The sequence below is a fragment of the Emys orbicularis genome, chromosome 3, assembly GCF_028017835.1.
Source record: "Emys orbicularis isolate rEmyOrb1 chromosome 3, rEmyOrb1.hap1, whole genome shotgun sequence".
NCBI lineage: Eukaryota > Metazoa > Chordata > Testudines > Emydidae > Emys > Emys orbicularis.
The window spans coordinates 199,818,361-200,063,822 of NC_088685.1; the positions used below are offsets into that span (position 1 = coordinate 199,818,361).

Here is a 245,462-nt window from a genome sequence, read left to right on the forward strand (position 1 = left end):
TTTATGGCAATACAGTCCTATGTATCAGGCTGTGTTTCCTATGCTTTTAAGGGCTTTTAGTATTCCTCCACTTGCTGTATAACGAATACCTCACCACAGTTCCAATTAAATCTGTGATTAAAAATCCATATAAACTGTATTTACCTTTAGAACTATTAAGGGTAACCTAAGTAAACATAAATACCCCGCTAAGTCTTCTTGTGTGAGAACTGGAGTACTTCCTGTTATGGCCATTGGTCGGCATATGATTGACACTGGGAGCCCAGGCCCATCTTGACATCACAAACTGGGTTCCAGATCTGAATCCAAAATTCAAGGGGAGTGGCGATCTGGCGATTGGGTTCAGGCTCCTCCCTAGTGTGATGTTTTGGGCCCTGATCCTGCCAACACTTGTGCATGTGCTTAATTTTTAGCATGTGAGAAGTTCCACTGTAGTCAATGGGGTCACTTAAATGCTTAAAGTGAAGCACGTCTGTAAGTGTTTGAAGGACTGGGGCCTGGGATTTGGAATTCTGAGCAATGATTCCTTCACGTTTGTTTTTCCCACACCTGTTCTCACTGAGATTCCTGAATGTCTTTTATATCCCTCCCCCACCCGCATTGTCTTGGTCTTTGTGATCTGCAGCTGAGCAACTTATCACACTTCCTGGGCTGCTTCTCCAGTCTTCTTGCTTCCTTTCACTGACACTGTCCTATTGTGAGCTGGTATGGTAGGCATGAAGGCAAAGAGATAATCAGGCAAGCGGTGCGGATTGAATGCTGCTCGTTATCTCTTTATGCATTCTCTCTTCAAATTGTCTGACCTGCATTTCAGGCACCCTTGGGCTTGGGATTTACATTTTTAATACTGGGGGTTTGTGACGTAGTTCATCTTGTTGGTTAATTGGTATCACAGCAAGTGTTTTCCCTTCCACTGAAATAAATCTCCACTAAATCTGCAATTGCTCATTCTTTTGTTCCATCCCTCATTTGAAATGGGTCCTGCAAAGCCTCAATACCCTGCTAAATAATCTTCGACTCTCACTTTTGGAAATCTGTTGGTTTATGCTTTAATGGCTTTGATGGGCTTTACTATTCAGTCTTGTTACTTAAACCACTTTCCCCATATTCTTAAACTCTGTTTTCACTCATCCTTACCACTTGGAGCCCTTTGAGGCTGAAAGGATTTATTTATTATCCAGAATATTTTTCATAATTTTGAAAGCATACATTTTTAAATGACAATGTGACACATTTCAGAGTGTTTTCTTAGTCTAGAATCTCAAGTCTAAAACAAACATCATATTTAGTGTTCTGATTTGCTGAAAAATCCATATGCAGCTTTCAGGGAGTCATTTTTCCAACAGATCCATCTCAACTCCAAACAACTGAAATGTTGTGCTTATCATCGGTTTAATGTGATTTGAAATAACATTCTGTTCAAATTCAGTCATTAGTGGTGTTAATAAGAGCTAATCACTGGCAAGAGTGAAAATGTCTGGAAGATTATTGCATATGAACTGTAATTCACTGTCTTCAAATGCATTGCAATTTTAAATTAAACTAATTTGGACATGTAGAAAACGTCAGCCTGGGGTAACACTGTATAAACACACTGAAATATCACAGAGGAAGATCAAGAACAAATAAAGTCAGCTGTATGACTTTGTTCTTAAATCAATGTTGACACTTTCTCTGGTCCTACAATGGCAGCGTAAGTTTGAGCTTTCTTTACAGGTGATCCTTCTTGTGTGATTATGGAAATATCTAAAGGCATAGTAATAATTTTGTCATTCTTTCATTTGACAAATATATTGAAACACTTGCGGCATTTCTGATAGTAATATCAGTCTAAGGCACTCAATTTTGCCTTCAAAACAGCATTGTGGTTCTCTGAAGTTTGGAATTGTGTGTGTGTGCGCGCATACTGGGGGGTTCTTCCATTCTCCAAAAAAAAAAAAAAGTTATCAGCACATTCAGATGTCTTATGGGGTTTTGATGCCAAGTTTCCAAAACGGGACATGGTTTGACCAAAATTTAGTCCAGTGCATAAGTCAGTGGGCCTCTGCCCATTGATTTCAATCAATTTTGGATCAGGCCTTGAAAGAGATGGATCTTGTGTTAACACAGAGCTTGATCTTGCTTCCATTGGCTTCAATGGGAGGAGGACTGAGTCCATACCGAGGACAAGTTACTACCCTGATGTGGAATAACATTTGTGTAACTAATCGGGATCTGGCTGGATGCAGTCGCTGCTTCTTATTGCGTAGCCGGATAGAATGGCTGATCACCTGTTCAAAGTAGTTAACCATACACATGGGTTTGTAGGAGAGTGACAGAACTTCCCAGGCAGCTCTCTCATGCATCGGTGACCTCATTGTAACACAATCACATAGAATTGGAATATGGCTCTGTACTGCGGAAAAATTAGCTATTAGCCCTCACAGGTTTTGAATTGCTATTTGGTCATTCATCTCTCTCATGCTGCAATCCCACATTGTGAGTTGTACGTTGATATTTTAGTTCTGGGGGCATGATCTAAGCAAGAAGCTTGGAGTTAGGGGCTCCAAAGTCTGTAATCCTGGCTGTGGGGCCTTGGGCCAACTATTTACCCATGCTGTTGCCATCTTCCTATTTATAAATTGGGGATAACAACATTTATTTTACTGTCTTGCAGTGGTTTTACGAGGCTTAGTTAATGCTCATAAAGGGCTTTGATGCTGTAAAGTGCTTTAAGTGCTAAGTACCATTGTTGTGTTTGGAACATGAGAACATACCCCACACCTTCACCAAATTGCTTTGGGGAGACTTTCTTCTCTGGGTGACAAGTGTCAGAACTCTAAGTCATGCAATTCCCAGTTCCTGGTTTATGTTATAACTAGGAAAGACTTGGGATCCTGCTCTGTGCAGAGAAGCCAAGCTGAAACACATCCAGAAATACTTCAGAATAAAAACCTTTTTTTCATATGTATTTAATAAACAAATGTATCTTGGAGCTATTTACATCCCAGTGATTCTTACCTGCTTGCGCAATGGATTTCCTACAAGATCAGAAATGAAATTCAGTCTGCCCTGCAGATGCATTCTGGTCCAGATCCTTATCCCAATTAAGTCACTGGGAATTTTGCCATGTACTTCTATGAGAGCACTAACTAGGTCCTACAGGTATGCCCTTAGTGTTATTTATATTGCAGTGACATCCAGAGGCCCTGATCCAGGATTAGGGCCCCAATTGTGCTAGGTGATGTCCAAACAGAGAACAAAAAAACAGTCCCAGCCCCAAACATCATACAACCTTAGTAGATTAAGCCCTGTTTAGGTGATAACTTTGAGGCTAAGGCTTTGTCCACACGCAGTGTTTCTAACTATTTCAGTTAGGATGTGTTTTTTACCAAAATAGTTATTCCAGTACAGCCCCTTGTGTGAGCACAGTTATATGAGTACATAGGTGCCTTATACCAGTATAGCTGATTCCCCTTCCCATATGGGAATAGCTATATTGGGGTAAAACACCTTTATACAGATATAACTGAATCTGCACTAGGGGGGTTGTACCACTTTAACGATACCTGTCTGGTTAATGTGGGTCAACTTGTGTGTGTGGACAAAAACGTGCACAAGAAATGCTCTCTTTGGTCCAAGTCCAGCCCCTCCACACAACCTATTTCTACTAAGAGTGCATTGAATCTGGGTATGCTGGTCAGTGCTACATGCAGGCCCATGTAAGTACCTAAACCTTCACAGACTGCATCCCCTGCCCCAAAGAATATGGAGCAGCCTGACCCTACTTATGCCCTGTGCTGCTGCAGATGCTGGTTCTCGTTTTTCTAGTGTGCATCGTCTGCATGTGCAGCACCAACCCAGAATCTGGTTCAGGCAGACTGAACTTTGTGAACGAAGCACAAATATCCTTCTCTCTTTGTTCACTGATTACTACGTCTTTCTGGCTGCCTCTACTCACTCTTAAAACCTACAATTCAAGGAGTGAAAACTTCTCCTCATTAGTGAGAATAATCAGAGATGAAAAATACTTGTCTTACTAATTACGGGTATTGTATTCTAATTCCTTTTCCTCTTGATCACCACTTCTTAATCCTTACGTGTTTCCTGGTGGCGCTGCCTCTGCTGATGTGGTGTGGTTCAGTGGATAGGGCATAGAGTCAGAAATCAGGAGACCTAGGTGCTATTCCTGGTTCTGTCACTAACTTTCTATGTAACCATGGGCAAGTCATTTCCTATTTCTATGGCCGGGCTCCCTATCTATATAATAGGAGATATGATCCTTACTCTTCTTTGTAAAGTACTTTGAAATCTAGGGATGAAAAGTGCTGTGTAATATTATTCATTAGAAAGCAACAACTGCCTCCTAAATCAGATTAGCCTTCAGTTTTCTCCATCGTTAGCTATTTTCACAGAATTTATTCTCCATCCCACCTTGTGCTTGTATCACTTTAACTCCACTCAAGGAAAGAAATCAGGTAAGCCATATCTTGCAAAGACTAATGCTGATATGACTTTCTGGATCATCAGCAAAGGCTATTGGATGAGAGCCAAAGCAAAACATCATTAAGCTTCAGAAAGAAAGAAGTTAGAAGTAGAGCTGAGCTTAACACCCGAAATTGACATTTCCAAACTTGTTTTTATTAATCTTGTTTGCAGACAGATAAATCTCGTTAGAGTTGAATTTCTGCAGAGCATCACAGTGACTTCCAGTGGGCCAGTTGCAAAGCGTGCATTTCCTCTAAATGTCCAAAGCAATCTCTCTGGACCTGGAGCTGCAGCCAGCTGTTAGCTAGAAAGCCAAACTTGGGCAAAATAACTCTTCCAAGCTTGCGTACTTACTCCAATTTGCCAATTAGGCATGTGAAGAGACTAACGGAAAAATCACAGCACTGTGTTGCCAGAAAGCTTCAATGTGCTCCAGTGATGGGAGCCAGTTGAGCTACTGACATTCTAATATAATATTCAGAGCGAGACTGCTGCCTCCTGATCCTGAAAGTAATCTGTAATTACTCTTTCTGCAGCCTAGTAGCATTTGTTCTCTTTAAGGGAGCCAGAAATCTCAAGCTCCAACCCTTTGTGACTGCATGTGGTCAGGCTACCTATCAGTCAGGCTGCCTATCAAAGCACTAAAGGAAAGGCCAACATCTCTGCCCTGGAAAAAGTGACAGCTTCTGTGTATGGAAACCTAATGGACAACAGTGCAATAGGGAACAGGGTGTACTAGTGAAGGACTGAAGTCAAAACCACTAATCTACTGGGATGCTGAATAAAAGCAGGAAATGCTTGTACATCTGAATTACCATGAGGTATTACTCCCCGCCAGCTCACTCCCACAGCTGACCCAGGAAAATGACTCCCCAAAAGTTCTGTCCAAGGTTTAGTGTCTATCTCCTGCTACCAAACCCCAGAGAGGCATATAACCAGCCATCAAATAGGCTAGAGTGCATTTATATGCTTGTGCAAGACATTTTATGTCAGCCATAACCTAACCTCTAATGTTGCTGAAGCAGATTTTGTTTGTGCATTCAGTTGTGTATGACATTTTAATAATTAGAGGCTACTTTAAAAAAAATGGCCTTTAATGTTGTCCATTCACTTTTACTCAGTTTACCCAAGGCCCAGTGAGATGGCAAGTAAAATTATCCAGGCTTTTATTTTCAATCCCCTTTGATTTTATATTTTCATTGGTTTAAAATCTGAATGTATATGATGAGTAACTTCATTCAGTGATCTACATTTCCAGCTTTCCAGTGTATTAACTTTCCAAGTTATTAGTACCAAATATGACCAAAGAAACTGTTTATAAGAAGGTACAGCTCAGACAAGTTATGAAATGTATACTCTTTGCTGTATTAATAGTCTAATATTTCTTTTGATTTATGAAGACATAACAATGATCATCTGCTACTCTGCGTGCTTCTGACATTATTTAAAGTATATTTAATGTATACCCTTAGCTGTAGCCAGTTGTAATACTCTTTATAAAAATGAAAAGTTACACTATTCTTCAATAATACTCCAAGCATTATAGTAACATTAATGTAATCTGTAAGTTGGACCATTACTGTAGAATATTCCAGCAGGCTTTTTTTTTTTAAAAAGAAAAATTGCATAATTATTATCAAAAAACTACACATTGATCATTTATTATCCTGTTACTGCAAGACCTCAAATAAAAATAAGTTTAAAAAATAACAAAGGCAATTGGTTTTCAGAGCTTGCTTACTAAGCATGTTCTCCCAAATATCTCACAGCTCTACAGTTATCCACTACTGCAAAGCTGCTGCCCAGAAGCGAAAACTTACAGGAGTTGGGAAGGGGAGGGAAAGCGGTTTTTAACCAAAAAAATCTTAAATGGGTTTGGCCATTTTAAAATACATAAGGTTGCAACCACAAAATTAAAGTTTTCTGTTTAAGACATTTTTATGTACTTGTTTAACTGAAAACAGCTTCATATAAAAATATAGTTTTGCACGTCTGTCACTTCCATAAAAGTGAACTATTCCCTTATGCTGTACGATATATGTGTCCATTCCCTCCTGATACTTCAGGGATTTGGGTCACATAACTGCTGTTCGCACTGATGGGAGTTATTCCCCATAAACTTCCTGCCTGGTGATATTAGACCTCTGAAATACAGACCCAAGTCAATGGGTGGAAAAACAGCATTAATTCTGAATTTATTTGGTATTTTTGAACAAAATTGGTGTGCGCTGATTTAGGTCCTGACCCTTTAAAGACTCACACACATTTAATTTTACACACTGTGTCTTCAATAAAATTCTTCACAATGCAAAAGATGAGCATGTGTGTAAGTCTTTAGATCAGTTGTTTTCAAGCTTTTTTCATTTGCGGACCCCTAAAAAATTTCAAATGGAGATGTGGAGCCCTTTGGAAATCTTGGACATAGTCTGCAGACCTCCAGGTGTCTGTAGACCACGGGTTGAAAATCACTGCTTTAGAGGACCAGACCTTAGAAGCTGGTTTGAAAACATGGCCCTTCATATCACTTTAAAGGGACACCATCAATTGGAAAATCCCATTCACATCTGAAATTTTTGTACCTACATTGGTTACCCATAACACCTAAGATTATTACAGCTGAAAGAAGTCAACAGGGAAAACACACCCTCTTTTTTTTCCAGTTTGCATTGTGTGTGTATTTGACAGCCCTTCATGCACATTCAGTAAGGTCCCAATCCTGCAATAACCCTTGTAACCACACACAGCGCTATGGACTTCACTGCAGGGCTCTGCCTTTACAAAGCTCATTACAGGATCATGCCCCTAGTCAATTTTCCCTTGCTTGAAAAGATCCTTATGAATGGGGCCCAACCAAATTCACGGTCCATTTTGGTAAATTTCACAGTCATAGGATTTTGAAAATCTTAAATGTCATGGTTTCAGCTATGTAAATCTTAAATTTCACAGTGTTGTAACCATTGGGGTCCCAACCCAAAAGGAGGTTGTGGGGAGGTCGCAAGGCTATTGTAGGGGGGTCACAGTATTGCCACCCTTATTTCTGCACTGCTGCTGGTGGCGGCGCTGCCGTCAGAGCTGGGTGCCGAGCCAGCAGCGGCTGCTCTCTGGCTGCCCAGCTCTGAAGCCAGTGCAGAAGTAAGGATGGCAATACTGTGACCCCTCCTAAAATAGCCAGATTTCACGGGGGAGTCCGGATTCCGTGGTCCGTGACACGTCTTTCACAGCCATTAATTTGGTAGGGCCTACATATGAACATCAACGAGCAAGCAGAAAATTATTTTTTAAGTATGTTTTTCTAAAAATCAAAAAGATTATTTAAATGATGCTGGTCTCTCAGAAATTCAGGGGCTTATTCCTTTAATAAATCATTTATTAAAAAGGCAAATTGACAATGTCCCTTTAAACACTGGATTCTACATTAGGCCTACGCTATTATAAATAAAGGGTATGCTCCTGCATGGTGTGGAGTACCACTTCGGAGAACCTTGAACTCATTTAGACCTTAGTGAGAACTGAGAGTGCTCAGCATCTCCTGGGTTGGGGCCCCAAAACTAATTTACTTCCATCTAACTAAGCATTAGTGTGTTTATGATTAAATCACATTTTACCTAATACCCTAAATTTATCCTTTCCCTGGTATTTGAAACTCAATAAAAATTATATATATAGTCACCAGCATTACACATCCTATTGAATTTGAAGTTAATTTACAGATTCTTGTCTTAAAAACACAAGGGTTTCACAACAAATATGTGTTGCTATAGTGACAGAGTAAGCCTATGTAAACTTCAGGCATTCATATTCATAGAAACTCTTGAAGCAAGACTGAATCTTGGCCATAATATCCCTACTCTTGCCAAGTTTCAAATAGTGCGTGAATTATGCCAAAAATAAATGGGTGTGACTAATACAAGCACAGCACACTGAAAAAACAAGCTTTTGCCTTTAAGGCAACATTTGTTGATAGAGAAGATAGGTGTTTGGACAGCATAATTTTTCCCCCATATAGCTTTGCTTTATTTACACTCCACAAAAGACCCGTGTGCACATTTTTTCCATGCATTGTCCAACTGCTAGGAATCCCATCTTTGTGCCCTATAGAACAAATCGATCTGACACTTGCTCCCTTTATACTCGCCTGGGATTTCGGAGCATGTGTGTGCTGGAGCTGTTTTAACTCGTCCTGTTCCACACAAACTCTCCACTTACAGGGTCGTCAGCAAGCCTTTTTGCAGCCATCAACCTCTAGGATCAGATCCACCTTATCAACTCTACACCGAGATCGGCAATGTAGAATCAGCCCTCTAGCTTTCTTTCTTCCTCTCTCCATCCCAGGACCCCTAGCATTGTGCACCCCACTCCTAATTCACCAAGGTCAGCCTTCTCAAAGAGCTTGTCCTGCATTTAGTGTGCCATGTCCAGATCCAGAAACATCCTGCTAATTACTGTGGTCACACTTCCTCATCCAACAAGCAACAAACTGCAGGGTAGTCTCTCAGACAAAATAGGTCACCTAGCTGTCTGATCCAGGTCATTCAATTGGCAGTTCTTTCATGATAAGAGGTAGCTTTGCAAGGTAGTTGTTCCAACACGAATGATAACATGGGCTAATTATCTAGGATACACCCACTCTGACTTATGCAATAGCACGGGGGGGAGGGAGGGAAAGGGGTGCGTAAGACAGGCAAGTTCATTATGTACAACAGCCCCTCTATTCAGATACTGATTTTCTTCTATCCCATATGGAATCTGTGTCCTCTCGATTTTCTTGCTATGATTTAATAATGATAAGAATGTGAAGTTATTCAAATAAAACTTAAACACAGGGGTTAGGTCCCTCAGAGGGCAGCTCCCCCTCCTCTCCCTGGCCTGGCTGAGCAGCAGCTCCCCCCCCCCACTCCCCCTCCTCTCCCTGGTCTAACAGTGCAGCAGCTCCCCCCCCCAGCTTCCCCTTTTCTCCCTTCCCTGGCTCAGCAGCAGCTCCCCGCACAGCTGCCCCTCTTCTCCCCGGTCTGGCTGAGCTGCAGCACCCCCACCCCACACATCCCCCTCAGCTCCCTGGTCTGGCTGAGCAGTGCTCCCCTCTCAGCTCCCCTTCCTTGGCTGGTGCATTGAAACAATGAGGAGTTTTGGTGCCCTGCTTAGCTCCAAGCAGCCAGGCCCATCCCTCTCCACATCTAGAGAGAGTGTTTGCTCCTGGCCCACTGCCCTCTTATAAGGGCCAGCTGGGCCCTGACTGGGGCGTGGCCGCATCTGTGGCTGGTTCCCCAATCAGCCGAGGCTTGCTGCTTTTCCTAGCAACAGCCCTCTCCCAGCCTCAGCTCTCTCCCAGGGCTGATTTCAAGTCCTTCAGGACAGTAGCGTGTGGCCACCACACTACAGCATGCTGCCTTAACAATATTTGCAGCACATTAACAATATTTTTCGTACTTTCTGTCATGGCGCCTAGAGACCTTCAGGAATGGGTGCCTGGGAAATTAAAGTAGATCATTATGAAATATTAGTATGAGAATACACATTACATGTACAGTTTGATGAGAATCCATGAACTCATTTTGCGTGCAAACTGCTGATAGGAGCCAAACCTGTACATTGGGAGATCTCATGGAAGAAACAATGAAAAGCTGGGGGAGTTGTCAAAACACTGGTGCTCACAAACAGCTTCTTGGATTATTTCGGAACGCCCATCCTACCTAAGTAACTGACCTCACTCTGCTCTAAAGCACATTCTAGTTAAGGTTTGTATCGTGTCTCCACTTGCTAGAGGAGATATTTTGGGTAAATTCTGCATCGGGTGATATGGGCCTGCCTCCAAGTGATACAGCTTAACACAACACTTAAAAACACACGTATTCAGAGGGCTTTGCCAATCCACTAATCCACTACGCCTGTTTCAAAGTGAGGCGGGCTTTCAATATTAACTACAATGGTCTTTGGATCAGGCTCTCCATTCTCCCATCATTGGGTTCTTATGCGTGCACGCACATGTAACCCACACACCTTCTGGGTGTGGTGTTCTGTCCCATCTAGTGGCACTGAGACCACTTAGAGAGAGAGATTAATGAGTTTGCTCTGCAGCCTTAGCTAACAGCCAGTTGGCTTTTAGCTTATGCGGTAGAGGCTCATGCACTAAGCTCCAGAGGTCCCAGGTTCAATCCCACCCACCCACCGACGACCAGGGTCTGTCAGCGTTACATACATGTGTAAGGCCTCTTATTGAGAGCATTTTTATCCTCTCCTGGGAAGTTCTATGTGTTTGTTTTAAATACTGGCCATTTGGTGCAACCTGCTCCATTTCGAAGGCACAAGATTTGCACTTCTGTATTTTTATGAGCCACAAGGGTGACCTCTAAGGCATGGTCACCTAAGCTGTACTCTTAGAGGGAGTGAACTCCATCGTCTCCCCTCAGAGTTTTAGTAAGGGGCTTCCATGACTTCCCTTCCTGCACATCACTGGCTGCTTTGCCCACAACCCAGGCCTTTCCCATTCTCAAAACATTAACATAAGAGCTCCTGGGGGAAATGTGAGATACTCTTCCTTATGAGGAAGGGGTGGCATGGGACTGACTTCTGCTCTCACCTGGATGCATTTCCTTTTTGTTGTACTTTCCTCTGTGTGCAGAAACGTTATTGAACCCAGGAGGACATCTGTGAATTCATGCTATTCTAGGCTACTTTCGTGGTAGGTTCTCCCCAGCAGCATATGGCCAAGGGCTCTGATCCGGCAAAGACTTACGCTCATGCTACTCTGAGGCTCGTTCACCTGCACATCTACCAATGTGATACATGCCATCATGTGCCAGCCATGCCCCTCTGCCATGTGCATTGGCCAAACCGGACAGTCTCTTCGCAAAAGACTAAATGAACACAAATCAGATGTCAAGAATGATAACATTCAAAAACCAGTCGGAGAACACTTCAACCTCCCTGGTTACTCAATTACAGACCTAAAAGTGGCAATACTCCAACAAAAAAAACTTCAAAAACAGACTCCAACAAGAAACTGCTGAATTGGAATTAATTTGCAAACTAGACACCATTAAATTAGGCTTGAATAAAGACTGGGAGTGGATGGGTCATTACACAAAGTAAAACTATTCCCCCCTACTGTTACTCACACCTTCTTGTCAATTGTTGGAAATGGGCCATCCTGATTATCACTACAAAAGTTTTTTTTCTCCTGCTGACAATAGCCCACCTTAACTGATTACACTCGTTATAGTTGGTATGGCAACACCCATTTTTTCATGTTCTCTGTATATCTATATCTATATCTATATATATAGATAGATAGATAGATAGATAGATATATAGATATATATAGATATATATATAGATATATATCTTCCTACTGTATTTTCCACTGCATGCATCCGATGAAGTGGGTTTTAGCCCATGAAAGCTTATGCTCAAATAAATTTGTTAGTCTCTAAGGTGCCACAAGTACCCGTTCTCTGTGCACTGAGTAGTCCTATTGAATGCAATGGCGATTACTCATGGTGTGCAATGTTAAGTATAGGGGTAAGACTTGGGAGGATTAGGGCTAAGGATTTGAATGGGGCTGCCCTGTCATATTTTATGAGTGGAAAATATTTATTGTTGGAAAACTTCATTAATCATTTCAGTGTGGGCAAAATTTTCAAACTCGTCTGTCTAACATTAGATACCCACATGGCCTGATAAGGATTTTTCTATATAATTTAATCTACCTTCTAAAAGGAGCATTTAAAATGTATATGTAATTGAATGTTTTTTATGATTGTTCCTCCAGTAATATTTGTAGGCACCTGTACTGGGAGGATGCGAGGGGAAAAAACAAATTTCAGTCAAAAAGTTAAATTTAATTGTGGCAATCCTACTAATTCAAAATAGTGTCTGTAATGGCCATATATTTACAATAAGTCCTTTACAGCCATTATAGCAAAGGAATATGGGTTGCAATCTTTAGACACACGCTACCAAGCATAGGGAGAATTCATGGTAGAAATCCCAATAACTTGATATAATGAATGTTTAAGTTAAATGGATAGGACTACTTACCGATCACTCTGGCCTTGAGCCAACCCCCCATAAAGTCAATGGAAAGACTCCATTGATTTTAATGGAACTGGACCAGGCCCTATACTTGTTAGTAAATGTTTGCAGGATCGGGCTCATAACTTGCATTATATAGGGGATTTTTTTGTTTTGTTTCGCTTTTAAACAAGGGGTAAAATTGCCTTCCCAAATATATATACACACACACACACACACACACACACACACACACACACACACACCAAATAAATATCTATGGAAGCATCAACATTTCAGAGAAAAAGAATGGCTCTGAGTTTACCAAATGAAAGTTGCCATCTTCCCTGTAACGGGATGAAAGTTTGGTGAATTGAGATGGAAAGTGTACCTCCCTGGTTTGATTTTAAATGGGAAAAGCATTTTACTTTGGGACCCCCACTCCTAGGCATGTACTTGTGTATACTAATGAATAGGGAATGGACTTAAGCCCATTTATAAGAGCTTTACTGAAGTGAGCCCTGAGAACAGTCATACGAGACTGTTCAGCACAGATTTACAGGTATATGGACCAGCACTTGACAGATGCCCTTGATTCCTTTAAAAAACAAAACCAGCGCCAACATAATCATAAAATGAGTGTCTGAAGGGAACGTGCTAGATGTAACACACTTGGCTTTAGCAAAGTACTTTGTACAGTGTTCCATGAAATCTTGTTCTCATTAATTGTATTCCGTTTGGATATAAACAGTGTCACATGGACTGAAAATTGGCTGAAAGACCATAAACAAAGGATTATAAGTATAACGTGGGGAGGAGGTCTTTAATGGCATGCCAAGGAGAATTTTTGTTAAGTCCAGTCTTGTTCGAAAATGATCAGGAATAAGGAGTAAACAGCAAGTTAATGGAATTTGTAGATGATTCTAAATAGGAAAGGAGCTGAAGCTCCAGAGATGGGAGAGAAACGCAGCCATACAAAGCACCTAGAGAGTTAGAAACATGGGCAGAAAGTAATAAAATGAGATTCGACATGGAAAAAGGCAAGCTAATATACAACTTTGTATATTAAGTCTTTGGCGGGGATGTATGGATTTTGATCAGCCTGAAAAACAACCACAAATAAGAGGATAGCTTTATTCACAAGGACTGCCAACAGAATGCACTTTACAATAGTCTGAACATTCATGTAGCTTTTGAGAGTAGCGTCACACATGTGGTATATAGGGCATATTGCTCCAGTCTTGTATCAGGGGGTAGCCGTGTTAGTCTGTATCTACAAAAACAACAAGGAGTCTGGTGGCACCTTAAAGACTAACAGATTTATTTGGGCATAAGCTTTCGTGGGTAAAAACCTCACTTCTTCAGATGCATAGAGTGAAAGTTACAGATGCAGGCATTATATACTGACACATGGAGAGAAGGGAGTTACTTCGCAAGTGGAGAACCAGTGTTGACAGGGCCAATTCAATCAGGGTGGATGTAGTCCACTCCCAATAATAGATGAGGAGGTGTCAATTCCAGGAGAGGAAAAGCTGCTTCTGTAATGAGCCAGCCACTCCCAGTCCCTATTCAAGCCCAGATTAATGGTGTTAAATTTGCAAATGAATTTTAGTTCTGCTGTTTCTCTTTGAAGTCTGTTTCTGAAGTTTTTTTCTTCAACAATAGTGACTTTTAAATCTGTAATAGAATGACCAGGGAGATTGAAGTGTTCACTTACTGGCTTTTGTATGTTACCATTCCTGATGTCTGATTTGTGTCCATTTATTCTTTTGCGGAGGGACTGTCCGGTTTGGCCAATGTACATGGCAGAGGGGCATTGCTGGCACATGATGGCATATATAACATTAGTAGATGTGCAGGTGAATGAGCCCTTGATGGTGTGGCTGACGTGGTTGGGTCCTCTGATGGTGTCGCCAGAGTAGATATGGGGACAGAGTAGGCAACGAGGTTTGCTACAGGGATTGGTTCCTGGGTTGGTGTTTCTGTGGTGTGGTGTGTAGTTGCTGGTGAGTATTTGCTTCAGGTTGGGGGGTTGTCTGTAAACGAGGACTAGCCTGCCTCCCAAGGTCTGTGAGAGTGAGGGATCATTTTCCAGGATAGGTTGTAGATCGTGGATAATGCGCTGGAGAGGTTTTAGCTGGGGGCTGTATGTGATGGCCAGTGGTGTTCTGTTATTGTCCTTGTTGGGCCTGTCCTGCTCCAGTCTTGTAGTTCATGGTTTTAGAATAATAGAATCAGTGTTAGAAGGGACTGCAAGGGTCATCTAGTCCCACCCCCTGCCAAGATGCAGGATTTGTTGTGTCTAAACCATCCAAGACAGGTGGTTCTCCAGCCTCCTTATGAAAACCTCCAGTGGAGAAGCTTCCACAACCTCCCGAGGCATCTGTTCCATTGTCCTACTGTTCTTACAGTTAGGAAGTTTTTCCTGAGATTTAATCTAAAACTGCTGTGCTGTAGTTTGAACCCATGGCCTCTTGTCCTGCCGTCTGTGGCAAGAGAGAACAACTTTTCTCCTTTTTTTTTTTATGGCAGCCTTTCAAGTATCTGAAGACTGCTATCATATCCCCCCTTAATCTCCTCTTTCCAAACTAACCATACCAGTTCCTTCAGCCTTTGCTCATATGACTTGCATTCCATCCCTTTGATCATCTTTGCTGCTCGCCTCTGTATCCTTTCGTTTCTCTACATCCTTTCCAGTGAATAGTATCTGGCCCCGCTGATTTGAATTCATTCAAATTGGTCAGAAGATCTTTGATGTGTTCTTTACTTATCACGATCTGTTTCCCTTCCCCTTTATTGTCTATGGTAATTTCACTAGTCGTCTGGTTACATGTTATTTTTTGTGAGAAGACTGAAGCAAAGTAGGGAGCATTGAGCAGCTCTGTCTTCCTATCATCTTCCATTACCAGCTCACCTTCTCCATTGAGCAGCAGACCCACACCGTCCTTGATCTCTCTTTTTTGTCTGACCTATTTGAAGAACCCCTTCTTGTTGTCTCTATCATTTCTTCCCAGCTATAACTCATTCTTTGCCTTGGCTTTCCTGATTTTGTCCCTACACGCTCATGCTATTCCCATGTATACTTCCTTGGTGACATGCCCCTCCTTCCATTTCCTGTATTTATCCCTTTTGGGTTTTAGATCGCTAAAAAGCCCCTTGTGCAGCCACATTGGCCTCCTGTGGCTCTTCTTATCTTTCCTCTGCATCAGAATAGCCTGATGTTGAGCCTCTAGTATTACATCTTTTAGGAACTGCCAGTCCCCTTCGACTCCTTTTCTTCCAAATTGGTCTTTCCATGGGACCTTGCCTACTATTTCTCTGAGTTGGTTGAAATCCACCTTTCTGAAATCCAGTGTCCTTGTTTTGCTGTTCTCATGCCCTCTTTTCCATAGGATCTTGAAGTTCCTGACCACTTTCATGTTCGCAACTAATTCATCCCTTTTGGTCAAAACCGGATCCAAAACAGACAACCCCTGGTTGTTTCCTTAACTTTCTGAATCAGAAAGCTGTCCCCTACACATACTAAGAATTTAGGGACATATAGTCAGGGAAGTTAAAATTCCCCATTAATACTAACTAATGTGTGTTAGCTAACCTTGTTACCGGCTTGTAGAATGACTCATCCACTTCCTCTTCCTGATTTAGTGATCTGTATAATAGACCTCCACCATAACATCACTCCTGTTCTTTTCCCTTGGTATCCTCACCCAGAGACACTCAGTAGGTCTGTCACTCACTTCGCCTTGGAGCTCGGAGTAAGTGGTCACATTCTTGACATACAGCGCAACACCTCCTCCTTTTCTCCCATACCTATCCTTTCGGAACAAGCTATATCCCTCAGTGCTGGTACTCCAATCATGGTAGTTGTCCCACCAAGTCTCTGTGATCCCAGTTAAGTCATAATTTTCTTCATACACCATGGCTTCCAGTTCATCCCGCTTGTTTCCCATATTCCTTGCATTTGTATATAGGCATCTAAGATATTTTGTTGACTGCCCTGTTGCTTGTCTTTTTGCCTTTTTAATGCAGTTGTGATTTCTAGATACTTCTCCAGAAATTAGCCCCTTCCTCCTTGTCCGGCACATTGGCCGGATTTTTGTCACCATCCCCCACAAGACCTAGTTTAAAGTTCTCCTTCTCAGGCTAGCCAGAAGATGTCCAAAGATGCTCTTCCCAGTATTTGATAGATGGCGCCCACCCCAGCACAGTAATCCTCTTTCCTGGAACATCAGCTCATTGTCTAAGAAGCCAAAGCCCTCTCTCTGACACCACCTGCATAGCCACACATTTACTTCCACGATTCGACAGTCCCTGCCTGGGTCCTTTCCTTCAACAGGGAGGAATGGACGACCTACTTTGGTTTCAGAATCCAGAAAAATTGTGAATCACTGTAGTCCAGTCTGCAAGTAGCCTGTTCTGTATCCAGGTGAAGGGAAAAATCCACCCCAAGAGAAAAATGTTCCAAGGTGGAATGTGAAGTGTTACAGCACATTCCATAAGAGAAACAAGCTTGGCATGGCTATTCCCATTCTAGCTCCAGATCAGTGGAATCTAACACAGTATTTGACTCATCATTCCTGTCAGAGGTGGATTATGGTTTTGTGGGGCCCTGGCCCTGGTCAAGTGGGGGGGCCTCCCCACCCCTTCCACCTGCAATTCCCCCCCACACTCTCCCCTGCACTCATGCCGGGGAAATGGGGTCGGAACACAGGAGCTTGCCCCGCCCACCCAGTGCTCCTGCCAGCTCTGTCCCTATTTGAGGCCTCAGCAGTAATTTTTTTTTTTCTTATCCTCTCTCTCACACCTTCTTTCCTCCCCACAGCTGAACCTTTCAGAATCCTTCTTCTATTTCCTGTCAGTGTTTTTGGACTATGAACACACTGCATGCAAAAATGGTTATTCCCGTTTTTCAATGTGAAAAATAGACGTTGACATGAAATTTCACCAATAAGCAAAATTTCCTGGCTGAAAATCATCATAAATGGAATGGAGATATTGTTTGCAGGACATTTGGTGAAGAAACCATTCCTTACTTACACAAGCTATAAGGCTGAGGCCCTGGTCTGTGCCACCAGGAAGTAGGGTTGCCAGGCGTCCAGTTTTCTACCGGAACGCCCAGTCAAAAAGGGACCCTGGTGGCTCCGATCACCACCACTGATCGGGCCATTAAAAGTCCGGTCGGCGGCTCAGCAGGGCTAAGGCAGGCACCCTGCCTGCCCTGGCTCCGAGCAGCTCCTGGAAGCGATCGGCATGTTCCTGCGGCCCCTAGATGCCAGTGCAATCAGGGAAGCACTGAGTACTGCCCTCACCCCGAGTGCCACCTCCGCAGCTCCCATTGGCTGGGAACTGTGGCCAATGGGAGCTGTGGGGGCAGTGTCTGTGGGCACAGGCAGTGCGCATCACACAAAGCCACCTGGCTGCACCTCCGCCTAGGAGCCGGACATGGTGGCTGCTTCCAAGAGCACCGTGGAGCTAGGGCTGGCAGGGAACCTGCCTTAGCCCTGCTGCGCCACCGACCAGGAGCCGCTGGAGGTAAGCACCGCCCGGCTGCAGCCTGCACCCCAAGCCCCCTGCCCCAGGTCAGAACCCCTCCTGCCCCCAAACACCCTCCCAGAGACCACACCCCAATCCCTGCCCCAGCCCTGAGCCCCCTCCATTCCAGAGCCTCTCCCACAGCCTGGAACCTCTCATTTCTCAACCCACCCAGAGGCTGCACCCCCAGCTGGAGCCCTCACCCCCTCCTGCATCCCAACCCCTTGCCCCAGCCCAGTGAAAGTGAGTGAGGGTGGGGGAGAGCGAGCAACCAGAGGGTGGGGAGCTGGAGCGAGTGGGGAACAGGGCAGGGCCTCAGGGAAGGGGCTGGGCTGGGCTGGGCAGGGCAAGGGTCTTTGGTTTTGTGCAGTTAGAAAGTTGGCAATCCTACCAGGAAGCAGAGCCTAGACAGTACAACATAAGTGGCAAGGCTGTTCTGAGGGCTGAAACATTCCCCCTCCCCCCAGCAAAAATTTGAGCAGCCAGAGGCTGCTCTACTTTATGGCTGCCTCCCAAGGGCTGCCTATCAGTTGTTCACAGTCTGGAGAAGACCTAAATCTTCAGAGCAGCATGCACTATGGAGACTCCCCCTCCAGTGACAGGAATTGCATGGAGCCATTTACAGCACCCCTATACTTTGCCTGCACCTGGGAAATTCTTCACTGGCCCCTTGCATCACAGCTCTGGATTGGAAAACGGGACACTGTGTGGGGCTAGTCCAAGTCCTCCCACACACACACGGGGCTGGCCCGAGACACTCGTCCAAATCTCCCCATCCTCCAGCATGGGACTGGCCTGAGCCGCTTCTCTGAATCCCCCCCACCTGGGGCTGATCCGAGTCACTCGCCCGAGCCCTGCCCTGCCCTCCCTGTGTGGGGCTGGGGCTGGCGTGGCTACTCACCTAAGCCCTGACTGCCCCCTGCATGGGGCTGGCATCACCACTCGCACCCCACACACTTTCATCCGCACCCCACTCTTACCAAAAAGTCAGGACCGGGCTTAAAAAGGGGACTGTCCCAGCCAAAACAGAACATATAGTTACCTTAATAGGTGGCTGGAGCAGCATAATAGAGGCTGGAGTGTAGGACAGAATCTGTCCCTAAATCTTTTGTACCCAGAGAAATATGGATACATGAGATTTTTACAGGCCTCATACTGGAAATATTTATCCTCTCTTCCTTGTACATTTGTAGAATGCACAGCCCTGTTATGTGTGCGTGCATGTCAAAAATCAGAAGAGAGCTTCTGCTGAACGGTTATCTCTTGCCTGTGACTTCAATGGGCCGGGTCTACCCACACAAAACAGCCTGCAGGATAAGGGCCTATATTTGCTTTATGAACCAACAGATATCAGTATGGTTGATCTCAACTCATTTATATTCTGCTCTTTTTATATGTGTAGCACTCTGCCACTCTGATTAGAGAAAACAAAACATTGGAGTCTACATCATTCTGCAGTATAGATCTGAGAGCACAATTTAGCCAGAAGACACATTTCCCTATTAGTTCGGCATTTTAAAAAACCACTATGGCTGTGACAGTGATATATCACGTTCCAGATTATAGAAAAGTAATTTAATTTGCCTGTCAATTAATCTATATATCCTTCTGAAATTACCTTTAAATAAAATGTTTTCCTACAACTCTAATCCCATTTAAATTTGTTACCATGTGGGAATCAACTAACATTCATCAAAGCTTTCAGTCAACGTGATATATAAGAACAAAGTGTGGTAAATGTATTATATTTCAGAGAAGAATTATAACAATGAAGTTTCCTTTCTAGAAACATGATATTGATAATGCTGTCCACCACTACTACCAAAACTCTGTACAGCCCCAGATAAGTTTTTATCCTAGATATGTACAAAATCAATTTATCTTTTATAAAATATAAATTTAAACACATTTAAATACTTTGGATAAATAATACTCTATAGAATTCTTAATACATTTGATTATATTTATTTAATACCTCCATAGCTATTGACATTTTTAAAGGGATGTGTAGCTGAATAAATAACAAGCGTTTTCAGTAATAAATATCCCATGAAAAGTTAGTTTTATTCCTAAATAGTCGATGGCACAGGGTTGCAAGTCATTCTTTAATAACAAAAAATGACTAGCTTTCTAGAGTACAAGTACCCAATTCTATAATAACTTATTGCACCTACATAACTTCTTCCACACAGTGAGTTCAACAAGCTTCACAAACATTAGCTGAATAGCCGATCACCTCTAGGAAGTGACAGGTATTAGCATCCCCATCCTACACATGAGGAAACTGAGGCACAGAAGATGAAATTCACCCCTGTGCATTGTCAGCACAAGGGCCAGGCACTGCTGCAGTATGCCAAACAGGGCTTAAGTAGCACACAGGCCTTGAGCTGGCACCTCTGCACAGGTGTGAATTTTACACAAAGATGTTTGGAGCATGGTTGTCGGAAGTGCTGAGCACTTGCAGCTCCCACTGACTTTAACTGAAGGTGGAGGTGCCCAGCATGTCTAAGAATCAGTCCCTATGGGATTTTTCAATGATCAAGCGCATACTCTCCCAATTCCAGCTCTAATCACCAAACGGTGCTGCCAGGATTTGCTTTTGAAAACGTAACTACCACAAGCTTAATTCATCATTAGACTAGATATCATGACAGAGAACATGCTGCTGCCAAGGAGACCACAGGTAGCCTCCAGGACCTTCTGCCTCCATCATTCCCAGCTGGGAGTCTCTTCTCAGGGCCAGGCCTCTAAACCCTCACTCCTGAAGCTCACTCCCTGTCCTGCTGACTTACCCTGGTCCTAGTCCCTAGTAAGGACTCCTGTTCCCAGCTGCAGGGCAAGCGCAACCCATTAGGCGACCTAGGCGGTCACCTAGGGCGCTACAATTTGGGGGGCGGCGACCTCGGTGGTATTTCGGCGGCGGGACCTTCCGCCGCCTAGGGCGGCAGAAAAGCTGGCGGTGCTCCTGCCCAGCTGGGTGCTGGCATGTCAGCGGGGGATGCGGAGCTGCCCTTAGGGACCTCCCAGTTCTTCAGCCAAGCACCTAAGGTGAGAGGAGGCCTGCTGAGAAGAGGGAGAGTCTGGGCGAGGGCAGCAGTATGTGAGATGTCCTAGGAACTGACTGGTGTCATCCCTGACTGCACTGCTGTGCACCTCAAACACTGGCTGCCCCCTCCCCCTTTGGAGGAGAGCAGCCTGGGAAGCTGGTGGGGCCCCGCCCAGACCCCACAGTGGCCTGAACAACACTTAGCTCTTCCCGAGCCCCTTTCCTTCAGGGACCTCCAAGCCCTTGACTTGCAAATTACGTCCCATACTCCTTGGGAGCTGTAGCAAATCTGTCCCAGAAAGGGAAACCGGGGCATGGCGTGGAAGTGACAAGCAGGGTCCCACAGAGCTGGGAACAGAACCCAGGAGTTCGGGCTCCTAGTGCCCTGCTGCATGCACCACTGCTCTCTTCTCCTGCCCATGCACAGATTCAGTATGCTGGGCTCAGCCCTGCTGCTCGGCTCTAGGGTATGGGCCAGATGCTCAGGGGCTGCCTGGCCGGGCTGTGTCCATGTCAGCACATCCTGAATGCAAACATATTGGAAGGGTCCCACCGCTGTGTGTAAGGGTCTCCCAACAACTGACCACTCAGCTCCAGCAGCTTAATGGCACCAAATCTGAGGGCCCAGATAATCTCCATCCAAGAATATTAAAGGAGCTGGCAGAAACTACAAGCCCAATAGCAAGGATTTTTAATGAAGCCGTAAACTGCGGGGTCGTGCCCAATGAGTGGAGAATTGCAAATATAGCACCTATATTTAAGAAAGGGGAAAAAGTGATCCTGATCCTCATTTGTTTGACCTCAATTGTATGCAAGGTCTTAAAACAAATTTTGAAAGAAAGAAAGAGTAATTAAATGTTTGCAGTGTTGTTGTAGCCGGATATTATGTCCCAGGCTATGAGAGAGACAAGGTGGGTGAGGTTTTTGGGCTAAATGGGGCTCTTCAGTTCTGGGGAAGGGGGCAGAGGACCAGACACTCTGCTTCCTTCCCTGGGTTTGGGGGCGAGCTCTGTGTAGCTCAGGAGCTTGTGTCTTCCACCAATAGAAGTTGGTCCAACAGAAGTATAATTAAAGCCATAGAGGTAAATGGTAATTTGTATAAAATACAACATTGTTTTACAAAAGGTAGATTTGTGCCAGACCTGTCTTTGAGAAGATAACCAATTTTCTAGACAAAGGAAATGGACTTCAGTAAAACATTTGATACAGTTCCACATGGGAAATTATTAGTTAAATTGGAGAAGATGGGGATTAATACGAGAATCAAAAAGGTAGGTAAGAAACTGGTTAAAGGAGAGACTACAATGGGTCATACTGAAAGGTGAACTGTCAGCTGGAGCTGAGAGAAGGTACCTGGAGTGGAGCAGGGCTGGGGGGAAGGCCAAGGGAGCTGGAGGTTACTAGTGGAGTTCCTCAGGGATCAGCCATGGGACCAGTCTTATTTAACTTTTTCATTAATGACCTTGACACAAAAAGTGGGAATGTGCTAATAAAATTTGTGGATGACACAAAGTTGGGAGGTATTGCCAATACAGAGGAGGACTGGAATATCATACAAGAAGATTTGGACAATCTTGAAAACTGAAAAAATAGAAATGGGATGAAATTTAATAGTGCAAAGTCATGCACTTAGGGACTAACAACAAGAGCTTTTTCTATAAGATGGGGACTTACCAGATGGAAACGACAGAGGAGGAAAAAGACTTGGGTGTATTCGTCAATCTCAGGATGACTATGAGCTACCAATGTGATGCAGCCGTGAAAAAGGCTAATGCAGTCCTGTAGCGGGGTGGTCACCCGCTCCTGCCTTAAAAGGGCTTAAAACAGCCCTGGGAGTGGGCTGTGGCAGAGGAAAGGCTAAGCTGATTGGAAAGCAGCCACAGCTGTGGCTGGCTTAATGGGGTCCCAGCTGGCCCTTATAAGAGGGCTGGGGCCAGAAGCCAGGGACAGACTCTCTCTAGCTTTGAGAGGGAGGAACCTGGCTGCAGGGAGCTGAGAGATGGTATCTGGAGTGGAGCAGGGCTGGGGGAAGGCCAAGGGAGCTGGGGAGCTCCGGCCTGGAAACCCCCCAGGCTGCGGCCTAGTGGAAGGCCAATTAGGTACTGAGGTTGCAGAGGGCAGCCCACGGGTAGGCAGAGGCAGCAGGTCCAAACCCCCCTTGTCTATGATGAGTGGCTTATACTGCAGTCTGTCCCAGGGAGCGGGGGCTAGATGTTACTGGCAGTAGCCCATGACTGAGGCAAGGTGGGGATAGAGGGTTGGGGGTTCCCCTGGGTGGGGAGACCCTGAGACTGTGGGAGTATTGCCAGGGGGCAGCACCCCAAAGACAAGGGGCACTGGGTCCTGGGAGGGACACGGGGCCCAGTGGCAGCAGGACACCAGCCTGCAGAAGGCGCTCCAGAGGCTGGAAACACTAATTCCCTGAGATGACCAGCAGGAGGTGCCGCAGCGGTGAGTCACGCACTGCGACAAGTCCTAAGATGCATTATGTGAGGTATTTCCAGTAGAGATAGGGAAGTGTTATTACCACTGTACAAGGTACTGGTGAGACCTCATCTGGAATACTGTGTGCAATTCTGGTCTCCCATGTTAAGAAAGATGAATTCAAACTGGAACAGGTGCAGAGAAGGGCTACGAGGATGATGAGAAGAATGGAGAACCTACCTTTTGAGAAGTGGATTTTTTACCCACAAAAGCTTATGCCCAAATAAATCTGTTAGTCTTTAAGGTGCCACCAGACTCCTCGTTACCTTATGAGAAGAGACTTACGGAGCTTTGCTTGTTTAGCCTAACCAAGTGAAGGCCGAGGGGAGATACGATTGCTCTATAAATACATCAGAGGGAGAAGAGTTATATAAGACAAGGGCCAATGCTGGCACAAGAACAAATGGATATAAACTGGCCATCAATAAGTTTATGCTTGGAATTGGACAAAGGTTTCTAATCATCAGAGTAGTGAAGATCTGGAACAGCCTTCCAAGAGGAGTGGTAGGGGCAAAAAACCTAATTTGTTTCAAGACTGAGCTTGATAAGTCTGTGAAGCAGACGGTATGATGAGATTGCCTAAAACAGCATATAGCTCATCCATGACTGTTGTTAACAAATATCTCCAATGGCCAGAAATGAGAGACTAGATGGAGAGGGCTCTGAGTTACTACAGAGAATTTTTCCCAGGTGTCTGGCTGGTGGGTCTCCTCCAGATGCTCAGGGTCTTAATGATCACCATATTTGGGGTTAGGAAGGAATTTTCCTCCAGGTCAGATTGGCATAGACCCTAGGGGTCGTTGGCCTTCCTCTGCAGCATGGGGCATGGGTCACCTGTTGGTTTAACCAGACTAAATGGTAGATTCTGTCACTTGAAATCTTTAAATCAAGATCTGAGGACTTCAGTAACTCAGCCAGAGGTAATAGGCCTACTACCAGAGTAGGTGGGTGAAGTTCTGTGGTCTGTAAGATGATCATGATGGTCCCTTCTGGTCTTAGAGCCTATGAGACTGAGCTACATGGACATTGAAAAATGCATAAGTATGCAAACACTGCAGGATAAATGAATACTTAGAAATAACTATATACAAAAATAGAGCCAAATTCTTCTCAGTTACACTGGAGTAAATCCAAAGTAACTCCATTTCAATTGTAATTTTATTGATTTATTTACACCATTGTAAAAGCGAGCATTTTGGAGACATGCAATTAAAATACATTTGTGTCTTCTTAATACACTGCATGTACCAAGGGATATTGCTCATATGAGTAAGCTAAATAACAAAACTTCTCTTTAGTCAATTGTGACCTTCACTGTACCTTGTATATTTTGGAATAATATTGAGTTTCCCATGAAACTTACTGCAGAAAAATCCTTGTAGTCATTCTTGCCATCCTCAAAGTGATTCCTTTAATTATCAATTCAGCCTGAGATAATGAGTTTGTTTGCTACACACATTTACATATATATTTAGATAGATTAGATGATAATTTTCAGACTTTGAATTTCATTCATAAGAGATACATTACCAAATGCAGGCTATGAATTAATATTTCCTTTTGGATGAAATCGGACCTGCCATATGTGATGAATTTTGAGACCACTATGGATGTTACCAATCAATAGCCATACTTTTTTATTATTAGAAAGTTAGAGAAAGTGGACCAATATTGGACTAGCTTTTTAAGGTGGAATTTAAATTAAAGGGACCACACTTCTCTGATCCAAGGGACTTATCTTGGGCAGCTTAGACGCATGTTAAAATGGAGTAAAAGTACTTCACAGTTGTCTGACAGTTAGTTAAAATTTAGCATGTTTTGCTAAAATTTCATAACAAATTTTATTAATTGGGACAGGGGTACAACAGAAGTGCAATGGCGTTTCAAAGACATGCTGCAATAAAAATATTAATCTGTTGACCAGCAATGCAAATCAAAATATATACGAGGAACCATGAGGCCAGATTCTGCTGTTCTGTACACCTGCCTAAGTCCAGAGTAATTCCATTTACTCCAAACTTACACTGATGTAATGCAAGTGTTCAACAACTCGCAGGATGCTTAGAGGAGAGTTTGGCCCCATGCATTTATTCTTTCCATAAAGCATCATACACACCTAAAGGGGCTATATACAAATGTTAAATAATTAACAAACAATCATGCGTCACATTCTTTTAACTCATTCCTGACTTCAGGAAATTGCAGCTGATTTCTCAAATGACCGCTGGACTCAAGAGGTAAAGAGACCAGCCATCCATTACTAATTGCTAGGCCAAATCCTGAGGGCCTCACTCAAGTTTAACTCTTTCCCTCCTCTGGCCAGGTTCCATTGATTGCTCAAATGATTTCAATGGGAGCTTGCTGGAGTAAGGGCTACGGTAAATTTGAGCAAGGACCTCAGGAACTGGCCCAATAATGGGCAGGTAAAAATGGGGAGATTAGCTGCAAGTCAGAAAGTAAATTTTCAAGCTGGATTCAAGGAATGGTTTTTTCTTCCCAAGGTTGGTTGGCGTATGAAACAGCCTGCCCGTTGAAACACTGGATGTTGCTTGTATAAGTGAAATTAAGAACTATTTGGGGGGATCATAATACACCAGTTCAGAAATAAATTAAATAAATTAATGGAGATATCCTATCTCCTACAACTGGAAGGGACCTTGAAAGGTCATCGAGTCCAGCCCCCTGCCTTCACTAGCAGGACCAAGTACTGATTTTGCCCCAGATTCCTAAGTGGCCCCCTCAAGGATTGAACTCACAACCCTGGGTTTAGCAGGCCAATGCTCAATCCACTGAGCTATCCATCTCCCCCCACCCCTGCTAGAATGTCCCGCTAAAAGGCAAAGGATGCATTTGATACTCCTACTGTTTTCTTCCTCACATTTTTTCAAGTTTCTTTGGAAAATGTTTGTTGTCAGATTAATTTGAATTTATCGCTTGGATGAAAACCTAATTTAAGAGTGATCTTTAATATAAATTGACTTCAAACAAACGATGTGTTTTCTAGAGCGAAAGGCTCCAGTTCAGCAAAGTGCTTAAAAATGTGCCTAAATCCCGTTGACCTTAATGGGACTTAAGCACCTGCTTAAAGTTAGGCATGTGATTAAATGCTTTTCTGAATCAGAGCCTCAACATGCAATCATGAAGGAAGAATGGGGTTAACTTGTGACATCTAGAATTTCTGACCTACCAATCCTGATGTGTGTGGTTAGGCTTAATAATGGCAATTGCTTTGCTTCCATAACTGCTGAGGAAGGTCAGGAGATTGAAACATTCAATGCTGTTTCTTTACTTTGCTGAACCTGCAAAAAAGGTTCAAACAAAAAATTAATGTGCATCACCTATAATTGCTTGATATCCATCACATATATCTTTCTATGGGAAATGCTACAGGTAGATGGCAGGGTATCACCAGGGAAGAGTAAAATATGCTTAGAAGAATAGTCACCCTAATAGAACATGTTCGTGAAATTGACAATAGGCACAGAAAAGACCCCATCTATTTCAATCATTTTGTATCAATCTTAATAAGTTTGGAAAGTTCAACCAGCAAAGGTTTTTAAGTTGGCTGATACCCAAATGCCAAGACACACCTGACCTTTTGTGTTCCACTTACTGTAAATGCAAAGTGAGTGAATGTTCCCCTTGAGATTCTGCTGGAAAGTGAGAGATTTCTAAATTTATTTAAAGTGATGCAGCACCCCAAGAAGTGTCCATATATTTTGACTTCTCTTAAAACTCGGGGCAAAGTGTCTACAGGGTTCAACCAAAAAAAAAGGACATCAATAGTGTATAAAGAAATGAGATGGTACAAGTGGCTTGTTAGAGTAACTTCATTACCCTCATCTTACACAGGTGCTAAATGTTCTGCCTTTAGCATGGAGGAGGAAAGGAATTGGCCTCAGATGGAAGTGGCTGGTTGGTTCAAATACATTTGTGCAGTTGTAATTGAGGTTTTGTGTGGGGGTTTCAATTATAAACTCCCACCGTCACTAATGGTTAGCACTTACCCATAATGTCTACTTTGTGGGATCTGAGATGCCACAGTTCTTTCAGCAGCTACAATGTCGTAATTGTGGGGGAATGATTACTTTTAAATAACTATCATTGTACAGACTACCGCAGTGACCTTGCTAGTGTCTATGTACTCCACTGCCCTCTACTGGGTGGAGTTAAAATTTTTCAACATGACATCTAATGACAGGAGGACTTGAATCCTATCCCCTCTGTCACTAAGAAGTTCTGAACAATCAGGGTTTGCAGTGGGAGACTTCCTAGTTGTCCTTCAGTTGCCAGGGTTTTTTACAATACATTGCGTCTGGGCCTTTCTGTCCTTCCACAATGTGTACCATGGACTTTCCGTGAGTGGGATAGGAAGCCTGCTTGTGCGTGTGATCATTTTGCTGTCTAAAGACTGCAACCTAAAAAGTACATAGTTCCTAATACTACTATACAACATAAAGGTTACTGCTAACCAGGAGTAACTGGGCATTATGAAGTCGCAGGAGCTGAAAGCCATCCTCCTCAAAGTCAGGGGCAGGATGCACGGCTGCAAGACAATTTTCTCCCCTGGCCATTAGGGCAGCCTGTGTGCTGGAGATTCAAGTGCAGTCCCATTTTACCAGCATGGTGGGGACATTTGAGCTTCATAAACATGGATCCTGCAGCCCTTCTCCTAGCCCACTGGTATCACTACTCTTCATTCCAGCCTAAGCCAGGCCAGCATGTGACTTCCTCCACAGAGCTCCAAGAGGGGCAGAGGTGTCCCTGCACAGCTGCTCTGCCACCAGCCACACTCCCAGACCCAGCGCGGCCATTAAGCGGTGCAGGGGCTCTTTTGCTGGCCCTCCACACCAGGGTTTCAGTATGACACATTTCTGGGAGGAAAAAAACGCTCTACTTTTAACCCCTTGGAGACTGTGTGTGTGTGCGCGCGCACATACGCATGCCAGTTTATAGACAGGGAGATGAACTAAGCTCAGCGGAGATCAAGCTGTCTCAAAGCCTAAATGTAACTGTATCCAGACAGAAATATAAAGCACTTTTGTACCCTGAGTGACTTAGGAGCCCAAGTCCCATTTTCAAAAATGACTAAGGGCCAGATTTTTAAAGATATTTAGGCATCTAATGATGCAGATAAGAACCTAGTGGGATTTTCTAAAGTGCCTAAGGTTTTGATCATTTTTAGGTGACTAAATACCTTTAAAAAACTGGCCCTAAGACACCTGCAAGCCTAAGTCTCGTAGGGTATGTCTACGTTGCAATTAGACACCCGTGGCTGGCCCATGGTAGCTGACTCAGTCTTGTGGGGCTTAGGCTAAGGAGCTGTTTAATTGCAATGTGGACATTTGGGCTTGGGCTGTAGACTGGGCTCTGGGACACTGTGAGGGACCCAGAATTCGGGCTGCAGCCCAAGCCTGAGCACCACAATTAAACAGCTCCTTAGTATGAGCCCCATGAGCCTGAGTCAGCTGCCACAGGTGTATAATTGCAGTGTAGACATACCCATTGAAAGTCAACAGGATGGAGGCTCCTAAGTCATTTAGAGGCTTTAAAAAAAATTAGCCTTAAAGCTCACCTTTCCGATGATGCCTTCTTCCAGCAATGTGCATGTGTCTATACAAACAGATGACTAATGCAGTCTCCACAGGGTTAGTGCCAGAGCCTGTTTTTCTCTCCCATAAATGTACCATTTGGAAACCCAGGTGCAGATGGCCAGCAAAAGAACCTATAATATTTGTTTATTTTCAGTAGTTCTTTGGTATCTAAGCATCAAACCTAATTATTTTAAAAGCACCAAATATTCCAAGTGGAGCCCTCTCTCAGGGTTTTATAGGATTTTTTTGGTTTCTCTTTCAAGGGAAGGCCTTCCATTTCTGTCTAAACTGAGTTACATTCAAACTTGGGCTCAGTCTAATCTCCTCTGGTCTCTATTCCTGTCCATGTAGGCCTATAGCTATTTAAAATACCTTTTCCAAATGACTGGCAAAGCTAACATCTGAATTAGAGTAAGAACAGCAGGAAATTAACGAAATTCACTTTATTGTATTTTTTCTTTAAACATTTTTGTTGACACTATCTATATAAGCTGAAACAAAGAAAACATGCTTTCTCCTTATATTCCCAACAGCATCTTTTTGTTTTGCTTTGGGGACTATGAGATCTGAAAACACACTGAAATTTTTCACGAAGATAAACAAATTTAAGGTCAGACATTCCCTGATTGAACAGAGACAGTGAAAGGTTTTCTAATTGAAGCATGCTTTTCTCCTTCAGTTTTTATTAAAGACTCAAGGTGGTTTCCTTAAGGCTTATGATAAATTCAAGAATTGCTGGCAGATATAATTTACTGTCTAAGACTTATCAGAGATCAAAGAATAGGGAAAAGGGGCCTCTCATCATTCTTGTTCTTCCTGGCATGAATCGTTCAGATCTTAGATCTGGAGCACAGAAGACTGGAAGCTAAGAGAAAAAGGAACATAGCATGAGGCTATAAACGCTCACAGAAGAGAGATTCAGGTCTATGCTAGACTAGCTAAGGGACATGAAGGATGACTTTCAAAAACTTCATAATAATTAGACATATATAGCAAGTCAGATGCAAATTACTAAGCACCATGGGCCAGATCCACAACTGCTGCAAATCAGCTACAATGGAGCTATGCCAATTTATACCAGCTGAGGATCTGGCCCCCTACTGGCAACCCTGTGACAGATTTTGAAAGTCTCCCCACTCCGTGACCTCTGTGTCAAACTGCCAGCCTGTGAGCCAATGTTTATCCAGCAGACTTCTGTCCAGTATCGCATGCTCTGCCAGCACCACCTCATTTCAGAGGTCACTGGACAACCATCAGAAGGCGACTATGTTCAGTCACTACACACCTGGACAAAATGTCAACCAGGCAAGCAAAATCATCCACATCCAATTACTTGTCTTTTCATCCAACTATTATCTCCTCACGAGCTTCCCTACGCTGCCAGAGAACGGGCCTGAAAGCTGCTGTAAAGGGGCTACTGCTAGGAGAACACAGGTCCATCCCCAAGCCCAGTAAGTCTTTGGGCACTGTGTGGAAATTGCCTAAAAGGTTATTCATCGGTGCCATCTGTAGTGAGTTCTGTGGTGTGGGGTACGAGTTAACTGACTGATACTACCAGCTCATTTTACATAAACCACTGAACGACCAACTAGCATATAGGAACAGCCATACTGGATCAGATCCATGGTCCATCTAGTCCAGTATCCCATCTTAGACAGTGCCCAGCACCCAATGCTTCTGGGAAAGGTACAAAACTCTGCTCTCCAGCCTAACCCCTAATCGTGAGAGCTTGCCTTGAACCTTGAAGCATGAGGTTTCATGTCCCTTCCAAAACTTTGTTAGCATTAACTATTATAAATCTGAATATTCTTGTTATGCAGATACGTATATGTAACATGGCAATCTGCCCCTTTAGTAGCCCATGGGACAGGGAACCGGGAGCAGCTGACCATGTCTCAGAGAGAAGCCCAGCAGGCAGGTGCTGGGAATCAGCTGACAGCTGATCAGCATTGCATGATTGGCCCACACTCTCAGCTGGACAATATAAAGGGGGAAAACCAAACAAGAAGAAGCTGGTAACCAGAGCAGGAGGCTCCAGGCTGACAGACCCTGTGGAGCTCCCCCCGGCAGGGTCAGAGAGGGTCCTATCCAGTAGCTACTGAAGGTTAGAGAACCCCATTTTGAACCTCTAACCAGACTGTTTGTTACTTTTTGCACACTTGTTTTCTTGTTTGTAAAGATAATAAACAGATCCCTGAAGAACAGAACAGAAAACTCACCTGGGCATGGCTGATTGTCTATTCCCAAACTGGTGATTAGGGCCACCAGCATAGAATATGCAATCCCTCTTTGAATCTTCCTAAATTCTTGGTCGCAACACCATCATGTGGCAATGAGTTCCACAGACTCGCTACGTGTCATATGAAAAAGTCATTCCTTTTAGCAACTATTATCCTTTTAGCTCTTATCAGTTTTAAATTTGCCTCCTTTCATTGAATAACCCCTTGTTCTTGTGAGACAGGATGAATAGAAGCTCCCTTCTCTAGATCAGTCATTATTCCATATACTTTCATTATGTCCCATCTTCTTCATCTCCTTTTAAGCTAAACAATCCCACTCTCAGGTAGCATTTTCCTTCAAATGAGCAGTAGTTGGCCATTTGAAGCTATTGCTTGACCCTGGCAGTCTTGCCATATCTCACTCTATTTCTAATTTCTCATTTGGGAGGGAACTACAGAGTGAAGCTGCAGGGAGAGAGGGTTTTCTGCAGTGGTCCCCGAGGAAGGGACCGTTCCTCAGGGAGGAGGGGCTGTGCCCTGCTTCAGCCGGAGTAGAAGATAGCTTGTGGGTGTGTGTGGGTGTATGTTTGAGAACTTTGTTAATTTAATAAAAACCTAGATCCTAAAAAGGGCTGTGACTGAAAGAGAGACTGTGGTGTTTGTTGAGGGAACCCCGGTAAAGAGGAAAACAGGGGCAGGACACAGCGAAGGCACCCAGGCTGTGAGGGGGCACTCAAGTGGCAGCCGACCCTTTTACAGGCCTGAATTTCAGAGGTGCTGAGTCTCCACAGCTCCCATTGTCTTCAGCTAGAGTTGTAGAGTGCTCAGTGCCTCTGAAAAAATCAGCCCTTTCTCTTTCTATTCAGCATTTCCTACTACACATCGTTTGTATTCCAATATAAAGATGATGAAAACTGGCTGCTAACGTTTCACAGAAAGCAGTTTTATTTCAAATGGAACTGGAATCCAGTCCAACATTCTAGAGTATGCACAGTAGCTGCTTCCAAAAAGGCCGTAACTTTTAAAATATTTATGGGCATGATTACTTCGCAGCCTGCAGAAATCTGATTGTATTTCCATACCGAAATATAGGTCTTCTGAACATTTATAAAGCTTATCTTTGCAAAATCAAAATGTTTGGAAATTACCAGAAAAACAAATAAAACATAAAACCTGTGCTGCCTTACAAAAGCCTGCTGTGGCTGACAGCTGCCCAGAAAAGAATATACAATGAAATAAACATGAAAGCAGTCGCTCTTATGCATTAGTTTACTGCGATTCTTGAACAGCAGGAAGCACTTGTTGCAATGGGTATTTTTGGGGTAGTGGAGCTGTTCTGGTGCAATAGGAATAATAATACCTTGTTCTTATAGAACCTCTTTTATGCCTAGATCTCAGCATGCTTTATAAAGGAGTATAAATAGTACTACCCCCATTTACAGGTAAGGAACCTTAGGCACTGAGAGGTGACGCGACTTACCTGCGGTCAGCCAGCAGGCCAGTGCTAGCACCAGGAACAGAACCCAGGTGTGCTGCTGTACCAACTCAGACACCTCACTTCCCACAAGTGAACCCAGAGTGATGATGGGTAATTGATCCACTTTCCCGAGGGCTTTCACCTGTGGAGCCCCACAGGGATTCATACTCTCTCTCTCCTCCTTTTCAACATCTCTATGAGACCACATGGAAATATAGTGAGATGCAACCATAGGCTGATGGCAGTCAGCTGTAAGTCATTTCCCACAGATGCAACCAAACCTACTACTAAGATATCACAATGTCTCCAAGATAACACTTCAGCTTCTGGATGAAGAGCAGCTGGCTCAAACTCAGCTCAGGCAAGAGTGAAGTGATGCTATTCAGAAGGGAGAATGGTTTGAAGAGCTTGCCAAGGCACTATTTCCCCCCCTCCATTTAAGGAATTTGTCAAAGCTTGTTTGACACATCACAGAGCTCAGATGATCAGGTAGCTCCAGTAACTGAACAGTTATACATATTCCTTCACCACTAGGAGACTCTGCCCCTTCCTCTCAGACAAAGATTTGTGTCATTCACTGCATCACTAGCCAAATGTGGAAACAATGCTAAGGTTCCAGCTTCTGAAAAACGCAAGCTGCCTGTCTCCTTGTTGTGTGACATCTGTCTGCATATTAAGCCTGTGCCCTGGTCCCTCCACTGGCTCCCAGCCCAATTCCATTAGCAGTTCAAGGCCTGGGTCCTGATCTGCAAAGCCATCAATAGATCAGGTCAGGGGCCAGGTACATTAGCGAGCACATCTCTATCTATGAACTGCCAGGACAATGCACTCCCCTGACACAGAGCAGAAAACCCAGGATGAAATACACAAGAGCTTGAGATAAAGATTTCTTGGTGGAGGGGATGGGGCTGTGGAATGAACTTGCAGAGAAGATTAGACTGACCCAGACCCTCTTCAGGCCATGCTGCAAGACCTTTCTCCTTAAGAAAGCTTTTCTGGGATGTTTACAAAAACAAACACCCTGCGACACTTCCCAGGGCACTCCAGGCAGAGTCACCTTGTTACCACCTGCTTCCAGTGTGAGGAAGTCTTGCCAGTCCCTTGAGTCCCTTCAGAGTGTCCCCGGTGGTAACCCCACCCTGACTACTTGATACCCACAGATCCTCTGTTCCCAAAGGAACAGTGTGCCACAGTTTACCAGTTTTACCTTCCACTCCTGCTCCAGTATTACGTCTAGAGCTTGAGTTCAATTATAGTAAAACAAAAGGAAATTTATTTAAGAAATAATAGAGATTCAAATAAAAACCAGTGAGAGACATGGGAACAAATGGTTACATATAAAACATCATCATAACACTCTTTCTAGAGACTAAACTTAACTAACAAGGCATTCCCCTATCTCCTACATGAGAGCTTATCCTAAGTTCTTTCCCCAGTGTTTTCAACCAGTTTGGCTGACACCCCTTTTCATTAGATCAGCTTGTCCTCACAGATTGAAGGAATGCCAGGGTGTCTTTCTGCACCCCACATATACCAGAACAGACCTTTGATGTTCAGCTCAATATAGGATCATTTCACACACACACACACACACACACACACACACACACACACACGTCAGGAGCAGCAGAAGCTCCCTAAAATTGGCCCCTGAACCATAGCCCTAGCCCCCCATCTCCCTGAGGCCCCACCCTCGTGCCACTCCTTCTCCCCGAATCCCAACCCTCACACCACCCATTATCCCCGAGCCCCTGCCTTTGCACCGCCTCTTCCCCGAGGCCCGCCCTATACTGCCTCTTCCTCCGAGGCCCCGCCCTCTGCTTGCTCCTCTCCGCCCTCTCCCTCCCCCCATTGCTCACTCTTATGGCAAGTAAAATGTGCCCTCCCACTTTTTAAAAGTGAGGGGCCATGACCCTCTGGCCCCCCGTTCTGGCACCTCTGCCTCCCCCCAGCATTGTGTACTTCCTCTTATTAATTTCCTTCTGAAGTATCTGCCAGCTCTTCATTAGCATTTGACTTAGAATGTTAATAGACTCCTACCGTAAGACAGAAAGTAAGACAGGTGCTCAAGGAAACCATTTTGAAGCACAGGAGGAGAGGAAGGTGATCAGGAACAGACAACATGGATTCACCAAGGGCAAGTCATGCCTGACCAACCTGATTGCCTTCTATGATGAGATAACTGGCTCTGTGAATATGGGGAAAGCAGTGGATGTGATATATCTTGACTTTAGCAAAGCCTTTGATACAGTCTCCCACAGTATTCTTGCCAGCAAGTTAAAAAAGTATGGATTGGATGAATAGACTATAAACTGGATAGAAAGCTGGCTAGATTATCGGGCTCAACGGGTAGTGATCAATGGCTCGATGTCTAGTTGGCAGCCGGTATCAAGCGGAGTGCCCCAGGGGTTGGTCCTGGGGACGGTTTTGTTCAACATCTTTATTAATGATCTGGATGATGGGATGGATTTCACCCTCAGCAAGTTTGCAGATGACACTAAGCTGGGGGGAGAGGTAGATACGCTGCAGGGTAGGGATAGGGTCCAGAGTGACAGACAAATTGGAGGATTGGGCCAAAAGAAATCTGATGAGGTTCAAAAAGGACAAGTGCAGAGTCCTGCACTTAGGACGGAAGAATCCCATGCACCGGTACAGGCTGGGGACCGACTGGCTAAGCAGCAGTTCTGCAGAAAAGGACCTGGGGATTACAGTGGACGAGAAGCTGGATATGAGTCATCAGTGTGCCCTTGTTGCCAAGAAGGCTAATGGCATATTGGGCTGCATTATTCCCCTCTATTTGGCACTGGTGAGGCCACATCTGGAGTATTGCATCCTGTTTTGGGCCCCCCACTACAGAAAGGAGGTGGACAAATTGGAGAGAGTCCAGCAGAGGGCAACAAAAATGATCAGGGGGCTGGGGCACATGACTTATGAGGAGAGGCTGAGGGTGTGACGTTGTGCAGTCTATATAGTTTTAGAAAAACATGATAATAAGTGAATATAATGTAACTGGGATAGTTTTAGAAAAATATGGTAATAAGTGAATATAACGTAACTGGGATATGCTTCATGCAAAAGGTCTCTTGTAAGGTATCATTACAAAGCTTATAATCTACTGAGCATGATCATCCGATTTGTATAAATGTACCACTCTTGTATCTAAAACTAGAAATATAAAATATAACTCTGAGGGCCTATTGTAATTATGTAAAGTGTGGGCCATTAATGATGGTTTGGAATCTTGATGACTCCCATTAACAAGGACCATTATCCGCAGATGGCTGAGTTTACCTGTGAGTCTTCCTGTATATGTGTGTGCTGGCAAATGGGCAATGAAGTCTTGCAGTGACATGTGATCATGTCACCTGAACTGGAATCCATCTTTAATCTGGTGCTTTTCCAGTGAGGGGGGGTGGAAACCCAGAGGGACAAAGGGTTCCCGCCTTATGCAAAAGATATGTAAAGGGGTGGAACAGAACAAAGGGGAGAGAGGAGCCATCATGAAGAATCCCCTAGCTACCACCTGAGCTGGAACAAGAGCTGTACCAGGGGAAAGAATTGTGCCCAGGCCTGGAAGGTGTCCAGTCTGAGAAAAAACTTACTGAAGCATCTCCGAGGGTCAGATTATCTGTATTCAATTTGATTAGACATAGATTTGCGCATTTTATTTTATTTTGCTTGGTGACTTACTTTGTTCTGTCTGTTACTACTTGGAATCACTTAAATCCTACTTTCTGTATTTAATAAAATCACTTTCTACTTAGTAATTAACTCAGAGTATGTATTAATACCTGGGGGAGCAAACAGCTGTGCATATCTCTCTATCAGTGTTATAGAGGGCGAACAATTTATGAGTTTACTCTGTATAAGCTTTATACAGGGCAAAACGGATTTATTTGGGTTTAGACCCCATTGGGAGTTGAGCATCTGAGTGCTAGAGACAAGCACACTTCTGTGAGCTGTTTTCAGGTAAACTTGCAGCTCTGGGACAAGTGATTCAGACCCTGGGTCTGTGTTGGAGCAGACGGAAGTGTCTGGCTCGGCAAGACAGGGTGCTGGAGTACTGAGCTGGCAGGGAAAACAGGAGCAGCGGTAGTCTTGGCACATCGGGTGGCAGTTCCCAAGGGGGTTTCTGTGATCCAACCCGTGTCAGAGGGAACTGGGCTTGTTTAGTCTGCAGAAGAGAAGAGTGAGAGGGGATTTGATAGCAGCCTTCAACTACCTGAAGGGGGAGTTCCAAAGAGGATGGAGCTTGGCTGTTCTCAGTCGTGGCAGATGACAGAACAAGGAGCAATGGTCTCAAGTTGCAGTGGGGGAGATCTAGGTTGGATATTAGGAAACACTATTTCACTAGGAGGGTGGTGAAGCACTGGAATGGGTTACCTAGGGAGGTGGTGGAATCTCCATCCTTAGAGGTCTTTAAGGCCCAGCTTGACAAAGCCCTGGCTGGGATGATTTAGTTGGGGTTGGTCCTGCTTTGAGCAGGGGGTTGGACTAGATGACCTCCTGAGGTCTCTTCCAACCCTAATCTTCTATGATTCTATAAAGTACACAGTGGTCTGCCTTGGAGATAAGAACTTCCTACCCCTTGCCTGAAGGAGTTTGTCTCAAGACATACTACCTTTGAGTGAGCAGTTTTTAACTACAGACCTAGAAATTTTTAGTATACACACACACACACACACAACTCCTCACATATTCTCCAAACATACATCTTGCAATGATTATGACGACCAGTGTGACACAGGCTTTCATTTGAGACCTTACATGACATTCTTTTGGTGAACCTAGGGGATCCCTGTACCCATATATACCCAATGCCCTCTGCCAGTTGGCATCCAGAGGTTCTTGGGTCATACCTCCACATCCCCAAAAGAAACCTCTCTCTAAGGCAGTGGTCCCCAAACTGAGGAGTGCGCCCCCTTAGGGAGTGCAGAGGAAAGTTGGGGGTGGCCCCCATAGAGGAGCGCCACACTTCCAGCCATGCTCTGCCACCAGACCAGCTCCGCCCCCAGGCTTGCTCCTTCCCCAACTCCATTCAGTCCCCAGTCCTGCTCTGCCTCCAGGCCAGCTGCGCCCTCATTCCCTCTGCACCCCTAGACCAGCTCCACCCTCAGCCGCAGCTCCACTCCAGCCCATGCGCCGCCCTCAGCCAGGCTCTGCCCTCAGTCCCTCTCTGCCCCCCAGCCACAGCTCCACTCTGCCCCCCCACCCTGCTCGCCCCAGAGGCATGGCCTCGGCCCACCCAAATCTGAGCAGGGGTGTAGTCCTGCCACAGCAGCCGGGAGCATCATTCAGGCACCTGAAATCCAGGACGGGGGTATGCACCCGCCCTTCAGAAAGCTACACTCCAGCAGCTATGCCTTGCCATTTTCTGAGCTGCCCCAGTGCCCAGCTCGGCAGGTGAAGCCCTGTGTCTGGGGGCACCAGGGCTAGGGACGGGGCGTGGCGTCAGGGGAGAAGCTGAGCTAGCACAGTCTGTCATTGCCCGTCCACCCGAAAGTCGGGGCCCACCCGAATTTCCACTCCTAGCTACGCCACTGCTCCGCCCCCAGCCCAGCTATGCTGTCAGTCCCTCTCTACCCCCAGACCAGCTCTGTCTCTAGCCCCAGCTCCTCCCCCTTCCACACAAGTTCACCTGCTGAGGAAGCCTTGGCTGAGAAGTAATGGGAGGTCACATGGGGCACAGACAGATTCCATTACTGGTAAGGGGAGGCAAGACTGAAAAAGTCTGAGCACCACTGCCCTAAGCAGAGCTTCCTATAACCAGAGGGAGAAAAGCGGAGGACTCCATGAAGCCCACTAGAGACCTCACTATGCCAATCTGTCAAACCTGGGAAATGCTCAGATACTAACTACAGTGATGGGCACCAGCATCACATCTTAAAACAGGCAGCTAAAGACTAGACAGATATATTTTCTTTTTATGAATATTGAGAGCTACAATCAGCTGCGCCTAATTATCACGTACTGCACTTCAAGTTTACTTGTAAGGGTTTGATTTAACTGTTTCTGTCTTTAATCCGTGCCTTTGTGGCTTTTTTATTAATAGAGGTGAGATGTGCAATCTCTCTAGAAAAAGAAAAACAATTTAATAAAAAGATATAGAAGTCTCAATGTGCAGATAATAAAACTACCACAAGATGTCGCACTTACCTAAGCCAGGGGTTAACGTGGCCCTATGCTGGTCCGTTTTCAGTGCAGTTGTGCTCAAATAAATTTGTTAGTCTCGAAGGTGCCAAAAGTACTCCTGTTCTTAATGTAAAATTGGTACCTTCTTGCTCAATAGGTCTGTTCATTTTGATCACACTCATAATCAAAATACATTTTAAAACTACTTTTTACTCTTATTAGCTCTGAAAAGTCAACCCAGAGAGGTGAAACAATACTATATGATTCATGTGGCCAATAACTCCGCAGCCAGCTCAAACAACAAGTAAAACAAATTCAGCGCTTGTGTAGTTGAATGCATGCATGCATTATGGGTCATATTCACATCTGGCATAACTACCAACCGGCATGGAGTTACAACCAGAAAAACTCCATTCATTTAATCATCTTTGATTTCTCGGAATAATTCCCAGATAGGTCCATAATATTTTACAAATATATTTTTAAAAGCTACCCTAAAGCTGTCATTTTTATCAGTTACTTGTTTTCCCTTCCCTTTCATCTCACATGCATTTCAAATTATATGAAAACAACATGACTATCAAGAAGAGTGAAATTCCTGGTGCCTTCATATGGTCTAGCAAATACTGCTTCAAAAAGTTAAAAACAGCAATCTAAAAGAATGCTTGCTATTCTCTGTTGCTAGGAGCTTTCCATTGATATATTATGACTCAGTATTAAGGTAAAAGAACTAGCATCTTTACTGAACACTTCTGTCTGGACTGAATGTCCTTATAGAAATGACTAAACACTTCCAAATCTCTGATCCCAGCATGCAGTGGGTCTTTCACAAAACTGGGCAAGAATTCTTCAGGATCTGCCTCTACTGTGGTGCAAAGGAATTCTGGAAGAGACAACACAACAATTATACCCAGCCTTAGTTTTTTCCAGTCACACCAATGCATGATCCAGTTGTGAGAGCCCTGGACCAGGGAATCAGAAATTCCTGACTTCTGCACCCACCTCTTCAAGTGACTCACTGGGTGACCTTGTATAAATCACTTCTGCTTCTGTTTCCCCATCTGTAAAATGGCAATGAATACCTCCCTACCTCGAAGAGGTGTGGTGAGATTTAACTACATAATGTGTGTAAAGTGCTCTGAACCGCTATAAAAGCACTAGGTATTTTTGCGGAGTGCTAAGAGAATCAAGCTGCGCAATGACACAGACGGGACAGGAAAAAGAAAACCGCTGTGAATTGCCAGGTGGCTTGCATAGTTTGCAAACCTCCGCTCAGGCACATGAGCTGATGAAGACTGAGAATGAGGTTAACTTTCTCTCAGACTTACTGCTAAACCTCCACCATCTGCATCTCTGTCGTCCCAAAGGCTGCCCACAGTCCCTGACATACACAGCACCCACATGTAGTCCACAACATATGCTCCGGTGTTATCTTTTCATGAAGTGGGGGGGAAAACCAGCCATGAGAGCAACCCAGTGTGCCTGAGCCATTTTATAACAACAATCCCGGGCATGTAAACGATGCAGGAAAAATATTTAGGGCAGGAATCTGCCACCTTCATTCACACTGAGTAATAACTTACTCCACGCGTAATGCCACTGATGTCAGTGAACTACTCCTGGATTAGGGATGGCAAACCGTGGCCCTTAGAAAGGAATCAGGTTTCATTTTAAAGCATTCACAGGATTATTATGAACATCTGTGAAAACACTTATTTTTAAAGTTATGGATAAGAACTTGACAGTCTCCTTTTTAGTGATAACTGGCTCTTAACGGCAGGACTCAGAAATTCTCGCTGTACAGCTTTCAACACAGTTTTCTGACGTTGGTGTCTTTCGCATAAGAACCCAATGAGATTACGGCTCACTATATAACTAGCTTCACAGGCAAATTGTAGCCCCCAGTGTGGAGAGTTTTCCTGAAAGACTATGTTTATATTTAAGCACTTTTTCCTTTTAATGCACAGGCTTATTATCACATGATAAATACAATGGTGATTAGATGTTCATTTGGAACCTTTGCAAGAAGATTTAATGGTACTAAATACTGTGCAGGAAGCTACAGAGGGATGAAAGAGTTATATAGCAATTCAAGGCATGATCTATACAAGGCAGAGACCTGCAGCACAAGAGGATCCTGCCTAATCAACTCACTGTGTCAGATTTTACTGGTCTTCATTGGAAGTGGGAATTATGGGCTATTCCCATTTAAAAGAAGTGATGTAAAAGAAAAAAAAATAACTCTCCATTAAGAATATGATTATATTCAATCAGAAGTATCTTCTACTAAACAAGGCACATTTCATTACCATCCTTGCTTCTATGGAACCTATGCGATTTAGCATTCTAAGGATTTTCCATTTCCATAACAGAAAGAAGATTTTATTGTATTCGATCATCATCACCTCTTTAATCTGTGCCTCTCTGGTTTGCCCATAATCCCTTTCAACTCCTGAGCTTTCCCTTCCAGAATGTATAACTGCTGACCTTTACCCTTTTACCCACAGAGGTAATAAAACAAAGGCCTCTCAAAAATGTCCAGTGATGACACTTGTATATTAGCTGGCCTGGGAAAAAGAAAGATCTGTTTGTATAAATAAATATTCAACACAAATCCAAGACTTGCAATAACTAGGAGTTAATTCTCCCTATCTTTTATGTCGCTGTTTTCCTACCGGGTATACCCACCTTGAAATAGCCAAAATCATCCTTTGTCCGTAATACACTAACTACGCTATACAAACAATTTGGGTGGGGGAAAATACATACAAATTGCTGAATAATGATAACGTTTCTTATCTCCCATAGTCACTGCCTCTAGTTAGCTAGCCTAGCAGGCACAATCCCTTATTATGACCTTTGATCACTCAGGTGGTTCTGGATCATACCCAAATTCAATCAGTGACACCCACAAGGAAAACAAAATGCAAGCCGTTCTTATTCAATACATTTTCTCTTCTTGTCTGTTAACCCTTGCTGTATCCTGTAAGTTGGTGGAGTTCCCATGCAGCTCCAGCAATCTACACACTTGTTGTAAATATTTAAAAATAAAAAAATAAAATGTCACCCCATACTGGGGTTTGGCTGTATTAACATTCCATAAGTCCCAGCCCTCCACAGGCTTGTCTGCCTTTAGGGCTCCTTTCTTTCAGGATTGTCTGTCCCAGACCCTAACTTCTATTCCTGCCCCAGGGAGTAAACTGATTGGCTAGTAGCTCCCTGAAGGGTTCCAACACCTGATAATCAGTGATAATCCTATTACCCTATAACAGACTTTGTGTATAGAAACTTCAGGCATACCCAACTCTCCAAGGGTATGTCTACACTACAAAATTAGGTCGAATTTATAGAAGCCGGTTTTATAGAAATCGGTTGTATGCAGCCGATTGTGTGTGTCCCCACATAAAATGCTCTAAGTGCATGAAGTCAGCGGACCGCGTCCACAGTACCGAGGCTAGCGTCGACTTCCGGCGCATTGCACTATGGGTAGCTATCCCACAGTTCCCGCAGTCTCCAGCGCCCTTTGGAATTATGGGTTGAGATCGCAATGCCCGAATGATGCAAAACAGTGCCGCGGGGGGTTCTGGGTACATTGCGTCAGGCCCCTCCCCCTCCGTCACAGCAACGGCAGACAATAGATTCGCGCCTTTTTACCTGGGTTACCTGTGCAGACAACATACCACGGCAAGCATGGAGCCCGCTCAGCTCAGCTCACCGTCACCATATGTCATCCGGGTGCCGGCAGACGTGGGACTGCATTGCTACACAGCAGCAGCAGCTAACTGCCTTTTGGCGGTAGACGGTGCAGCATGACTGGTAGCCTTCATCGGCGATCGGGATGCTGGTAGCTGTGGGGCTGGCAGCCGTAGGGCTGCATTGCACCAGCCCCTTACCTTTTGGCAGTAGATGGTTTATTACGACTGGTAACCATCCTCGTCGGACAATGATGGCTATCAGTCGTAGTATACTATTTTCTGCCAAGTATTGTCTGCTAAGCACCCAGAAGAGGCCGAGGGCGATCTGGGTGCTGGCAGACATGTGGCTGGCACACGTGGGGCTACATTGCTACACAGCAGCAACCCCTTGCCTTTTGGCAGTAAATAGTATATTATGACTGGTATCCGTCATCATCATACTGCCAAGCGCCCAGTATTTGCTGCCAAGCACCCAGAAAATGCCGAGGGCTATCAGTCATGCTGCACCGTCGTCTTAAGATGTAAAAAATAGATTTGTTCTGTATTCATTTCCTTCCCCCCTCCCTCCGTCAAATCAACGGCCCGCTAAAACCCAGGCTTAGGAGTTCAATCTCGGGGGGGGGGGCATTCTGTGTGACAGTTGTTTGTATTTCTCCCTGATGCACAGCCACCTTTCTTGATTTTAATTCCCTGTACCTGTACGCCATGTCGTCACTCGCCCCTCCCTCCCTCCCTCTCTCCTTCCCCTGGTCCTTCAGATACTAGTTTCGCGCCTTTTTTCAGACCAGACGCCATAGCTAGCACTGGGATCATGGAGCCCGCTCAGATCACCGCGGCAATTATGAGCACTATGAACACCACGCGCATTGTCCTGGAGTATATGCAGAGCCAGGACATGCCAAAGCAAAACCAGGACCAGCTGAGGAGGAGGTGATTGCAGCGCGGCGACGAGAGTGATGATGAAATGGACATGGACCTAGACCTCTCACAAGGCACAGGCCCCAGCAATGTGGAAATCATGGTGTTCCTGGGGCAGGTTCATGCCGTGGAACGCCGATTCTGGGCCCGGGAAACAAGCACAGACTGGTGGGACCGCATCGTGCTGCAGGCGTGGGACGATTCCCAGTGGCTGCGAAACTTTCGCATGCGTAAGGGCACTTTCATGGAACTTTGTGACTTGCTTTCCCCTGCCCTGAAGCGCCAGAATACCAGGATGAGAGCAGCCCTCACAGTTGAGAAGCGAGTGGCGATAGCCCTGTGGAAGCTTGCAACACCAGACAGCTACCGGTCAGTCGGGAATCAATTTGGAGTGGGCAAATCTACTGTGGGGGCTGCTGTGATCCAAGTTGCCAGGGCAATGAGAGACCTGGTGATATCAAGGGTAGTGACTCTGGGAAACGTGCAGGACATAGTGGATGGCTTTGCTGCAATGGGATTCCCAAACTGTGGTGGGGCGATAGATGGAACCCATATCCCTATCTTGGCACCGGAGCACCAAGCCACCGAGTACATAAACCGCAAGGGGTACTTCTCAATGCTGCTGCAAGCCCTGGTGGATCACAAGGGACGTTTCACCGACATCAACGTGGGCTGGCCGGGAAGGGTACATGATGCTCGCGTCTTCAGGCACTCTGTTCTGTTTCGAAAGCTGGAGGAAGGGACTTTCTTCCCGGACCAGAAAATAACCGTTGGGGATGTTGAAATGCCTATCGTGATCCTTGGGGACCCAGCCTACCCCTTAATGCCATGGCTCATGAAGCCGTACACAGGCAGCCTGGACAGGAGTCAGGACCTGTTCAACTACAGGCTGAGCAAGTGCCGAATGGTGGTGGAATGTGCATTTGGGCGTTTAAAAGCGCGCTGGCGCAGCTTACTGACTCGCTCAGACCTTAGCGAAAAGAATATCCCCATTGTTATTGCTGCTTGCTGTGCGCTCCACAATATCTGTGAGAGTAAGGGGGAGACATTTATGGTGGGGTGGGAGGTAGAGGCAAATCGCCTGGCCGCTGATTACGCGCAGCCAGACACCAGGTCGGTTAGAGCAGCACAGCAGGCCGCGGTGCGCATCAGAGAAGCTTTGAAAACTAGTTTTGTGACTGGCCAGGCTACGGTGTGAAACTTCTGTTTGTTTCTCCTTGATGAAATCTCCGCCCCCCCACCCACCCGGTTAACTCTACTTCAATGTAAACCAACCACCCCACCCTCCCCTACCCTCCCCCCTTCAAGCACCACTTGCAGAGGCAATAAAGTCATTGTTACTTCACATTCATGCATTCTTTATTAATTCAGCACACAACTAGGGGGATAATTGCAAAGGTAGCCCGGGATGGGTGGGGGAGGAGGGAAGGAAAAGGACACACTGCAGTTTAAAACTTTAAAACGTTAACACTTATTGCTCGGGAAATCATCTAGGGTGGAGTGACTGGGTGGCCGGAGGCCCCCCCACCGTGTTCTTGGGCGTCTGGGTGAGGAGGCAATGGGACTTGGGGAGGAGGGCTGTTGGTTACACAGGGGCTGTAGCGGCGGTCTCTGCTCCTGCTGCCTTTCCTGCAGCTCAACCATACGCAGGAGCATATCAGTTTGATGCTCCAGCAGCCGGAGCATCGACTCTTGCCTTCTGTGTGCAAGCTGACGCCACCTCTCCTCTTCAGCCCGCGATTCAGCACGCCACCTCTCCTCTCGCTCATATTGGGCTTTTTTAAAATCAGTAATTGACTGCCTCCACGCATTCTGCTGTGCTCTGTCAGCGTGGGAGGCAGTCTGTAGTTCAGTAAACATTTCATCACGCGTCCTTCGCTTCCGCTTTCGAATATTCACTAGCCTCTGTGAAGGAGAAACATTTGCAGCTGGTGGTGGAGAAGGGAGAGGTGGTTAAAAAAGACACATTTTAGAGAACAATGGGTACACTCTTTCACGTTAGATTTTGCTGTTCACATCACACAGCACATGTGCTTTCGTTACAAGGTCGCATTTTTCCTCTTATATTGAGAGCCTGCAGGTTTGGTGTGAGAGATCACTCACGCAGTGCCAGGCCACAGATTTCAGGTTGCAGGCAGCCATGGTAAGACACAGTCTTTTGGCTTTTTTAACCTTGTTAACATGTGGGGATGGTTTAAAACAGTACTGCTCTCATTAACCATACCAAGCACCCGTTGGGTTGGCCATTTAAAATGGGTTTGCAATGTAAAAGGAGGGGCTGCGGTTTCAGGGTTAACATGCAGCACAAACCCAACTAACTCCCCTCCCCCACACACCCAATTCTCTGGGATGGTCACTTCACCCCTCCCCCCCACCGCGTGGTTAACAGCGGGGAATATTTCTGTTCAGCAGAGCAGGAAGGGGCACCTCTGAATGTCCCCTTAATAAAATCGCCCCATTTCAACCAGGTGACCGTGAATGATATCACTCTCCTGAGGATAACAAAGAGCGATAAGGAATGGATGTTGTCTGCATGCCAGCAAACACCGGGACCATACGCTGCCATGCTTTGTTATGCAATGATTCCAGACTACGTGCTACTGGCCTGGCGTGGTAAAGTGTCCTACCATGGCGGACAGGATAAGGCAGCCCTCCCCAGAAACCTTTTGCAAAGGCTTTGGGAGTACATGAAGGAGAGCTTTCTGGAGATGTCCCTGGAGGATTTCCGCTCCATCCCCATACACGTTAACAGACTTTTCCAGTAGCTGTACTGGCCGCGATTGCCAGGGCAAATTAATCATTAATCATTAAACACGCTTGCTTTTAAACCATGTGTAATATTTACAAAGGTACACTCACCAGAGGTCCCCTGTGTGCCCACAGGGTCTTGGGTGAGTTCGGGGGTTACTGGTTCCAGGTCCAGGGTGATAAACATATCCTGGCTGTTGGGGAAACCGGTTTCTCCGCTTCCTTGCTGCTGTGAGCTATCTATATTATCTCCATCCTCATCTTCCTCGTACCCCGAACCCGCTTCCCTGTGTGATTCTCCAGTGAGGGACTCATAGCACACGGTTGGGGTAGTGGTGGCTGCACCCCCTAGAATGGCATGCAGCTCCGCGTAGAAGCGGCATGTTTGCGGCTCAGCCCCGGACCTTCCGTTTGCTTCTCTGGATTTGTGGTAGGCTTGCCTTAGCTCCTTAATTTTCACGCGGCACTGCTGTGCGTCCCTGTTATGGCCTCTGTCCTTCATGGCCTTGGAGACCTTTTCTAATATTTTGCCATTTCGTTTACTGCTTCGGAGTTCGGCCAGCACAGATTCATCTCCCCATATGGCGAGCAGATCCCGTACCTCCCGTTCGGTCCAGGCTGGAGCTCTTTTGCGATCCTGGGACTCCATCACGGTTACCTGTGCTGATGAGCTCTGCGTGGTCACCTGTGCTCTCCACGCTGAGCAAACAGGAAATGAAATTCAAACGTTCGCGGGGCTTTTCCTGTCTACCTGGCCAGTGCATCTGAGTTGAGAGTGCTGTCCAGAGCGGTCACAATGAAGCACTGTGGGATAGCTCCCGGAGGCCAATAACGTCGAATTCCGTCCACACTAACCCAATTCCGACCCCCTAAGGCCGATTTTATCGCTAATCCCCTCGTCGGAGGTGGTGTAAAGAAACCGGTTTAAAGGGCCCTTTAAGTCGAAAGAAAGGGCTTCGTCATGTGAACGTGTCCAGGCTAAATTCGAATTAACGCGGCTAAAGTCGACCTAAACTCGTAGTGTAGACCAGGCCCAAGTCTCAGTGAGACCTTTACTACTAGTAGTGACTTCAACATACAGTACAGATACCTGTGACGGTCGGTGTTTTGCCACCTTACACACTGTCTGTGTTATATATATGTTGGGGAATTTTATATTATGTTCTATGTTATGCTAGATGACAATTAACTTGGAAACAGAAGCTAACTATTTGCATGGTAATGAACCTGTAAGAGGGGTCAAAAATAAATAAAATAGTTAATGAGATTTCATGTAAAACACCTGCTGGGCATGTCTCCTTAGAACAGATCAAACACTTTCAGCTAGAAGTGGGGGAAAGTGTATTACATACAAACAAGTGTTCTTTTAAGGACTGCAACAGCAAGAGAAACCAGAAATAGATTAAAAACAAAGACACGTGTAGTATTGGCAACCCTCACGCATGTCAGAATACTTGATGTTTTACTTAAAGACCCAGCTCCTGGATTCAAGTGATGACATGAGAATCTCAGTTTTCTTTTTTCATGGTTTCAGAGAAAAGCTTGAAAACATAATACAAGTGTGCCTTAAAGGCTCAAAAACTAGAAGGCAAATAAAAACCCCAAATTTGTTATTTTTTTTAAATCTCATGATTTTTTAGCCAATATATGATTTTTGGGGGCCTAATTCATGATTTCTGAATATTTAGGGTTGGTGATACTGCATCGGTTGGATCAACAACTAGTGGTTCAGCAACAGGAAGCAACATTATATTACTGTGTAGCTATCTCCAAGGATAATGAGGCCCTTTCACAGCAGAGTATTTAACTTGGTACCATAAATGCTTCCTTTTCACATAACAGAGAAGTCAGATATCAAGAAGCGGGGGAGGAGGGGCAGAGAACTGCATATTGCTGAGATGAGGGACATAGACTTCTAGAGACATGCTGATGCTGTATGGACAACATTTTCAAACTTGGATCCCTAAAATAGGTCAGGCACTTAAATCCATATTTAGGCACCTAACTAAATAGCCTGATTTTCAGAGGTGCCAAGCACCCGTAACACCCACTGATGTCAAGGGGCTAACAGCGGTATAATTCTGATTACAATGTTCTACCCCCAAATTACACACCACAAAACTTAGGTATATATCTGATTTTCAGGGGCATCTTCCCTTCTTTTTATCCATTTCCCCAGCTGGGTTGACTAAGGCACAAGAAGGTCAGATGACTTATACCGAGATCAGAAATGAGTCAGCATCTCACCCCAGTGACTATAGCATAATGCTCATTTGTACACTATAATTTTTCATGTGGTTGTACATAACTTTTAAAATGAATATATGGGAAAATACACCCACATATGACAAATGTACTTACACTCGCTCAGATTTGGGTGAACGTTCTGTTAGTCACAGAAAAGCATCTGTGCAAATCTTTTTTTGTTACTGTTGTTCTTTGCTTCCCTAGACATTTCATCAAATGGTCACTGAGTCAGACTCAGTGGGTTTTGCTATTAAAGTGTGTGTGGAGGCTGCATTCCAAAGCGCTTGTAAGGTTGGAAGAGAAATATCCCCACACTGCAAATCGAACACCCTTTGTAAAAACTGAATATTTATGAAGACAGCTCCTAACCAAAGACTTTATCTGAGAATAATCTTGGATTTAAAAGCGGAGCACTGCAGATTTTCATTCTGAGGCAGTAAAGTAGGAGTTAATTTAAACTGGTGTCAATTGCACAACGTGTGTTCCTACAACGTTAAAGAAAATAACAATTTATATGTGAACTAATTCCAACAGCAACCAAATGTCCAATAGTAACCTCATGCAGCCACTAGACAGCTAAACAGCTTACTTACCTTGTAAACTCTTTGGGGCAGGAACCACCTTTCTGTTCTGTGTTTGTAGAGCGCCTAGCGCAGTGGAGTACTGGGGATCCTACAATTTTGGGATGTGCAGAGGGCACTGCTTTGATGGGGGTCAGTGAGTTGTGCACAGCGGGTGGGGCTGGCAGCCAATGACAGATATGGTGGTCCCTCCCTTTCCTCCTCCTCAGCCTACAAGTCCTGCCACTGCCCCTACCCCTGCCTTCTTCTTTCCCTGCCAAGCCCAGAGGAGGGGTGTTTTAAGGACTCAAACTGAAGGCGGAGAGTTCATTAGGAGGCTTTGTGAGGATGGGGGATTGATCTGGTGGGGGACGATCTCTCTAGGTATTTATACTACACTCATAACCATGGTGTCTGGTTGCTTGAGGTGTATTTAATATGCACATGTGCTCATCCAGCCTGTTGCCTATTGCACCAGCCTGTCAGGCAGCTTCATAAGGTAGCCAGAGTTAAACTGGATTGCTCACTGCAAGACAAAGCACCATTGTCTGTACCGAGAGGCCAGGGCAGGCCCTGGATGTAGAGATGTTCCCATTTGTCAGGGACACGTGGGTACCAGATGCATATTTGACAAAGATTTTTTTTTTTAATTTATAGCCTAAACCCTGAGGGAAGTAACTCGCCAGAGGAGCTCAGAGCTGCTTCTCGTAATGGGCCACGCTGTGTTGTTGAAAGTAGCATGCCTTGGATTGTGTGCAGGTGGTAAGGCATCAAAGAGAACAAGGGAGGGCCAACATGCATGCTGCCTCAGCACAGCAGCAGTGATTGGAGAACAGGGGAGAGGGAGCAAAACATACCCAGAGGAGCACAGGCAGGCAACGACTGCAGCAGCAGGAAACCAACTAGGGTTACCAACTTTCTATTTGCAGAAAACGGAACACCCTTGCCCCGGCCCCGCCCCTTCTCATGCCATCCCCCCTCCCTGTGTCGCTCTCGCTCCCCAACCCTCGCTCACTCCCTCATTTTCACCGGGCTGGAGCGTGAGAGGGGGTTTGGGGTGCAGGCTCTGGGCAGCACTTACCTCAGGAGGCTCCCAGGAAGCTGCCGGCATGTCCTTCTGTCTTCTGTCAGCCCAGCAGCTGATTATGCCTCAGCTTCAAGTGTTAACAGCCAGAAGACAAGTCTGCCCTGTGCAAAAAAATTAAGTCATTCTATGCAAGATGGTGAAGAGCATCCCATTCCGTGAGAACTATCTCCCATCTACATGTAAAACCACGGGATTTAATGCGGAAAGTGATCATTTCCCCCCTCTCCACTATGTTTGCCTTCCCTTCTCTTCATTCTGGGGATCTTTCCCCTCCCCTCCCTCAGCACTCCCACCTAACTCAGGGCTGGTTCAGACCAAACCTGCAGCCACAGAATGCTCCCAGCCCTATCCCATCTAGGACAGGTTGAAATGACAGAGGAGCATTTACTACGATCTATCTAGGTACTTATATGGCACCCATCACCATTGATTCTGAATACCCGCCAGTCATGAATGGATTTTATCCTACAGCATTCCTGCACGGAAGGGAAATATTTCCCCCCATTTACCGATGTGGAACTGAGGCACAGCATCTATTAAATGACTTGCTCAAGGACACAGAGGAAGTCTGCACCGGAGCTAGGAATTGAACCCAGTTTAGTCCCAGACCATCCTTCCTGCCATGCTCCAATGCTACCTAGGATGGGATGCAAACTGCTTCGTGCTGTGGAGGAACATACATACACCAGTTTGAACACACTCTATACTGGCCTCTATCCTATGGATCTTAAGCCTTCCTTGCCTGGCTGTTTGAGGAAGGTTGGGACAGGGGAGGAGGCAGATATGTCTGAACTGGCCTGGTCCCAGCCCACTGTTGCCATTCGGATAGTGGCATAGGGAAAAACTATGTACAATCAACACACTCAACCTGGTGCGCCTAGTTCGTCAAACTCAGGGTCTGAACACCCAGGCAATTAATGTCCAAGAAAAGCTAAGAAGATGAATGAATAACCATGTTGAAATATCAGATCATCCCAAGAACAATGCAAGCTTCAAGCAGCTACAAACCATAGTTCTGTTGCCTTTATTTAAACTATCTATTTAGAGCTGAAAACCTGTTCAGGCCAGAATTCTTTGGAAATATGCTACTGAACGTGCCTCTAGTGTGGAGATAAAACAAAGGCGTTAAAGCTGCTAGGAGATTTGATAATGACGATGAGGGACTGGTTGCAGCCTGCAGAAACCTGAAAGGAAACTGGAGAGTGCAAGAATTAGAAGGCATTGCTATGGCAACAAAGCAAACTGCCCCTAAAGAGAATAGAAAATATGTATAGCGAAGCCAGGATCATAAGGAAAGAAATGTATATTCCCAGTGGAGACGAATGATAAATTGCCTTAAAATGTATAAGAAGTCATGCTAAAGGCATGATTTTGATTTCAATTATGTACATCTTCACTAAACACATGTTTTTTGGGGGGTAAAAGACATTTCCCCAAAACCAGCACTTAGCCATGTCTTTAGGCTTTGAGGAGATGTAATGATATCATACGGTACATATTTTTGTTTTAATCCTGGATGTTAATTAATCACCGGGGTGGAAGGGAACAGAATCTTCTTTAGACTATTCTGCCCTTAACCCAGTCACAACTAATGTACCTTTGTTTTAATTCAGTGTTAAAGATCTTTTTTCCTCCCTCAAATAAAGTTAGGCTGCTATTTGTAAATGAGGTTTTTTTTTAAATTCATATTCACAGTCCAGTGCCCTTCATTCTCTGGTGCAACTGATTGGAAATTTCTTTAGGAGCTGTATTTAATTTTGAAAAAGTGGTGTGGGGGGGTATAGTGGGGCGGCTGCCCCACTCTGATGGGCAGGGGTTAAAAGCAGCCCTGGAGAGGGCTGCAACTGGGAAAAGGAGTGAAAGCACCTGAGTGAGTAGCTGACCACAGGTGTGGCCAGCTCAGTTAGGTCTCAGCTGGCCCTGATAAGAGGGCTGTGGGACAGGAGGAGTCTCTCGCTAGCCCCGGAGGGAGAAGGGCTAGCTGCCTGAGAGAAGGTACCTGAACTGGAGCAGAGCAGAGCAGTGCTGGGGAAGGGCAAAGGGAGCTGGGGAGCTTCAGCCTGGTAAACCTCCAGGCTGCAGGCCTTGGTGAAGGCCTACAAAAGGTACTGGGGCTGCAGAGGGGCAGCCCAGGGATAGGCAAAGGCAGCAGGTCCTAAACCCCTTGCCAATGATGAGTGGCCATTACAGACTGCAGTTTGCCCCAGTGAGCGGGGGCTAGATGACAACTGGCAGTAGCCACTGAGGCAAGGTGGGTTTAAAGGGTTGGGGGTTCCCCTGGGAGGGAAGACCCAGAGCGGAGGGACTGCGGGGGCAGAACCCTGAGGTAAAGGGGCACTAGGGTCCAGGAGGGATATAGAGGGCCTGAGGCAGGTGAGCCACCGGCCTGCAGAGGGCGCTCCGGGCTGGAATTGAGCTAATTCTCAAGACGATCAGCAGGAGGCGCTGCGCCAGTGAGTCTCGCTTCACTACAGGGGGTTAAAATTAATTCATAAATATGAATACTGCAGTCAGTTCAGTAGCTTGGGATGTGTGCACTGCTCCTTTAAATCTGTAGCAAGAAACCACGCAGGAAGGGAAACTAGGGAAGTCTCAAGATCATGACTGGGACAAGGGCAGTCAGGCCTAACAACTGGAGCTCTGGGTGTGGCCAGGGCTGGAGATTAGAGCAGAGCTGAGCTGGAATCAATAATCTGGACAACTTCGAGCCAGGAATCAGAAGCCAGTTGCCAGAGTCAGTGGGTGAGCTGGAAATGGGGTCAGGAAGCGGAGCCAGGGGTCAACGCTAGGTTTGTCAAGGATGGATACGGGCAGGAACTGAAGCAGGCACAAGAGCAGGATGGGCAGGAGCAGCCACAGGAGGCAGGACCAAGTTCAGCTGTGGGCGTAGCTCTGGCTGCTGCTGGGTCAAGTAGTAGCTAGCTCCACCAATCAGGAAGTGCAATCACTCAGGCAGCCCTTGCCAGGACCAGCTGTGTCCAGTGTGTTGCTAGGAGACGGACCCTGCTGCAGCTGGCTCCCTGACGTTACCTTCCCCCAAAGGGTACCAAGTGTCTGATATTTTCTGGGACATGCTGGACCAAATCGGTCATTCACAAAATGCTGAAACATAGCTGTAGCATTACATAGCCCAAATGGCATGACTAAATACTCAAAATGCCCATATTGAGCATGGATCGCCATCTTTCACTCATTGCCTTCCCGGATACGAATGAGACTGCAGGCTCCATGAAGGTCCAGTTTAGAAAAAACCCTGTCCAAGCAAAGTCTTTCAAAAAGTTCATTAATAAGTGGCAAAGAATAGCAATTTCAAACTGTCACTCTATTCGGAGCCCAGTAATCAGCACAGGGGCACATGGAGCTGTCTTTTTTTGCTAGAGAAGGATGGAGGTAGGATGAATAAACCCCTCTTCTAAATTCTCACAGAGATATTCCTGAAGTGTCTGGCGTTCCGGTTCGGAGAGGGAGTAAATACAACCGAAGGGAATGTCAGCTGCAGGGGTGCAGGTGGGTTAGGGCAATCATAACTGCAACGCAGAGGCAAAGAATCTGCCCTCCTTTTGTCAGAAATATCAGCATGGTCTCAGTATTTCTCCTGAATACCCAAAGTGGATGAAGAGACGACAGAGTGGGCGGCATCTACTTTGGAAATCCCCACTTCAACCACTGCGTTGTAAAGGGGTTTGAGTCTGACACCCGACCTTGGGAGATATGACTGGAAGCAGAATCTTGACATAAATTGCACTGTGCCTGATCCCTACTGGATACAGAGGTTATGGGTGACCAGCCAAGGAATGCCAAGGGTGACAGGGAAGAGAGGGGTGCAGATCAGTCCAAATTGCAGAACCTCCTGGTGGCCCTAGAAGGTGGTCACAGTCAGCTCTGTTGTTTGATGAATAACTGGGCCAAAAGGGGGGGACCCATCAATGGATTCCACCAATATTGGGGATGCTCTTATGCTGAGTGGGAAAGTTATGGGTCCAAGCAAAACCTCAGTCCTTGAAGTTGTCAGGGGGCTCTGAGTCCACGAGCTTCCTCAGCTCGACCTCAGACATGGCAGGATGCTGTGACTGAAGAGGAAGTTGGAGGAAGGTGCCTCACTGGCTGACCATAAACAGGCTACCAGTTGACAAAAAGAGGCTTTTCCCAACTGGGGCAGGACACGAGTCTTACTAGGGCATCCCTTAAAGTGACCAGACGTCCCAATTTTATAGGGACGTCCTGATTTTTGGGTCTTTTTCTTATATAGGCTCCTATTACCCCCCACCCCATCCCAATTTTTCACACTTGCTTTCTGGTCACCCTAGGATCCCTGGATGTACGTTCCCCACGATATAGGCATAAGTCTAAAGCTCCTTTCTGTGTCAGAAAGGCAGGGTCAAATCTGATCAACCTGTGGGGGACAAAAACTTGACTCCCTTTCTAGTTAGCATTCATCCAGGCAATCATGGATGCTGATACAGCTTGACCACAGCATCTTGGTCAGATGGTGGCTCTACCTGTGCCAGCTCTTTTTTTCCTCAAGCCATGCTGGAAATGGTACTGATATATTGCCTCATTCCATCTAGTGTTGGCTGCTAAGCACTGGAATTCCACAGCAAACCCACCAACTGATCTATTACCCTGGCATAGGTACTGAAACGCATGCTCAGCAGAGCAGGTACAATTCGGGTCATCGAAAACAATCATGGCTCAGATGAATTCCTTGGCTGCCCCAGCAAAGGGCTATAAAAGTCTCCAGGAGTGGAGAATGCCCAGGCCAGGGCCTCTCAGGCTAACCGACTGAAAATGAGCCCCACTTGGGCCCAGTCAGTGGGAAATGACAGAAGTTGTGCATGATCAGAAAGCAGCATTGATTCAGAAAGCCACAAAATTTCCATCAGTCACCGTCAAACTGGACTGAAGCACAATCTTCAGTTCCTGACACGCCTGGGCCCCAGGTAGCGAGGCCTGAACCTGCAGAGCTGTGATCTAGGTCTGCAGCCTCTGCAAGGTAGCCATTACCTCAGTCAGGAAAAGGGAGGCATTAACAAGGGTCAACCTCACAGCTGAACCCAGTCTTCAGTCTCTCTCTCTTGGGCTTCTCAAACTGTCAGGATCACTACCGGGACGTGGGCAGGTGGACTGGATGGTTGGAACCATGCCTGGAAAGCAGAGTTGGGGTCAAGAATTAAGACCACAGCATGTCCGGGGGGCATAGTTGCAAGCAGAGCAGAGGGTCAGGGCCAAGGATCGGAAGCCAAATGCCAGAGCCAATGGGTGAGCCGAAGACATGGCCAGGAACCGGAGCCAGCGATCAAAGCAGGAGTGTCAAGGATGGAACTGAGCAGCACGGCAGGAGAAGGAACAGCCACAAGAAGCAGGAGCAAGTGCAGCTGCAGGTGTAGCTCTGGCTGCCGCAAGGTGATGTAGTAGCTAGCTCCACCCCGGCAACAATCAGAAAGTGCAATCAGTCAGGCAGCCCCTGCCAGGATCAGCTGTGACCAGTGCACTACTAGGAGACTGACTCTGCTGCAGATGGCTCCCTGACAGGAAGTTTCTGGGCAGAGACTCTGCTCTGAAGAAGAGAGAGAGTGAAAGACTTTGTTCTCATTCTAAGTGCAGCTCTTTTTGTGATTCCTTTGGCACTTCTATCTCTCTTAGGTACTACTTACATGACCCCCTTTAACACAGTATCTGAGCGTCTCTCACAGCACCCCTGGAAAGCAGGAAAATGCTATTATCCCTATTTTACAGATAGGGAACTGAGGCAAAGACAGACTACGTGACCGGACCAAGGTCAAACAGGAAGTCTGCGACAGAGCAGGGAACTGACCCCATGTCTCCTGAATCCCAGGCTAGGACCCCAACTACTGTTAACTTTTGACACTGTCTTATGTAAGAGAGGAAGGTGACTTATTTTAACTAGAAGTAGAAGAGGAGAAAACATGCCAAATTTCAACCCTTCACAGATTATTTCATTTGATTATCCCTTGGAATGGTGTGAATGGCAGTGAAACAAAGTTTAACACAGAGACCAGTGAAACACAGGTAAGCTTGTTAATTTACACAACAAGGAGTGAATCTGAAAATATTTATTCATAATTTGCCTTTGCTAAGGAAGGAGATGAGACTAACTATGACATTGTTCTTAAAAAGTTTGAGGAACATTTCATTGCAAAAAGATGTGTGATACACAAAGAAGCATGCGTTTGCCACATGGCTCACGGGGCCAGAGAGCATATGGAAGCCTTCATATGAACAAACAGAGCAGTGGCACTTCCATATCAGTAAGGAAGGCCACAAAGAAAATGTCTAATAGTTGACATTTTAAATAAAGAGCATTTTAGAAAAATTACAGTTAATGTTTGAGCTCAATCTGGAACTGGCATGAAAGTCTGAGCTAGTTGAAATGCAAGTCACCGAGCAAGAAAATAGTGGAAGGTAATTGCAAGCAGTAAAGAAAAGTTTTCCATGCAGAAAAGAGAAGCACCATTAAGAGCACTGAATTCCGCAGGCAGAAACATGATGGGTGTAGCAAGGACAAACAACAACGAGGAGGCCTGGCCACCCAGGGGAAATATGTGGGAACACCGAGAGCATGTCCTTCGAAACAAAGGAATCAGGGAGGAAGGATGAGTGAGTGAGTGATGTCCATTTCCTTGGCTGTATTCACTGGTATTCTCAAGATCTGTAACACCGTTGCACATTTAAATACATTTAAAATGGATTCAAGATCGGTACTGGTTGTGATTTGTAAAGAAACTTTTAAGGAGATGATTCCTAGCCCTAAACTGAAACAGCCCAGGGAAGTGCTCAATATCCCAGAGGGACAGATAAATTGCTTGGGGCAATTAATGGCCCATATTAACTAACAAGACAAGGAATAGGTGTATTACACCTTCATCATTAATGGGGCTACTCCAAGCACCCTGCTAGGCCAAACCACAGCTATTGTGAGGGGCCACAAAAAGCCCACTGGAGAAGTTAGAATGGTGGGGCATTTGGCCTTTGGAGGAAATGGCCTTTTTAAAGGAGAACCATGGAAAAAGTGTGGATCCCATGGAAAAAGGGGTCCATAACTCTGTGCTCATCCACAAGGGGTCCATTCCACTGTATCCCAAAGTGAAGGAAGAACTGGATAGACTGGAGACGAATGATTTAATTGTGCAATAAAAAACTGCCGCAAGTGTGTCCCTATAGAGCATGTTATGCAAAACAATGGGCATTTCCAAATCTAGGAGCTTGTCTAAATGGGACATTTTTCCAGTTACAGTTATACCAGTATAACTCCCTGTGTGGACACTCTTGTTTTGATATAAGAGTGCCTTTTCCCCATTTAGCTTCTGTCATTTTGGAAATAGTTTAAGCTAAGCCAAAAAACAGGCTAGAAAAAGACTGGCTTCCCCTTTCCTACTAGCGTCTGCTGGTCTGGGACATTCATTTATTCCCATAAGATATCTGTCAGCACTCTATGATCAACTCCATCAATGACTGCTGAGGGATCCAGCAGTATCAGCATAGAAGTTTGTTTATTGTTCAGATGCTGGAGTATAGACGCCATCATTTTCTTGATAACGTTACTATGATAAGGAAGGTTGGAGACTGCGTGGTAGTTGGTGGTCATTGGCATTAGGTTGTATGCTTCTTTAAGGTCTGCCAGACTACTCCATGCCTTAAAGTGTCTAATGGCTTCCTTTTTTTGAAGGAGGGTTTGATAATAGCTTTCAAAGGGCCTGATTAGATTTTACAAGGCATGAAGGTTTTACAGGTGGTGGCTCAGCCATTTCCAAGAGCCACCCAGGTTTTGATTGAGTGACTGGCTGGAACTCCATCAAAGTAGAACGTGTGGGAGGGGGAGGGCGGGCTTCACCCATGTTTCGGGGTGTTTTCCTTTGTCACTGTAAGGCCCTCTTTGATTTTTGTCCATGAAATAAAGAAAAACAAACACCTCCTCTCACACAGACTTTTAAAACTAAACCGAATAACTCTGTATGATCTTCATTGCCCACTACAGGCATGTAAGCTCCACTGCTTTTGCTCGAGACTCTTTTCTACCACTGCCAAGGCTGTCCTTACCCAGAGTTCCAAGTGCAGTGTACAGTTATAGAAAATAATGATATTACTGGAATACACTCAGTGCATTACACCACCAAATTACCGAATGAAAAACACTGTCCCAGACCAAACAACATACTGCACCGACCAACACAAATATTATTTTCCTTCTCCAAAACGAATGGTTCTTCTACAACATGAAGTCACCTCATAAGTTTTAGACTGCAAACCAAGTACATATGTTTTACTGACCTTCTTTTGATAAATACAGCTGGGCTTCACTCCCCTTTGATAGATAATAATTACACCTATCATTTTTAGCGGGCAGGCAAGCCTTCTTTGCACTTCTCCAGAAGGGGGAGGTATATAATTAACACCTTGTTGGGATAACGTACCTTCTTTAAGAACATTACTACATTTCTTACAGATTTACAATTGAGGTTTTAAACATTAGTTTCAGCTCATTTTCTCCTTGCTTAAAAACTAAACATCATGCTTAAAAATTAACCTCCCTCCCTCCAACCAAGCCATGTCTATACTACCAGGGCTACAGCGGCATACCTACAGCAATGCCACTGAAGGGTACACACTTCCGACAGCAAAGTGTTTTTCTGTGGGCTGGTCTACACGTGAATACCGTAGCTGAAGTCGAACTATCTTAGATCGATTTACCTTGGGTCCTCACGGCGCGGGATCGACGGCCGCAGCTTCCCCGTCGACTCCGCTACCGCTGCTAGCTCCGGTGGAGTTCCGGAGTCGACGGGGAGCGCGTTCGGGGATCGATATATTGCGTCTTAACAAGATGCGATGTATCGATCCACGATATATCGATCGCTACCCGCTGATACAGCGGGTAGTCTGGACGTACCCTGTCACTGTAGGTAATCCACTTCCCTGAGCGGCAGTAGGTAGGCTGACAGAAGAATTCCCTAGCAGCGATTACTCTGGGTAGTAAGTCAGCATAGCCATGATGCTCAGGGGTGTGAATTTTTCACAACTCTGAGAGCCACAGCTATGTCAACCTAATTTTTAAGTGTAAACACACAAGGCAGCTGAGTTTCAGAACACTGAAGCAAGAGCTTAACTAAAATGTTTGTCTACATAATTGTATCTCCTAACTTTTAAGGGGAAGATTTGGGGTGACGGCATCAGCAGGAGTCTGCAGCATCAGTTGTATCAATGGGAAGATTATTTCAAAACAGCTCTCAATTGTGTGTTGCCTGCAGTCCCTCTTCCATGTGAAGAGAGGCAGGAAGTTCCAATGGTCTCCTTCCTTCAATGAACGAGAGATCTGGATCGCAGTCCATAAACCGAAGTCTGGGAAGGTACCGGGGGTTTGTAACATCATCCTTGAGTTGCTGAAGACAGATGAGAGTCTTGTTGTACTGTGGTTGCATAGGCTCTTCCAGACTATCTGGTGTACTAATATCATCCCCACTGACTGGAAGAAAGGTGTTATTCTGCCTACTGATAAGCCTGAATATAGCAACTATTGCAGCATTACGCTGCTGTTGGTCCCAGAGAAAGTCGTCTCTTCCATCTCATTGTCGCAAATCAATGATGCACTTCATGGCAAAGGCCAGGATAGTCAGTGCTGCTTCAGACCTGGTCATTCCACTGTTGGCCAGATCTTCGCCTTGAGACAGCTTTTTGAGAAGATAATGGACTTCAATAATGCACGGTACTTTTTATCGATTTTTATCAGGCCTTTGATTCAGTGCATTAAGAAAGTTTGTGGGATCTGGTGAGATGACTCGGCATCCCTGAGAAGACAGCGTCATTGATAGAAGAGCTCTACAATGGAACGAAAAGATGAGTTCGAGTCAACAGCAGATACATGCCATGGTTTCCTATCTCCACAGGAGTCTGTTCTGTCACCATTGTTGACTTTTGTCATTGACTGGTTGATGAATAAGCTTGAGGAGACAGCTGTCGGTGGTGTAAAGCTGAACCACATTCTGCTTTGAGATCTTGAATATCCTGATGACATTGTCTTCTTGGCTCAATCTGGTGAACTGCTGCAGCTGATGGCCGATCTGGTCAGGCAAGCAGCAGCATGCACAAAAGATGTGGATATGGTTATAGCAGCAGCTGCTGCCATGTTTTGGGCCCTTCAAGTTGCCTCCCTGAGGACATTGTGACATCAAGCTTGCTATGACTCTGTGGACGTACAGAATCACAGTTATACCAACTCTACTGTAGGGAAGTGAAATGTGGACACTGAGGAAAGCTGAAAAACATCAGATTGATGTTTTCGAGTCTCATTGTCCTTGTGAGCCGCTTCATGCTGAGTAGTGGCAGGACAAGATCAGGAAAGGAGATATTTGAAACCAAACCCAGCAACTGCCTCCATCAGCACTGGTTTGATTTTGGCAGCCTTCTTGGAATGGACATTATTAGAATGGAAGACCAATGAATCCCGAAGCTTGTGTACAAAGCAATGCCACTGCATGGCCAGCAATCACATAGATGTCAAAAGCTTCAATGGTGCAACAAGATAGCCAATGATGGACATAAAATGGCTATTCAATCAGACCACCTTAAGCATCTTGCCAGAGATTGATCCAAGTGGCACTTGCAGGGAGGTCACTGTTCCTATGGGATCTGCCAGGATGATGACGGAGGATCTCTGCTCTGTCCAAAGCCTTTTGCCATTAATGGCTGGGGACAAAGGGGGCCGTGCAGCCTCTCCCTGAGTGGAAAAGGAAGCCCAGCCATCAATCTCCCTGAAGAGGACTCCTCTGGGAAGAGTGCTCTAGCCTGAAAGGATATGAATGTGGGGAGAAAGATACAGAAGGTAACAGAATAAAGAAAAAGCAGAGCTGGGCCATAACACTTGACTAAAATCTCTGATTTTACTCACATATGCCGAAACGCCTCCCCTTCCAAATTTTCCATGACAAATTAACTGACAGACCAACAAATGTCAAAGGAAACTTCTAGCACCCATCCTTTCCAAACTGATCACTGTACCTTCCATGTCTTAGGACATATGTAATGGCCAAATGGGTTTTCTTCAATCAGAGCAATACAGCTCAGTATGAATCAAGTGTTGGCATTCTCACTGCTGAGTCCAAGGATCAGGTGTGAAAATCTCACAACATAACTGCTCTTATTCACACTCAATGGTGACATTTTGGAGTGGTACAAGATGGTTGCTGTGTATACTAGCATTCTTGTTAAAAATCTCTCTTTGCTTCACCAACACTGCCAGCTAGACTGGGAACACTAGTGTAGATGGGTCATTGGCAACTGCTGGCATTTTAACTACTATGTCATCTAGACCTACTCTGCTCTGGGTTACAGGATACAGAAGTTAAAACAAAGATGGCTGTCTACATTAGCACTCTCATAATTGTGACCACCAGTGGTAGTGCAATGGCTGGAAATTTGAACAAAGATGTTAGTGTAAACAAGGCCGCAGCTTGCCTCCGAGCCTAGATAGACAAACACTTGCTCGGGTGAGTAGCCCCTCAGGCCAGAACATTCAAACTGCTATTTTTAGCACGCTAGCTCAAGCAGAGCTAGCACATGGCTGTTTCACCAGACTGGGCACATTCCCAGCTGCAGTGTAGCTATACCCAGAAGTTCCGTCCTTCGGCTCAGATGTTAAACTGATGCCAGTTCTAACTACCTCCAGCAGCTGTCGAGGTGGAAATTAAAAATGTCATCATGATTTTAAAAAGAAAAAAGGATAACTTTAATCCTGATGCTTTGGCCAACATTGGCTCTCTCAGGAAAATGGGTTCTAATTAGAGCCGTGTTAAACTTTCGCAACTAAACCCGAAACCAGTTTGTTTGTTTTAGGTTCTGTTACAAACCTAAAAGTCAGACCAAGTTTGCAAAAACTGGGCTGCGTTTCAAGTGAATCCATGCCAACGTATGGTTTTGAGTGGAAACCAGGCTCAATTCAGTAGTTTCACAGTGTTTTGATCTGAAACCAGGCCCAAACTGGCAGCTGCGAGTGAGGTTTGCTTTGAGATTTCATTTCAAACTACATAAATATGCATGAAGCTCAGAGAGTAAAAACCACCAAATTTCCTCTAATGTCCATGACTGTGGGGACCCTAGAGCAGTGGTTTTCAAACTTTTTTTCTGGTGACCCAGTTGAAGAAAATTGTTGATGCCTGCGACCCAACGGAACTGGGGATGAGGGTTTTGGGGTGTGGGAAGGGCTCAGGGCTGGGGCAGAGGGTTGGGGGGTGAGGGCTGTGGGATGGGGCCGGGAATGAGGGGTTCAGGGTGTGGGAGGGGGGCAGGGGGTTGGGGTGTGGGAGGGGGGCAGGGCTCTGGGCTGGGGTGCAGGCTTTGGGGTTGGGGTTTGGGGTGCAGGAAGGGGCTCTGGGTTTGGGGGCACTCAGGGCTGGGGCAGGGGGTTGGGGTATGAGGGGGTCAGGGCTCTGGGTTGGGGGTGCAGGCTCTGGGGTGGGGCCAGGGATGAGGGGTTTGGGGTGCAGGAAGGGACTCCAGGTTTGGGGGGGCTCAGGGCTGGGGCAGGGGATTGGGGTGCGGGGTTACCTCAGGTGGCTCCCAGTCAGCGGCGCAGCAGGGGTGCTAAGGCAAGCTTCCTACCTGTCGTGGCAGCGTGGACCACGCTGCACCCTGGAAGCGGCCAGCAGCAGGTCCAGCTCCTAGGCAGAGGCGCGCAAGCGGCTCCACGTGGCTCTCGCCCGCAGGCACCGCCCCCGGCCAATGGGAGTGCGGAGCTGGTGCTCGGTGTGGGGGCAGTGCACGGAGCCCTGCCCCTCCCCATCCCCCACCTAGGAGCCGGACCTACTGCTGGCTGCTTCCAGGGCGCAGTGTGGGGTCAGAACAGGGTAGGAATTAGCCTGCCTTAGCCGGGCAGCACCACTGACAGGACTTTTAATGGCCCAGTCGGCGGTGATGACCAGAGCCGCCGCAACCCAGTGCCTTACATTCCGCGACCCAGTAGTGGGTCGCAACCCGCAGTTTGAAAACCACTGCCCTAGAGGAATGAAGGGAGGGAAGAGACACCCACAATGGATGCCACGATTGCATACCCAGGCACTGCACTACTAATGCCTACATGCCATTGTAAATTGGCATGGTTCCATTTTTACACCAGCACAGGATTTGTGATATATTTTGAGAATGTTTGAGTAAAGAAGCTGTTATACCAACCAAATTCTGCTCTATAGTGGTCTGCTTATTTTTTCCTTTAAAAAAAAAAAATCATTAAAAAAGACATCTGTTTCTGTTGGTTTAGTACAGTTGACTTTTTATCAGATTGCAAACAAAGCTATGGTGGTCTGGTATCACAGGCTATAAGTTACTTTCCTTCCAGTGAGTTAGAATACTGTTGGAGAATGGATAGTAATACACCATTTGCGTTTAAAGAGAAGGCACATGCCATAAGACATACACATTGCTGCATTATCTTTGGATTTGCGCTCATCCTGCTCTACACAGATGTATGCATGTTTTATGTCTGTTTGTTATTTTTAAATAAATTTTTTGGAACATTTTAAAAAGTGATGGCAATTTATCTTATTGACAAATTTGACCTCAGTGCTCAGTAGTTTGTAAAGACAACCTTTGATAAGGCCAGAAAGTTAAACAAGAGTAACGTGCAACAGATGCCATTATTTAAGAATATAGCACATTGTTTCAGAAGGCTATTTCACTCTACAAAATGTGAAGCCTCCCCTATACCAAAAACATCTCCAATCTCTATGTCCTACTTAACAAGGCTACTGCTGGGCATCGGGCAGAAATGGACCTTAAAAGGTTTTAGTGAAAAATCCTAGATGAATGTAGATTTTAACATATAGCAGCAATTAGCCTGTGCTTCAGCATTAAGACAACTAGGCCCCAATCCCACGAAGATTTTACACATGTGAGTAGTTCCAGTGACTTCAGTGAATTATGTGTAATGTTAAGCACATGCTTAAGGCTTTGCAGGACTGTGGGGTTTAGTTATTAACACAACAAATACATAAATAATTTGCACTTATATAGTACCCTCCATCCTAGTATCTTAACATTTAAGTAGACTAAACTTTGTAAAATTATAGTATTTCATGACAAAAATGTGAGTGAAAATGAATCTTTGTACAGGATACCAAAGAACTATCATGAGATACAGCTTTGGTTAAGCAGGAGATCTCCAGCTGGCACAAAGCAAGCAAACTTTCTTCAGCCATGAATATTCCACAAACCATCAGGAAGCCACAGGGAAGTTTTGCTCATTGTTTTTTATAGTGGTTTTAAAAGGAAAACTGATCATAAATAAGATGGGTTTAACATATGAGCAGTTCTTTAGTCAGTCAACTTGATTCACTTCTGCGGGTGCAGGGGAATAATTTACTCCCTATGTACTCCCCTTAGGGTGACCAGATAGCAAGTGTGAAAAATTGAGATGGGGGTGGGGGGCAATAGGCGCCTATATAAGAAAAAGCCCCAATATCGGGACTGTCCTTATAAAATCAGGACATCTGGTCACCCTAACGCCCCTCGCTGTACTTGCTGGAGCAGTTATGCCCAAGGGGCAGTTCATCCACAGAAAAAGGGGAGGCTTAAACTCCAGCCAGGACCCATATAAGCCTGTCAGTGGAAGCTGACCAGGGGTTCCACTCAATCAGTGGATCTCCTGGGAGTCTTGGTTCCATCCCCTTTCTCTATGACCTCACCCACTGAGTGGGCTGTGACAGTCATCTTCAGGTCCTTATCAGAGCAGTGATTGCAAGGAAGCAGTGTTTGTCTGTGTGCTATCCCTCCAGGTGGACTTTCTGTCCTTAGGGACACAGCCTGAGTTCTGCCAGAAGAAGATGGTTGAATCCAGGCAATGAACAGCCCAGTGCTGCCAAAAAACATGAGTAACTCTATTCCTTGCCAGACAGAAGGCAGTTTGGGCTGGTATTCCTTTATTTATCATTCCCAAATTTACAAGGCTATGAGATCTGCTAAAAGTGTAAATCATCCCAGGCAAATCAAGTTAGGGAGGAATTTCTAGATGCGAATAATGATTGCCAGAGACTCCACAGCAATCTGCATACTGAACTACTTGAACAACAAGCCAAATTCATCCCGGATGTAATTCCACTGAAACAAATTACTTTCCACAAGGGGTAAAGCTGGCCCACTCCTTCTAAAGACACATGCCATGCTGTAATCCAGTTTTCTATTTAAATTTTAAGTAACCCTCTCAGACAATACCATGAATTAGAAAACAAAGCAGTTTTGAAGAAATTTGTGCTAGTAACACTGGTTACAAAATACAATTATTCCATCTGGGACGCCGCTAGATGACTTTTTGTTGTTATTGTTTTATGCCCTTTGGGATTGAAACTAAGTCCCCATTCCAATGATAGAATAATGCATGCTGGGAGCCCACTGCTTCATTACAAAATAATGCACCAGAATGGATCAGAAGTTATCCAGCTCCAGTTATGAGGACTTAACTTATTTGTTTTCTAAATTTTATCTTAAAACTATCTATGTGCAGAATTCCCCTCCAGCTCCTTCTATTTGGAGCACACATTTTAATTATTTATTTGATGACTTATAAATATCACACATTACCCAAGTATATAGCACTCATCACAAAATACAGAACTAAAAAGGTCTGATCTCATCATGATCATCTTGGCAAATCCCAAAGACACGTGTTCTCCTTGCAAATCGAGCACCACCCACATCAATCTCTAGCAAGGTATTTAAGGTGATCTGATTGTATATTCAGTTTGATCTAAATATCTGTAAATCCTACCTTAAAATAATCCAGAAGTCAAGTACAAATTTGATCAGATAGGTACAATATACCTTAGGCTTGTCAAAATAGAGCTCCAGCAGACTTCCAGAGTGATCAGGCTCCTCCACTGAGAATGTCTTGCTATCAGTCCTGCAGTGTTCAACCCCAGACAGTAAAGATATGAGACTTTGCTTTCTCCACTAGCATCCAGGCATAAGTTGCTGGGGCATGGGAGGCCTACCTAATGGGTGGAGAAGAACCTTGCTGAGTGGTTGTGGTGGCAGTTCGGAGCAATGGTGAGTCAAGTACTGACCTGAGGGTGAAGCCAGAGTCCGGGTCACGGAACCAAGCCAAAAGGGCAGAACCAGAGTCAGGATCAGAAACACCAAGCTAAAGGGTAAGCCAGAGTCAGGGTCAAGAGGTCAAGCCAAACATCAGTCTGAGTCAGACTCAAGGCAGGGAAGCAAGGATTAGACTCAAGCTGGCATGAGTCAAGGCAGGAGGAGGACTGGAACAGGAAGCGGAAGCAGAAGCGAAAGCGAAAGCAGTGTAAGCACAGAGCTGCTGCAGCAAGCGGCAGGCTCCCCTGCCCAGTCAGGAAGCATGACCATTTGGAAAAGGCTCAGTGGGCCCAGCTGAGCTTGCTGGGTTGCCTAGCAACCAGGCTGGGAGCCAGCTGTCTCCTGACACCAGGTGCTTTCCAGCCATAGCCCCAAATATGGCAGTGACCAGTCACACTCCAGCCTCGGGCTACAAAAGTTTGAATTACTGTGACAAGGTCTGTGTCAGACCCTGAGGCCTCTGGGCCACCCATTAATGAAAAAAGGCACTGCATGCCACTGCAGTCCCCTGGGAATCCAAGACAGGCGTAGCTATGATGGTGCAAGTAATGCAGATTCCCAAGGGCCACAAGATTATGGGGGCCCAACCAGCAGAGGCTGCTCTACCTTAGACACCATCATCGTTACGCCCCAGTCTAGCTATAGGCAGACAGGGCTCAGAGGGGCAAAAAGCAGCCCCCACACAGGCAGAGAAGCCCTCTTGCCCCCTCCCCAGCCACTTCCAGCCCCCAGTGTAAATAAAATCGTGGCCACCACTCCTCAGGCCCTGACTGGCTCAGGGCTGGTTCTGGCAGATCCAGCCCATACCTACTGCTCCATGCCGGGCCCCTGCCCTGACTGCTGCTGCCCCGGACTTTCACTGCGACCACTGATTCAACAGTGAGGAACTTATCCAGAAAGGCGCAGGGCAGAGGGCAGAATGGGGGTGCAGAGGGCCAGGCGGGGAGAGTGGTCTGGGCTAAGGATGCAGGGGACAGGCAGGCTGGGCTTGTGGGAGTGTGCGGAGTGTGGGGGCCAGGTGGGCTGGACTGGGGGGTTCCTCAGGGCACATGAGCCCTCTGACTCCAGTTCCGCAGATCAAGACACAGGCCACAGGGAGTGGAGGAAACTGGGGGGAGGGTTGCGGGAGAGAGGGGACAGATGGGGAGCAAGTCCCTGGCCCCAGACATTGGAGGAGGATGCTGGGGGAGAGCTGCAGGAGGCATATGGGGAGTGGCCCCTGATAAGAATTAATCTCTTTTCACTCTGTTATAATGTTTTTCTCCTAATGCAACTAGATTCACTTTTGCAGTGGAGCTCCCATCCAACATTTTGACATGGAAAACCATTGTCAACTTGGGCCTGGTCTACACTACACCTTTAATTCGGATTTAGTGGCTTTAATTCGAATTAACTCTGGAACCGTCCACACAACGAAGCCATTTAATTCGAATTAAAGGGCCCTTTAATTCGATTTCTGTACTCCACCCCGACGAGCGGAGTAGCGCCAAAATCGAATTTGTCAATTCGAATTAGCGTTAGTGTGGCCGCAATTCGATGTTATTGGCCTCCAGGAGCTATCCCACAGTGCACCATTGTGACCGCTCTGGCCAGCAATCTGAACTCGCATGCACTGGCCAGGTGGACAGGAAAAGCCCCGGGAACATTTGAATTTCATTTCCTGTTTGCACAGCGTGGAGAGCACAGGTGACCACAGAGAGCTCATCAGCACAGGTAACCATGCAGGCTGATAATCGAAAAAGAGCACCAGCATGGACCGTACAGGAGGTACTGGATTTGATCTCTATATGGGGAGAGGATTCAGTGCTAGCTGAACTGCGTTCGAAAAGACGAAATGCCAAAACTTATGAAAAAATTTCCAAGGGCATGATGGAGAGAGGCCACAATAGGGACACAGATCAGTGCCGCGTGAAAGTCAAGGAGCTCAGACAAGCCTATCAAAAAGCAAAGGAGGCAAACGGTCGCTCCGGGTCAGAGCCGCGGACATGCCGCTTCTACGCTGAGCTAAATGCATTTCTAGGGGGGGCCGCCACCACTACCCCACCTCTGACTGTGGATTCCGAGCTGGGGATAATCTCATCAGGGACACCTGATGATTCCGCGGAAGGGGAAGAGGAGGAGGAGGAGGAGGACGAGCTGGCAGAGAGCACCCAGCTCTCCGTTCTCCCCAACAGCCAGGAACTGTTTCTCACCCTGACTGAAGTACCCTCCCAAGCCTCCCAAGCCAGCACCCAAGACCATGACCCCATGGAAGGGACCTCAGGTGAGTTTACCTTTTAAAATATAAAACATGGTTTAAAAGCAAGCATTTTTAATGATTAATTTGCCCTGAGCACTTGGGATGCATTCGCAGCCAGTACAGCTACTGGAAAAGTCTGTTAACATGTCTGGGGATGGAGCGGAAATCCTCCAGGGACATCTCCATGAAGCTCTCCTGGAGGTACTCCAAAAGCCTTGCCACAAGGTTTCTGGGCAGTGCAGCCTTATTCCGTCCTCCATGGTAGGACACTTGACCACGCCATGCTAGTAGCAAGTAATCTGGTATCATTGCCTGACAGAGCCTGGCAGCGTATGGTCCCGGTGTTTGCTGGCATTCAAGCAACATCCGTTCTTTATCTTGCTGTGTAATCCTCAGGAGAGTGATATCGCTTAGGGTAACCTGGTTGAAATAAGGGAATTTAATTAAGGGGACTGAGGTGGCCGTTCCTACTGGGCTGTTTGCCTGTGGCTGAAAAGAAATCCTTCCCTGCATTTAGCCAAGTGCAAGGGGGGGGGGGAGGATTGGCCCAGAGCTTTTCGCGTTTTGCTAGCAGGGATCTTCCCTGATACCAGCCAGGCGGTGGGGGGAGGGATAAAGCACTCATCCCAGAGAATTCATGGCGGGTGGGGGGGGGGGGGGTGTTAGTTTGGTTCCTGCAGGGATCTTCCCTGATACCAGCCACGCGGTGGGGGGAGGGATAAAGCACTCATCCCAGAGAATTCATGGCGGGTGGGGTGGTGGTGTTAGTTTGGTTCCTGCAGGGATCTTCCCTGATACCAGCCACGCGGTGGGGGGAGGGATAAAGCACTCATCCCAGAGAATTCATGGCGGGTGGGGGGGGGGGTGTTAGTTTGGTTCCTGCAGGGATCTTCCCTGATACCAGCCACGCGGTGGGGGGAGGGATAAAGCACTCATCCCAGAGAATTCATGGCGGGTGGGGTGGTGGTGTTAGTTTGGTTCCTGCAGGGATCTTCCCTGATACCAGCCACGCGGTGGGGGGAGGGATAAAGCACTCATCCCAGAGAATTCATGGCGGGTGGGGTGGTGGTGTTAGTTTGGTTCCTGCAGGGATCTTCCCTGATACCAGCCACGCGGTGGGGGGAGGGATAAAGCACTCATCCCAGAGAATTCATGGCGGGTGGGGGGGGGTGTTAGTTTGGTTCCTGCAGGGATCTTCCCTGATACCAGCCACGCGGTGGGGGGAGGGATAAAGCACTCATCCCAGAGAATTGGATGGGGGGGGGGTGTTAACCTTCAGCAGCAGAAAACAAGCTAACAGGAAAACTGCAGCACAACGGGCTTTGCTTGGTATGTGGGAAAGCAGGGCGCAGAAGCCTAAAGACAGTGGCTTACCATGGCAGCATGCAAGGTGAATTCTGTTTCCCCGACCTGCGTCTGTGATCTCTAGCAGCAAAGCCACAGGCACTCAATATTAAGAGGCAAAATGCGACCTTGCACAGAAATCACATGTGCTATGTAATGTGAATAGTATACACCGTGAAAGAGTATAAGCATTGTTCTGAAAAATGTATCTTTTAAAAAAATTCTCTCCTTTTTTCACTCCCTCCAGCAGGTGCAAATGTTTCAAGCCTCCCTCCTCCTTCCCGAAGGCTATCCCAGATAAGGCGTCGTAAAAAAAAAACGAGAGAAGAGATGTTTTCCGAAATCATGCAATCCACCAGGAATGAAAGAGCTCATCTGAATGAGTGGAAGGAGACGGTTTGCAAGTATAGGAAAGAAGCCAGTGACCGTGAGGACAGGAGGGACCAACGTGAGGACATGAGGGACCAACGTGAGGACAGGAGGGACCAACGTGAGGAGAGGAGAGACGCTCGAGATGAGAGGTGGCGGCAGGAAGATCAGAGGAGTCGGGAAGCAACGCTGGGGCTGCTGCGTGAGCAAACAGACATGCTCCGGCGTCTGGTGGAGCTTCAGGAACGGCTGCTGGAGAACCGAGTGCCGCTACAGCCCCTGTATAACCCCCCTACCTCCTCACCATGTTCCATAGCCTCCACACCCAGACGTGTAAGAACACGGGGGGGGAGGCTCCGTACACCCTCCCATTCCACCCCAGTGGACAGCCCAAGCAAAAGGCTGCCATTTTTTTAACCTTTTTTTACTGGGCTTTTCCTTCCCGCAGATCCTCCTCCCAAACCCCACTCAGGTTCTGTGCCGCTACAGCCCCTGTATAACCCCCCTACCTCCTCACCATTTTCCATAGCCTCCACACCCAGATGTGTAAGAACACGGGGGGGGGGAGGCTCCGTACACCCTCCCATTCCACCCCAGTGGACAGCCCAAGCAAAAGGCTGCCATTTTCTTAACCTTTTTTTACTGGGCTTTTCCTTCCCGCTGATCCTCCTCCCAAACCCCACTCAGGTTCTCTCCCTCTTTTTATAATCAATTCATAAAGAATAAATGATTTTTAAACAATGGTGACTTTATTTCCTTTGAAAGCAAGCTGGGGGAAGGGGGAGGGTGGGTTCCTTACAGAGAATGAGTCAATAAAGGGGGCGGGTTTTCAGGAAGGATAAACAAACATAAATTTCACACTGTAGCCTGGCCAGTCATGAAACTGGTTTTCAAAGCTTCCCTAATGCGCAGCGCTTCATCGTGTGCTCTTCTAATCGCCCTGGTGTCTGGCTGCGAGTAATCAGCAGCCAGGCGATTTGCCTCAGCCTCCCACCCTGCCATAAAGGTCTCCCCCTTGCTCTCACAGAGATTGTGAAGCACACAGCAAGCAGTAATAACAATGGGGATATTGGTTTGGCTGAGGTCTGAGCGAGTCAATAAGGATCGCCAGCGACCTTTTAAACGGCCAAATGCACATTCTACCACCATTCTGCACTTGCTCAGCCTGTAGTTGAACAACTCCTGACTCCTGTCCAGGCTGCCTGTGTATGGCTTCATGAGCCATGGCATTAAGGGGTAGGCTGGGTCCCCAAGAATAACAATTGGCATTTCAACATCCCCCACGGTTATTTTCTGGTCCGGAAAGTAAGTCCCTTGCTGCAGCCGTTTAAACAGATTGGTGTTCCTGAAGACGCGAGCGTCATGAACCCTTCCCGGCCAGCCCACATGGATGTTGGTGAAACGTCCCTTGTGATCCACAAGTGCTTGCAGCACCATTGAGAAGTACCCCTTGCGGTTTATGTACTGGGTACCCTGGTGCTCCGGTGCCAAGATAGGAATATGGGTTCCATCTATTGCCCCACCACAGTTAGGGAATCCCATTGCAGCAAAGCCATCCACTATGACCTGCACATTTCCCAGAGTCACTACCTTTCGTAGCAGCACCTCCGTGATTGCTTTGGCTACTTGCATCACAGCAGCCCCCACAGTAGATTTGCCCACTCCAAATTGATTCCCGACTGACCGGTAGCTGTCTGGCGTTGCAAGCTTCCACAGGGCTATCGCCACTCGCTTCTCAACTGTGAGGGCTGCTCTCATCTTGGTATTCTGGCGCTTCAGGGCAGGGGAAAGCAAGTCACAAAGTTCCATGAAAGTGCCCTTACGCATGCGAAAGTTTCTCAGCCACTGGGAATCGTCCCACACCTGCAACACTATGCGGTCCCACCAGTCTGTGCTTGTTTCCCGGGCCCAGAATCGGCGTTCAAAGCCTATAACCTGGCCCATTAACATCATAATCTCCAAAGCACCGGGGCCCGCGGTCTCAGAGAATTCTGTGTCCGTGTCCATGTCCTCATCACGCTGGTCGCTGCGCTGCAATCGCCGCCTCCTCCTCCTCCTCGCCTCTTGTTTCTGGTCCTGTGTAAGCATAAACTCCACGAGAAAGCGCGAGGTGTTTATAATGTTCAAGACTGCGTTCTGGAGCACAACGGGATCCATGCTTGATGCAGAATGGAGTCTGCAGAGTTCACTCAGGAAAAAAGGCGCGAAATGGTTGTCTGCCGTTGCTTTCAGGGAGGGAGGGGGAGGCTGTACCCAGAACTACCTGCGACAATGTTTTTTGCCCCATCATGCACTGGGGTCTCAACCCAGAATTCCAAGGGGGGTGGAGACTGCGGGAACTATGGGATAGCTATGTAAAAGCTACCCACAATGCAACGCTCTGGAAATCGATGCTACTATGGTAGCTTGGACGCAAACCACCGAATTAATGGTGCCTAGTGTGGCCGAATACATTCGAATTTACAAAATCGGTTTCCTAAATTCGAATTATATAAATTCGAATTAATCCTGTAGTGTAGACATACCCTTTGTCTGATCAGCCAGTTAAATTGGATTTATGGAGTGGCCCAAAATAGCTGAAGCATACCAGTAAATCTTGCCCCTCATGGGGCAAGATCAAATCCAATCCGAACAGTGTGTGTATTTTAGGGATACTTAGAAGATGATATTGATATTGGTGAGGGCTGTTTTTTTATCTAGATCAATTAACATTTCGATGATATGGAAATAGATACACCATAAGTGCCTGACTTACACAGTAATGTAAAACGGACTAGGTATCATAATCTTTGAAAAGTGCTGAGGATGTTATTATTTTAATTGTTTTTAATTGCATGGCAGTATGAATCATTGTGTTTGGTTTCTGTGACACAGAGACCACATCCTCAAGAGTGGTCTGTAAATTTGTGACAACACTGGTTTGCATTTGGTGCCACACCATTGGTGAATGCAAAGCTAGTGCTGCTTGTGTTCAAATTGCAAGTTTTTCCATTGGCAAAATTGTAGGTTCAGCTATAAAGATTTGGGGCCTGATTCCCCATTACATTACTCTTCTTTTACAATGGTGTAACTCCAGACATTTAGTTCCAGTAGAGTTGTACCAACTTGAAACTGGAGTAACATACAATGGTGACTCAAGCCCTTGGGCTTTTTGACAACTATATGTCTTGCTACTTGATTTAAAGTCTCAGATATAAAAGGTGAGTTATTTGTATTTGTATTGCTAGAAATGTACACACTGTTTTAAAAATGTTAAACAACTGAGCGGAGCGGCTAAATTCAAGAAGCAAAATTAAACTAGTGAGCAAATTAGCCAAAAATTGATGGTTTTCTTAACACTGCATCAGATGTTTCTTAACACTGCATCAACATCTTCAGCTACCAGAGACAAAATCATGGAAGATTTTGGCAGTCAGTGTCTGTGTTGAAAATGTTTTAATCCTGATATACCCAAGATAGTCAAACTTGATAGTGCTCCAGGAGCAAACTCTGGTCAGAATGAAAATATTTATACCTCAGTAGCATCCATTGATGTCTTATTGACTGATTGCAGTGAGGTTAAAGTTGAGTTGTCTAAAGAAAATCCCATTGACAAATCAAAATTTAGTGCAGAAACTAAGTTCAGAATATAAACATTTTATTGTAAAACGTGGCCTTTTTTCTCAACCTCTGAGGGACCATTCCCACATGACTCAGACAAATCAATGCTTTTCAGCATCTTATTATGAAACCAGGTTTAACGGAGTGCACTCACCTTATGGAAGCACTCCTTAATCAAGTGTGTATGTGTCTGCTCTTTTTTCTCGATTTCTCCACTCACGGTGTCCCCTGCTGGCCGCTGCGTTCATCAGGCAGGTCTTCGATGACAGCCCTCCAGCCAAATCACACACAGTCCATGTGCAAAGCCAAACAAACCCCTTTTAGGGCACACGGGTACCCCTCCAGTTGAGATACTCCTCTCGAACTCAGTTCATGGACCCTAGCTCTCCAGCTGAGTCAGTCTCAGTTCAGCCTCCTTTGGGGGGAGGGGGGGTAACAGTTCCAGATGCAGCCCATCCCTAGGCCTGTTTAAACTCCCGTTCTCAGGGCGTAGCTACTTCCCCAGTGGCTGATGAGGCAGCAACCCGGACCCAGCCACTACTCCAGGCCCCAACCCTTGGACCCTATAACTAGCAACCACATGCCACAGCCCTCTAACTGTATTTCCCTGGGCCACTTTTCCACGGCCCTTATCTTTCTCGAGTCCCACCAGCCAGCCAGGATCACCTTCCCTGCTCCCCTGATCTCTGCCAGTAACTGCTTGCCTTGGTCCTTGCAGCTCCTGTAGCCAGCCAGGAGCACTTCTTGCTCCCCTGGTCCCGGACAGCAGACTGAACTCACTCTTTCCCTGTAGCTCCTTTTATACCAGCCTGCTGAGACCTGGTTGGCTGCTTCCCAGCAGCCTCTTTCTGATTGGCTGCGTCCAATGCAGCCACTCTAAGCAGCTTGGAGTACTCACCTCCACTGCTCCTTCCTGGGACAGAATGGGGTAGGATCGTGAGGCCTCCAACAGGTGGCCTCCAGACCTAATACACCCCACCACTCCCTGTCAAAGGCTGAAATCAAACAAACTAATTTGGTTATGCTATTCTCCAGTGCAGGACAACATTTACTGCCAACTCTGTTGGCTTTTCAGGGACTGAAGGGAAAAAACGTCAGATGACTTGGCCTCAATAAGTGGAATGATAAATACAGTGATATGTGAAACATAGAATCATAGGACTGGAAGGGACATCGAGAGGTCATCTAGTCCAATCCCCTGCACTCATGCCAGGACTAAGTATTATCTAGACCATCCCTGGCAGGTGTTTGTCTAACCTGCTCTTAAAAATCTCAAATGATGCAAATTCCACAACCTCTCTGGGCAATTTGTTCCAGTGCTTAACCACCCTGACAGGAAGTTTTTCATAATATCCAACCTAAACCTCCCTTGCTGCAATTTAAGCCCACTGCTTCTTGTCCTAACCTCAGAAGTTAAGGAGAACAATTTTTCTCCCTCCTCCTTGTAACAACTTTTATGTACTTGAAAACTGTTATCATGTCCCTTCTCCGTCTTCTCTTCTCCAGACTACACAAACCCAATTTTTTCAATCTTCCCTCATAGGTCATGTTTTCTGACCTTTTAATATTTTTTGTTGCTCTTCTCTGGACTGTCTCCAATGGACTGTCTGGACTGTCTCTTTCCTGAAATGTGGCGCCCAGAACTGGACACAATACTCCAGCTGAGGCCTAATCAGTGTGGAGTAGAGTAGAAGAACTACTTCTCGTGTCTTGCTTACAACACTCCTGCTAATATATCCCAGAATGATGATGATGATTTTTTTTTTTGCAACAGTGTTACACTGTTGACTCATATTTAACTTGTGATCCACTATGACCCCCAGATCACTTTCTGCAGTACTCTTTCATAGGTAGTCATTTCCCATTTTATGTGTGCGCAATTTATTGTTCTTTCCTAATGGAGTACGTTGCATTTGTCCTTATTAAATTTCATCCTATTTAGTTCAGACCATTTCTCCAGTTTGTCCAGATAATTTGAATTTTAATCCTATCCTCCAAAGCACTTTCAACCAGTGGAAAAATAACATATGGGTCAGTCTGGAGGCCCCCTCATGTGCACCAGAACTTGGGTAGAAGTGCAGGGGGAACCGGCACTGGAACTGTGGCCCTCCCCCCTGCTCCTTCTCTTCCCCCAGGGCTCTACCCTCTGGCCAGGCCAGAAGTCAAAGTTGATAACTACTCTCTGGGAACAGTTTTCCAATCAGTTATGCACCCACCTTATAGTAGCTCCATCTATGCTGTATTTCCCTAGTTTGTTTATGAGAAGGTCATGTGAGACAGTATAAAAAGCCTTACTAAAGTCAAGATATACCACTTGTACAGCTTCCCCCCATCCACAAGGCTTGCTTCCCTGTCAAAGAAAGCTATCAGGTTGGTTTGACACAATTTGTTCTTGACAAATCCATGCTGACTCTTACTTATCACCTTATTATCTTCTAGGAGTTTGCAAATTGATTGCTTAATTATTTGCTCCATTATCTTTCTGGGTACTGAAGTTAAACTAACTGGTCTGTAATTCCCCAGGTTGTCCTTATTTCCCTTTTTATAGATTGGCAGCATATTTGCCCTTTTCCAGTCCTCTGGAATCTCTCCTGTCTTCCATGACTTTTCAAAGACATCTGTCATTTCATAGCTTGCTTAGTGTATGATCAGGGGTCCTTGCATAGGACCGTTGACAAAGATCTCAAATTGAAAATAAGGAAAAGGGGCCAGTTGCTTTCGGCAGGACCCCAATCTTATCATTGACACACCATCACTTTATCTATGTCTAATCTTGTATTTAGAGGTTGTAGAGAGGTCACTGCTGAGGGAAACAGCAGTAATTTTTTGTCTACTGTCGAACTATCAGACAAATACAATCCTGTACATCATAAGGAAGCCAAAAGGCTCAACAGTTTACTTCAGACCAGAAATTCCAAATGAAATCATCCAGTTGCTATCAGGCCAGGTTACAGAAAGTATTGTTGATGACATCAAGAATGCTCCATTTTACCCAGAGATAATGGACATGACCCAGGATTTATCCAAAATTGACCAACTAAAGCAAGTTTTTGGTAGGTTACCATAGAAAAGATGAAAAAGGCAATCCTGCCAAAATAAATATTAACAAGAGTTTTTTAGGATTTCACAGAGTAAGTGGTCAATCGGGTGCTAATCCTGAAAGCAATACCAGCAAGTATATTGAAGATAGGTCTAGAACTATCAAAAATAGGAGGACAGGGATATGATGGCACTGCAAATATGAGCAGAATCTATTGTGGTGTAGAAGCAAGAACTGCTGAGAAAGTACCAAACACAAGATATGTGCTCTGTGCTGCACACAATCTGAATCTAGTGTGAAAGGATTCAGTACGGACAATCACAGAATTTCAAAATTATTATGATTTAGATGAGTGATTACATACATTTTTTAAATCACAGCATTAACTGATGGGCTTTGTGCTCTTCCTTTGTAAGTGAATCCAACCTAACTCTGAAAAGACATTGGTCTTCTCGTTATGAACTTCTGCAGACAGTAGGCAAAAATGTGTAGACATAGTCTGTATTTATGGATGAGATAGATACGTTCTCATTTTCCAAGAGGGTAAAGATAAGCAAAATTTTAGATTTCAGATTTGGGAATGGGGTCCCTTACCTATTTTGCACCATGGCCCTCTTGGGCCTTGTTACACCCTTGATCCAAGAAGAGTGATGGATCTAATATGTCCTCTGGACTGCAAATGGTAAGAGTAAGTCAGACAAACACTTCTAATAGAAACCATATTGCAATCAGTTACTCTAGAGGTTTCCTTTTGCATATCAGTATAATTGCTGTCTTACCTGGGATAAGCGTAAGGCAGCTTGCCCTTACATATATCCTATATCTGTCAGAACTGTAGAGGAAAGCAAGGAGACCACAGTATTGGGGTTCAGTGAAAAGGTGATGCAGAGCTGAGTAACATCTGCATACTGATGACCCTGCCAACCATCTCACTGTCTCCTCTCGCAGCTTCACAAACAAGAGGGATGACAAGAACCCTGCGGACTCCACATAAGAGAGCCTGTAAGGAAAAAGGGTACTCAAACTATCCTTTGGCACCACAGAGAGAGGAAAGAATGACCCTGCCTTTCCCATCCATCTCTGCAAGGATCTTGCAGGCAAATTAACAAAACCTCAAAGTCAATGGTATCAAAGGCTAATGATAGCTCTAGCAAAATCCACTCGGACTACTTACAGGCATTTATTGTTAGAAGATCAACCATAAATAACAATACCATCCCCCAAGTGCACCCACATTTAAAAATCAGACCGATAGGAAATAGAGGACAGAAGACAACTGCAAGACTAAGATGTAAGTGCTGCTGCTCCAATATCACTTTTTCAATAGTTTTCCCCCAACACAGAAGGTGTTAACTGGCAAGATTCTTACAATCAAGGGTATTTTTTTACATCTGAGTTAACCCAGGCTCTTATTCGGGTGTTGTCCCAACCCCTGTCTCCATCCACACACAAATCACTCTCACCATAGGTAAGTGGTGCTTTCAACCCAGGCTAACTGGCCTGTTCTGGGCTTGTGGGTTAGAGCCCAGGTTCTGTTTTCACTTGGGCTGGCAACCCATCCACCCACCGCCTTCCCACAGTTCCTCCATGGGCCCAGAAGTACAGTCAAATTCTCCCACAAGTGACTGGGAAAGAATCAGAGAGTGACCCAGCTTATTGCAGCCCAAAGAACCATGGGATAATATGCCCCCAGAAATCCTAGCAGCATACAAAAGTGAGTGCGGCACCAGGATTCAGTTATGGCTGTGCAGTGTGGCTGCTCACACCTGAGCTAGGCTAGCCCAAGTGCTGATTACCTGAGTTAACTCTGCAGTGAAGACATAGAAAGGTTTTTATTCAGTGCTGGTTCTTTAAGAGCGGATGGTGCCATATTCTCTTCACTTTGTTTCTAATTGCCTTTTCCCCATTTCCCTTTAAGCTTTGTTTTCCTCCTTCTTACCCCAGTAGTGGCCACAGCAAGTGGTAGGGCTGAACCTGCAGGTAGCCAGCTGCTCCCTCCCTTGATCCCCATTGTGTGCGCACACACTTATTTCCTACCCTCCCCTGCACATTGATCATAGTTTCAAAGTGAAAACCTACAGCACTGTAGGGGTACTGTCACAGAGAAGCATAATGGTAGGATATAAGCAAGATTCGTGTGGAAGTGGAAAGAAAAAGGGGTGTCCTCTTCTCCGTTTCAGTATGAAAAACTGGGACACTTGACTGTAAAGGGAAGGGTGTGAAAAAATAATGTTTATCTCTCTGTGATCCAGCTTCCCCCAACCGCCACTCACTCAGAAATACATGCACAACTATTCACCCAGGCTGAGGACCTGTGGAATCGTTCCACAGATCAGAACCACCTTCTTCCTCCCAACGTCCACAGGCTCAGAACAACTTCTCCACAATACACCCACAAAAGCCTCCATGCTCAGAACACTTCCTTACCAGACACCCAGCACCCCCCAATTTGTTGCTGACCCTGTATTAGCTCCACAGAAGTCTGTATTCCATGTCCTGGGCCTACCGGCAGTATAAGGGCTAGAGACTTCAGGAAGCCATATAATTTGCCACTTTGGGGCAAAACTGAATTAGTCCCTCAGAAACCCATTTTTATTCAGGATGCTTCACCCCTAACATAAATTTGCCCTAACTTTTGAACCAAAGTCTTGATCCATATACAATTTTTACATGGGGCACTGTGAATGAATGAGAATGGCACAAGGAGTTGGGAGATCCTGAATTCTAATCCCAACTCTGCCACTAACTTTTTGTGTGGCTTTGGCAAGTCATTTAACTTCTGTGCCTCTGTTTCCCCATCTATAAAATGGAAATAAGCTTTACCAACCTGGCAGGTCACAGTGAGGATTTGTTAATTTATACAGCATACTGAAAATGCTAAGTACTGTATGTCTCTAGACTATTGTTATGCAGTGACCTTTATTACCCTTAATTTCAACATCTACCAGTAGGATAAAGAAATATTTTAATAATCTAAATCTATCTAAGATGTTTGCCTATTTTGTGAGGTTATTCTGCTCATAAATGCCACCTGCAGCCAGGCACGTAGAAAAAGAAAACAACTTTTTTTTTTCACCTTTCACATTTGTTGCATCCTCTTCAGTGGGTTTCCGGCGGTTTGCTGTGGCCCCACAACAGACAGCTGCACTCGCAGTACCTGTAGGTGTATGTCTTTCTCACTTTTCCTCATTGAGAGATTTGTCTAGAAGATAAAAACAAGCTCAGGGACATCCTATGATTCTAACTGTGGGACTGCTCTCAGACTGGGTCAGTGCAAATGAGGGAGATTACGGTGACGTTTCAAAGGTCCTATTGAAACACACACACCAAAATTTTCCATCCCCACAGGACGAGACAACAAAACCTTAAAATGAATCCTGAAATGCTGGAGCCACCCCTCCTCCACCACAAATGAGTGAGACTTGCCTGCAGCTCTGTGACTACATGCACCATGGCAAAACTTACTTTCACTTCCACACCGCAGACAACATGCCCACCATCTGGACTCAAAGAACAGGGAACTCCCTTACACCTTACAGAGCATACACACAGAGAAACCATATGCACACAGCAACCTGAGTACCACACAGTCTCTAATGTATTTATCCTCACAACACCCCCAGGAGGGCCGGAAAGTATTATCCCCATTTACAGATGGGGAACTGAGACACAGAGAGGGTAAGTGATTTGCCCAAGGTCACACAGGAAGTCTGTGGCAGAGCAGGAACTTAAACCTAGGTCCTAGGCTAGCACCCTAACAACTGGTCCAGTCTCCTCTCCTTAACCTAATTATAGGGATCGCAACCTCTTCCTCTGCTGTACACACTATACACATTCAAACTAAAAAGAGACGACCTGATTCTCCTCTCCCTTAGACTAGTGTAAAGAATAGTAACTCATGATTATATTTTTTTCCATTTTCTGATTTTCAGAGATTGAAAAATGTTGGGGTTTTCGGGGGATTTTGTTTAAAAAAACACACAAGAAAATTATAATTTTGTACACACACACACACACACACACACACACACACAAAATGAAATTAAAAAAAAATTGTTGGTATGACATATTTTTACTATTTTTGACCAGCTCTACTTTGAACTAGTTCCAAGGACTCAGTGAGGGAGTAAATCAGGACCCCAGGAAACCGGGAACTTCCCAATATAACTGCTCAGTCTTTGGGCTGGTCTACACTGGGGGGGGGATCGATCCAAGATACGCAACTTCAGCTACGCGAATAGCGTAGCTGAAGTCGAAGTATCTTGGATCAAATTACCTGGGGTCCAGACGGCGCGGGATCGACGGCCGCGGCTCCCCCGTCGACTGCGCTACCGCCGCTCGCTCTGGTGGAGTTCCGGAGTCAACGGTGAGCGCGTTCGGGGATCGATATATCGCGTTTTAATGAGACGCGATATATCGATCCCGGATAAATCGATTGCTACCCGCTGATACGGTGGGTAGTGAAGACGTACCCTTTCAAATCAAGCATAGGATGAAATTCCTCTTTTTTTTTTTTTTTTTTTTTTTGCAGAATATGGAAACGAAAGGAATAAAAAATAAACCTCCTTGGAAAGGGTTTAGGTCCCTCTTTCCATTTCAATCAGAGACCTCACCTTCCATAGGCAGTTTCTCAGAGTAGAGGTCTGATTTAGAGGGCAATCAGGAGATGGCTTGGAGAGGAATCCCTAGGACTCAATAAGAATAAGTAATTCCAAATGCTGCTGCCATGGAAAAGAAAAACATTCCCTCAAAAGGAAGGGAGAGGGGAAAGATCTATAGCACATTCCAGTTCAAGGCTCTCAAGGTACTTATCAGAACTGTTGTTTTGCAGATGCACACAGCAGAACAGCCAGAGTAGCCAAGGTAGGTAGTTTCGGTCAATGGTGGCAACTCCTGTATTACCTTTTCTCCTTCTCTTGCCCAGCATAGCCCTTCTATTGAACCTGGTAATCTGGCTGAACTGTGGCTGTGGCAAATTCTAGACATGAGTGAATATTGTATCTACTCAATTAGCACTGGGGACTCTCAAGCGGAGACAATTTAAATGAGTGATCGCGAATGTCTGATAATTGAACCATATTGCAAAAATCTTTCCTCACAACAGTGAGTTACTTTTAAAGACTGACTTAAAATTAATCCAAAATGAGGACGTCTCACCCAACATGGTAGGTTTGTTTGCACACCACAGGACTGTAACAGATACACATTTGGAATTGGAAAGGGCTAATGGGACTTCAGTGGTATTTATTGTTAATCTGATACAAACTCAGAGAGAGACTGACAGAGAGAGTGAGAGGACTCCAGATCTGTAGGGTTATATTGTTTACGGCTATACGTAGACAAAAGAAAATGTGCTGACGTTATATTAAAAGCCAGATTCTGGTCTCACACTTGTATCAATCCACAATAAAAAAAGTCAATGGAATTATACCAGCGTACATGAGATCCGGTCCCAATCGTCTAATTTAACCTACAAAAGCAGAGGATTCGTAGCTCAAAGAACTGGAGCTAAATCCACTTTCATTTAGGGCCAGATTGTAAACCTATTATTCCCACTGGTGCTGTTATTCAACACCAATCAGAGTTAGGGTTTAGTGATTTAGGCTGGGATTTTGAAAGAAGCCCGAATGTCACTGGATTTTGGGTACCTAACTCCCATAGGCCCATTGAAAATCTCAGCCTTGATCTTCTTTGCAATTAGATGCAGTGATTACAATATCTTTTATATTTCAGTGTGGTTTTCCTTTAACTTGCCCAGCTGAGTCTGTACACTATAGCATATTACAGTATATTCCAATCTAAAGTAATGCAAAGCGGTAAATGTTATAAAACCATGAAAACTATGGAATACAATAGAAAAGGCAGCTAAACTTAACTGTAGAGGCACAAACATGATACTATAAAGAAGTTTCTTAATGGAATGCATTCTTCATATAGACCTTCGTTACAAAGATTACAATTAAGAAGGGAGATGGTCTATGTCTTCCAATAAGGATTACGTTTTTAAAAAGAAAAGTATTACAACCAGGAGTCTAGGTTTTATGCTTTATCCAAGTTGCATGTTGGCACCAGTGCAAAGGAAGGGGCTCATGTTTAGGCAAAGAGAATTTGTAAGTGAAAACAGTTTTTTGGAAGGGGAAAAAATGTGTTTAATCTGTGGGGAGTTATTTAAAAACAAAGAAATTAGGAGGTAGCAAGTTTTCACTACAGTGGGATGGAAATGTACAATGGATGTTCACTACTTGGGCCAAGTCAAAAAGAATATAGCCCTGTCCAATTTGATTGGGCCCTTTTACTGCCTTTTTCTTGATTCAATCAATATAATGGTAAACTAAATAAATATGAGAGGAGAAAAAACAGTACAATATTTAGGCTTGGAAGGCTCAGATTTTACCCTATAAATGTTGCTAAGCACACACACACACCTACCTCAAAAAAATGACAGAAAAATCTTCATCCTTCCCAATAAAAATTTACAAAGAGGGAGAGTTTTTAGCAATTATTAAACTATCATTTATAGGCAAGGAAGAATCCCCAGCCTATTATACATAAACATGCATTGGGAATGAAGTAATGGTGAAGCTGTGACCTTGTGGACAGGACACTGGACTAGTACTCTGGAGACCTGGGTTTTACTCCTGGCTCTTCCACTTGTCTTCTGAGTGACCTTGGGCAAGTCTCAGTGCCTCAGTTTCTCCATCTGTAAAGTGGGGATAATGATACTGCCCTCCTTTGTAAAATGGCTTGAGATCTACTGATAAAAAAGCACTAGGTATTAAATTACATATGTGCGCTGATTATATCAGTGGTGGTGTAGTATTATCCAGTACATCTGTGGGTGTCTCTTTTCAACACAGGATGTTTGAAAACTAAATATTAAGAACTTGCTATTATGCAATTCAATCGTTAAATATGATGATCTTATTTTGGAATAATGTATTTGCTGTAAACACAAAGTCACAACAAACCTTCTGTCACTTTCTGCTGTATAACTAGTCAAAGTAAAGAATTTACCATAATTTCAGAAGCTCTTATAACAGTATTTTTAATGTACTTTACAAACATTAAGAGCCAGATTCTGATGCTCTTTACTCAGTGGGACCCCTAGGCCCATTGATTTCATTGGAACTAATCATGGCATAAGGCACTACTGAACACGAGTAAAGAACCAGAATTTGGCCCTAACTAGTTAATTTACACACCACCCAGTGAGGCAGGTCAGATAAGGAAACTGAAAGAGGGAAGTTAAGTCCAACATTTTCTAAAGGTGGCCACTGTATTTAGGCCCCCAACTTGAAGTCATTTAGAACGGCCAGTACTCAGCACCTCTGAAAGTCAGATTCAAGATGTCTCAAGTTGGACACCCAAAATCAGTGGCCACTTTTGAAAATTTGGGCCCGTGGCTATGTATTCACTGCAGAAAAAGGAGTGTTTTTACATGGATATAGCTATCTTGTAAAATCCTAGTAAAGCCAAAGCACTGTAGTCTTTACCTTGATGTAATTAGTAGAGATAATACCCAGATTGGGGGAGAGGGGTACGGAATTGACCTTGACTAACCACATCAAGGTAAAATTTACCTGTGCTTGTCCTCATTAGGATTTTACATCGAGATAGCTATAACCTTTGGCCATAGAGGGAAGGCGTGTCAGAGCCCAGGATTCCTGCCTAGTGGTCCTTTGGTCAGACCACTGGTGCCCATATCTTTCTCAGTCTTCTTGTAAGATCCTTTAGGAGCTTGCACAATTTATTATTTTGGTAGAATCAGAGATGTCAAAGAGAAGATCCCAATCTTGTTAGGACCGAGTAGCAATTATTTATGGCAATACATTAAGAGCTGGTAGTATGATGACTGTGCAGGCTAAAGGAATGTGTACTAGGCAATATCACACACAGCACTTAGAGTTAGGTTGATTCTGTCACTTCCAGCTAACTTTTGAGCTTGGTTTCCTGTGACACCGCAGCAAGGTACATGTGGCGCGGATCTGACAGAAAAGAGCAGAGCTGGAAGTTAAAAACTGCAGAGAAGCCTAGATTATGTGATATGTCTAGTAAAAAACAAAACAGATGCCCTTTTAAAAAAATGATCAATCACTAACAAAAAACTAAAAAACAAACTTTTTGTTCATAAATTCTTTATTTGAAAAAGTTGGTAGAATACTTGGAACAATGGGCAACATAGCCTAGTACTGCTTCTGGTGGTTGTTTTGAGCCTATTGGTTGCTGAGGGGTATGGATCTAGTTATATCAGTAACATGGAACACCTGAAAATTAAAGACTTTACAAAGGGAGGCCCCTAATCTTGCAAAGATTTATGTGTGTTTAACTTTAAGCATGAGTGATCCCCTCTTATGTCAACTGTGCTATTCACACGCTTAACATCAAGCACATGCTTAAGTCTTTGCAGATCAGGGCCTATGATTTTGCAATATTTCACAGAATCTGTGTTCTAGATTCTTGAAATAGATTCTTTCTTCTAAAAATCTTATCCAACTCCCAGTGACTTCAATGGAAGCTGGGTCAGGCATTTATTGTGTATGCTCCTTCTATGTAAATCAACCTCTAGATGTAGTGATGACTGACAATTTACAAAACTGCAATTGGACAGATATCAACAAATGTGTATGAAATGCATGATCTTATCTTCCCAAATAGGAAAAGATTTCCATCGGTGTAAATGTTGTAAAACAAAGCACATGATTTGAACTAAGGAGGTGGCGGGGAGGGAGGGGAGAAATCTAATACAAATGTTACTCTACCATGGATCAGTGTGTGCACTTCACAATCCCTGATAATCCTCTTGCTTGATACACAGTTTATCTAAAAATAATACACGCTGCAAAAATTCTTCAAACTATGGAAACAAATCATGACAAATATTGCCATTTTCCCGCATATTCCAAGTAATTATTTTCTATAACAATAATCAATCAAATTAAGGACAAAAATCCTCACTTATCACAGTAGTGGGATGATGTTATCTTAACTTTAAATGAGAAAAAAAATTTATTTTAATTGCCACTTCATTATGTAGGCCACTTTAAGACTGTTTTCATTCACAGATTTTTAAAGCCATAACGGACAGTTATGATGATCTAATCTGAGCTCCTATAACTTTAAATCAGTACCAGTCTGGGGGCTGGGATTGAACCAGAAACCTGGCCTGATCCTCCCAACCTCAAGCAGCAGGGTTGCCAACTTTCTAATCCCACAAAACTGAACACCCTTGCCCCGCCCCTTCCCCAAGGCCCGCCTCTACCCCGTCCCTTCTCCGAGGCCCTGCCCCACTCACTCCATTCCCCCTCCCCCAGTCACTCGCTCTCTCCCACCATCACTCACTTTCACTGGCCTGGGGTAGGAGTACGGGGGAAGTTAGGGCTCTGGCTGGGGGTGCGGGCCCTAGGGTGGGGCCAGAAATTAGGGGTTCAGGGTGCAGGAGGGGGCTCCAGGCTGGGGTGCGGGCTCTGGCTGGGGGTGCGGGCTCTGGGGAGTGGCTGGGGATGAGGGGTTTGGGGTAGAGGAGGGGGCTCTGGGCTGGAGCCGAGAAGTTTGGAGTGTGGGAGCAAGCTCAGGGCTGGGATGGGGGTTCGGGCTTGAGCCTCCGGCGGCTCCCTGGTCTGCGGTGCAGCGGGGCTCAGGCAGGCTCCCTGCCTGCCCTGGCTCCGTGCGGCTCCCGGAAGTGGCTGGCATGTCTGGCTCCTAGGTGCAGGGGCGGCCAGACAGCTCTTCCCGGTGCACACTGCCTGCGCTCGCAGGCGCCACCCCCACAGCTCCTATTGGCCGGCACTTGGGGTGGGAGCAGCACGCAGAGCTTCCATGATTGCCCCTGTGCCTAGGGGCCGCAGGGACATGCCAGCCACTTCTGGAAGCCATATGGAGCCAGGCAGGGAGCCTGCCTTAGCCCCATTGCGCTGCCGACCGGACTTTTAACGGCCCAGTCAGCAGTGCTGACCAGAACCGCCAGTGTCCATTTTCGACCAGGCATTCCAGTGGAAAACCAGATGCCTGGCAACCTTATCGAGCAGTCTAGCCACTCCCAAGTTTGGAAAGGCTGAGAAATAAGGGTCTGATCCTGCCCTATTAAAGTCAAGGGGAGTTTTGTGACCAACTTTAATGAGAGCAGGATCAGAGCCTAACTCATCCCAGTGCAGTGGATTTCCAAAGGGCCCGACACATCACTTAAATCCTTAACGTGGGGCTTAAGCAGTTAAAAGGTGTTCCACTGCACTGAGAAGAACTGCAGCCTTAGTGTTTTTGTAATACTGACTTCCATTTCATGCATTCATTATATTGTGATGGAAGTATGAACCAGGGTCTGGCTGATGTCCCACAGTCTTCCTGAACTGATGGTAAACAAGTGAAAGGCCATGGATTCTGTTACTGCAGATGAAAGTAAGTCAATACATAAGTACTAGATCCATACATCTGTATACAGTGAACATGCATGTGTGACCAAAATGTTGGGATATGCATATTGTGCCAGAAGATTTGTATGTGGTGATCAACTTGACAGGGCCTCCGTAAAAGAAGTTGGGACTGTTCAAGTTCAATATATTGGTAATCACCACAATATTGAAGGAGCATGTGATTATTTTTCATTGGAATTCTTTCCACAATGGAAGCCCCATTTACAAATGAAGTCAACAGGGAGGCAAGACACCAGGGACTGAACCACAGGGGACTGTCCTATCTTTGGGGCAGACAATGAACTTTGGGGATACAAGTAGAAGGCAAGGAGACACCCCTATATATTGCACAAGAGGACGTACTTGGACAGTGCATTTACATTAATGAAAATGGGATCTTAGCCAGGCTTGGTTGAAATGCTGCAAAGACATTTGGAGGTAAACTTTCTTAGACAGAAAGTTAAGTTTAATCTCTAGGAGGTGTGTTATTATCTGGTTTGATATGGAACCTTTCTGTTTCCATTATCCTTTTCCACTATCTTTTAAATCTTAATCTTTGATGACAAAATTGTGATTGTTTTCACTATAAATATAACTCAGTGCTGTGGTGTGGTGTCATTCAAGTTGCTGTGTACACTGTTCCCTTGGGACAGCAAACCTGGTATAACTGTGAGTCTTCAGTGGATAAAGAGCTGAACACCAGAGGAGAACCCTTAAAAGTTGCACAGAATCTGGGGTACATTTCTTATTAACCTGAAAAACAAAGTAAGGGCTGACATTGCCCAGAACAGATTGTTTGGGTGGCTTATAGATTAGAGGTGTCAGAGAGCTCACACCCAGTTAAGCACAATCATGTCTTCCTCTTGCTGGAGACCGAAGGGTGGGAGGGGTGGGGAGACAAGATGACTCACATTCCTGGGCACTGTGAGAAAGCATCACAGTCATTCTCTGTGGTACCCTTGAATTCTCCTTTCAAACTTTCTTGTTTTATGCTGTGACTTATCGATTACAGAATCATGCAGAAATGCAAAGAGTTTAGCAATCCATTCTTTAGGCACTGTGTATCTCGGTCTTTCCAGTACATTCCCAAGGCTGGACATTCAGTTGCTGTGCAACTGCCCGGTCCAATTTGAGATGGAGGAAATATTGCAATTGAAAGTACTTGTAAATATCTCATTTTTTGAGCTTCTGTTGTGCTAACCGTTCAAATGATTTCCAATTTCAGTTCTGAAAGCACTGGCCTAAGTGAACCAATATATTTTGCTTTCATCTAGTTATACCATCATGGGGAGGGGTCAGGAGCATAGACTGAGGCCATGTCTACACTATGGGCACTACAGGAATGTAGCTACAGCGCTATGACTATGCTGCTGTCATCTTGTAGCATAGACACAGACTACAGTAAAAAGAACAGGAGTACTTGTGGCACCTTAGAGACTAACAAATTTATTAGAGCATAAGCTTTCGTGGGCTACAACCCACTTCTTCGGATGCATATAGAGTGAACCATATATTGAGGATATATATATACACACATACAGAGAGCATGAACAGGTGGGAGTTGTCTTACCAACTCTGAGAGGCCAATTAAGTAAGATAAAAAAACTTTTGAAGTGATAATCAAGATAGCTCAGTACAGACAGTTTGATAAGAAGCAAGTGTGAGAATACTTACAAGGGGAGATAGATTCAATGTTTGTAATGGCTCAGCCATTCCCAGTCTTTATTTAATCCTGAGTTGATTGTGTCTAGTTTGCATATCAATTCCAGCTCAGCAGTCTCTCGTTGGAGTCTGTTTTTGAAGTTTTTCTGTTTTAAGATAGCCACCCGCAGGTCTGTCATAGAATGGCCAGACAGGTTAAAGTGTTCTCCCACTGGTTTTTGAGTATTATGATTCCTGATGTCAGATTTGTGTCCATTAATTCTTTTGCGTAGAGACTGTCCGGTTTGGCCAATGTACATGGCAGAGGGGCATTGCTGGCACATGATGGCATATATCACATTGGTAGATGTGCAGGTGAACGAGCCCCTGATGGTATGGCTGATGTGATTAGGCCCTATGATGATGTCACTTGAATAGATATGTGGACAGAGTTGGCATTGGGCTTTGTTACAAGGATAGGTTCCTGGGTCAGTGTTTTTGTTCAGTGATGTGTGGGGTTGCTGGTGAGTATTTGCTTTAGGTTGGGGGGTTGTCTGTAAGCGAGGACAGGTCTGTCTCCCAAGATCTGTGAGAGTAAAGGATCATCTTTCAGGATAGGTTGTAGATCTCTGATGATGCGCTTGTGAGGTTTTAGTTGGGGGCTGAAGGTGACAGCTAGTGGTGTTCTGTTATTTTCTTTGTTGGCCCTGTCTTGTAGGAGGTGACTTCTGGGTACTCGTCTGGCTCTGTCAATCTGTTTTTTCACTTCAGCAGGTGGGTATTGTAGTTTTAAGAATGCTTGATAGAGTTCTTGTAGGTGCTTGTCTCTATCTGAGGGATTGGAGCAAATGCGGTTATATCTTAGAGCTTGGCTGTAGACAATGGATCGTGTGGTGTGTCCTGGATGGAAGCTGGAGGCATGTAGGTAAGTGTAGCGGTCAGTAGGTTTCCGGTATAGGGTGGTATTTATGTGACCATCGCTTATTAGCACAGTAGTGTCCAGGAAATTGACCGCTTGTGTGGATTGATCTAGGCTGAGGTTGATGGTGGGATGGAAATTATTGAAATCATGGTGGAATTCCTCAAGGGCTTCTTTTCCATGGGTCCAGATGATGAAGATGTCATCAATGTAGCGCAAGTAGAGTAGGGGCGTTAGGGGACGAGAGCTAAGGAAGCGTTGTTCTAAGTCAGCCATAAAAATGTTGGCATACTGTGGGGCCATGCGGGTACCCATAGCAGTGCCGCTGACTTGAAGGTATATATTGTCCCCAAATGTGAAATAGTTGTGGTTGACGACAAAGTCACAGAGTTCAGCCACCAGGTTAGCTGTGACATTATCGGGGATACTGTTCCTGATAGCTTGTAGTCCATCTTTGTGTGGAATATTGGTGTAGAGGGCTTCTACGTCCATAGTGGCCAGGATGGTGTTTTCTGGAAGATCACCGATGGATTGTAGTTTCCTCAGGAAGTCAGTGGTGTCTCGAAGATAGCTAGGGGTGCTGGTAGCGTAGGGTCTGAGGAGAGAGTCCACATAACCAGACAAGCCTGATGTTAGGGTGCCAATGCCTGAGATGATGGGGCGTCCAGGATTTCCAGGTTTATGGATCTTGGGTAGCAAATAGAATGTCTCTGGTCGGGGTTCTAGGCATGTGTCTGTACAGATTTGTTCCTGTGCTTTGTCAGGGAGTTTTTTTAGCAGATGGTGTAGTTTCTTTAGGTAATCCTCAGTGGGATCAGAGGATAATGGCCTGTAGAATGTGGTGTTAGAGAGCTGTCTAGCAGCCTCTTGGTCATATTCCAATTTATTCATGATGACGACAGCACCTCCTTTGTCAGCCTTTTTGATAATGATGTCAGGGTTGTTTCTGAGGCTGTAGATGGCGTTGTGTTCAGCATGGCTGAGGTTATGGGGCAAGTGATGTTGCTTTTCCACAATTTCAGCCTTTGCACGTTGACGGAAGCAATCTATGTAGAAATCCAGTCTGTTGACTACAGACTACAGTGACAGGAGGGGTTTTCCCATTGCTGTAGGAACTCTGCCTCCCCAAGCGAAGGTAGCTTGGTTGAAAGAAGCTTTCTTCTGTTGACCCGCCTGCGTCTATGCTGGAGGTTATGTCAGCATAGCGCCGTAGCTACGTTGACCTACATTTTCAGTGTAGCCCAGAAGCCTGAATGGTCAGAAATACATGCTAGATAGGGCAGGGAGGATCTAGGCTTAATTTCTTAAATGTTTCCAAACAATAAAGGTGTTTTTAACCCTTGTGTCATAGGAACATATTATAATATTTGTAGAGTTTATGCACATGCTTAACTTCAAGTCAACAGGTCTACTCATGTGCTTGAAGTAAGGAATGTGCTTGAATGGGGCCCTATTTGGAAAGTCACAGCAATACGTGATGCTGTAACATCTTTACCGTAACCATGCATGTAAAACCATCAATAGAAAAAAAAACCCACTGTAAAATAACACACAAAATACACATTCAAATGTTACCTGTTCACTCCAGGCAGCACCAGTGATTCAAGCCCAACAGAGCCTCTGAGGAATGTGTCGCTAGTCTGCTGCCTCACCCTGTCTGAAGGAATCCCGCTGTGTATATTGTTTTCTCATTAGTGTTGTCAACACTCTGATGATATTTTGCTGTCATCAAGCAGGAGAAATTCTAGTTTTTGGAAACAGCAAGTTGCAGAAGAGTGGACTCACTGCGGTGTGGCAACACTCTCCTCTCTAGTGCCGCCTGCTAACAGTTGCTTCAGTCATGTGGTAGTCTGCCTCTTCTTGTGACTCAGCCTTCCGGCCACGTCTTTTAGTTCCACCACTTCCAGGGTATCAATATGCCAAACAACACTGGTCATCAATATATGACATATTCCTCTCTTCCAGGGCTCTTTTCCTGTTCCACCTTTTTGTCAGAGTAGTGGCCCCCCAGCTTCTTCTCCCTGGAGTCTCGTAACCAAACTCAGAAGGGAAACGCAAACCACAGTGAAAACAACTTTTAATCCATCCTGGGTCCTCCCCCAGCTCTCCGCTCCTCTGCAGAATACTGGCTCTCAAGAGTTACCACCCTGGAGCCTTGCCTCTACTCTGGATCCTTCACTCCTATCTACCCCCAGGCCATCTGCCTGTCAGTTGGGTTTCTCTCAGACCCAATCCAGGATTCTCCTTCCCCCCTGCTTCCCTCTCCCATCAGGCCCATCACAGGGGAGTAAATTCCCTTGAAGCTCCTCTTCAGTTGAACGTCTTCCTGGATTTCTTCCCTGGAGACCCAGGTCTTGCTCTTTTGTCAGGGCTCACTGCTGGAGCATGTGCTATCCTATAGTTTCTCTGTATCTCTCCAGTTTCCATTATTCCACACTCCATTATTCAGAGGGACTGCAGCATTCTTTGTCCCTCTTACAGCCTCCTTCTAATTTGTGCTGCCTTTCCTTATACTCACCCCCCTAGCTCCTCTCCATCTTGGCTTCATCTTTAATTAAGCCTGGCCCAACTTCCAGGTGCAGACAGATGGGTTAATTGGCCTCTGAGGCCCACATTAACCCTTTCAGAAGCAGGATACTAGGGTGGTGTAAATAACCCATCACACAATTCTATTCAAGAGCAAAGAACTTTAACACTATCTGTGCCCCAAGGACAATGTGTCATGTGCATCTAAGATTAGGATTTGGGTTTATCATCTTCTGTTTATGTCTAAAGCAAGTTATGCAAACGAGAGAAACCATCGGGCAATGAGGGAAACAGATCTCTAAATGTTTACTGCTCAGGCTAGATCAGAGTTCCAAATGGGAACAAGAGATATAAGTGAAACAGGATTTTTTTTTAATAGCCTAAAAATACTTTTTAAGCATAAAGAAATATAAAAGGACTTCATAAGAGAAGTTAATGAGTATTTTCCATCCATTAACAAAACAGAACACAATAAAAACCTAACAAGAGCTTTAGGACTGCCAGATCTCACGCAAAGCAGCAGACTTCAGCAATTTGGGCCATATCTCACTCTCCCACATGATGTTACAACTCTGTAGATCCTCTATATCCTGCAGTGCTGCTCTCTGTTTATCTCAAAATTACACATTGGTGAAGATACAACACTGCTGACTATAATTCCATTTCCTTTCCCACTGGTAGGTGACAAAAAATCCTCAAGATACATGCTCACCTCCTAGCCCTACACCGAAAAAAGATCCAATGGAAAATCCCACCCAAAGTGAAGAATCTATAGGTTATATTTCAAAACTTTACAATCTAAGGAATGCATCTACACTGAACTGTTCATGTTTGCAAGCTTAGATTATTTGCTTCTGCTATAAATTCTGAGAAGCATCACTGGGAAAACACTGATGCTCGTTCTTGTTGCTTTTAAAATAGAATCGGCTTGCCAAAGGATTATTCTGATGGATGGATTCAGGACTATTTGGGTTTATTCCTCACTCACCCCAGGTCACAGAGTGAGTCAGTGGCAAAACCATTTAAAGCAAAATATTCAACTTGGATGTTTAAAGATAGATGCCTAAACTCATATTTAGGCTCCTAAATAAGTTTCAGCCCAAAAGAAGAACTTCTAAGAAAGATGAGAGTATGCAAAAGCAGGAGGTTAGAATGGAAGTCTGCAAATAACCTTAACTATAGACTTAACTAATAACTTTATTATTGCAAAGGATGACACATTAAACCAAAGCAACTATAGGAGACAGCTGATGCTACAACAAAGTTTGGTGAATTCCATTTTCCTGTCAAAAAGGATCCGTTTCTCGGCTCTCTATGAGCTGAGGGGTGAAAACATTATCTACTATCTATTCTTTAAAGCAGTTACAATATAACTTTGCATCATAAACTTTCCTTAAAAAATAGAATGTAGAACAGTCATATCAGGCAGCTAGACACAAAGCTGAAACTGCTGTCTTAAAGTACTCTCACCAATGGCTAATTTTCTGTACTGGAATGATCACATCACAGGGAAAACTGCATTCTCTGTGTGAGTAGTAACACTGTATGCAACCAACAATAAGGAGGGATATACAAATAGAACATGTAACCCTGAGAGACATTCAAAATATCCAATCTTTTCCATGGCTTAGAGCCACCATTGTATCTTTCGGATATTTCATTCAGAAAAGCCAGATGTTTGTAAGTCATTATCCATGGGACCAGCATGGTAGCTTCAAATACCAGAAAACTATCGTTTAGTATTCATAAATATTAAAGGGATACTGAATAGCCATATATTTCAAGTTGCATATCAGGGGAAACAATTCAAAGAATAGTTATGTTAATAACACTCAAATTATTCTGATAGTGAGACCAGAGATCAAATCTGAGATCTAGGGGAAATTACTTTTATAATGAGTTATGGTACAAAATCCAATTCTTAAGTCTAAGAGGAGTCCATATCTGACCATTATGTATTTATTACAAACAAAAGAATTACATTAAAAGAACATTAAGGTTGCAAAGTCAAGCATGGAAAAGTTAGGAAATGCCAGAATTAAGGTTGCCCCCACAATCTTAATTCAGACCCCTTGTGCACGTGCATTATAATTAAGGCTACGTTTTAGTCATGGGTATTTTTAGTAAAAGTCATGGACAGGTCACGGGCAATAAACAAAAAGTCATGGCCCAGTGACCTGTCCATGACTTTTACTAAAAATACCTGTGACTAAACCTTACCTACTGGGGGGGAGCGCTCCTGAAGACTGCTGCTGGGGGCAGGGCAGCGCGGGGTGACACTGCTGCTGGGGACAGGGCAGCGTGGGGTGACACTGCTGCTGGGGGTGACCCAGGGCCCCCTGCTGCTGGAGGGGGATCGGACGGGGCCCCCTGCTGCTGCTGGGGGGGGGGGCGGCCCGTGGCCCTCCCGCTGCCGGTCCGGGTGGGGGTGGCCCGTAGCCCTGCTGCCACTCTGGGTGGGGAGTGGCCAGGGCCCTGCCACCACCGCCTCTGGTCTAGACAGGGATGGCCCAGGGCCCTGCCACCGCTGGTCCTGGACCACTGCTCCAGGGCAGTGCCAGGCAGGGCCGGCTTTAGGAAGTGCGGGGCCCAATTCGAACATTTTCGGCGGGGCCCCGGCAGGGATGACTAAAAAAAAACTATGTTAAAAAAAGGCTTTAATTTCTTAGCAACCTGTTCCCTATAAAAAGTTCTGATTTAAGGGATGTGCCACAGTATGTATTTTTTGTACCAATAGGGTTACCATACATCCGTATTTTCCCGGGAGGAATTTTTTAAATTTTAAAAATTCCTCCCGGACGGCGATTTAAGAACCAAAAATCCTGACATGTCTGGGAAAATATGGATGTATGTTAACCCTACCTAAAGTTCTTTTTTTAAAAGATGGGCCTGAACTAGAAATGAGCTCCGTTTCACATGTGTGGGTCCCAGCTGCTCCCTGCCCCCCTCATTGAAGCAGGTGTGCAGGGTTACTGCCCTGGGAACTGCAGGGCACCAGTGGACATGGGGATGGCTGGAGGCAGGGCAGGGGCTGACTGGAGGTAGGGGCTGGCTGGAAGCAGGGCAAGGGGTGCGGGGCTGACTGGAGACAAGGGGGTGTGGGGCTGGCTGGCTTCAGGCTGGGCCGCAGGGGGGGTGCGGCATGGGTTGGCAGGGCTGGAGACAGAGGAGTGCGGGACTGGCTGGCTTCAGGCAGGGGGGTGCAGCAGGGGTTGGCTGCAGGCAGGGCAGGGGGTGCGGGGCTGGTGCAGACGGGAGGGGTGTGGGGCTGGCTGGCTTCGGTCAGGGCCGCAGTGGGGTGCTGGCTGTGGGCAGGGGGTGGTGCGGGCAGGGGGTGCGGCAGGGACTGGCTGCGGGCAGGGGGTGTGGCAGGGACTGGCTGCGGGCAGGGCGGGGGGTGCGGGGCTGGCTGGAGACAGGGGCTGGCTGCGGGCAGGGCAGGGGGTGTGGGGCTGGTGTGAGCAGAGGGTGCGGGTACAGCCCACCCTGTACGGTAAGTGCCCCCTCCTCCTCCCTTGCCCACCAGGGTAGCAGCAGCAGCCCAGGGCTTGGGGGCTATTTAAAGGGCCCAGGGCTCCCTTGCTTCCACCACCCCAGCCCTTCCAATAGCCGCGGGAGCCCTGGGAAAGCGGCGGGGCTCCAGCGTCTATTTAACGGGCCGGGGCGGTAGAAGCAACGGGAGCCCCGGACTTTTTAAATAGCCCCCAGAGCCCTGCAGCCCTAACCCAGGGCTCCAGCAGTGGGGCTCTGGTGGCAATTTAAAGGGCCTGGGGCTCCAGCCCCTGCTGGGAGCCCCAGGCCCTCTAAATTGCCCCCTGGGGAAGCTGGGCCACCCCGGTACGCTGTACCGGGACTTGGGCGCGGGGCCCTCTTAGGGGCGGGGCCCGATTCAGGGGAATTGGTTGAATTGGCCTAAAGCCGGCCCTGGTGCCAGGGACCAGCTACCTGGGGCTGCCAGAGCAGCGGCCGGTGCAGCTGACCCCGGGGCTTCCCCAGCTGCTGGGGTGGTCCTGGGGTCAGCGCACCAGCGCTGCAAAATTCACGGAGGTCACGGAAAGTCATGGAAGCCGTAACCTCCGTGAATGATTCGCAGCCTTAATTATGACCAGGCTTAGCAGAATTCAATTTTTATATTGTGATAACTTCAATAGATATTGAACTTTTTTTTAAGCATTTTTTTTGTTTTTATCTATTTAAATTTTCACAGTTGCAGGAAATTATTGGGGTTCAAACATTTACTTAATGCCATCGAGATTCAAAAAGTTAAAGCTTTATGACCGTTAATACACAACTTGTCAACATCACATGTCAAAATATACTAAGTAAATAACTTTGTCAAACTCCAACAAATTCTCAAGTAGCATTTTTCTTATTTTGCCTACCTTTAAATTTCTTTTATCATCAATAGAAATATTTTTCTTCGGTTTTTGTGTGTACAGTGAAATTGATATGTATTGACATTTATAGATAAGTACAAGTCTAAGACGTCCAAGCCTAATTATGATATAGTCTTTAATTACGTGATCTCATACTATTTTCTCCACATAACCCCTGCTATGTCTTAGTTCCATCTTCTATACTAATTCTGGTCCTGCAGCAGTTAACAACCAAATACTATTTTCAGTACTCTGCTGACATCATCAGTGCTTTTGCTGTACAAAGACATTTTGGCATGAAAAGGTGTAATAGAATTTAATGGCCTTTTAAACCCAGCAACATTTGAAACACAGGGGGGGAAAGTGCTTTACATACAGGACAAGGACCAAATCATTAAGGAAAGTAAGTTTGTTTTCTAGGATATTTACAAATGACAGAGAGCAAAAACAAAAGTCAGCACTATGAAAAAAATGGTGACAAAGTAATTTTAACTTCAATGTGGTGAACTGACAAAACCAAGTGAATGATTCCTACAGTATCTCTAAAGGAATGTTTTGTTCCTTTTAAGGTATTAGACACTATCATCTGATTCTTAGCTCACTTACACCACTGTAAACCAACTGAAATAAGTTGACTTAAACCAGCACAAAACTGGCGTAAGCATGACTTGAAATAGACCTTGTAAATTTAATCAACTTCTGCCTGTGGGGAAGAGAGGTTGTGGAGTGCCTAATGAGCCAAGTTTTCAAAAAACGGCTTTCAATTGTGAGCCTTCAAATAGTTGTTGGCACAAATTACGCCATTTAGATTTGCAAGCACAATCAGGTAGTTAGACATGTACGGGCCATGATTCCCACTCACAATTACCTAAGACTGATCTGACGTCCCTTTAAAATTAAGCTCAATGTATCTGCTAAAAAGGGGTATTTCCCATTTAGAATAAGAAGTAGACTCGCAGGTGAGGAGTTTCCATAGGACAGCAGCCAAAGATGACCTTCTTGGAAATAAAGCTTAGACAGGACAGAAATATTTTTTTCCCCAGTACTAATCAATTATGGTGGAATGTTGGTTTTTCATTATCCCCCTTTGTAAGGGTCATTCAACTATACAAATTAAATCTTATTTTCCAAAAATCAGTTTCTATTGCTGCTCATGTGTTTGTCCCTCATGTATACTTATACTTACTGGGTTTTCGCTTATTAGAGACAAACTCGACATGACTTTTTTTCTGTTTTTTCTTCAGAGCTAGGAAAGGATTTCACAATGTATTTGCAGACATTCAGTCGCACGTAAAGGATGATACCATTTTTGTCAGTGCCCATATAGCCAAGAACAACATAGCGGACCTGCATAGATACTGTTATGCTGGAGGGTGCTGGCTACCAGAAGATACATAGTTCGGACCTCACGGACCCTGTGAGCCACCTTTAATGCAGGATAAATGTACAGTAGAAAGCAAACAGGCTTCTTTGTGGAGTAAGAAAGCTGAATCAATAGCCATCATCCAAGAGACCAGACTACATGCAAAGCCAGTCAGAAGCAGAGTTAATTGAGCAAGGGGTTCCTCTGGGGGCTGATTGAAAACCCAGTAGCTGTGTGTGTCTGTGAGAAGCAGAAAGCTAGGAGAAAGCAAGTGGACAGTGAGAGAAGCATTGGTATCATGACCCTGAGACAGAGCTTCTTGGGGCACAGGACCGGCTGGAAAGCAGGCGTGGATTTCTGTGAAAGGAAACTGCCTCCTGTTGCTTGTTCCTACTGCAGTCAGTGAAACAGGACTTTGTGTAGATTCAGTGTAAATAAACAGGATTTTAGAATAAAAAGGAATATCTAACCTGGTAAGGAACTGAATATTGGCTAATTGCTTGGGCCAAGAGGCAACAGTATTAAAATGCCTCATGGAAATGGCTCTTTGCTTCTAAGATGGGCAAGTTGCTTCTTTGGTCATGACTTAAGAAGGATTTTATGGGAACACAGGACCCATTCTTTTGTCCCTCACCTCTAATGATAGCATGCAGCTTTCAACAACTCCTCTTCTACAGGAAAGGAAGGAAGAAGGTTGCCAGGTGAGAGGAGCTGGCGATTAGTCTGCCGATGGCGACTCAAAGGGAGGGACACAAAGGGGGGCACCAGCTAAAGGGGGGGCACGTGACCTCCACACGTGACTCCCGCCTACCCCGCCCCTAGGGTGACCAGATGTCCCGATTTTATAGGGACAGTCCCGATTTTTGGGTCTTTTTCTTATATAGGCTCCTATTACCCCTCACCCCCGTCACGATTTTTCACATTTGCTGTCTGGTCACCCTACCTGCCCCCAGCCCGTGTCCTCCATGCTCTCTCCATCCCCTCCCCGTCCCACGTTACCTGGGGGGTAGCCTCTATCCTCCCGCTGCACCAGGTACGGATTTCAGCGGATACGGATTTCTGAATCGCAGGGCTCCCCCAGGAACCACAGCAGCTAAAGGAGCAGAATGTGGGGCCGCCGGGTGGCCCCACGCCGGCAGCTCCTCTGGCGTGGCTGTACCACCCCCAACTCTGTCCTCCGCTGGGGCTGTACAGACCCCAGACAGGAGACGCAGCTGCATGGAAGGGCTGGGGGCGGGGCTTGGGGGGGGCCCAGGGGCCCCACGTTCTGCTCTTTTCGACACTGTGGTTCCCAGCTGAATGTGCCCCCAGGCGACTGGGGAGGGGCATGTAACCCTTCTTGCCCCTCCTAGGTGTCGCCCACCTGCCAGTGGGTCAGGGCCACACTCCTCTCTCCCGCCCTTTTGGGTCTGGAAAAGCAGCTCCCCTTTACTTGCAGCTTCTCTCTCTCAGACATGCATGACCTTGCAGGCCCCCAGGGCATTCAGCTGCAGCTCCTAGCAACAACAGGCATCACACTTTCAGTCTTCATAAAGCTGGTTCCTCAGGGATAGTGGAGTTGAGGCCTTGCCACATGCTAACAGCTGAAAATCTGCAAGTCAGCTTCCCAGTGCTCTGACAAGTCCTATCCCAGATATTCATCAGCCCCTTTCCTGTTAAGAAATCAGAGTATTGGTGTAAAACACAGCTAATAACTGGTTATTTCTTTACTTTAAAAAACCCCTGATGGGAGGGGTGGTTAAACCCAGTCAATAATTTAAGGCTTGACTGGGCGGTTACCCCAGGTCCTGAGGAAGGGGCAGCACGTATTTATGCTGCCTCAGGAGCAGACCAAAGACCAAACTATGGCTGAGAGAGTTACATAGGAGCCCCTAGTTCCCCCCTTGCTGCAGGTAATCTGCCACCAATCATATCTATTCCTGTGGCTTCCCTTTTCACTGGCTAGCTATGCTGGCTGGTGTGTTGAGGGGATGGAAGAGCAATACGGACCCTGCCCACTTATGTGGGAGGGGGAGTAGTAGCTCAGCAGAGGCTAGTCTACACAACAGTATAACCTGTGATGCAGGTGGCCAATGCAGGGGAGGAAGGAGGTGACTTAATCCCTTTAATCCCCTGCGTGCAGGTACACAAGGTTAGCCACAGTCTTGGTATTTAGTTCAAGCTCAGCGAGACCCACGCTATAATGGAACTATTTAGTGCCTTGTATGCCATGCAAGAACTCGTAGTGCAGATTGGAATAACATAACCCAGGGTGTCAGTGAACTGGAGAATAATACGTCCTTACTATGGGCCTGATCTTGAAGACACTTGCCAGGTATAATGCCTACTACCATGAGTAGTCCCGTTGAAACCTATAGGACTATTCATGGTAGTAAGCACCATGCCCGGTAGCAAGTGTCTGCAGGAGTGGCCTCAAGAATTACACAATAAGCATTCATACTGTGCACTTTAAAGTACACAGTAATCATGACTTACCGTATTTCCCTGTGTAAGAATCTTTTTAGAATACACTTTTGGGGAAGGTGCTTTATAATTATTATAAGTGTACAATAAAGTGAGTTACAAAAACAAGTAACAGCAAAAGAAGAGAGAGATTGAACAGAAAGTGAAATTTCTCTTTGTTGCTGTCTGATTAGATGTATGAACAAGTTTCTTGAATTAAAAGTTAAGCAAAACATGTTGGAATGCTCCTGGAGGAGCCATTATAGTACACTGTCTGTGTATACCCTAGTTTTTACAGTACAGGCTTTTGTTTTAATCTATATGCCATGGGGTAAGCACTTTATTCTGTAAAGTGCTTTGAGACCCTTGGAAATACAAAAACAACGAGGAGTCCGGTGGCACCTTAAAGACTAACAGCTTTATTTGGGCATAAATTTTCATGGATAAAACCCCACTTCTTCAGATGCATGAAGGTGCCACCGGACTCCTCGTTGTTTTTGTGGATACAGACTAACATGGCTATCCCTCTGATATTTGGAAATACAGTAGAACTTCAAGTTTACAAACAACAATCTTACAAACAACCAGTGATATGAACTATCTTTCCAAACAGGAAGAGACAAAATACAGAACAAACGTGATGTTGATGAAGAACAAGTTAACATCCCTCACATTCTGATGCCTTCAAATGCATTGGAAATCGATTTGCAGTGGTTTAAAAAACAGCAAGAAAGTGATGCACTGGAACTTATGCACCATGCCTACTGTAATTGTGAGATATTCAGTTTTATGAACGCCTCAATCCCCAATTGGTTTGTAAAATAGAGGATCTGCTGTAATAAGGTGCTATATTTATATAGTGCTGAAAATATGGAAGTAATATAAATATATAACATTATTATTCATTATTTTTACAATGCCAGTATCATTCAATGCAGCTTACAGACTTGTGTGAAGACAAGTGCCAAGCATTACTATTATTATAAAGCATGACGCTGCTTGGGGGAGAGTGTGTTGAACTCTACCAAACCACCTGGCACCACAGTAAAGAGCTCTGCGTGAAGTGAAATGAAGGCAAACAGAAAACAAGACAAAAATCAATGAAAAATGCAAAAACAAATCAAATGCATGAAACTAACATGAAGGGATTTGATTTACAACCCTAGAAGCAAAGAAAGTGAAAAAAAATCCCTTATCTATCACACTACCACTTACCAGTGTGTCCCAGCATGCACACAGCTGCCTAGAGCTGTAGCACATGCTGCAGTCCCTGAGCACAAGGGGGTGAGCTGAGGACAGAATCGCTGCTCAAGCTCTGTTTGCATGAATGGCCTTTGCGTTTGCTGGGCAGGAGCAAGGACCTTCTCCATTCATATCTGGCAGCTACGAGTAGGGGCATTTGGGAAGGGAAAATAAAAGGTGTGCCTTTTAACTGCTTTGAAACTCATGGGTGTGGAAGAAATTCCTGCAAAGACCCTAAGGGTGTGTGTGTGGGGGGGGGGGGAGGACAGTTACAGATATTGTCCCTTAAAATAAGAGTAGGGTCTGAGGCTCCAGGGAATGGGGTTATAAGAGAGAGATGCATCCTTAGGAGCTTGGATTATATGGGGTATCAGATGTGTTATTGAAGGGCATGGGGTTTTATGAAGGCAGATGCATTTTTGAGACAGACCTGTGGTTATATAGGGACAGATGTATTCCTGGGGTCTTGGGTTTCACAAGGGATCAGATGCGTTATTGAGGGGGCCAGGGTTATATTGTGGGGTTGGGTTACATGGGGATCAGATGCATTACTGAGGAGGTTGGGCAGTTGTATTGTAGGGGCAGTTGCATTATTGAGGGGCCAGGGTTATATTGTGGGGTTGGGTTACATGGGGATCAGATGCATCAAGAGGCTGGATTTATACAGAAGCAGATGCATTTTTGAGACAGATGGGATTGTATGGGGGGCAGAACCACTACTGAGCGGCTGGGGTAATATGGGGGGGATCCAATACATTACTGAGGGGCTGGGGTTATCTGGGGATCTGATGCAGTACTGAGGGGCTGGGGTTATTTGGGGATTTGATACATTACTAAGGGACTAGGGTTATGTAAAGGATCTCATGCATTACTGAGGTGCTGGAATTCTATGGGGGACCCAATGCAGAACAGGGGGCTGGGCTCAGCTGGGGGATCCCATGCAGAGTGGGGAGGGCTCAGCTGGGGGATCCCATACAGTCCTTAGAGCTGGGGTTGTCTGGAGGATCCCATGCAGCACAGAGCGGCCAGGCTGTGATAATCTGGGGGAGGGGGAGGTTCCATGCTACATAGGGGGCTGGGGCTACAGGGGGATCCCATTCAGCACAGAGGTATCGAGCTGGAGTTACATGGGGGATCCCATGCAGCACAGAGTGGCCCAGCTGGAGTTCATGAGGATCTCAGGCAGCATGGAGGGGCCCAGCAGGGGTTAACGAGAAATCCCATGCAGCACCGAGGAACCCACCTAAGGTTACACAGGGGATCCTGTGCAGCACAGAGGGACCTACCCGAGGTTACACGGGGGATCCCATGTAGCACGGAGGGACCCGGGCGAGGTTACATGGGGGGAATCCCCTGCAGAACGGAGGGACTGGGCCGAGGTTACACGGGGGATCCCCTGCAGCATGGAGGAACCCGGCTAAGGTTACATGGGGGATCCCCTGCAGCATGGAGGGACCCAGCTGAGGTTACACGGGGGATCCCATGCAGCACGGGGGGACCCAGCTTAGGTTAAATGGGGGGATCTCGTGCAGCACGGAGGGGCCAGGCTGGGATGGGTCCCATGCTGTACAGGGGGCTGAGGATACAGGAGGATTGCATACAGCACAGAAGGGCCCAGCTGAGGTTAGACAGGGGGATCCATGCAGTCCAGAGGGCCCCTGACCCCAGCTGATGTTACACGGGGGGAACCCATGCAGCACAGAGGGACTCTGCTGTGGTTATCTGGGGGACCCCAGGAATCCTACACAGCAGGAGGGGCCTGGTTGGCATTACACGAGTGGGGGGGATGTGAAGCCCACGCAGAGGGAGGGGCCCGGCCGGGGTTACACGAGTGGGGGGAAAGCCCACGCAGCGGGAGGGGCCCGGCCGGGGTTACACGAGTGGGGGGGAAAGCCCACGCAGCGGGAGGGGCCCGGCCGGGGTTACACGGGTGGGGGGGAAAGCCCACGCAGCGGGAGGGGCCCGACTAGGGCTACGGGGGGCAGAGTCAGCGGGCGGGGGTCTGGCGCAGCGCCGCCCCGTGCACGCCGAGCGCGGCTGGGCCCGCCCGGCCGGCCGGAGAAGAAAGAGGAGGAGGTAGGGGGAGGTCCTACTTCGCAGACGCTGTCTCCTCCCCTCCCCGGCTCGCTCGGGCTCCGCCGTCCCCGCGCTCCGGCGGGACTGGAAGCTGCCGCGCGGCGGCGGCTTTGGCAGCAGCGGGGCTGCCCGATCACGTCATCGCTTCCGCCCAGTTTCCTCCTGCCGTCGGCGGCGGCGCGCCTCGGACATGGAGTGACTGAGGCGGGGATGGGGCTCGCGCGGGGCCGCCGGCTGCACCCGGGCGCCGCTGCTGCTGCTGCTCCTCGTGCCGCCGCCGCCCGCTGACCGGGCCAGCACCCCCGCCCCGAGCCAGGCCCCCGCCCGCAGCCAGGCGGCCTCCCCCGCGATGTGAAGCCAAGGAAGATGCGGAGGCGCAGCCCGGCTGCCCGCGGCGGGGGATGAGCCTAGAGGGGGAGAAAATGACCGAGGAAACCCACCCAGACGAGTGAGTGACGGGGGATAAACACCTGGGGGAGGGCAAAGTTGTGGCACTTGTGCGTGGAAGGGCTGCTGAGGGGGGTACCCCGGGCCGGGCCAGCGGGGGCGGTGCATGCCTGCTGCTCCCTGCAGCCGTGCCCAGCCCGCCCCCCCTTGCTGGTTGCAGGGCCCCTGCTGTGTGCATTGGGTGCACGGTGCGTGTCTTTGCAGCCTTTGTTGCTGGGGGGAGGGGGCAGGAAGGTCCCGCGGCCGGGGAGGCCCAGTGTGTTGTCTGTGCCTCGGCTATATGAACGGTCCTACTAACCCTGCTCCCTTCCCCCCGGGCTCTGCCCTACTGCTCCCCGCTCGCCCAGCCTGGCTCTCGGAAGCCCCCCGCTAGTGCCTCCAGCCTGGGCAGTCCCCTCCCCCGGGGTGTGCGCGCTGCAGCTCTCACATCCGCCATTTCTTTTTTCTTGAATCGTCCTCATTTGCATACCACATTTTCATTCATAAAAAAAAAAAAAAAACCCGTCCAGGCAGGCGAGGGCCCGGCGCGGCGTGCGGGGCTGGCCGCTGGTGGAGCGGCCCGGCGGGGCTGCCGCGGGGACCCAGCAGCGGCGTGGGCCTGGGGGAAGGTCCCGTGCAAACGGGGCGACGGGGAGGTCCGGGGCGCCCGGCGGAGCGTGCCTGGCCTGCCGGCGGGGGCTGGGACACTCGTGCGGAGCCTGCCCTGGCGTGAGGGCGGCTGGGACTCGGCTCTGCCTCCCCCGCCGGGCAGGGTGCACGGCTGGCGGCAGGCAGGAGCAGAGCTCGCCTCTCTCTGCCCCGCGGGCTGGCTCAGCCAGTGGCGGGGCGGCGGCGGCTGTTTGTGAATAAGACGGTTCCCGTTATTGTCACATGATCCTGGCATTCATAAATCCGGTAACCTTCAGCCTGTCCCATTCAGTCGCTCCGGCTGCCTGGTGCGCGGCTGCTGCCCGCAGGGCCTGACGGGGAGAGACTCTGCCTGGCTGGGAAACTCTCCCTCTAAAAAAAACCCAGCACTTGTGGGCCCCAGACCACCTCCTCTATGCGCTGCGCTGAAGGGGAAGGGGAAGTGACTCAGTTTTGCAGCATAGGCGAGGGGCGGTCGATGTCGAAGGTGTAATCTCGCAGACGTGGAGGATAGTGTTACTGTTGCCCCTAATTTGGATGATCGTCAACGCGCTCGGAAGAGCAGTTCCTGCCTGTTGGTTTGTGTGAAGATTTATGCAGGAATGCGGTATCCACACTTGACTAGGGGATTCCACTGTCTGTATACTTATTGCAGCTAATGAACCTTGCACATCCTATACAAGGAATGGTAGTAAACACGAATAAAAGGCTAAATGTCAAACCATAAAATAACACTGGACCCTGCTTAAAAGTAATTGGTGTGGGGAAATGCCTATTAAAAGTGCACTACCCTCTGCTTCTGCTGCTTACTGTCTTTGTATATTTAGTAATGAGTTCTTCAGACCCATGCCCTCACATTTTGTCCAGATATTTTGATTTGACATGGTTGAAGAAAAAAGTAATTGTGGTATAACTTATTCAACTGTTCCATTGTGGCAATTATAATAATGGCTCCGATTCTGCAGTCACTTACATGTATGTTTAAATAAACATAAAGCACGTATTTGCAGGATCACATCTTAGGTATGTAACCTTCCTCCAGTGAAATATGGTAGTAGTCATCAATAAAACGCACAAGATATTTAATATACAACTCGGACTGTTAGCGTGACATTTCTGTTTCAATAGCAATAGAATAGAAAGAGCTGGACTCCTCCAATATGGTAATGCTTTTTTCTTGGAAGTGTTCTCCAGTTAAACCTGTCAGTGTTAACAGTATTTGCAAATAAATAGATTAATACTTCTACAAGATTTTGTGGGTAAATGCTGGGGACGCCATGTTTGCATTTATTTCATAATTATTGAGAGGACTGGTCTCAAAAATAAATTAACAAAGATGTTATCACAATATTACAGAAACCTATTTAAGAGCTGTACTCACCAAAACATTGTTCCTGGCTATCTTTTTCTGGGTTTGACAGACAGAAAAATGAGTCTCAACATATAAAACAGGTATATGCTTCAGTATTTGGCATTAGACCCATACTTACAATGACTACTGCAGGTATTTTAATACATTGTTAAAAATGTACAGCTTTATTCCTATTTACAATAGAAATGGTAGTTCAGTGGTGTGTCCTGTGTTATCACTATAGCTAAAAACCGAACCAACACCAAATCAGATTGTTGCAGAAAGAATGATGAAGGAAATGGCTTTTAACTTCAACCCAGGTGTTAAGAGGGATTATATTTTTGGCATTTCTCAATGGAGAAGCCGTAAAATATCTGCATAGTTTATGAAATTATGATAAATTATTCTGAAGTCTAGCAGACTGTGGCAATTCTTCCAAATAATAGTCCCGTTTATCGTATGGATTTTCTCCACTAATAAAGCTAGGTTTAAAACAAACAAACAAACTGTAGGATGGCTTTTTTTAGTAGTATTACAAAAAATGGTTGCCACGCTTTCTAGCCTACTAGGCCACGTCTAAGCACATTTAGTCTGTAGTGAAGAAATTAACTTTCTGGTTTACAATGGATTAAGGTGGTTAGTGGTTATGTATTTATTTATGCTTTTTTATCTAGTTAAACAATATTTTACTTTTTATGGTATTAGACGACAGAATATTCTAAGTGTATTTGGGGGTTGCTGCCAGGATGGATGTTGATTTAAAACAGCATATTAGAAAATTGAGAGAATTCTGTTCAGAAATCTGATGCTTTGATTTTCAGTGGTTCATTTTGATTTGTTTTAGAATCATTTTTCCCTTTAACTGTTCCACTGCTTATACTTGCATTTCTGGCATGCTTTTAAAAAGGAAACTAACTCATGACTACTTTATTTTGTCAGGTTTGGGTTTTGGTGTTTTTTTGGAGGGGTGGGGGCGGGAAGCAATGCCACACTAGTTTGCCCTGGGATCTTCACAGTTTAACCAAGCAAAGCTGTCCCTGGCCGTTACTTAAACGTGTGATTTACTAGAAAATCTCATGGGTGAGAGGAATTGGTGCAGGTGACTCAGTGGACAGCGCTCTTTAAGTCTGGGTAACTATTGAACCAATTTCCCAGTATAGTGCTAATTGTCATCATGGCTGTTGGAGGTGCTGTCTTTCAGGTCAAATGTAAAGCAGAGGTCCTGACCACTTGTGGTCATTAAACATCCTGAGCAAGTATTTGCAAGAGTAATCATGTTTGTTCTAGTGAAACACGGATTGCTGCAGTACAATTCAGGCAGTTTACATTATGACTTGCCTCAATATTCTCTGTAATTTCCTTTATAAGTAATTCTTCACCTCCTATCCTAAATTGATGGATAGTGTTGCTGAAGTAGCGACTTGTACGTTGTTTTTCACTTCAGTAAAAAGAAGTAAGGACCAGTACTCTGATCAATTTCCTCAAGCTCTCTGAACAGTGGTAATAAGCTCTTCTATTTGCCCTTGATATCTGGCTCTGATTTGCTTAATTATTCTAGTTCCACTGAGTACACTACGAGCAAATGTAACAACTAGATTACAAAAATAGCCAGTGTTGACATGAATTCTAAAACAACCTTCTTCAAGGTAATTTTAATGTTTTTGTTTTGTTTTAGTGTATTGAACTGAGCAAACTTTGGAACAACTCTGTAACCATTTGTAAATCCAAACTGAGTGTTTGCAAGATTAATATCAATAGTTGAAGGTGCATTTGTCATTGCACAGAATGCCTCTTTCGGCTTCTAGAGCTTTATTTCTGTCCCCGTTCCTTTTCCCATCTGCATATCACCACAGTACTTCTAATCCATGTTGGTGTTAATGGGCTTGTGAATATTTAATAAAACTTAAACCTAATTAAGATGTAATGTTGAGTGAGCTGAAGCTAAGAGACATTAAAAAAATGTTAAATTCCATGTTCCTCTGGGCCATTCCACTATAATTGTCTATGCCAGATCCAGCCATTGATCTTTGAGGGACTCCCACTAAAGTCAGTCTTGTGCAAAAGCTGATGGCAGCTTTTAAATATCAGTAAGTACTATAATTTTCTGTACAATTGAAGAATATAGGTTAGTTGATTCTATGCTCAGTGCAGATGTTAATTTATTATTACATGTTGCTGGTGATGTGTTTACGGGTTTCACTGGGAAGAATTTGCATGTACAAAAATCAGTTATATTTAATGCTACTTTCATTGAGCATACCCCCAGTGCCAGAAGTTGTCACAGGAAGTAATTAAATGGAAAAGGTCAGAAAATGAGGATGTGTTTGTATGTAGCATTGTTTGTTGTTCTGTGTCAAGATAATTAAGTTAGTCTCAGGGCTTGTCTATATGGGGACACTCAGGAAAGTTAAGACAAATTAACTGAAAGTGTGAAGATATAGCACATTAAACCCTTGTGTGGATGCTCTCATTCAGAAATAAACTGGCCTTAGCTCCTCCACCAGCCACCTGTAGCTTATTCATGGCATTAAGTTGGCTGGGAAGCAAATAGTTTGTGACTGATTAGAGACACATCCCAAACTTTGCAAATATGACTAGCAATCCTCTTGAAATGTTTCAGATAACAGTTTAAAGTGGAATATTAACTTTGCATTGGCATGTTTTGCAGCTGGTTTTATTGTGTTGAATACACCGATCCCACCCACCACTAAAAATAAGAGCAATAAATCACCACTGTGCGTACAGTGAATACTGAAAATATTCAAGCTGTAAGGTTGCCCTTTAGAATTAGACTTGTCTCATTTTCAGAATAACTTTCTCTATTGCGCATTACTGACTACTTTCTCCTAGATGTAATAAACAACTGATTGCCTTTTTTTTTTTTTTTTTTTGGTCATGAGTATGAGCTGTGCAGGAAGACACTGGCCATACTGTGTGTCATGACATCATTGCTTGTACTTGGGACAGGAAATGCAGGCTTGCCAAAATTTAACCATTCACTTTTTGGCCTAAAAATGTAATATGATTATTTCTGAGGTTTATACATTACTTTAACAAAATACTACAAATAACTAGCTAATGTATTCAATTACATTGAGAACTAACTATTTTCAAGGGAAGTTCTTAATGAGATGTGATAATTGAATCTAGCACCTTCTACTTCCTTATCCCAGGCCAGGGCTTTAAAGGGACTCATAGGTTTGTTTGTTTATGTATTTATACTACATCCTGAATGGTTTATGGGAATGGTATGTGGCACATGGTCAAGTGAGAAAGGTAAGAGGAAGAGAAGTCAAGACAACAGGGGAGGAACAGAACTGGTAGAGGTGCACCATATTTCTCACCAGAGGTAGCACTTTACTCTTAATTACAGACAAACTCAGCTTATAGAACAGCAAGTTCAGGTATTGGGAAGCTAAAGTGATAAGGGAGAATCAAATAATTTGCCTTCAGTTAGACAAAAAAGTCCATAGCCCATACATCCTTTTAAACCCTTTTTTGTTTTTTCTGGGCAAGTGTGGTTCTCAGATTGACAGCCCTGGAACTAGAGGTTGTTTGCTACTTATAAAACAGATGCAGCCCAGGCAGGGGCAATGGACTGCCCTGCAGTGTGCCTCATTCCTGATCTGGCAAAACAGCCACTAAGGGCTGAAAGGTTTATTTCCTCTGCAGGTTTATTAAATCCTGACATTCCAAACTAGAGTATCCAATGTAGTGGGATGTTTTTAATGTAGCTCTCTGGGAGCTGGATTTAAATGATAAATTTGTTTGTTAGGCCAGCAAACCACCATCGGATAGCATTCACTTTTAGTCCTTCAGACTGAGCCATATTAGAACCAGTGACGTTGAGACAAAAGGCAACTGAATGCCACTATAAATCCCTTGAGCCATCCAATTCCTCTGCTTCCCAACACGCACTGTCAAGTTTATTAAATGAACTCTACTCATCATCTCGCACTGTGCTGGAGGAAAGGAAATTATCCTCCAGTTGGGTAAAACCTGGGAGCGGAGTCGTCAGGCAGTGGAATACCTTTTATAGCTTCAGAGGGACCGTTGCCATTTAGAACAAATCCAAAGCAAATGGTATAAAACAGGGGCTCAAGCCTGTCATGTTCTGGGTGCACTCAACTTCCACTGCAGTAAAGGAATTAAGACTACTTGCAACCTTGCAAAGCTGTACCCTATATATCCTTGTATCTTGGAACTAAATTCTGCTCAAGAAGATATGTGCAGCTCCTGTTGACTTCAGTGGATTGTGCATGTTTGTTAAAAGGCAGAATAATGCCTTCATAGGAGAAACTGAAATTTACACCAATACAAGTTTACATTGTGGGCAGACAAATAGCTACAGAACTGATAAACAAAAGTACATAATCAGAAACTACAGGTGCAGGCAAAGTCTTTGATACATAACCTATTTGCTGAACAGATTAGTCAGTTTGTGTATTTAAACTGCCATGGTAGTGTAGACAGCAAGAAATGGTGGTATATAGGCTCTGATGTGAGGGTATAATTTCATAGATTCTACTAAATGAAACATATGAGTGAATTTCTAGCCTACGTGATGTGGCATCTTGTGCACAGACAGCCAGAAACGCAATACTTAGGCCAGTTATCCATTTAGTTGAGGTGAATGGATGGCTCATTCTCTTGGTTTTCTCTGCAAGTCTTTTCTCACTAGACTGCTATTAAATATTTAGGATTGAAATCTAGCAAATAGGAGTATAAGGAGAATCCTTGCACTTTATTTCCTTTGCCAAATAGACTGAAATGGACTGAAAATTTAATCACCAGCAAATATACAGTATGCACAGCAGGAACTGAAGAGGGGGTATTGCAGCCTTTCCCCAGTCATAAGACCTAGGGAGAAGAAGAGGAGCTCCCAGCAGCAGAACCAACCACTAGACGTGAAGGCCCTCCTCATCCCTAGTAGGAGCTAGGGGTAGTGGGGCATCTTCCAAACTCTTAGTCGGTGGTGTCAGCTTCTTACAACTTGATTTTTGGGACACTATTTATTTATTTGCCAATTGTTTTGCCTCAGACTCCTCCTGCTTTTCTCCCTTAATACCTCTGCTTTCTGCCTCGTTGTCCCTGCCTTCCAGACACTCTTCCTCCTTTCCTCTCCCTTCTTCTTCCCCTTCTTTTTGCCTTTGCATTTGTTTGGTCTTACTAATTCTCACCCCCAACCCCATTTAAAAAGAAACACGGGGCTTGTGTCCATGGGGAAATTGACCAGCATAGCTCTAGTGCAATAATTAGAAGTATTCTGCTGTATCTATCCGGTTTAACTCCCTGTGTGGATTCTGTATTCTGACTTGATTCCAGAATAATTCTTCCACTAGAGCTACGCTGGAGTATTTCCCTATGCAGACAAGCTCGAAGGTTTGTGCCAGGTATCACTTTGATAACTTAAGTTCTGCATCCGTTTACTCCCTACTCTTCATGTGTGTTATGTCTTTTAGAGTGTAAGCTTTTGGGGGAAGGGACTCTCTTTTCCTGAGAGTTTGAACAATGCCTAGTTCATTGGGACCCTGATCCTGACTGGGGCTTTGGGCACTACCACAGTATAAATGGTAATCACCGATAGTCTTTCTTTCCAGCGTGGGACTGTTATAATATAAAACAAATGACTGGCTAAAACTTACTAAGTATTGTTCATTTTTCAAAAGTTTCTATGTAATGTAACATAAATGCTTTTAGGATATGAAAATTAACCTTATTGTAAGTCTTAATTCTGTGCTCTATTTCCAAACAACATCATTGTACTTCATTTCTAGACGTTTTCCTTAGACGAACATTTGAGCTAATGTATACTACGTGGGTAGCCCAAAGTCACCTACTCTGGTACCAGATGTTGTTATTCACTGCCCTGAAAGGATTGCACTATATTAAATGAAATACCAGAGTACTGACTGTATTGCCCCTGCACCTATATACCCTTGCTAAATTTAATTTTTAGTTTAGAGACAAGAATATACTTATTGGGAGAAAATTTTCTCCCAATGAAGTTAAACAAAATGTGCGTCAGGCAGCAGTTTGAACATGTCATACACTCTCTGCAGAGAGACAATAAACTTCTCACTTTTCTCTTTAGGTGGAATTTTCAGTCTCCTTTTCTGCTCACATTCTTCCTGTTTCATTTTTTGTTCTGAAGAATTATTTTTTTTAGCTCCCTTTTTTTAGCCCCCTTCCCTTACACTGTTTGTCTCTCACACTTGTCCTTTCCTCCCCTGTTTCTGTTCCATCACTTGCTGCTCTCTCACTCCTCCTCCCAAGGGAAAATCTGCCATCACTGCATTTCAGTTTTCTTGCCTCAGAATCTTCTATTTCCAAAATCCTGTTCCCCCCCCCTTTTTTTTTTAAGGGATGTTGCCCAAAATTACTCTGCTTGCTGTTTTGACTAGCCATAGAGGAAAAGAATATCTCTTAATGAGCCCATTACATATGCCAGCCAAATACCTTTTTGAATGCCAGATATTTAATGCAGTAGAACTGGATGCTTACCTTAAAAGTAAATTACATCACAAAATAGTATTATAAACTCACTTTCAGGGTTGTAAATACATGTCATTTTTTAACCAGGTTACCACCTATTGCTTGAGGTTTAACCAGCTCTCAAACTGCCAAATTAGAATCCATGTTAGTCGTTGGCCTGTTTCATCTGTGTTCGTATAACTTTCTTGTTGGACTTGCTTTGATCACAACTTTAACAAACAACCAAAAACAAAAAAACCATCCTCTCTCCAAGTGTAACTTTAAGGGGAATATTTGGCCAAAGATCCCCCTTACTACACTCTGGGTAAACTCTTCAAGGAATGGACAGCCAGGGGAAGATGCTTTCTGGCCCAGTTACAAAGCCCTCTCTGACTAATTGATTGTTAGCCAGGAAAGAACTTTCCTCATTTTGGCAAGCTCTGGGTTTCACAACTCGGTACCAGAACTACTGGGCTTCCCCTTTATCTCCGACACTCGTGTAAGCCAAGTAGCCATAGGGCAGTTTTGTTGTCAAACTAACTTGTGAAGAAAGCGGGCTTAGGTCACCATTGACAGGCTATGCTTTTGACCATAGGAGGTAAAAGCTACCTCAGTAAGGAGCAGCCTCCGTTGTGCAGTATCTGTGGCCTAGCAGCAAATTTATGGAGGCAAATTTAGGCTGTGCAATGCCCTTAGTAAAATATTAGATAAATCTACCATATTTTATTTTAAGACTTTACATAGATGTTAAAAGGACTTTCAAAACTATTTTTAGAACTACCTGTTCCTGTATTTGTTTCTCTCTGGGAACAGTGTTCCTCTGTCAACAAGAGCAGACAGCTTTTTTGCAACTTTTGGGCAAGGCAGGTAGAGTCCGCTGATGCCAGATCCAGCCATTGATCTTTATGAGGGACTCCCACTAAAGTCAGAGTCTTGTGCAAAAGCTGATGGCAGCTTTTAAATATCAGTAAGTACTATGTGAAAGTAAAGGTTCCCATCCTGCAAGCTGCTTCGTACTTCGTACAGACAGACCCCTGCACTTGTGTGGAGCTCCATTGCTGGATCAGGACCTACATTTTTAAAAGCAGATTTCTGCTTAGCACTTGAATGCATGTGAAGACTTAGAAACATTTAGATTTTAAAAGTCTATTATTCAGAATAAAAAAATATGCTTAGAGTTTCAAATTAGTCTAAGTTCTATTAGAAAACACTCAGGACTCTGTTTTTTCTCATACATTGAAATGCATAGCATCACTTTAATAAACTATTAGTAGCTGAGCAAGATTAGTTTCCTGTTCAGTAATTTTATAATATTGAATAATTTAACTGCCAATGTACTTATTTAAACAGGTATGTGTATTAGTTACTATCGTGGGGAAAATATTGGTTTCCTTTTTATTAAAATTTCATTAAATTTTATTCATGAAAGTCTGATGATGGCACTGAAGAGTCTCAAACATTAGAGGAAATCTCTTTTTGTTCTTCCCCAAACAGCTGACCAAGTGCCCTCTGTCTTGGCCTACACCACCAGTCTGGTTCCTCCCTTGCCTTCAGCATTTGTAATTGTATTAAACTGTGGTTTTATTATCTGGATTAATGCACACTGAGGATTAGATTGATATCACTAACATCACTTCACATGTGACCTAAAGGTTATTTTGAACTAGTGTCTCCAGACGAGACTATAGTTCACTGACTCGTATGGTATCTTTTTGCTTTTGTCCTTATGCAGTGGAAAAAGCAGTTCTAAAAAGATCACCCAAACTCAAAAAGGCCACCTGTTCACCCTTCTGCTAGGCATTCCTCTTGTATGCATTTATTTTTTCTTTTAAACACCACTCTGAAACAAACAGGCAGAGTGGTCTGCATTGTGAAAAATCAGTAATGAATTGTTTCTTGCAGCTGAAGTGCTGCCAGACAGCATCTACAGAGTGGTCCCTACTGGGTGACACCAAATGTTCTCTATGAGCTGTGTTTAACACCCTATCACAGTGCTTCCATAGCTGACTATATTACATGCTATGTTCAGTGAAAGTCAGGGTGCTAATTCACATATGTTTTCAGTATATTTTTTTCCATTAACATGTCTTAACAATTTGGTGCTCCCTCATTTTAACACGTGGAAAGTAATCTACCTGTTTATGTGGTTTATGAGCAGAAAGGTATGCCCCAAAGCTGCTATAAGGTTACTAATCCTTCAAGTTACAACATATAAAGAAGAGTATGTTTTGTCTCAAGTTGAGACAAAAGTGAGTTAAGGTTGTGACTCCATTGGCTAATGCTCTGATATTCAGTTGCAGCAGGGGCAGGCCCTGAGTGTATTTCCTCTTGCACATCCTCCTCTCCTTTGGCAACAGGACTGCTACCTAGTGACTTTAGAGTGGGAATTGACAGCCCGCAACACTGGAGCTAAAGCTGATAACTCTCATGATCTTTAAAACTGCTTTTTAAAGCACCAGATATACATTTTCCCCGTGTTGTTAGCCAAGTAGTGCAGTGGAAGGATGCCAATAGGCATCCATAGGGTTAATGAGAGCATAAATTCAAACATTCCTGCATGGCTTCTACATGGGCTGTTGCAAGCTATTTACAAATAGACTGACTTTTAAATGCTTGTATGAGGGTAAATAGACCATCTAATCCTTTGAGCCCCAGAAGTTTATGAAATCATTCATTTAATTTTAAGGACTCTGTTAAATATATAGAACTTTAAATGTTCAAAGTTTGGTACTGTCTTTCTAAGATAATTAACTTCATTGCCACAGCAGGCTTGCTGTTGTTTTACCAACTCTGTCTCTTAGGTAGGGAAGCTAAGGTAGAGAGGCTAAGTGACTTGCCCAAGGCCACCCAATGAGTCAGTCGTAGTCCGATTCAGACCATAGTAGTTTGACGCCTGATATTGTAGTGGCACATGCTGGTGCTTTTATACTTAAAAATTTGTAGTGGAAACTTTATCTCTTAGGATTTATAACTCTGCCATCATAATTCACTCCTGACTAAAACTTGGCACAAAAGGTAGCAGGCTGGTTGTATTCTCCCGCCCATTCTCCCCTTCTTTACATGCTATTAAAATGAGACTGGTTGTTTATTTTATCGGTGGCTGGAGGGAGGAGAGAGTAAAGGTAGTAAATTATGTTGGCATGTGTCCTTTTTGTAAGGAGTGCTTTTGATACTCTTTTGAAGTCAGATGTCTTAAATCAACTTGGTTTTAAAATGAACGTTGTCAAATAATTAGTCCAAATAAAATCAATTAAACTTAGAAATAAGAGATACTGTCAGTCAAATTAGTTCAAACTTTAGGTTTTGTAAAAAGTGAGCTTTTACAAAAGTGGAGATTAGTAAAGCTTCCAGGAACATAAATCCTATAGAAACAGTTATTTTAAAGAAATACACTTTTCCGCATCATGTTTTCAAACCAGAGATTGTGGCATTGTGCATGACAACCGGAAAGTTAAATTGATTAGAAACTGACTTCACAAAAGTGATGAAGACAAGTCTATTTTTATTGTCCCAGCTGATTGAAATGCAGAAAGTAAGCTACTAGCATCAATGACAAAAAGTAACATAGACTTTTAAAATGTTTTCCATTTTAATAATGGAAAGTGGTGGTGGTTTTAAGGACATTTTGTAAATCATGATTCTTATTTTCCTTGAAGACATGCATGTAAATAAAGAAAGACCGCTCCTACTAATGCTTAATGCATATGAGTGACTTTACTTAAACAAGTAGTTCCATATCTCAGTAGAACTACTTAGTTATCTGCAGGGTAGGACTCTGTATTACTGAGACCTGCAATATTGTACGTATGTAGCATCTTTTTAGGTGGAGTCTAATATACACACTGAGGACTGAATGCTGCAGGAGGTTATAGGAATATTCTCATTGTAAGCACTATGTCCACTAGTGAGGGTTTTGCAAGACTGGTTTCTTTTTAACATTTTTCCATGGACTTATATACACTATAATGGCTCTAAAGATCTTATCACAGAGGTGATGTGCCTTTTAAAAATACTTCCTAAAAACAAATTACACAGTAGACCTCAACAGCTATTTCGGAGCCATTAGTCAAGTCAGTTCATGTTTTTACAAGTTCTTCGTGTAGTTATATAATTTGCATCTTACAGTTTAAATTTAATAAGTCATAAGGTTTCCGGAGATCATCACTCTCGTTCTTCTAGGTTGATTGCTTTTTCAAAAAGAGGATTTAAAAATATAAAGTTAACTAAAAGTGAGATATAAATCGACAAAAGCAAAAAAATAGAAGGGTGAGACTCTATCCTTGTGTCTGTTTTACAAACATTTTCACACAAGAAGCTGTCTTTTGTACCCCTCTTGCAGAGTGTTGGAGCCCAGGCTCCAGCCCGAGCCCAAATGTCTACACTGCTATTTTTGGCTCTGCAAGTCCAAGACAGCTGACCCAGGCTCTGAGACTTGGTGCCACATGTTTTTTATTGCAGTGTAGACATGCCCATAGTATATGTGCGCCAGGGGACCAAATTAAAGTTGCCTGGGCAACTTTAATTCTGACACTTCCAGACTTTTGAGTGGTTGGTTACTAATAGCCTTTACCTTTTAAAATAGCTTTTTGGTATTCAATAATGTATACAGTTAATGAGGGGAAGGGGGAAGAGTCTCCATTAATGGGCCTGGTTCCAGTGGGGCTCTTGATAGTTGTGGCATCACTTGGAGCTGGAGCTAGTGGAACATAACTTTAGAGCACCTGTAAAAGAAATCAGTATGCCTGGGATTTTCAAAGGTGTCTAAGGGAGTTAAGTTAGGCAAGGGCCTAATTCCCTTAGGTGCCTCTGAAAATTCCCACCTGTATGCCTCGACCTTAATTGGAACGACCAGACTTAAATTTTGTTGCAGATCACCTTTTGGAAATGCCTAAATACAAAATTCCAATGTCAACACTCCCCCCCCCCCCCCCGCTCCCCAATTGCCTGATAAAAGTACATATCGGAAAATAAGTACACCTTTTATATATCATACTGAAATGTTCATAAACTAGCAGACCTATCAAATACATTGTAACCATTTACTTTAAAAAAGTTAATGCAAAAGATTATTCATTTAACCAGTTTCTAATTCGTTTTTCAAAATAATAGCAGCATTAACCCAAGAATCTTCCCCAAATTTATAACTGTAGTGAATTTAAAGATATGTTGTGTATTGATAACTTAAGATCCATCAAGTATTTTGTATTTATGATACCTTGGCTATGGCTTTTATCTCATGTGCTCTTCCCTTGTGCATGCGCACACATATATATGAGATGCTAAACTAATAATAATTTCAGTAGCTCTGTAACAGTTCGTGATTATTCTCCGACTCAAGAATAAAGCTAGCCAAATATACCAAATTTCAGCACTTTAAAAGGGTAGTACAATTTCATACTGTCGTGTGTCCTAGTCAGAATAGTATCCAGATATTTAATAATAGCTTAGTGAAAAATAGTTCTTGCGGGCTTGGCATTTTGGGAGTGTGTGCTTGAGCACTCATATCACTAAGGAAGTATAGGCTACCTTTATCAAGTTATTAGAGGAACAGCTCATCCCAACATGCTGTGAGGTCAGAAAAGAACACATGCTAATAAATATTTCATTGCTATATTTTTTTTATGTACACTATCTTCATTTGATGGGAAGAATAAAATATATGTGCCTTGGAGTCCATGCAGCCTAGTTCAGAGGTGGCTGTTTAACTTAGTTCAAAGAGAGAACTTTGGGCATTTGATCTGGGCGAGCAAAACACTGTTATAAACCAGCATTGAGCGTGAGGAGTAACTTGCTTCTTAGATGTTACTGCTACAAAATAGTAGCCTTGGTGTACATATGTCCTCTAATGATGTCGGTGATCTAATTGTTAAATGACTTTATTTTCCTGATTACACTGGTGCCTTTGAGGTTTATTTCATGTGGATATTAAAGTGTTGACACAGAATAGTGTTACACCTGTAACCAATAGCTTCTTGATATCTGAATAAAATACTTGAAGTAGAAACTGCATGGATGTCCAGAGCAGCTAATAGAAAAATATTCTGTACGTCTCTCAAAGGGAAATAATTATCCTTAAATACTTTAATGCTTAGTTATGGTCTGCACTAAAGAGTTAGGTCTACCCACCTACATTGCTCAGGGGTGTGAAAAATCCACCCCCCGAGCAACCGTAGTTAAGCCGACCTAACCCTCATGTAGACAGTGCTAGGTTGATGGAAGAATTCTTTTGTCTGCCTAGCTACCGCTTCGCAGGGAGGTGGATTACTTATTCCTGGTTTCATGCTTGCCAGCTCACCCTCCGACTTCAGCAGCAGCCCACTGGGGACCCTGGGCTTCCAGTGTCTGCATCTTCAGGATAGTTTGCTGGGCAGACTGCCCTTGGACCAAATTTCAAGTAGCAAAATCTTTTGTGAAAGCGGTTACTTTTTTTCACGCAGGTCTAGCCACAAGCCTTAAAATACAAATCCCACAAACATATCTTATGAGAGTAAACCTCGCTGGAGGATTTAAAACAATCAGCTAGGTGTCTTGCTTATTTGTTTGGCAAGAATGTTTCTTCATGAAAGGCTGCAGCTGTAGGCAAGTGTACCCAGAACCCAACATAAATCCATGGCACTGTAGGGCACACAATACAGCAGCAGCCTGCTCATATTGCAAGTGAATTTGCTGGGAAACTAGTTTAGTGAAAATATGAAGAATAGCATTCCACCCTACACCTTAGTGCAATGACTGAAGATGAGAAGGGGAACAAGCCCCTCAAGCCCTACTGATGCCCTCTTCAACATGACTGAAGGACCCCATACGTTTTCATTATTCATTTAAACAGAAAATGGATTTAGTCCTAGGCTTCTTTGAATAATTTTCCTCTAACTTGCTGTGGTGTTAATGATTGTGATGAAGCAGAGACACTGCCAGCCAGCACAGCAGGGGTTAAAGAAAGCCTTTGGGCCCAGCTAGCCCCACCCCACTATACCTGCAGCCAATGACAGGCCTGGAGGGGGAATAAAAGAAGGAAGCTCAGTTCAGGGCTGACTGGCAAAGAGGCAGGAGCTGGCTGTCTCCCTGCCTGAAGGGATAGAGCACCGGTGCCTGCCAGTTAGGGCAGCCCCCTGGAAGTAAGCACTGGTTTCCCAGCCAAGGGAGACTGCGGAGGAACCCCCAGCATGGGGAAACTGAGTGAGCAAACCACAGAGACATTGTGAGGCTTGCCCTCACCAGCTTGCAGCTGTCCTGCCCAAAGTAGCCTAGGACCCGAGCAAGGCATTATCCGGACGCCAGAGGGAATCCTGTGGGAAGCAGGCCACCTAGTAGATTGGACTAGAGGGGCCACACCCCAAACTGAACAGACTGGTAGGAAGTGACCCAAGGCAGCAGATTCTGACTCCCTGCCAGGAGGGACACCAACCTCCCTCTTCAGGGGTTGACATACGTAGGGCCCTGGGCTGGGACCGGGTGGAGAGGGAGGGCCTGGGTCCCCCTACCCTCACCCCAGCCTTAAAGGCTGAGGCCACTCAGCCAGCAGGGGGCTGAGAGCCAGGTGATCTAACCACTAGGCTGCCCGGCCACCCAAGCCCTGTTACAGTGATCAATATTGCATCTTTTATTGTCTGTTTCTTTGTAATGTGAACTAAAGCAGCATACTGCATGCTAGTTAAGAATGCCACTTTCAATGACTGATTTATAATAACAATCAATACACAAGTTATTTCCAAGGACAATTTTGATAAGGGGTAAAAATTTTAAAAGCATGCAAGTCCCATTTGCAAAAGTTTAATTGAAAGTCAGTGGGACTTAAGTCCCCTTATGAGCTCAAATCTTGCTTCTCTTGTAGGATTCCAAATTTCCAAAGAATGAGTGAGCTTGTTGTTTAAAAAATTCACATGGAGTATATGAGAGCTAGATACTGGGTGTTTGATTTATCTGGAACAGTCCAGGTGATCTTTCAGATTTTAGTAATCTTTGCCCATGTTTATGTGGTGTTTGCTTCAGGTAGGGAATTCCTTCATACTCCAAAATTTTCATCGGGACATTTTCATCTGATGTGACTTTGACTTTCTTGGAGGTCAAGAAGTCTTTCTCTTTGATCTGTGTAAAACAGTAACTCTTAGCTTCTGTAATCTGGCTGTGTGCAAGAGAGACTTCTGGTGCTAACCAAAGTCATGCAGACTGTGGTACAGTAGAGTAGCCAAATGTTTACTCCTGTCTTCACTAAAGGGGATTCTCGCTTAAAAGATATTGGATATTAGTTTGTTCCTTAGTTAAAAAAAAAAAAAAAATTGGCTCAAACTACTATACAGAAACCAAGCACTTGGCAGGCTTTGCTGTAGCTCAGACTGCCATTTAAATAAGTTTCAATATGTCCTTGTTCGTACTCAACCAAGTCCCTTCCTTATTCCATGCCAGTAGTCTGGGTTGTGTTTTTCTTTGCAGTGATTGTGGCAGCTCGATGTTGTGAAGCAGATGCTCGAAACTGCGCTTACTGTGCTCATGTAGTCACCTGCAAAGATATTCAAGAGCACCTGAAGGTGCACCCCTTGCATGTGGAGAAGACAGTTGTTTAGGGGCTGACCATATGACCGTGGCTGAGAGCTTGTGTCCAAAGAGGATGCCTCCTTTATATGTTGTAAATGAAGGTTAAATGGAACAAAGTGTTAAGATTACTTTGAAAATGGCATTAAAACTCAACTTGAACATAGAAGAATGCTGGACCTTCTCATGTAAAATATTATACATAAAATATTATGAGGCAAGCAGCATGGCTGCCACCAATCAAAACACAAGCCATAACCCCCCAAAAATCCGTATTATGTAGAGAGCATTTTACTTCCAGATTTAGAATGAAGAATTTGGTTAGTTCAACGCTTTGTACTGAACTGAAATGCCTGCAGTTATTGTTTGAATGTAAACTTTCCCCAGAACTGATGAATGTTCTATAGATACTAGTTCAATTGTTGGCTTAGTCACTTTCTTTAAATAATGACATGGAATGTGCAGTGCATTTGAGTGACTGTTTCTTGCTTCATGTAGTGTTACAGGCCATAAAGCCGAGGTCCAACTAATTTTCATCATCTGAAAAGAGCAACGTCTTTAAGAGTCAACTTTTTATGATATGTGCATGTAACCAGCAAAGGGGTTAAACTTGATCCTTGGTAATCCATTGCCTCAGCCTTATTTTGCTATTAATTAAAGTTCTAGGTATGCTGTAAAGCTTGGCGCACCCTCTGCACGGTATCCCTTACTGTGGCTCTACTCTGTACTTCTCTGTATGCAAATATGCAGATTCACAAGAATCCTGCTATCTCAGGGCTAGTCTGCACTGGAAACACTACAGTGGCACAGCTGCAGTGCTGTAGCACTTCAGTGTAGCCACTCGCTACAGTGACAGGAGGGATTCTCCCATCAACGTAGTTAATCCACCTCACCAGCAGACGGTAGGTAGGTCGACAAGAATTCTTCCATTGACCTAGCACCGTCTACACTGGGGGTTAGGTCGGCTTAACTATGTTGCTCAGGGCATGGAATGTTCACACCCTGAATGACACAGCTGGGTCAACTTAACTTTTGAGTGTTGACCTGGCCTCTGTATTGTGGCAAAATCTTGGAGCTCAGTTCTCCCACCCTTGCTGACAAGATGTGGTATCTTACTATGCGGATAGCATTATTGATGTTAATGGCACCACTTGCCTAGCATGGTGTGCTGTGCAGTGTGAGTAAGGGTGGTAGAATCAGGCCTGGTCTGACTTCAGTAGAAGTGTTCCAACGTACGCACAGTGGAATATTAGAAATCTGGACTCTGCCTAAATCTTAACGATCATAAAGGTTCATTATGTAATGCATATCAGTCATAATACGGGCTGACGTCTGCCAAATGTGTCATTCAAGCTTGTTGTGAATTCATTGAAAGCATCTCTTTAAAACAGGAGGAGTTGTAATAATCACAATGGAAACCTTGCCTGTTTTCAAATAATTAGTTGCCTCAGGCCAGATACAATAGCAACTGGAAATATTTACACACATACGTTCAGAGGAGTTGGTACAAGAGAGTGGCATAGTATTTTATGTCACGATACTAGATTCAAGTCTTGCCACTAGTGAGTTTGATGCTACATGTTCTTCTCTCTGCCATTTGTGCACATAGCAGTATTGGTTGGATGCATTTGGTAGGCTTTTTCTCCAGAGAGGTGAAGGCCTGGAACGGCAGAGATTGTGATCACATTATTTACAATAGTTCTTTTTCATCTTCCAACTGCTTTACAAACAGTCAAGCCTTCAATAACTCTGTAAGCTAGGGGATTCCCCTCTTTTACAAATGGAGAAAACTGAGGAAGAGAGACTGTTACCTTGCCCAAGCTTCCAAGGGAGTTGATATGAGAGCTATGATGAGAATTTAGAGGTTCCTGGCTCCTAGTCCTGTGCTCCCTCGCCTTAGGTCATTGCTAATTACTCCCTCATTTTTAAGAGCACTACATTATCCCACAAATATTTAAAATAGTTCATCTGTGTCATGGTTGTGTCACAAACAGGTGAAAGTGGAGACCTGAAGAAGGAAGGTTGTTCTGTTTAAAATGCCACTTTGTGCTTAAGTTTAGAGTTGCAAAAGTAATGAATAAGTCCGTGCAGGAATGACTGGAGATGCCAGCCCTTCTCTGAATTTCTTTCCTTTAGTTAAGCAGAGTAACTACCATCACAACTGGTATAGACCTTGAATTTTGGTTTGGGGTTTGTTTGGGTTTTTGGGGGAGGGAAGAGGGGGGGGAATCTCAAAGGAGTAAACCCACACATATGTGCAAGACATTTTTGGATAAAATCAGTACACACAGATACTTTGTAGGAATGTGGGTTTGTGATCCATTCAAGGAAATCATCAAAATACTAGCCTATACTAAACTCCTCATGTGCATAATCAAGAAAAACCTTTGTTTTTTGTGTGTAGTAACTTCCCATTGTAGATTTGCTTTCACTTTGTTAAAGCCATTTGCCTGAAAGTTCAAAAAATGGTCAGTGGTGAATGACTCTCTTTTTCCTCCAGTTACAAAGAAAAAAAAAAAAACCTGTGGCTAGTTGTTGTGTGTTTCTGTATGACCACAGTTAGGATGAAATCATTCAGTGGAGAGGTACTCTCTTCAGTCCCTTTTTGGTCCTGATCTTGAAGCCATTTTCCGTATTTTTAACTTGAAGCCAACAATTCTGTTATGCAAAGGCATATTCCCAATATTTTTGTCTGACTGGGAAGTGGCTTGCAGTTCCAAATTTTCCTGTATAGTACACCTCTATCTCGATATAACGCTGTCCTCGGGAGCCAAAAAATCTTACCGCGTTATAGGTGAAACCGCGTTATATCGAACTTGCTTTGATCCGCCGGAGTGCGCAACCCCGCCCCCCCGGAGCACTGCTTTACCGCGTTATATCAGAATTCGTGTTATATCGGGTCGCGTTATATCGGGGTAGAGGTGTAATAGGCTTCAGTTCCCAGCAAGCCTGTTGGCTACATTCAAGTTTTGGTACCTCAAAGAACCCATTCAGGTTTACAAACACAGAATGAGTTTCCATGACATGTCAGTGCTTGATATTCTAATTTAGACTAGTAATGACTGATACACATTTGTCTAGATTCCAAACTTGTGCTTTGCAAGCAAAAGCTATAAGTATTTTGGTTGACTTTTTCTTTATTTCAGCTCTCTGTCATGTTGACCAAATATTTTAAGCTGATATTTGAATCTAAGGTACAGTTTCCCTTGAAAAAGCCTAACACAGATAGGGTTGCCACAGATGTACAATTAGTAATTTGGAGAAATTCAGACACTCCAGGAATTATGCGAACTTTACATGAGGTTCATGTATGCAGCATTTTGCATAAACCTGCAAATGTAATCACTTTTGTCATCTGGGTCCCTATCCACAGTATGCCACAGAAGGTGCTAAAATGTGAATTGGGCATGTCACAACTTCAGAGCATGCTGCAGATCCCTCTTAAACATGAATTTGGACAGAGTAATTTTGTTCAGACTTAGAGGTGTGCTGAATATGTTCCTTTTTTTCTAAAATTAAACACTAATCCTCCCCAAATTACTGCCACTCTTGGAGTTTCACCGTCCTGAGAGACGTTCAGAACATACATTGAGTTGGTGCGATATTTCAGTTAACTATTAAGTTCTTCAGTGTGGTTCATGTTCTGATTTCAGCTTGAAAAATCCACTTGCCTCAGGTGAATAACTTGCCCTAACAAGCAGTGGGACTTGAACCAAAAAATTAAGCTGTCATTTGGCATAAGATAAAATTTAACTTTACAGATGTGAACAATATGAACCAATGCAGTGTGCTCTTCAACCAGTGCTATTTGCATTGGTTGGCCAAACACCAGCAGAATGAAATAAGACCTTGGTCAGTTTAACTGCTACTGCTTTCCAGAACCATGTGAGCAACCGTGAAACTGAGAAGAACCATGTCCATTCCATGCTGCTATTTGGAAAAACGTAGAGCAGCGTCAGAGCGAGGCAATGAAGGACCACCCAAAAAATAAAGGCTGGAGGAATTGTAAAATGGTGGAGATCCTGTCCCCACACCCCACCCCACCCCAGCAGCTGCCAGGAGTAGCCCCAGGAGTCTGGAAGGTGGGAGAGAGACAACAATCCTTTCAATAGCTATAGAGGGTGGGTGAAGCATGAAGATATCTATATGTCACAGATGGGTAAGAAATAAGAAGCCCCAAGCAGAACACGGGCAACATTTTTGGTACCTTCCTCCTTAGCAGCATTTGTTGGTCAGGATGGTGATGGGCTTCTCATCAGTGAGTTTTTGTGGTCCCCAGTAACAAAGCCAAACCTTTGTCTTTGGCATCTCCCTAGCTGTAGATTTAGTCTTTGAGCTAGTAGGTGTCCAGCAAACTTTTCATGTCTTCTACTTAGATCATACTCAGACTGAGGCTCACGAGCTGCAAGTGGCTCTTTAATGTGTCTCCTGCAGCTCTTTGCAGCACATGATATTAAAACACCGTGTGATTTAATTATTCACCAATATAAGTTCTTCACCAATAAGGATGCTTTTATTATGATACTAACCAATTGTAGCTGATAAAATAATAATGGTTCTCAGTCATTTTGCTGTGAGAATAATGTATATAAATAGTAAATGGAAACAATGAATTCACACGACTGTGACTCTTTTGGGTAATGTTGATCGCCAATTTGGCTCCTGAACCACTGAGGTTTCAAGCTAGGTCTACACTACGGGCCTTACAGACGCTCTTCTGCCAGCATAATTAAACCACCTCCAAGAAGCAGCCTAAGCAGGAGACCTCTCCACACGGGCACTTTTGTCGGTGAAACTTACGTCAGTCCGGGGTGTGTTTTTTTCACACCCCTGACCGACAAAAATGTTACTGACAAAAGGGCTAGTGTAGACATAGCCCAGTGTCACTGACTTGGATCATCGTTATGACTTAAGTTGGCATGAATCTGACTAGTTTCCCTGTAAGTATGTGCTGGTGTCAAATACTGATTGACTTAATTGTTTGGTTTTTCTTTGCCTCTTAGACTTAGGGGTTCTCAACCTTTTTCTTTCTGAGCGCCCCTCCCCCCCAACATGCTATAAAAACTCCATGGCCCACCTGTGCCACAATAACTGTTTTTCTGCATATAAAAGCCAGGGCCGACGTTAGGGGGTAGCAAGCAGGACAGTTGCCTGGGGCCCCATTCCACAGGGGCCCCCACGAAGCTACATTGCTCAGGCTTCGGCTTTAGCCCCAGGTGGCAGGGCTTAGGGTCCTGGGCTTCAGCTCCATGTGATGGGGCTTCGGCTTTCTGTCCTGGGCCCCAGCGAGTCTAATACTGGCCCTGCTTAGTGGCCCCCCTGAAACCTGCTCGCGGCCCCCCAGGGGGGCCCAGACCCCTGGTTGAGAACCACGTAGGCTTTTAAAGGCAGGGAGAAAGGTGTACCATGAAATTGGAAGGCAATTGATTTCTTAGAAATCAGTATCTAAAATGTTTACATAGAACGGATGAAGGGCAGAATGGTTTATCGTGGCTTCATCGACATAAGGCAACCATAGCTGTACAAAATCTAGAAGGCATGAGACTCTCCAGAGGAGTTGGTCTCTGATAAGCAAACTGACAAGCTCTTTGACTAGCCTTTGCTGAGACCTCTGTTTGAGAACCATGGTGAGTGCAGCGTATTTTTTTAAAAATGGATTTCCAGGACTTTCTGAATGTCGTTTTGGGATAGCACACACGATTGAAAAATGACTGTAGTGCAGAAGGGTTGCCTCTGACAAAGTCTTTCCCCAGCTATTCAGCAAGTTGCTAATAGCTTTTAATCTTTTAAATGCTTTTTTTTTTAAATGCATTAAAAGGGATTTGAGGGGCCATTGTTAACTCTAGCCTGAAGTACCTGATGTACTAATTATTGGCAGGTGGGGGGAAGAAAATGGAGACTGGCCCCCCAGTGCAGTGCACTCTAATTGGCATGCAATACGCTAACAAGACACAAGGTGGGAGCCCAACTAATTTAATACCAGTAACTTGTTTTGAAGAAGTACTGCACAATTCCTTCCTTTGAAGCAGGTTGGTAACCTGAATATTTTCCTTACCATCTCCTAGAACAAATAAAGATGAGACCAGAAATATGTGGACTTTAGCTGTAAAGTTTTTTGCATGGAACAGGAAAAGGTTAACAATGAACGTTTGTAAGCAATTAAGTATTGTTCCCTCCTGCAAATCTCACATTTTAAAATTCTGCTACCCATAGTAAACCACTCACTGAGGATTATTTGATTTTAATAGTTTAATTTTAGGTTGGATTTATTGCCTAGTCCCATCCTCGACTTCATGGCATGAAACAAGCTCTCTTAGGGAGGATGGAAGTTGAGAAGACTTTGACTTGTGTGAGAGCAGTGCCAAGGAACTGACTTTTGGAGCTCCTAGGCTAAGATTCTTTGCTTGTGGGACAAGCACAATACCCATGTTAATTCTCTTGTCCAACTGCAGGCTTGAGGGAGAAGGGAGTCTTAACTGTGGGGTGTACAAAGGGACCTTGGCAGTCCAATGAGTCTGACTGTAAGGGGACTTCTGAATATTGGGTTGGAGGGACTGCAGTGAGTTGGAAGTCAGGGTATTTAACAAAGCTTCAGGAACAGGGTTGCTGCTTATGAAGAACCATCTAGGGAGCTGTGATAGTGCTTTCCCCTTGAGCTGCTCCTGGCAGCAGGCTGTGAGTAGCCACCTCTCTGCAATACTGGCGGATCTCCAGCATCAAGCCCACTCACTTGTTCCTTTCCCTTGTGGTTGCATTTGCTCTCTCTCTCTCTGCAAACGCTTCTGGAGGGAGGAGAATTGATAGTAGAGAAGCTAGTGAAAGCAGATGAAGCTGCTGTATATTGGTATAACACACCCATTCTCATCCTGTTGGGAAGGGAAAGGTTACAATGTATGTGTTGGCAATACACAAATTCCCCAGGAAAGGACTGTGAGTAGAGTCTAGAATATCCAGTAAAGCAGATTGATGCTGAATCTAAATTCTGAAAAACATGGTTTTAAAAAAGTATATATTGTGTTTTTTGACATAGCATTAGCATTTAAACTGAGAACAAAATGAGAGGTTTAGTGCTCTAAAATACTGCTTTTTGGGCGAAGACACTGATATGATTTTAACATAACCTGATGGAAGAGAACCCATGTAACAATGGTTAGCCTGGTACATATTAAAGTCAATAGTGGCTTATTTTTGTCCTTTGCAAGTGTATTAATTTCAGTGGTACTCCCTGTACCACTGCAATGTATCAAAGCTCTGAGGCCAGGCTACTATTTCTATACTTGGAAAATATTAAATTAGATGATGCTCAAACTAGAATGAATGAAACCGCGTGAAAAGGGAAGGGTTGCATGTGGTGTAGGGAGCATCAGTGTGGGGGGTTTTTTGTTTTTTTTTTAATCTCTCCTATGTTTTGATTCATGACAAGCCTTTTCCTGAGCAAAAAGTAGTGCAGTTTCTCTCTGTTTGCTTATAAAATTCACTTCAATATTGACTACTAAGGGGAAATGAAGGTCCCCTCCTAAAGGACACTATCAACTTTAAAATCACGTTTCTGTATGTATGATTTTGAATCTGTTGTTAAATTGTAATGCCTAAGATTAGTGAAATATTTTTTTCTCTCGTTTTCAGTTGGCTTACTTTGTGCATCAGACAGCACTTTGTGGGCAGTCACTTTCCAATGTTCCTCCCCCGGCCAATTTCTTCCTGGCTGAAAAGATCCTTATAAATATTAAAAAACAAAAAAGGCAGAAAAACCTTTACACATTTTAAAGGGATTTTAAGGCTGTATTTAATTTTATTTATTTTAATGCCAGAAAAGGGAATTTCTTAACATTTTGTTGGGCACGTTATAATCAAAGTAAGGTCACATCCGTCTTTACAGGGTAGGTGTTTTCTGCTTTTTTCTACATCTAATTTAAAACTAAAACAAAACTGTATGTACAGATATGGAATGCTCTCCCAAGTCTAATTTCTCTGTTCTTCCTGCTGCTAGGAAAGAAGGCTCCCGCTGGCTTATGACAGAGGTAGGCTTCCTCTCCCCATCCCTAACCTAATGATCAGATGTGGCAGTATGTTGGGGATTGGGGAGGGAAGGAGAAGCCAAAGAGATTCAGAGAGCTATACAGTATTTCACAGAGGGCAGTACTCCCATGTTTTCCTTACAAGTGAGAGCTGGAGAGGAAATAAGTTGAGCAAATTACCTCAGGTCTCAGTTCAAGACATAGGGTGCAGTTTTCCTTGCCCTCAGGTACCTGGATTCTCAAGAGGAGAAGATGGAGGGCCTGGGGAGTAGAGGTCTGCTGGAGCCTAATTTTAAGGCCTACCCAGACCCTCCCCCCTAACCCCTCCCATCCCCCCGAACCAGAATTAGTGCTGCAGCCTCCTGCTTGTGGAGTCAATGTGACTGCAGCTGTATGTGTTAACTGAAGTAAATGTGAGCACGCTGGGCAGGTCTGCTTCACTGCTTGTCGGTTTTCTGACCCCCTCAATGGCACTCTCACTCTCTTCTCCTGGGGCTGTCTTGGGATTTGAGCGGGGGATAAGGGGCAGGGTTGAGGGATGGTGTCATCTCAGTCTGGCAAATGTCTGAGGGACAAGAGGGCTCCTCTTTCTCCACTGATACATATCTTCATTTGCTGCTTCCTCCTTTCGTCAGCAGGTGCACGAGGTGGTTTTTTGCAGAGCCGTGACAAAGATTGTGTTTGTACCTCCTTAATCTCAACTTTAAGGGTTGCCCCCCCCCTTTTTTTTTTAACCTAAATTTAGCTAACAATGATGGTGTGCAAGGCAGGACAGAGCACAGCTCGTAATTCTGTATTGACTGGGCAAGTCCTAACCATAGTAAATATTTGACTGTCAGGAAAGCAAGCAATATTAAATATAAAAGTAATTTTTTATTTTAGCATATTTCCCTGGGTCAAGGTGCTTTTACATACTTTAAAAAAGCAGTTTTGGGGGAACAGCAATGTAAAATGAGTATTTTTAGAGTCACTTTTCAACTATAACCATAGCTGAAAACATGCCTGGGATCTTCCCATACTCCAGAGAAAGTCAGGGTTGGTGAAAATTAACTGTATATTTGCAAAATCTCTTATTTGGTGACCAAGCAAGAGGCAGAACAAAGTTTCACTTTACACATGCATCAGGTCATAAAGCAAGTTGGCATAAGCAGAATTTTGTAAAATAATTATTTGACCTGTAAACTGAAAACACTTGACAGTGAATAAATATGGGGCACTTCATATGCGGTAAGTATGGAATATGGAATGGGACGTAGTTTCTTGACTATAACTATACTCTGAAAGGGGCATACTTTGAAGTTTTACACTGTTAAGCTAGTTGGCTGAATATTTATATTGAGAGAAACATTTGAAGTTATTTACTTTTCATACCTTTTAAGGTATATTACAGCCAAATCTTTATTTCTGTGTTCAGTTTGGCTATTTTTAATCTATTTTAAATTGCGGCAATAACTTGTACAAGTTGAGGTATGTAAAATATAAATACTGTGGTGTGGTACTTCATAGTTTGGGTACCAAACAATTATTTAAGTTGTGTACACTAAACAATTGTTAATTTATATTCGTAGTTTGGTTAGAGTGCAACTCCAACTGGAATACTGCAGGAAACAAATAGTTAATTTGGAGATATAGACTATATTAAAGATGAAACCACAAAGCAGACACATTTGAGTTATTTTCCAAAGTAAGAGAAGAATGCCCCAATTCAGACTGTTGAATGCTTTCAGTACAAACAAGTTGCAGCTGACCTACAGTATTTAGGAACTTCCCCAGCTTTGAAATTCTCTGTCACTTCCTGCTTTGGTGAAGATGTTCTGGAATTCATTATTCTCTAACATCAGACACTAGGAGCCTCGCTATAACCCATGAAACTTGGGGTGCCCATTATCCACAAAATAAATCATTTCGCCATTCATTAATGGCACTATCTTCAGGAAACAGGGAGGTGACACTGGGTATCAGAGAAGGGAACGTTTTCTTTGAAAGTAAGATTAATTTTTTCTGTGCTTACTGTCCTCCATTGTCAGGGTTTTACTCATGGGCTTCACTCCTCTTTATTTTAGTTTTCACCTTAAGTTTATTCTTAAATTGAATGACTCAGATTTCTTGTGGCTCCCAGATTGTATGAAGGTTCATTTGATACTTTAAAATAGCTACTGGAAAAGAACAAATGGATGTGGGTTTAAGTTGTTTGGGGGTTTGTGATTAAAAACAGCAAAAAGGTATACAGCACCAGAGGTCATCCAGAACTGCACTATTCCTCAGATGTACTATATAAGGACAAGTTTAATTGTTTCAAAATATTAGTAGAACAATTTATTTTGTATATAGTTTACTGTGTCTCTATTGGATTCTTGTAGAAGACAGTAAATATATGCTTCAGAAAAGGAAGAAAATGTTAGTGTTTGCAATCAAATATAACCAGGTTAGCCTTGTGTAAAGGAGACTAACCATTTTTTGGCTTTCTTTCTTTTTAATTGATTTTTATTCCTTTATTTTAATATTATAAATCTTTCCATCGCAGGACTCCTTTGGTGATGTGCCATCCAGAAAATGGCCTGTTGCCCTGATTTCCGGTGGTGCCTAAGGAAGCACTATCCCCAGTTATGCCAGTTTAAATCCATCTCTCTGGCAGCACCCTGCCACATTGTGAGACATTTTCTAGACCAAAACGGCTACTGGGTGAACCAGTAAGGCAATACCAAATAAGTTAATCTTTCAAATAAAGAATGTGTGTGAAATTAAATGATTCTGTGTGTAGAATGAGTTAATCATGAAGTCTTTATTTGTTCATATGCAATAATTGTCTTAAATGGAAACCTTTATCTTAATTGCACAACTTGTCATGACTGGTAAAATCTGTGGTTGTAGTACCAAACTTGTGCTCTGACACTGTGTCTGTAATACAGTATTTACCTGAGGAAAGCTGTCATCAGATTACTAATGCAGCATATTATTTTAGGAAAAGCCAATGGAAAAGGAACCCTATTTTGTTGTATATCATCTATGCATCTTTAGCTACAGTGCCAACATTATGACTTGTAAAGGTTTCTAAACTAGGTGAATAGCAATACCTGTGGCTAGTGAAGTAAATAGCTTGTAGATCTGGAACATGGCCTTTCTGGGCAAGGAACAGAGGTCTTTGGTGGGCTTCTGTAAAGGCGCTTTTGTTGCAGCTGTCCTTGTATAGAGTAGTAGGACCTGCAGCTGGGAGGCTTTTGCCAATATCTTAAGCGTCACAAAAACAAATATTCACTCAAAATAACATTTAAAAAAATAAACTTCTACTTCTTCCTATTTTCATAGTTAGCTTATTTCCTCAGTGTCATGGTTTTGTCTCCAGTACTGTAGATTAATAATCTTCAGAGGACCAGGACCTTCCTAGAAGTATTTCCTGTACATGTTTATCTGTCTTTATCAAATTAGTTTTTATTAGTTCTTTTTAAATTTTGATCTGAATGATAGGAAATTGTCCATAGTAATAAAGCTTTTTGCTAGAAAAATCTCAATGAAGCATTGTTGGGGGGTTAAAGTGCCTTTTGTAGGTTTTAGCCAATGGCATCCTTTAGGACATCTGCATGTAGCCTCAAATTCTAGAGGTCACCATCTTTGTGTTAGTTTTGGCTAGGCATTACTTTAGCTAAATTTAATATTCAGTAATAAGTGCAGCCAGAGTCCTTTTGTCTACACACTGCCTGGTTCTGCAGAAGGGATACTGCTCAATCTAATATCAGCTCAAAGACTGCAATCGTTGGATGGAAGGGCCTACATAAGTAAAGTATTAACTTTTAATCAACAGTTTGTACTATTGTACTAAACCCAGACCCCTTGTTTTCTTGAACATCTTCAGTGGGATGGGAGCAGTCATTCTCTTAACTATGCTATTAACTTGTTTCCCATCCAGCTAAACTAAGCTCAACTTTTGAATAGATGTCCTTTAGTCCCCCTAAAATATATTTATGTAGGGGATGGGGGTCAACTCCAGAATCCACTACAGACCCATTATGAAACTTTTGATTCAGTCTTAATGATCCAAATTGTGAATGTGGTTTCTGTGTTCTAACCCAGAATTGATGGGTAGAGAATCTTGACTGTTGACTGGCTGCCTTTGCGTTGACTGATGGGTTTAAGGACCAGTCATAATTTTGGATTAGTGTAACTAGATCACAGAAACAAATTATTATTTAGAACTTACCTTCTTTGGGAAGAGTAGGAGGCTTCAGAGTGCTCTTCTCAGGAAAATCAGTTCTCAGCTCCACTGTTGAACAGCTAGATCACTGTGTAATCAAGGACTATAAAAATGTTCCCCATTTTATAGAGGAGAAGAACATGCTAGCTAATGGGATGTAGTTCTGTTGAAGGGGCCTGTATGTTCTACAGAAAACACGGTGATAGAAAACCTGGTTTTAAAATTGTTTCAGTTAGCATGTTGTTTACCTCCATTGTAGACAGGACATAATGTGGTGTTTTTATAATTGTTCTCCAGTCTTTCACAACACCTTATACTTCAGTGGCTACTGGACAGTGGAAGATGCTGTCATTAGATTATTTTCATTATGTCATTAGAGAAATTGGGCTGAGTGTCCACGACTTAAAACTTAGTGTGATGGGCTAATTAACCTGAAGTACAGTGACTTTCCAGTCTTTGCTGGAGATCAGTATGTCACTCTTCATCTCTGTGAGATAAGTGAACAAGTTCCCAGAACATTTCCTGCTGGACTTTCTGTGGATTGGCATCAGCTGTAGCCTTGCATGAAGCTCACCTATCCCATCTTTCTAAACAGTGTAAATGCTCTAGTGATTGAGCAAATGAAAAGCAGGGGTTAGTGGCCAGTTTGAGAGAGTAGAAAGAGTTGCTGCCTCTGAATAAACAGATGGGCTAAAGCCCAACTTCGAATGCTTGGACTTAAGAACCCACATAGAAAGGGGAGAATTCCTGAAGTGTTCATGTGGTTATGCAAATTCCATTTGGGGATGAGTAGCTGGCTTTCTGCCTAGACTTTCTGTTTGGAATTGAACTCTTGCATTAAGCACCAACTTCTTAAAATCGCTAAATCCATTAAAGCTGGGTTGATCTGTTAGGCCTCCAGTAACTTACACTTTCCTTGGCAACATGTTAAGTTTCTGTGGCATGTGCTGAATTACACCACTATCCCCGATATCCCAATTGTAATGACTTATCTCCTCCTCCACGCTGCACTTGCAGTGGAGAAAATGTGGGTTTGAAAGTTTGCATTGCCATGATGCTGGCATTGATGAATGGGCAACTTACTCCAGATAAAAAAGGGAGCCTGTCTGGCTTCCCTTTTCTCCAGTCCTTTATAGATCCAAATTTTTAATACTGCCAAGCACCTTCAGATTTTCTATTTACATGGAAATCTGATGTGGACTTCAGACATAAGGAATAGATTTTTGTTAGCTGCCTATGGTAGCTGAAGGTAAAAAGACATAATCTTTGTGGTTTTCTTCTGCTCCTGTACAAAACAAAATTATTCTATTTTAGACGTGTGACCTCTGAAGCAGCCCCTTATATTTAATACTGGAAGCATCACTTGGTTAGATTCAAGGAGATGTGGATTTGGTGCTGGATGTTAACAGTATCGGCAAGTGAATTATGATGTCCAGTCCCCCTGTTAATTATTCTGAGAAGTGAATATTAATTATTTTAAGACGGATAGCATATGTATATTACCATGTAATTACCAACAATATGTACTCTGTGAAAATTCATTTCTAGTGGACACAGGGTGTTGGATAATCCCCTTGGCAGTTTGTGCTTGCTTAATCGTCTTGTTTCTGAGCCAAAACATCCTGTTCGAATATGGGCATGGACCGTCCATCTGTGTACGTGACCTCACCATGGCACCTGGGGAACACATTGCCATTAGATCAGCCTTTTTAAAAGATTTTGTTTACTTCATGCATTTTAACAAGGCTGATCTGTTCCTTTGATGCATGTTCATTATGCACAGTGAAGCACTGACCATTTTTATTCAACTTGGTGTGTAAGTTCTGGTGTGATTTATTTTTGTGCTGTATCTCTATCCATTTTCCTGTTGGGAAATTGATCCGAAAGTGTGTCCGTTTCAAAGTAGAACCATCTACCTTTTAAGTGTAGGTTTTTCTCTTTTGTCATTCCTCCAGCTCCAGAGACAATATAGACATAGTGTAACTGGGTGAAGCCCCCATTTTTAGCTCGTGCACAGAAGTCTGTTTTGCTCTTTCTGTAAAACATTGGGGAATTTTATGTCACCATTATCTGAATTAAATCTCAGCTAAATCTGGATTTGGGCAAAATTTGGCAACTTGGGGTCCAGATAAGCATCCGTTGTTCCACTAGCATCCGCTAAATACACGTGGTTTGGATATACCCACAATTAGGGCAAGTGAAATTCAGGTAGGAAAAATGAGCAAAATGAAAATGTTCAACATTTTGTGAAACTGTCAGCAAAATTCAGACACACGCTCTAGTCACCATCCTAGCAACTATTCTTTTTGGGTGAATGGGGTGACAAGTCAGAAGGTAGGTAATCCCCACCCTCCTGCCATCCTTTGAGTTAAGTATATTTTAAAAATTTAAGAAGGGAGGGGGAAAATCTCACTTTTGACAAGCAAATACCTCATAAGAAAATTTATAAGTTGCCCTCGCTGGTGGTGTTCTCACAATGGAAACCACAATGTTGACAAAGGGTGGACACAGAAAATGTCATTGTCTGTGTATATTCTGAAAAATGCTGAAGATTGGTGTAGTTAGAAAAAAAGCATATGCTGTAAACTGGTGCTTTCTTGGTACTGAGGGTTTTCAGTTTGGTGTGTATTATCGATTTAAACCATCCAGTTCAGAAACTGCTAATAAATACGTGGAATCTGGCAAGACTCTAGCTTTTCTTTTCTTTTTCAAAGAAAACAAGCAGAAAAACAAATCCATCTGACCTCCAGTTGAAATCTTACAGGATGCTTTAAAATATCCATCGCTGCAATAATTATTATGCACAAAATTGAAGAGGGGTCCTAAATCTCATACGCAAACAAGTAAATGTAGCTGTCACAAATTGCTCAGAGCCATTGGCCTCAATAGTATTGAGCTGGATACTTTTAAACAAATACATTTTGTTGCCATGGTTGTCAAGCAAGTGGATTTTTCAGTTAGAAGCTGCAAGGAATATTACCTCTGCAACTTGTCATGTAATCTGGACCCTTTTATTTAATAACGGGGTGTCCATCTACACTAGATCATGGAATTGTCAAGTGTACACAATACCCAGGTGTTTGAAGGAATGCCCTGCAATCGTTGCCAAATTCGTAGACTAGAAGTGGACAGGAAATGCTGGTACATGCCCACTGTATATGACACTGTTTGCCTTTCAGTACACACATTCTCCAGCATCTGTTGATGTATGGGGGGGTCACCTTTATACTTGTTGTTACCATTTAGTAGTGACTTTATACTGGCATATGTAGCATATTTAAGCAGCCCAAATATATTTTCACATGAAATGAAACAATTTGTCAAGAGTCAAACTGGAGTTGAGCACACTGCTCTGATTTCCAAACAACCACGATTGCCCTTTTTTAAGGGGAGACTTCTTGTGAGAACGCTGTACAGTCTCCTATAAAGCTTCTAGGGATCATCTAAAGATAAATGATTACATTCGAAAGACCAAAGCTTCTCTTGTTTAAAAAAAAAAAAAAAAATCTCTTCAAGGGTAGAAAAGAGAAACATTAAACTCTGAAAATAATAAAACACAGGGAAATCCAGAAGTTCTCAGGCAGTTTCTCTTTTACTTCCTTAAAGGGGAGAAACTCGTTTCCTAATAATTAGTAGTACTCTAGCTCTGAGTTAAGTGTTTTACTTCACCAGTAACATCATTGGCCTCAGTTTGTACCATTGTACTGAAGAGCCCATTTGATTTCTAATGTGAAATCCTTCAGAGCCTCAGGCACTCAAAAGACGGTTTTAAAAAGTGCAATGGCCTTTAGCTTCTTTCAGAATCCTGACAAGTAGGAGACAAGACGTGAGATCTTAACACTGTTGAAGTCCATGGGAATTTTTACCATTGACTTCATTAAGGTCAGGATTTCACCCTACGATCCTCAAGGGCTGTTGTCCAAACTCTCTCAAGTTTATCGAATAGCCAGTTTACTTTGACTTTGCTCATCTGGTTGTCTCATCCTAGTATTGCTGGTCTTTCACTGTGGGTATTTTGTTTACACCTTTAGAGTTACAGGGTTCAGGAGCTCCCAGTCTTTGGGGGGAAATTTCGGAGATAGTAGAAATCAGTCTCCCCTTTCCCTCCTCTTTCCCCCCCAAACACACGTACCTTTCAGATCTGTTAAACAGATATAACCTGCTGCATGACCATGTGTTTTCTCACCATTGGCAAGTGGCAGGAGGGGGTGGTGTGGTCTTCTAACATCCCCCAGGTTTGCTTGCAGGAAATCACAGCTAATTTTCAGTTTGGAAGAGCAACCGGTTTGGTTTGTTGGCATTCTAAAACACCTGAATTTCAGAATATACAAGAATTATAACATTGTGAGCATTCTGTAAGTGTCCGGGGATAAAAAACTATAGCCCTTTATAGCTTTAGGAATAAAAGGAAACACTTCCATTGTTAGAATGCCACACCACCCCCTCTGCTTCCCATGATGACTAGATTGCTGTGCTGCTGCTGTCTGGAATTCCTCTTGTGTTGAGCGGCAAGTTGGTGGGAGGAGCATAAAGTGCTCTGACTGTGAGTGGGAGGTTAGTGATAGGGTAGTTTCAGCCCTGCTGTTGTTGTCCAGGTACTTTATTATAAAAATATTAAAAAATTAAGTCTGAAAGCACTCGCTGCTGGTCATATGTCAGGGAGTGGAGAACAGGAAGAGGCCACTGCTGCTTGAGGTATTCTTGCAGGAAGGAGAGGGAAGGAATCCTTGATACCTTTTTCTTGGTCCAATGGTGGGTACAAAAAATAAATCTTTAATTTCCCTATAACAGCTTCTAGTTATACAAGGCGTTAGGACCCATCTGCGCTATGAAATGCTTACGTAATGATGTTTAACTTAGTTGGGGTACTGACTGTGTGTTATAAACATTGTCTGGCCCTGACTCTGTGGACAGAATCAAAACCATGTTTTAAAAAAAATGTTCATGCCTGATGTTTATAGACCATTTGTCTCTTATGAAATGCTTTGTCTACGCTATGAAGCCTAGTTGCCTAATATATTTAGGGATATTACTTTGGAATAACATGGTTGTAAAAGAAGAACCCTGAGAGAATTACCTCGTTATATTAGATCTACGCATTTTTATAGTCTTGCTTTTTTTCACCAGCAAATTAAATGTGTAGCATAGTGGGATCCTGCTGTTGATTGAGGTGTTTTCAACACTACCTGACTACAAATAAGTAGACTTTCAACTATTTTTGAGACAAGCACACTGTAAAATTTGACATGATTCTTAAGGGTGTAAGGCTAGAGCATTCTCTTCCCATCGCTGCTCTGATCACATCTTTTGAGTACAATGTGACTTGGACAAAGACTAGACTGGAAATCTTTGTGGGCAAGGAAGGGTGTATAGAAGTAATAGGCACCCATTAAATTCTGGATAGAAAATGTTCAAAGTCAAGACTTTAAAGGTTGTTTACTACTCCTCTTTTAAGGTGCACTTTTTAAAAAAAAATCTTAGACACAGATAAAACACAGCCCCACTGGACAAGTAGCCCATTGTTAATGTTTTGCTGTTAAATTTTAGTCCCATTAATAAAAAAAAAAAAAAAAAAAAAAGTTGTTTTTTATTTTAAGTGGTTTACTTCCTTCTCCTTAATTGTAATTACTCCAATAGCCACAGGGAAAATAGTCTTCTCTTGCCCAGACCACTGCCTCAGAACCGTGCTTGTTGTGGGCATATAGGCAGTGGAACACAGATGTAGTGCCTTGTTGGCTGTGCAATTGCAATGTTTACTTTAGTCTTCTAGTAGCAAAACTATGCAGCAGTAATGTGTTCCACTCCACATTAGAAAAAATGTCCATATATCAGAACAGTCACACTGCAGTCCACGTCAGGAAGCATACTAAAATGTTAGAGGATAGTCAATGTAGCACAAAACAAGTGGGAATACGTGTTTAATCTCAAACACTGGTGGGTTTCTTTTAAAGGATTGTAGCACTGTTGCCAAACTGGGAATTGAAGTTTGGGTAGTATATCTTCAAACCTGGAGGGTATTTGAAAGAGTGACAAGCTAGGCTGATATTCCATTATAGGCTACATAATATTCTGTATTTTATCTCTGCTTTAGAAGACGCTTTGGAAACCAGATGGTGCAGCAAAATTAGCTACCTAGTTTTTGTTTCACTCTTTTGGCTTTCCCCCTTAGGTTTCTCTGATCCTCAGATTAATGGATCTGATATTAGAATTCAGTTTCTTGGAAACAATTCTTAAACAGAACGTAAGTTTAGCCAATATTCTAGTGTGTCTTTCAGGAGCAGCCCTGTAAGGAGACTATCATTCAGTCTTCCAGATCTCCCCTTACTCCAAGGAGGGACGGGACATACACTGTGACAGCTCTATATTTGATTCAAGGTACATCACCCTGGTGCAGTGCATTGGTGGGCCAGAGCCACCTTTCCAGGAATGGAGATAGTGGTTCTGCAGAGCCTGCTTCTTCCTCCACCCCCATTGACCTGGGAAGCCAGAACAGGGAAGTAAAGCAGCAACTTACACCCCTGCACAGATATGCAGGACAGGCCACCATCTGGTTGTATATAAGGAAGTTGTAAATATTCGCATATCGAGATATACCATGTCACTGTTGATCTTTCATGAGGTCATACCGTAATTGTCCCCCTTTTTTAGTGAAAACAATTACCCATCAAATTGAAGGGCCTTTCTACACTACAAACAGAAGAATTCGGGCTAGGGTACAACACAGTTGTCAGTTGACCTAGTTACAACAAAGTTAAAATGTGTTGTTCCTATTTTGTGCTATCCAAGTCTCTAGCAAGGCTTGGGAATATAATTGGAGTCCTGTGTATGCTACAAAATAAAGCAATGTTATAAATGGGTCATCCTGGCATTTTCACTTGTCCTGCATACAGATTGCTGTAGTTTAAAGTAAAATGTATTTTTCTGTTCTAAACCCCTTTCATTTTCTCATAACTTTGTCACCTTTTGGACTAAACTCTTCCAGGTTCTTAAAGGAAGCTTGTGCAATATCATTTCAGCCATTTTTGAGCTATGCGAACATCAAGGGGAAAATAATTTTGCCTTATGTTCTGATTACACACTTTGAGCTTGGCTTACTCAAAAATGACTGAAGCTGGAATCTTCAGACTTGTCTGTCGGCAAGGAAAATAATTCATTCATAAATCAGGTCACAACTTTAAAGTTATAAATATTTTTAGAGTTGGAATTTTCACAAGTGTTAAACATGGCAGGGAAAAAAATGCTAAGGCAGTTCTGAAGAAGCATTTTTGTTTTCAGAAACAAAATGGGAAAATTTAAATCCAAAGAAATGTGTTTAACTTTAAGGGTGAGTAAGCACAAAAGCCCCAATTCACAAAACCTCAAACATGTTTTTAATTTTAAGCATGTACTTAAGTCTCATTGATTTCATGCTTAAAATTAAACGTGCTTAAGGGCTTTCTTTTAGTGTGACTTTAAAAGTTACATGTACTATATATTATATAATAGAGACTAACCTAAGTAATAATACATTCCATTTTACATTTAATAAGAAAAACAGGAATAAGAAATGCTACATGTGATATGTGGCCAACATTGTGGTAGAAACTTTTGGGAATTTCCTGACTTGAGAACTTCAATGTTAACATTATGCTAATTCCAGTTTCTTTTATCATTTAACTATATGTGGTACTTGGAAATACATTGACCTTGTTTACACTGCAATTTGTAATCACGTTAGTGAACGCGTACTAAAACACTATTACGAATTGTATCATAGACAAGCCCATTGATAGGTGCAGATTGCTGCTTACAGAAGTGTCAAGTAGTTTGAACTTTTAGGATTAACATGATACAATATGAACATTATTCAGCATAAACAGCTAGCACAAAGTGCAATATGGAGGCCCTAAAGAGATTATACCTGCTTTCAACTTTGAACCTGTTTGTAATTTGGGACAATTCACTGATACGATTCTGAGGATTCTGTGTAATTTCTGACTGATTTTAGCAGTGTGTTCGTGAGCTATTATGAAATTGCTGAATTACTAATTAATGGTAGCTACAGAATTTTCTTTAAAAAAAAAAAAACAAAAACACACCCATACCATTGAACTGGGGTAGCAAGGGGGCAGAGATCTTCAGTCAGTTCAGCGTGCCTCAATTCTGAGAAGCAGGATGTTGAATATGAGTAATGATACAACAGGCCAATAATATGCAGAATAACCCTCTGATGACTCATCTAGTACAATGCAGTATATTTGTCAAGGAGACTGAATCATACATGGGGGGAAGCCACTTTTCAGGCAGCCAGCTGGTACTCAGGTCAGCAAAAGACGATCCATTTTATCAGAAGGTTTATAGTGGTAATAATGGTAAGACAGAGCACCCTGGGTATAAAATGTAGAAGAAATGGCATCTCCCAGCAGGTATATGTATTCTCTTGATACCTATGATTTCATTTTTACATTTCCTTTTTTTCTGCCTCCCCTTTCCTCCTCTGGTTCTCTTTAATTCTGTACATAATCTGTAAGTAAATACTGTGTGACTTCTTCTAGGGAACACATATGTTTTCGTTTATGCTTAATATGTCAGTTTTTCATAAGTAATATCAATCTTTTAATCTTCATCCTTTCATAAAATTCTGAGAGGAAAATAGATGCTGCCTTGGAAACAACTTGTCTAGGTGGGTGCCCCCTCGTCATGGGCAGTAATTGATGTGAGGGGTTGGGGAGAGAAGGAAGGCGCATTGAATTGTGCATGTTTTACAATGTTTATATATAACTTAGGAGCATAATTTTTCTGATTTATTTACCTGGCAGGGGAAAATGCTTAAATTGTGAATGTGTTCATGGCATATATCCTCTTTTATTTTTTGTGAATTAGCTTGTGCTGAATTACTGAAATAGCCTTAGTATATCTGCAAAATAGTCTTACAGATTAGTCTGTTATATTGTAATATATGTACTAAAGTGAAGATTTCTTATTGAAATAAAAGATGCATTCTGCATTCACCAAAATGAAGCCGAATGAAAAAAATACATTTTACATGCACTAAAAGTATTGAGTGAATGGCTGATTTGTAGGTTTCAAAACTGTGTGTATGCCACATGTATCAATCATCTAAAATGTGTAATGTATCCGATGTTTAAGGACTAATGGCTATAGTTGGAGACAGACGTGTTTTTGTGTACGCTTCCCCATGCAGGTTTACTAATATGGCTGCATCAGGACCAGGAGCTCTAGCCTCTGAAACTGAAAATTGTTGTGAATAAGGGGGTGGTCTGGCGTACTGAATTTCTGTTTGTTTGCTGTTGTGATACCTATGTACATGATGGCAAGAAACATCTCATTTGTAAAAGACAAGGATCCAGTAGAAATGGCACTGGACTGGGAGTCAGGAGGTTAAGGTTTTCTGCCCAGCTCTTCCATTGACTTGCTCTATGATCTTAGGCAAGTTGCATTTCTTCTCTATACCTCCATTTCCTTATCTGTAAAACGAGGCCAGTCTCGAGATGAAAACCCCCATCAGTGCTTGTTAGAATTATTTATTATTTTTGCTGATAATTACTCATTCAAACCATGTCATTCCTTGCTTTAGTTTAAGCAGAATAAATATAATGGGATTTTTATGATCGGTATGTACTACACAAATAATTTTGTGTAGTAAAGGATGAAAGTAGTTAGGGCTGGTTTAAAAAAATTGTAATTCATGATGCAATTCTTGAATTGTCTGTTTATTTGGCTGGACATACTAAACGAGCACTCTTCATTTGTCTTGCATATGCTATGAAACAAATGCCATCTGTCATTCAATAACATGCTAATTACAACAGGGGATAATGGTAATGAGCAACAGAAATCTGTGGGGAATTTTGTTGAAATCTACAAGGATTCTCTGCCCAAATCAGCAGTGGTCTTGTATAAAATCTGGGGTGCCTCAGTTAGATTTTTCTCTTCTACTCTGCTTGTCATTGCCCTTGCATTTTAATGTGAGACAGGGTGCATCATTCAAAAACTATTAGTTTAAACTGAATTTCTTTTGCTGCTGCTTGAACGTGTGTCCCAGAGTTTATGTACAACTGAAATGATTAATTGAATAATTGGTCTGTTTAAATTTAACAATTTGATATTTTAAGAGAAGTCTCTATGCAAATAAATAATCTAATAATCCATTATTACTGCCACAGCAAACACTGAAAGAAGTTTAAATGAGAATCGCTCTAAAACAGCTTTGAACAGTAGTTTGACTGGTATTATAAAATTGTAACTATGCTTTAAAATTGACCTTATGATACAGCTAAAATTTCCATATGGTTTTCTAGATCATCATTGAAGCAAACAATGAGCATCACAAATTTAGTAAAAGGAAACTTACTTAAATTTCTCAAACTTCATTTTACTATCTGTATTGTGTTACTCTAAACTGATAATGTGTGAGAGGAGAAATATTGCATTGAAAATAAGCCTCTTAATTGAGTTGAAGATGTAAATGAACACTCCATTTGCCACCATCCACGCCAATATACCTTTCACTGATGTTCACAGCTTTGTCCTTCTTACTCACCTACTCACAATGTTGCTACTAGGCCTTCTTCAGAGCTGCTTCTCTTCAGTCAGACACTCAAGCACTGCAGCTAGGGTGACCACGTGTCCAGTTTTTGACCAGAATACCCGGTTGAAAAGGGACCCTGGCGGCTTCGGTCAGCACCAGCGACTGGACCGTTAAAAGTCTGGTTGGCGGTGCTAAGGCAGGCTAGTCCCTACCTGTCCTGGCTGGCACCGTGCTGCACCCCGGAAGCAGCCAGCAGGTCCAGCTCCTGGGCGGGGGGGCGCATGGGGCTCTGCACTCCCATTGGCTGGGACCTGGCCAGTGGGAGCAGGGGGGCGGTGCCTGTGGGTGAGAGCGGCGCGTGGAGCCTCCTGGGTCCCCCGCCGAGGACCCGGACCTGCTGGCTGTTTGCTGCGTGCGGTGCCAGCATAGGTGCGGGAAGAAGGGGTGCGGGGCTTGCTTTCTGCGCCTATGCCCTGCTCCCCAGCCCTGGCCCCGTGCCCAGGCCTCCGCTCATGGGGCCCGCCAGCCCCGCACCCAGGGCTCTACTCCTGGGGCCCCGACTGCTGGCCCCGTACCCAGAGCCCTGAGCCTGGCCCCATGGCTGGGGCTCTGGTCTTGGCCCTGCACGTGGGGCCCTATCTGCCGGCCCCTGCCCAGGCCCCCACTCCTGGTCCTAGGCCCACCCCCAGCTGTGGTCTCGGCCCCCTTACCCATGTCTGGGTCCCCCACTCCCGGAGACCCAGCCCTGCTCCCAACCTTGGGTTGGGGGGGCGGACAGGGGTAAGGGGGCTGGCTTTCAGCACCTCCACTACTAAAAATGTTCCATCGCCACTGGGTGCCAGGACAGGCAGGCAGCCTTCCATAGCGCCCCTCCTGCCCCCCGCTGCGCCGCTGACAGGGAACTGCCCGAGGTAAGCCCGAGCCCCAAACCCCTCATCCCCAACCAAGAGTCCTCACCTCCCCTGCACCTCAAGCCCCAGCCCAGAGCCCCGCCCACACCCTGAACCCCTCATACCTGGCCCCACCCCAGAGCCAGCACCCCCAGCCCAGAGCCCTCACCCCCTCCCACACCCCAACCCTTTGCCTCAACCCGCAGCCCCCTCCCGCACTCCAAATCCCTCGGCCCCACCCCCCCAGTTTAGAGCCCCCTGCTGTACCCCCAACCCCTCAAAGGTGCCACATTTTAGGAAAGAAAAGTCCAGAGAAGAGCAACAAAAATGATTAAAGGTGTAGAAAACATGACCTATGAGGGAAGATTGAAAAAATTGGGTTTGTTCTTCTTACCCTTGGAGGATAGGACAAGAAGCAATGGGCTTAAATTGCAACAAGGGAGGTTTAGGTTGGACATTAGGAAAAACTTCTTAACTGTCAGGGTGGTTAATCACTGGTGGTTAGTACCTGTCAGGTATGTTCTAGATCAGTGCTTCTCAAAGTGGTGGTCCACGGACCGGTGCCGGTCCGCGAGCCATTGGCTGCCGGTCCGCAGCGAGTTTCCTCATAAGAGCGTTGAATAGGATAATAATATGGCACCGGTCCCTGGCACATTGGAAAAAAAAATTGCCGGTCCCCCACATCAGATAGCTTGAGAAGCACTGTTCTAGAGAACACTTAGTCCTGCCATGAGTGCAGGGGACTTGACTAGATGACCTCTTGAGATTCCTTCCAGTCCCACGATTCTATGACTTATAGGAAAATGATAACTGGGTTCCTGCTTCCTAGGCAGTAAAGACCTAGGATCAAGGAAGACCAAACTTGTGTTTCTCCACAGTAGTCAGGAGAGGTTTCCATGGGGGAGGGATGTCTCCTCTCTCTCTTCCCTGCAGCTTATGGAAAGCAAGGGAAGATTTTGTTACTAAGGCTACGTCTACACTTACCTCCGGGTCTGACGGCAGGCAATCGATGTTCTGGGATCGATTTATCGCATCTTGTCTAGACGCGATAAATCGATCCCGGATCGATCCTGGACATGCTCGCCGTCGACGCCGGTACTCCAGCTCAGTGAGAGGAATACGCGGCATCGACGGGGGAGCCTGCCTGCAGCGTCTGGACCCGCGGTAAGTTCGGACTAAGGTACTTCGAATTCAGCTGAATTTGTGTACCTTAGTCCGAAGTGGGGGGGTAGTGTGGACCAGGCCTAAATGTTTGAGCTTTTTGCATCTTCTGTTACTAAAACTTACCATGACAAAAGGGATGTCAAACTAAACTCAAGTGTTAAGCCTTTATTTGGACTACACCAGATGGTGGGGGTGGGGGAAGTTGTAAGCTGTTGAATGTGCCCACTGGCCCTGGTCCTAATGAAGAAAAAGTCCTAATCTCTTGAGGCATCAGAATCTTGCCAATGGGGCAAGAACAAAATATTGCAGAAGAAAATAAAGTCCAGGAGCCAGAAGTCTTTCACCATCACCAAAGGACAACTTTGGAATCTGAATCAGAAGAACCTACGGAGGAATTCCAGAAAAGAGTCTTCTAGCTTATAGCTTCAAAAGCTTCAGGCAGGCAAGTAGTCATCCAGATCTTTGACACTCAACCCTTTCTTTTGAAGTGAAGGAAAGCTTGATCTGAGTTAAAAGGTAGTAAGAGCATTAAGAAATACATCCTTATCAGTTAAATGCCTGGAAATTCAAAGTTAAGGTTTCAAACATTTGAAGTCATTTGAAAAGTGGAAAGTGTGCAAATTCAACAGTTAAGATCACCCCAACAGCCTTAACTCTGCACTCATAATGCTGCTATCCTCCTGCTAACCTCAGAGTTACAAACACCTCGGAAATGGAGGTTGTTTATAACTCTGAAACGTTCGCAACTCTGAACAAAATGTTACGGTTGTTCTTTCAAAAGCTTACAACTGAACAATGACTTAATACAGCCTTGAAGCTTTACTATGCAGAAGAAAAATACTGCTTTTAACCATCTTAATTTAAATGAAACAAGCACAGAAACAGTTTCCTTACTTCGTCAAATCTTCTTTTTAGCCTTTCCTGTATTTTTTTAGTAGTTTCTGTTGAACACTGTACTGTACAGTGTTTGCGTCTTCTTTTTTTCATCTCTACTACCTGATTGCGTACTTCCAGTTCCAAATGAGGTGTGCGGTTGACTGGTCAGTTTGTAACTCTGGTGTTAAGTAACTCTGAGGTTCTACTGTAGTTATTTTAGGTCTTCCTGAAGACAGATTTGAGATGCTTTGTAGAACAGTCATTGTGAATTCCTGCCATTTGCTCTAGGATACTATGATACCACCAACGTATATGCTAAAATTAAACATGTAGGTGGGAAGTAAAGGAAAAAGGGACTGAACTAGTAGAACAGGTGAGCAAGGGAACTGCTGCAGTTAGGGTTGCAAACTTTCTAGTCGCATAAAACCGAACACACTAGCCCCGCCCCTTCCCCGAGGCCATGCTCCTTCCAGGAGGCCCCACCCCCTGCTCACTACATTCCCACTCCCTTGGTGGCTCGCTCTCCCCCATCTTCACTCACTTTCACTGGGCTGAGGTGCAGGAGGGGGTGAGGGCTCTTACTGGGGATGCGGGCTCCGGGGTGGGGCAGAAATGAAAGGTTTAGTGTGCAGGAGGGGGCTCTGGGCTGGGGCAGGGAGTTGGGGTGCAGAAGGGGGTGAGGGCTCCTGCTGGGGGTGCAGACTCTGGGGTGGGGCTGGGGAATGAGGGGTTGGGGGTACAGCAGGGGGCTCTAAGCTGGGGGGGTGGGGCCGAGGGATTTGGAGTGCGGGAGGGGGCTGCGGGTTGAGGCAAATGTGGCACCCAGAACTGAACACAATACTTCAGTTGAGGCCTAATCAGCATGGAGTAGAGTGGAAGAATTACTTCTCGTGTCTTTCTTACAACACTCCTGCTAATATATCCCAGAATTATGTTTGCTTTTTTTGAAAACTGTTGACTCATATTTACACTGCTGACTCATATTTAGCTTGTGATCCACTATGACCCCTATATCCCTTTCCACAGAACTCCTTCCTAGGCAGTCATTTCTCATTTTGTATGTGTGCAACTGATGGTTCCTTCCTAAATGAAATACTTTGCATTTGTCTTTACTGAATTTCATCCTATTTACTTCAGATCATTTCTCCAGTTTGTCCAGATCATTTTGAATTTTAATCCTCTCCGCCAAAGCACTTGTAACCCCTCCAAGCTTGATATTGTTCACAAACTTTATAGGTGTACTCTCTATGACATTATCTAAATCATCGATGAAGGTATTGAACAGAACCGGACTCAGAACTGATCCCTGTGGGACCCCACTCAATATGCTTGCTCCTAGTCATGCCCTGTGACTACAAACCCCAGTTTTAAAGGGGCCATGGCTGTTATGAGGGCACTGGGGTGCGGCATGTGCTCCAACAGCTGGTGCACTGTTACAGTATTTTTAAAAATAATCTTCAAGGGGCATGTGTGAAGGGGAATCCGTCCCAAAGAATTACATGCTGTTGTTTTTTTCAAAGAGATCCAAAATGTTAACGACGATCAATTTCCTTTTTAGGATCATAGTGTAATACTTACCTTAAAAATACTTGCGATTTCAAAAGTACTTAATTGAACCAAAAGCCACATCAGATTTAAGAGGAGGAGGAGACACGGCGGTGGTGCATCATGATCAGCAGTTGGGGACGCTTGTGAGGGCTATGGCATTGGACACAGCCTTTCCCTGTCCTCTGAGGTCTGCCTTCAAAGAAGGGAGGGGAAGGTATAGCCACCAGGTAGCCATTAATCCCTGTGTAGCCAGTGGTTCGTCAAGAAAGCCTCACAGGAGAGCAGAATGACTGTTTCACCCTTTGACAGGACCCCGGATCTGAGTGGGGCAAAGAGGTCTGAAACTCCCACAGAGAAAATTGGCTTCTAGCCCTGTATATCAAACAGGTAATGTGGGGTGTTCTAATGCAGGGGAAACCAATTTGGAGAGGAGCATAGAAGTTGAGGCAGCCTCCTGCAGAGTGCCCAGTAACTCATGGAGACTGAGGAGGTTTGGACTGTCTAGCCCCATCTGGCTCCTCAATGCCACTATACCTCCACAGTCATTTGTGAGGAAGAGGGAAATCTGCTCCGCAGACAGTGTGGGAGAGTCCATCAACTTGGTGCCCTAGAGTTAGATGTGTTCCAGTTCCTCTGAGATAATTTAGCCACCCCTTCCCTCAGGGCCTTGTCTAGATTAGAAAAAAAGGTGTGTAGTTAACACGTTAGCTAAACATGCCTTTTTTCCAAGTGTAGACATGACCTGACAGACTGGGGTGGGAGCCCCCTAACGCTGGCTGCATCTCCTTGTCTGCAGCTGCTTGTGCTGCAATCAGCAATGAGGAAGGAGGCAGAAGTAAACTCTACCCTGAAGGAAGTTCATGCAGCATTTATGTGTTTAGAAAAGGCAGTTACACAAATATAACTTGTAGAGGGGAGTTGCCAGCTTCTAAAGGATATGCTTGAAATAAATCTTCCAGAAGAAAGCATTTTAGATTTTAAAAGTATAATGGGTGACTAAAGGAAAGTAAGTATTTTAAACTACAGCTAGACATTTTAGAAATTACAAACCTAATCATAGAATTATTTTTAAAGGGGGGCAGCGTGAAGGAGGTGGGGAAGAACCGGAATTGGTGGAAACCATGATTTTATTTTTTAAATTTGATCCTTCTTTTAAAAGGACATTGACCCAATATTAGACCAACCTTAAAACAGTAATCATTAGATAGGAAGCGTCCTATCCTCTCTGTTACTGAGAAACTTTTTATAAGCCATTCTTAATACACGGCATTTTATTGGTACTGCAGAGGCAGCTAGCTAGGAGAGACCACACATTCAATTAACAATCCCCATTCACAGAACTGTCGGAACGGTAGTGATGGCATCTTTAACGCGGATGGCCGTCAGCAGAGAAAGCTAGATTGAGACAGTGTTTGCTAAATGGAAAAAGCAGAAAACTGGTAGGAAAAAATGTTCTCCAAGTTTTTAAGTAAATGTTTCATTTGGAGTGCTCTTTTTAAGACTCTTCTATATAATGAATACATAGATCCTGTTCTGAGGTTTGTGTGTTATTGCAAGCAACCCATCCTCTTCCCCTCTACCCCCTCATGTATCTCTCTTCTGCCCCCCCTTTTAATTTTAGCTTTGCTCTTTACCAGCTGTGTCCATCAGCAGAGGAGGAAAATAATTCAGCAGGATCTTGAAAGTCTAAGCTGTGTCAAATGAGGGAGGGTGTGGGAAAGAGCCATTGCAATAGCGGATTAATCAAACTATGAAGGGAAACAGACCTATGAGCAGCTGAGGGTGGGGAGGAGAGTTGCTTCACATAATAGCTAGCAAAATATCCAAACTCCTTACCCTTTATTCCGCTTCCCCCAAATCCAAAGGGTGAGATAGAATCATAGACTTTAAGGTGAGAAGGGACCATTATGATCATCTAGTCCGATCTCCTGCACAACGCAGGCCACAGAATCTCACCCACCCACTCCTGCAACAAACCTCCAACCTATAGCCATTGAAATCCTCAAATCATGGTTTAAAGACTTCAAGGTGCAGATCTTTCACTCCGCAGACAGAAGTGCAATTTAAAACCTTCACTAGTAAAGAAATTATTTGATATGATGAATTTTGGATACACAGTTGCAGATATTGCCACTAAACCCCACTGTAGACATTTAACAGGACTCAATTTTTGTCTTGATTTCTCATTCTGGTATGGTTAGTGTGACGAACAAGGGAGTTCTATGATACCAGCACATTAACACTTTATGACGCAGTTGAGCGGAATCCTCGAAAATTGATAGTAAAATATCCTTTATATCGCAACTACTCTATATATTTGCCCCATCTTTTATATATTTGGCTTTTTAGTAAAAGATGTTGGACTATTGGTAAAATATTCATGATCGTGATTTGCTTATTACAATATCATTGTTTGTTTATTTCTCAAAGGAAATTCTTACTAGCTTTCCGAATAAAAAAAAAATGCCCAGGAGCTATAACTTTAAATAGGTTATGTTTTTCTTTCCAATAAAAAAAGTGTAGCAAACCACATGCTACCTTTAGCCCCGAAGTTCCTTATGGTTTTGGTTCTGGGTGGGGCTGACTAACAGCCTTGAAACACAGCGATAGAAAAGGTTGTCATCCTGCCACCCAGTTGGATAATCTGAGCAGATATTTTCTTCCAAAGCTTCTAACACTATTTAAGACCAATCATTTCGGGTTAAAATAGCTAAATATTCCTATTAACTAATAATTAAGAATAGATTGTGCAAACGGAATAGTATGTAGGCCAGGGGTCGGCAATTAGGAATAGATTGTGCAAACAGAATAGTATGTAGGCCAGGGGTCGGCAACCTTTCAGAAGTGGTGTGCCGAGTCTTCATTTATTCAGTCTAATTTAAGGTTTCGCGTGCCAGTCATACATTTTAATGTTTTTAGAAGGTCTCTTTGTCTAAGTCTATAATATATAACTAAACTATTGTTGTATGTAAAGTAAATAAGGTTTTTAAAATGTTGAAGAAGCTTCATTTAAAATTAAATTAAAATGCAGACCCCCCCGGACTGGTGACCAGGACCCGGGCAGTGTGAGTGCTACTGAAAATCAGCTCGCGTGCCGAAGGTTGCCTACCCCTGATGTAGGCCATAAACAAACCCAAAAATTAAGAGCAGTCTGAAAGTTTTTAGAAGCCAATAAAATGGGAAGAATTTAAGCCACTTGAGGGTTCCTCTAGTAGTTTTACTCTAACAGTGAAAGACTGACCTTTAACTAATCTTAATGGCATTCAATATACTATACATGGAAGATAATCAAATATTGTACATGCTCTAAATAGATCTCCTTTTAAAAAAAATGGCTGCAGCATAATAAAAGTAGATGGATATAGCAACAAGATCCTGAGTTTCCTGCTGCTCTGAACCAATAATGCTCACATAGGATTTGTAAATTATTATTTAACTATGGAGAATGAGTTGCTTGAGCTAGTCAAGGCCATAATGCAGTCACCTGAAATTATATTGCAAAGAAAATAAACAGTTTGCATGCAGAAGAGTTTAGGTACTTGTATGACCCAACACTATATTAGGTACACACCTCCCAGGTATTTACCTGTGCTGTTGTGGAATAGAAAAGCATTGCTTATTCCACTTTTACGGATGGAGACCTTAGGCATGGAGACATTAAATGAAGTTTGACAGAACTAGAAGTTGACCCCAGGTATCCTGAGTCCTAGCGCAGTGCCTTAATAGTGGAACCAAATAATAATTATTGTCCTAGGTCTTTTTTAATAGTTAATATAGCTGGAAATAGTGGCAGTGTTGTGTCTGGTGATACATGAGGGAGGAGAGCCTGTCCCTGCTCTAAAGAGTGTACAATGTAAATGTGACCTTCTGGTAACAGCTGGAGACAGAATTCCAACTGACTGTATTAGAAGAGCAATTTCGTATTCTTCCTGTCTCTCAAACTAGAAACTATTGTCTGGCAGTGTTGTTTTTGCTATGGCAAAGGGGGATAAAGATCTCATTTTCAGGGGGGAAATTAGATTTGTCTCCTGATGAAAAAGACTGAGTCCCCTGAAGTTACAGTTTTTAAAATGGAGAAGTCATGGCTTTCTCTATAGAACCTGCATTTATCTATACACTTCCCTGGACAACCTGTAGAAACCAGGAATCTGGGGCTTATTTTTGAAATGCATTTCTTTCATCGCATGTTGTTTCGTTAAGTTAGGATTCTTATCAATTGTAATCTTAAAAGTCTTTAAACGACCAATTTTTAGCTGCTATAACATTAGTCCAGCCACTTATCATTCAAGCCAGTCTACCTGGCTGCTCTATCAATTGTCTGCAGTCAAGTGAAAATGCATTTAATGTTCTCTTTCTTTAGTAGTTCCCACTTTATACCAGTATTCTATTGAATTGTATTTGTTACCAGCTAACCTCAGTACTCAGTTTGTTTCTGTGTTCTTCACGCTACAGTTCGGTCTGACTTAATTCGTGTCTATGTCCCCATGGCAGTGTCCTTGGGATGACTTTTTGGCCTTATGCAATTTCCAGATATGGGGCCTGATCCAAAGCCTATTTGAGTCTCTTCATCTCTTCATTGGCTTGAGTAGACTTGGATCAAGCTTGTAAGACATTCCTGGCTGATGACATTGGGTACAATCCAACCAAACAGACTTCCACAAAATATGATTCATTAGTGGAACTGACAATTAACAAAGTGTCTGTCTTTTCCCATGTTCAATGTCAGATTGAGACATCCAGTCAGGCAGCTGTTATACACTCGGATACAGTTGCAGGCCTTGGTACTAAAGGTGTAAAAGAGCCATAGGTCAGAATATCTGCATAGATGTCTTAATAAAAGCCGTATGATTCACTTAGTACCCCCACGAGAATGTAAATACGAGGGGGAGGGTAGTTTAAAAAAATATTCAGACCCAGAGTTATACTAATATTTAAAACCGAAGAACATGTGAAGCTTGTCAATGACGAGAGACTTATCTGAGATAATGGAAACATGCAACCTTTAAACCTTAGAAATCTGAAATCTTGGTGATTGGAAACAGTCATTAAGTGAAGTAAAATCAAAATTAACAAATTTTAGAAAGTTCCTAGTAGTGCTTTTTCAGGAAAGTGAAAGGCTCTGAATTCTGCCTAGAAAGTTTGTACTAGATTGTATAGAAAATGTTAGTCTGAGCTATAATACACTCAAGAAGTTTAAAAATAAATAAATAAAGGAAACAGGCCATTTGTTCTATGGAAGAGTATTTTGAAGATTGTGTTCATGTCTCTTTCTTAAAATAAAGGCTGAAATTCCATGAATGCTCCCCAATAACACTAAAGGATGTAATATAGAAGCAGTTAAGCCCAAAATAGAAGGAATGCAACCTTAGAAAAACCAGAGGGAACTGGGGAAGAAAGACACATAGTTAATCTTTAGTAATCAGTGCATAGAGATAAACTTCAGAAACTGTATGAAAAACAAAGCACAGGAGAAGAGTTCAAACATCACCATGGAGGGTGCTTTCTTGAAGCCCGTCAATTTTTGTTTGAAAAGAATGTAGCATATGTAAATTGGTCCACTTCGTATCCAGAGTGGAGCAAATAAATTATTTAAAAGTTACTGTGAATCAAATTTAGAAATTATTTTTAGTAGAAGCCAATGGCTGCATAACACATTTTACTGGGGAAATACTAATGTCTGGATCAATCAGACTCTGGACATGCTCATCTGACTTTCTCCTATAGAAGGCTACAATGTCTTGAGGGCTGGGAGCAAGATTTCTGAAGACATCCCTAGCTACTTAATCTCAGTTCTACTGATGCTTTGCATATCTCAGCCAGAGCTATGGGCGCAATGTAGGCATACATGACTTTATTAAAAGCAGATGTCCAAGCAAAGCCGCTTATGACAACATCAAAACATGTTGGAAAACATCCTGGAGAGCCAATGGAAAAGTAGTGCCAGAGGCCCAGGGCAAACAGAAGGTAAAACTCTACCTTGTACAAGGCTGTGTACAGGGGAATAAAAGCCATACTAAACCATCAGACAGTCCTTATGAAGCTGTTTTGCATGCAAATCCAATAAGAGAACCAAAAATCTACTAGATAAATCTGATCAAAAGGGAACCATTCTGGAGAGACTTCTCTAGAACTCTCCATCACCACAAAACAGACTACGTGATTCCTAATATACCCAGCTAGAAGCAGAGGCTCCACTGTCTGGCAGACTCCTATGTTTTGCCAAACTTGATAGGTCTTCCATTTTCCTTAGGATACTCTCAGTTTTTGGGTGACTTCTGAAGATTTTCCTAGTGGGTGGTTGGATCTCCCAGGAAAAGAGGAGTTCTGAAATGAACTCTGCAGGGCAACAACACAGGCATCGATCCATACCTTTATCTCTATCATAAGGTAAACGGTCAGGCCTCTATGAAGGCTTTCGTTAGGAGACAGATTCTGCATGATACAGCCAGGTAGATCTCAGATCTCTGCCTTTCTGCTCTGGGTACTACTTTTGACATTCCAAGTGACCAAACTGAACTTGGGGGTGCAGGGTGAAAAATAATTTTACCTATTGCCGTTTCTTTTCTCCTATTTCCTACTAGTCTGTGTGTGCATCCTGAGGCTGAAATACAGAACAGTGCTAGTTGGGGTGTCTTTTAGATTCACTCCTGTCTTGGAATTTGCTTTTAGCATATCTGTGACAGGGCAAAACCCCATCACGAGATAGAAAGGGGTTAAGAGCCAATTAGTATGGGTATGGAATGGCTACCATATGAGGAGAGATTAATAAGACTGGGACTTTTCAGCTTGGAAAAGAGACGACTAAGGGGGGATACGATAGAGGTCTATAAAATCATGACTGGTGTCGAAAAAGTAAATAAGGAAGTGTTAATTTACTCTTTCTCATAACACAAGAACTAGGGGTCACCAAATGAAATTAATAGGCAGCAGGTTTAAAGCAAACAAAAAAGTATTTCTTCACACAGTGCACAGTCAACCTGTGGAACTCCTTGTCAGAGGATGTTGTGAAGGCCAAGACTATAACAGGGTTCAAAAAAGAAGTTCATGGAGGGTAAGTCCAACAGTGGTTATTAGCCAGGATGGGCCGGGACGGTTCATGGGAGGGTAGGTCCATCAATGGTTATTAGCCAGGATGGACAGGGACGGTATCCCTAGCCTCTGTTTGCTAAAAGCTGGGAATGAGCAACAGGGGATGGATCACTTGATGATTACCTGTTCTGTGCATTCCCTCTGGGGCATCTGGCACTGACCACTGTCGGAAGACAGGATATTGGGCTAAAGGGACCTTTGGTCTGACCCAGTATGGACGTTTTATGTTCTTACGTTCGAGTTACATCTGTCGCACCTGTGCTGTAATTAGTTGCTTCTCCGCTAGAGAGGTGGGTCTAAGAGGCATCAGGTGACGGACACTTAGGATTCATCATCTGAAGGGACTTGGTTGCCTGTTAAGGGGCCTGAGTCTGCAGGAGAACAGATCCCTCAGGGAGACTCTGTCTGAGGGGGCAGTGCTCAAATACTAGCACTGAAAGAAGTCTGGAGTTACGAGAAGGGAGATTGAAGACTGAGCCTAGACGAAGAAGGGTTGATTTTTTGGAAAGACTTTGGGTAGTAGTTTGAGCTTTTGTTACCGCCGAGTTGCATACAAGCAGACGGCGTACAGGGGATCCCACCCTGACGCAAGGGGACACATTGGTGGTGAGTGCGCACCATAACAGTACCAAAGGACTGCAAAGTGAGCCAGGTGGTTGATCTGTAATAAGCCTTATTATTACTTATTAATAAGTAACAAGTCCTCCTTTTGACTTTTATTTTAAATAAGTCATTGCATTAATTTCACTTTAGTGTTTAGAGAAAGTCTTTATTGTACCAAAGTTTCTCATGCTATTTCTCAGCTGTTCCCCAGTGGCCAGCCTGACTTAGTTGTGTATGTAAAATCCATAGGATGCAAATAAGCATGAAGCATGGGTGTTTGGTTTCTGGGCGATGGTAATTTTGGACTACACGCCAAGCTTATTTTTAAACATATTTTTGAAGTTATTTAAAGTGGAAAATAAACCGTTAAAGGGAGAGGAAAACATGAAATAAACAGGATATTTATTTTTAACAAACGTTTTCCGAGTCATGTAGCTAAGCTAGACGCAAGACCACTGTTAGTGACTTACTAGATATTAAAGCCTGGTTGCGTTTGAGAAATGCAAGTCATACATCAAACAGCAGCCACTTTTAATGAAATATTAACTGTGTGTTGGTAAATTTTAAAAAAAGGTTTACCACGTGTATAAGGATAAATGGTGCTGCCTCTCTATTAACCTTAGCCGGATCTTGTCAAGTTTAAAGAGATACTGTCAGTTTGTTCCGATGCCAAGAACTTTTGCAAAAAATAAATTTCAAGCCTCAGCCCTCAGGTTGAGGTCTAGCCTATTTTAAAAGGCATCCTTTGGGAACACTGCATAGGTTTACAGTCCTTTTTATGAACAGTATGTTTTGGGGTCTGAACAGGTTGTGTCATTTACTAGTTCAAACTTTTGGGCCTGTTTGATTTGACAGTATGTTGAAAACTTACTAGATCAAGCAATTAGTTTCCTCTTCTTCTGTATTTTCCTACCCTTGTGCGGTGGGTCAATTAATTTACAAGCATACTCTGCATTAATATTCCCCAGTAAAAAACGTGAGATGAGTACAGGTCCACAGGGGTCAATGTAATGTGCTACACCGTCTCTGCATGAGGTGATCAGATGTCTGTTGTAGCATTGGAACCGACTGTGATTATAATTGTGCTTGTTGACTGTTAATGTGAATGGTGACTCTTCAGTTTCAGCTCGGGACCTGATCGCCACTAGAACTATCCTTAGGCTCAATCAGTACAACTGGCCACATGCTAGACGTAGAGGGTTTTTTGCTCAGATTGGTGGTAGGAGGGGTAGTAATTATGCCTTTGTGCAGGACTGAACTCTGCCACCTTCCGTTTGGACTCTCCTTTTCCATGATATGTGAAAGTCTTGTTTTGATTGCCAGTTGAGACTGGTGAAACTAATGCATTTATGGGTGTCTCTCGAAGCGAACGCTCTTCTTCAGGTGATGAGACCACTCTCCTTTTGCTTTCAGTAACATTTCTAAATGGTGAGACCAAGGCTAGCAGTGTCAGAAATCCTCGGATTTCCTGGATTCCACTCTTGTTTCAGGCCTGGGTATAGTATGGAAATCGTGCTAGTCGCATTGGTTGATCTGCTCCTAGTTAGGGATCGGCACTGATTCTCTTAGCTCTGTGAGCTGCTTCCAGCACTGCCCATGAGATCTTGATGGAACACCATGTTCCCTACGGGGTAGGTGGAGCTGCCTTAGAGTTCTTGTGTGATCCTAAAGATTAATGTTTGGCAAATTGTTCCTGTGCCCAGAGGGCATGCTTACGTGGGATATTGCAAGGTTCATTCTTTCTCTCAGGAAGCATGTTATCCTGGCTGCAGATGAGTTTCCAAATGTAATTTAATGTGTTCAGGGTGGGAGGTAGCCCTACATGTTTTGGACACTGGTACCTGACAGGTTCCCACTCTCCCAGTGTGATACTTCAGCAGTTGTGATCATGGGAGACACTGGAGCTAGAATCCTTCCCCCTGTTCAAGAGGGAACTGCTGGCAGGATGCTTTTCAGCAAGGGGTATTCAGCCCTGGAACTTGCTTCTCTTTGTAGTGCAATAGAGCCCACATCTGTAGACCCGCAGGGCACGCTGCAAGGCTGGTCTCCCATTCAGGGTCTTTTCCTGATGGGCTGGGGTAAAAGGCTTCAGGCTTGATTGTGGTGTGGTGTGTTTCGTTTGTGTATTGAGCTCCTGAAATTAGACTGGGCACTTACTGCTGTTTGTATAGTGACTGTGGCAGTAAAGATCATCTGCTATAAACACTTATATCTATCCTCAGATAAAACTTTAAATTGTTGCGCAAGTACCTGGAGTCTAGATCTGTACTTTCTAAATATTGCAATAAATTAAACTCTTGTAAGATTATATGTGATCTCACACAGTTATTTTGTTGTTGTCGTTACAGTGACAGCTATATTGTGCGAGTCAAAGCTGTGGTTATGACCCGAGATGACTCCAGTGGGGGATGGTTACCGCAAGAAGGAGGCGGTCTCAGTAAAGTTGGCGTCTGCAAGGTCATGTACCCAGAGGGCAATGGAAGAAGTGGATTTCTAATCCATGGGGAAAGGCAAAAAGACAAACTGGTAATAGAACCTAATTCAACTTTTGTCTGCTTTCTTAGGAAAGCTACCCAAAATCAACATATTCTTATAGGAGTTTCAAAACCAACCAAAAAAAAACTTGAAAGCAATGCCGGATTGTGCAAAATAACCCCACCCTAATTCAAATGAACAATAAATTATCATGACCTGTTTTTTAGGTTGCCATGTTATCTCCTTGAGATAGCAATTGCATGTTGAACAGCAATATGTAAAGGCCACCTTTAATTCCTAAAACATGAAACTGACACATTTATTTTTCTAAGACCTAATAAGAATATGTGAGAAGTGAACTGAAGTGTAAAGAATTCATGAAGCCAGTCACGTTGTACTGAGTAATGCAATGCAAGTCTTTAAAACAGCAATGAATTATTTATGCTGCATGCTATTCAAGGTTTGGACTAGAAGAGTAAGAATGTGAGGACAAGTTGTCTTTTTATGAATTGACAAGCTCAGTTCCTTCCAATAGCTATTTATTTAGAAGACTTCTTTTATTGCACAAAATAAAATGAATAAAACTTACATTCAAATATAAATTGGAAGTTTAAAAAAAACCCTGTTGTTTTAATTCCCTGTTGGTTAGTTTTTCTTGTTGCTTCTAGGATACCCAATTATAAAATGGAAAAGCTTAAAAATCCAACTCTTGCAAATTGGTTTGGTACATGCTTATAATAGGAGTTTGAAAACAAGCTAGTTGAATAAAAGTGGATAGTATAGTGTAGTTTTGAGATAGTCTTATTGTCAAGAAAGCTGGTTTTTTTTAAAGTTATTGTTTCATTTACAGCTGCTTTTGACATGATTTTATATTGAACGATATTCTCTCACTAGAGTAACAGATTCATAACTTGCTTGTTTTGTGTTGGGGAGATTGTAGGGCAGGAGATTCTGGTCTGTACTAAAACAGTGACAACCACGCCCTTCAAGTCTAAATGTAACCTTACTTTTGTGCTGAAACTTTTTAGGTGGTATTGGAATGCTTTGTAAAAAAGGACTTGGTCTACACTAAAGCAAATCCTACATTTCATCACTGGAAGGTTGACAACAGGAAGTTTGGGCTCACTTTTCAAAGTCCTGCCGATGCACGAGCATTTGATAGAGGAGTGCGGAAAGCAATTGAAGACCTCAATGAAGGTACTGAAGCTTGTATCAGCATTCTGCTTGTTTCTTTGCAGAGGAGAGGTTCCAGAGACAGGACTCACTCAAGCTAACTTGAATGCATTTCTCACATTTCTTACTGCGGTCAGCCAATTAGCCTTTAAAATAAAGTTTAGTTCTTGTTCAGTAGAGAATTAGATTAGTAGTCTCTTGGGGAGGGAAGGATTTAACTCAGGCATTTCTTCAGAGTTTCCAATCCCTATGTAGCTTAATCCATCAAGACCTAAAATGAAAGGATGCATTACTTATAGCTGTGGATCTAACTATAGCTAGCAAAAGAACAAAGTATTTCACATCTTGTCTTTTAGGTCCCTTTTCTGTACATGTAGCTAATGCTGCACTGGAAATTATTTCATTATATGTTTTTGTTGTGCTTTGTTAAATTATAGTATGAATTCCTATGTGGACTTGAATAAATCATAAGGATTTTTTCTTAGACAAAATTATGTTAAGTCTCCACTTAATTGGAGAACTGTAGTGTTTGAAGGCTTCATATTTTTTATCCCATCAAAAATTGTATTTTAATTAAAAAGAATTGTCCATACTTTGAGGTTGTTCTAAACATTTCCTTTTCGCATTATATTGCCATCAAACGAGAATCAAAATGTATCTTCAATTCAAAATTATCCTTTATTTTGTTCTCATTTCAGTGAAAAATAATTAATCAATTCTTTGATAAATGGCTTTTCATATATAGGTAGTTGTGCTGCCAGAGCTATCTTTTTTCTGAATGACTGGAATAAATATATAAATATTAACAGAATATTAAGTTTAGGATATTTGTGTTAAAAATCTAGTTTCTTACATTTTTGGATCTTTAATTTTTGAACATTTTTAGCTGTCCCAACACAAATACATGGCACTCCTCGTTCATGCCTTTTAAGGTCTTGCACATCTCCACCCCAGTCTACATTTCTGTCATTATGCCCAAGTGCTTTTTGTGTGCATCCTTTTTTCACTCTGCTCCTTTTCCATTCTTCTCTGCCATTCCTTATGCTTGGAATTCCTGCCCTCATGATACAATTCCCCCCGTTACAGCAGACTCATAGACTCATAGACTCATAGACTTTAAGGTCAGAAGGGACCAATATGGTCATCTAGTCTGACCTCCCGCATGTTGCAGGCCACAAAAGCTGACCCACCCACAACAGAATATTCCAGCCTGCGAGCCCTGCCCTATGCTGCGGAGGAAGGCGAAAAACCTCCAGGGCCTCTGCCAATCTACCCTGGAGGAAAATTCCTTCCCGACCCCAAATATGGCGATCAGCAGTACCCCGAGCATACAGGCAAGATTCTACAGCCGGACCCTCATTTTACCCGCGATGGCACGTTAATGCCTAATTGACTAAAATCACGTTATCCCTTCAAACCATTCCCTCCATAAACTTATCAAGCCTAATCTTGAAGTCAGAAAGGTCTTTCGCCTCCACCGTTTCCCTCGGAAGGCTGTTCCAAAATTTCACCCCTCTGACGGTTAGAAACCTTCTTCTAATTTCAAGCCTAAACTTCCCCACGGCCAGTTTATATCCATTCGTTCTCGTGTCCACATTACTACTGAGCTGAAATAATTCCTCTCCCTCCTTGGTATTAATCCCTTTGATATATTTAAAGATAGCAATCATATCCCCCCTCAGCCTTCTTTTGGTTAGGCTAAACAAACCGAGCTCCTCGAGTCTCCTTTCATAGGAAAGGTTTTCCATTCCTCGGATCATCCTAGTGGCCCTTCTCTGTACCCGTTCCAGTTTGAGTTCATCCTTTTTAAACATAGGAGACCAGAACTGCACACAGTACTCCAAATGAGGTCTCACCAGCGCCTTGTATAACGGAAGCAGCACCTCCCTGTCCCTACTAGAAATACCTCGCCTGACGCATCCCAAAATCGCATTAGCTTTCAGTGATGATCCACTAAGAGATGAGATCAAATCCTCACTGGTCATTCATGCATTATGTGCTTGACTCTGCGCCATGGAAATCAATGGGAGTAGGATTAGGCCCTATGCTTCTGAACTGTATTCCTTTTCTTGTTTGTCTCATATAAACTGTAAACTCTTTGGGACATTAAATGTGGCATCTTCTATAATATAATTCACACTGAAGCTCAATTCTATTAGTAATGTATATACTCTATATTTAAGGGAAATTGTGATTAAAATGGTATTTGAGAACATTTGTACATGGCAGCAACTCCTAACAGAAGATGAATCTTGAATTCTACTCTACTTCAATACAAGTATACATTTAAAGCTGTGTGGCTATTTTTTAGCTACTGTTCAAAATCAGTGCATCTGTTTATCACATTAACAGAACAGACTGATGCTGATGGGTGCACTCTTACTTAACTTCCAAATAGGGCTATCCAAATTAAAACCAATAACCAGTTCTCATATATATTTATATACATTGAAGTTCTGGATTTGAGTCACTGTGACTCAATACTGTCTATGAAATCTGGTCAGATTAGCACAACCAAGCATATACATTTGAAGCTTCGCTGCATTCAAATATTCTTAGAAGCAACACTTAACCCTTAGCTTGTTTCTTGAAGTATCAGAACTACAGAAATTCTGTTTGGTATTAGTGACGTTGCACAGCTCTGGAGACATGGGGGCTGGGCTTTAAACCTGAATGTGTATGCACATTTCTCATTAGGTGAAAGTTTTGCCTTTAACTCTGCATGTCTTCATGAATACTCAACTCAGGTTAGCATGCCACGGATAAGATTAACGTTTAAAATCTTTCAGAGTTAATGTAACTCATTGTCTGCCCCAGGACAAACAATTTAATTAAAAAAAAAAAGTTACTAAAAGCTCAGCACTCATAAGCAATAACAAAACTGTGTGTGATGTGGGAGGGAGAGTGTTTTGGTACAATCAAGTTTGGTGATTATTCTGGTTTAATATTAAAAACCCACATACAGAGTTCCACATCTCTCCTCCCCCCCACCCCCAAAATGTGGAGAATACCGCAGTATCCCTTTTTAAATGCATAAAAAGTTAAATGAGGTGAAGGAAGGATTCTTGGATGAAATTTGCAAATTTCATGTTAAACCCTAATAGTTACCACAAGGTTAATCAGGACCTCCTCAAATTAATTTATTCTTCTACCTGTTTTTGTTCTTTCTTCTGTCAACTCTTACATGTTTTGTTTACGGGGGGAGGTGAGAAGGAGAGATGGCTCTCTGACAAATACCTTTTAAAACAAAAATTCTTCAGAGTAGGTCGTTATTTCCTGAATGCTAAAGACTGACTCCCTTTCTGGTTGAGCTTTCTTGTATGTTTTGTTTGTTTTAGTAAAAACAATAAGTTTTCTGACTTCAGAGGTCAGATCCTTAGCTTGATGTAATTCAGTGTAGCTACATTGATTTACATTAGTGGAGGATCTGGCCCTGGATGTTCATTCGTTATACTTTTTTATCACATTTTGAAAATGAAAATACTATATAATTATAAGTGCTTATCATTATTCTACCATGATCTAATAGTACAGGCAGTCATACAATATCAGTTAAAGGAACTCTTTCTGGTTGTCACCTTTCTAACCTACTTAGCAATAGATATATTTTTCTTCTTTCTTGTTAATTTGGTACCACTTTCTCACTTCATAAGTTTATTGTGTCAGTGTAGTTTATCTGGAGCATGTAATTGTCCATGATAATCCCAGTGGTCAAAATCCAAATAAAATCCACCAATTTTTAATTTAAAAAAAATCTGATGTTTAGAAATGTCATATATTTTAATAATGTTTTTCTAGGATCTACTACTTCCTCTTCAACGATCCACAATGAGGCTGAGATTGGTGATGATGATGTCTTCACAGTAAGTAAAGTTAGTTTGAAATTGTTCTCTTTTGCACTGTGGTTCACTTGATCAATTTTGAATGCCCCTTTTTTCATCATCATGATTTTCTTTAGTGTCTGTAAGTGATATTTCTCTATTCATCTTCTGCCTTCCATGGCCCAAAAGAAGATTCAGCCTTCTAAAGTCCTCCCATTGTCATCACTGTAGTATCACAATGTAGAGCAAATGTTCATAGTGTCACAGAGCTAAGTAGATAATGCCAAAAAAAATAAAATATATGTTTAATTTAATTTTCAAATGTCTTGGCTTCAATGGAGTTCACGCCCCTTTTGTGTTATCTATCCGTTAGTTTTAGAGACATTGAGTGTTACTGGCATGTTTATGGAAATCAAGTTTGTCATGTTTGTGGTTATTCATGAAAACTGAATTTTAAATTTGCTTGTGCAAGCATTAACGTAAGAAGTCCATCCAAGCTTATTCAAATTGGGGAGCAAACCCGATCTTGTGACTTACCTGACCAATAGCAACTACATAACAGTAGAAAGTTAGCCATTCATTATTATTTGTTGTTGTTTATAATTGTTGTTTCTCATTTTATTTTGTAGTAGCATCTAAAATGTGTCTGGCGCTTTCCTAAAAGACAGTGTCCCTGTCCCATCCATAAGCTTAAAAGGTTGAATGAATATATCAAATGAAATTTCATTCTGGTCATGGATATTATTCCATGGACAGAAAAAAGCTAAATTAATCAAATTATTTGCTCAGCTCCAGTAATGCGCATACCCACCTTCTTTACCTTGTAAATGAACTGTTTGTTGAAAAACACTGGAGAAAGCAGAGTGTTAAAGGTGGATATCTTCAGAATCCAAAGTAGAAGTAATAAATATACTTTAATACTGCATTTCATTGCTGTGAAAGTGTGAAAATATTTCATTTATTTCTCATTTCAAAAATGTGCTTTTTTACGTATCTAGGATAATGGAGGGAGGAAATGGAGCAGGAAACATTCAGTTAAATCCTGTGAATGTCAGGCGAGGGGATGGGAGTGGGGGAGGGGAGAGCCCAAAGCTGAAAGGTAGCTCAAGATGAATTTAGCTGAGCTTCCATTAGATCAGCATGGTGTGGGTCTGGACAGGTTTCCTGTAGTGTTTTGACCAGATCCTCTTGACAGTTGGCATGTTGTTCACATCTGTTCTTTTGTCACAGTTCTAAGAGACAAACAACAGCAGGCAGGGTTAAAAGGTGACTTCCTGTGCTCCAGAGCAAAACTATCATTAGCAGCTGCTTCCCAGCTACCTGCCAGAAGTGATTTATAGAATCCGAGATGGGAGAGGGTGAGGCCTCATTGGAGCCAGAGTGCTTTACTCTTTTGTAGTATTTATCCAAAAGTTCCAAGATCCTTGAAAACAAAGGTCTGGTGCCATTTGAAATGCATACGTATCTTCAGGCTTGTGTATTGCTTTTGAGCGTTTGTTGTAAAGTAGAGGTACTCAAAACTTGTCATGTGTACAGGTCAGCTTTGTTAGCTCTGTTAGAGATGTTGAAGCTGCCAAATGAACATTCCATTTACATTTCTCTTTAAGTGCTTTAAAAGGAAATACAGAAAATAGTTAAGGATAATTAAGTTCTTCCTAAAATCAGTCCAATTTGTCGAGGGACCAGATGGATCAATGCAAGTAACCGAGGCCTGAAAATTCCCATGGTTTTGTCCATAATATTTAGGTTTGGGCCCATGTCTAGATTCTAGGTGAATAGAAAGTTGGGGTGCTTTGGTTTTTATATAGGAACAAATGTTGGAAGTACTGTAGTTTAATGTTTGTGTTAGGAAAGCTGGATAAATTGTGCACCAGCTACTTTAAATATACCGTCAATCCTACATTCAGTGTTCAAAGCCAGAACTGAAAAATAAACTAATTTTTTTCCCATTTGACCCCCAATGAGGTATACATATATTAGGTATCTGTACACATATTATTACTACAGTGATGGGTTATTCGTGTGCACCTTCAGACTTGTTGGCAGGCGGGACCCAAGATTCACCTCTTTCATATAATTACACTTGAAACATTCAAGCTACGTGGTGTACTTCAGGCTACGTTTATGGATAATGTTAGCATGCAAGTAGTCAAAACTTAGTTGTGATCAGCATCCACTTAAGATGAATGGTGGAAGTTCATGCCTCAGGTTCTTCTGTTTCAATCTGTCTGGCAGCTCTCTCAAGAAGATAATGTGTTGATTTATGTACTAAAAGTAAGGTTGCTAGGTCTTTGGGTTTCCAAGGACCAGGGCCATTTTTCACTAGCTGTAGGTGGCTATGCTTTGGATTGTCTTTTGTAGCTGTTGATAGTCTCCAGAAGGCTGTTTTTGTGCCACTCAGTTGACCATAACATTGAATCTCATGTAATCCATAGTACAGTAAAAGCTGTTTTATCCAGCATGTTGGGGGAATGGGAGGTGCCGGTAAGTGAAACATGCCGGTTAACTAAGAGGGAGGGAGTTTGGGTGTGGGAGGGGGCTCAGGGTAGCAGGTTGGGGCACAGGAGAGGGTGCAGGGTGCTGGATCTGGGGGGCGCTCACTTCAGGCGGTTCCCCGCAAGCGGCAACCTGTCCCAGTCGCTCCCATGCGGAGGCGCAGCAGGCAGCTCCGCGCACAGCCTCCATCCACAGGCGCCACCCCCGCGGCTTCCATTGGCCGTAGTTCCCAGCCAATGGGAGCTGCGGATCTAGTGCTCGGGGTGGGGCAGGGGAAGCATGCGTAGCCACCTGCCTAGGAGTAGCTGGGACAGGTCGCCACTTGCGGGGAGCTGCCCGAGGTGAGCGCCCCCCCCCCCACCCCCCCCGGATCTGGAACCCCGCACCGGACTATAAACCAGAATTTCAATGAAGATCAGAAATGCCGGTTTACAGAGCTTTCTGGTTGGTGAAGTGCCAGATAAAACAGCTTTTACTGTACTTGTGAAGCAGGAAAGCATTTGTATCAGATGATTGGCTACTCTGCCACCATTTAAGCCATCCGTTCACAGTTTATGATATTGCTCCAATAGTCAATGAGTGTTGGTGTCAAGATGTCCTCTTTGGTTGCCCAAGTTAGTAAAAGACCTCAAGTAAAAGACCTTTCCCTTTCCAGTATCTTTAAGAGGTTTGGGACTGTTAATTTATAGCTCATCTCATCAGGGAGCCGGGATTTATGATGGTAGAGTGAGGGGACCTTGTCAGGCCCCAAAATTGTGTTTTGGTTAAGATTTTTTATTTTTATTTATTTATTTGCTTACTGTTTAGTCCTTTAAAACTGAAAGAGAATGAAGAAAAATTACCTTTGTTGTGTGCACTAGTAGGACGTCATCAACGTTCTCTTAAGTGGCTCTTAAACTCCCATGCACCTGTTTTCCCAACCACTGCAGAAGTAGTCTTAACAGTAGTGCTGCTGCCATTTGAGTCTGGTTTCCACTGTGCTTCAAGATGAAGATGCATTACTTCTCTTCTTAGTGTACTTATATATTTTATAAAACAGTAACAACTTAAAAAGCATACCTATGGTGAGATTTTCGAAAGTGCCCAGATGATGAGAGCACAAAGTCACTTAAGCACTTTTGAAAATCCCAACCATAATCAGTTCAGTCTAAGGACCTGTATATACTGGGGATATTTGTATCAATATAGCTATATGCATGCAAAAGCCCAGTCTAGATGCAGTACTCTGGTGTAAAACAGAGTTGCACCAGTGTGGCTTACTCCAGTTTGAGGTGTGTCTACACTGACAGTTTAAATTACCAGTGTAATTATATCAGTGCAAAATCCCTAGTATAGATAGGCACCAAAGCCTGATCCTTCCAGTGGATACCACAGGATATAGTGCTTTTGTATGCTTAGTTCTGTTGACTTCGGTGGGACTATGTGTAGTAGTAAATAATATGCCTGGAAGTAAGCGGAGGGGGTGGGGATGAGGGAATTAGGCCTATAATTATTTCATAAATTTTCCCTCCGGCATTGAAAGCCAAAGCCATACCTAAACAGAAAACAAACCACCCTGAAAGACTACATAAACAAATGACTGGCTTGCAGGTAAAATGCTTGTTTTAAAGATGAAACCTTCATTTAGGTTCAACAGTATATAGTAGTATTACTTTAATTCCAGACCCTCACTAGAATCCATAAATGTTTTCCATATGTTTGCAAATAAATTTCACATGTCCCTGTATATTATAAATTTTCCTCTCAAGAGATGCAATCTGAGTAAGGCTAGCCATCCATTCTGTTTCCATTGGGGGAGCACTGTCTTTCCAAGGATCTGGGATTGTTCTGTTTGCCTCCACTAATCCAGTCTGCATGCAGACTGCCTTCCTCAATTAAATGTTCTTCAGTTCGGAAATATCACTTATACTTCAGGACACAATGTATTCTGTGCTTCTGTAGCCACAGAATTTACAGCTGAATCCTCCACCCCTTGCTGGAGAATTATTTTTCAAAATCTAAGCTTTCGCTTTCTTAAAAATTAAAATAAAAAAAAAAAGGTTTTCTCCCATATGATTATCAGCTGAAAAACGAGAACTTAGTCCCCTGGATGATGGAGTGGTGTCTTCCTGAGTCTGCAGAGTGCGTGAAGCAATAGCTCTGAGCAGTGTAAACAGCCCACTGAAATAAATAGTGGCTGTTAATTCTGAAACCTGTTGACAATCTTAGCAGAAACATTGGTCTGATCTGTGTATCATATAAATCCAAATAGCCTTTCTGCGTGCCATAAGTGGACCCAGTGGCAGAAAAACTCTCTAGCTTTCCCCTTGACAACTTCCTCAATGTAGTTCTGTTTTGTAAATGCAAAAATCTTTCTCTCTTTTCTCCCCCCTCCCACATTCAGTTATTAATATGCCAATGTAAAATAGGTACTTTGGTATCAAATTCTAACACATGCTACAGTACTGACTATTTTAATATTTAATCAAAACCTCTCAGTTTAAATGAAACTGCTGAAGAATCTCCAATCTGCTACACCAGAGTGCTGCAGAATCTATAATCTAGAGAGGAAGGATGGGGGTTATACTTAGGGCCCTACCAAATTCATGGCCATGAATAACGCGTTACGGACTATGAAATCTGGTCTTTTGTGTGCTTCTTACAGATTTCACTGGGGAGACCAGCATTTCTCAAATTGGGGGTCCTGACCCAAAAGGGAGTTCAAGGAGGGTCACAAGGTTATTTTAGGGGGGTTGCGATATTGCCACCCTTACTTCTGTGCTTACTTCAGAGCTGGGTGGCCGGAGAGCAGCGGCGGCTGCCTAAGGTCCCAGCTCTGCAGGCAGCAGCGCAGAAGTAAGGGGCCTGGTCTACACTACGACTTTAATTTGGATTTAGCTGCTTTAAATCGAATTAACGCTGGACCCATCCACACAACGAAGCCATTTAATTCGAATTAAAGAGCCCTTTAATTCGATTTCTGTACTCCTCCTCGACGAGTGGAGTAGCGTCAAAATCGGTATTGTCAATCCGAATTAAGGTTAGTGTGGCCGCAATTCGATGTTATTGGCCTCCAGGAGCTATCCCACAGTGCACCATTGTGACCACTCTGGACAGCAATCTGAACTCGGATGCGCTGGCCAGGTGGACAGGAAAAGCCCCGGGAACATTTGAATTTCATTTCCTGTTTGCACAGCGTGGAGAGCACAGGTGACCACAGAGAGCTCATCAGCACAGGTAACCATGCAGGCTGATAATCGAAAAAGAGCACCAGCATGGACCGTACAGGAGGTACTGGATTTGATCGCTATATGGGGAGAGGATTCAGTGCTAGCAGAACTTCGTTCGAAAAGACGAAATGCCAAAACTTTTGAAAAAATTTCCAAGGGCATGATGGAGAGAGGCCACAATAGGGACTCAGATCAGTGCCGCGTGAAAGTCAAGGAGCTCAGACAAGCCTATCAAAAAGCAAAGGAGGCAAACGGTCGCTCTGGGTCAGAGCCGCGGACATGCCGCTTCTACGCCGAGCTAAATGCATTTCTAGGGGGGGCCGCCACCACTACCCCACCTCTGACTGTGGATTCCGAGATGGGGATAATCTCATCAGGTACACCTGATGATTCCGCGGAAGGGGAAGAGGAGGAGGAGGAGGACGAGCTGGCAGAGAGCACCCAGCTCTCCGTTCTCCCCAACAGCCAGGATCTGTTTCTCACCCTGACTGAAGTACCCTCCCAAGCCTCCCAAGCCAGTACCCAAGACCATGACCCCATGGAAGGGACCTCAGGTGAGTTTACCTTTTAAAATATAAAACATGGTTTAAAAGCAAGCATTTTTAATGATTAATTTGCCCTGAGCACTTGGGATGCATTCGCAGCCAGTACAGCTACTGGAAAAGTCTGTTAACATGTCTGGGGATGGAGCGGAAATCCTCCAGGGACATCTCCATGAAGCTCTCCTGGAGGTACTCCAAAAGCCTTGCCACAAGGTTTCTGGGCAGTGCAGCCTTATTCCGTCCTCCATGGTAGGACACTTGACCACTCCATGCTAGTAGCAAGTAATCTGGTATCATTGCATGACAAAGCCTGGCAGCGTATGGTCCCGGTGTTTGCTGGCATTCAAGCAACATCCGTTCTTTATCTTGCTGTGTAATCCTCAGGAGAGTGATATCGCTTAGGGTAACCCGGTTGAAATACGGGAATTTAATTAAGGGGACAGAGGTGGCCATTCCTACTGGGCTGTTTGCCTGTGGCTGAAAAGAAATCCTTCCCTGCATTTAGCCAAGTGCAAAGGGGGTGGGGGGAGGATTGGCCCAGAGCTTTTCGCGTTTTGCTAGCAGGGATCTTCCCTGATACCAGCCACGCGGTGGGGGGAGGGATAAAGCACTCATCCCAGAGAATTCATGGCGGGTTGGGGGGGGTGTTAGTTTGGTTCCTGCAGGGATCTTCCCTGATACCAGCCACGCGGTGGGGGGAGGGATAAAGCACTCATCCCAGAGAATTCATGGCGGGTTGGGGGGGGTGTTAGTTTGGTTCCTGCAGGGATCTTCCCTGATACCAGCCACGCGGTGGGGGGAGGGATAAAGCACTCATCCCAGAGAATTCATGGCGGGTTGGGGGGGGTGTTAGCTTGGTTCCTGCAGGGATCTTCCCTGATACCAGCCACGCGGTGGGGGGAGGGATAAAGCACTCATCCCAGAGAATTCATGGCGGGTTGGGGGGGGTGTTAGCTTGTTTTCTGCTGCTGAAGGTTAACAGGAAAACTGCAGCACAAAGGGCTTTTCTTGGTATGTGGGAAAGCAGGGCGCAGAAGCCTAAAGACAGTGGCTTACCATGGCAGCATGCAAGCTGAATTCTGTTGCCCGGACCTGCGTCTGTGATCTCTAGCAGCAAAGCCACAGGCACTCAATATTAAGAGGCAAAATGCGACCTTGCACAGAAATCACATGTGCTATGTAATGTGAATAGTATTTGTCACCGTGAAAGAGTATAAGCATTGTTCTGAAAAATGTATCTTTTAAAAAAATTCTCTCCTTTTTTCACTCCCTCCAGCAGCTGCAAATGTTTCAAGCCTCCCTCCTCCTTCCCGAAGGCTATCCCAGATAAGGCGTCGGAAAAAGAAGACGCGAGACGAGGTGTTTGCAGAAATCATGCAATCCACCAGGAGTGAAAGAGCTCATCTGAATGAGTGGAAGGACACGGTTTGCAAGTATAGGAAAGAAGCCAGTGAACGTGAGGACAGGAGGGACCAATGTGAGGACAGAAGGGACCAACGTGAGGAGAGGAGAGACGCTCGAGATGAGAGGTGGCGTCAGGAAGATCAGAGGAGGCAGGATGCAACGCTGGGGCTGCTGCGTGAGCAAACAGACATGCTCCGGCGTCTGGTGGAGCTTCAGGAACGGCTGCTGGAGAACAGAGTGCCGCTACAGCCCCTGTATAACCCCCCTACCTCCTCACCATGTTCCATAGCCTCCTCACCCAGACGTGTAAGAACACGGGGGGGGGGAGGCTCCGTACACCCTCCCATTCCACCCCAGTGGACAGCCCAAGCAAAAGGCTGCCATTTTTTTAACCTTTTTTTTAGTGGGCTTTTCCTTCCCGCTGATCCTCCTCCCAAACCCCACTCAGGTTCTCTCCCTCTTTTTATAATCAATTAATAAAGAATAAATGATTTTTAAACAATAGTGACTTTATTTCCTTTGAAAGCAAGCTGGGGGAAGGGGGAGGGTGGGTTCCTTACAGAGAATGAGTCAATAAAGGGGGCGGGTTTTCATGAAGGATAAACAAACAGAAATTTCACACTGTAGCCTGGCCAGTCATGAAACTGGTTTTCAAAGCTTCCCTAATGCGCAGCGCTTCCTGGTGTGCTCTTCTAATCGCCCTGGTGTCTGGCTGCGCGTAATCAGCAGCCAGGCGATTTGCCTCAGCCTCCCACCCTGCCATAAAGGTCTCCCCCTTGCTCTCACAGAGATTGTGGAGCACACAGCAAGCAGTAATAACAATGGGGATATTGGTTTGGCTGAGGTCTGAGCGAGTCAGTAAGGATCGCCAGCGACCTTTTAAACGGCCAAATGCACATTCTACCACCATTCTGCACTTGCTCAGCCTGTAGTTGAACAACTCCTGACTCCTGTCCAGGCTGCCTGTGTATGCGTTCATGAGCCATGGCATTAAGGGGTAGGCTGGGTCCCCAAGAATAACAATTGGCATTTCAACATCCCCAACGGTTATTTTCTGGTCCGGAAAGTAAGTCCCTTGCTGCAGCCGTTTAAACAGATTGGTGTTCCTGAAGACGCGAGCGTCAGGAACCCTTCCCGGCCAGCCCACATGGATGTTGGTGAAACGTCCCTTGTGATCCACCAGTGCTTGCAGCACCATTGAAAAGTACCCCTTGCGGTTTATGTAGTGGGTACCCTGGTGCTCCGGTGCCAAGATAGGAATATGGGTTCCATCTATCGCCCCACCACAGTTAGGGAATCCCATTGCAGCAAAGCCATCCACTATGACCTGCACATTTCCCAGAGTCACTACCTTTCGTAGCAGCACCTCCGTGATTGCTTTGGCTACTTGCATCACAGCAGCCCCCACAGTAGATTTGCCCACTCCAAATTGATTACCGACTGACCGGTAGCTTTCTGGCATTGCAAGCTTCCACAGGGCTATCGCCACTCGCTTCTCAACTGTGAGGGCTGCTCTCATCTTGGTATTCTGGTGCTTCAGGGCAGGGGAAAGCAAGTCACAAAGTTCCATGAAAGTGCCCTTACGCATGCGAAAGTTTCTCAGCCACTGGGAATCGTCCCACACCTGCAACACTATGCGGTCCCACCAGTCTGTGCTTGTTTCCTGGGCCCAGAATCGGCGTTCCAAGCCTATAACCTGGCCCATTAACATCATAATCTCCAAAGCACCGGGGCCCGCGGTCTGAGAGAATTCACGGTCCATGTCCTCATCACGTTTGTCGCTGCGCTGCAGTCGCCGCCTCCTCCTCCTCGCCTCTTTTTTCTGGTCCTGGGTAAGCATAAACTCCACGAGAACGCGCGAGGTGTTTACAATGTTCATGACTGCGTTCTGGAGCTGAGCGGGATCCATGCTTGCTGCGGTATGGAGTCTGCAGAGTACACTCAGGAAAAAAGGCGCGAAATGGTTGTCTGCCGTTGCTTTCAGGGAGGGAGGGGGAGGCTGTACCCAGAACCACCTGCGACAATGTTTTTTGCCCCATCATGCACTGGGGTCTCAACCCAGAATTCCAAGGGGGGTGGAGACTGCGGGAACTATGGGATAGCTATGGGAAAGCTACCCACAATGCAACGCTCTGGAAATCGATGCTAGTACGGTAGCTTGGACGCACACCACTGAATTAATGTGCCTAGTGTGGCCGAATACATTCGAATTTATAAAATCGGTTTCCTACATTCGAATTATATAAATTCGGATTAATCCCGTAGTGTAGACATACCCAGGGTGGCAATACCATACCATGCCATCCTTACGTCTGCCCTGCTGCTGGCGGCAGCTCTGCCTTCAGAGCTGGGCTCCTGGCCGGCAGCTGCCGCTTTCCAGCTGCCCAGCTCTGAAGGCGCCGCCACCGCCAGCAGCTCACAGAAGTAAGGGTAGCAATACTGCAACCCCTCCCCCCCCAATAAACTTGCAAACCTACACACACACACACATCCTCCTTTTTGGGTCAGGACCCCTGCAATTACAACACCATGAAATTTGAGGTTTAAATAGCTGAGTTCATGAAATTTACTATTTTTAAAATCCTATGACCGTGAAATTGACCAAAATGGACCATGAATTTAGTAGAGCCCTAGTTATACTGCTAGCCTAGAACTCTGGACAGCTGGGTTCAATTCCCTGCTCCCACACAGACTTCTTGTGGGATTGTAGGCAAGGCTTTATGCCTTAGTTCTCCATCTGTAAAATGGGGATCAGAGTATTCCCCTGGCTCACAGGGGACTTGTGAGGATAAATACATTTTAAGACTGTGAGGTGCTCAGATACTATGGTGAAGGAGTGAGTTGGGGAACATACAACTACTTCAGATAGAATCCTTGTTCTAGAACCTAGGTCCAGCCTGCTGTGGAATACATTGGATCTTGCACTTAGCATACTGAACATTCGGTTGAGATAGCCCGTATCCAGAATGATCCTTTTTTCTCTTGCATTTTCTCAATATGCATGTATAATCACAAATTCCCATAGCCCGTGGATAAAATTGAGAGGTTGTTGGGTGTTTGTCATGTGGTTTGGCTGCTGCTAACAACCGTTTAGGTCTCAGACCCAATTACTTGCCGTGTCATTACAGATTATGTCAAATGTTAACACTGCAGCCTATTTTTTTTTTTTTTTTTTTTGCATCTCTTATTGTTTTATAATTTAAAAAACACATCTTGTCCCACTGCCTTGCCATGAAACCTTTCCCCTACTTTCATCTCCCATGTGGGTCTCAAGTGCGCTAAGGCACCAGTATTAAAATTCATAAGATTTATGTAAGTTGAATATGCACTAAATCTGATTTTTCTTGCTAGCATGTCAGTTCACACTCAGCTAGTTCCTGTAAAGAACCACTGCCATTTTTTAAAAAGAGATAATACTTAGAAACTCATTCAAGAATTTGTTACTGGCCACAGGATATTTTTTTAAGTTGTATTTAAATTTGGAATATAATTTTTTTTTGTCTGAAAACAATGTAGTCTGTTCTGGGGAAAGGGACTCTCTGTGGACAATGTTGAAGGGTGGAGACAGGCCCTGAGTGGTAGGATTCTTCCGTCCGCACCAACTCCTGCATTGGTTTGGACAGGAACTTGAGCAGTAGCAGCAGGTTGTGGCTTCCCTTCACAGGGCTATGAGATAGTGGCAGAAAGGAAAAGTGCTTTACAGGGCAGTGCAAAGGACAAGAGAACTAGATACGTTCCACCGCCCACCTTGACTCTTCTATAGGCTGGGCAGAGTTCAGGGAAAAGCCACAGCAGTGAAATCAGGCAATACGTTGCCTATATTCTTCCTGCTGCTCAGCAACCAACCGTAGCTGCTGCTCCTAGTTCCTGTTACTGTTCTGTACGTATGACCGTGGGCTCAGCACTCCCACCCACATCCTCTGAGGTCTGCTTTTGGGCTCGCATGCAAACCACAGCTGTTCCGTTTGGGTCGAAAATACCAGCTGAGAAAAGTGAACCTGATCCCCTCCCCAAATCCTCCTTCAAAAACAAAAAACAAACAACAACAAAAAACCCTTTGCTTTATCAAAAGAACAAAAATGAAAGACTTAGAAGTAGATAAGATTTTTTTGGTACTTAGGTATTTTGCATTAAACAAAACTTATTACTGAGCATCAGAATCCAGCACTTGAATGCCAAACTTACACTGGCCAAATGTTCCTGTATCTTAGTACAACTCTCTTCCTTCCTGCCTCATCGCTGCTTCCAGATCTCTGTCTTTATTTGTTCCAACAGACTGACCACTGAGGTTTACATCCTCATAATGAGTCTCCTGTACATGTATTATCCTCAGTTTAGTGATAATTCTTTTCCTTCCATTGATACTAAGATGTCTTGTGTTTTGACACTGCTTCCTGGCATTACCTCTAATGGAATCCTCTTGAATTATACAATTGTGGCAAAGAGATACAAGAGAATATTAAGATGTGTGGGTGGATGAATAAGTGCTGAATATACAGAACTTACAACTTGATATTTCTTGTTCTCCTCTATTTTGGGGGTTATAGTGGATTACACGTTGAATATGACCCGATAATATGGTGCATTTGCATCAAAAGCTAATATACCAGAGTGTATTATCAACAGGAGTATCATATGTAAGGGCTGGTCTACACTAGGGGGGAGATCGGTCCAAGATACGCAACTCGAAGTATCTTGGATCGAATTACCTGGGGTCCAGACGGCGCGGGATCGATGGCCGCGGCTCCCCCGTCGACTGCGCTACCGCCGCTCGCTCTGGTGGAGTTCCGGAGTCGACGGTGAGCACATTCGGGGATCGATATATCGCGTCTTAACGAGACGCAATATATCGATCCCGGATAAATTGATTGCTACCCGCCGATACGGCGGGTAGTGAAGACGTACCCTAAGACACGGGAGATCTATTGTTCTGCTCTGCTCAGAGAGTAGAGGACCTGTGAGGAAAAGTTGTTGGTTTTTTTGTTTTTTTGTTTTTTTATAAAGGCATGTTTAGCCTTGAGAAAAGAAGACTGAGAGAACCTGTTAACAGTTATCAAATATATTAAGGGCAGTAATAAAGAGGCCAATGTTCAGTTGTTCTCCATGTCCATTGAAGAAGGACTGGAAATAATCGCTTTTGATCTGCAGCAAGGGAAATTTAGATTAGGTATTAGAGGAAAAAAATTTTAAGCATGCTTAAGTACTGGAATAAGTTACTAAGGGAGGTTGTGGAATACCTGTCACTGGAGGCTTTTAAGACCACCTTAGACAAACACCTGTTGGGGATGGTCTAGGTCAGGGGTCGGCAGCCTTTCAGAAGTGCTGTGCTAAGTCTTCATTTATTCACTCAGATTTAAGGTTTCGCGTGCCAGTAATACATTTTAACGTTTTTAGAAGGTCTCTTTCTATAAGTCTATAATATGTAACTAAACTATTGTATGTAAAGTAAATAAGGTTTTTAAAATGTTTAAGAAGCTTCATTTAAAATTAAATTAAAATGCAAAGCCCCCCGGACCGGTGGCCAGGACCCAGACAGTGTGAGTGCCACTGAAAATCAGCTCGCGTGCCGCCTTTGGCACACGTTCCATAGGTTGCCTACCCCTGGTGTAGGTATACTGGGCCCTGCCTCACCATGGGGGAGGTGGACTATATGACCTTTTGAGGCTCCTTCTAGCTCTACATTTGTATGATTCTTTTCTTTTCTCAGATTAATTATGCTACTAACTAGTCCTGGGCAATCAACAGGGAACCTCCACTAGTTGGAAAGATTTTTACTGTAGGAAGTGACTTCAAAAATTAAATCCCTTGCTAAGTGTGGGACCTTCTCTCATTCACGTCCATGTCATGTTAAGGCATGGTTCTGCCTTTGTCCACAGTATTTTATTTTTTTTTTTTTGCAGATAGGTTGAAAAAGCTACATTAAAATTAAACTTGCTGCCAATACAAGCAAGTTATGCTTTCTTGTGAAGCATTTGATACTGAGCTAGACAGATGATTGGTATGAGCTGAGATGGCAATTCCTATGTTCCTAAACTGATTAAACTACAAGAATAAACATATAGTTCCAGCTATAAAATATCTATATTCCATTGCAGTTTGTAGATTAGAGAGGATCAGTCATAAAATCGACTGTGGTGAAAGCTGCATAGATATGCAGTGCATAAAACTGATTCATTCTAACATATTTAACTGATTTTTTTCTCCCCAATTTATTTACATGTAGCACGCTTAACCCTTCGGAAAGATGGTTGCAAGGTAGTCACATTTTTAAAAACATCTAAAATTTAGTTACTTTAAAAAAAACTAAAACTTTTTTTAGCAACCAAATTAATATTACTGGAGAGTGAAGTTGGATTTTGTTCTGAGAGTATAGGAAAATGGAATTGGTAACACTAAAGTGTTCTGAACCACACATTCTTTGTTGTATGAGTTTAAGGCCTTAAAACAATAACTTCCATCCCTTTTCACCAAATCACCCTGCCATTTCTCTGTCTGTGAATTTCACCACACCTTTCTGAAAATGTTTTAGGGAACAGGTGAAGTGAAAAGTATTCTCCAAACATCTCAAAGTGCTTGACAAAGCACTTAGGCCTGGTCTACACTGGGGGGGGAGGATCGATCTAAGTTACGCGACTTCAGCTACGTGAATAACGTAGCTGAAGTCGACGTACTTAGATCTACTCACTGCGGTGAGTCGACTGCTGACGCTTCCCCGTCGACTCCGCCTGCGCATCTCACGCCGGTGGAGTACAGGAGTCGACGGGAGAGCGCTCGGGGGTCGATTTATCACGTCTAGACTAGACGCGATAAATCAACCCCTGCTGGATCGATCGCTATCCGGCGGGTAGTATAGACGTACCCTTACATACCAGTGCTTCAGTGACTTTATGTAGGCAGAATGGTCTCTGCAGTGCCGTACTGTTAAACATAAACTACTAAAAAAATAAAGGGAAAGCAGCATTTTTCTTCTGATAGTAAAGTTTCAAAGCTGTATTAAATCAGTATTCAGTTGTAAACTTTTGAAAGAATAACCATAATATTTTGTTCAGAGTTACGAACAATCCCCATTCCCAAGGTGTTCGTAACTCTGAGGTTCTATTGTATGTGTGAAGAGGCACAGATAGCAGAATCAATTACTAGAAAGAGTGTGTAGACTGTAGATATTATTTATGGATTTGCTTACAAATTCAGCATTGAAAACAAATGCTAACATGCAGTTTTTCCATAATTCATAGTAGTTGTTAGTTGTGCTAAACTACTTTTCCTCACCTAAAAGAAGCAACTTCTGTTGCCTCTAGTTCCCTTCTCTAAAAACAGTTTTATAGTGCATTTCCTAGCTCTCTATCTTCCCATACACATATGCAGTCAGGTTTGCAGTAGGACAGTGATATATCCTGTAGGAAATTGAAAAGTGATCTCTTGCAGTGATGTAAGTTTCCTTACAGTTGTATCTTGCCAAAACATGTAAGCGTTGTAATAAGATGTGCCAGTTAGGCAGCATTTTATATTGTTTGCCTTTTTTTATTTAACTGCCAGTGTGGGAATTTGGGGGCAGTTTTTTAATGAGAAACGCCCTGCCTGCCCCATGAGCCTAGCACCTCAGGTTAACGGGCTATGGCAACACTATTTAATATGCTGATTGTTTTGGCTTTGTGTATTACATTTAATTGCTTTATTATATATCATTGTAATTGGAAGCAATCAGGTATTCTTCAGAATACCAAGAACCACCACATGAGTAATGCTCTTATATCTGAGATTTCTAACCTGATAAAATTAATAAAAGAAAAATGCATCTTCCTTCAGATCATAAAGTACATAGTTTGGCCTGTGCTCTGAATGCTGCCGGAGGTCAAAATGAATTGAACGGTCGCTATTTTCAAAGTTGTAGTCTCTCGCCTAGGTGAATAAATCTGTGTTCTGAATGAATGTATTGTAGCAAAGTCACACTTTCATATATCAGTTGCTTGAAAGTGTCTTGGTTTCTCTAGTTCAAAAAAATAATTTGTTAGTGCAAATGTCTGTATTGAAATGACCCTACTTAAATCTGAGCTCTAGCCTCAAAACACTTTTGTGCTAGTTTTAACACCTCTCTCCATGCAAACCAGGTAGTGGGAAAGGGTATTTCCAGCTTGTCTTAGTTTTGTTTTTCTTTTGCCACAGTTGTGGTTTTTAACACCCTTGCGCTCAACCACTGACAATTGAAAAGGGCATGCGCTCGCACTGGATTTATCACAAGGTGATCCTGAATGATGCTTGTTGAAAGTGGGACTTTGATTTTAAACACTGCAGTAGCTAAAACTTTATGAAGATGTACAAACTCTGACGCCCCAAACCTCCAGTTACACTGACAGGCAAGTTCTGAGGTGGATGGAAACATGGTTGGAGAAGGGGGCAACTTAGCTGTTTCCAGCCACTTTCAGTTCATTTTGTGCTGCATAAGCACTACAAGTAAACTTGGCAGACTGGAGAATCCAACTTTGTAACTCTGTCCAATCTGTCTCTGCTATTTAAAATTACCCAGGGGACCTGTGCACTATATAGACAGAAAGAGTATAGTTAAGGGTGGCAGTCCAAATCTCTTTGCCCTTGTTGGTTCGTTTAAATAATTGTGGGTCTGATTTTAAGCATGGGGTTTTTGTAGTGGAGAAGAGAAGGTTGTGTGGAAGCTTTCTATTTTTATAGTAGGTATGAGAGAATGAAGCGGACATCATGTATCTGCTTGGAGGGTTACATCATGTCTAACAGCACGCTGAGTTTGTTTAGATTTAGCCTTTCAATTTGTCTAAAGTAAGATTTAAAAAAAGGTGTATTTTTAAAATGTGTTAGCTTAACACCATTGTAAGCAGGACAAGTTTTGTTTTAGCATGTGCTAGTTTGTCAAGGTGAACCCTAGGCACCCCTTGGGGTTCACCTCAACCAACTGACACACATACAACGTGTCCTGGATACTCTAGTGCAGTGGGGCCCAAACTTTTCCTGCCACACCCTCCCTTACCAGCAATGGAATCTGTCCACGCTCCCCCACCATTACTGCACAGTTGGCTCAGCAGAGGAGCTTGGGCTGATGGCGGAGCCAGGGGCAGAACTGGGGATGGGGGAGGAGCTGGGGCTAGAGGCGGAGCTGGGCTGGGGGCAGAGAGGGAATGAGGGCAGAGCTGGGCTGGGGGCAAAGCAGGGGGCGGAGTGGAGCTGTGGCTGGGACCGGAGCTGGGCTGGGCTAGGGGCAGAGTGAAGCTGGGTGGCACTCCCTCTTCGCCCCTAGTGGGGGCTGGCCCAGGCTCCGCCATGCACCCCCACCCAAACGTCCCTCTCCGCCCCCCTAGGGGTATGCCCCCACAGTTTGGGGACCACTGCTCTAGTGTATTAAAACATGTTGGCCAACACATTTGTGAAATACATCTTTTTATCCTAGTTTAGACAAGCCCTTGGTGTGGTGTTGCTAAAATGTATGTGGGTCACAGCTGGTTAAAGTAATAAATCCCATTGCTTTGTTTTGTTTGGGTGGGAGGGTATGGGGGAGGATGTGGGGGAAGAGAGAACTTTATTTGTAAGATACTTTGTATATAATTAAATCACTAGAATAGGTTACCTAGGGAGGCTGTGGAAGCTCCATCACTGGAGGTTTTTAAGAACAGGTTAGACCAACATCAGTCAGGGATGGACTAGATGTCCTCTTGGTTCTGTAATCTTGTGTGGACCGTGGGTTAGCAGTTATAGCCTTTTGCCTCTCCGTAAATCCTGCTGAAGTTACCCAGAAGAGTATATATGATCGGTATGCATCCTGAAATAAATATATTAGGTGAGTGAGAGTAGAGTAACAGTAACATAGCCAAACTGCTGGCAGTAACAGGAACGATAATAATTCTACATGTAAGATACGGTTTATCTAATTCTGCCCTCTGGTCAGGATTCTTTTTAATCTATGGACACAGCTCTTTACACTAACATCTAAACTGTAAAATGCATACAAATTTTTTATTTTGTTTTGTCTTTTGGTTCTTAAGATATTTGAAAATTTCACTAAGTAGTAAAGGCTGAAAACTTCTGTTATGTATTACATATAACTAAGGAAGTTGGTCTCAATAAGAAAATAGATTTGTAAATGGTGATCTATTCTTCTGATATGTTAAAACAGACGTCATTAGTTTCCTTGGCTCTGGGGCACGTATGTTAGAATTAAGAGAGCTAGCAATCAGTGCAGAGGAGCAGTCAGAAATTTCTGTTTCTTGCTCGTCATTCAGTTCTGCCTTCTGCTCTTGAAGGTGACACACTGAGCAGGCCAAACTTAGCATGTAAACATGGTTTGAAAGAGAGGCAGCCTTGGCAGCCTGACAAGGAGATGATTGACAACTTCCTGTTACCACAGTAAAACGGATTAGGGAATTGCCTTTCAATGTATAACACAACAATGTTAGTGAAGCCTGAGGAGAATGCTGGAGGGAAGTGGAATCTGGAATTAGTGGATGAAGCTGTCCCTGGCCACGGCATCCTGGCCTCTGTAATTTAAAGTGCGGGGAGGGGAATTTGCCTCTGGTGCTAGCTTGGACCATCTGTCTTAGTGATGACAGGAAGAGGGTTGATTCAGAACCACAGGGCAAATGACTATCTAACCACCACTCTTCAGGAGAGAGGTTATAATTTCCACATGCTATTTAAACACAGACAAATCTGGTTTGATTCCCATTGTCCCTTGTAACTTGAAGAAAACCTGCAGAGACTTTAGGCTACTTGGAAATGTGCACATGAGAGTTGTTAAACCAACCATAATTTGGTTTTATTCTCTTAAATGTTGCAGAAAGTTCTCAAAGGAGAACGAAAATCTCTTTGCAACATTTTACTAAAACTAAACAATGAATGTGTTTTGATGTCAGCAACTAAACAAAAAAAAATTAAAAACCTAGAGCGACTTCTTTTAGTGGCAAACACTTCCATTCGATCCTCTTCTTCTTTTGGTGTGGTTCACTAAGGAAGTGGAAGAGGGTTACTGTCATATTTCACAGTAATCAACTTTTTCTATAGACGTTTTGCTAATAGAGGGAGAGGAAGAATACGTGTCATTGGATATTTGAGTGTGGGGGACTGAAAATTTAACTCTGCATAATGTAGAAATCCATTGTAAATGACTGCATCTAATAACCCTCCTCCCTCATCTACCTGCTTCATGAGATTTGTCAAGGGCCTGATTTCCCAGCATCTTGTAGATGTTTCATGAAAATCAAATCAGAAGTAATTATAAGTAGGCAGTTACTTCATCCTCTTCTGCTTATTTCTGCAAAAAGATAAGTTAGTAATAAATAAATACTACTGCCTTTTTAAACAAAGCTTGACATATTTGCAAGGCATGCAGTGAGAGTATTTAAAAAGTTTGCATCAGCTGTTGAGTTCTATTTTGGTGATGGATTCCAGCTAAAATAATGTGGATAGTTATAATTAAATAAATGACCCCCTTATTGACTTAAAATATCAGTTCAGTCTGCTGAACTGTATGCAGCTGAATGCATGGTTGTTTTTTTAAAGTTATGAAGAGCAAACGCTTTAACGTGGGGGTGGATGCTCAATTTTTTAGCTCAGCTAACTTAGTTTTGTTGAGGTTTTTTAATTCTAGTTTTTCTTGGAATGACAGTTGCCACCAAATAGCCAGTTTTGTAGAATTATCTCTTGTGTTATATGCTCCTACCAGCAGACGGACACAGAACAAAGTTACTCATTCTCTGTGCGTGTGTGCACGCCCACTAGTGCTCTTTTCCCAATTAGTTCCTCTTGCCTTGGTAGTGTTTATACAGATTTCTGAAAGATAAGCCTGTAAGTAACACTGGGTGTTTAGTCACCTGAATAGTCCTGGCCTACCATCAGCAAATCTCTGTAAATGAGAATGTGCAGACTCGACACTTGATTCTACAGACTGTCATAAGCTATCACCAGAATGCTCTTTCGAGGCCTGAAAAAATTAACTACTGAAAGCACTTGCTTGTGCACTTACTAATATACTAACGATGCAGTGTGGCAACACTACAAAGCTTGTTACCATGCAGTAAGTACCCTCTCCTCAAAAGGGCAGGCTCTCCATCTTTGCACAGAGGATTAAGTTAAACAACCACCAAAGATTTTGAAGAGGGAAAGGGTGTGATTTTTAAGGTACATGACAATGTCCATGTTCCCAGTGAAATTATCTAGTTAATCTCACTATTGAGAAATCTATTAAGGCAGAGGCAAGGCACAAAGAGAAGGAAACAGGAGATGCCCAAATAACGAGAGAATCTCCGGAGTCTCATAAACAGAACTTGTAGGTTGAAAGAACATTCTTTTATGTCTAGGTTGTCGTACCACACTCATCACGGTAACATGCGATAGCTTTAGCCACTGCTGTCAGCATACCTCCGAACAACAGCCCATATAACTTTTTTCACTACTCCTTTTATATCAACTTCTTGAAAGTTAGAAACTGAGACCTTTCCTTACCAAATGTGTCCAGGATATGAGAACGTACAACGTAAAAGAGGATTATAGATAGTATTAGAATGGTGGCTTTAACCCACAAATTTCTTTCTTTAAAATTTGTTTGTTAAAATTGCTTTTTCTGTTGTGAAAACTCTATTCTGTCCTTTGTTTTTAAGAGACATGTCTGACGCCTTGGATCACTGACAATTAGTCAAGAGTATTTAAAGAACACAGAAAAAAGCTCAGAGCTTTTACCCTATGCACATTTGACACCATGTACCATTCTAATTAAACTGCTCATGTGCTGGATTCTCATATATACTAAGCCCCCTTCTACCACGCTGGTAGTGTGAGGGAGCCTTAATCAAGCCTTGTACAACATAAGAGAGAACTTGATAATGCCAGAAGCAGACTAAGATGCAGTTTAATCAGAAGATTTTGTGCACAGAATCCATGTAAACTTTGCATTAAATTATGCTGATTTAACACAGCACAGTCATGGGAGTAATTTTGCCACTATATGTTACCACTCCAACAGTCAAAAAGGTATTCTTGCAAAACTTATATTTTGCTATTTGTATAAATAGTGACTAGGAAACTGTCCAATCGTTTAAGAAATTGTAGTCCTATTCCTGTGTTACAAAATCCTAACTCATGCTTACTGTAACCACCGTTATCTGTGTACACTCAAATCTTCTCTGAACTTCATGGAAAGATAATCTTTCCTCCACATTTGCTTCAGGTTTCTGTATATTACTGCAGTTGTGTAGTTATATGTTTTAAATGTACAACATTTTTCTTAAATCTATCCTTATGCAGCATCACTTTCAGGATTATACAATAACCACTTACCTTACAAGTTCTTGGCAAAAATGTGTTCTTTGACTAGTTTTATTTTATTTTTTTGTCACTTAAATTTGCCTGTGTTCACAAATGCCTGTGTTGTTGCCTGAAATCATTTTACAATTTTTAATTTATTTATTTTATTGTAATCTCTCACCTTACAGCCCAAATTCTCAAGGGATTTTCAACCTGGACTTTTTACAAGCACAAAAAATACAATGTTAGATATGACTTGAAAATCTGATCCTGCAAAAAATTTCTTGGTGGGTGGGGAGGTTATTTCTGTAAAATCTCATTGATGAGGGAGGAACTGGTGTGTTGTGATACAAGAAGCAAATATTTTCTTCTCCCCTCACTTCCACCAAAATCAAAAGTGCAAAGGCACTTGTCTTTTCCTGAGAGCTCCGTCCAAAATTGGGGACTTGCTCTTATAAGATTTAACTGAAGGAATCTTGGGAGAATCTCGTGATTTCATTGGGAAAATGGTTGCACCCCGATTGTGCCATTGAAATCGTGCACAAACTAAAATATTAAAATAGTGTAAACCAGAGGGATTGTCTGCAGAGAAACTGCAGACACAAACTTAACCCAGTAGTTGTTCAATCATTTATTTTATGTGCCCAGGTATTGTGATTTTTCTTTCATGGTGTTGCCATTTCAATCCCCCCCCCCCCCCCCAATGATCCAACTGGATAAAGAGAGTCCTATAAGAAGAAATAGCTTGTGCTACTCCCCTCAAATTAGTGCATCTGACTATAGTAAATACACAAAGGGGTAGATTCCACATAGGAGATCCTCACAGATGTGTAGGCGGTTGGAGGAAGCTGTCAATCAAGAGAACTTGGCATCTCCTGACCCGTTAGGTCTTTGTCCCCCTCCTGGCCAGCCTTACTGCTTAAACAGCCTCTCCCTTGGAGAGCAGGGTACATTGTCCTAATGATTGATCACCCACTATTGCTCCTGTTTGGGAATGAAGACCAGTTGGCTCTGCAGCTCTCCACAGGCCTCAAAATTACTCTCTCGAGAGGATGTTAGCCATGCAGTCATCCTTATTCACCCTGCTGTGCACCTGTCTTTTTGTGTGTTATCCTGCAGTGACCGTCTTTCCTGACACTTTAAGGCACCTGCGTCAATACAAGTTCAAACACATGCAAAACTACAACTACCTTGACCAAAGAGTGGGTGGGGGGGAGAGAAGACTCATTTTCCTTAGCCCCGTCTTTGTCTCTCAGTCAGTGTGTGTGTGTGTCTCTCTCTCACTCTCACTCTCACTCTCACACACACACACACACACACACACACACACACACACACACACACACACACACTGGAGCCTCAGACAGTGGTTCCTCCCCTAAACACCACTGCTGCTGGTGACAGGAGAAGTCCCCCCATCCCTGTGGATACTTGGAGGTTGGTGGGAAGAGGAATAACTTGTTTATGAAAAGGAATGCTTAGTTTTGCTCATCCTTCCCAACTTGAAAAGGGAGGCTGGGGGAAAGATGTTGGAGTGTCTCAATGCATCTTCCTGCTGTCTGAGAATTGAGGTGGGTGGTGGGGCTCTGGGACACTTCAGCGACAAGAATGAGATGGGCAGAGAGAAGGGGATGTGAGAGAATAGTTCTGTCTCCACCCACATTCCCAACCAAACATGGGTGATTCAGTAGCTGGGACTGCATAGCACAGGGAAGTGAGCAAAGCAGTGTGAAGCAACACAGAGAATTGGTCAGCTAGTGATGTTTTATGCTTTAAAAAAAAAAAAAAACAAGCTAATGTAATATAGATTCAGATTATGTTTAGGCTGTTATTCTTGTATCTCCTGACTAACTTTAAAAGCATGATTACTTTTATTTTATGGAATCATAAAATCTAGAAAGGCTTATTGCACCATTCAAGAATCATTTTTGACAGTACACTTTTTTAGTGCCCTATTCAGTCTGCTTTTAAAAATCCCAAGTGATAAGGCTTTCATTATTTCCCTTGAGCAGCTGACTTCTGACACTGCCTCATATTGTATTGCTTCATATTTTCAGCATGAATCTTCAAATTTCTTTATATATTCATCCTGTATATTGCATCACAAATGGCGAAACTATTCTGAAAAGCCAGCAGAGGCAAGGTGACCAGTCCAGTTTTGTTGCCGTAAGGGAGTAGTCTTTTCACGTCTTGTTCATGATGGGCACTTATCTCAGGATATTACTCAGACATCTGATTAGCCATTCTTGAGCAACAAAGACATTTAGTGGGAAATGAACTGTAGTAAATGATTAACACACTACTCTTTACTAATGACATATATTGACTAGGCTTTTAAAATTTTAAATGACTGAGTCATTTTAAAAAGGAACGTCTCAAATTCTGAGAAGGAAATGTAAGTTAAGCATTTTTTTTTTAAGTAAACCTACTGGAGAGTTATAATAGAGATCTTTTCACATACAAACTGGATAATTTGTATTTTTTTCCCCAGCAACCGTATCTGACCCATTATACACACACACTCCTTCTATAAATTAGTGTAACTCACATTTTCACTTACCCCAGTATTTAATAATAGTGCTTGGGGACTTCAGCGTCCATGTGGATAACAAGCCTGAAACAGCCTGGGATTTCTTGGTCACCAATGAGTGTCATGGGACTGTGCCATGAGGTTAGCAGTTCAACTGCTTCAGCAGTCCTAGTGTTTGAGATGAGTGGAGGTGGGGGAATACTGAAATGTATACCCATGTGGACAGAGTGTTGCCTCCTTCCGTTTCAGGTTTGACGGTCTACCTTCATGAACTAATGGAACTGAACTGGTTCTAGATGGCTCTGAGGAAGAATATTGTTCCTCCCACTGACCTCTCTAGCGATGGTTTGGAATGGTGTAGCACACTTTTCCGCCAGCTTCGGTGAAATGGCCCCAGAGGCACCCGTGTCTCTAAACCCATCCCCAAGAAGCGTACTGATGGCATGCAGTGACTGAAGTGAGAGGGAAGACTGCTAGCGCACAGGCAACAGAAATCCCAGCTCATACATCAGTTGCAGCATAATGCTTTTTAAAAGCATATGCCATGGCATTATGGGAGGCAAAAAAATGGTGATGGGCTGTATACTAATTAACAACTTCATACTCTTGTTGGCCGTGGATTGTTATCCTGCAGGGATTTTTCTCTGACACTTCAAGACACCTGCATCGATACAACTCCAGGCTTATGCAACAGTACAGTGTTTCTCATTGGTATCTAGGCAATGTTTGTGACTTCTCTTGCCATCCGTTCCTTCCACTCTCCCGATGCTTCTTGGCAGGGGTGCGAACAGGTGCAATGAAGTGTACTGGCACTTCTGCCAGTTTCAGTGCTGATACAATGAAGGATTTCATGCAAGTGGGAGAGAACTTGTAGAACTTGTTAAATAAATCACTCTCTGGATTATATATGGTACAGGTGGAAAGTTGGACCAGTTTCTGAAACAGGTTCAGTGGATGGTCTGAATCGATATGGTGGGCATATTGTTTTCATATCAGATTCAGAATTCTCAATCAAGATTGCAAATAAAGTTGTTTGTTATATCCTCAAATCTATGATCAAATAGAGATGCTGATTAAGACCCCTTGGAATTTCTCTTGCAGGAGAAATAATCTTAATATGAACCTGCAGGTCTTGTGATACATCATGTACTGCCATCAAGATCTATCACCCATTTGTTGAGATACTCATTGCAACATAGTGATGCAGTAGTATCAGACCCAAAAAACTTCAGGACTCTAGGCAAGATCTGGGCTAGAAGGACACTGGACGTAGCTTTTGAAAATTAAAGAATATCCATTGAATTTTGAGAGTGGTGAGAACTTTAAAAAAATAGCTTTAAAAACTTGATCATTTTATGTAAGTAGTTTGTGACCCATTAGAGTTAGGCAAATTCTTAGAGAACTGCAAAGAAGGTTCCACTTGACTTTTTTTTAAACCTGCAAAAGACCATTACTAAATCTTCTGCAGCCTGACTATCTAGTCTGTGTGCATAAATCAGTTAGTTGCACCTAACATTGTCTGAATGCATCCTATTTAAATTCCTTTAAATGATGCAATCAGCTAATTTTTGCCATCCAGAAGGAGTTATAGCATGAACATCCTGCTTTCTAATGTACATCACAACAAATAACATGCCAGGCAAATAGAAATTGTGTTCTCTCACCAAGCACTCATAGGCTATGGCATACTATATTTTCTGTCTGTGGTAGCAACTTCTATGACCTACATAGATCCATCTGCTTTTTTCTAGAATGTAGGGGCAGGTTACATGTATAATGGTGTTTGCTTTTGTGTGTTGCCAATATTGCAGATGTCTGAGTGGCTGCATGTGTCTCAAACTATATGCAGTAATATATGGATGTATGAATTAATTATCTTTTCCTTCTATTTTAAAATAGAATGCTACCGACAGCTCTTCTAATTCTTCTCAAAAAAGGGAACAGCCTCTGCGGACACTAGCGTCTCCGACATCCTGCGAACATCGCAGAATTTGCACTCACGGTCACATTCACGACCAGTATAGCTCTGACCACTACCAACTAGAACAAGTGAGCTTCTTATTAGTTGCTGCTTACTTAAAGGGATACTGTGAGAAAGTTCAAGCATCAAGTTCTTAAATAATCTAATATTAAGAGACTTATGAATTTTGTTTTTAAAAGTTTTCAGTGGAAAAGGAGGTTGGGGTTTGGTTTTTTTTAAATTGGAATTTGAACGTTCACCTGTGCTGGCTGCAACAGACAACTACAGCATTGAGCTGGCATGTGGATTTTTAACCTGGGGCTCTGTTCCTGTGGTGGTTACAAATATGTTGGGGGGGGGCGGGGGACAGGGAGCATAGTGAGCAACATGCCTTTCCTTATGTCTAGATGGGATGCAGGTTCTGAAGCTATTTTCTGTTGCAACGTAGAGTCACAGCACGTAAAAGGTTGTTACCACCATGCTAATGCAGAAAGTGAGGCACAGTATAAAGTGAAAGTGGTTTATCTATTTTGTTAATCAAAGCTTAGTAGCATACAAAAAAGAAAATAAAATTAAGTTAATTTTATCATTTTAATAATGTGCATGATCAAGAGAAATTAAAAAAAAAAAAAAAACTAAGGAAACACTGATTAAAATTTCTTTCCCAAATGCACTAATGATGCTTAGTAGCACTTGATCAAAAATGTCAAAAGCCTCTGCCAGTCATTGATAGAAAAACAAACTGTTTGCCTTTTCTCCAGCAGTCAATACAAAGGTCCTATCGACACGTCAGCTTTCCAGATGATGATGAGGAGATAGTGCGCATTAACCCTCGGGAAAAGATTTGGATGACCGGTTATGAGGACTACCGCCAGCCCCGGTCGCAAGGGAAGTACATCGACACCGATGATGTGGACTCGTACGTACGTTTTGCCAAAAGTGATGCCTCAAAACATGATTACAATTATCCTTACGTAGACAGCTCAGACTTTGACCTGGGTGAAGATCTAAAGGGTGCTGTGATAAAGACTCAGCCTGTCAAGTTCAAACCAAGACGGAAGGAAGATGGCGAGAGATCGCGGTGCGTGTATTGCAGGGACATATTCAATCATGAGGAAAACAGGCGGGGTCAGTGTCAGGACGCACCAGACCGTGTCAGAAGTTGCATCCATCGAGTCAGCTGTATGTGGTGTGCGGACAGTATGCTCTATCACTGTATGTCTGATCCAGAAGGAGACTATACAGACCCTTGTTCATGTGACACCAGTGATGAAAAGTTTTGCCTCCGGTGGATGGCCCTTATCGCCTTGTCCTTCTTTGCCCCATGTATGTGCTGTTACTTGCCCCTTCGGGCTTGTTACCACTGTGGGGTTATGTGCAGGTGCTGTGGTGGGAAACACAAAGCAGCTGGATGACTACACACAAGTTTAAATTGTGTTATGCTTTCCCTGTAGTTAAGGAGCACGTTGGTTTGGAGCATTCAAATCCTTTATATTTTGATGCAGCCTGTGTGCCCAACAGAGTCCAGAAACCACTTGGATCATTTATGTTTGGTTTTCCAGGGGCCACTCTGTATCGATTTGCTCTTCAAGTGTTCTAACAAACTAACCTACAGCATAGACTTTTGTATTAATCTGTAATCGAACAGAATGTCGTGTACATGTTTATATTTTTTCAGTTAAAAGGACTCTGAGATATGAACTGTGGATGGTGGTGGATTTTAGAACATCTCTAATGTGGATCTGTCATGCCGTAGCTTGCCTTGAGCAGTACCATCTACACCTAGCAAGCATTGGCACTTTGAGAAATATAGTGTAATGGAATGAAATCCCACCCAGAAAGTATTTTAACCTGCGATCAGTTATTGTATGTATAGAAGGTGTTCTAGTAACAAACTTGTACCACAACACAGTATTGCTGTCACTGTTTGTTTTTTAAAGCCAAAATATTCATGTAAGCTGCAGTTTCTCTTTAGAGTCCATAATCATTTCTTTTGGCAAACATCTTAAATTATTTCTCTGATGTTAAATTTCAAATATTAAGTGAATATGGGAAATGAGCCTTAATTTCAGTTAACTTTTGAGAATCTGATAGTCCTCCAAACTGCATTTATTTCAGACCAATACTTGAAAGGGAAATTTAAATTTAGGCTTTTTTCTTAAATAATTTTGCAAATAAAGCGTTAGTTTTGGAATTCTACATAATGGAAAGGAACTTTTCATTACCCTGCTATGTCTTTATTTGAGAATAAAACACTAATATTTCAGCTGAATAAAAATTCTTCTCCTTGTTATGCAAAGAATTATTAACAAGATAGCCAGTGCAACCACAAAAGTAGTAGCATAATCCATTGTGATTTTGAGAAACATTGAGCAAGTGGTGGATTATGCAGAAAAATAATAATTTTAAATTCAATTTTGTTCTATAGAATAAATACATGTGCATGAGAATTTTACATTCACAATGAAATCCAGATGTTAGAGTAACTCAGAATATGTATTTAAAATAAAAAGCCTACATGTAATTATCACTCCCGTTTCCTGACTAAGGACCTGACCCTGCAAATGCTTATGCATGTGCTACTTTTATACATGTGAGTGGTCCCATTGACTTTAGAAGCACTTACTCACATGTTTAAAGTTCATCATATGAGTAAGTGTTTGTGGGATTGGGGCCTAAGTGTCTCCTACACCCTTCTCCTCCCAGCTCACCACCCAGATATTGAAAGTGGATCCAGAAGGTTGTGTTATGTATACAGCAAGATGAGAATACTTTAAAAAAAAATGTTACTGTCATGTCTTGTGTACAAGGCTTGTAATTAGCTGGGAAAAGAGTATTTTTCTATTATATTACAAGGAATAGCCAAATAATTTTTATTAAAAAAAAAAAAAAGATTTAGATCAGTTAGCTATAACTAGCATAGTACAATCTGAATATTTTGAGGCAGCTAGGGATTGGCTTGTCAAAGCTGGCACTGCTGTTCCTGCCATAATTTTTTTCTGCAGTAAATTGCCAGTGGGTGCATGCCCCTTCCCTCCCTCTTATTGCACATTGACATCAGTCTTAAAGGAAAGGAACTTTTTATTTTTGCCAAATAGATTTAAGAAATGCTTGCCATTCTTTCGAGTTGGAATGTTCCAACAGTTCCTCTGAGAGTTAATCACAGCTTTTTGTAAACCATCCGTTAATTATGCAACGTGCTTATAGACTGTAGAGTTTGGTAAACTTAATTTGCAGCAGTTGCTGGGTTTAGGTTCAAAAAAATTGAATGATAATAGAAAGGGATCGATTTTTTTGCTCTTGGTGTAACGTGTCTGGGTTCACTGAGTGAAATACAAATTTTTCGTGCCTGATCGCAAATGACAAATCTCTCAATGGTGTCTAGTAAACATCAAGCCAGCCTCAAAAAGATGTGATGGAACAATCTTTTTTTTGCAAGTTGTTTCATGTAAACAAACATCTGTAAGGTCTTGCCTCTACAAAGCACAACACTACGAAGAGATCTTACAGTTTTTTGTCAAGTCTCTATTAAGTGCCCCTATTTATTTAACTAAATCAGACATACTCCAAGCCTTTATGTATGTCTTCTTTTTAAAAATCCCTCTTCCCAACCCCTCTTGGTTTTTGTAATACTTGTAGATCTTGCTACACATTTTCTTTGGATTGTGAAGGCAATGGTGTAAGGGCACAATGGTAGAAAATGGAGGCGTTATTTGTAAATATTTCTCATTGGTCTCCACACTGCAGCTGAACAGTGTGTAGTGTTTTCCCAGTCAGCTTTGCAATACTGACATCAATCATTTGAGAGACATTCTCCAGATTTTATTTTTGTATCTGTGGTAACAAAACATTAACCAAAATTTTTTTCGGTTGTGAAGAGGTTTTTTTCAAGCTATTGCTCACATTAACAAATGAAAGTGCCTGAAGCCTACATCCATAATGTATCTGTATACTAAAAGTTAAAACCCTGTTGTATTGATTTTTTTATAAGCCTTTTTACCTCTGTGTAAAAAATATATATACAAGTGTATGATGTACATTTTAGTTAACTTTTTTTATTGTTTCTAATATGTATGATCAGCGTAGTCCATGTAAATATAAATACATCGTATCAAAATGCTGCTGCTTACATTATTTGCAAATCTGGAAATGAGATAGGGACAGCATTGTTACTAATACGGGTGACACAAAAGAGAAAACTGATCATGGGAGGGGAGGGGATAAAGGAAGAATTTTTTTTTTTTTTAAGCCAGGTGAACACATGATGTCAATTCCTCCAGTTAGCGTGGGATTTTTGATTGTCTTCAGCATTGGCCTAAATCTGCATCCAGTGAGGTCTATGGGGATTTTTTCCTCTTGGGCATCTGATGCTCTTATAACTGAGTTGTTCCTCATTTTCCAAGTATGGAGTTTCCTCTCCCTCTAGTCTAGAGTGACAATGTACTGCCAGCGGTTGGAGCTGTTCAGAGACTTGGCTGTCTCCCAGTGTCTCATCTCCACTCAAAGAAGCAGGAGATTCCCCTAGGACTCTCATCTTTGTGTCCCTAGGCTTCCCATTGTGTTTGGTTTTGATTTTTCTGTAGCAGGCCCAATTAAGATCATAGGAACTCTGGGTCTCCACCACTGTACAGCAAGGTGAAGCATGGCAGCCTTGGCTGCCTCCCAACAGCAGCAATGGTGGCAGGCAAGCTTTGAACTGTTTGGGGTGGAAATTCAGACGCAGGATCTGGCGTCTTGGACGCAACAAGCTAGAGGTCCTTGGCTGGGTTTGGGGCTATTTGCTGTTCTGACTGAGGTGAAATACTGCGTCCAGGAGTGTCACTAAGAAGCTGGTAAGTTAGAAGGTTATGGAAAACCCACATCACAGGAACACCCCACCACCACCCTTTTCAGACTGCCTCGGTAGCCAGATTTTTACCCCAATAATTCCAGGAAGGGGTTTTGTCCCGTCCTAGCTGATCTCTCCAATATCCTGGGACAGACGTGACTACAAGACCACTGCATATACCAAAATAGCTGGAATCTGCAGGGAGAAGATTTTCTCTTTCCAGTTTCCCTTCGTGTGTTCCAGTTTGGCCTAGCTAGCCATCCTGTTGAGCCTGACAGCTTTCATCTAAGCGACACTGCTGAGTATCTAGTTGCTCCTACCATCAGCCTGCCAGTTTCAGTGGACAATCAGGCTACGATCTGATGCTAAAATCGCATTGTTGAGAGAGGAGAGCACACCATTTTGTACAGGTGTTTTTAAAACCACTTCAGCAAGGCTTTAAAGCTCATAGAGCATTACTGCATGACTAAGGGGCTTCTGAACTGGGCTCACATAGAATAGAATCATAGAACTGGAAGGGACCTCGAGAGATCATCTAGTCCAGTCCCCTGCACTTGTTGCAGGACTAAGGATTATCTAGACCGTCCCTGACACATGTTTGTCCAACCTGCACGTAAAAATCCCCAATGATGGAGATTCCACCGCCTCCCTAGGCAATTTATTCAACTGCTTAACCACTCTGATGGGAAGTTTTTCCTAATGTCCAACCTAAACCGCCCTTGCTGCAATTTAAGCCCATTGCTTCTTGTCCTATCCTCAGAGGCTTAGAAAAACAAATTTTCTTCCTCTTCCTTGTAAAAACCTTTTACATACTTGAAAACTGTTATCATGTCCCCCCTCAGTCTTCGCTTCTCCAGCCTAAACAAACCCAATTTTTTCAATCTTCCCTCATAGGTCATGTTTTCTACACCTTTAATTATTTTTGTTGCTCTTCTCTGGACTTTCTACAATTTGTCCACATCTTTCCTGAAATGTGGCACCCAGAACTGGACACAATACTCCAATTGAGGCCTAATCAGTGTGGAGTAGAGCAGAAGAATTACTTCTCGTGTCTTGCTTACAATACTCCTGCTAATACATCCCAGAATGATGTTTGGTTTTTTGCAACAGGGTTACACTGTTGACTCATATTTAACTTGTGATCCACTATGACCCCCAGATCCCTTTCCGCAGTACTCCTTTCTAGGCAGTCATTTCCCATTTTGTATGTGTGTAACTGATTGTTCCTTCCTAAGTGGAGTACTTTGCATTTGTCCTTATTGAATTTCATCCTGTTTACTTCAGACCATTTCTCGTTTGTCCAGATCAGTTTGAATTTTAATCCTGTCTTCCAAAGCACTTGCAACCCCTCTCAGCTTGGTATCGTCCGCAAACTTTATAAGTGTACTCTCTATGCCATTATCTAAATCATTGATGAAGATATCGAACAGAACCGGACCCAGAATCAATCCCTGCAGGACCCCACTCATTATGCCCTTCCAGCATGACTGTGAACCACTGATATCTACTCTCTGGGAACAATTTTCCAACCAATTATGTACCCACCTTATAGTAGCTCCATCTATGCTGTATTTCCCTAGTTTGTTTATGAGCAGGTCATGTGAGACAGTATCAAAAGCCTTACTGAATTCAAGATATACCACATCTACCACAGTACCACTTCCACCCCCCACCCACAAGGCTTGTTACCCTGTCAAAGAAAGCTATCAGGTTGCTTTGACACACTTATGTCCACTCCCCCAAATCATCCCTTGATTCCCTTGTTTTTCCGAAGGGTAGGCCACAGACTGGGACAGCAGCAAAAGCTGTAGCTGTGGAAACAGCATTCTTTACAGCTGTGAGGCTGGGATGCCTAGTAGATTGGGGCCTCTGCCATTTCTGAGGTGGTCAGTTCATGCCTTCTGTAAGATGCCTTAGTGTACTATAACCAAAAAAAGCACCCCAACAGGGTATATAAGACAAAAGAGCATAAGGGGAGTAAAAAACACCTTGGTTTCCACTGTTTTTCCGCTTAGAACACAGCTTTCTTCCATAGCTTTCAAGCCTTCCAAATCAAATTAAAAATCCGTATCAGACTGATGGGCTCAAAACTACCTGAGAGAATCTCTCCATAGACTTTCAAGTTCCTCTCCTTCCTTGGGAAAAGTAAACAGGCAATTGCAGGCTTTATTTCACCAGAAACAATTACTCCTTTTCCTGAGAACTATTTGTGTGTGAGAGAGAGTGCAGGGAGAGGAGGTTCATTCAAGACACTGGCTGGCTGGGAGAGAACAGACAAGTTCTGCCCAATACTGTTTCTCTCCAGGCTGAATGACAATGTGCAAAGCCCATTTCTGCATGAAGTTCAGACCATTCTGTTAAACTTCGCTTCAGGAGTGGAGCCCATCCTCATGTGCCAATTTGCCAGTGCCACCAATGCTACCTGCACTTTGCCTTTGGCTTCTCCCCCGTCCTTGGCTTACCAGTCTATCAATATATTTGATGTCCAGTCTATGACTGAAAGTTCATAGATGACTTGATGGCCCACTGATACAAAATATCTGTACATACTGACTGGGCCTTCCAACTGTTTAAGTCCCTTGCCTTCATCTATTTTCAGAGGTGTTAAAATAATAATATATGGAGATATACCTATCTCATAGAGCTGGAAGGGACCCTGAAAGGTCATTGAGTCCAGCCCCCTGCCTTCACTAGCAGGACCAAGTACTGATTTTTCCTCCAGATCCCTAAGTGGCCCCCGCAAGGATTGAACTCAACCCTGGGTTTAGCAGGCCAATGCTCAAACCACTGAGGTATCCCTCCCCCCCCCAGGTGTTCCCTAGTGTCCTCTCAATCAGGATCTGGCCTGCCACTGGACATTCTATCAGACATTCCTGGTTCTAGTACAGTTGCCTAAGGAAATATTTCACAGTTTGTATTTCTTCTGGGAACTCCCCAAGTACTCCACTTACTTTGAGACAAGTGATTGGATTAAAATCTATTCTGTGTCGGTGATGTACTGCTGTATTCTACACACGTTCCTGATTGTTCATGGAATTTCTAGAATCAGGAACCAGATTCTCTTCTGCATCACTGAGGGAGCTTTAATGGGCCCTATTCAATTCAAGGTAAATGGTTGTCCCAAGAAACTCATCAGAACAACTTCCTACAGTAGCAATCAGCTAAGAAGTGGCTTTTCCCTCTCAAGATTTCCTCTGAATTTGGTTGCCATTCACATAAGAAGCAACCAATAGTGCCCCCTCAGGGCATACTGGCCCTTTGAGGCTGGAGTACACATTAAAAATCCTGAATGAAGCAAGGGAAATTTTCTTGCTCCTAGAGCAGGAAGTTTTGTTGATTTATTACTAAGTTTGTTTACAGTAGTGCCCACTGTATGCTGGGTGTTTACCAAGCCCTCACTAAGGATAGTAAGAGCAGCCTATAGGTCACCTGACTAAGCAGATGACAGTTGGATATATGAGAATAAAACTAGTTATTCTATGTTGCTTTTCATTCCTAGATCTCAAAGTGCTCTACAGATGAGGTCAGTATAATTATCGCTATTTTAGTGATGGAAAAACTGAGGGACAAGGAGGGAAGTGACTTGCCTAAGGTCACCCAGCAAAGCAGTAGCTGTGAATTGAACCTAGCTTTCCTGAGTCCTAATCCAGTGCCCGAGCCACTAGGCCACACTGCCTAAAACTATTGAGTCCTCAAGCAGTTATCAGTTATGGTGGCCCAGGCACCCATAGTCTCTGACTCCTACATATGTTAGCTAAGCATCTTTGAAGCTCCTGGTCTGTAGGTAATTTCTATTCCAGGATTCTCTCCCTACAGATCTACAGCACTTGAGTTTCTTGTCAAAACCTCTCCGTTTACAGGAGAATATTCAGGATCGTTTGTGGATTTCCTGCTCAGATCTAGAAACTGTCCCCAAATCTGGGCATTTCAAGACTCATTGTGTCTCAACCAGAGAGATATTGGAGTTGCTCTTAGAAAGGCTCTTTATTGGAGCTGAGTCTTGTTGCCTACTCCACTTCTTACCCTTTTGTGTAGCACCCAAGACGCTGTCAGGAGAGTGGTAGAATGATGTGATGCTTTAGGTAATCTCTGAACCTTCTTTTTTTAAATATATGGAGGGATTTTCCCTGTACTTTCTATTAAAATACTGTCCCCATTAGCAATTGCATTGGCCAGGAGAGGAACTAATTTTGAGGTCTTACCCATCTGCAGTCCTTATGTGCAATTTTTATCTCAGATGAGGTGATTCTGAGGCCTGCACCTTGCATATGGTGGGGGGAAGGGAGAAGAAAAGCAAAAGTTAAACAATAAAAGTTCATCTGCAGATAAAAACTGGTTTTCCTCTTGGCTCAGTTTTTTATTGATGATTGTTTTGGAGATTGGTTTTACTGCTGGCTACTGCCCAGTTGTAATAGATCACAGAGCACCCAGTGCTCACAAGGGAGAAAAGTCAATTTGACGTATGGTAAATTTTTCTTTCTCTGAAGTGGGCACTTTGTTGCTCTGAGAGACGTGACCTAGGGCATCCTCTAATTGGGGAAATATTTAAATCCTTCCTTTTTTTCCCCTTAGAAAGAGGGAGAGATGGAGATATCTTGGGATTCTTCTTCGAGCGATGGTCCCTATATGTATTCCAAAAGCAGGTGCGCATGTGCGTCATGCGCCGGAGCTGTACATTTTTCCTCAGCTGTGGCCGTTGACCTGCACGGTCAACATATATCACCACGTGTTCCATGAGAGGTTATAGGAGGCCATTTGGGGCAACGCTCCCACAGCTCCCTCTTACCGCATGGTGGGAGTTGGAATCCTCTCTTCGCACTTGTAGCCTGTATGAGAACAACAGTCCTTTGTAAATAGACAGTTCTGCTTCTTCTTACTTCTGTAAATAAGTTAGTTTGTGTATATAGTAGCCCCTCATGGGGCCCCCCCAACCCCTTCAGGGGATTATACCCCATGTCCCAGGGTTCAAGAACTGTGCCTCATGCTCTCACTCATTTTCCATGAGTGACGAGCACATGCGCTAACTCTACTGCCTAAGCAAGACACACCTTGTCTCCTGCTGCAATATCTGCAAGTCCTTCCCATCAAGGACCCGTGACACTTGACTTCTGCACCTCTGCAAGTTCCTCATGGCAGAGGCCCTATGGCCTCGTGCGGAGTCTGATCCTGGACCATCAGTGCCCTCTCTCAGCCCTGCAGACGCCTACACCAGCGGATGAGCCGCTCCTTAGCAGCGACCCACCTCAACCGGTCATGGTACTGACCACACTGACAGCTCCGCCACTTCCAGAGGCTTCTTCAGACTCAGAGGGCTTCTTGGCGGAAGACCCATCCTTCTCCCCGGTCTCCTAGTGTAGTACGGACTCCCGGGTGTGCCCACCTTTTCTGATGCACTACGCTCCAGGCCTGCCTGGCTGGTACCTGTATCCTTGGGGCCCATAGTACCATCAGAACCCAGTCTAGTGACACCACTGGCCTGCATGGGACCCTTATCGTTGGCCATACCCACCATCAGCACCGCTGGTACCACCAGTCCCGACAAAAGCCTTCTCTTCTCCGGACAAGGCCCTGATTTCACCAACCCTCTCACCTCCTGACAATCACCACCAGTACCAGGAGCTGCTACAGAGGGTGGCCCTCGACTTGGGCATGACCCTGGAGGAGGTCCAGGACCAATCTGACCAGCTGCTGGACATTCTCCAGCCTCAGGGGCCGACGCGTATAGCTCTGCCCATTCACGATGCCATTCTGCAACCCATACAAGTGATGTGGCACATGCCGGCATCCCGCGCCCCTACGCCCAAGAGGGTGGAACGCAGGTACTTTGTGATGGCTAAGGGGGCTGAATTCTGTTCTCCCACACACACCCCAGCCTCGCTGGTCGTGCACGCGGCCATGGAACAGGCATGCCAGCACTCTTCCACCTCCACCCCCACAGATAAGGCAGCAAAGCACCTGGACCTCATGAGCCGCAAACTCTATTCCTCCATTGCCGTGGAGTTCTTGGGGGATGTCCCGCATGATAAGCGCCAGCAGTTCCAAGCCCTACTGGACAAGGGCTGCCTGACGACCAAGATCAGCCTCTAGGCCATGGTAGATGCAGCAGACACATCATTCCGCTCCCTGGCCACGGGGGTGGCAATGAGATGTGAAGCGGGCTCTAGTCATCCAATTTTTCCAGGGAGGTCCAATCTGCTTTCCAGGACCTCCCTTTTGATGAAGACAAGCTATTTGCCACAAAAACAGACAAAGCTCTGCATTCACTGAAGGACTCACGGGCAACCCTCCAATCCCTTGGGATCTACACCCCCACCCTCTGCTACCGACAGTCTAAGCCACAGTTCCAGCCATGCCCTACCCACCGTACCAACCCACCTACACCAGGTACCAGGAGCCAGCCCGCCAGCACCCCCAGCTATTGGCCATTGCCACCTCCACCACCAACAGAAGGCCCAATTTTGACCTGACAGTTGAGAGCTGTGAACCCCCTATGTCACTGGCTGCAGCTCCCTGTGCCACCTTTGGGGGCTGTCTCGCCCTATTCGCCCACCATTGGGGCAAGATCACCACAGTTTGCAGGGTATTGGAGATCGTATGACAGAGCTACTCAATAGAATTCCTCACCTTCCCATCTCCCCAGGCCCTCCTCGCTCCCTCCCCCCGCCCCGGCTGTCTCCAGGGAGCCCCGCCCAAAACACCCTTCTTCAACATGAGGCGGACACCCTCCTCAGGAAGGGTGCTATTGAACCCAGGCCGTCTCCTTCATCGATAGGGGCTTCTACTCCCCGTACTTTCTCATCCCAAAGGAGGACGGGGGCCTGTGCCCTATCCTCAGTCTCTGCTTACTCAACACTTTCATCAGAAAGACCAAGTTCCGTTTGGTGACGCTTGCATCCATCATTCCCTCCCTCCCCTGAGGGGGCGCGGTTCGCAGCCCTCGACATGAAAGACACATACTTCCGTATCAACATCCATCCATCCATCCATCCCACCACAAATTCCTCTGCCTCCGTGTGGGTGATATTCAGGGTCCTTCCATTCGGCATCGCCACAGCCCCCCAGAGTCTTCACCAAGGTCTTTGTGGTCGTAGCAGCCCACCTTTGCCAGTCGGGGCACTTTGTATCCCCCTACCTGGTAGATTGGCTGCTGATGGCTCCATCCCTCGCCAAGGTGGTGACAGCAGTCACAGCCCTCCACTTGCTTCTCGCCTCGCTGGGCGTCTCTGTCAACAAGGAGAAATCTGTGCTCCTCTCGATGCAGACGATCCACTTCATCAGAGCGCACCTGGACTCTGTCGCAGTGTGAGCCTTCCTCCCGGCAGACCACTTTGCCACCCTCACGTCCCTCATGAAGACCCTGCGCCACAACCCGTGCATGACGGTGCGCCGTTGTCTCTGTCTCCTTGGCCACATGGCGATGCTGCCCGCACGCCTCCATATGCACTGCCTACAGCTGTGGCTCCTCTCGGTCTGCAGGCTCCACGTCACCCACCCTCATCCTTGATTGTCCCCAGCTGGGTCCACTCCTCTATTACCTGGTGGATTGATCCTACCAAAGTGATCCAAGGCACCCCATTTGTCACTTCTATCCCCACGGCCACCCTCACCACAGACGCCTCCCTGGCAGGGTGGGGAGCACACTTGGCCAGCCGTGCCGCACAGGGGAAGTGGACTCCCAGGGAGGCATGCATGCATGTGAACACACCGGAGCTGCACGTGGTCTGCCAGGCCTGCCACACGTTCCTGTCTCTGCTCTGCGACCAACACGGTCAGATCCTCTTGGATAACACCACCGCCATGGCGTACATAAACAGAGAGGACGGTACCAGATGCCAGTCACTCTGCACAGAGGCCATCTGCCTCTGGAACTGGTGTCTCCGCCACAGCATCGTGCCCCATGTGGCATACCTCCCAGGGGCGCAGAACTTCCTGGCGGACGCACTCAGCAGAACCTGGTACCTCAACCACGAGTGGGAACTCCACACTCCTTGGGGACCACTTTGCCACCCATGCAATCCGCAAGTTCCCCCTCCTATTGCGCTAGGGTTCAGGACTCCAAGGGTGACACCCTCCTTCTTCCATGGTGCAATGGCCTTCGGTATGCTTTTCCTCCAGTTCCTCTCCTTCCCCAGGTCCTCCACAAGATCTGCTGATACCAAGTCAGGGTCATCCTGATGATAGCCCCACGCTGGCCCTGACAGTTCTGGTTTCCCAATGTACTCAGACTGTCGGCCCACTCACAGATCAGCCTCCCCACCCTGGTGGACCTTCTCACCCAGGATAATGGCAGGGTTCACCACTCCAACCCAACTGATGGGCTGGTTTTTGGGATAGGGCTCACATGTAGACAACGCCAGTACATCACCTGTCCACCATATCCTTACACACAGTAGGCGGCAGTCTATGAGGGCAACGCCGCCACCTCCCCCTCGGTGCCATCTCCGTGCCTGTCATCATAAACTACCTCCTGGAGCTCAAGAACTCGGGCTTCACACTCAGCTCGTTTGCGTCCGCCTTGTGGCACTCAGCGCCTTCCTTCCTCCCATGGACGGTCGGTCGGTTTTTACCCACCCTACCACTACCTGGTTTTTGAGGGGTCTGATGAGCTGCTTCCCACCCCATGCCCTCCCAGGACCTCAACCTCATGCTGTCTGCCCTCACCTGGCCTCCATTCAAACCACTGGCCACCAGGGGTGGCTCTAGCTTTTTTGCCGCCGCAAGCACGGCAGGCAGGCTGCCTTCGGCAGCTTGCCTGCGGGAGGGCCGCCGGTCCTGCGACTTCGGCATACCCGCCGCCTAATTGCCGCCGAATCCGCGGGACCGGTAGACGTCCCGCAGGCAAGCTGCCAAAGGCTGCCTGACTGCCGCCCTCGCAGGGACCGGCAGGGCGCCCCCCGCGGCTTGCCGTCCCAGGCACGCACTTGGAGCGCTGGTGCCTCGAGCCGCCGCTGCTGGCCACATACTCCCTTGCCCACCTATCCATGAAGGTCCTCTTCCTGGTGGCCATCACTTCTGCCCGGCGGGTCAGCAAATTGGCAGCCATGATGGCGGATCCCCCCATATACAGTCTTCCATAAAGACAAGATCTCCCAGCGCCTTCACCCTAAGTTCCTCCCAAACGTCGTCTCCGAGTTTCATCTCAACCAGTCCATCCACATCCCGGTCTTCCATCCTAAACCGCACACCACTCCCACAGACAGGATGCTGCACTGCCCGGACATCCTCAGGGCACTGGCCTTCTACTTGGACAGGACTCATGCATTTCGCTCCCCCCCTCTCTAAGTGCATTACAGAATGCTATGTGCACTCCAATGTGACACCGCCAGGCAGGATCACGGCACACTGCACGCAGGTGCACGCAGACACCTCCGCCTCCCTAGCAGACATCCTCTGGAATGAGATCTGCCGTGCAGCAATGTGGCGCTCCATTCTCACCTTCACAGTGCACTACACCATCGACCAATGGGCAGCCGCTGACACGACTGTGGGCTGGGCCATCCTGCAGCAGGCCTTACCCATCACATCCTCACACCCATCTCTGAGCTGATCATTGCTCCATACTCACCCATGTTTGGAATACGTATAGGGACCATCACTCGAAGAAGAGGAACCTGTAACTGTAGGTTCTTCAAGATGTGTTCTCCCTATTTGTATTCCAATACCCGTACACCTTCCCCTCTACTGCGGGCTCTCTATGCAGCAGTAAGAGGGGGACTGAGGGTGTGTTGCCCCGCCTGGCCTCCTATAACCTCGCATGGAGCACACGGTGATGTAAGATGTCCATGTGGGTCAACAGACACTGCTGCAGAAAAGTGTCTGGCTCCGGCACATGGTGCGCGTGCGCACCTGTATTTGGAATACAAATAGGGACCACACATCTCGAAGAATCTCCAGTTACAGGTAAGTAACCTCCTCTTCCTCATTTTGGGATCTTGCTTTGCCATACGTTTTTGTTTTTAAACAATAAATGAACTAGCAGATAAAAGATCAAGCCTGAATCTTGCCTGGAGATGGCTATGATCTTTCGTAATGTTTGTTAATCAGAATGTATAGAAACTTTTGCCAGTATAGCCATCTTGGTTAGGGGTGTGATTTTTTTTTAATGACATTTCTATACTGGGAAAAGCCCTTGTGTAGACACAGTTATGCTGCATAGTTTATTTCATTCAGTGAAACCAGTATAAGCCAGAAAGAGCAAAAGAGTGCTGTGTCTACACTAAGAGAGTTTGCCGGTATAGCTGTAACCACAACCATTTTCCAGTGTAGACTACAGTGGCAATCGGGTCTCTGAACAGTACCATCGGCTGTTACTACATTGTGAAACTAGAAAGAGAGGTTTTAAAAAAAAGAGAGTGGTGCCTCCATGCTTGGAAAAAGAAGAGGAATACCCAGATGTAATGGATCACAGGGTACCAAGTATTCACTTCAGAGACAGAAAAATTATGGGTAGGTGAGTAAATTGTACCTTTTGCCATTGAATTCAACGGGAGCAGAGTTAGGCTAACACTGAGCACTTTTGAAAATCCCAGCTGTTTTTTCCGTAAACTAATATTGAAGAGTGATAATTTAATTATTTACATTATTTAATTCATTGCCATTTGTTTTTTATGCCTGAAGAGTAACGGAACTGTGGTCAATATTGTGAACATAAGAACGGCCGTACTGGGTCAGACCAAAGGTCCATCCAGCCCAGTATCCTGTCTACTGACAGTGACCAATGTCAAGTGTCCCAGAGGGAGTGAACCTAACAGGTAATAATTACGTGATCTCTCTCCTGCCATCCATCTCCACCCTCTGACAAATTTACCATTTATTCCTACTCTTTGTTTCCTGTCTTTGAACCAGTTCTCAATCCATGAAAGGAGCTTCCCTCTTATCCCATGACAACTTAATTTACGTAAGAGCCTTTGGTCTGCATTGCCGTTAACCCCACAAATGGGATCTATGCTTCCTGGACTGAAGACATAGTTACTCTTAAAAGGCTGCAACTCGCAGTTCAGCACATTCTGTCACCGTAGTTTTGGCATGAACTCTTCAGCTCTGTTTCGTGGGCCTTTTGGTGCAGCGTGTTTTCAGGTGGCCTCATGACATGAGATTTCTTTCATCCTTCCTTGCCTTGGCCTTTACAGGGCCATATATATCCTCTCTTAGTCTCTGTTGTCCTCTTCCATAATGTCGACCTGTGACTCAAAGAAGTAACTCACTTTCTGAAGATTTACTACTGGAGTAACTGAAATGTTCCAGTCTGTTAAAAAGGCATCACCAAACAGCTGGAACATGCATCCCCCCCAATCCATGGGACATGCATCCATCATCAAGGCACTAACGTGTCTGCTCAGTATTCTGTATATGTGAATCTTCCTAAATCTGGAGGTACCCCTCCACTCTAGGAATTCCTTCTAGCCATAAACATTCCCCACACATTTTTATGTTAAGGAGCTACCACCTCGACAAGTCATAGGCAGGAAGAGTGTGATCATATTGTATACATTTAGAAATACAAGCTTCCAAGTCTAATCCCAGACCAATAATTGGAAGTGCCCCTTTGTCCATTTTCCACTTTTTGTAGGATTCCTTTCCAATCATCAGGTTATTCAAGAATTCCTGATGGAGCATTTTTGGCCTCTTACTATTCTCCCTATCTTTCCTTTGCATTGGATAGTTTGCTGTTGTGCCTTTTATATTATCTCTGAGAAACTGCCAGCTCTCCTGAACCCCTTTTTCCCTTAAATTTTCTTCCCATGGGTCCATACCTACCACTTCTGATTTTGTAAATAGTCTTCTTTTTTGAATTTTTCCATCATCCTCCTCCTGCTACTCTCACTTCCTCCTTTCCTTAGAATAATAAAATCTATCATTTCATGATAATCACTTTCACCGTAATTGCTTTCAGTCTTCAGGTTCACACCCAATTCCTTCCTGTTAGTCAGAATCAAGTCTAAAATGTCTGTCCCCCTGGTTACTTCCTTCACCTTCCGAAACAACACGTTATCCCCAATATCTTCCAAGAACTTATGGGACATGTTGTATTACTTTTCCAACAGATGTCTGGTTAGTTAAAGCCCCATTACTACCAGGTCTTGTCTTTTGGATATTTCTGTTTTGTTCTAGAAATGCCTCATCCACCATCTCTTCCTCCTGATCTGATGGTCAATAGTAGACTCCCTACCATGTTTTTTTTCTTTTGCCCTTTTATCTTCACCCAGACACTTTCAACTTGTCTGCTTCTCTCCTCCTCGACCTCAGAACAAGTATATATATTCTTGATGTATAATGCAACACCTCAGAACAAGTATATATATTCTTGATGTATAATGCAACGCCTCCTCCCTTTTTTCCCTGTCTGTCCTCCCTGAAAAACCCTTCAGAATCAATATTCCAGTCATGAGATTTATCCCACCAAGTTCAATTATGCCAATTAAGTCATACTTTAGCTTAGGTACAAGGTTATCGCTATTAAGCTAAGTTCTATACGACTATACAATAAGTAACTATTCCTGCCCCAAAAGAGGTGAGTCTAAAAGGTAATTTAATCACAGTAGGGATGTGTATAGTAGGCTGAGTTGCAATTGCCGAGTTCACCACTCTCCAATCAAAATATCATACATTGCAGTTTGGTTTTAGGGGCTGCTTTATCTGTATATTATGCAAAATAATTTACAGGTATATTATGCATACTTACTAGCTATTTTTATCATTAGACATTCAACAGGAATCTTTAAGTGACATTAAATGGGAAAAGATGTCTCCAAGCATGTGCTGGTTCCGCTGTAAATAGGTCCCTGTTGTGTAGCAATCCACACTCTGACTCACCTTGTATTCTGCACCCTTGTTTTATTATATCTGGTTCATTCATGAACCTGTCTCAGCTGATGAACTCAGGATTCAGTTTAAACCATCCACAAGTCCTGCCTCTAGAATAAACGAGGACGCATAAGGGGTTCAGTTTAAGAGTTTAAAATGAAGTGGGAGACTGAAATAATAAATATGAAGGGCCTGACCACAGCTCCCCTTTAGATCAATGGGATAATAGCACCATTTCCCTGCCTAGCATGAGAGAGATTGTTTTTTTAAACAATCCAGCTAGCGCTATATATTACCTTATGTTTAGTTTATAGCACAATTCTTGCCTACATTTATTGTTCCTCACATGTTGCATTTGTGCTTGTGTAAACAGTTCTATACCATGCTGTGACGGGGCACCTACCCCGCACTGGCCCTGAGGGGGTTAAACCAGCCTAGGGAGGCTGAGCGGTGGCTGCAGGGGAAACAGCCAATTAGGGCGGCGGCTACAGACAATTAGGACAGCTGCTGGACCAGCCAATCAGGGCCCAGCTGGCCCATATAAAAGGAAGCTGCAGAGCAGAATGAGGTGGTCTGTGCAGGGAGCCCTAGGGAGAAGACTGGCTTCCTAGAGGGCTCCTGGTGGGCTGCCAGGACTAACAGGCACAAGGCCCTGGGAAGAGGGCAAAGGAGCTGGAGCCAGAGGCAGGAGCACAAGGAACTGAGGCTGCAGGGAAGTGGCCCAGGGAATAGAGACAGTGAGCTGGAAGGAAGAGGCAGCAGGAAGCTGCTGTTTGCAGGGGCCCTGGGCTGGGGCCTAGAGTAGTGGGCGGGCCTGCCCCCCACCCACTAGCCACTGAAGGAGCGGCCCGGCTATGAACTGCCAAGTCGCTGTGAGGAGTGGCTGGACTCTTGGTGAAGGAGTCCCCCGGAAGGTGACACGGCCGGGGGGGCTGGGCCATGAAGCAGACGCAGAGAGAAAGGAGCCGTAACAGGTCTGCTGGTGGAGGCGAGGACGGGAGAGCCACCACCACCCGAGGGCGCACCCGCTGGAACTGAGCTAATTCCCAAAACTCCCAGCAGGAGGCGCCAGTGTGGTGAGTGACCCCGTGACACATGCCAAGTTGTAACCACATTTGCAAATGATGAGCAGGCCAAATGTGGACAGAACTTCTGATTTGCCTTATTTCTGGGTAAGGGGAGGGTGAATTAAAAGGAAACTCCCACTGTTTTTATTACATTTAAGAATAGTTTCCTCTTGTATCAGAAAGAATGTAGCTAAACGTTTAAAAAACAAACCATATTTAATGTCTGGAAGCAGATGTATTGTGCGACAGAGAGCAGATTGGAACATCCCTTATTTCCTTTCCTCTGCACTCTCCTTGCTGCTGGGAAGTTGCAGGCTAGGAGAGTATCTTAATAGCCAGGCCCACTCAGGAAGCTAGCAAACACCTCCTCCAATCCTACCCCCATGAAGGTCATACCAAAGCCAGAGGGAGATGCAGAGCTGGACACCTGCAGCAAACATCAGGATCAGTGAGGTAACACAATGACATAGGTTTTTGACTCAAGGAAGTGGCAAGGGAGATCACTAGGCAAGGAATTTTGAATCCAAATACAGGCTACAGGGGAAATGTTTGGATTGGGTGTGGGGAAGAGCATCAGATTGTTACCTGGATAGGAGTGCAGGGGGAAGGGAAATCAGCCATGAGACAGCTGGAACAGCCAGAGGTAGGTAGCTGTTTAATACATGTCTCTCCATCTATACAACCCTAATACTCACAAGGGAGGTTTCTTCTGGGTCAGATTCTTAATGTTGCCTGATCATTCAGCATTTTAGTTGAATGATTTCCGCGCTGCACTGTTACCGTCAGAGGCAGAACCCTTTAGCCAGGAGATACAAAGCTCATGGCTGCTTTTAGAACCTGGTAAATAATAAAAACAGGTTTGTAACCAACTAATTGATGTGGGTGGGGGGAATAAGCCTTCTCCCAAATCATCCCTGTCTACACACACCCATTGCTCTTTCAGTATAACTATCCCCTGGCGCTCTCGCTCTGCCACTGACTAGCATGGTTATGGCTGCTCCCACCTCTTGCAACTTTCTAGGAGCCCAGGCTGTTTTTCTCCTTCTCATCACAGGGACCAGGAGCTCTGACATTGTTATGAAATATTAGGTGCTACTTAATACTAAATGTCCTATCGGCTCCAGCCAAGATTGGGGCCTTATTGTGCTAAGCTCACATAGTAAGAGATAGTCCCTGACCTCAAATAGCCTATTTAAATAGACAAAGCAGATAACAGAAGTGTTGTTTATCCCCATTTCACAGGTGGGGAACTGAGACATAGAGTTTAAGTGACATAGCTAAGGTCATACAGGAAATCTGTGATAGAGCCAAGAATTGAACAAAAGTAGCCCGTATTCCAGACTAGGCCTTTACACAAGATCATCTTTCCTTTCTCGCTATCAGGCTTTCTCCTTGCAAAGTTTTGGGTTACACAACCAACTTTCTAGATGGAGCATGAAACAAACCAATTGTCTCAATTAGTATAGAACACGTAAATCAGTGTCTTGGGCTAATTCCAGCTGGAATGTGAATTGCCAGCCAGCTGTCATGACAGTTGAAGCTTACGCATGAGATAGCCATTAGCATATCCATTGTTGTGTGTGTTTCTAATGTTTATTATGGATAAAACTTGGCTTCAGTTCATAAATGACCAACCTTTTTTTACAAACAAAGTGGCCGACTGATTGCAGAACTAACACCAGAGACCGTTCAATGCCTTCAGCGCATGATGCTTAAAGGAACGAACATCTTTCTAATACCTCATCCTAGCCCAGGATAATGTGCCTTTAGCTGTTTTCTTAACATTTTGAATGATGAGATTAAATTCCTCAACGGCTTAATGGCACAAGTGGAAATAAATATAAAAATGCTTGGCTCTTGACCAGAGACTAGATATTTACAATGGTGGAAACTATGCATGTATTTTTGGTGCGACGCACTTGAATCTCTCCAAATATTTTTAGCGTGCCTCCCTGCCATTTCTTGCGTGTAAACAAGAGTTGACAGACTTGGGTCTGATTTCTATTTGGTCACTTAGTGCAGCCCGCTGTCAAACAAGATGACAACATCAGTACTTTTGACTGGCGTAACTTTTTTAAGCACTATAAAAGTGCCTGCCTGTGTGACTGATAACTGTATAGTGATATATCAATAAATACACTTTGGAGTGAAATCAACCACTCCAAAGTCAACAAACACTGAGTTAAACTCAGTCTGAATTCTCTGCCTTCTGCAATATAATATACTCTTAACATGTGGTTTATCCTTAGACCATTATCATATTTGTCAAATACACAGTGTATTATAAACTGGAATTTCTTTTTCAACATCTACGTTTGTTAAGTTATGATAGTATTCACAGTTGGCCAAAATATATTCTAAGGCAAAGGATGGTTTTAATATTGAGCTTTCAATCTCAGTGCTGCATTTCCTGACATTGGAGTTCTTGATTTCTCTACCATAATTCTGTGTTAATGTCAGCTTATTTTGTTGAGTTTTTGGATGGAATTTTCCTGTTCTGTTTTCTAAAAAGAGAAGAGGGCAGGGACATTTGCCAATGGAATTTTCAGTTTTGTGACCTTGAAGTATCAAGTTTGACAACTTTCCAAACCCAAGTCACCCTTACATTTGAGACCTCCTAAATTCAGATCACCTTTTGCTCTGGAATGATTCAAACTCTGGCTGCATTAAAAATTCAAGTTTACATAGCAAAATTCTTCTGCCCTCATGTGACATTTCTGACTTTAAAAGCACAACTTTAAACCTATAGTCTCTACTGATTTTTCTTCAAAGGTGGTTTATTAAGAACTGTGAAACAAGCCAAGTTAGAAAGTCCAAACTTCAACCATGTTTTGCAGATGTTCTGTTCAAAACATAGGGAACATTGTATTTTTAATGCACACATCTCAGAAACAGCGCCATTGGTTTTGTTCCAAATTTTCAAAAAAATATGGTTGGGAAATTTCAAACGGAAAGGAATTTAGGGTGACCTGATAGCAAATGTGAAAAATCAGGATGGGGGTGGGAGGTAATAGGAGCCTATATAAGAAAAAGACTCAAAAATCGGGACTGTCCCTATAAAATCGGGACATCTGGTCACCCTAAAGGAATTTGTGTTAAAAAGTTATGAACAACTGAAACGGGTGGATTAGAATGGAAACTGGAAGTCAGCCTGAGCTGTAGTGTATGCTGCCCCAGCTATAAAATATACATAAAAGTTGAGGCCAAGTTTTAAAAAACAATGTCCTAAGTCCATATTTAGGCAACTGACTAAAGATCTTAATACTCGAAGTGCTGAGCATCCAACAGGTTCTATAATGTCCATGCCCAGCCCTCCTCTCCCCAGCAGGTGCTGATGTTCTAAGAGGAACGGTTAGAGATTAGCATTTGCTAAGGTTCAGGCTGCAAAAAGGAAAAGGGGGGGGGGGGGAAATTGCTCTGGAGGCAGAATCTTGAAATTATCAAAATGAGCTGAAAACCCAAGACATGGCGAATCTTTTAAAAAATAAATAAATGAACTCTATCTAGCTGCCTGGCAGTCCCTAGTGGCTGGACAACAATGAAAGCGGCTTCCCTGCATTAGCCCCTGGATTGGGACTCACCAAAGGAGCTCTCTGCTTGCTTAGGGTGCGCTTCAATGAATGGATGTGTTGAGGAAAACCCCCGAACCCTGACTCCAGAAAAGGGAAGCCTTCCAAAGGGGAAAAGGAAAACACCTTTATTCATCGATACCGTGAAGCAAACGTGTCACCCAGCTGGAAGGTATATCAGCCTAGTTCTCTCTCGCTTGTTAGCTCAATGCTGAATGGCAATTATGCTTGTTTACAAGTGGACAGTAATAAGCAACAACACCGCTACTAAGCTGTGGTTATACCAGGAAGTCGGCACATCTTGGGTGTATTAGTCCTGTGCATTCAACCAGCTGAGATGAAGGGACGTTCCTGAATAATCTTTTGGCAAGGAATTATAAAGGTACCAGATTAACGCCACTGGAAAATGGCTTCCTCCATCCACAGCATGGGTAGCAGTCATATAGCATCCCACTCCCCTTCCCTGTCTGGCCAAATGTGCTCTAGAGTAGGGTGTGTGAATGCACACCCTCACTGAGTGCTAATTGGAGTGGAGTGCTTTGTGATGCAGACATCTGTCTCACCTGTGCATCTAACAGGGTCAAACCCTATGGGGAAGGGACACTAGAGGTCTGGGAGACTGAGGGTACATTGACACAGCCAAAAAATAAAACCTGGCCAGGAGTCTCAGAGCCTGAGTCAACTGAGTCAGGCTTGCAGTGTAGATGTGCCTGCTCAGACAGGAGGCCGGGCTCTGAAAGCTTGCAAGGGGGAGGGTCTCGGAGCCTGGCCTCCAGCCTGAGCCCAAACGTCTACACTGCTATTTTTAGCCCTGCAGTGCAAGCCTTGCAAGCCCAAGTCAGTTGATCTGGGCTCTGAGACTCCCATAGGATGGGTTGTGTAGACATTCCCTGGGGGGGGCTTGGCAGATTGCTGTGGAGAAGACAGAGGAGAAAATGCAGGATCTCAGGGAGTTAGTGGCAAAACGATGTCAATTTAATTTAAAACTTAAATACGCAGTAAAGATACAAGTATCAGAGGTGTCGCCGTGTTAGTCTGGATCTGTAAAAGCAGCAAAGGTGCCACAGGACTCTTTGCTGCTACTAAAGATACAAATAATTTACTGAGCAGGTGTTTCCACAGGCTTTGAATGAGTTTTATTTTCCCAATGCAGGTGGGAGAGGATCAGCGAAAAACAGCGTATAGACAAGGCTGGAGCTGCCATTCCCCACCAAATCCTAACCCAACTGCAGTCACTGGTAAAACTCCCACTGACTTCTGTTGGGCAGGATTTCACTCCTGGGATTTGGTTTGGATGCCACGCTCCTTGCTTTCTCTGTGGTCTCCAGGCCCTTCTCCCAAAGAGGTGCATTCACTGGGAACTCCATGAGGTGAACCTCCCACAGTTTCTTAGGCCTTATGTTCTTCCCCGCTTCCGATGGGATGTTACTATGGCCCACGAAAAGGAATTTCCATCGCCCATAACACATCAGCTTTAAAGATTTGTCTTTGAAATAAGAGCCACCTTCTGCAGCTGTGGGGTCATAACTCTGTGGGTGATAACAGTATGCTGCCACGAGAACATCAGACATTCAGCATCCAGCTGCAGGAAGAGAATGTGCTGGGAACAAGGCGGCGCTCGTGTTTAAGCACAATATGTTTGCAAGCTAAAATTGCAAAGAAAAGTGTGGAAATGCAAGAGAGAAAACTCCAGGTCACTTGAAAACCACGCTGTCAACTGATACCACATCTGTCTGCAAAGGATGTACCTGCCATTGTTACTCGTAACACCTAAGCTTGTGGAATGAATGTGAAAGAGAGACAATGTAGAACAAAACAAAAGAGATCAGAATTTTGTTGATATTTATCCAGTTTGTTCACACTGCATTTGACAGCACTTTGCGTATAGACAGTTTCACCCATTTCCTTTGTTAATTTGGTCAGTTTTCCTTGTCCTCATGAGACTTTCAACCCCCACCAGGAGGTTGAAATACTGTAAAACAAAAAGAAGCCACACAAATTGGCAGGAGCAATCAGAGAAGGTATAGACCCTCAAACTACTTTAAATTTGTTTTTTTAAAATCTGGTTAACTTTCGCGTTGACACTGTCTCTTTAAAACACTAAAGTCTAAACACACGAGGGTTGCTATGTGATGGCAAGCACTGAAATGAGCATCCCTGAAAGGAGCTTGTTAATAAAATAAATGTAAACCCCTTCGCACAACTTAGATCTGAAAAGGTGCCATCAATGCTGACGTTATTGCAAGTTCCTGAAGGAAGTGGTTGTAAAGCTGTGGCATGAGGAGTAGAGAATCCAGATGCTGAGCAGAGACAGTTTTTGAACTCATAGAAAATGTGATACCTTTATAGTGGAGCAACTGCCATTTGTGACCATCTGAGCTTTGAAATAAATCTTCAAGCCGTCTCAGCCTACAAGCCCCAGCTTCCTAATGGAAGGACTGTGATCTACAGATGTGACTGGCAGCGCTGAAAGTAACAGGGAGAGGGGTAGTGAGAGAATAGTGCTATGATCTGCACAGTGCTATGAAATGGTGGACTTGCTCTGTTACACTGCAACTGTCATGGGGAATAAAACTAGACCCTTATGAATGTGTAGGTTCTTTGTGATAGAGAAGAGATAGGCCTCTGTTGTAACGAATATAAAGGAGATTCCTACAGATGTTATCTTCCCACTATTTTGATAGAACATGTTATTGAAAATGTCACTGAAATCCTCCCTAGAAGGGAGGTGTGCTGGGAATGTACTCGCATATATTTCTATTAGCTAGCTGTACCAAACATTCAATAGTGTGGGACATAGAAACTGCCCTGCTGGAACAGACCAATGGCCTATTAAGCTGGGATCTTGTCTCCAACTGTAACCAATAACTTTAGAAGGAAGATGTACAAAACTCCTTATTAGAATGACCTGTCCATAGAGGATATTTCTTAGCAAGCCCAGGCAGTTAGTGGCTGATTTTTGCTCTGAACCACAAAGCTTTATATGCCTCAGTAATTGTGTTCCCTATCTACTGTAACAGTGATAAAGAGGTTTTGTTCATTGAGCACAAAACATTTCAAATGTATGTAATTCCTCCACACCACAGCAAAGCAGCCCTTCGCCCAGGGACACCAGCAGTGTTAGAACAATTTGTATAGTGGGGGTGGTGAGAGCCATTGAACACAACTGTAAATTATATAATGGAAACCACTTCAAGCCAGGGGGTGCTGTTGCACCCCCAGCACCCCTAATTCCAGCATCCCTGTGGAACACCTTTTGTGGTGACTTCCCAAGTGCGGGGTCATCCTCTGATAGGAACCTTTTTTCTTCTTCAAGTGTTTGCACATGTCCATTCAAATGTAGGTGTGTGTGCACCCCAAGCACACTTGCCAGAAATTTTTCCCTCAGTCGGTTCTGTCGCCCTCTGGTGCTGCACACTCATAGTGCCGGTATAAAGGGCCCTGCCGACCCTCTGCCCCCTCAGTTCCTTCTTACCGCCCAGGATGGTCATTACAACTGTGCTTACCTTGCTCTTGCATGTATGTGTAGTTAGTGTTCTCTGCGATCAGCCAAGTTCCCTCTGCTCTCGGCACTGGGGCGTGCCTCGGTTGCTGGCCTTCAAGCCTTGTGCCTCCTGCAGCAAGGCCATGCACCTGAGCGACCCACGCTCCAGCTGTCATAAGTGCTTGGGGGAAGCTCACATCAGGGACCGCTGCAAAATTTGCAGGGACTTCAAGCCCTGTTCTAAAGAGGATCAGGAGGCTAGGCTGAATTCCTTTGGAGCCAGGCCATTCCAACTTGTCTCCGAGCATCTCGTCGTCCGTGAGAAGTGCTCCTCCAACCCTCCAGAAATCTCAGCACTGCTGTCCATCTCCAGTGCTGAGGAAGAAGCAAAAGAAGCTGCCAGCTGAGAGAGGACGTTCCCCGACCCCAAGAAGGAGCAGGCACGGAGTCCAGAGCAAGGTGCGATCCGTGTCGGGCTACTCTGCGGTTCCTGCAGCTAAGTCAGCACCTTTGTCTCCAGCCCATTTGCTGGACGGCCCATCGGCACTGGAAGGTCAGCGCGGTACTAGTGGTATGGCAATACCTTCAAACCTGGAGTCCTTTGCTGTGGCAAGAGACTTCCTCTCACCCTCGGTACCAGCGTTGACAGCAGTGCAAGAGTTGGTGGTGTCAGTGCTGATGGGCAGAAGAGAACACGAGGCTGCAGCCTACCGTTCGGCACTGAGGCCCTTGGTGCTGTCTAAGAGGAAACCGGCCATGATGGCCCAGTCCCATTCTTCCCCTCCCCAGCACTGGTCAGGACCACTCCTCCATGGTCACCGGGCACAGACTCCTCATCTTCAGAGTCGGAGGTGGCATTGTACTCCTCTCATGATAGGAGTCGATCCCATCACACCTCAAGTCAGGGCTACCCGGAGCTGGACCCGGGCCAGGGAGGGCTGTCGATCCCCTGACCTCCAGGGCATTGGCCTGACCCATGCAATGGCCATTCTGGAACCCACGGGGTTTCCCTAAATGCAGGGGCTGCAATCGAGGTGCTCGGTGGCTGTTCAGTGGCCTCTGAGGGAAGAGTTTCTCCCCTTCGGGCAGTGCCCGATCCAGACTCCAGTACTGAGACCGGGGATGAGCACCAGGAACCAATGCCATGGGATCTGATAGGTGCCAAAGGTGAGGAGGAAGGCCCTCTGCTGGTGTTGCCCTCCTCCTCCTCTTCTCCTGATGAGGCCGCGGCAGGAGCAGGCAGGTCACCCTCCCTCAATGACTATAAGGCCCACCTGTCTGGTCAGAGTCCAGACCGGGGCTCAAGTGGAGTCCAGAGTCCACTTCATCCAGTCAACCTTCTGGGACCTGGGCCTGTTTATAAATACTCAGAAATCCACCAACTTAAATGTATACCCCCAATTAAAAAACACAGTAAAAGAACTAAAAAAGAGCCACCGTGGCTTAACAACCATGTAAAAGAAGCAGTGAGAGATAAAAAGGCATCTTTTAAAAAGTGTAAGTCAAATCCTAGTGAGGTAATAGAAAGGAGCATAAACACTGCCAAATTAAGTGTAAAAATATAATAAGAAATGCCAAAAAGGAGTTTGAAGAACAGCTAGCCAAAAACTCAAAAGATAATAGCAAAATGTTTTTTAAGTACATCAGAAGCAGGAAGCCTGCTAAACAACCAGTGGACGATTGAGATACAAAAGGAGCACTTAAAGATGATAAAGTCATTGTGGAGAAACTGAATGAATTCTTTGCTTCAGTCTTCATGGCTGAGGATGTTAGGGAGATTCCCAAACTTGAGCCATCCTTTGTAGGTGACAAATCTTAGGAGTTGTCACAGATTGAAGTGTCACTAGAGGAAGTTTTGGAATTAATTGATAAACTTAACGTAACAGTCACCGGGACCAGATGGCATTCACCCAAGAGGTCTGAAAGAACTCAAATGTGAAATTGCGGAACTATTAACTATGGTTTGTAACCTGTCCTTTAAATCAGCTTCTGTATCCAATGACTGGAAGATAGCTAATGTAACGCTAATATTTAAAAAGGGCTCTAGAGGTGATCCCGGCAATTACAGACCGGTAAGTCTAACGTCAGTACCGGGCAAATTAGTTGAAACAATAGTAAAGAATAAAATTGTCGGACACGTAGTAGAACATAACTTGTTGGGCAAAAGTCAACATGGTTTCTGTAGAGGGAAATCATGTCTTACTAATCTATTAGAGTTCTTTGAAGGTGTCAACGAACATGTGGACAAGGGGGATCCAGTGGGCATAGTGTACTTAGATTTCCAGAAAGCCTTTGACAAGGTCCCTCACCAAAGGCTCTTACGTAAATTAAGTTGTCATGGGATATGAGGGAAGATCCTTTCATGGATTGAGAACTGGTTAAAAGACAGGGAACAAAGGGTAGGAATAAATGGTAAATTTTCAGAATGGAGAGGGGTAACTAGTGGTGTTCCCCAAGGGTCAGTCCTAGGACCAATCCTATTCAACTTATTCACAAATGATCTGGAGAAAGGGTAAACAGTGAGGTGGCAAAGTTTGCAGATGATACTAAACTGCTCAAGATAGTTAAGACCAAAGCAGACTGTGAAGAACTTCTAAAAGATCTCACAAAACTAAGTGATTGGGCAACAAAATGGCAAATAAAATTTAATGTGGATAAATGTAAAGTAATGCACATTGGAAAAAGTAACCCCAACTATACATACAATATGATGGGGGCTAATTTAGCTACAACTAATCAGGAAAGAGATCTTGGAATCGTCATGGATAGTTCTCTGAAGCCGTCCATGCAGTGTGCAGCAGCAGTCAAAAAAGCAAACAGGATATTAGGAATCATTCAAAAAGGGATAGAGAATAAGACGGAGAATATCTTATTGCCCTTATATAGATCCATGGTACGCCCACATCTTGAATACTGTGTACAGATGTGGTCTCCTCATCTCCAAAAAGATATACTGGCATTAGAAAAGGTTCAGAGAAGGGCAACTAAAATGATTAGGGGTTTGGAACGGGTCCCATATGAGGAGAGATTAAAGAGGCTAGGACTTTTCAGCTTGGAAAAGAGGAGACTAAGGGGGGATATGATAGAGGTATATAAAATCATGAGTGGCGTGGAGAAAGTGAATAAGGAAAAGTTATTTACTTGTTCCCATAATATAAGAACTAGGGGCCTCCAAATGAAATTAATGGGCAGCAGGTTTAAAACAAATAAAAGGAAGTTATTCTTCACACAGCACACAGTCAACCTGTGGAACTCCTTGCCTGAGGAGGTTGTGAAGGCTAGGACTATAACAGGGTTTAAAAGAGAACTGGATAAATTCATGGAGGTTAAGTCCATTAATGGCTATTAGCTAGGATGGGTAAGGAATGGTGTCCCTAGACTCTGTTTGTCAGAGGGTGGTGATGGACGGCAGGAGAGAGATCACTTGATCATTACCTGTTAGGTTCACTCCCTCTGGGGCACCTGGCATTGGCTACTGTCGGTAGACAGGATACTGGGTTGGATGGACCTTTGGTCTGACCCAGTATGGCCGTTCTTATGTTCACCCTTACCCCAGTACAGAGGATAGAGTTTATCAGAGAGGTGCTCGACTCTGTCCAGGCCAGAGCCTTGCTCCCAGAAGGGTGGTTTCAAGCAATTGTGGCACTCATAGTGCACCTCAGGGATCACCCAACTACGATGGCCTGGAATTGCCTGAGGCTTTTGGGCCACGTGTACTTATGTAGTGGAGTATGTGAGACTACGCCACAGACCTCTCCAGGCGCAGCTGGCTTCGGTGTGCTCACCAAACTGCCACCATCTGGCTATGGTCCTCATGGTTCTTCCTTTGGTTCTCGCCTCCCTTGATTGGTGGCTGGACCCACTGGTGGTTTGCATGGGCATTCTGCTCTCACAGCCCCATCCATCACTGTCCCTGGTCACAGCCGTGCCAGCACTGGGCTGGGGAGCTCACTTGGATCCCTTCAGAACTCAAGGCCTTTGGTCCCTGGAGGAGCAATCTGCTCATCAACGTCAGGGAGCTCAGGGCAGTCCTCCTGGCTTGCCAGGTGTTCCTGCCTCAAGTTACAGGCAAAGACGTGTCGATTCCCACAGACAACACGATGGCCATGTTCTATATAAACATGCACGGAGGAGCTCTCCCCCCCCCCCCCCCGTGTCAGGAGTCAGTTCAGTTGTGGGAATTTTGCTTAGCCCATTCGATTCATCTCGAGGCCTCCTACCTACCAGGAGCACAAAACGAGCTGGCAGATCACCTCAGCAGATCTTTCTCCAATCACCCTGAGTGGTCCCTTCGCCCAGATGTCACAAAGATTGTTTTCTAGCAGAGGGGGACTCCCCAGGTGAATCTGTTCATGACAAGGCACAACAGGATGTGTCACCAGTTCTGTTCCCTTCTGAGTCACAGCCCTGGGTCCCCCTCAGACACTTTCCTTCTTCCATGTTCTATGCGTTCCCTCCTATTCCGCTCATATACAAGGTTCTGCTGAAGATCATCCCGATAGCTCTGGCTTGGCCCTGCCAGCATTGGTTTGCCACTCTGCTGGACCTCTCAGTGGCGTCACCGATCCCACTACCTCTTCATCCAGACCTGATCTCTCAGGACCACAGTTGTCTGCTCCAACCAAACCTCGGGTCCCTCCACAGCCTGGAAGCTCCATGGCTAAACCCTGCAGAACTAGCCTGCTCAGAGCAGGTCCGTGAGGTTCTCCGAGGAAGCAGAAAGCCCTCCACCAGGGCCACTTACCAGTTGAAATGGGACTGGTTCTCTATCTGGTCTTCCCAGAGGGGCGTCTCACCTACACGATGGTTGTTGCCGTTCATTATAGAGTACCTACTGCATGTAAAACTGCAGGGTTAAACTGTTTCATCAGTTAGAGTCCAACTAGCAGAGATCTTGGCTTTTCACCCTTGGGTGAATGGCCAGTCTATTTTTTCAAACAATATTTCTAACTATTTCCTTAGAGGTCTTAAGAGGTTGTACCCCTGGGTGCGACCTCCAGTCCCCCCTGGGACCTCAACCTGGTCGTATCAAAGTTTACAGGCCTCCTGTTTGAGCCAGTGGCGACATGCTCTCTGCTATACCTCTCCTGGAAGGTGGCCTTCTTAGTGGCTATTACTTTGGCCAGATGAATTTCAGAGATCTGTGCCCTCACTTTGGAGCCACCCTACACTGTTTTCTTTAAGGATTAGGTGCAGGTGCATCCACGCCCTGCTTTTCTTCCAAATGTGGTCTCCCAGTTTCATAGCTAACAAGCAATCATCCTGCTGGTTTTCTCTCCAAAGCCACATGCAAACAGGGAGAAGCAGAGACTCCACTCATTAAACATTAGGCGTGCACTAGCCTTCTACACAGAAACGAACAAATTGTTCTGGAAATCCACCCAGCTGTTTGTAGGAGTTCCAGATAGGATGAAGGGTCTCCCCATCTCAGCTCAGAGAATCTCATCATGTAATCACATGTGCTACGAGCTGGCGTCCTAACTGTCCTAACTGCCCACTCCACAAGGGCACAAGCATCTTCAGCGGCGTTTCTGGCACAGGTCCCTATTCAGAGCATTTGCGGAGCAGCAACTTGGTCGTTGGTGCACAGATTTTCTTCTCATTATGCCATCACTCAGCAGGCTAGGGAAGATGACAGATTTAGTCAAGCTGTGTTGCAGTCACCATGTCCATGAACTCCAAGCTCACTACCGATACAACTGCTTGGGAGTCACCTACCTTGGAGTGGACATGTGCAAGCACTCAACGAGGAAAAAACCGTTACTAACCTTTCCGTAACTGTAGTTCTTCGAGTTGTGTTGCACATGTCCATTCCAAGACCTGCCCTCCTACCCCTCTTAGCAGAGTTGGCCAGAAAGAAGGAACTTGGGGTGAGGGGTCGGTGGGGCCCTTTATACTGGCACTATGACCACACGGCACGAGAGCCAACTAACAGATATCACTGAGGAAAAAATTTCTGGTGACTGTGCTTGGGACGTGCACACACCTACGTTGGAATGGACGTGTGCAACTCATCTCGAAGAACAACAGTTGCGGAAGGGTTAGTAACCGTTTTTTTCCCAGCATGCTTTGCGACAGCTAGCCCTATAAATTTGGCAGCGCTAAACAGCAGCAGCCCTAAAGCTGCCATTTTGCAACTGGTTGTGGCTGTTTCTCTCTCAGCTAATAAGTGTTCTGAAGTTCTGTTATGTATCTTCCAGTTTTCCCTGTCCTATTGCTAAGAGACTGGCACATTCTTATTCTTGTATAGTTTCCCTGTGTGCTCTTGGCTGCCAAAAAGGACACAAAATAATCCTAGGTGGGAATATGAGGCAGACAATGAGGATGGAGGAGCATGTTTGTTTATTGAACATTTTAAATGGGTATGATTAGACTAGATTTAAGGTACTCATTTTCTGGGCCTCACACATCCCTTAATTTCAGAAATAATTGTACCATAGACATGTATCACTATCAGGGCCAAACTATCAGGGCTACATTTAGGATCCTAAATAAAAGTGGCCTGATTTGGAGTGACGCTGAGCATTTGCACCTCCCATTGATGTCAAGAAGAACTGCTAGGTGCTCAGCGCTTTTTAAAATCAGGGCTGCAGTCTTAGTCGGCTTGAAATCAGTGGCAAATCTCTCATTGAGTGGAGTCAGGGTTTCACTCTAGGCCTGGTATTTGGAAACGTATCTAATATTTATTTTTCTAAAATCCTGGCCAATACATACAATATAGAACAATACAGAAATGCCGCTTTGTGTTTATTTTAGATTTGTGGAAAGCTATTCTGTACACTTTCTCCTCCCCTATAAACAAATATGAAAGGACAACTTGTTCATAACCTCTGCAGCCTGAGAGACCATCACAGTCCCCGTATAAGGGCCAAAGTTGTGATCCTGCTTCCAAATGACATCAGCAGACGATCTGCCGTTGGTTTTGATGAAAGCAGGAGTAGATGATTATTCTTGCTTGACTAACTCCTGAAAGTAGGTCAGTTGAGGTAATAGAACCTGATAGATTCAATACGACTCAAGCTCTATTTGCTATTCTACCACTGACTGAATGCATGACTTTGGAAAAGGCTAAGTCTAAACGTCCCAAATATATCCACTAAATTTGGAGTCCAGTTTGAGAGCTAGATCCTGATTTTCTCTCTGACATTAACATGAGCCACAGGTGCTCAGCACCTCTGGAAATCAGGCCTCGATGTATCAAGCTGAGCACCTAAACTTAGTGACATTTTGAAAATGTGGGCCCTATCCTCTGTGCCTTAGTGTAGCTCATGGTATAATAGTGCTAGCGATGCTGAGATATGTTGTGTAAAGCACTTTCAGACTCATGGATGAAAGGCCATATGCAAGTTGGGGGTTTTTTTTTAAAATCATATACTGTGATGCAGACTGCGTGATGGAATGTGGAAAGTTTTCCCAGTCTGGAGAGAGGTACATATCAAGTAATGCCCTCTGCTTTTCAGTCTAGCTCTGGCTGCTTCAGGGTTAGCCACATGATTGGATAATTCAGCCTCAGAGTATAGGATGTATCACTTGAAGTGTTGTAGGTGGATGATTTGATTTTGTTTGTTGCCAAGATGAACAGTCTAGTCCTACATTTTTCCATCCCGTACCTCTTCTTTCCATTAACTGGGAGAAGTTTGAAAGTCAGTGATATTGAGATTTCCTTCGGCTTTCACATCAGTAATGAGAATTATACCTAGGCTACAGCAAGCTTAAGATAGTTGGGTCTTGCTCTTAGGCCTGGTCTACATTAACCCCCCAATTCGAACTAAGGTATGCAACTTCAGCTACGTGAATAACGTAGCTGAAGTTGACGTACCTTAGTTCGAACTTACCGCAGTCCAGACGCGGCAGGCAGGCTCCCCTGTCGACTCCGCGTACTCCTCGCGCTGAGCAGGATTACCAGAGTCGAAGGCGAGCACTTCTGGGTTCGATTTATCGCGTCCAGACAAGACGCGATAAATCGAACCCAGAAGTTCAATTGCCTGCCGCCGAACCAGCGCATAAGTATAGACAAGCCCTTAGTAACAACTCAAACAAGAGCGCTCCACTGAATCTGTCTGGTCCAAACATTAGCACAGTGACACATTTGAGTAGGTAGGGTTAGCTGCAGTTTAGCGTAGGAAGCCTCAGAAATATGTTCTCACATAAAATATGGCCTTTGGCTCTACACCTGCAGGCTTTGATCACTTCTGATTTCACAAGTAAGTCCACGTAGTACCTTGGATGGGTGATCGCCAACTAAGTCCAGCAGTGTCAGGGTTTGGGAAGAGAGATGCTTCCCTTTGAGCTGCCATCTGGAGCAATATCCTAACGTGGTCTAGGGGGACACTGCTACTGGAGATTGATGTTTCTCAGAGGAGATGTAAAATTGAGGTCCTCACTACATGAGGTCATTTATGGCTGAAGGTGCCAAACATGCTTAACTTAATGCACGATGAGTAACCCCCCTGGTGTCAATAGAACTCTTCATGGGGTATAAAGTTAAGCCCAGGCCTGTGTCTTTGCAGAATGGTGGCCTACATTTGAAAAAGTTGCCTGACTTGCAAGCTGAGTTTGCACATACGTTTGCGTTGTTTGTGCTTATGCAAGTTGGACTTTTGCATGTGCACTTTCTCAGATGTGAGCCTCCAGATTTCAGTGCCCTCTTTCTGTTTTGGCCAAAGTCTAATTTGTATGCTTATGTTTTCAAAGGGAGAATAGTATTTTTCTTGTTTCCTATCCTACACTGATATGTACTCTTGCTATGCACCCCAGAGGTAGCTGCATTTCCATGGTGAGTAAAGTTGTTATACATAATTTGAAAAGTGCTTTGGGTTGAAAGGTAATATATCTGTATAAAATAACATGGTTTCCTCCCAAGCTTATACATTTTAAATGTATTTCCTTTAAATGTAAATACTTCTCAGATATTCTCAGTTCACACCTCAACTGCTAGAAGAGGGCCTCATCCTCCCTGATTGAACTAACCTCGTTATCTCTAGCCTGATTCACTCTTGCTTGCATATTTATACCTGCCTCTGGAAATTTCCACTACATGCATCCGAAGAAGTGGGTATTCACCCACGAAAGCTCATGCTCCAATACGTCTGTTAGTCTATAAGGTGCCACAAGACTCTTTGCTACTTCTCAGATGTGTTTGAGAAGGAGGACAATACCCACACAACCTCCTATGAAGCTGTGGAAGACACTATACCACAAGTGATGCGCTACAAGATCCTATTGACACAACCTTTGCATCAATGTCAGGAGCATGGCAAGGCTTTACTACGCGTCTTACAAAGCTGGCTTAGCTCCTGTCTGTACTATAAAACGAAACCAGGAATTAGCCAAACTGCGGCACAACATGTTGTACAACAGGCGGTACAACATGTACCTGTTGCAAGTGACTCCCTCCCGCCCCCACCACACCACGTTTGCATTTGTATTATATGTAGGTCCAAAGGCAGGCCTCACACTAGAAGACAGGGTTGCCAACCCTCCAGGTTTTGCCTGGAGTCTCCCAGAATCGGTATCAGTCTCCCGGTGACTATTGAAAGCAATCTGGGAGATTTTAATAGGATATTTTAAGAAAATGACATTGTCATGTTGGGGGGAAAAATCTCTCAGAATAGCTTTAGTCAGAGTTGGCAACCCTACTAGAAGATGATGCTGGAATAGGTCTGGATTGGGTGTTTAAAACCTAGCCCCATACAGCTGTTCCTACTAGTTTGCAGCACCCAAGAGTGCGCTGGGTTTCTCACTGTACTGATTGGATTACGTGATCCCTTTCTCTCAGATCTTGCAAACCAATCCCAGTGTGACTCACTGAAGTAGGAGAGGGGTTGGGGAAGGAATGACAGGAAAACACTAATAAGATTACTTGGCTACTCAGTAAAGGCTACTATGTAGCATGATGGAGTAAGAAGTGTTTTTAAAAATATAACCAGCTGTTTTAAAGAGCAAATTTCTCATGAGGAAGGATAATCTGTGGTTAAGGCACTGGACTGGGACTCAGGAGAGCTGGGTTCAATTTCCAGCTCTGCTATAGACTTCTCATGTGACCCTGGGCTAGTCACTGAGGGTATGTATATACTACCCGCCAGATCGGCGGGTAGTGTTCGATGTATCGGGGATCGATTTATCGCGTCTCGTCTAGATGCAATAAATCAATCCCCGAATCGACGCCTGTACTCCACCTCGGCAGGAGGAGTAAGCGGAGTCGATGGGGGAGCCGCAGCGGTCGACTTACCGCCATGAGGTTGGCCAGGTAAGTCAAACTAAGATACTTCGACTTCAGCTACGTGAATAGCGTAGCTGAAGTTGCGTATCTTAGTTCGAACCCCCACCCCCACCAGTGTAGCCCAGGCCTTAGTCTCTCAGTGTCTCAGGTGCCCGTTATTTAGATTGTAAACTCTTCAGGGCAGAGATTGTCTCTTAGTCGGTGTATGTACAGCCCCTAGCACAATGGGGCCCTGATCTCGATTGGCGACTTTAGGCAGTATTCTAATAAAAATAATAATAAATAATAATAATAATAGGTGTCTTCATTTCAGTGCATTACAACTATTTCATAACATAGGGCAGGAGGAGTAAGTTTAAAGTCCTCTGTTGAAAACACCACATCTTCACCAGCTTTTAATTCCTCAACGCAGTCTAATCCTGAGGTTAATGTAAAGAATCCAAAGATAATGGTGGTTTTGTGTTGATCTAGCTAGTGGGGTACAGACAGGCCTATTGTGGGGGCAGGGGAGTATCCATATAGGGATGGTGTAGTTATGCCATTCTCCCAGGTCTGGTGGTAACAGAGTCCAGAAAGGGTTAATGTCAGTTCTGTGTGAGTTAAAGCAAACTATAGATTTAAATATGCATAGCGTTCTTGACATGCCAAATCTACGTTGGAAACCAGGAGCCTAAGACTTTACAAAGCTGCTTTTGCACACAAGTCTATTAAGAATGCATCATGACAAGGGAAAAGCAAAAATACTGCCAGTAGTAGAGAACTTAATGTGCCTTGGCTAGTGCTGTGCGGGGCTAAATTGGAGCTAACCTCCATTAATCCACTTAAATGGAATGGTGAACGTGATCCAGCAAAAGCAGTAATCCTCGTTCAGATTGACTAGACTCATGCTGACATGCAGAGAACTGGGGTTCGTGCCAGATAGTTGGACTGCAAAGGGGATGTGTGGGGACGACTGGCCACGTAAACTCTGGGACCTGAATTTCCCAAGATAGGTGTACCTCTGTGCCCAGATGACTTAGCCCAGAGGTGTGTGCAGGCCAGCTGGGGATACTACATATCTCTAGGCACTTGGGACCAAATATAGAATTGGCAATTTACAGGCCAAATCAGACATGCGCAGTCACGAGAGGCTTTCTTAGATCTCTGAAAAACTGAGCCTGAAGTTAGAAGGAGGCAAACAGACCCACAGTTCTTTGTCATCTTTGTTCCAATACGTACTTGGATGGATTCGCTCACTCCTTAATATATTTTTTTAACTGCAAACAGCCCTGGTTGCTGAAAGACTCACCCCACAGTGGAGGAGCTCCATTCAGATGAACAGAGCTAGCATGTACTGTAACCATAGTTAGCCAATCTGGAAAGCGTTTCTTCTTGCCGAGCGAACAGTTGAATGCATCTGAAGACATCTGGTCTCCCTTTTAAAGTAGTACGTGATCCATATTCTCTTTTTAGTTGGCCTTGTAATTTATGCCTTGTCTGCCGTTCTCTATTCATGGCTGTTCCTTATGTTGACAGTTAAGTAGCTGTCTGTGAAAATAAGTAATGCTATCATCTGCTCTTCTGCATGCAGTTCTACAGGTCTGCTTTGTATGCGTGTATTCCCCAGCCCTCTTTCTCCTTCAGTGCTGCACTCCTTAACTGCCTTTCTACCCCTTTCCCATGTGGCCTGTGTTTGGAGGGGGAGGGGCAGTGATGTGTTTGTGGTTTAGATATTTGAAACTCAACAAGCTTTCATGCAAGGAAAGAGGAGAAGTTTTACTCCTGTCCCCTTGGGAAATTTTATCAAGCTTAACTAGACACTCCAGGTTGGACTAAAGCCTGACCTTCACGTATTTCAAATGTGCTGTTTTACATAAGAATGGCCATATTGGGTCAGATCAATGGTCCATCTAGCCCAGTATCCTGTCTTCCAACAGGGATTGGTGCCATATGCTTCAGAGGGAATGGACAGAACAGGGCAATTATTGAATGATCCATCCCCTCTCATCTAGTCCCAACTTCAGACAGTCCAAGGCTTACAGACACACACTGCATGGGGTTGCATCCCTGACCTGTTGGCTAATAGCCATTGATGGACCTATTCTCCATGATCTTATCTAATTATTTTTGAACCCAGTTTTACTCTTGGCCTTCACAACCTCCCCTGGCAATGAGTTCCACAGGTTGACTGTTGTGTGAAGATGTACTTTCTTGTGTTTGTTTTAAACCTTTTGCCTATTAATTTCATTATTTTGCCACTGCTGACTCTGTTCTGCCTTCTCTCTGCGCTCTGGCAAAGCCTCACAATATTTCTGAACAATGATAACTAGGTTACAGCTAGATAAACTGAGACACAAATAAATGAAGCAACATGTCCAGTCAAAGGCAGACCCACCGGCCCTGCCTTCCATTTTCCTGCTCTAATGACTAGTCATTCCTACTCTGTTTTCCCTACTCTTGCAGCTGTCGGCATTCCCAGCACACACTTAATGGGATGACCATTTGTGAAGTAATTTGCACCTTTTGCTAGTTCTCTGTAGAAAAATTCCCCAGACTGGTTGGACTCTGGGCCTCTTCTACATGCTGTGGTGCCATCTGGAGTATTTCTTGTATGGTTTGGGCATAATTTGATAAATTATATACTGCTCAGGGAAAATAAACCCCCTGCCAAGTGCAAAAGAAGTGTCTTACGTTATTAACGGAAAACTCAGCATTTCCCCCTAAGGTCTTGTTCCTATTCTACTTATCACATTTGCGTTTAAGTGTGTTGCACCCCTTACAAAGACCTGGGGGGAGGGAAGACGGGGAGGAATCCTGGCCCCAGAGAAGTTAATGGCAAAACTCCCATTAGCTCCAGTAAGGCCAGGTTTTCACACCTGCCTCTTGCCTTGTGCTATACAAGCTGAGACTTATAGGAAGAAGACTGTGCTGCGTAGAGCTCTATTGACTACAAGCACAGGGCCCACACATGCCCAGAAGTACCAAGGCCTTATTGTTTATGTAACCGGCCTTGTCTACACTACAGAGTTTTGTTGACAAAAGTTATGCCAACACTCAAAAAGCACTATAATAAAAATCGGTATTGCATGTTCACACTCACTCCCTCTATCAGCAGAGCACATCCACACTTGGGGCACTAGCATTGACAGTGTGAGCTGTGCACTGTGGGTAGCTATTCCACAGTCCAGCTTGACACCTTCTGCTGCTAAGTCTTGTGGGAAGGTGGAGCGGATCATGGCACATCTTGGGACTGGGCTCAATGTCCTGTGATGCATTGCTTTCTGTCCCAGCATTCCATGGGCTTCTGGCATTCTTTCGCAGCATTTTTCAACAGCCCTTCTTTGCTGTGCACGGCATCTTGGTGCGAAGGGATGGATCCCGCACTGCTCTCCTATGCTCTGATAACTGTCATGAAGACATCACAGATGGCAGTGCAGTTAATTGAAAAATTCCTAACTGAAGAAGACTCCCAGTTGCCTGACATGCTGTGGGATATGGATAGGAGCAACTTTATATTGCTTTTGGCATTCAGAGAATAGCTGCAGAGGGTGGACCATTGCTTTTGGGCTCGGGAAACAAGCACTGAGTGGTGGGATCATATCGTCATGTAGTTCTGGGATGACGAACAGTGGCTATAGAACTTTCGGATGCGGAAAGCCACCTTCTTGGAACTGTGCGCGGAGCTCGCCCCAGCACTGCAGTGCAAAGACACCAGAATGAGAGTTGTCCTATCGGTAGAGAAGCGTGTGGCAATCGCTGTGTGGAAGCCGGCGACTCCAGACTGCTACCAGTCGGTCACAAATCAGTTTATAGTCGGAAGTCAACCGTTGGGGCTGCATTAATGCAAGTGTGCAGGGCAATTAATCGCATCCTGTTACGAAGGACCATGACTCTGGGAAATGTGCGTGAAATAGTGGACGGCTTTGCAGAAATGGGTTTCCCTACCTGTGGAGGGGCGATAGATGGCACATATTCCAATTTTGGCACCAGAGCACCTTGCAATGGAGTACATCAATAGGAAGTGGTACTTCTCCATGGTGTTGTAGGCACTTGTGGATCACCATGGGTGTTTCACTGACGACAACATGGGATGGTCCGGGAAGGTACATGACGCACGTATCTTCAGGAACACCAGCCTGTATAGAAAGCTACGAGCGGGGATTTTCTTTCCAGACCAGAAGATTACAGAGGGGGATGTTGAAATGCCCGTAGTGATCCTGGGAGACCCGGCGTACCCCTTACAGCCATGGCTCATGAAACCTTACACGGGAAACCTGGACAGCAGTAAGGAGCAGTTCAAAAACAGGCTGAGTAGGTGCTGGATGACAGTGGAATGTGCCTTTGGCAGATTAAAGATGCGCTGGTGATGCCTTTATGGCAGGTTAGACCTCAATGAGGATAATATTCCCATGGTCATAGCTGCGTGTTGTACATTGCATAATCTTTGTGAAGCTAAGGGTAAAATGTTTGCTCATGGGTGGAGTGTTGAGGCAGACTGCTTGGCTGCTGATTTTGAGCAGCCAGATACCAGGCCTATCAGAGAGGCCCAGAGGGGGGCAAGTCGAATCAGGGAGGCTTTGAGGTAACACTTGGAAAATGAAAACCAGTAATGTATATCACTGAGATTGGTGATGCAATGTTACATTACTTGTAGTTTTCCTAGGAAGCAATGGTGACATTTGAGGCCTTACATTCCAGCAAGCACTTGATTAAACTGCCTGTGTATGTAGTGGTAGTGCCTGCTATCTCAATTTGTAGTAAACAAATAAAGATGTTACCATTCAAAAACTTTTATTGCACAAGAAACCTCCCCCCCCCCCCCCCCCACACACACACACACGGAAAGGAGGTACCAGGGAAGGGCAGATTTTTAGAGCTGTGTGAAGGTCCAGCTATCATTTTGAAAGTTGTCCGAGGAGGTGGAGTGAAGGGGAAGCTGAGAAGTCCCGGAAAGTGGAAAGGACTGTGCGGGTGGAGTTGGGGGGGGGGGCATGGAGAAGAGTTCTGAACGTGCTGCAGGGGAGGGTGGGCACGCACGCACACATCTGCTCAGTCTGCAGCATTATTAAGGACTTCATCATCTGCATTTGCTCCTCCATTATTTTAATCATCTGCTCAGTAGCGTCCTTAACAAACTGCTGGTTTTCTTTTCTGTCCTGCCTTTCAGCTTCCCTCCATGCCTTACGTTCCCTTTTCTCTGCACTGGAGCAGTGCAGCGCCGCCTGGAACATGTCTTCTTTGCTGGATCTTGGGCACTTTCTTATCTGGCTGGTGTGTGCGGGGGGGGGGGGGGTGTTCCTGAAGACCACATCTGCCAAAGTACAAGGAACAATGTACAGAAGCAGGATTGTTAAATTCACTCACAGCATTGAAACATTTCAGTTAAATACACCTTTTGCAACATAACAATCACTTTCTCACTGACCCTTGGCAAGCACACATCTCTGCGAACGCCCAAAGCATGGTGAGTGTTGGCTGGGGGCGGGGCAGGCTACATGGGGAAAAGAGCACGCTGCAACGGTTGCGGTGCAGCTGACTAGGGAAAAAAATCTAGAATTCTCCCACACTTTTCCACAGGTGGGGGTCATTGTAGAAGACATCTCACTGCTGAGGGTAAGCAGGGAAGTGAGGGTACATCTACTCCATGCTTGTGGCTTCTGCCCTGGTCCCTATGCTGCTGCCTGTGTGCCGCTTTGGTCCCTGCAGAAGTGATTGCCGAATGCCACGGGAAAGTTTCCTACAATGGGGGAAGGAACAAAGCAGCTCTGCCAAGGAACCTTCGGCAGAGGATTGCTGAGTACCTCCAGGAAATTTTCCTGGAGATCTCTCTGGAGGATTCCCGTGAGATCTCACTGTGCATCAACACCCTGTTCCCTCGTACTGATTAGCTACCCAGGGAAATGTCCAGCTCACAGAAACACAGCCAGCCTTCCACATTTCTATACCCTAAACCCACCTCCGCACTACACAAACCACAGCCACTTACCAGCAGTAGCGTAGCTGGGGGGGGGGGGGGTGTGTGTGCAGGGGAAGCAGCTGCTTCCCCTCAGCACATTTTCCAAAAGCGGCGCCTTAGTTAGGGGTTACCATGGCACCAGCGGGCGGGGCCCACGCTCTGCTCTGAAGCTTGGCCTGCCGGGCTGGCGCTGGGCTCCTGCAGGCAAGGGGGGGCAGCACGGCCGGAGGAGCCATGGGTGGGGCGGGCGCAGCCGGAGGAGCAAGGGGGCTGGCTCCTTGGCCATCGCGCCCCACGCTCAGTGCGTCCCCAACATCACCACGGCCGCCTGCGGCGGCTCAGGGCTCGGCGGTCGAGCGCTTCCTGCCCCGTGCTAATGTGGCAGCAGCAGCAGCTCCCAGCAGCGGCTCACGGTCCATTATACAGGCAGGGGACGGGTGGTAGGGCAGGGACTGACCGTCCGCTCCCTGCTCACGTCACGTCCGAGACTCCAGCCCGCCGCGTGCGGGGATCGCCCTGGGGCAGGGGTGTGAAGCGGTTACAGCGCGGGGCCACCCCTGTGACCCCACTCCCCTGCACCACGCCCCTCCCCACCTGTTTGCTTGGCCCTGCACCCCCGCGCGGACCCGCTAGCTGCCGGTTACATTCCAACCGCCTGGAGCGTCTCGCGCGCCTCTCCTCTCCCCTCCCGCGGCGGCCACCCGGCGCGGTGTCATGGCTTCCTCCGAGGTCGCTCGGCAGCTGGTGAGTCCCGCCCGGGGGCGCGTGAAACTTTCTCGCCTCTTCCCACCCCCTCTCCAACCGCACCCTAAAAACTTTCTCGGCTGGGCCGCGCTGCGCCCGGTCCCCTCTCCCCGGACCGAGCCCCTCCGAGGGGCGGGGCGCAGCATGGCCGCAGCACAGCGTGGCCGGAGGAGCCGGGGGGGGGGGGTGCGGAGCGGCTGGAGGAGGAGCCAACGGGGCGTGGCCAGAGGAGGAGCCAAGGGAGGGCGCCTTTTTTATGTTTGCTCCCCCTGCACTTAGAACCTGGCTACGCCACTGCTTACCAGGTGTCTCCTCTCCTGCTTCTTGCTCACCGGAGAGCAACTGCTGAGACTGGCTAGACACCTCCAGAGTGGTGAACAGTTCCTGGCTGCCTGCCCCACCGGGCAACCTCATCAGGAGCTCCACATGGTCATCTAACTCCACCTCTTCGTCAATGACTAAGTCCTCTGGGTTAGGTCCTCTTTCTACTGTCTCCAGGCCCGCCAAAGTATCTATGGGGCTCTTGGTGGTGGAGGTGTGGAGGTGGTGGAAGATAGCGTCCAGCTCCTTATAGAACCGGCAGGTCTTAGGTGAAGCACCTGAGTGACGGTTTGCCTCCCTCGCCTCATGGTACACCTGCCTCAGCTCCTTTAGCTTTGCTCTGCACCGCAGCGTGTCTCAATCATCGCCCTTTTCACACACGCCTCGAGAAATCTGCCCATAGGTATCAAAATTCCTATGGCTCAAGCACAGCTGGGACTGCACGGCCTCCTCTCCCCAAATACTGAGCAGCTCCAGCAGCTCCACAGTGGTCCAAGTGGGAGAGCGTTTGCTGTGACTTTTATAGTAGAATCACATCCCAGATGTGTATATTTTACAGAACACACCTGGAGAAGAAAGCAAGGTCTCTGGTCACGTAAGAGCCTTTCTGCCGTTTCGAGTTGAGCTCTGTCATTATGCCCTTCGGGGCCTGATCCTGCATCATGTCAGTCAATGGGTGTTTTAATACTCATCTGAGTGGGAGCATGATCAATCCCCCTCTGTGCGTGGTCATGCAGTTTCTGTCAATTTGCAAATAAGATGTGACTGGACAAATCTCTCTCCCACCCCCACAAACACGGCTGCAGTTGTCATTTCTTTCTAAAGCCAGGTTTGTAACACGGTGCTCATGTTTGCAAAAGGACCAAGTTGTCACCTGGTACACAGTAAATCCATAGTAACTCTGTTGACTTCAGTGCCGTTATTTCTGCTGTACTCTGGTGACACTGAGAACAGAATTTGCCCCCAAGGAGGGATTTTCCTTGTTTATTTATTTTTATGTAAACGCTCCTGTCTGTGTGGCAATCGGGTGGTTTTACGGGCAATTAAATCTTTCAGTTATCAGAACTACACAGTAATAGAAAACTGTAACATCATGGCCTGGGAATCCAACACAATAAAATAATGTGATTCATTTTTACAATTGTAATTCAGCATGTGCAATAATGTTGCTTTCAAATCTGTGCTTAATTGCCAATAACTGAAAATCATTGAACACACTTGTAGCTTGGATAGCCTCTTTCTTTTAATTTGTTTTTTTTAACATTGAGTTACATTTGACAGATCTCCCTAGAGCTAATTTAACGAGGCCCCAGATTGTCTGCCCAACCTCTTTTGTTTACATGTATGAAACCTGCAACAAATTTAGACACAACACTAACCAGTCCCCTATCCCCCTGACAAGAACAGCTGCATAAAGACGACTTAAAACTGCAACGTGCCATTTTGATTATTAGCTCTTGGCAAACTTGATGGTGGGATAACTTGATAATGTTGTAATATTTGTCCTATAAATGCCTTCTCCATTGAAAATTACATGTTGGGGTTTTTGGAGGGCGAATTTGCATTTGAACTAGCACCTTTTCCTTGGCAATAGGGGGAGCATAGGGTGAATTGTTTCAGTACATGGGGGAGTAGCTCCTGATTTGTGTCCCCCCTGTAAAATAAAAACAGAGGAATAGCTATAGAATGAGTCCGTCTGATTTCCATTCCCACTTTTCCATTAGTAGGTCCTTTGAACCCAATTATAATTGTAGTTAGACACAGTGCAGTCTAGTAGCTAGGCCACTGCACTGGCAGTCAGTAGATCTGAGTTATACTTTTGGATCTGCCACTGTGTGACCTTGGACAAGTCATGTCACCTCTATTTCCCCTCCGCTCTTTGTCTCTCATATCTGTATAGACCAGGGGTGGGCAAACTTTTTGGCCCGAGGGCCACATCGGGGTTGCGAAACTGTATGGAGGGCTGGGTAGGGAAGGCTGTGCCTCCCCAAATAGCCTGGCCCCTGCCCCCTATCCGCCCCCTCACCCCTGACTGCCCCCTCAGACCCCCCAACCCGTCCAATCCCACCTGCTCCTTGTCCCCTGACCGCCCCCTCCTGGGACCTCCCATCCCTAACCTCCCCTCCAGGACCCCACCCCCATCCAACCCCCCTGATCCTTGTCCCCTGACCCCTATCCACCCCCCCATCCCCTGACAAGCCCCCCGGGACTCCCACACCTATCCAATCGCCCCTGTTCCCCATCCCCTGACTGCCCCCCCCAGAACCTCTGCTGCATCCAACCGCCCCGTCCCCTGACTGCCCCCCAGGACCCGCTGCCCCTTATCCACCACCCCCCCACCTCCTTACCATGCCGCTCAGAGCAGCAGGAGCTCACAGCCCCGCCGCGTTGCCCGGCAGGGGTGGAGGGCCAGAGCGCTGGCGGCACGGCGAACTGAGGCTGCGGGGGAGGGGAGACAGCAGGGGAGGGGCTGGGGGCTAGCCTCCCCGTCTGGGAGCTCAGGGGCCGGGCAGGACAGTCCCACAGATGGATGTGGCCTGTGGGCAGTAGTTTCCCCACCTCTGGTGTAGACTGTTGGTATGTCTACACTGGAGCTGTAAATTCCAGCTCGAGCAGACGTACTTGCGTCAGCTCCAATCGAGTGAGCACGCTAAAAATAACAATGAGAGTGGCCGAGTACGCCCCTAGGCCCTCTGATGGGAATGTACTCGGGGTGGCTAGCTCCTCACGCTGCTGTGGAGACACTCTGTTTTTAGTGCGCTGACTCGATGCGAGCGAGCCCGGCTATGTCTCCTTGGGCTGGAATTTACACCTCCAGCCTGAAGTGTAGCCGTTCCTTTCAGAGGACGGGACTGGCTCCTGTGTATGTCTGTACAGTACCTACCACAGCGGGGCCCAGAGCTCAGTGGGAGCCTCTAAGTGCCACCATCAACCAAATAATTAATATTAATCTTTCAACTCGAATTGCAAGTGATTTGTATTGTCACTTTTGTTTGTTTGTTTCATTCAAATTCAGCCCTGGGAAATTAAAGTCAAATGGACACACGTGCTCTCAAACTTGCTATTTATATTTAAAACTATTAATATGTTGGATTAGAATGTAACTAAATATACAGAAACATGAACCTGCTATGTTATTAATTCAGTTTTAGCTCAAGCCTCATCTGCTTAAGCCTTTTATTCCTTTTTTAAAAGCTTTAAATATTAGCTAGGACTCAAATAGGTCCCTTGAGCATTTGACTTTTTACCAAGTCTTGCCCATCTCAAATGCTTTCCTGAGGCTCTTTTTTGTTTATCCAACACAATTTCCTTCCTTCCTTCACGTCCAGTCCTCTTTGCTCCCCTGGGGCTTCTTATGATAGGCTAGCCACTAATCATGTACTTCTGCCCCAGAAGCATAGATAAAGGCTTCCTCCCAACGCTTCCAGTCCAAGGAGGATGTAAGCCGTAATGGTAATCTTAAACAACACTGCTATTCATTGTTTTGGAGATCTGGGAAATATCTTTAAATTCAGCTTGCTGAATTAGCTGCTCCTCGAGTAACCCACAGCTGCTGCCTATCTGTCCCATTACGTTTTACAAAAAATGCAGCAATTCTCATTACATACAATATTTTTTCAACATATGGGCCTTCCATTAGGTTATGTCTCTGTGTGGCTCTGTTGCCATGAATGCATACACAGAAACATTTTCGTTTGTACTTCATTTACCACTACCCGCCTCCCCCACCGCCCCAAATAAATAACCCAACAACTCTGGAAAAAGCATTAGAAGACAGGGATTTTCAGTTATTCAGATGGAGCAAAGATGCCGGAGTGCTCCAGAAGGCAGGCTCCAGCAGGAGCCGACACTTTTTAAGGTTAAAATAGCACTTCTAGCCCCTTAAAAGTGGAACTGTGAGCAGCTTTAGGGCCTGATCCTGCAACCAGTTAACATATGTGAGCGTCTCCATTGGCTTTGGTGGGACTCACTGCTGGCAGGATACTCCCCCACCCTTCAGTGTGCCATCCTCACAGTTTTAAGTGCATACTTTGAAAGTAAGTAATAAATGCCATGGACAAAGCCCTGTTCCCCTCCCACTTTGAGCGTTGGCAGGAAGTACTGGGTGTACTGGGATAGGGAAGGTAAGTCAAGCTCCTGCAAATACTTAGCATCCTGTGATGAAGCCTTAATCATAGAATCATAGAATATCAGGGCTGGAAGGGACCTCAGGAGGTCATCTAGTCCAACCCCCTGCTCAAAGCAGGACCAATCCCCAGACAGATTTTTGCCCCAGATCCCTAAATGGCCCCCTCAAGGATTGAACTCACAACCCTGGGTTTAGCAGGCCAATGCTGTCAACAGGATCTCTAAGAAGGAGGTTGCTTTTTGGGGCATAGCTGGTAGTTCTACGTTACCTCTTTGGGGCAGAGCTGTAGATCCTCTGACCAACCTCACCAGCAAGCATGGAGGCTCTTGAGGCTGCATTAGTGTCTGCGCAGCACCCTGTGTATGTGAGAGAAGAGATTCTCTCTCTGCAGCCTCCCGACCACACAGACCGTTTATCCAGGCTTTGCACAGGGGAGAGGACTTACCCCTCGGTATGGAGACATTGCCTTAAAGGATGCCCAGAATCTATGCATTTGCCCTGAAGATCCTATAGTGTCCACGCTCGTTGCATTAAGCTGGCCTTATTGGGTGATATTTATCTATAAAGTATGTTTAAAAAAAACCCACCAACAACAAAAACCCCCAAAAGCTGACAGTTTTCTACTGCTAGCTCCATGCACCCAACCGTCTCTAAGGGTACGTCCAGACTAGCCGCCGGATCAGCGGGTAGCGATCGATCTATTGGGGATCGATATATCGCGTCTCTAGACGCGATATATCGATCCCCGAATGCGCTCCCGTCGACTCCGTAACTCCACCAGGGCGAGCGGCGGTAGCGGATCCCGCGCTGTGAAGACGGGAGGTAAATCGAAATAAGATAAGTCGACTTCAGCTATGCTATTCCCGTATTGCGTATCTTACAACGACACCCCCCCCAGTGTAGACCAGCCCTAAGGGTCCAATCCAGCTCTTGTTGATTTCAATAGGAGCTGGATCAGACCCAAGCAATTAGTTAATTCTCACAACTATTTGGTGTGGCAGAGAAGAACCACTATCCCCCTTTTAAACTGAGTGCAGATACATTAAGCGACATGGCTACTGTCACACAGTGAGTCACTGGCGGAACTGCCAGTGGGAGTCAAGCGTCCTGAATCCTGGTTCTCTGCTCTAATCATCAGACCACAGTGGCAGCATCTTTTTTTCCCTGTTGTGAGCTGTGTACGTCTTATCCCACGGTCTCAGCTCAGGATGATACCATGTTCTCAACCATTGTAAGTCAGGAGCTTTGTATCTCTGCCCTTCCCTGAGAGGTGACTTCCCCTCTTCAATATCCAAGTCGGGACTAGGTGCCTGACTTGGATACCTTGCAACTTGGCTGACTGGCTTATTTGATCCTTCCCTCGTTATGGGCGTCATTTCAGGTGGTTCGGGTAGAGCACGGCTGATCTCTCTCACCCATCCACCCATAAGGGATGCTTATTTGTTTATATATTTGCATGCCCCTTTTTGGTTAGTTTTTCCACAGAGATCACAAACATGTCTGCTAGTATATAATCCATCTGGCTACGCATTACAGGCTCCATCACTGGAGTATCCAAGTGCCTCACAATCATTCATGGATTTTATCATCTCAACAGGATGGAAGGGGTTTTAGCTCCATTTTACAGGTGGGTAACTAAGGCACAGGGTAGATTACAGGACTAGCTCAAGATTTTTCTGGAAGTTTGTGACTGAGCTGGGAATTGAACTCGAATCTCCTGCTGCTCACAAAGGTATTCCCACAAACAGCAGATCTTAAGTAAATATGTAGGATAGTCACAAGAAGCACATTTTTAAGGATGGAATGGGAATATCCCCACTGGAAACCTGACTCTAGAAGATGTGTTCATCCAGCTATGGAACAGGATTGTATCATGTGACTTACCGGTATGTTTCCAGGAACAGCTAACTACAGCTCAAACTTTTAGAAAAAAAATACTGAGATGCAAGGTGGGTGAGGCAATATCTTTTCTTGGACCAACTTCTGCTGGTGAGAGAGACAAGCTTTCCAGCTCCACAGAGCTCTTCTTCAGGTCTGAGAAAAGTAATCAGACCTGAAGAGCTCAGTGAAGCTCAAAAGCTTCTCTTTTTCACCAACAGAAGCTGGTCCAATAAAAGATATTACCTCGCCCACCTTGTCTCTATCATATTCTGGATCCAACGTGGCTACAACAATGCTGCAAATAAAAAAAATACTCTAACTACCCATGAACAATCTACAGCCCAATAATTATTCTCAGAAATTATTTAGCAAATAGTTTTGGATTAACATATTTGGAAAAAAACCCAACAACCCTGCTCTGATTGTAGACAATGCATAAATAGAGACAAAATTAGTGAAATGACGTGATCCAAAGTGCATGCCAAGTCTTCCATTGCCTTAAATTAGTCAAGAATTATTTGCCCAGCTTGTTTTTAATCACAAGATCAAGTAACAATGGTAATGTCATCAAGGTAGAATAAGTGTTTCTACCTTCAGCTATTGCTCAGTTCTTAAAGCTGCTTTCCAAATGCACTTTTGTCATTTACTCCATAGTGGGGGGTGGTGGTGGTGGTGGTGTGTGTGTGTGTGAGAGAGAGAGAGAGAGAGAGAGGAACATGGCTTGAAAACCTTTTGGCCTAAGTGGGAATAGTCTCTGAGAGAGTTTGTCACTGGTCCAAGCTAGCTGGGGTTTAAATGCTTTCCTCAGCTTTTCTCCCTAAATCAATGTGAATATTCTTGGCAAGCTCTATTACTATGCATGGGGGGCAGCTGTGATTCAAGTAGGGATTTTTTCCCCCCTTTCTACTGTCCCAGTCTTCCTGTCTGATGCAGATGTGATCCTTTCCCTCTGCCTGTCTAACAGCTAATCATTTTATCAGACAAGCCAAGAGGCTGAAGAAAACAGACCATACATATTCTTGACAAGCAACAACTGTACTAAAATGGGGGGGGGGTCACTCCCTTCTGACTTCTCCACCTAACAAAAACTTCCAAGAATAGAATGAATTCTGTTATATAAGGGAGCAGCCCACCTCTCAAAAAAATGCAGATTTTGCAGCTAATCTCTACCGGCACATGGGAAAGCCATTTAGATACAACATAAAGGAGACGTCGCTGAAGCGCATAGCAGGATCTTTCAGGAGTCCAACTTTTTATTCCTAATGTTTCTGCTGGAGATTGGTGGAGGTGCCTCAGGGCTCTTGTCTCAAATCCAAAGGTGCCCTTTGGCTTTTTCCATTTGTACGATTGTTCTTAGGGACACCTGCAGAACAGAGGGGGAGGGGTGTAGAATGAACACTGGTGGGGAAAGGAACTGAATTTACACCTTCCATTTTCATATCCTACGGCATTGTCGTATCAGAGGAACACTCACCCTAAAATTATTCCTTTCTAAATTAAATTCCTTCTGTAGGAGTAAATAGATGAATGGGCGAGGGATAATCCAGTCGCTCATTTGACAATCTAACCTGTCTAGTGAACAGATTCTAAGGTAAACGGAACCATTATGATCAGCTGTCTGACCTCCTCAACAACAGAGGCTATAGATTTCCCCAACGATTCCTGCGTCTGTCACCACAGATTGTTCTTTCTAATTGCTGCATTTCAAACACAAACAGAAGAGGAGACTCAAACTCATGGTCACATGGTGCCCCGCTCTGGGTACTTCCTCTGTGCGGTTAGTCATTGTTTTCAGTTTGCGTTGTATCTTGTCACAAGTGAGACCCACAGGTTAGGTCATCCTTATTCCAGTGTAAGCAAACAGGAATCATCTTTTACAAATCGTGCTAATGATCATGTAAATGATCAAAACTAATGCGTTCGCAGTACTGAGACAGAGAAAAATACCTGATGGGTCGCCCGCACAATATCCTGACAATGACCGAGTATTATCCCTTCCACGCGTGCCTCAATGATGCTACACCGGATCTTGGCCAAGAATGAATAGTGCAAGTATGAATAGAATATGCTAAAATATAAAAGAAATTAGAGTATTTAGAAATAATCTAGTCAGTTGTTTGGTTCACTTGGTCACCCACCAGTATTTTAAGCACTTGGGTAATTATCTATTAAATTACATGGTAGTTTGGTCTCGCATGCTACGTGGATTCATATGCCATTTAGCCTCTAGGGCTGACCATGTTTTAGAGCAAGGTTGGGCAAACTGCGGGCTGGATCCGGCCTGTGGGCTTGCCCTCCGTGGCGCTGCAGGCCCCGCGCCGCTCTCCGGTGGGCGGGGGGGGGGGAGGGCAGAGGGCTCCGTTCGTTGCCCTTGCCTCCAGGCACCGCCCCCCGCAGCTCCCATTGGGTGGGTACGGGGAACCACAGCTAATGGGAGCTTCGGGGGAGGTACCTGGAGGCGCAGCAAGGACAGCACATGCAGAGCCCTGAGCCCTCCGCCCTCCCTCCCCTAGGGGCCGCAGCGCTTCCTGAAGCAGCACAGGGTCAGGGACAGGGCAGGCATGCAGGGAGCCTGCCCCGGCCCCAGTGCGCGCCGCTGCCACCCCAGAGCCCAAACCCCTCCTGCACCCCACCCCCAACTCCCTGCCCTAAACCCCCTGCCTACACCCCAACCCCTTGCCATGAGCTCCCTGAGCCCCCTCCTGTACTCTGCACCCCAACCCCCTTCCCTGAGCTCCCTCATACACCCCCCACCCTTCCTCTGCCCCAATCCCTTGCCCTGAGCCCCTTCCTGCACACCGCACCCCAACCCCCTGCCCCAGCCCTGCATACAATTTCCCCACCCAGATGTGGCCCTCGGCCCAAAAAGTTTGCCCACCCCTGTTTTAGAGGTTCTAGTTACAGCGATGTTAACATTTAAAGTTCTAACATCCTATTTACAACTACTCTTTCCTACTGGGAGAAACCTACAGCATTATGAGAATTAGCAAATCCATCCAGCTTTTACTTAAGTTGCCATGCTGCTTATTGAAGATGCATGGTAAAAGGAGGATCAATTATCCAAACCAGGAGAAAACCCTAAACTATTCCAAAGGGACACTGACTAGTGCCGAGGTGGCGCGGGGACAGCTCTTTCTTTTAGCATTTTGTGGCTGGAGGTGGGTGTGACAGACACCAAGAGGAGGCTGGACAGTTTCCCCCAGATCCTGCCTTTCAAGTCTTTAGAACCTTTCCACCTCAACTTTTCTACGGGGGCCAAGAAAGGTGGCAGCAGGGGTGCGGGGGATGGATTGGTATAGGAAAGGGAAGTGCAGCAAAGGTGCAGATTTGGACTGGACACCCCCACACTAGTGTCACTGCTTTTAGAAAGTCAGCGCGTGCCTGACGCATGCAAAGCATGTGCTGTAAGCTCTGCTTTGATGTTAGCAAGTACCAATTTAAAAATGCCTGAAGAGATTTAAAATGCTTTGTTTCTCTCGAGGTTGGGCAGATTATAGGAGAAAATTGGTGCAGGAGAAAGATCCCTGAAACATCTAAGCTTCAGGGCAAATAAAGAGATCGGCTGGGGAAAAGGTGAATTGGGGACAGCTTTACAGGGGGGTGGATGCACCTCTCACGGGGGTTGGTTCCACCTCTCCTACTGTGCTTGCTGTTGGCAATTGATAGGTTTTCAACAAACACTCCTGGATTTGGGGTTATAGGTAGCCTGGGGGAAAGGCCAGGGCTCCATTTCCCTTCCCAGTTTTGTAGCTGGGATGCACCAGTTGGGTTGGCAAGATGAGTCAGAGCCAAGTTCCATTAAAAGGTTCCTAGCTCTGTCTCCTCCTAAGGAAGCTTAGTTCCTATTCTGGCTTAACCATCTCATGTTTGTGTCTAATTTCTCTGAAGGAAGGAAAAAATAGACAGGCTGAGCTGAAAGTTTCCTCTTTCTCTAAAATTCCCTTCCTGCCCAACCTATTCATAGGCTCAGAATAGAGACAGCTAAGTTCAGGGAGCATTTCTACAACTGTGAAAGACATGTTTTAAAAATATATCCTTTGCCTATGATTAGTAGTCTTGGCAGTCCTGCTTCGGGGAATAGATGTAAATACAGGTATCTGGAAGGTGGGTTATTCCCGTGGATGGTATTTTGCAAGAAATTTGTTGAAAATGTAACTCGGAATATGCAGAGCTATGTACTACTGTCTGCATCACAGCTTTGTCCTACCTTCTTTGCTTGTGCATGGTCTTCTGAAGACAAGCAAAATTCACTCCCCCCTTCCATCCCTTTCCCCCCCATAAGGGAGAACACAAGTTGGGAGTCATATCTGTTTTCCTCAGGCCTGTTGGGCCTACAATGCTGAAATTTCCCCAATACAGGGTGACTTTGCTCCAGAAACCAACACAAGGTGAGCTGCCAGTGAAAACATTCTTAGTCACCCATTTCACTCCTAAGAGGTGGCCTTGGACAAAACAATTACTCGGTGTACATTTTTAACGGCGGCTACAGAGTAACATCAAAGACAATTTGACAGATTTTCCTGCAGTTTTCATGTTTGCCAGAATGCAGGCAAATGAGCGTAGTGTAAGGTTGACTCTTTGTAGCGTTCAAGCTGCTTGGCATACATTGCCATAACAGAGCAGTATGGAAAGGGCTGTAAACACAAGGAAGACATGCTTTTGTCACAATCCAACGTCATGGGCAGAAACATGGCCACATTAAAGAAAAGAAGCCTTGAAAATGGTTACTGAGCAGAGGTAGAGCATTCTGTATGGTGATGGGACATTAGAATTTTTTTCCCTTCCTCCATTAAGGTCCTAGCTACAATCATCTGCACACAGCACAAAACTCATCTGATCCAACTACAAAGACAGTTGTATCCACGGCAGCATTTTTCACAACACAACCACATAGATCTACATCCACCATGGTGCCGAATGGTGTATTAGTTCATCCTAGGTAAACCTGGGCAATTACCCCAAGTTGCTCAGCAGGGGACAGAGTGCCCGGAGGACATACAGACATGGCAGTGCCCAGCGAAACTGGCCAAACTTGGTTCCATCGGGGGCAGTATTCTACACGCCAAAAGGGGTAAAAAAGAATTGTGTGCGCCACCCAGTGTTGATGGCCAGTGTGAAACAATTAGCTGGCACAGTTTATCTAGTATTAGCTTTAGCGTGCATGGACACAAGCCATGGTTAAAGCCAACCATGTCACTAGCCAGTTACCAAACCTATTGAAATCTCTGGAGTAGACAGGACCCAGTGCTAAAAAGACACGAACACTGTGCTATACGAAGCTGCTTCAAATTAAGCGCAGCTTTTAAAATAGACCTACCTAGCCCCTTACAGCTAGCACAATTCTTCACTTTATCGATTAAGTCAGAAAGAGTATTTAGCACCCTGCCACTTAATGCCAAGTGTTATTTTTTTCAATATGAAAACATTACTTTTGAAGGCTTTACTCTAGGTCCCTGGGCCAGTACTGTCCTGTGTATTCTAAAGCCAATGGGAGCGGAGAGCCCGTCACAGTACTGAGCACAGAAAATCATAGCACTTGCTAGCCTGAATTCTGAACTGAGATTAAGAGTCTTGACAAGGTTCTTTTTCATTGATGTGTTTCCCCTCTACATAGGTACTTAATCCTAGCTCCAGCAAGGGGTGCTGGTGCATTTCTAAACGTGCTAGTGATCAATAAGGAGCTTGTTATGTTGATGTCTCAGATTCTCTAGTTAACCGTTCACAACATTTCCAATTTAAGTGGCTGATTATAGGAGAAAATATAACAAACGACAGAATTGTGACTTCCCAAAGGAGACACAACAAACACGAGCTACTTCCAAAAATCCAATTTTATTTTTTAAATTGAAAAGACCTGTCAATTTATTTAAGTGGATGTTTCTCTTTCCAGTCGTAGTCTCAAACATCACTGTTTTAACATTGCTCAGAACAGTATAAAAAAAAGCCATTCACGTTAATAGCTACAGACATTAACATCCTAAAAACACATTGTGTTTTCAAAGCAGGTACGTTTAAAAATAGGTTGTTCACAAGAACTCTTACAATTGCTGAGGCATCCTGTACTTATGCTCAGACTCCCGTTAAAGTTAAATTGTAAATTTAACTTGGTATTTGGTTTTTAAAAAGTTCAAACCAGATCGCTTTCCCAGCAACACAGAAGTTCTGAAGTGGGAAAATCACACACATGAGAGGGAACCGCACTGAGCACAGGAACACCCATTCAACACACAAACATGCCATTTGGATTATGTCTAAATGCGCTCTCTCAAACCCAGGATAGCAATAATTTTAAACGCTCAGGTTTAATATAAATACAGAGTCTCCATAGAAACTCCAGTTACTGCGAAACTGAGCGACATCTGTTGCTCATGGTGCTGTGAAGTACTCAAACCTAAGGGTCTGATCTTGCGATCCTTACTCCCGGACACACCTACCTGAGGCCAGTATGAGAATAAACTTGAGCAAAGGGTTGTGCAAGGTCAGTCCCTAAATTCGAATGTTCAAATGGCAGATTGTTATTCTAAAAATGTCATTCTTTGGTTTACTTCCATGGCTTTTGGACACACTGAGAATGAAGAGACATGCACCATGTGAGAAGCTACAACTGCTACTTGTTCTAAAAGCAAGTCTTCTACTGCTGACGGCTGTACGGCATTTCTATAGCATATCAGGTATTTAAACTTACAGAAAACTACAGGAGTTCAGAGTACCCCTTACAACCATATCCCCAAAATCTAGTAACCATTGTAAGTGCATGCATTGAGGCATGACCGGCATGCCTATAAATTCATATTGTTCAAGTTAAGGGTAATCACAGCTGCAAAAAACACTCTCCTGTAATTAAATGGTCACTATTAACAGTACTTCGGTGACTGTTTTAGTATTAAAGACACGTAGACATTGTTATGCTTTCAGCCAAAAGGAAGGTCACTCTCCATCAATTTAGGAATGAAAAAAGAAAGTTTCTGGAATCGAAGCAAGATTTACATATTGCAGTGTTCTGTGAGGGCTAACTGTTCAAAGAGAGATGTGTGTAATTTTCAGGTCTTCGCATGTACACGAATGAATGCAATGTCATGCACACCAAACTTGGAAAGTCTGTCCCTCCTCCCACAACAGATCCTGGCTCTGCTGTTGTTAAATGCAGTAGTAAGGTTTTAGAAAAATTAGGTCAGAAATGATATAATTTGATATTTTCAATGAATGGGGAAGTGACACAATGAATAGTTCGATGGAAATGCATATGTGAGCAATTTTTGCTACACTTTGCAGCAAGGCAACAGATTTTGTTCTGAGGATAGTACCTGTATTTCCTGTCAACAAGAAAATCATGCTGGCAACTAGACTAAAAAAAAAAAAGCTGTCTGATAATTACCAGTAATAT

General features: G+C 44.4%; 1 protein-coding gene across 1 annotated transcript; it reads left to right on the top strand.

The window, feature by feature from the left end:
- The first annotated feature begins 56,607 nt into the window (after positions 1–56,607).
- SPRED2 (sprouty related EVH1 domain containing 2) lies at positions 56,608–190,509 on the top strand. Its single transcript, XM_065401492.1, has 7 exons — positions 56,608–56,639; positions 59,380–59,934; positions 158,573–158,750; positions 159,728–159,896; positions 163,671–163,735; positions 189,034–189,183; positions 189,856–190,509. The coding sequence occupies exons 1-7, from the start codon at positions 56,608–56,610 to the stop codon at positions 190,507–190,509; spliced, it is 1,803 nt and encodes a 600-aa protein (XP_065257564.1).
- The last annotated feature ends 54,953 nt before the right edge of the window (positions 190,510–245,462 follow it).

Coding starts and splice junctions, on each gene's coding strand:
- SPRED2 (XM_065401492.1), top strand. CDS start 56,608: ATGCAAGTCACCGAGCAAGAAAATAGTGGAAG. Junction 159,897..163,670: donor AATTGAAGACCTCAATGAAG/GTACTGAAGCTT, acceptor ATGTTTTTCTAG/GATCTACTACTTCCTCTTCA. Junction 189,184..189,855: donor ACCACTACCAACTAGAACAA/GTGAGCTTCTTA, acceptor CCTTTTCTCCAG/CAGTCAATACAAAGGTCCTA.